This window comes from Anabas testudineus, chromosome 3 (assembly GCF_900324465.2).
Source record: "Anabas testudineus chromosome 3, fAnaTes1.2, whole genome shotgun sequence".
NCBI classification, from domain to species: domain Eukaryota; kingdom Metazoa; phylum Chordata; class Actinopteri; order Anabantiformes; family Anabantidae; genus Anabas; species Anabas testudineus.
In genome coordinates this window covers 19,551,943-19,834,210 of record NC_046612.1, presented here as the reverse complement: position 1 = coordinate 19,834,210, position 282,268 = coordinate 19,551,943, and the positions used below count along the sequence as shown (strand labels likewise).

The 282,268-nt window shown below is 41.4% G+C and overlaps 5 protein-coding genes and 2 long non-coding RNA genes across 22 annotated transcripts; 1 reads left to right on the top strand and 6 right to left on the bottom strand.

Moving 5' to 3' along the window:
* The first annotated feature begins 13,548 nt into the window (after positions 1-13,548).
* On the top strand, positions 13,549-31,313 carry slc12a4 (solute carrier family 12 member 4). The gene is given in 25 exon segments (XM_026377980.1): positions 13,549-13,708; positions 13,710-13,782; positions 21,787-21,884; positions 21,992-22,123; positions 22,460-22,606; positions 23,037-23,091; positions 23,311-23,441; positions 23,593-23,834; positions 24,050-24,264; positions 24,589-24,753; positions 25,170-25,268; positions 25,396-25,453; positions 25,604-25,778; positions 26,089-26,207; positions 26,349-26,447; positions 26,644-26,763; positions 26,941-27,045; positions 27,576-27,744; positions 28,047-28,242; positions 28,496-28,665; positions 29,046-29,177; positions 29,396-29,503; positions 29,665-29,852; positions 29,965-30,098; positions 30,215-31,313. Coding segments are annotated over 25 exon segments (3,285 nt in total). The 5' UTR covers positions 13,549-13,645; the 3' UTR covers positions 30,307-31,313.
* Positions 31,314-31,329: 16 nt separating this feature from the next.
* dpep2 (dipeptidase 2) lies at positions 31,330-38,758 on the bottom strand. The gene is made up of 11 exons (XM_026377981.1): positions 38,680-38,758; positions 38,207-38,421; positions 37,972-38,098; positions 37,622-37,751; positions 37,282-37,432; positions 36,781-36,850; positions 35,494-35,670; positions 33,652-33,736; positions 33,481-33,556; positions 32,798-32,933; positions 31,330-32,611 (listed from the first exon to the last, which is right to left on the bottom strand). Exons 2-11 carry the CDS (start codon positions 38,362-38,364, stop codon positions 32,402-32,404), a joined length of 1,320 nt encoding a protein of 439 aa, XP_026233766.1. The 5' UTR covers positions 38,365-38,421; positions 38,680-38,758; the 3' UTR covers positions 31,330-32,401.
* Positions 38,759-45,500: 6,742 nt separating this feature from the next.
* On the bottom strand, positions 45,501-47,700 carry LOC113174065 (ribonuclease P protein subunit p25-like). Its single transcript, XM_026377739.1, has 2 exons — positions 47,421-47,700; positions 45,501-47,110 (listed from the first exon to the last, which is right to left on the bottom strand). Exon 2 carries the CDS (start codon positions 46,898-46,900, stop codon positions 46,067-46,069), a length of 834 nt encoding a protein of 277 aa, XP_026233524.1. The 5' UTR covers positions 46,901-47,110; positions 47,421-47,700; the 3' UTR covers positions 45,501-46,066.
* A 52,980-nt stretch (positions 47,701-100,680) lies between these two features.
* Positions 100,681-223,957, bottom strand: si:dkey-205h23.2 (CUGBP Elav-like family member 4). 12 transcript variants are annotated; one of them, XM_026378319.1, is made up of 12 exons: positions 223,753-223,957; positions 213,030-213,112; positions 136,888-136,936; positions 126,709-126,837; positions 122,749-122,828; positions 114,299-114,442; positions 113,259-113,403; positions 110,692-110,841; positions 109,815-109,877; positions 109,161-109,241; positions 104,979-105,122; positions 100,681-100,808 (listed from the first exon to the last, which is right to left on the bottom strand). In XM_026378319.1, the coding sequence occupies exons 1-12, from the start codon at positions 223,931-223,933 to the stop codon at positions 100,681-100,683; spliced, it is 1,377 nt and encodes a 458-aa protein (XP_026234104.1). In that variant the 5' UTR covers positions 223,934-223,957. The 12 variants fall into 12 exon arrangements, with proteins under 12 accessions (XP_026234104.1, XP_026234107.1, XP_026234108.1 ...); XM_026378322.1 differs by having other exon boundaries at positions 105,039-105,122; positions 113,259-113,406; positions 223,753-223,903; XM_026378323.1 differs by having other exon boundaries at positions 105,039-105,122; positions 223,753-223,903.
* Positions 223,958-238,277: 14,320 nt separating this feature from the next.
* On the bottom strand, positions 238,278-239,223 carry LOC113174089. Its single transcript, XR_003299877.1, has 2 exons — positions 238,543-239,223; positions 238,278-238,327 (listed from the first exon to the last, which is right to left on the bottom strand). It is a non-coding gene; the product is annotated as an uncharacterized LOC113174089 (long non-coding RNA).
* A 6,476-nt stretch (positions 239,224-245,699) lies between these two features.
* Positions 245,700-246,308, bottom strand: LOC113174074. The gene is made up of 2 exons (XR_003299871.1): positions 245,965-246,308; positions 245,700-245,749 (listed from the first exon to the last, which is right to left on the bottom strand). It is a non-coding gene; the product is annotated as an uncharacterized LOC113174074 (long non-coding RNA).
* Positions 246,309-263,519: 17,211 nt separating this feature from the next.
* LOC113174905 (protein mono-ADP-ribosyltransferase PARP6) lies at positions 263,520-280,200 on the bottom strand. 5 transcript variants are annotated; one of them, XM_026379108.2, is made up of 23 exons: positions 279,944-280,200; positions 278,545-278,707; positions 277,960-278,037; positions 275,752-275,846; positions 275,371-275,431; positions 275,095-275,185; positions 274,862-274,928; positions 274,534-274,683; positions 273,461-273,611; positions 272,941-273,072; positions 272,651-272,746; positions 272,323-272,415; positions 272,062-272,187; positions 271,816-271,881; positions 271,393-271,460; positions 270,908-270,956; positions 270,656-270,768; positions 269,488-269,560; positions 267,855-267,924; positions 266,829-266,908; positions 266,512-266,575; positions 266,262-266,346; positions 263,520-265,499 (listed from the first exon to the last, which is right to left on the bottom strand). In XM_026379108.2, exons 2-23 carry the CDS (start codon positions 278,545-278,547, stop codon positions 265,397-265,399), a joined length of 1,914 nt encoding a protein of 637 aa, XP_026234893.1. In that variant the 5' UTR covers positions 278,548-278,707; positions 279,944-280,200; the 3' UTR covers positions 263,520-265,396. The 5 variants fall into 5 exon arrangements, 4 of the variants coding, with proteins under 4 accessions (XP_026234893.1, XP_026234894.1, XP_026234891.1 ...); XM_026379109.2 differs by lacking the exons at positions 278,545-278,707; positions 279,944-280,200 and adding an exon at positions 273,117-273,146 and having other exon boundaries at positions 272,941-272,994; positions 277,960-278,067; XM_026379106.2 differs by lacking the exons at positions 278,545-278,707; positions 279,944-280,200 and having other exon boundaries at positions 277,960-278,067.
* Between the last annotated feature and the right edge of the window lie 2,068 nt (positions 280,201-282,268).

Sequence of the window (282,268 nt, the reverse complement as noted above, 5' to 3'; positions counted from 1 at the left end):
TTAAAAGCATTTCACATATCATGACTAAGTAAGCAAACTGTGCAATAACTAAACCATACAAAATATTAAAATAATTTAGAAAAAATGTGCTTTGTGTAATGAATTAGGAGGCATACGGCTACAACACATCTGTTTATTATCAGATGAGGATGACTTGATGACTGCAGCTTACTGTGGTATGTATCTGCTGCACTTATCTCAGGAATTTCTCAGTTCAATAAATGTTCAATATTTATAATTACACAAATGTTATGTTTGGCACTGAAAGATGCCAAACCATCAGGTGGTATTAATGTTGTGGTTGATCGGTGTACAAAAATACAATACAAATCAACTGAAACAAGAATCTGTGAATAAACTTGCAACACCAGTCATGAATGTTGAGTCCGCTAGCTTCTTATTACTGGGTTCAACATCTTGAAGTGCTTAAAGTGGTATGTTTACAAAACCTTAACACCACCTGGTAGTATTAATGTTGTGGCTCATCAGTGAACTGTAAATAACCTAGTTTCATAGATAGTCTCTCCCACTATTTTCCACACGGTTTTCTAAACAGTTTTGCCCTTTGGTCAAAACATCATACTCACAACCTGCCATTGCCATGTTGCAGTTTGCTAACACAAAGGGGGCAGGATATTCCCTGAAAACTGGCCTTTTGTTCAGCCAGCTCAGGGACCAGTGGCACGCGAACCCTAGGGGGCTGCACCCAATTCACAGAAGTTAGGGTTACAATACATAACGAATGTTCTGTTTAATTTTTGCGCAGCCTACTATGGGCTATTGGTCTCTATAATGAACACACAGACGCTCCAATCGGCAAATATCCATTGTGCTCACCACACAGCAAGCAAGCAAGTACACCAAACACAGCAGATAAGAAGCGGCCTCAGCATCAGATGTGTGAATGGGCTGGCGATGCTCTTCGGCATATACTGTAGGCAGGGTTAGGGTGCAACACCGTTGCAATGCTATCCACCTGCAAACATGCAGGAGAAACTGAGAGGGCAGAAAGATCACTGACCCTCTTGGTGGAGGACAAAATCCTCAACAGTAATGTGTTACTGACAAAAACTTAAAAGGGTCCTGGTGCAGTGTCTCAAAAGGATCTACAGCCAGAGCTTGCAGCACCAACGCAAGATTCCACTGTGGAAACAGTGCCCGTGTCACAGGACTCCATCTCCTCTCACCTCTCAGAAAGCACTGGAGGAGGATGGGCAAAAAGACATCTGTCACCAAACCCTGTGACATGATGTGAGGGCCACAGCATAAACCTCAATAGGGCTGTAGAATAGAATAGAGCAGAACGATCACTGATCCTCTTGGCAGAGGACAGAGTCAACAACAGAACAGTTTTACCTGATAAAAACTTGAGCGGAACATGGTCTAGCGGCTTAAAAGGAACAAGACCAGACTGGCACACTGCAAGGTGTCTGCCTTGGTTTGTACCAACCGAAGGCAGCGCTGTCCTTGGGATCCAGTGTTGCCAGCCATGTTTCCCTCACACAGTGAAGAACTCAGCTCACTGCTGGCACCACTCCAAGGAGCCTTCTGCAGAAGTAGCAGGAGGCCATTGTCAATGCCAGGTCGGCGTGTTTGGGTTCCATGGAGCCCACGCAGAGCGGGTGAAGGTTGTCCCCAAAGATGAAGCCCGAGCCACACTCGGGGCAGAAGCGGGTCTCACTGGAGGACATTGTGCTTGAAGTTCTTCTTCTTGACAAAGTGTGACTTGCAGTGCTAGCTAAAAGAAAGAAAGGGAAGTTCCTGACCAAACCACCGAGGTACATGTTGTGTATGCAGACATGACATGGAGTATTTGGTTTGAACAGATAAAGGGCCCACTTCAGGTGGGCGTTCACAATGTTCTTTTCAGCCTCTGAAAAGGTGGGATAAGACCCATAAAGCATTTTGTTTGCTTGCCTATTTTGTTTGCTTGCCTATTTTGTTTGCTTGCCTTGTTCCTCACTTGTAAGTCGCTTTGGATAAAAGCGTCTGCTAAATGACTAAATGTAAATGTAAAAGCGAAAGCCTGACAATGGTAACAAGGAGCTAAGGAGACAATAGAGAGCATTGCTGTGGTCCAATCTTTTGCACAAGAGGGACTTGGAACTTGGTGTTTACTTTCTGTTCTGTAAATAGTAAAATATTATTGGTGGAAGATTATTACTCGTATATAATAGTAAGAGTGTAGTTGCAGGGCTATTGAGTTATTTGGACTAGTCACACTGTAAAATCCACGTCACACTGCATTTTCAGATGTGAAATAAAGTCAGATGAAACCTTTTATCTTTTATAGCTCCTTGCCATGTCTTGTTACCTGGTATTACTTTCAAGACAAGATCACAGAACTAGAGGGCAAGAAAAAAACATAGATCTTGGCCAAGATCAAAGAATACTTAAGACTTTATTTGGCCAATGGCCAAGAGTGGGGTCGGGGTGCACTTAAAATATGTCCAAAACCCCCAAAAGTGCTTAATAAAGAGCACAATTGCATAGATGTACTGTATTAAAAGAGCAGTTAGCTTTGATAGTGGATCAAAACATGGCACCTTTTCATACCTATTGAAGCTGCTAAAAGAAATCATCAAAAAATCTAATTTCTTTATGGATTTCAGTAATAAAATTGCCCACAAGTTATTGTTGTGAGCATAGCAAATAGTCCATGTTTAGCTGCAACATTGCAATGAATAAAGAATCTTAAATATCTATTACTCATTTTATTATATTACTTTTTGAAATTTTATAATGCAACTCTAACTCTAACAATGCAATTGTCTTAAACCAATCCAGTAATGCCTCTAACAGCAACAAACCAGGTACCACCTTCATAAAATTCACCAGCACTCTAACGTTAAGTTGATGTTCTAGCAACAATCTTTGCTGTCTAAGAACAAAATTGTTTATTTCTGTGTGTCCTACTGTTATTCCAGACAGGTCGAAGTTCTCTGCCACCTATCAACTCACACTTCACCATTTTTGTTGAATCATGATGTTAAACCAAGGGTTTTTAACACATTTATTGTATTTAGAAACTCACAGGATGTCAACCTAATATCAATATAGCATCATCTGTGTAACAGAGGTCAACATTAATGCTGTGTGGGGTCAGTGTGATCTGCACATGTAACAACACCCAACACTTAGAGAACACTTAATTACAACCCTTAATGTTATTGTCCGTTGTTGTTCATTGTTGTTGCAGGTATGTCTTTTAGTTAGTTTAGTTATTTTCTCACTTACGTCTTTACACAATAGTTGTGTTTATGTTTATTCATCTTTGTTGTGTGTCCATGTGAATTTTGTTCATGGTACTGTGTTCAGTGCAAAACATACTTAGCCAGTAAATCCTATTCTACTGCTGTACTATATACATAAGATAAAAACAACAACATAAATATGTGCAAAATGTAAATGACATAATTTCACTAAATTTGGGTTTTTCCTCCTCATTTAATAATAAACACTTTTATAGCTGACAACTGCCCCTTTAATCTGTTGTTTTGAACTAGGGCTGCCCTATCTGTCTGAGCATCTCATGTCATCTTATCTCTGTCCTCCTTCCCAGTGCCTCCAGTTCTACCTCAATGCAAAAAAAAACACACATATCAAATTTGCTTAACCAATAAAGGTCAGGCTGGACCACTGTAGACTGCTTCTTAATTGGAAGCTCTGTACGGCACTAATGTGATTGGGACAAAGGTAAGCCATTTTTAATGTGCCTCTCTAAACTGAGTACTTGTTCTATACTCATAATCCAATTGCCCAGAAACAATCCATGTGACTGAGCAGCAAAATCCATTTGCAGTTGGCAAGAACACATGGAAAGAATCCCGACACCAGAGGAGCGAAGGTGCAGCTATGGAAATAAAAGATTCTCTGTGGAAAATGTTCCAGGAGCTTAGCTTTCTGTAACCACATCAAAAGATGACGGTTTTACCATATGCTTACAATGTTCTTATGAAATGCAAGTATGTGATGGATATACTCCAGCTGATCACAGTCAACTCTTAGTGTTTGCTCTCTAGTTGTAGCCCATAAGATCAGTCTGTATATACAGTACAGAGCTGTGACACAAGCGTGCTTCTTTGTTCAAACTACATACGTCACAGTACAAGAAAACATACCAGATGTACTGCATATCCCAGTGCTGATTCATCGTTTGCATAAGGGTAAATGTCCAGAGCTGGTTTGGTGGAATAAAATATGTCAGATTATAAGGTTCTCTCATTGGTATTGAAAATCTTATCGTGTTTTATTTGGAAATATGAGGGAAACTTAATGAGTGGTGAACTTTTCCACAATGATGTCCAACCGTGACAACAACCTTCTTTCAATGCTTGGGTTTAAAATATTTGTGCGAACTTGAATGGGAGTGTTTCCATTTTGATCAATTCAATGCTTCATTACATGTTTTCCATTTTTAAAACTTAGTTGTGTTTTGTTTTATACAGTTGTCTCTTTCAGTTAAAGGTGAAGGACTTACTAAGAAGTCATATTGCACTCTGTGTCCAAGTGGGGTCTCTAAAGGCTCGGTTGACTTGGGCATTCAGCAGCCACAGATGTGCTGTGCAGAGGGCACGATGGCCAGCATTCCTTACAGTCAGGAAACTTCTCTCTACTCCCATGGGCACACTTAGTGGATGATGTATTTCCTGTTTATTCCTTGGGCCACTCTTACAACTGTGAATACTACGAAGAAGTCCAGTCTTCACGAGAAGACGGTGAAAACTGTAACGACTGTGCCACCCTTTCCTCCACATTTGTGGTATCAGTCCTTTCTCAATCCAGAGGAGTCTCTGTTTTCCTGTGTCTCTGGTGGAAGCAGGCATGGATCTAATAGATGCTGAATTCTGCTTTCCACATACAATATGGTAACATAAGGCCAACGCAGATTCTCAGAACTCCTTCTCGGTCAGCATTTCTGACCTCAGCAAAAGAGATTAACCTGATGCTCAACTGAGTTCACATCATAAAAAAAGAAAACCTGCTCTCTGTCCCTTCCACTGTGTGATAAACCAGTTACAGTTGCAGATGAATAAAAATGTTTTTCATATGGGAATTTCCACAGTTAATACAATACATGTCTTTCTACCCCACATATGTCAAAACAGTCACACCATGTAACAGCATTTATTATTACCAATTTAAACCTTTTGTATTAATTTGAATATATTCTTGTGGTTTAGCAGACTGTAAGGTCTTCATCATCTGCAGGACTCTTAGAGATAGCAAATGTACAAGTGCAAGGGTGAGTCTGCAAAACAGACATTCTCACATGCATGTGTGCATATGCATATTTTTGCAAGAATACAGGCGCCCACACACGTCCTCTACCCATACACAGACACGCACGCATGCATACTTCCATTGCAGACCATAAAAATCTGATATAAATCCTTGAGGGAGGACAACTATGAGGTTCACAGTTAGAAATAGACTCAGTGTTGCTGCACGGCTTCTCAAAAAATAAAAATAACTAAAACACGGGAAATAAAAAGAAAACGGTAAAAACACATGTTGGTAAATGATAAATATTTGTCAGTAGATGTCAAGCAGAAATAGTTGAAATTCTATATTAGTTACTCATAAACCTTTAGAACTGCTGTTTAATTAGTCCGGGTCACAGGGGGCCAAAATAATATGCGGTATATGAAGTAATTTTGTGTACTATGATTTATTGGTTTATGGATCACTATGAAGTTACATTGCCTCCATTACGTGATAGAACTGTTAATGTGTGCATTTAAATTAAAGGGCAAAAAAGTGTTGTTTAAAGTGACAGGTGCAACACAATTTACTGTAGTACGCAAAAAGCGAAGGGGTATAACTTCTTTATGAAGCCCCTGTATTTAAGCATGTGAGTGTGTATGTCCATACATGCATTATCATATCTACTTTTCTTCTTAAGGGTTGTGGGATTGCTAGAATCTGTTCCAGCTGTCATTAGGCAAAAGGCTGGTTAAACACTTGACAAGTCAGTCACAGTGCTACATGTAGACACAGTCAAACATTCACACTCACATTCACATCTATGACCAATTAGTTAGCATAGTTTACCTTCAGTTGGCCTTCGAAAGCGCATTTGCAGTAGTCATAATCAGTTGCTATTCTGTTTTGTGTTTGTTATTATTATTATGTTATATTACTATACTACTATTTTTTTTTTTTGCTTGTTTTTATTTTATTTTAACATAATGTATAAAAAAAATTATTTTTCTTTTTTGTTTTTACAAGTTTTGCATTATGTTTTAGTTGTGACAAATTCAAATGAGAACATACATCTTGAATGTGGAAAATCTTTCTTGACCTGAGGGCATTAGTCTGACAATAAAACATTAAGGTACGTTCACTTACAAGCACTCAGACTGGGGTGATAGTTAACCTTTCAGCAAGACACTGGCCTGAAACAAACAGCTAAAACGATGCTGAAGTGGCTCAACAAAAAAATCTCTCTGGTCCAGCCAAATCCCAGACTTAAGCCCCCTTTTTGAAGCTACTGTTGTAAGGTTTGACAAACATGTCAGATTGCATGTGATTACAGAAGTGGAGAGCTACTGGAAATTGCTTGATTATTATTATTTTGTCATTCTGGTTATCTGTAGTGTAGATTTAAAGGGCTTCTTCCTCAATTGCTTCCTCAAGGTTGCTTTCTTTCTTTTCCAATCGAAGTTTCATATCCAAATCAAGGGTGCCATGACAGAAAGAGCTGTGTGCTCTACAGCTATTAATCTGATACTGAACCTGTGGCATTCTGTAAATGTGATATTGGGCTATATAATATATATTTTTCTTGACAACGCAGGTTTTCAGAAATGAAACTACATCATTACACCCTAATGATACCCCACTAATGCCAAACATATGCCAAATAAAACCCTATTTCTGAGGTTTTGGAATATGACTGAATCATGCACCACATGAGAGATCTGATCAGTTTTTTCCATCCATCTGTCATTCCTGGCTCAGAGAAGGCAAGTCCGTGATGTCTTCTCAGAACCAAAATGCAGGGCCCAAACTACAGTAGTTGGTGTTAGTGACCAAGCTTAGAGTTAAAGGGACTTTTCCAAGAAACAAAAAAACACCCTTTACTGAATGTTAAATATTTTTTAATGGCAGCTACAGTTTTTCAGAAATATAGAATAGATAGATTGATGCATTTATTCTGGAATAAAGAGACACTATATACAAAAAACATCCCATAGACTCTGCTGAGCTATTCCCTCACCCACTAATCTGCAGTGAGGAAAAGGTCATAACAGCCTTTTCTCTGGATAACAAATGCAAGTAAGAACAGTTATGATAACCAAATCTCAGACAGTGACACTCTACAACCTTCGCAACTTAACAGTCAAGTGACAAAAGTCACAGGGACCTACTACACGTGTTTATAAAACAGTGATTTGCAATTATTTTACATTGTAGGAATTTTGTGTTTGCATCTACAGTAATCTACTGGGCTGCATGTAACTGTAACTGAAGAGATCGAAGTGAGTGAAAAAGATGAGCAGATGATCGACGTAGCTACTAAAGAAATTCCAATGTAAGCTTGGATGGCAGTTGAATTTTTCTTAAAAGATGAAGGTCTATTTCAGCTCAATGAATCTAGGAAGCTAATCAAGCTTTCTTTGTACCAAGACATAAGTACAATCCTGTAAGTTGGTACAAGTTGCTGGAAGGAAAAAGATGTGGACTCTACCAACGACTGGGGAATCTTCATTCCACTAACTTGTCATTGTTGCCCAACTTTTTTTAACTGTTATGCAATGATGAAAAGTACCGAGGTAAGATGACGTGCAGTGGCTATCTACAAAGACAAAGCAGAGCAAGATAGGGCAAACACAACCACATCCTGTCGTGAGTAGAGGGAATGTTTTCACCTAACTATGGGTTAATGTATCTGACTCTTTGGTCCTCTGGTGTTGTCTCAGGCTTTTTTTTTTTTTGTTTCTTTTCATTTCTCTTTTTCACAATGACTTTCTGTGTTTTTACTTCTCCCTCTCTCTGCATCTTTTCTGCCCTCTCATTTCTAATCCTGTTTGAGCTGGTTCCTAGTCTGCAATCTGTCACAGAATGAGAATGGTCCTGATGTTATCATGTCCATCAGCAGTAGATTTCTTAAAAGGAGAGGAAGGTCTGTGTGTCACGCGCTCACATCTGCACACATGTCCAAATGTTTGTGTCCTTGGGTGTGTGTATTTTCACTATCCTAAGTGAAAATACACACACACACTCACACACACACAACCCATAGGGGTGTACTGGCAGCAGGCATACTAAACATTCACTTAACATAATCGAGATTTTCAAATGTGCTGCAAAACACAATGGTATTAACAATATTTCTTCCTCATTGAGAACTTGTTGGAGAACTGCACAAAACAACAGTAGTACCTCAAACCACAACATCCAAAACGAGCATGTGGTTGATTAAAAACTGAACATTATCAAGTGAGCACTTGTTGCAGGACTGTTGTATTATGCTACATTACTTTAAACTTGTAATACTTAATGCACTGAGGTTACTTAAACTTTGAAATCTCTGTCCATAGACAGAACAATAAAATGCTACCACTTCTAACCACAGCAAAAGATAACTCCACATTATCACTATGAAAAGTGAGGCACATATGAAAATGATGCCAGGTAGTGGCTGGAATTTAGCCTCTATGTTTATTGGCTAAATTGAGTACAGCTGTAGGAAGAGGTGTTACTGTACATTCATACTGCTGCATTAAATTAAGGATGGGTGATTGGTTACCCTTAACTCATTTACATGCATGCTTGTTGTGATGCATAAATAACAGAAATAAGAGTACTGACCAATGGCATTAGTCAGGGTCAGTCTTTCCATGTTCTTAACTGCAAATAATAAACTAAATCAAATTAAACTAAACCTAATCAAACTTTTTTGTTTTGTTTTTTTTTTTTTCAGGTCACATGCAGATGTAAAGAACTGTGCAAAAGCCAACACTCGATTTGTTTTTTAAGACTGCTATGACAGCCATATATCTTTACCTCTCAGTTTTTACACTAGTTTCTTGGCTGCTATTCTTCCAGAAAGGCCGCTTCTCAGCAAGCTTGGCATCCAGATGAAGCTGCAAGATGCTGAGCCAGGTCCTTGCTGGACTTCTTCCGGTCTCTCAGAGAAGAAACATTTCATCAGCCTGAAATAACAACACAAAAAATATCAGATCTATATTACTTTATTGAGAACAATCATAAAAACCCTTGGAATTAATAACTAGTTGACCCCCCCTTGGCAGCAATAACCTCAGCCAGGTGCTTCCTGTAGCTGTGGATCAGACCTGAACATCGTTTAGGAAGAATTGTAGTCCATTCTTCCTGCAGAACTGCTTTAGGTCTGTCATAGTCTATGGACGTCTCATGTGTGACCTCCTTCAAATCGTTCCATAGCTTCTCTATTTGGTTGATGTCTGGGCTCTGACTTGGCCACTCCAAAATGTGCATTTTGTTTTTCTGAAGTCAGAGTTTCAGCTGATGTACAGACATTCTCACACTATTTGTTTTTTAAATAATTGGGAATTCATCTTCCCCCCCCAATCACTTCAAGCTGGCCAGGTCCTGATGCAGCAAAGCAGGCCCAAATCATGTTGTTTCCTCCATTATACTTTATGATTGGGATGATGTTTTTATGATGATACGCTGTGCCCTTTTAATGCCAGCTGTAGTGCTGTGTGTTCTTTCTGAAAAGTTCAACATATTTTCATCAGTGCACAAAACATTTTGTAGATTGCTTTCCTTGCTGTAGGCTGGTGAATTTCTTTGAAAGTCTTTGTAACCCATTCCAGCTTTATGTAAGTGAACAATTATTGATTATAGATTCTCTGAAAGCTCTTTTTGGTGAAGTATGGGTCACATAAGCACATTCTTCTTGTGCGGAACAAACTCAAAACGTTTGAGTGTTAGTTGTCAGTTGAAGTAGCTCTAGTCCACACCTCCAAACTATGTTTCCTAACAAGACTCCATGCTGGCAACTGACTCCAGTTAGCGTTTTTGAGGTCATTATATTTGTTAGTAATCTTGAGTTAGATGAAGATCAGATCACATTTTATGACAAATTAATGCAGAAAACCAGAAAGTTCCAAAAGGTTCACATACTTTTTCTTGCCACTGTATATAGCCTGCAGCATTAACGAATGTTCAGCCTTCACTTCTGCTAATAACTCACCAGTCCTCAAATTTATGAGTGCAAAGAACAATTCTGCTATGTTAGAGTTAGTGATCTGGGAAATTAGCATTCATTTAGCTGTGTATTTACATTAATGCAGGGCAGACTCGAAAAGAAGTGTCATTCTTTGTCTCCACAAACAAACAAAATTTTCAACCAAAACAGAAAAAAAAGGTTTGAAAGAGGACTAAAAGACTACTTCTTTAAAATAATGTATGTTTCAGAAGTTTTACATTAATAGAGAAAGATTAGCAGTGGCAGATAAACAACTGGGGTATATTAATATAATTTATTTTACTATAATGAATCACATTGAGATCACATTACAATTTATAAATACACATAATTTTATATGACTTACAATATTCCTCTTCACCTAGTGATAAAACAACCTTAGAATATATGATTCATTCCTTAGCATGAATAACTGTCAAACACTTAAAATCAAAGTTGGAATCAAACTATCCCAAATCTCACTTATTCAACAGATTATTTCACAATTAAATGTGAAACAGGAATAAAAATACATTTTCAAAGCTCCAGTCGACCCTGTCCATGGTGTTCAGGGTCTGTACATGGACAATGTGCAAAACTTAAACTTCAAATCTTTAGAAATAAAAATAAAACAATAAGACAGGACATGAAACATGGAGACAAACAAAACAGTGCTATAAGTGCAACTCAATATGGGGGCTGCTGTTGTGACCTATGGATAAACAAAAATTCTCTTTGACTAATACAGAAACAGATTTTTTGACCTATGACCTTGTTTGTATGGCAGGAAAGAGATCTTGTCGAGGTTAAGTCCTTCATAGAGCAACACAGACTGCTCTTGGTGTAGCTTTAGACGTTGGAGATGATGCATTACAATGGCCAACAGTTCAGTAACCAGAGCAGCCAGACTGTGTGGCATTCATTGTTTACAGATCCAGATCTTCAGTGCTGGAGACAAAGTAAAAGGGGGCCTGTGGCCATGTCAACCTAATGATGGCAGCCAAAGGTAGCTAATTGGATTGGCTTAAGTCCCCCGAGGCACAGTATTAGAAAATCCTAATCAGTGTCACTGGTAGAAAGACGAGGGGTGCTTAGCTTTCACAAGCAATTAGATTTAGCCGTGCAGCTAAGTACCATTCATTCAAACTGCAGAGAAATCCCCTCTTTCTGACAAAAGTCTGTTAAAGTTGTTTTTTATCTCATGAAATTTAAGAAAGTAGGAGGACTGTGGGAAAGATGCTTCTAAAATCTGTGAAATGCACTAAAAAGTTATTATTTTTTAATTTATACATCACATTTTCCCACAATCATTCACAAAACACAGAAAATGCCATTCGTGATGTGTCACACAAATCTTTATCAATGTAATATGACGTTACAGTCAATTAAGGTCAGACTACATTTGAATTTAAGACCAGCTTGTCTTTGTATTACTTACATTCTGGCAGGCATCTTGAAAATTAGAGAAGCATCTTGAGGTTGGGAACATTTTTACCAGGAGACCAAAAAAAAAAACCAAAATGCCTTTACAGGACGTTTAGAATATGCAAAGGCTGCCATCTAGTGGACGCAAGCTGTAGTCAGAGAAGTATACGCTTCAACACCAAGTGAAAACACGTTCAGTAGGGGAAGAGATGATGCTCACACATGGACAGCAGTGCGTGTCCAAATCATTCTGGCATTAGAGGTGTTCAAATGTCATATTGCTGGAGGACAAAGGTGTGAACACATGTTAACAAAGAAAACGTGATCACAAGCATCTTTCAAGTCTGGTGGGAGACATGTCCACCTGCCTGTATGCCGTCATTAACCTCATTTGCTGTGTTGCTTTTTCACTCGCTGAAGGGAAGGTACAGGATCATGCCACATGAGCGTTTTGGCCATACTGAACCAAGGAGCTAGGCTCAAAAATTAAAGGAGCACCCTTACCCTGGACATGCTCTAGTCTCTCCCTGTGCTGTAAACAAGCTGACCCTTGTGGGCCTCATGTTTCCTGGGACTTGTCCTTCGTGCTTTCCACAAGACTGAGTAATTGTGGTGGAAGAAAAGATTGTGTTAAGCCCCGGCTGCTGCTCACTGACCCCTGCTTGTACACAGCACTGCATGAGTTAGTCAATCTAGGAAATAACCATTACATGGTCCATGTCATCTCCAAATTAGATACCAAAGAGTCTTGGTATTTGCAAAAGGACACATGTGATATAATCCACAGCTAAATCTGTTCATTATGGGGACTTTCTATCTATAAACAGTATCGACACAGATTGGTTTCGGATACACAGAAACATTTAATATATTAATTTTAATAATTTTAATATTGTTTCAATCCAAATCTATCCACTGTAGTGTCTACACATACATGTTCTTCCACTTGGAGTTTGCACTGTATGCTTGAAAAAGCTGGAAGTTGCAGACTTGTGTGCAAAATACACAGCTCCTACAGACCAGAACTTGATTGTGCCTCAGTCTTTCCTTTCCTTGGGCTTTTCAGATACAGTACTTGTTCTCGGAACAAAGTGAGGAAACAGCCAAGAAACACCCACGACACACAACATGTTCTGAAGCATTTGCAGTCCAAATGGAGCAGTTGCAAGGTCTGCAACTGTTTGAAACAAGGCCTCTAATAACAGCTTTTCTAGGGAGTCTTTGATCTGCTGCTTTTATGGTTTGAGAGTAGCTACTATTCTTAGAAAGAGGAGGGGAAGGTTTCCCCTCTGTCAGTGATGTCACTGTAATTCATTATATTCGCTTCAACGTCAGCAATCAGCATCTCCATTCATAGTATATTCAGTTATTATAAGTTAAAATACTAAAGTAGCTTTAAATAGTGATGAAGTCATAGACTGCACTGTTTCATCTTTTCATCAGCGTTTGTTTTTCTTTTCCCATCCACCTCTGTCTTTTCCCTTCTGTGCCTCCTCGTCACTAATGTAGTGGGACTGTTTTCCACACTGCCACGTTGCTGCCTGTGCATTTAGGAAAGGCCCACATACACAGTAGGCCGGCTGTCTGAACCTAGAACACACAAGGTTCACTCTGTTGGACCTTCAGCACGAGCAGAAAGGGGGTCACGCTGCACTCTCCTCACTACCTGCACGCTTTCAGTCTCTCTCCCGCTCCATAACTCAGAAATGACAACTTCAACTCTTGAATCTCAGGTGAGCCTCGCAGGCTACTTCTGCTCCTTGTCAGGTGTGAGTAACTTTCCAAAAGCACTGTTGAGACATGTATGCCCTGTCACACTCTCACACACACACACACACACACACACACACACACAAAAAAAAAAAAGAAAAACAGGAGGGGCTGGCCTGTGGGCGGGCTGTATGATAATACACTTCAGAGGAAGTGAGCGCAGTGTAGTGGAATGTAGTTGCCATTAGTGGGAGTTGAGCTGAAAACTGGCTAGCGGCTAGCCTGCTATGTGTTGTCTGAGCTGGAGACGCAGAGAAGAGTGATGAAAACATGCCTCACTTCACAGTGGTACCGGTGAAGGACCAAGCTCAGTCCAGCTATGACAGCCTAGAAGGGGATTAACTGGGTGGATTACAGGGACACTGGACAGGACTACCCTGATCATCAAGATACTGTCAGCTCTGATGGTAAGTCTCACTTTCTACTCAGGATTTATTTTTTATCTCTCAACATGGACCCCCAAGTGACTAATTCTGAAGTTTTTGAGTTGATAAAAAGCTGTCCTCACTCAGAAGTTGGAGCCATTACAGCATGGGGAGGCTTTGCTTTGTCCTCACAAGTGTCTGAACAGCTGGTTGTATGGTTACCATGGCAATTCTCCAGGGCCAGAAAGCAGTTTTCCTACATCGGACACGTCGGTGTTTGACAGCTCACTTTAGGTAAAGTTGTAGAAACACTTCTTTTATCATGTTGGAGGTGTTTGTTTTTTTGTTTTTTTTTTTTTCTGGCGGTGAAAGCCTGTAAAAAAAATGGTGGGACACATAAGCAACAAAGGGAAAAGCAATGAAAGGTTGAGAACCGTGGGGGAAAGACACCAGGGGGGGGGGGGGTAGGGCTGTGTGAGTGGGGAGGTGGGGGCTGGTACTGCTGCAACAAGAAAAGGCCTCAAGTGCTTCCTCACACAAAAGATGGAGCTTCTCTTTGTGCCAGGGGAGGATTTCCCTTCGCAGAGAGATGGGCTGCTGAACAACACAGGAGCAGATCTCTCCCTCCTCGCTCGTCTCTTAACTGTCACTCACTTGTTTCTCCACTGGATCAACGCAGAAGGAGGGGTGGGGGCACAGAGGAGAAAGAGCGGAGAGAGAGAGAGGGAGGACAAGAAGAGGAGCGAAGAAGTTTGTAGCCGCTGGCTAGGATTATGTGAGAGCAGGACTGATTTGTGAGGGCTGAGGGAGACTTCCAACTTGGGAACAGAGCTTTTTTTAAATGAAAGACACACATGGGCGTGGCCTTCAAATGAGGCACCCATGCTTACCCAAGGACCCTGAAGGCTGGGCCGGGCGCAATCCTACACACTGACTGGCCACCGGTTTGTACATCAGCCTGTCTAGCAGTAAATATCACACTGTCTGGGAGCTCACTGTTACTGAATAATGTTATAAGGGATTAGAGTTCAAGGCTGAACCCTGGATCTGGGTCTGGGTTAATGAACACCCAGTGAGTAAACTGCCTAGTTTACAGTGTCTAGTACGTGTTTGGGCCTAAATGTCTAAGTGCACATGTGAATGCATCTATTTGTAAGCAAACTGTGGCGTGGAGATAAGTTGATCTTCAGCTTCAGGGAACCGCGCAGGCTCGAGCATGCTGATATCAGAGGACAAGAAGGAATCTGGGCACATGTTGACCCACAGTGGCTGCTGGCTTGTATGTTCCTGGAATGCGTGGAAGTCAGCCTTCAGAGCTGCACGGGATTCTCGAATGGCAGAAATGCAAGTTAATACATGTAAGATTACTTTATAGGTGTTGTAAAGAAGTGGCTCGTAGACTTTGGTATGGTCAGAGCAGAACTTTATACTAAGTCCCCAACGAGGGTTCAGACAAAAATAGTTTTACACAAACTATGTGATTTTCTTCTGTCTAACTTAACAAAGCAAAACTTCCTGAAGGTAAAAAAAACAGCAACAACTATTAAATTTAGTCGACATCTGCTACTTGCTGGACAAGAAAACAAGGAAGTGAGACTAAAGACTAAAGTAAAGGGCCCACACAATGTTTCAATCACAGATGGAAACCCAACTGTAACAATTCCTAATGTAACTGTGGTTTGTGACTAAATTTGTGTAAGAAGTACAACTTATTTTTAGGCATGAACTGTACATAATCAGTGTTTCTCGACATTGGGGAAAATGTTGTGTGGGAACATGGTCACTGTGGTAAAACAATCCACAGATGGCTGCATGTGCTGGGTGATTTCATCCTGGGAGTGGTGGGCCTGGGTATGACTGTGTGTCTCGGCCATATTGTGACATTTGCAGCATGGAGGAAGTGAGAGCACAGTGCAGAGTCTGTTTCAGGCTGTGAACTCAGCTCTCAGTTCAGCACAGGGCTAGAGAAGCTTTAGCACTGTGGTCAAGAGCAGCTCCCCCGAAATAGTCATGTTTCAGGGAGGGGAATGTATCACTGTTGTTACGCCTTTTAGCTTCTTGTTGCAGCATGATTTACAAAAATGTGTGTGTGTGTGTGTGTGGCCCCTTATGCTACCTATAATAGAACACATCAACCCACTGAATCATTTCAAATCTGTGTTTTGTTTTAGAAGATGAAGTGTTTACAGATGCGCTTCCAATTTCTGCTTTGGAAAGTATAGATTTGAGGGCTGGCTTGAACCACGCACTATAATATAAACACAACATTGACATGCATCCAGCAGACAAGGAGCAAGACAGTTCCTGGACAAAGTTTCATTCATTTCAGTATGATTTTCTGTTCAATGCCCCACGTGTTCAGTAGCCAGTGACTAACTTTGCCTGTATGCTTTCTGGTGCTGGATACACAGTACACATTTTGGTGTTGATGAGAACAGACTGAACCACAATAAGCCCAGTTGCAGGACGTCGTTCTGGGGAATTGCATGGATGATTATGTTTTATGCACCAGACCTTTCAAATTACACATTTTAATTTGATCCAACAGGAACATATTAAGCTGTGTTTCTTGTTGTATTTTTATAAAACAGCCCAGGAAATGATGTAACCACAGATTTCTGCAATTTTTACCCGAAACCAAACAGGTCCTGAGGAACAGGATTGAGGATTTGGGGAATGGTGTGTATTCCTAATTCAGAACACGGCCAACGACCTATCCTGTCATGCTGTCTGGCATGTCACTCAGATAGGCCTTGAGAGATAAACACACACAGCAGTAATGTGGAGCTGATGACAGAGTTAGAGCAGCACACACACACACACACACACAAGGAAGTGAGTTTACAGCAAGTCGTTTTTATACTATTTCAAATTCATCATGGATGATAAAGAAGGTCATTCAATTATTTGTCACCCTACTTTTGATAAATCTGTCCTGCCATCCAATCGTCTGCCATCCTTGTTCAATCTGCTCATTTTCATCAAAGTGACAAGCAAAAGGGCAAGCAGAGCAGCTGAGACACCCCCAGATGTTTCAGTGCACTCCTGCCTTCCTCCTACTGGGGTGTTTGTCACTGCCTCACTTTACACACCAAACAGAGATCAGTGCAAACCAAATGCACACCACCACAAGGTTCGTAACAGAGTGAATTAGAGGAAATGGCAGGCAACAGAAGCAACAGGGTGCTAATCTATTACATTTATAAAAACCTGTACCTAAAATAGTGCGTTCATTAATCCTTTGGGGATGTGCTATCATTTTTTAAATATTGCACTTTAGCCAGTAAATTCACTTCGTTCCCAATCTGCCCTGTTGACACTGTTTATACTAACATAGCACATTTTGTACCTTAGAAAACTGTTGCACAAACAGTGAAGTTACTAAAAGATAAACATTTATCTAGATGTTAACTGCTGTAGTGGCGTGCTGTTCATGATATGAACATACTGTAGACATAGAGATAGATAGTGGCAGATAGATATGTACATAAACACTGTACATGTCACATAATGGAAACACCCATGTGTGTGACATGTGTGCACAGCGGTTTCGAACATCATTAAATGCACGCATTGACTGAAATGAGCGATCGCGACGCTGACGCACCACAGATGCACAATTTTCATGGACAGGCCACACTTTGGGTTTGTTTAGTCATTAATTTTACACCCATTGACATCCCCATTTAGATAATCTGTGTCCTTGTTGTGTGATGCATGCTCCTCGCCCCACCCACCTTTACCCCCTGAGGTAATCAGACTGAGCTGACATCCCCTCCTCATCATTAGCACACATCAAAGCTAATGTGTTTTGCTGTACAGCTCAGCAGGTTGGCGTTCCTCTGCTCTGTTCAGATGTTGCTCCACATGAAGCACAGCCATTACTGCTAACATCGGCCCATTACTATAACAGGATTGTGTCAGTCCTTGCCACAGGCTAGGGAGGAGAAAAAAGTCAAATGAAACATAACTTTATTCAAATCTAGAATGGCATTTTTACGATTGTGATATGCATATAGAAATCACACTTTCCCGATTGTTGGCTTGTTGGATTACTAGCATATTATCATCCTCTGAAGGTCTTTACATTATTTTTGTTGTTGGTTACACTGCACACAATTTTGCGCTGCTATGTAATTACGACATATGAGGTGATGGGACTTTAGACCGTAGTGGCAGACATGGACTAATTTGCACAACGCATGCTGCAAATAAGTGTTGTAGTTATAGTTTATAGTCAAGTTAGACCTTTTAAGTATTTGAGCTGCAGCCATGCATCAGTTTATTATTACCTTTGTCCAATGGCATGGCTGCTCTAACTGTGTATTAAACACATATATTGTACATAGGCAAGCAAGCTTTCAAGAAGGATTTGACTGACTTAGTCAAACTATTTGACTGACTTAGTGTGAGAAGGTGAGGACCTTTACTTGGTCAAAAAGTCCTAACTCCAATGGTTTATAATTCTAAATTTAGTATGGTCATTATTATTGTGGCTGTACAAAAGCATTCACACACACACACATACACACACTTCCACAAACAAAGGCACACATCGCCTCCAAACGCCCATAATCGATAGAACATTCTTGCCAACTAACTTCGCAAAGTAGAGTGGACTAAGCTGTACAACTCTCAGTTTTAAGCCCTAAATGTTTGTTTAAGAGAATGTTTGGCAAAGAGGCTTTTCCAAACGCTAAGAAGCTACTGACAGCGATATTGTTTTCCATGTCTAATCAGCTTGGCACAGCACTGTAACGTTTCTCTCTCTCTCTCTTTAGCATGAGAGGCTTTCAAAGTATTCATCCACATAAACTGTACCGTCTAATTAAAAAAAAAAACAACTAATAACCTATAGGCCCTAAAAAGTTTTACGTATTATTGGTTCCGTTCTGTGTCTGTTTGTCTCTTCGCAGATTTGCCCTGAGAAGTTTGTTTGTCTTTAGAGCTTATGGATTTTGCACTTTGAAAAGACTTGACAACCTAGAATTTTCTATGGGGATTGATCTGGTTGTAGATACACATTAAATTATACCCTGACAAATAAGCAGACTGTAAAAATATTTGCTTTGGACTTTTTATTCCATTTGTGCTTGACTCTGGTGACAGTGTAATAGTCGCGGCCAAACCTGTGATATTTATTTGTTGTCTTGGAGGCCACTATGAGCTGTGGTTAATGGTATAAGACTGACAGCACTTATAAATACTTAAACACTTAATTCAAACTGGGTGTTCCTGACAGAAAAACAGAAAAAGCTTTAAGAGTTTAGAATATTTCAGATAATTGTGACACATTACAAATGATTGCAGACATATTTACTAAGAAGCCTAAAGATGTGTTGTCAGCCGCTACTGAAAATATAATAATGAGCTGAATCACACATTGGTTTCCAGATACCGGTACAGGAGAAGTCTGTAAAATTCAGATGCTGCTTCAGTTCTTTTATTTGATACACCCTTCTGCAGAGTTGTCCTTTTGACGGCTCTCTGATCGTTTGGCTTCAGCTTGAGCTGTTTTGGTTCTGGCACAGGTGACATGTTGGTACACGCTGCTGGTACAAGCCCGTGCGCTGTTCTGTGCTCACAGCACGACTCTTGTGGGCCTTCATAACAGGAGAGTTAATCTTTAATCTTTTAAATTAGACATTTAATGTGAGGTTATTAACAAGAGACCCCCACTGAAACGCCAGTCCATTATTAAAGCGAGTTTTAAATAACTTGTCCAAAAGATGGAAAGACTTGGAAGCCAAACTATTTTAGATTTAGCATTAGGGGAAGTTATGTAGAGCTTCACAGTTGCAGCAGGTAACAGTTCTTGTCAGAAAACTGGGGAACTTTTCTCACTTTATGGTAATGACCACTTAGTTTAAATTTCCTCAAAACACAGCAGCTGCATCTTTTGTTTGCATGAATCGGTGGTGCCCTGTCAACGGCGCTGCTTCTTAATATCAGTAGTGTGTTGTTCCATTCCACTGTGTTATTGGCAAAGTGACACTAGAGGACAGCGTTAACACTGTTCTTAATCTGATGTTTTCATCAGAGGATGATCTATAACGTCAGAGATTACTTTACCGCTTGCCACTTAATCACTGCTATATTTAAAGGCTTTGCAACAACTTCCAGAAATTCTAGTGCGGATGCTTTTAAATCGATCACGCACCCCCTGCCAGGTGTCAAAACAAACATCTTAAAAATGCATTCATGTCCTGTAAACCCCATTAAGCTGGAGTGGGAGAAGTCAGTCACAGCCAGAGTCATCACAAGCTGGAGTGCAGAGTTTGGGAACAGTGGCCAACCAGCACAGCCGACCTTTGAAACATGCTGCAGGAGGCCTTGTCTGTACATCACTCGTGAATATCTCCAAAACTGATCTGTGGAATGCCACCGATTTATCCAGCAGCTATATGAAAGTGAAGCTTAACATGCAGATTTGATTTGACCACTGTTTTGTGCTCAACTATGGTTGAAAACGAGTTTTATGTCCCATTCACATCACTTTGATTAAATTAAACCAATAAAACGTCATAAAAATACATACGTGTGTAGGTCTTTCAAAACTTTTTCTTGTCACTGTAAATGAATTAGCACTCTCTCCACTCTCCCCCCCCTCACCCCACCCCCTTCGCCGTGCACCATGTGTTAAATCAGGCCCCCGAATGAGTCACACTGGGTGACCTGGTGTCCTGGATAGTAATCGACAATTCCCAAAGCTAGAGCACAGAGTTCTCTGTTGCAGACTGCACAGCACATAACTATGCTCACCCACAGTGATAGTAGCAGCAGTGGGACACAGAACACAGGTGAGTGAGGACCAGCGTTGAAGCTCAACCAACTCACTTGTAACCAAGCTGACATATTTTTAACAAAACTGAGATGATTGTTTTTTTACTTCATGTTTATTTCCTAAGACGTTTCTGGCCGACTTTTTGTTGGAGGATTAATTTGGCTTCCATGATGCTGCTGTTAAAGTTTACATGCTCTAATAACCCGAGGTTAGGTAATTTTGAGGTAATGAGGTGTGTGCATGCCTGTGAATGTGACTGTGTGTGCGGTAAAGTTTGCAATGCTACTTTGTGTGTAATAATTTGCCCCAGGCGCTGTGCTCATCTCTGCTTGATTCTCTCCTTCAGAAGCAGAAGTTAATGAGAGTAAAATCTGATTATATGCCTGTTTATCAACTGGATTTCACTTTGCCGGTCGGTGCCGCTTCTGCTTTTCACTGCAGGAATTCAGTCCAGGAATTCAGTGTTTACAGCTTCATAGAGATTATTAAAATGTATGAATTATTAATAGTGACAGGTGAAGGTTAGATGGGTGTTAAAAACTACTGATAAGGAAAGAAAATCATTTTGAAAATAAAATTTATCTTGTCTATTTTGTTTTATAAATTACAACAGATAAATTGATAGCGACATGTTTGACATTTTTCTTTTTTATTCTGCAGAAATATATTTTATTTTGATGCAAATTGGTAACAATAAATGTTTATAGATATTTGGCATATAAAATCTCTATAATTTAAGCATTGATTTAATTTAATTGAGAAATCAAAGCAGGTGTTATTGTTTTCCGTATTTGCAGGCTCATAGATTTTATAGTCAGTTTAAATGTAATCATTTTTTCATCCATTTATTTTTAGGTCACATTAGCCTCTACTTTATTATACAAATGTTTTAGGGAATTTAAAAATAATAGTCACAAATAGTGAAGAAAGGAAAAAAAACAGGAACGACATTGCAGATTAATGGGGAAAATTATGTTTTTTATGTGTATTCAGGAGAATATCTATCTTGTAACAGTATCTTGAACAGATTGATGAGGTCCGATTTAAACTGGACGCTTTATGCTGCCACTAAATTGTTACAGTAAAAAATCCTCTTTTTAATGAGAGAGATCCTCTGATTGTCTTTTGCCTGATTTACTGGTGGGGAAATATATATTTGTTTTGCACTATAGCTCAAATCATCATTGATTAGCCAATAAGCAACTTTGTCTTTTTTTGCTAACCTGAAGTTGTTCTCATATTTCTCTCTTTCTCTCCAACAGGACATGGGAATCACAAAGAAGACAGCCCATTTCTCAGCAGTGCTGATGCTGCTAATAAGAAGAGTGACTATTATGACAGGAACCTCGCATTGTTTGAGGTTTTTATTCATTATTTTTATTCATGTTTTACTTTCCCATATTTCTGTCAGATTATAGGCTGAAATCAAACTCAATAATTACATTTCTTCCCTCTCCCTTCCTCCAGGAAGAGCTTGACATTCGGCCGAAGGTTTCCTCTCTGCTCAGTCGCTTGGTCAACTACACCAACATCACCCAGGGAGCCAAGGAGCATGAGGAAGAGGAGAGTGCCGAGGCCTCACGTAGGAAGACCCCCAAGGTCAGAAGTTAAAGCACACTATACCTCACTGTGTTTTTTACCATGGAGGTTTAGTAACATTATCCTCCACCTCTACTGTAGCTCTCTTCCTGCCTTACGATCCAAGCTCTAGTTTTGTATTAAGACTTGTTGACTGATTGCTTACAGCTTCGAGCACTCTGTAGTCAGACTGTGCCCATGTAAAACCTGGACACAGGCAAAGAGCAGATAACATGATTGAATGACCTTTAAAAAGTACATCAATCAATGCTGATGATCGATACACTTGTTTCCTGAAATGTCATGCTCAATACTCTCCCCTCTCTCTTTGACCCCCCTCCTTCTCTCTCTTATTAGTCTCCCAACATGGGCACTCTGATGGGAGTCTACTTGCCATGTCTCCAGAACATCTTCGGTGTCATTCTTTTTCTCCGGCTGACGTGGATTGTTGGCATGGCTGGCATCATACAGTCTCTCCTGATTGTCCTCATGTGCTGCTCATGTGTTAGTATGCGTGCACACACACATGCACACACACACACACACACACACACACACACACACACACACACACACACACACACACACACACACACACACACACACACACACAGACTCTACTGTGCTGGGTTGATTCCACAAACAATGTAGGACAGGAGTTGGCTTTATTGCTAAATCTGCCAATAGAATCCACACGGTTGCATAAACAGTAACAATTATTTAAGGTAAAGATTTTTTTACTTTGACTTATCTACTTTTGACGTATCTAACCCTTAAATAAGTATCTATTATTCTATTCTATCAACCTTCAAGCTGCATATGCTAAGTCTTTATATTATGTTGTAATGTCTGATTGATCATCATCACATAATGATGCCCTGACATATGCGTGATTCCTCTTTTTCATGTGAAGTTTTTGCCTTCTACTTTGCAGACAATGCTCACGGCCATATCAATGAGTGCCATCGCTACAAATGGTGTTGTTCCAGGTAATACTTAATACTTACAATACCTTGTCACTTCAAAAGCTCCAACAGATTTTCAACCTTGATATCTGCTGATTTCCCTGAATGACTTCTTTAATATATATTCTTCCACATGGGGGCAGCAGAATGTCACTGTTAAATCCACTGAATGTTGCAGGAATAGGATGATTTCTAGCAGCGTTGCCTTTGTGGCTGAGACTTTGTTTTTGTCTGTCTTTGTAGCTGGAGGGGCCTACTTCATGATCTCCCGGTCCCTTGGCCCTGAGTTTGGAGGGGCCGTGGGCCTGTGCTTCTACTTGGGCACTACCTTTGCATCAGCCATGTATATACTTGGTGCCATTGAAATCTTCTTGGTGAGTTTGTTAAAATATTAATATGCAGCTTTCGGTAAACAAAACGTGATTCCTCTACACTGTTCTGTATTAAACTACATCAGCGCTCTCATGCATTTTACACACACTGGATTTGCAGTAACTCGCCTGTTGCGATTTTCTTCCTATTCAGAAATATCTGGTCCCCCAAGCAGCCATCTTTCACGCCACAGACCATGCAGGGAGTGACAGCGCCATGCTGAACAATATGAGAGTCTATGGTTCTATCTGCCTCAGCCTAATGGCTGTGGTGGTTTTTGTAGGAGTGAAATATGTCAACAAGCTGGCCTCCCTTTTCCTGGCCTGTGTCATTATCTCAATTGTCTCCATCTATGCAGGAGCAATAAAATCTCTGACTCATCCACCAGAGTTCCCGTAAGTCTCCACTGAGTATTTGCTTGAATAAACATGAATTAGGGCCCTTAAATATAAAGAACTACTATTGTCATGTTACATGATCTCACACCACTTGAGTATGTGGAAATAACACTAAATTAACTGTTGCTTGTGGTGGTGGTTGTGTTGATTGTTGGAAGAATAAGATTACTACAGTAATCATTGAATTTTTTTTTTCCATGTCATTGCTGTAGTATCTGCATGTTGGGCAATAGGACTTTGGTGAGAGATCGTTTTGATGTATGCAGTAAGACTGTTATAAAGGACAACATCACAGTGCCCAGTCAGCTGTGGGACAGGTTCTGCCTGCCAGGGAACATGAGCAGCACACAGTGTGATGACTACTTCATGCAGAACAATGTGACAGAGATACAGGGCATCCCTGGACTGGGCAGTGGGATTATTAGAGGTAAATCTCCTATTAACTGATTAGGAATTAGAATATAAGGTGTTGGATTCTGTTAGAATTAAACAATCACAACTCTTTATTTTTTAACTATAATATTTGTCATAGATATAGATCCTTTATGTCCATTTGTGACCAATAAGCACATAATGTCGTGGTAAAGAAGAACTCATTATTATGTGGCTAATTAACAAGATGGAATTTTCCTACAGCAGAAATAGAACCGGTGGATTTTGAGAATATACTGTCAATAAAGAAATATGTAATTTTGCTGTCCTTGAACATTAGCCTGTTGGCGTTAAGCACGGCTTCGTCTTTCTCTGTTAGAGAATATGTGGGGCAACTACCAGCAGAAAGGAGAGATCTTACAGAAAGCGGGACTGCACTCAGTGGATGCCCATGGTGCCATGGAGAACTTTGGCATGTATGTGTCTGCAGACATAGCCACATCATTCACACTCCTGGTGGGGATCTTCTTCCCATCTGCCACAGGTATGCCTCCCGATAACCCAGACAACCCTAACATAGCAACAACGTTTAAGGTGCTAATTTCAGTCCATGAGAAACGTTTCTCACTTAAAGCTACATGACATTGCATCAGTACGTAAATGGAATGATTTTGACTCTCACCAACTAGTTTGACTCTGTAATCTGTACATAACAATATAAGTTAAATAGGATTTTCTTAGATAGGCCGATATAGAATAGTTAATGCAGTATTCAAGCACATAAGGTGCAAGCGTCCATTTTAACATAACATGTCAAGGATAAAGTGAAACTGATGTTCAGATGCGATTAAATTGGCGAAGCTTTGGATCTCGGTCTAATTCAGCCAGTAGGTGTCATACCCACACAGTTTATACATACATTTTAGTTTCACCTAATATCTTTTTTTTTTTTTTTTGTAGGTATTATGGCAGGCTCCAACAGGTCTGGTGATCTCCGCGATGCTCAGAAGTCCATCCCTGTGGGAACTATATTAGCTATTACCACTACTTCACTTGTCTGTATCCTTATTTTGGTGGCAACACATAATGTGACTCACAGTCCTTCCAATTACAGAGGATAGGATAGCACATCTGAAAAACAGTACATCTTTGTGTTGACTTCAGTTCCTTGACCTGTTGTATCCAGATATAAGTTCTGTAGTTCTGTTTGGGTCTTGCATCGAAGGAGTAGTCCTGAGGGACAAGTAAGTTCATTTGTTTCCTACTGCAAGTTACATAACTTGTACAATTAAACCACATTAGTAAAAAAAATAATATTTAAAAAATCAATAGTAAAATGTAACTGTGGAAAAACAAACATAAAAGTTTGACATTCAGTCCTTCTGTGCTTGCAGGTTTGGGGATGCTGTCAGAAAAAACTTGGTGGTGGGGACACTGTCCTGGCCGTCTCCATGGGTTATTGTTATTGGCTCCTTCTTCTCAACGGTTGGGGCAGGCCTGCAGTCACTGACTGGAGCTCCCCGACTTCTGCAGGCCATCGCCAAAGACAACATCATTCCTTTCCTCAGGGTTAGACACAGCACACACTGTTGATCATGCATTGTGTAACAACTTCATATTACAAAAACAACAAACAAGACAGAAATGGCTCCTACACACTGTAGAACATACAGTTAGAGACAAAAGTTTTCCTGAAGTCTACTGTATAATAATTTAAATATTCGGGAAACGGGTTAATAACATGCAGTATTTTGTGCTTTAAATATTTGCATGTGGCAATATTTGAGATGCAAGTTTATTTGAATATGATGTATGCCAGCAGTAAACAGGAAGTGATTTGCATTGTGTCATGTGAAGGTTATGGGTTTTTTTGTTTCAGGTGTTTGGTCATGGAAAGAGCAATGGAGAGCCTACATGGGCACTGATCCTGACTGGTCTAATCGCTGAGCTGGGTATTCTTATTGCCTCGCTGGATATGGTGGCTCCTATTCTTTCAATGTGAGCTCAGATACATGTACAAATGTCAAATACAACATATGCCTTGTACATATTGTACTAATCCCTTCTGTGTAGTCGGCACAAATGTCTTAATTACCTATATTTGGTTGTGGCTAAACTACACCACTCTTTATTCAACAGGTTCTTCTTGATGTGCTATCTCTTTGTGAACTTAGCCTGTGCAGTTCAGACTCTTTTACGCACACCAAACTGGAGGCCAAGGTTTAGATATTACCACTGGTGAGTACTGCTGTACTGCCACCATACTTCTTACAGGGGGGTGGGAATACTCTTTGTAAATTAACCTGTATGTTTCAAATAACCTACTTTTTAATTGCAAGACAAATATTTATGCTACCTACGCCTCCATGAAAACATGCCTCTATGATAAATAGTTGTAAATAATAAAACATAATTTTATCCATTGTACCCACAGGGCTCTGTCCTTCCTTGGCATGAGTATGTGTCTGGCTCTAATGTTCATCTCGTCCTGGTATTATGCTATAGTGGCCATGGGCATCGCTGGGATGATCTACAAGTACATTGAGTACCAGGGGTATGTCTGGAGTATGATCTGCATTTCAAAAGTTTAGCGTGTATTGTCATATGGGATGATGACATCTGTTGTATCCATCTGCCCTGTGAGATGGAGGGCTACTTGTGAGAAGGTGGCTTACAGTTTTCCTTCTTTTATCGTTTTATGTCTTGTCTCTTTCACTCACAAACATAACAGAGCAGAGAAGGAGTGGGGGGATGGGATAAGAGGACTGTCCCTCAGCGCTGCACGCTACGCCCTACTAAGGCTAGAGGTCGGACCACCACACACAAAGAACTGGAGGTACAGCTACACCTGCAGATGGTGCACTCAATGTTTCCTCACAAACACTTAACAGTGTTGCATTAATGAGAAGCCACACTGCATGTCATATGGCATATACACTTGTTTACACATCTGTCATTTACTTCTAGTTGTCTGACTCATCCTCTGTTTTGGAAAAAATGTGGCATGAGGAAGTTTCTTCCCCCTAACTGTTAATTTGAAGCATGCTTCCGGGCCAGTTCCAGTAATGTCACATGAAAGGTTTTGTTTTAATATTGAACAACCGCTAGTTTTGACTGTTGCAGAAAGAATGAATTGGTGGTAAAGGATAGCTTAAATAGATATGAATAACATGTAAACTAGTTAGGACTGTAAGTAATGACTTGGCGGATGTCTCTCTATGGTTTCATTTCAACATTTAGTTATCAATTCACACACTGAAGTACAGAATAGTTATTTCAATTCTGTGGATGCAGCAGTTAACACACATAAACGCAAATAAGATGTCTTAACAACTTTTACTTTTCATTTTGTCTCTGACTCTGCAGACCTCAGCTGTTGGTGCTGTTGAAGCTGGACGAGGACCTTCACGTTAAATATCCCCGACTGCTCACATTTGCCTCGCAGCTGAAAGCAGGAAAGGGTTTGACCATTGTGGGCTCCGTTATCCAGGGCAACTTCCTGGACAGCTATGGGGAAATGCAGGCAGCTGAACAGGTAAATACCACAAAGAGATGTACATTAAGCTGTAAATACCAAGAATCCATACAGTTCTCTATTCTGCTGTGTTGCTGACTCTCTCGTAATTTGTTACAAATAAAAACCTTTTTGTAATCTAAAAAAGCAAGTAAAAAGCGTAAACATGTCTTCTTATGAATTTTTTTTTTTGCAACACAGGTCATAATAATGATTAGCCATTCAGTGATGTATTTGTGTATGAAAATACTTTTAAGTATGGTTCAGTTTTATCTGAGACCATGGGCTATAATTCAGTATTCCCACCTTTTTCTTTCTCCCAGGCTATTAAGAATATGATGGAGATTGAACGCGTCAAGGGTTTCTGCCAAGTTGTGGTGGCTTCTAAGGTGCGGGAGGGCATTGTCCATCTGATCCAGTCCTGTGGTCTGGGGGGCATGAAGCACAACACAGTGGTGATGGGCTGGCCGTACGGCTGGAGACAGAGTGAGGACCCTCGAGCCTGGAAGACCTTTATCAGTAAGTCTCTTGAAAATGCTGTTAACATGTTGTCCTCTGTTCATGGATAGCAACACCTTAATGTTCTGAACTTGTAGTTATAGCATATAGTTTAAATGAAAAACATAAAGACTGTAAGATTTTGAGGATAAAATACATTCTGTGTTGGTTTTCAGTGGGCACGTAGCCAAATTCATGTTTAGAGTATTGATTTATGCAAAAACAGTTAATAATGAAAGGTGACTGTTCAGACTCTGTGCTCGTCTCTACCCAGACACGGTCCGCTGCACCACAGCTGCCCACCTGGCCTTGATGGTGCCCAAAAATGTGTCCTTCTACCCAAGCAACCACGAGCGCTTCACAGATGGCAACATCGATGTGTGGTGGATCGTCCATGATGGGGGGATGTTAATGCTGCTGCCTTTCCTTCTCAAACAGCACAAAGTGAGATAAAGCCTACTACACGTCATTCCCGTATAAGTTTACTTTAATTAGTTTTTTACTTTTCTTCCTATACGACAATTGAAAGTTGTGAATAATTAGTGTAAAATGTGAAATTTTACCATCTTTAGTATACAGGAGATGCACAGTATGAGAATATTGCTGGTTAATAAGTTTTCATTATTTTCACATGTTGTTTCATATACCACTACATTAAATTAACTACAGTACAATAAAAAACTCTTTTTAATCTTTTAAATTAAATTATTATAACTCCCTTGTTTCCCCTTATAAGTATGTCCTTACAATCGTGACATCCATTCAGTGTTGCAGACACTATAAGAGTTGTGGCAATGACAAGTGGTTTTATTTCTATGTTTTAGGTTTGGAGGAAATGCAAGATGCGCATCTTCACTGTAGCACAGATGGATGACAACAGCATCCAGATGAAGAAAGATCTGGCCACGTTTCTGTACCAGCTGCGAATAGAGGCCGAGGTGGAGGTGGTGGAGATGGTGAGAATCGCTCTTACATAGATGTTTAGTCATGACAATTTTCTTCTATGGCTCAAACTCAGCGCAAGTTTATTGTTTACAACTAAATATTGTTTCCAGAATATAGGGTTTAAAAAAGCTGCTGCTCACCTTCATCTGTCTAACAGATGAAGAAAACAGATGAAGATGCTTTTATATATATTAAGCAACAAAATGACGTCTCTCAAATTTGACTTCAGCATGACAGTGACATATCAGCATACACCTATGAGCGGACGTTAATGATGGAGCAGAGATCTCAGATGTTGCGGCAAATGAGGCTGTCCAGTGCAGAAAGACAAAGAGAGGTAAGTCTGTTCAACACAAATGTGTCAAATCATAACTATCCATTGTCTGTATTGGTATGATTTTTGAATTTTATTGGCTCAGTATTATGAGTGCACAGATTTCCAGTGATACTTGCATACAGTCCTGTACAAGTCCTGTAACGTTCCCGTGGCCCCTACAGGCCCAACTGGTGAAGGACAGACACTCTTTGGTGCGTATGGGAAGTCTATATTCAGATGAGGAGGAGGAGGTGGTTGAAGCTCCTCCAGAAAAGGTTCAGATGACATGGACTAGAGAGAAGTGTGAAGCTGAGAGGAGGAACAGGAATAACGCACCAGAGAACTTCAGAGAACTCATGAGCCTCAAACCGTAAGTCAATGTCATGTTTGTTTGACGGAGACCTTGCTATGAAACAGAACAATATGTTTTTTTAGTAGCACAAATGCATTTTGCTCTGTCTCTCCCCCTCGCTGCATTCCAGGGATCAGTCCAATGTGCGGCGAATGCATACAGCTGTGAAACTGAATGAGGTAATAGTTAATAGGTCCCATGACGCTCGACTGGTGCTGCTCAACATGCCAGGACCACCGCGAAACATAGACGGGGATGAGAACTGTATCCTTTGTCAGCATTAATAGACTGCATTCATTTTTCAGAGGATTTTAGATTGCAGTAAACGTGCTGTCCACGCGTGTTGATCGGTGGGTTTACAGCTTTAACTTTTGCCTCAGATATGGAGTTTCTGGAAGTGCTGACTGAAGGCTTGGAACGAGTGCTGCTGGTGAGAGGCGGAGGTCGGGAAGTCATTACTATCTACTCATGACCAATTAGGTGTAGCTACACGTACATCCACTACACACAGCTCTGGGTGGATGCACCGATTTGACACTTTTTTTCTAAAGCATGGACTTTTGAGGACAAAAGAGGTTTATTTTACTTTTGTAAATTACTGGGACACATAAGTGTACATATCTATCCTGTATGTTTATGGCTCTGCCATTCTTTAATGAATGAGACTGTACAATTTTTCCCTTCAGGAAACTCTTATTTGTAGATAACCTAACCTTTTCATATAAACCTATATTTGCCACTTTAGCAGACAGAACTATCCAGAGTAGTACACATTAAGACAGTTTAAATCATAAACCAGATTTTTAAAGCAGCTGTTTGATTATTTTGTGAGCACATCTCTATTTATTTATTTATTTTTTCAACATTTCCCCACTGAGGTTAAAAAAACAAGTTACTGTAGATAATGAGCACAGTACTTGATGTAGATGGTGCCGAATAGAGTTGTGGGATAACATAGGTCATAAAAACATGTTATACAGGTATAATTTATGAGAGATTGTATGTATATGAATGACCTTTGAACCTTTGTTACATTTATACTTTTCCTACCAACCTGAAAGGCTTCTCTGCACAAAAAGATGAGTTAATTTTACATTTTAATCCTTAAGAAATTCATTTTTCAGTTTTATTTTACAGCAGTTCTTCACGTTCCATAAATACTAACCTGGGATTCAAATTCCCTAACTATGCATACCTACAATCTGAGCTTGATATGTATGAGTTGCTGTTGTATTGCTGATGAAGCAGCTGCTCAAGATTCTTGTCTGTAACCGCACCTGCTGTTAAAACTGTAACCACAACTGCTATCAAAGCAACAAAGCTTGACTTCTTAAGGATTACGACCATTATGAAGTAACTGTTCTCTCAGATACACAAGACTTTCGTATGGCACACAGCTGTTTCTTGTGAGAATGAGTGTGTTTGGAAGAAATGTAAGAAAAGACAAGGTGTCCATGCATTAAAAACGTAACACACACTGCTAAGAACAACTGTGGTCCTTGCTTCATTTTGACTGATTTTAACGAAATCAGCAATTCAAATATATGTTTATTCTTCTAAGCATCTGGCACGGTACACTGAAATGAAAACCTTATGTTGAAACCAATGAGGCTGTTACATCACAGTGCTTATCTAAAAATCATGCATATGGTGTAAATAAAAAAAAAAAAAAAAAAAAAAAAGCTCTGCAAAGCGAAATTCCTTCATCTTTGTTGGGCTGAGTCTGAACCCTAACATGGCAGGTCAGGTTGCTTTGAGTAACTGCTGCCTTAGGTACAGTATATGTGCAGATAGTGAAATAGAAAAGCATGAGGAGTTCTCTGTCTGTTCACACTAAAATACATAATACATGTGAGCATCTGAGTATGGTAAATGTGTGCAATATCTTATGCTATAAAATAAAATAAAAAGATCTGTATATGTATATATTATATGTCTTATAAGTCGCTCCCCTGTGTTATTCTGTCGGAGCACTACATATTAAATATATTTCTTACATCAACTGTCCCTGGGTTGGTGATCTCACTTCCATTTGTTTCATTACTGGTCAAGAATAGCAATTAAAAACAACAACAGAAACACTCCTCCATCTCTACATTTACATTTAGCAGACGCTTTTATCCAAAGTGACTTACAAGTGAGGTACAAGGCAGGGTAAGCGTAAGGAGGTCTTGCCTAAGGACCCCTACTGGAGGTAGGCCACAGCTGAAATTTGAACCCCGGCCTCCCACATGTGGTGTGGGGATCTTACCACTACACTACTGTTTATTTTCCTTTATAATTTCTCATATTCCTATTCTGTTTTTCATAGCGGTGGTATCACTGCAGGTACAACAGATGCAGCAAAAAATAAAACATCTTAAAAAGATAGATTCCAATAAAACTGGTAAAGTACCGTTCACAGGACTCCTGTGGACTCCTGTGGAGTGCTGCCTTGACCTACAAATGGCTACATAAAGTTTGTTAAGCTCTTTTTATTTACACTATTAAAACAAAACAAACAAACAAACAAACAAAAAAAACAGGCACTTTAAAAGATGGTGCAGCTGACCTGAGATTCTAAATATTCACTCAGTCATAAGCAGGTTGGAAAACAGCAGAGCCATAGTCAGGATCACCAAACCTTTTGGCCTGTGTTGAGCTGCAGAGGAGGAAATCTTGACAGAGGGCAACAACTTCAAGTTAGGAGCTTTTAGGACAAGCCTGCAAGGGTTCTGCACCTCTTCTAAGGGAATCTGGACCTCACTGGGCTGAAGCGACCTCAGCTGATCACGGACCTGGAGGAAATTCAGTGAGATTTTCATTCTCTGCCAGGCACAGAGCCAGTGATCTACATCTCTACAGCTGAAACACTTCATTAAGGGGGGGGCATAGACTGCGAACGTGCCTTTCTGTTACATTCCTGGCCGTCATTTGCCAAAGAACTGTTATTTGACGTAAAATATAGTTATGAATCAGCTCACCTTCTCCACCTCTTCAAACACTCGCATGAAGTTCCTTCGGAGGACATCAGCCAACTCAGACTCAGACCACTTCCTCTGTAGGAGTCCTTGGATCAGGGCCGGATACTTTGACACATCCTCTAACCCCTTAGGAAAACTGGTGACAAAAAAGAAAGTGTTCTAACAATAAGTAACTAACGAGAAGAGATAATATGGTCACATTACTTCATACAATAGTCACTCTGAATAAGTGATTACACTAATAAACACTTTCAGCTCTGTAGTTGTTTGTTTTGTGATTGTCCTGTTTGGAACTGATTTTTCAGTCTGTTGACAGCTCAGACAGCCAAATTGCCGATTTCACAACAGGCTGAGATAAATACAAAACAGATCTGGCTGAGAAACAAACTCAGAAATGATATTTGAAATGTGTCACAGGCCAGCGTGTGCCCTACTGTTGATGAGACTAGATGAACATTATTGTCACTATCAACGGAAACTTGCATTTCCTCACTGCACAGCTCATACACACAACACTGGTAACAGAACCTTGTTTGTTTTCTGTAGGTAGAAATATACTGCATGTAAGCAGGCATGGGAAACCGAGAACCAAGGCAACCACAGTTTCCTCTGGGCAAACTTATCTGTATTTGACTTGAAGATTCTCGTTATCTTTGCTGTGTTTGCAAGTAAATGACTCTTACCTCACAGCACCTTCGAAATCCCCTCCAATTCCTATCGACTCAGCTCCAATCAGCTTCTTAATGTGATCGAAGTGGTCTGCAAAGCCCAGGCAGGACATCAAATCAACTGAGATACAAAAAATAGACGCTCCAGAGTTTGTATATTATATAATGAAACTCAAAGTGACTCACCAGCCACTTGAGAAATGGTAGCTTCACCCTTGCAGGAAATGAATTTGCTGTAGAGATTCACCATAATCAAACCGCGGTTCTCTTTCTAAAACGCAACACATAAATATCATTATTAAAAAAAAACAACACACAGAGAAGCATTAATATGTAAAACAAACTACAGCCCTGTTTCCAAATAAGTTTGGCTGCTTTGAAACATATATTTGAAATAATTCAAAGACAACAAATCAACTGTTGAAACTGAGAAGTCCGATTGTTTTTTTTGAAAAACCTATATGATCATTTTGAATGTGATCCTAGCAACATATTTCATAATAGGAGCAACAAAAGTCTGGAAAAGCTGTGTATTGCTCTAAAAGAGCACCTGGTGGAACATCTCACAGTGAGATTAGGAACTGTCAATGAATTAGTATCATACCTGGGGATAATAAAACAGAGAGTATGAGTTTTTAAGTAATATGGATGGTGGAGGTTCACCACTCTGAAACACTGCTTAGGCAAATAGTCCTACAACTTGAAATTCATGTTTCTCAAAGTAAAACTGAAAGGCATTTTGGGATTTCATAATCTACGATACATTAAATACAATTAAAAGATTTAGAAATTGAGATTTAAAATGTGTATATATTTTTCAAAAATCAAACATTTCTCAGTTTCACCATCTGACATGTCGTCTGTGTAACAGCTTTTGAAGCTTTTCTCACAGCGTCCCACTGTGTTTGGAAGCAGATTTGCTTATACAGTAAAAACACATTTTTTCAGATACAAATAACCCACATTTATGTATCATTTACATTTAATAGGTGTGACGGTAGATGAGATAAACATCAGGTTTTTATGTGCCAGATGTAAAACACTGCAACAAACTCTTCAGCCTGTTCTGGAGCGTACACATGAACACATACAGTCACACACGCACACATGGAGAGTGGCATAATGACAAACATGCCTAGTCTTTAAGCATCTTAGGGGACCAAAGGTTAAGCATACATACATCTTCCTGCAGCTTCTTCATGTTCAGTTTACACGTTTTTCCAAGTAGCTAAAGTGGTTAACATTAACAACAAAAACTCAGAGGATTTCTCGTGTTCTTTGGGGAGATTATATGTTTGATAACATGCTGTTCTAAAAGCAAGTAGAAAGAATTTGGCTAGGAATAAGGGGAGTTTCATGTGTAACTCCTTGTGTACATCCGATAGAGACTATTTTTGTTCTTACTGTGCAGTATACTGAGCGTAGTTGTTTCCACTGCATAGGAAACACTGCAAGCAATGTGATACTCTTAAAAACAGATGATATGAATGTTTACAAAGTAAATCAATATGTAATTAAATCCTTAAACCTACAGTATATCGTATTACTGGTAGTTTAAAAGAAACAGAGACAACTTGGATCTAATCATGCTAACCTGGGCTGCACAGTGTACAAATACATATACACATTATTGTAACGTGTGACTTTAAGGACTTATTTCTGAGCTACAGGGCCAATGGTCATAATCAGTCACTTCTACCACTTGGTTTGGCTCTTATTTTGAATGTGTGATTGATCTACTGTAGATATTAAATATCTTTCACCATGTCAGTATGACACACTTTAATCTTGTGCTTGTTAGTTTGTGTGTCTGGTAGAAGCAAACACAGTTGTGGAAATTATGGAGGATATAAAGACAACAACAAAAACTCAAATACATATACAATAATTCTTTTAAAAAAGCTAACAATGAAAATGAGCTGATTTTCTTAGAGGCAGAACTATTTAACTTCATGTATTTAAATAATTCAATCATTTAATCAAACAAGTTAGCAGGCAATTAATCACTCAGCAAATTGGTTTTCTCACCAGCTTATGCAGCAGCCAGTCAGGCACGTTACGGCTGTGGTTACAGATGGTGTAGGAGGATGAATGGCTAAAAATAACAGGAGCCCTGGAATGGTTCAGCACAGCCTGGGCCGTTTCCCAAGAAGTGTGGGAGAGGTCCACTATCATTCCCAGTCGATTCATCTCCTCCACCACCGCCTCAAAAACACATTCAAGAATCACTTAAGCAGCCATTTAAAGAATCAGAGGAAGGAACTCAATTTAGCCCGCAGCATCAAACAGAGTCATAAAGATGAGAATCAGTTACCAAGTAAGTTCTACATGCTGCTTCTGAGAGTGCCAACAGAACAGGAAACGCATTTGATGTGAAGGTAAGCTGTTTACATTGGAGACAGCATTGCTAGAACAAACAAATACATCTTAAAGGACGTGTTAGTCCAATAAGAGTTTAAACAATTACTCCATAAAGACCCTCTCGTCAAGACAACTTTAGTAACAAGTTCTAGCTTCTGGAACATGTTTCTGGAGTAATATATAGTCGTGGTATGAAATCTTAATAATACCAGTGTTTTGGACTTCTTTCAAACATAGACAAAACAGACTAAACACTGAGCCCCCAACTCCACACTAATAACATGCAGCCCCCCCAAGTCATGGACACCTGCAGAAAGGTGCATGTAAAGGGAGATAGAGAGAAAGAAGCAGAAGTGCAGGAAAAAGGGGCACAGAGCGGTCCGACCATCCCAATATCAATAGAAGATCTTGGTAAAAGATGTATGGAATCCGGATGGGAATGAACGTCGTTACATGACAGGAGCTTGTTGAAACGATTCCACGGCGAAAGTGTGCCGTAATCAAAGCTAAAGGCGGTCCAACGAAATGTGGGAAAGGTTCCCCAGCAGAGCTGTGTAGCTAAAGGTTCTCGAGGAACCACAAGTAAACCTGCACTCTAAGAATGACGCGTTCTGCTCTTCTCTGAACTTTTTGGTCAATTACAATTCCCTGTGTTTTGTCTGAATTTAGATAAAAACTGACCAACATTACATGCCACCCTGGCCTGTTCGTCTTTTAACAGGCCTCTTTCTATGCTTGAAGTTGGACTTATTGATTTGTTTTATCTGGTTTTATAGATAAATACATTAGTTGTAATTTGTCAAATGATGGGTTTTTAAATCCCCAAAAAAGTCAGGACAGAATCTGAAAACATGCAGACATACTGTATATTACAGACATACTGCTCCTAGTTAGCGACATGTGATAAACAACTTAAACAACTCTTGAGTTGATAATAGTGAAGGTGAAGCTTACCTTTCCAAAGTGTGTCAGACTGTTACCCTGTCTTTGATAGACATCATAAATATCTGAGGATGATTCAGCCCTGCATGGAAGAAGACTACCATCAAAACCACAAATCATGACCGTTTTGTATATCCATGACTATGTAAACAGTATTTAGGGAATTTGAATATGGCGATTGGATTTTATATTCATCGGGGGAACATTAACCTTACACCACATGTGATGTTATGTCATTAGGTGGTCTTGATGGATGTATAAAAAAATCAAGACCCCCTCCACTGTCAATCAAACCAGCCTATTCAGGTCAGGTGAGAAGGGAAACTACCCTGGAGGATAGATTTGAGGTCTGAGACTGAAACACTTGACCTAACAAGAAAGACGTCCAGCTGCCATGACTTCAAGATAACCTCACCTCGTAAATATAACAAGTACTAGTACTGATATTAAAAGTATGCAAAATACACATTTCCAGAACAGCCTAGTTATATCCTGAATAATTGTCTTATTTACCAAGGTGTATTGCAGGTATGCGTCAGGGCCATGGAGCGGACCCCAAGTTGGTAAAACATCCTCAGTGCTGGCAGGCTGCTGTCAATGGAGTGCCCCCCCTCAATACTTATCAGACACGCTATCTTATTGTGCCTTTTAGAATCAATCAGTTCTGCAGTGACACATGTACAACACAACACATGTACTTTAAGAAAAAGCAAAATATAACTAGATCATACTTATACAACTGATTGCATTGAATATTTTTTATTTACTTTTTTTTTATTGTCTGTGTAATCAATCGTTTTATGGTATTTTTGCACTTATCTAGCCAGTAGTCCTATACAGACATGTACTATACCCTGTGCAGATGTGACCAGCTCAAAGTCCTGGTACTCGGTGCACATGCGTCTGACCACATCTATTTGTTCCAGAGTGAGCCTCACAACATCCTTGTCCTGGGCCCCACACATCACATAGACTGAAAACATCTGACACACAGAAGGGACAGAAGAGACAATTGAGGTCAGGTTTGACCTTTCCACAACACAGAGTTAGTAGACGCTGTCACTTCAGGTTCAAAATGTCAGCATTTCACAGGTGAACTAAACCCATTGTGTGATTTCACTGGGCTACTATTTCTTTCTACTCTGTAATCCACACTTTGATACAGGGCAGCTGTACACGTGAAAAACGGATAAATGACAATACCTGTGCTTGCACGTGGCCTGCACGGAGACGTGTGATGTCGGTTGCCACTTTGGTGACATTACGAAGGTCAATTTGGCTCAGGCGATTGTTGTGAAGTATCCTCAGCTGGAGAGCTAGGTCATTATGACTGAGAGATGGCAAGAAGTGGCCCAGTCAGGATGGAGAAGCTTTTTAATCTGATTTTGCTAATTTATTTTAATGAATGGAATTTGTGTTGGCAAGACTCTATATTTACCCATCAATAAGAGGATATCTGGTCATCAAGTCTTGTACTCTGTCTCTCTCGGAGTATGCCGATGTAAAACAACACAGAGAGAAGAGTATCACTAGATGCCCAAAGGACCGCATCCAGATGATGCTTGAAGTAGCTGCTGCTGTTTTCCAGGAAGGCATCTTCTGAAGACCCCAAACGCACCAGGTCACATTGACAGTTGGGGTTCAGAATGTTTTCTGCATTCAAGTGAATATCAAAACACACACAAATGATTTGAAAATATTTCCTAAATAGTTGGAAATAAAACAAAGACCGCATCTTGTGAAATGTCCTACTTGGAGGATGTTATGTTTGACTTATTGTGTTTCAAACAGAGGGACAAAGTCCACCCAGGAGACTTCAACTTATTTTTCTAATTAATGCAAAAACATAGTAAAACAATGCTCATTTTCTCAAATACTTTTTATCTATATAATAAACAGCAATCGACTTACCAGAGAGGCCGGTGTGAAGGTACTTGTTGCCCACCCAGCACACACAGTCAGAACTTTCCAGCTCTCCGCCCAAAACAAATGAAGAACAAACCTAGGCTAGATTCAGCTGTTGCGTGGTGCATTCAGGGCCGGTCGGGAAATACAACGCTACGGACGCATTTCCGCGTTTCTTCTTATATTCTCGTGTTATCAGAAATGACAGTGGCAGTTACTGTCTCTTGCAGGCTTTGATCCTAGACACTTCTTTATCTCCTCAGTGCTCGATTGTGTGTGTGTGTGTGTGTGTGTTTTACAATTGACTATTCATTGTAGCTACACACCTGATAATAGTGTTTGAAGTGATATAGAAACACTAGTGAATGCATACACCTCTGTAGGTTTCCTGCTTACCGTGCATCATGTTGTTTATCAACATGTTATGTCGCTGTTCTTCTTTGCATTTGCTTTGAGTTACGAACTTACGAGGAGCATTTGAAAGCACCGAGGAAGCGTGGTTTTGGTGATGCCACCTGCTGGAGCGACAGACACGTCCAAACAGGCACATTCGTGGATTATTAATAATACATGCAGGCTGGAGTGGGTAGAGTAAAGTTATGGAACTATCTAGTTTGTGTTTTGCAAAGATTTGAAACGTATTTTTGTAGAGAGCAGGTTTATAAATACAAGACGAGTGCTCGCAGTGACGCTACAGACATGGCGGACGGATGTGTCCTCATCTAATGAGTTAGCAATTGATTTTAAAACAATAGAAAATAAAATAAGGTCCAACCACAATTATGAGCGAGCTTATGTGCAAATAGAAAATGAAATAAAGGCTGATAGAGATATAAACTCATGAGGGAAAAGAAGCTGCTGTGCCAGCATCTCTGTACCTTCCTGCATATATTGACATGTTAAGACTGATTTCTTTGTCTGGAAGTTGTTGTTCCAGTTTGAAAAGTAAAGAGCATTAGCTAGAAAAGAAGAGTTGTATGTTTTAATATGGGGCTAACTTATAGTAACTTTTGCTTCAGCATGTTGTTGAGATCAAGAGACTCCAAGCTTTTTGTAAAGTCAAGTGCAAAGATGAGCCCAACCTCCACCAGCAAGTACAGTAAAGTACAGTAAAGTACAGTAGAGTAAAGTAAAGTAGTGTAACTAAGACGTGTGCTTCCAGGGAGCAGGTGGCCTGACTGCAACTACCAGGTGTAGTGTTTGAAGGAAAGTGGCAAACAACGACACATGACAGGGGTGAGATGTCCAGGTAAGATCGTTTTATCTCAATCATTATATCACTTCATTTGTTATTTGGAGACTGTCCATTGTGTGAGATGCTTTTCACCTGTTCAGTGAGGCTGTGGTGAACTTTGACTTGGTTGGTACATGACTTTGCTTCTTTGGTGTTGAGTGGCTCCTTAAGAGGAGGTCTTAATGGTTTCAGACTGTTGTGGTGGGGACGGTGAAGGCAGTCGCTGTTTTTTCTGATAACTGTCACTTTTCTTTTTTGAGTGCACTTTAGGGAGTGAAGAGTTTCCTTTCTGTTAGTGCTGTATAGTGCTTTTTGTGGACCTTTAGTGCTGCATGTGATGCAAAAGAAGGAGGCCAATCTGTTTCTATTTCTGTCCTTTGTGATTGGCGTGAATGACTGCCCACTGTTAATCTTGCATACTTCATTGTTACCATCCATAGCCTGGTGCAGATTCTGCTACGATCACTTCGGCCACGTTGGCACCATGCTTGCTATGGTGTAAATACAGTAGGACAGGTAGCATTCTTATATAAAACCACCAGTCCTACACATGAGGTGTATCCATTATGAATTCAGACGATGAATACGTGGTATATCATCAAGTATTGCTGCCCCAAACTTGCTCCCTGTATATTTATGTTCAAGAAGAGTACTGCTGGTACCTACAGGCACCACTCTTGGACAGATTGCTTTGCTTTGCCTTAACAAGAGTCACTCCTGGAAAGATACACCGGATACTGTGAGCTGCGGCTGAGAATGCAGAATTCCAGACTCACACAAAATATAACCTTCACCTTTACATCCTGTCAAACTTTCAATGTGCTGGTGCTTAATGTATCCGGGGCGGATTGTGCAAATATGAATAAGTCTGGTGTTGATGGGGAGCATCAGGGTGCCACAAATGAATTTCAATTAATTTCAGAGGGAAGATGTGAAGCCTGATTCTGTGGTCCACCCACTGTGATTTGGCCTTGTAGCTTATAATGAGGAGAGTGATTCGGCTCTGATTGGAGCACCCTACTGCTTCAATGGAGTAATCACAACTGTGATATCAACTGTGTTGATATTACTCTACCAATCCTCCCACTGTGCAGAGTGGACCCCCAGCTGACACTGTTTGAATTCAAATTAACCAAATCATTTACTTATATTGTCAACCTTGGTGTGGAAGTTGACTGGCAACATAAGAGATACAAATTCACAGTTCACAGTTTGATGGGGAAGCTTAAATCAAATTGGTGTTATTAGTGTAGGTGGCTGCTGTATTTACTTCAAATAATGTAGGCCAAGTATGGGTGCAGGGATGAGGTCACTATCAACCGTTCCACTTCAGAAAATTGTTTTTCCTACATACTGATGCATTTCTTTAAAACCCATAATGCAACAGTGCATGGATATTCAGTTACCCTAAATGAAAATGCCCTCTGCTACCTGGGTAGTGCAGGTATTTTTCATAGCATATCTACCAGAAATATAAATTAACGAACATATAATTATTTGTGCTGCTTCTGGATGAGGTAGAATTTGAAAATATCCCAGAGAAAGTAGTATGATTATTTTTAGAGAGATTATTAAAAGGGAGATTGCAACAGAACACTGCATTGAAAGTTCCAGTAGCACTGTGGAGAATTTGCTTTTGCTACAACTGAAGTTTTGTTCTTAGATTTTTAGCTTTCTCTAAAATTCAGTCCTTTTCCTACCATCCATCCACTTTATGCTGCTTATTTGGTTTTAGTCTGGTTTGATTTATTGAAAAAGTAATAAGTATAGGTTTGTGGAATTTGGCAAAAAATGCAGAATGCAAAAAAAAGCAGTGAAGAGCTATTAGATTGGTGCACTTTTAATATCTGTTATAGATGTATAAACTGTAGACTGCAGCATATATCATATGACATAGGAGGCCTCATTTGTTCTTGCAATCTAGGAGAAGTAAATAGGTAGAATGTAGTCTGTGTACTTCAAATTAGAGCAGGAGAATACATTTTAATATGCTAGTATTCAGCTTGTTATAAAAAAATCCCCAAAAAACACCATTGGCACAGCCCATTATCTTCTTGTGAGTCCTGTGTTATATTAATAAAACATTACAATAAATTCATCAGATAATGGTGGGCACAGGATATACAATAGGTAAGTCCAATACACACAAATATCATTCTTGAGCAAAGAGTCTTTGACTTTGTTTGTCCACCAGAGGGCAGCAACAGTCAGACCTTTGTAAGCTCATCTATTGTTAAAAGATTAATCAAATACCTATGTAATAGACAAAACTAAAAGATGCCTGCATAGTTTAAAGAGCTTGAGAAAACCCTTAAAGCGAATGTTCTTGAGTTGCCTTTTCAATTCTAACAGCAAGATGTGGCTGTCACAAGCTATACAATTTCCATCTTACCATTCACTGAGTCATAGGTGACATCGTTTTGATAAATGGCCTTTATTTAATGTACTGTGTGCCCTCAGTTTTTGTCAGGGCTTTAGCAAGAATCCAGAAGACATTTTTGTCCCAGAACTTCTCCTTTCTTTTGCCCTGTATTCTGGCAACCCTATAGTCAGTGTTCATTATCTGCTCGTACAGCTTTGACTTTAGCACAGCAATTACATCCTCAGCTGCGCTGATTAATCCAACATGGAGGCATTTCACAAAATGGTTTTGAAAAGGCATTTCCAGGCACTTACCAGGGAGTAGCAGTGGCAAGACTTGTTTATGCAGATAGACCACAGCCAGTCATATTACAATAAGATGTTTTCAGTGGTTGCTTAAGTGTTCTCTTAACCTCTAGTGTACACTGTGCGGGAAACAATAGACTGTTCGGAAAGTGATTAATTTAATCTATTTTACTCCTGACATAAAATGGAGGTCTGCCTGATGTCATGTTTGGGTGATGTACGTTTCTCTGTTGTTGAACATATTCCCTCTGTGGCCATTCGTTAATATGTTTCCACTGTTCTCTGCTTAACTGCTTAACCTTCTATTCTCTCTTGGCAATCACATCATCAATCACTGTCCCATTACTTGACAAGGCAGACAAAGAGAGTGTATGAGTGAGAAAAACCTTTTGGCCTGTCTCGACAAGCAAGAGGAATGTCGACTTCAGTGGGCTAACACAGGCAGAAAACATAGGCCCAGTAAATATTCAATTTAAAGGATTCCCAGATAAGGCGAGTTGAAAAATTGAGGCAGCACCCATTCTTCTAGATAAGAGAAGACGGAGCCATCTGGAGGCTGGGAGATAGCGAACTCCCACGCCATCCCAGAGACCTCACTCTCATCTGCTGCAGCGGCGGAGAAGGAAAAAATAGAGTGCCAACACTTTCATTATGTTAACTTCAAAATGAATTTATTCACATTCAGCACATGTAATTATTGGCTTTGGTAAACAGAAGGTTACTGTTGTATCCGCAATAGTAGAGACCTATGATTAGTCCACCTTATTTAATCACTAATAGAAATAATAACTAATATAATATTGATACATATTTAGGAAGACACTTTTAAGTGTTTAAGTAAAAATGGTGGAATTGTGGAATAGTGGAATTCTACACTACTTATTTGTAGTAGTCATTTTACAGATTAGTACATAAACCTGTTACATTAACAATTAGCATAAAAAAATAACTGTGTTTTCTCATTGAAATTATCCTACTCACATAGTGCAGAAAAAACACAATAATAAAGTTGCACCTGCAAAATACATATCTGAAAAAATAAACGTATATGTCTTATATTTCCTTCAGGATTTAAGATCCTTTGAAGAAGTACTTTGATTAGTAGTGAGAAGAGCTTTGTTTTATGGAAAGAGCAGGTGTACTTCATTTAACAGGAGCGTCTACATAGAGTACAGTGTTAGCCAAACACCTATAGTGAATTTCATGTCTAGGCCTGTGTCTCCTCCAAATCCACCTTGACGGACTCTTTGAAAACAAACCATATTGGCAAAATGGACTCTCAGCTTGTGAATAACCTTGTCCACATTCTTATAATGCACTTTGTTGACTCCTCCACCACACTATTTCGTGCCAGCCACATTGGATTTAGCTCCAGGATAATGCTTTTGTCAGTATGTTTTATCTGTTCTCTCACTCAGGTACGCTATGCTGTTATCCCTAATTACCCCCACTGCATTTTATACTAGGCTTGGAATTCTTAATGCTTGATAACAGATGCAGGTCGATTTGAAATTTACTTATAGCGGCATTATCTTTATGACCTGCATCGCAGACTGACTGTCCCAAAGGCTCTTGGGTGAAAGCTGTTAACTCTGTGATAACAACGACCTGAAGTGATAACCTTCGTTCAGTCTCTGGGACACGCGGTTTGCCACATATGTGCTGTATTGCAGTCGCAGCATTTCTCATTCAACCTTGGGTGCTCTGCTGTGCTCTGATTCATTTAATGGGATCGAGAGGGAGGTTAATCACTATGTCTGCCATAGACTGTTGAAATGCTGGCTGACCACTATATGAAATATTACAATTTGTATTCCTTCGAAAGACAAATTTGAATGCAAATGCCAGAGGGATGAACTCTCCTTTATTCTGTATTTTAAGTTGTAATAGAATTGTCTCCTCTCTTAGGAGTCACTTTGATTCATTTGGTTTAGGGTGCCAATATCTGTGTTTGCAGATTTTCATTAAGATTAACCGTAAAAGCTTCACACAAGGTTCCACTTGTCTGAGTTATTATCCCCAGAAGACATGTGCAATTAGGTGGACAAAGTTCTTAAATATTTGGATAAAATCATTCTCAGAAAGGTTTATTTTATTTGTTTAGTCAACTTTTCAAGACGTAGAAAATTAAACATTAAAAGTCCAATACAAACACTCCTAGCCTTTTTTTAACTACCACTCTGCATTTTGCTCAGTGTTGAATGTTGATCTAATTATCATAGATGTCTGCAGCATCCAGTTAGGCTTCAGCAAATACTCAGAGGTATCTTTTTTTTCCAGTTAAGAATGTATTGAAATGGTTTGAAATTACAGCGAGGCAATGCATAAAAAAGTGTCAACCGGAGAAACTCTGCAGCCATTTCATTTTCAACCATTTATTATATCGGTTAGCTGCAAGTGGATAGCGTTACTGTGAAAACCTGGCTCATTTTAGACCACATTGTTCAGCATATTAGTTTGTTTGAAAAGTGGCAGAATATAGCAGAAGAGGTAGACTGTACTATACAATAGATGCGGTGGTGGGTGGGTAGGCCTAGGCTGAAAGGGGAAGAAGTGTAGCGTGTTGCCTTGGTTTCATATTTTGCCGGAACAGTGTAGTGTGAAGCTCCGTCAAGCCCAGTTTTAATCCTTTTCTCTACTGTGTAGTGTGATGTTATGCTGTTATCTTAATGATAATCTGTGCCTGTATTTCTGCCCCAGGCTTTTCTGCCAGGCAGGGTTCGTTTAGGAGTTGTGCCTTATCAACAGCTTTGTCATTAAATCAAGTTTTTCCACAGACAAATTTCACTGCTGCTATTCTTATCATAAGATCAGCACGCTGTGATTTTCCGTTCAATCAGAGCTTTGCAAATGCAATGCAGTGTGAGTAAGAAAGATGAAATACAAAAAAAATACAAAACAAAATTTCCATTGGGGGGAAAAAAACATTTATTTTTTGTTTGCATCAGAGTTAATAATCAGACAAATAAAACTGTTATGTTTTGCATTTGTTGTATCATTAATGGCTTTAAGCTGTTTATATTATGTTCTTGGATCTACCTTGTGTATTTTGAAAGGCTACACTTAAGAGCATGGAAGAATAGTAGTGATTGTGACATGATGCTAATAAATGTTTTGTCCACAGGCTGCAAATAGTTTACTGCAATCAAGAATCTGGAACCTGTGGAAGTCATGGCTTTTTCTTTCATTAGTTTCAATGCGTTCAAGATTTTACAGCACACATCACAGTTTTGTGGATGTGAGAGCTCACATTGGACGTGCCGAGAAACACATCCCATAAATGCTGTATGTACTCTATGTACAGAGAGGCAATATTTTAGGTCTCAGTCAAACTGAACTCTGGAGGCTGGAATTGCTACTCAGTTCTTCTGAGAAAGCACTGTTCTGTCTGAGTGAGTGTTCTGATTGTCTCAGCATTGTGCTTCAGTGGAGGGCAGCGCCAGATGAACTCCTGATTCAATCCTCTCCACTGTTTGACACTGGTTCAACCAGTCATTGAGGAGGGAGAACTGAGACTCCTTCCCCCAAACACGCTCTCTTACAGTGAGTGACACCGCTATATGGCAAAGGTCCAAGAGGTCTCTTGCATGCTGCCTGCGAGGCAGATTCAACTCCCTCTTTATCCTCCCACAGTGCACTAAGAGTCTCCGGAGGTTGATATCCCGGTTCCTGGGGATCCAGGGAGTCTTTGGAAAGAAGGATGCTGATGGAGGGCACAGTCCTGTGCACAGTCATCTCAGATGTCCCTCCTTCAGTACTCTCCCACACCTCTTTCACCACCTTGTACCGCAGTTTGGTCAGCTGGTGCAGAGAACCCACTTTTCGTTTCATGATCTCAGCACAGGTGATAGTCTTTGTGACTGCACGGCCTGACCCAGTGAAGACCACCTGCCTGAGCCCTCCACCACTCACACCTGCCACATTTACCCCCTCTACTCCCTGCATTCTCGCCATGGCAAATCCCATTAAGTTACGGATCTTACTTCCTTCCTTCACGCGCATCTCTAGCACCCCAGAGGCTAGTCCTGGAAAGGGACACGGGCTGTCCTCCTCAGTTCGGCAGACTTTCTTGAAACCTTCCTGTCCTAGTTTGAGTGCATGGGGAGGGACTGGTTGTAGTGCAGGCTTCAGCGGGATGGAAACATTAACAATTGCTGGCTGGCCAGCATTGCTGTAAGTTTGCCCTTGGTAGACAGGACAGGTCCCTGGGATTAGCCCATTCTCCACTGGGTTCGATCTGGTCACCTCAAGACCAGTGAGGGGCCTGACAGCGTCTTTGGTTAGATATTGGTTCTGGCCAGCGACCACTCCACAACCTGTGAACATTTCTGCTGTGCTCAGTACTCCACCGCAATGTTAGTCCAGACACACAGTTTTCCCACATGGAAAACAGCTCAGCATCATTTTCTTATGTGTTTGTCACTGTTCTTTTCTTCCAGTGAGCAGCTGTAAAGTTTCAAGACTTCATATAAGAAATATTATCCGCTCCCCAAGAGCACTATCAATGAAGTCTTTAATGCTCCCTCTCAGAAAGAGCTGGAGAAATAAGATAAACGCCAGGCTGGTGAATTAAGAGCACTGTCGGGACCATTCAAGTTGTTCTTTAAAGAGCATCTCAATTTCATACCACAAATGACTATTTGGAAAATGCTCTGGAGAGGGATAAAAATTATAAAAAATAAATAAATAAAAATACCAAGCTAAATTTCCCCTCTTTCCTTTGTTTGTATGTTTTTTATATGTTGCTTTTATCCATAATAGCTGCGAAATACATGGACTACTTTGTTGATTCTTCTTTAACAAAACTTTTCTACAGAGAAACTAAGAGCTCAAATTAAGACTCCACCTTTTTCTTAGCAATCCAGTCCAGCGTTGTTGTTTTTGATCTGCTGATCATGTCGCCTTCAACTCAAAACTGACTTCTTGATTTGTCCAGCTTGTAAGTTCCACCTCCTCTTTTGGACTCCTGGATGTTTTACTCCAGCTTGGGTAGGTCTGTGTCTCCTCACACTGTGCACGCCTTAGCATCCGCTGTAGTTGAGGCCAGGCTTGCATGGAGGTCTGCAGCCAGTTTGTTCTCCCTAGAGCTCTGTCTTGTTTCCAGTGATGCTCTGGGAAGTCTGTTCTGTTCCCCACAAAGAGACATAAGGGACAGGAGCTGCCTCACAAATGCTCACAGGAGGAGTGTCTGCGTGGTTGAGGGGGAGCATGAGGCAAAGAGGAGACAGCCCTCTTAAAGGCGCAGGCTTTTCATCTTTTAGATGAACACCCTCCCCTCCACAACTGAAGCCTGCCATCTGAGAAAAGAAGAGTAGGGTAGGGCTACTGTGTCTCTTTAAACTGAGAACGCAGATCCCCGGCAACTTTGTCAATCTCTTTAGAGGACGTTCTAGTGTTCAATGTACATGACTGATTAAACCTGAGTTCTGAAATAGAGACTCAGTCAACCTTTAAAAATGCATTTTCAGCTACGAAACAATGAATTAAATTAGCTCTGTTATAATTGAAAACATCCTTCAAAGAGCCACTGAAAGTCAGCAGCAATAAATTGCACTGTACTTAGCCTTTATCCTATTAGATGTTTGTGACCATTACAATTTACATAATGCAGCATTAATAGCTTCATTGTTGAAGCAATCAAGTGGCACATTAAGAATGCCTGTCTCTTACCGCTTGGATTATTATATTTTACAAGGGTGGAGAGCCCTTGTGATCAAGGACACAAAAACCACAAAGAGCACAGAGGCATGACATCCATGTTCAGAGTACTGTATTAATAGTAAGTGTCTTCATTTGTCTCGTATATCTGTGCAGGTGAAGACATGTGGCTGGCAGGTGGGGTAAAAAGCATCTTAATGGTCTTTCCATCACCATTGGAGGGCGCTGGCTCGCTCCCTTCTGTGCCGAGTCGGGCCCAGACAGCTGTAGCATCGCTCTGCTCAGCCCAGTCTCCTGGTCGACAGGTGGATTTGTTTTTGTGTGTGACTGACAGATGGGAGAATAGGTAAAGACAGCCCACTGAGGCTGAACCTATGAGGCCAAGAAAGAGAGTCAGACAAGTCCTAACTACACTGTGCTCAGTACATACCACGGTGCATAGTAGTACACAGACAGTATAAACTCACTGTGGCTTAACCAGATTCTTACTGTGAGGCTAATTCACAGTGGCATGTGTGTTATATTGGATCCCTATGGTAATCAAGGAAAAAATAAGGAAACCCCGTCCACCCCCCAAGTCCAACTGGCAAAGTGGAAACTGCGTTTGAATGTCTTTTATTAGCAGGGTTTGAATGAGAATCATTATGAAACAGTCAATAGATTGATTGGATTCATAGAATGATTAACCTTTTTTTTAATGTGTACTGTACGTACAGGGTGGGGGAGCTTTTATCTCTAGAACCTTTCCAGACACTGCAGGAAACGTAGTAACAAATACCTTTTTTTTTTTTTTTTTTTTTTTTTGTAAGCTAAAAAAAGTAATGGGAGAGGGAAGACATGGAGAAGGGAGAGGGTCTGTAGCTCTCACCAGCAAAGTGATCATTCTGTTGTTTGGGAGAAATTACCCTCATCAGTCATACAGAGATGCACAGCTGCCTAAGGGGATCTGGTAATGTTACTGCATAATAAACTGTGTTTGTGTGTGTGTACACACATTTTCTGTGTGTGTTCAGAGGGAGCAAGAGGAGGCAAGAAAGAAATGCAAGAGGGCAGGGGGTAGAAGAAGTCTGATTTAACCACAGAGAGGTTAAAATTGATGATAATAGCAGCTCTGTAATCATCCCTCCTTACTACATGATGTTGGTACACCGTTTATGGCAACTTCAGGAAACTGTTTGCTGGCAGGAATGTGACAGTTTAAGCATTTTAGCTGAAAATGCAGGATTTTGAGCAAAGTGTCTACAAATACAAGATTTTGTGTCTCCATCAAAGATAAAACCATTCTACAGAACCATCAGGGCTTTGCAGAAGTGCTGTGTATTGACCTTTTTGAGCTGAGTTTTTTTCTTTTTTTCACCTTTAAGTGGTTTCATTTAACAATGGGTAGAGGCAGCTGTGCTCACGCTTGGTCACTCACTCACTGCTTCACACCTCCTCCACAGAGCTGACCTCTGCCACTGTAGCTTGCGAAGCACTTGCTCCTCACCTTATTTGACCTTGGCTGGCACCTGTACCGGTCAAGGCATTCTCTCCTGCACGCTCACTTCCCGGTCTGCGTTCAACAGCCGCCCTCGTCTTTCTGACCTGCCGACCAGAATTTAAGTAAAGAAAAAACATTTATTCCCAAAACCTGTGACAAATAGTAGTGGTTGTGTTTTGCTCTTCTCTCTCCTCACTATGTACTTCAGATGTCTGAAGTGGCTGCTGTTGTGAATTGGAGGGTTGTCACTTTGTTGTTTGTTGCAGCACTGCAGAGTCTCGTTGTAGAGGCGCTTGTTGTGCTGTTGTCTGGGCTGCACATAAACGCGGTGCCTCACTGTGACAGCCGGTCGCTCACTTTACGTTAACCGCAAGTGTTTTCACGGTCATCAACCAATGGTGGCCTGGAGGCTGTCATTTCACTCCATGTGGAGCTCGCTCGCGGCTTGGTTCTGCCCCACAAACTCACAGCCGGCCATGGTGGGGGGACAGAGTAACACACACGCACACACACACGTACGTACATATGCACACACTTAAAGGCATGTACACACCCACTGGATGTGCACACACGCACACACCAAAAAACTATATGCTCAGCATAAGGCAGGCTGTTGGAGCAATTACAGAAACATGGCAGAACACGATGAAGCAGGCCCCACTATCAGAAGGGAAATAGAGTGAGCAGAGAAAAAATGATGACGCCATTAATAACACAGAGCCTCGGAGGGAGGTGGGGGTGGATGACCCTCTGTGATTTCCCTGTGACAGCATTTTGAGGTGCAAATGGTGATGTTTGTATTAGATTTTTTGACATTTAAATGGCCATGTTTTGTGTCAAAAGAAAAAAAGAAAAAGATATATGGATAAAAAATATAAACTCCTGCCCTTTAATATACCAATAATCTTTGAAGTGATGTTTTGCTATCACTCAAAATATCCATTATTTCAGTAAATGACAGGTCAGACTTCCTTATTCTCACTCCGTTTGCGTCTCTATCTCAAACTATTCATACACTTTCACTTTTCCTTCAGCTGCTGCTTTCCCCTCGGCACTGCAATGCAGATGTGTCTCACAGAGCAGCAGAAAACTTTTGTTGAAGATGCCTGTGAAAGAAGAGCACGAGGGAAGGGAATGAATGAGATCAAGCCAAAGGTGGAACGGGACAGAACTGGTGGGAATATAAGCAAACCAGAAGTAATCTCAAAGTTGCTTCACTTTCTGCAAACACCGAAGCATATGATAGATAAACAAACAGACATTGCAGTTTGTGATATATGAGGCCTGTCAATGAAAGTGTTGTCAACGAAACAGCTTTACAAATGTATCACACCACGTAACAAATGTTTTGATATTGTGAAATGCCACCGTGTTCTGAAAGGGCAATAGTTTCTGGTTCAGTATTAAGCTGAATTGAGCTGTGCAGAGTGGAACCTTGTTGACCTGTGCTTTTAGGTGTGTTATTGCACACAGTTTGATTAAAGGCACTGTCTCCAATTTAAATTGGCAGCAGCTGCTGATAACAGCATTTGCGTTTGGTACTTCTTTTTTTTTTTCTGGCCTCAGGATAAAAGTTAATGGACTTTCTAGAAAAAAAAAATTGATCAGTCATATCAAGGATTAATTGACCATGTTGAAACAAATGCAAAAAACAAATGAATGCCTCAGAGCAATTATTCACTAATTCTGTAGCTTTCAATTTAGGACCAGGATGCTACTTACTGTACTGTGTTTGTATACGAAACAACCGGCCTGTGTCACACCAAGCAGCATCGAATCCAAGACAACAGACAGAGATGGCAATGGAGCAGAAATAAATCCATCTTACTAGACGGCACATTTAGTGAAACATAATCTCCACAGACATCTGTTTTTTCTTTTTAATGATATCTGTAATGAAGGATCATCATCAGAGGTCAGATCATCATGAATGACCCGACCCCTGTGCCACTATGATCTTGATATTGGTATCACTTTCAGTTTCGCTGAAAGGAGAAATTCGGTGATATCAGCCATGAAAACCAAAACAAAACATTGTTTCTGCTGAGCCTACATGAGGCCATGTTTGTTCAGTACTATTGTTGCTCTGAAGACGGTGTGTCCAGCCACTGTTCCTTTGCACTCTTGACAGAGCGACAGCACCAGGCCGCTGTTCCGATGACAGGGACACTGAACGGGGGTCCAAGTAATGTGAATTAAAGGGAATATTGCTTCAGTAGCACTAACATCTTGCTTTCACTATGAATGGTGTAAAACCCTTTTTCAACGCCATTTATAGATGGACATCTTTCAGCAAAAACCATGCAGTGTGCATTTAGTAATTATCTCTTTATATAGTAGTTTTGACTCTTTTTGGTGGAGTCAGCTTTTCCTGTGTGGTATTTAAATTGACTATTCAGACTTAAGGGATTAAAAGTAATCAATGCATTCATCCAGTGTTACCATTCATTAGGGAAGTAATGATTCTCCAACTCGGGGTTCAGTTCAGACTTCAAGCCAATACAGTTAGGATCATACATCGGCTTTTTGGGGGGGGGGCAGCACACCAGACCTGCAGCTGACAGACTCTATACACCTTCTATATAGACTCAGGGTAAAGCCTGCACAAAGGCAAGTGATAGGTCCTTTATGACATGAAACAAATGTTCAGGATCTGCTATTGAATCTGTGGGTGGCAGGGAGCCACTGTTAATATGCACCGCCATATAAACACGACATAAACGTGTCATAAACATGACGCAAGACTGCAGACGTTTGTGTCACGGTTTCTGTCTCAGTTTTAGAACCGTTGCACCTTCCTTGTGCATGGAAAACCATTCCCACAGTGCAGACAATATGTGACTTTCTTCTTCATCAAACAATAGATTTCATGAAGCATCAAGTCTGAACTTTTTTGCTGCTGTGACAATGTGACAATGGCATATTATCACTGCATAAAGATTAAATAGTACAGTGCACAGTGTAACTTAAGCTTTTCTTTGTAGTTTTGTTACTGTCTCCATCCTAAATATAGACCTAGTATTGACCTTTTTCGTGTTTTAAAACTGCAATTGTATCTAGGACCTCTTGAGGGAAATATCTGGCTCTATTCCTCAGTTACATGTAGTTGTTTTTTACCTGGGGTTAAATCACAAAATTGGTTAAAATCTTAACTTATATCTTAAATGGAGTGGACAAAACAATGTGCCATACATGTCAGTATAACAGAGTACAGTCCACCATCACCATAAACAGCATGCTCCAAAAGGACCATAAAGTTCCAACAGTGACTAGCACAAAAAGCATTATGTCATTATGAGCCTTATTATCATTTAGACTGCTGCATTAGACTTCAATATACTGTTGGCATGCACGCTATATAAATAATCTTGCACATAGTACATATTAATTACTAATGCTGATCATGTGATATTTATATTTACATTTAGTAATTTAGCAGACTCTTTCATTCAAATTGAAACTTACGATTTAGGTAAATAAATAAAATAAAAACAAGCAAAAAAGTCACTGAAAGCAAAGTGCCATGAGAAGAAACATTTCAGTTTTATTAGACATGACTGCCAGAAGAAAGAAAGAAGGTCTAGAATAATAAATATTCAGGCTTCTGTGTCAAAGCCTGTGATGAACAAAAACTAAAATCATCCAGCTTAGTTTATTTATTTATATAGTGTCATTAAAAGGCTGGTTTGGGACCCAAAATAGGAAGGTATAAACTCATCAATAAGTTGGTCTGAGAAAAAGTAAAGCTCTCTAATGTTATGATTTCAACACTGAAAATGGTAAATTAATATACGTACAGTGGCAAGAGAAAGTTTGTGAACCTATTGGAATTTCATTGTTTTCTGCATTAATTTGTCATAAAATGTGATCTGATCTTCATCTAAGTCGAAAGTATTAACAAACATAATGTGCCTAAAATAATAATGACATCTAAAACTCTTATTGGAGTTATTCAATAGCATTCCTAGAAGAAAATTATTTGTGTGGACTAGAGCTACTTTGACTCACAAAAAACACTCAAACTTTTTGTGTTTGCTCCAAGGTCAATTAGTTATTAATTCCAAGGTTTTACATACTTCTTCCCCTAGCACTATGAGGTTTTTATGGTTGTTCTCAATAAAGACATACATTTTGTTTCTTGTGTTATCATTTTAGCCACATTATATTTCTTAATACTTTCAACTTAGATGAAGATCAGATCACATTTTAACCATGAAATTCCAAAAGGGTCACATACTTTCTCTTGTCACTGTATGTATATCTTATACCAATTTATTATTTCAGTGTTTAAATCATAATATTAGAGAGCTTTGCTTTTTCTCTGACGAGTTTATACCCTACTATTTTGGGTTTCAAACCAGCCTTGTAACAACACTGCACTGGATCAGTGGCTTTGTACAACAAAATGAGACAAAGTAGGTTGTGGCTCTTTGTTCCCCCCAGTCTCTCATAAACACCTTCCTGTCACTGAGTTTCCAGATGGCCACGCTTCTTTGTATCCCACAGTTCATAGCTCTAAACTTCCTAGCACACACATTTGCATTGGGTCACTGCTTACACCGACACGCTAGACGAAGAGGAGCACTAATCCTACCCAGCATGCCTCCCTGGAAATGTTCTCTATGCAAATGGTTGTTTTTTTGGGATCCACTGTGAGAGTGGTTTGGTAGTAAGCATGTGCATCCATGGGGTGCTGTGACAGACATGTGGCTACGGCTCAGTGGGTGTGGCTCTTCTGGCAAATGACCTCCTTAACAGACTGACACTTTCAGGTCTCCTGTCTGTTAGGAAACACAGCGGATAAAACACAGAGAACTTTAAAAGATCCACACCAGAATTATCCTGCATTTAATTGCATAGGAGAGCAATCACTCTCTGCCCTACAAATCCTTAGTAAAGCTGCGCTTTACAATAGAGCCATAATTGCAGGAGTTTAATTGCCTGCCAATGCTCTGCTCCCACTGCCTGCTTGCATTGAAGAGCCCAATAATTAGAAACAGGGAGAAATTAGGTGGCAATTTTGTCTTGGCAATTATCATAATGCAAAAGAAGTACCATTAGTATTGTTAGCCCCACAGTACATAATCCTTTGACACTGTCAAGTCCCTCTCTTAGCTGCTGGGTACAACAACTCTTGATTTCCCTGTAGCCTTTGCACTCCCTCAGTCACTACTTTAGTCATCAGTTATCCAGGCCAGCCAGCACACTCAGAGTCAAACTAGCAGACTGAACACATCCATGCCCGAAGTGCTGCGAGGATTAGAAGCTACAGCATTAGCAGACTGTGTTTCCTTTAAAGGTATATAAATTGGGTGGTAATCCTCTTCCACCATGTCAACCATGAAATTGTGTTTGATATAACGGAAATGTTAATGCATTTGACAGATATTGTATTTGTGCCACACTGTCATTTTGTTTCACTGACTTTTCATTGTTTTGAATCCCAAGGTGGACGTGCTGTCATTGTAACCCGGATAAAATATATTATCTTATGAATTTCAAAAGAAATGTGTGGTAATGCATATTTGGTGTATCTTCAGTGAGCTGAATACCTCCCATTGGACTTAAAACAAGTATTTGCAGCTCACCAGGCCTTTAATGATAGTATAAAACATTTAAAATGATAGTATAAACAAACTAAGAAAAAATGCTTGTTGACAGACCTTAAGTATGGACTGATGAAGAGTTTAAGTTTATTTTCAGATTATTTAGTACATGTACATGCTCTGAAATAATCCAATTTTAATACCTAGACTAATTCACTCTGTGAGAGGATAAATATTTTTAACATTAATTTTCATTTATATCTCCATTAAAGTGTTAGTTCTTCTAAAACCACGATCCATGCATTGTAAAATAACTTATATAAATAAATTTAAGTAAAAACATGTACACGCACAGTACAACATGATTACTTTTACAGTGTTTTGATTGGAATTCACTATGTTGTACAGACAGGGTACAAACAAGTGCAGCAGCGCTTCAGATGTTCAGTTAAATGTCAACTGCAGATTGCTTCCAAAACAGAAAAGAGATGGCGAAAAGGTTGGTCACTCAACATAATAACTTCTACAATTTTCTCTGTTATCAACTGGTTGTGTTATTAGCTTTGCTGTCTCCAAAGTGTTTCTTACATTTCTTCATTACTTCATCTGTGCTTTTCTTTTTGCACTATTTGTTTTGTACAGCTTTATCATACTTATCAATACCTTCACATAAAGTGCATAGCAAATTGACTACGGCTGCTAGAAATAGGTAGAGCTGCAATACAAGAACCATAAACCATACACATCGTACAATGATGTCTGCGCTCTGAAATCTAGCCAGAATTAATTGTTCAGGGCTGAAACCACTTGTGATTGATTACATCAATTGCATAAATATATTGATTAGCATGGAAAGTGCTGATGGGCCTGGTGTTTACTTTCTTTCTTGCTTTTCTTTCCTTTCTCTCCTTATTGTAGCTTCCGCTCCTAGGCTCGCAGAAAATATGTCTTCATTCCAGAAAGTCTGAACACAAGTTAAAAGTGTGGGAGACGTAATTCATTCTGTTAATTTGTTCTGCATGCTTTGAAAACTTTGTGCCGCTATTGTAACATTGGGCCACAGCTGCACACAGTTCTATGATAAACTGCTACTGACAAGCTTCTGACAAAATCAAACCTTCTGGGCCTCCTCGACCCATGTTACACTAAGTTTTGTCTGATTGTAGGTCACTATTAGTGCCTGAGAGTAGTCATCGTATTTCAGACACAAATTCAATGGAAGATTTCATAGAGCCGATGCTAATGACTAGTTTGACAACATCGCTTTCCAGCTCAATTTCAAGTTGTAAGCAGTTTAGGTGCATTTTAAAAACTAAAGCATAAAAATCTTAATTAAGTTAAGTTAAGTTTTTAGTTTCTATTAATGTTGCGCTCTACATAAGTGTAAGCAACGTTTTGCAAAAAAAATTATATAAGAACCTTTTTGATTACAGTCAGCACTAGCTGTTGTATCATTTATGGTAGCAGCCTCTTATCAGTGTGTTTAATGCACTCAGGAACAGTTCAGTGTAGGTCATCTCGGCTGTTTCAACTGGGTTTGTAGAGTCTGGCGCTTGTGAGAAATATCAACATACTTTCACAGAGCATTTCTCTGGCCTATTCAACCATTGAAGGGCTCACTCAACCACATGCTTTTTGACACAACCGACAAATAATAGACAGTGTTGTCTCATTTTAAAACATGGCCTAGACCCATATTTATGCTCAGAAACACTGAAACAGTGACTTTTTAATTTAGGGTACCCTTTAATACAGAAACTGGAATTTCAAAATGTAAGTTTGTGCAGTTTTAAGTCTTTTGAGTTATGTGTATGCTTGTCTGAGAAAATTGTTAATTTACAGTATACTATAGGAAAATATTATTGGTTAGTTCATGCGACATGGCCCTTCAGAAGATATGACTTAGCTCTTCTACTCTTCTACTCTTCCTGAAATCTGTTTGTGCAGTCCATTGCAAAACAGACTTTTACTATTTTTTGCTGTTTTTCTCATCTGAATGCATGATAACAGATGCTGACTGTTGTGTTTACTGCCCACAGGGGGATATGATCTTGTACTAGTGACATCATGTGAATTTCATCTATTGCTTTGCTTTCTGTTTCTCCCTTTTTCTCGTTTCAGCATATAATACATTTAACACAGCTCAGCCGATGACAGAAGGCAGCTGTTGTGGCTTTTTGATACCTGGAGACTTGTCCTTGCTTCTCTTCACGGAACATGCTAAAACTGTAGACTGTACACGGCACTGCAAATTGTTGTATGTTTCACTGGAACCTTTACTTACATTGTAAAATAATTAACATTTCTGTCAATGTAGCAGGATTACTGTAGTAAAAAGCAGACTGAATGATTGTCCTTACTCTTTTTTTATCTGATATTTAAGTTATTAGACTTGCAGATGACACTGATTTGTGCAGTATTGGTTTAGTTTTGACTGTAATATACAATACTGTGGAGTTTGAGTTTTGAAAACTTAAGATAATATTTGTGGGGAAGCTGAGTAGTCTGACCCCTTTAATTTAGCTATGCAGTAAATGGTTGGTTAAATAGTTCAAGGTGTCAACCTGTGAAACAGCAAGAGGCCGTCAGGTAGAGATGGTTGTAGCTAATGAGGAGCACAGCAGGATAGTTGTGGAGGAAGAAGCCAGCGGAGGCAGAAGCAACAGGTCAGATGAACAGCAGACACAGACAAATTTAGTGTTATTATTATTATTATTATTATTATTGCCATTTTTAATAAGGAATATTTCATGTTTAATTTACCCTTGTCAGATACTGCTATAAATGTTGACTGGGAAACACTCACTTGTGTTGTGTTATGTTTTGTTAATTGTTGTTTTCACTCATTTGTATTATTCGTTTTGTGCTCAAACATGGTCTGAATAGCTTAAGTATTTTAAAATTGTATTTTTTTATAATAACATTTTCTGCCACAAAGGGGGAATAAAAAACAAAAACAATATAAACAAATGAACAAAAACACTGGTTCGATATTTTGAATATATTGTTATCAACACTGGCTCAGGATTTTGCAATTGGTGCATCCCTAATCTTCGGTTATGATATTAAAAAAGGTGTGATAAAAGCTAGTAAATTACATTATAGTACCTTTGGGGGCCATCACATCAAGGGCCCAACTTGAATTTAATCCCATATTTGAGAACACAGTGATACAGACAAGAAGATATGCCTGACCTGCTTGTCTCTCGAGCCAGCGGTGCCGTGTGTTTTCTCTTTGTGGAAAACAAGAGGTGCTAAGACACGCCTGAATAATGACGAGAAAATGACTTTGGGAATCAGGAAGTCCTTCACCATTAATGCTGAACAACTCTCAGTGGCTCTCAAGCAATCAAGCAATGGGATTTACAAAAGATTTTAATTTGGATGCATTATCCAAACTCCTCAAAGACCAAAAGGCAGGCAATTGCTCTGACAAAAGATATGCACTGATAAGTTTGAAGGTCAACAAGCTGCTGCAGTGGAGATAATCAGCAGCTGGTCCGAACCACACGCACTCAGTGGCAGTAAAATACAGACATACTTAATGTATATATACTCATTAGAGGGTGACCAGGTGGCATAAACACTATCAAACACTAAAAATGAGTGTACAATTAGCCTTTTTCACTCCTCATCAAAGTTTACGATCAGTGAAATGCTTCCGTTTCATCACACATTTGAAAGTCACACGGCTTACAATTTTCCACATGCCATAAAGGAGAAACAGCTAATGAAGCCCTATGTAGAGAATAAAAGGGGGATTAATGAACAACACAGTTTGAAGAGGCGAGGCAGCCCTCGCCCAAAACCCTTTACAGTTTATGCATATACTAGGTGAGAATTTTCGGAGACTTTCACACGTTGCCACAGTATTGAATGGTCTGTGCCGCGCTTGGAGGAGCATTCTGCTGATGGAATCAAAATCCCTTTCACAGATTCAAATGAGGTGCACTCAGCTGTGATTGGTATTGGAAAAGCATTTGTCGGAACAGAGGCTCACAGAAGGCTTCTTAAATACAAGGCAATCAGAGTGTCTAACGCAGAGACGAGGCAAGAGGTGTGCCTGGACTGCAGAGTGGAAAACAGGACAAAGGATTATGATGGTAATAAGCAGTAAACCAAAACAAAGTCATCCCCTGATCCCTCATTCTCTCTCTCTCCCTCTGTTTCTGTCTCTCTCTACCTCTCTCACCCCTAAATCCTCTAACATGCTCTCTCACTCCTCCTCCCCCCCGTTTGCATCACACGCACCACATATTGACAGGACCCATTTTTTCACTTTGCCTGAGCTACAATTTAAAACTCATTTCTCATTATTTGCGGTGAATACTTACACACAATTTCTAATCTGTCGAGTCCATGATGGCTGCTGGCAGAAGCAGAGCCTCTTTATGCAGATGCCCGGCTCTACACCTATATGCAATGTCAACTCTTGCACACCCCGCTGGCCTTATTTTATTACAGGCGTCAGCAAATCTGCATGCCGTCAACTGTGAACCTTTTGTGCTAATGTCTTTTTTTTTTTCCCCCTTGAGCTTAGCTTGTGGTGTACAGACTGAAGACATTTTTACAAATGTGCAAGTGCAGATCAGAAACTGTGTGTTGCTCACATGCTTCAAGAGACGCTCTTTTCTGATAGATCTAAAATACAGAATCTGCAGGCTGGGGCAACAAAGGACAAGGTGGAGGTGGATAGCTTGGGTGGCTGGGGAGAGAGGGGTTTTACAAACCTCTAATTTAGCCTTTTTAATGAAAGGTTGTCAGGGCTTCACTATATCCCAAAGTGGCTTCCCTCCTACTTTTCTCCACATCTTAGACAGACACTGGAAGGTTGTGTGTGTGTGTGTGTGAGCAAGAGAGAGAAATAAAGAGAGCAGGGTAGGGGACAGAAAGCCAGAAAAAGAAGAAAAGAGGGGAGAAGATTGTTTCTGGAATTGTCCAAGTGTGGCACTAGTGGTCCTCAGTCACTTTATCAGTGCCACAGCGGCTTTTTTCCTCCCATCTATCTGCCCAGTGACTATTCTTCCCCCCTCTCAGAGCAGGAAAAACACTCGCTCTCTCATCATGGATGGCTCAACACAATCACCAAGCTTTTTTCCCCCCACCTATCCTGCTCTCACTATCTCTTCACTCAACAACACTCTTTCTCTAAATGCTATTCTTATTTTTTCTATTCATTGCTCAATCCCATCATATTTGTAGAAGTGCAGAGTACTGAAAAATTACCACACTTCATCGCCGCTGCACATGCTGTTTTTATCTGTTCACTTAACACAGCGGTCGGGTGTAAATGCCACTCTGTGTCTTGTTACTTACCCAATGTCTTATGTAGGTTTTTGAGTTGGTTCACAATAAGAATTTGCAATTTTATCTGGAAAGCAGATCAAGTATGAAGGAGGTGAAACCTTTTTACATTTTTTCTGTTAATGACAGTGTACACTGTTTGCACAGGGTTCAGATTATAATTCCTATTTTCTTAACATTAGTGGGAACAATTGATTTTCAGTTTCTTCTGTCCGCCAAAAACCTGGAGCGGAATGCATTCTGTTCTGCAGAACATGCACAATAGATTTCATTTGATGCAGTCTTTGTGTGCATGTATTTGCAAACAAGGCCATATCTGCAAACCAAATACCAGCATCATGCTTACTTACTAACTTACTTAAGTCATTTGCAACCCTTAATGTCTTAACACTAACTTTAGGCAGTGAAATTAAGTTAAGAATGAAACATAAGTTGCTGCAGTGTGTAAAAATGTTTACCCTGTGCAGTAATTACGACATTTTTTTGCAAATTCAGATCAAATTACTGGAAGTTACAAGTGCACAGTTCCCATTCTCTGCGGTTAGTCTTGTGGCTAAGAATTGGGATGCATTACAAAAAACACTACATGGACCACAGAATTTCTTTATAGTTTATTGCTGCTACTTTACTTATCCTTGGGTTATTAATTTTGACAGAAAAAAGTGTAAATTGGAATGTTTATTTACCTTTTGTATCAGCAGGCAAGTTAATTAAATACATATTTTTGAATGAGGTATTCATTTTATTATTAATTAGCGCATGCCTAAAACATCCTTAAGTTAAATGTAAAGAAAAAAAAAAATTACTGATTAGGTTATTAAACAGCAGAAGTCAGGATAGGTACAAGAACATTTTCAAGTCTCTGAATGTCTTTGTGAGCACAGTTCAATCTAAGTAATGTGTCACACGTGTAAATCTGCCTAGACTCGGCCATCTTTCAAAAACTGCGCAGCACGTGTACTGGTAAAAGAGGCTATCAAGACACATATGACTCCACTGAAGTCATAATCACAAACGCACCATAATTCAGTGATGGGAAAAAAAAGTCATGATGTAAACACTGGTCACTAAGAAATAAACTGTATTTATACAAATATGAACTTAGTCGCTACTTCTCTTGCCCAGTCCGCAGCTATTTTGGCAAAATGAGAAACAATCCTCCTAGTGAGAGCATACAGTAGTGTAGACAGCAGCACTGTTAAGTGTACAGTTATCAAAAAAGATCATACAAATGACCACCCTCTACATTTACACAATTAATATCACAAAGAAAGCAGCCATCAGTTAGTAGATGGCATATAGTAGAAGTTGCAGATACTGCAACTAACACATTTAAATGTGCAGTCATATTGTGAAGCATTTTCTGTTTCTACTAGCTTAAGAATGCATGTTGAATGGTTACACCACCAAAACATATCAAATGGAACTGTGATGTTTTGTATTTTAGTCTTAGTGGTTATAGTTTTAATGGATGGGCAGAAAAGACTGGACATTTACAAAATTAGTTGTAAATATTCCCTTTGGTATTTTGTGCAAAATTAGATTAATGGACCAATTTGGTGCGCATGGAATGGCTTAATGCACAATTATCAACCAGAAATCTATTCAGCAGTCTCTTAGAAGCTTGTGACCACACAATTTGAATATCTGTTATGGCAGGTAAAATACTGCATGAATGTTTGTAAGTGCATTTTGTTTCTTAAAATCAAACCCAATCATGTCTAAATAGCAGTTTAAAACAACTTAATAGCACACGCATTTGACAAGTAAAGTGCAGTTTCTCTACAAATCTACACATATATAGTAAGTCATTTGTCATTGTTGCACACAGAAGCACATCAAAACAAGCTAAGCTGAGAATATGATGAGCTTGAGTGGATAATTGATCAGGCTGAAATTACCAATGGATTTGTGCTGTGTTTATGCCTGAAAATCTATCGTGCTGCAGGTAATCTATTGGGAATCATAGAGGTATGTAATACATTGAAATGGGCACAGAACATAGTGTTAATAATCTGTTTACACTTCAGCCCCCTTTCCATTGATTTCCATTCTCAGCATGCACCACCTGACAGGCTCCACCTTCACTAAGGATAATAGTTGTTTTAGAAGGAGAACAGACTTCTTATATGAAACAGTGAAACATAAGATATTATTAAGAACATATTACAGTACTGTATCTACTGTATTATATGCTATAGCACATCTTCCTATCTGTATTAATATTTGTGTGTTTCACTGACAAGCCATCAACTCTTGATTGTTACAGATGTGGGTCATACATTCAGATGTGGGCGTGCCTCTATGAGGATGTTACCTCAATGAGTTGTAATATACATTAGAGCCTCTATGAAGAATGCCCAAAAATGTGATGGCTAGAGTTACAGATTTTAGCAGATATGGCTTCAGAAGATGCATAACTGTATATCTTTGTTAAATCCATTCATTCAGAGTGGTGTACCTTCTTTGGAAAAACACTCTTGTCTTTTAACTTCCAGTCTGACAGACTACTTTGTACCAGGCAACAGCTGAGACTTGTTTTTTTTTTTTTTTTTGGTTATATTTCCAACTCAAATTTTAAAATTTGAGAAAGTTCTCTGAAAGTTCAGTTATGATTAAATTGTGGCTCATTCATTGTCACAGTCTGATAATTGCACTCTTTCAAATCACAACCCTAATATAAAAATAGCAGCCAATTGTTACCTTTGAATCTTCAAAACTACCTGTATTATACAGCTCAGCTAATATAATATATATATTTAATATATATTAAATTTTATTTATAGTTTTTTTGTCTTGTGTGGGTATGTTTATTCCTGTCTGTGTACATTTACTTGTATGTATGAGGTCGCTGTACCTTCTTCCTTTCATCTGCACCTTCTTTCATCCACGTCTATGCCTGTGTGTATTTGTGTGTGTGTTTGTGTATCTCACTGCAGCTTTGTCTGTCTGCCTTTAAAGAGGCTGTGAATGATCTTATTTAGTGTGTGCTGATTGCTGCTTTAACCTGGCGGCCACGCTGGCTGCTGCTGCATTAATAATCGCAGAGAGGCAGGAGTGCTGGCGAGCCTCGCACCTTGTTCACCGCTCGCTTGCTCGCTATCTCCACAGCACCAAGGAAAAAGCCAGCAAACAGCAGGGGAAGTGTGGCGGAAAATTACAGTCTTCACATGCCAGCCAGGAAGGCTGCTGCTCGGTGGGGGCCAGTGCTGTGTGAAGAAGACAGAGGAATTGGGAGGACGTTTTAGTGTGTAATGCCTATGTGAAGGGAGAGCAGTTGCGTGTGTTGTGTGTGTGTGTGTGTGTGTGTGTGTGTGTGTGTATGCGTGCTGTCTTCTACTTGTGCCCATGTTTGAACTAGTTTGTGTTGAAGATCTTGCTTTTTTAGCCTCTCTTCTGGAAGGAGCTTTTTAAATATCAAGTTTTTTGTTTCAGTTGTGGTTCAGATTAGGCTAAGCTATAAATTTGTTCATGGTACAATACAATTAGGCAAAGGGACAACAGTGAGTTTAGCCAGTGTATACCATATGTGTATGTATGTACAATATGAGCTTCACATAAGTGTACCTGAGTGATGTTTGTGTAAATATATTTTACAGTATGTGTTTTGTTTTTCTCTCCCAGTCCAAAGCCATGCAGGTTATATGAATGGAGAAACTCAAAATTGGTCGTTGGCACGAATTTGGGTTACGTATTAACCCAATTAAATACAGATGGCAGGGGTTTACCTGTCTTTTGTCCAGAGTATGATGAGATGGGCTTCAACCCAGGTGACAATGCTCAGGATAAGTAGGTGTAGAAAATTGAAAATGGAAATGGATTGTGATTTATTTGATGTTGGTGCGATTGAGTGTTTATGTGTAACATGTAAAGAGGAGAAAGGGGGAGAAGAAGCAGAGAAAAGCACGCTATAGGAACTAAATGGTCCATCAACAGAACATTGTGTCAGTATTAAGATGGGTTGAAACTGCTGCCCTTTGAGCATGGCCAACAGTTCTCCCATTCAGTCTATTCCAGACGACATTTTGATTGGTTGTGTGAAAATTAAAGCTTCACACTCTCTTCCAGGGAGAAAAGTGTAATTGATATTTCAGCTCTGGGCAAACTTGCTCTTGCAGGCCAGTGGCTGTTTCAGCAGAAAATTAATGTTAGCACAGCTTGGCAGCAGAACGGCTGGCATGTTTCAGAATATACATTCTGAGTTGGGTTTATTTGGTCCATTGGCTTCTTGTGCAATTCTCTATGTGTGAATATATTTGGTTGAGAAAATGTATGTGCTTCACCTTTGTGTGCATGCACATGCACTTGTAAGTAGTTTACCACAAATGTTAAGATCTGTGTTATGTTGACAAAGGTTGGAGCGTTTAGGTGCTATTCCCATTGTAATGTGCTTGTGCTTTTTCATAATGACTATTAAAACTGTATAAATGCACTTTTACTGATGCTTGGTTTTGACACTTAATTTTTATAATGATGAAATGTTGCAGTACATTTTAAGGTGTCAAGGGCACTTCAAAACATAATGCCACAAGGGTCTGAGTAGGATTTGATCAGCCTCAGTGGTCCTCAGTAATATCAAGTTGCTCAACAACGAGCAGCATCTCTTATCTACTTCATTAACACATGTAACATTCAGCTAGTTTGAAGAACATAAAAATTGACTTAGCGTGAAACAATGGCAGAGAACTCTTTCCTATAGCACCCTCATGCTGCACTTGCCCTGAATGGGCCATTTAAGTGGACACAGGGGATTAGGCAGATGATGGCAGTCGAGGTCCTCATATTGGTGCAATGTGACTCGGACCACATTAACAGGACATTAGTCTCATTTCCATTCCGATGGCGTACTTCCATGCAACACTGGAGAGTGCGACCAAAATCATTGTGACCCTCACGCTCCAGCCTTTCATTTCCTGTCACCATTCAAACCTTCCTTATCTCGCTCTCTGTTTTCCCATTTTCCTTCTTGCCCTTTCTCTGCTGTCTTTCTTTTTTCTGTCCTTGCCCACCCCTTTCTCTTCTTCTTCTTTCTTTCTTGTTCCACATCAGCAGCTGGGTAAAGCCTCTCCCTGTCACGCTTGGCCGCACTCCCCTTAATTACCACGTATTCTTCTTTAGCTAATAAAAAATGCTGATGAAAACGATTACATGGCAGTGGGGCTTTGTATGGAGTTGGATTTAGGCACGGATAGAGAGTGGGGGAAGAATAGAAAAAGAGAGGGACAGTGAAAAAAGCAGAGATAAAAGGAGAGAGAGAGAGAGTGAGAGACTAGAGGACAGAAAGCTGGAGACAAAGGGGTTGAGAGAAAGATGGGAAAACAGAAAGAGAGACCGAGGCAGAAATGAATGGAAATGATGGTTTGGAAATGGGGTGGGGGGGGTGGAATGGTTTGGGCAGTAACCCGTTTGTTGTCTTTGTTGTTGTTTGGGTCAGAGATGCTTTAGGCCCTGAGGGAACTTCCTCATCTTATCACATCGAGCAGACGGCTGGCACATCTTTCTCATTACGAGCCTCTCAGTTATAGATTACTCCTGCCTTACTCCTCTCCCTAGCCGCAGGCAGTCTCTGTTACAGTGTACAGAACCGTGCTTGCACCAAACACAGTTTGAACTACTGAATATAGACTTTGCCTTTTTCTTTCCCTTTCATGAACATTAAGTCACTCTGGCTGTCCATGTAATTGTGGTTTCAACTTCAACCAACTGTGGCTTGGAGAGAAAATGAATTAAGGCTTCTTGCTTGATTGAAAAGCCTTCTGAGAGGAGCTGGTAACTGGCTCATGATACGCTTTTTCTTTTTGAATTACATTGTGCTCCTGCTCGGCTGGATGGAGTAGTGCTTGTTTAGTTTCACACTGGATGCATTAGCACGTGTACGTAAGACTTTTAGTTTCAACACAACAGTAAAAATATCAGAGAAAGCTCACCATTGGAGCAATTTGTGTATATACTCACATATTCCAAATCAACAAGTTAGAACGTAGACCAAGACCTAGAGACCCAGTGTGAGTGCCATTTTTTTTTCATGCATATCTACAACGATTAGCAAGAGAATAGTGCTACACAACTGTTGATACACACAAATGCTTTGGAATAAGCTTTGCCATTACTGTATTGTTGTCCTATTCAATGACCCCTTTTCAATGAAAACAGAAGCCCTGTGAGGCATCCTCCACATTTACATGTTAATGTTTGCAATTTGTAAACATAAATTGAAAATGTCAGAAGCTCAATAGCTAAATGGAGATAAGTAAACACATTACTGAAATGCCGTGGCCACTTAAAGTCGGACACCCATTACATACAAACGCTCAAAATTATTAGGAGGAGGAGGAGGAGGTAAGAGGTGAAGAAGAAGACAAAGAGGCATAAGAAAGAGAAAAAAGAGGGCAGGGGCGCTTTAATTCGCACAGCACGTACTTGCCGAGGGGGTGAGACGATTAGGTTTGTGATGAGAGGCAGCAGTGTGACGGAGAGGGCATGGGGGGCGTCAGGATGAGCGAGGATGAGGGAGATGAGAAAGAGAGAAGTATTATCTTGCCATGCTTTCAGAATCCCACACACTCCAGCACACATTTATTTGTGTAGATGTGCACACGCACTGAGATCAACCACACATGTACAGTTAAAACATTACATATACACATCATGTTTGCACCCTCTGTCTCTTTCCCCTCTCTCCTTCAGACACACACACAGTCAGTGGTGAAAAGGAGTCAGTGCAGTTGGCACCTGGTTTTCCTCGCTGCACACACATTCATCACTCAGTCGTGAGCCTGACAGAACCCTCTGCCCCACAGGCCATGGGACCACACATACACACAAACGTACACGTACCTTTACACTTCAACACACATGCGCATACAAGGGAGGTAGAGCGAGGAGGCATCAACAGTACCATCAAGCAGTAAAACTGTCCACAGGCCAGGTGCCTGCACATAAACACACTATGTGTTCTGATTTAATTCACATATGTACAACAAGCCCCTTATGAAAGGTAGAAAAGCAAGGACTGCTACGTCGCCCTGATTGACTATCACCCATGGGACATACTGTAGCCGGAAGGAGTGCCTTCCCACAGGCCCACCACCCACAGGAAGGAGCATAAGAGGCCCGTGACGCCATAGGTTGGAGGTCGATGATCGACTTTGTGATTGTTTAATCTGACCTCTCACCATATGTCTTGGACACTCGGGTCAAGAGAGGGGCTGAGCTGTCAACTGATCACTGCCTTGTAATGAGCTGGATCCGGTGGCGGAGGAGAAAGCTGGACAGACTTGGCGGAACCAAACATATTGTGATGATCTGTTGGGAACCTCTGGCAGAAAGGGGTCTTCCACTCCCACCTCTGGGAGAGCTTCAACCAGATCATGAGGGAGGTTGGGGAATGTACCATGTTCTCCGCCTGCAGCTGTTCGGAGCTGTGGATGTATGGTCCAGGACATCTGAGGAGTTTGCTGAGGCTATAGAGGAAGACTCTTGGTCAGCCTCGAAAAAGATTCTGGCAAACCGTTTGGCACCTCAGGAAAGGGAAGCAGTGCTCTGCCAACACTGTGTACAACACAGTGGAGGTGGGGAGCTGCTGACCTCGACGAGGGACATTGTTGACATTGTGAAATGAATATTCCGAGGATCTCCTAAACACAACTGACACACATTCTGCAGAGAAACCAGTGCCTGGGGACTCCGAAGTAGGTCTCAGTAGGGTGCTTGAGAGTTCAGTTTGTGGACCACAGAATTGAATCCTTGCTTTTTGAAAATTATGTTGTCCTCTTGGCTTCATCAAGCCAAGAAGCCAGCGTGTACTGGGGTGGTGTGCACCTGAGCACCTAAGTATCTTGGGGGTCTTGTTCACGAGTGAGGTAAGAATGGTGCAGGAGATTGAATGACGGAGCGGTGCATCGGCAGCAGTACTGCGGTTGGTATGTGGGTCTGTCATTCTGAAGAAGGAGCTGAGCCGAAAGGTGAAGGTCTCGGTTTTTGGTCAATCTAGCTACCCCCAGATATGGTCATATAGGGTGAAGAGCTTGGTCACCCGGGAGGAGCTCGGAGTAGAGTCGCTGCTCCTCCACATTGCGAGGAGGTAGCTGAGATTGTGGGCAACTGTTTCAGATGCACCTCCATCCAAGAGGAGACCATGTGAAAGACCCAGGACACATTGGAGGGACTATGTCTCCCAGCTGGGGCCAATCCTATCTCTGGGAATGCCTTAGAGTTCCTCCGGAAGAGGTGGAGGAGGTGTCTGGGTAGAGGTAAGTCTAGGCATCCGTGCTTAGACTGTTGCCCCCGAGACCCGGAACCGGTTAAGCCGAGGAAGATGGATGGATGTGAATTAACCAAAGAATAAACATGTCCTGTATAGCTTACACACTAGGAAGAGGACAGCTGTTTGGGATTTTTTTAAGTTAACGGCAACCTAAACAAAGGTGAAGGATACTTTTGTTCTTTATAGCCCTTTGCACAAAAAATATCAATAAATATAAACAATATGTAATGATAATAATAATAATAATAATAATAACAGAGCAAAGCACTAATACATACACATAAAATAATAATAACAAAAATTGATCTCATTTAGCTTTTTTACCTTTGCTCCTCACTCCATAACACACACACACACACACACAAGAAGAAAAAGATAAGGAAAAGGATACGTTAACTTTTAATTGAGCTTGTCATTTCCTGGGCCTCTCGGGTACTCCTCTAATTTGAATGAAAAGCTGCAGATGTAGAACCAAAAAACTTTTGTAGCTGATAATTAATACAACCACTGCCTGCATTTTAAGAGGTACAGAACCCAGTGGCTCCTTATTGGGAGTACCATCAGGATCAGGAACATTCCAAATTTGTGCCGTATGTTTATATACTGTATATACTGCACAGTATGAGCATGTTGTTGAGTTTCATTTCAGGAATATCAAGCAGTCCCAAAGTCACGTGTGAACTGTAGTGACCCACAAGTGCAGGTGAACTGTTCATTATTCTGTGTCAAATACGGGGTTTGTGTGTGAAAATGGTCGCAGACACACAGCAGGGCAGGAGGCATATGTCGACTCACGACAGAGACAAGGCAAACTGTTATTACCCTGAGGAATGAAAAATTGTCTTACAGAGGAAAAGCTGTCAAAAAAAACTTCAATTTCTTTGAGCTCTGCAGCTTCAATATCTAAAGGCATCCACACAATGGCAAGAGCTGTTACTGAAAATAATCTGGTAATCTTTGTGTGTTTACACTATAGAACTACTATCCCCTTACATCTTCTATAAGCACCAGGCACCCCCCCCCAAAACTGAAAACACAGCTACAATGAAGCAGTACAGACAGTAAGTAAGAAAATATAATGTAAAATGTGGAAAAAAACAATTGGTCCATCTCATTGAGATTAATGTGAGCACTGACATCAGGTTGGCAGAGACGCATTTTCAGCCACAACACTCCCATGCAAGAACCAGTTGTACAAACGGTTCAGTTTTTAAGTGGCACATACAAGCGATATTACAGATGCCAGTTTCACAAATTGGAAAAGAAGAAGAAGAAAAAAAACAGAATTCATGAGTGACCGTTAACTGTCTGCATGAGGGGGAAAAAAAACAACAGGTATTTGGTCTCCAGAGCACATGCTGGTAAGTAACTTCAATTACAGTAAGAAAGTGGATTTGGAGGGAATTGTTTTTTGAAACCTCCCACATCCCTCAATAACCAAATTGTTTTGTTTTGTTTTGTTTGCAAGCACCCCGTTTATTGCAAGTCAGGGAAAGAGTAACAACTGGTACAAATGGAAACTGGCGTATTTGCAAATTACCTCTGTGATTCATGCGTTACGGAGCCAAACCTCATTTGTGGCTTTTCCAAATTCATCGTGTGATCATAGCAGCCTTTAGTTTTTTTTTTTTTCCATTTCAGCTGGTCATAATAGGGGGTGATGGACAAGGTACAGTTTCCATATCAGCTGATCTGGCATGTCTTTTCTTTTTCATGAGCTCTTTGCCCATGAGTTCAGTTAAATGCAGCATAATGTACTGCAACTATTCAAATAAATGTTTTTATTTGCCCTTACGGGTCCATGTAACCCACAATATCTTCTCATTTCACTTATATGACTGTTGATGAGATTTACAACTTGTAGTTTGTCTGCAAGACAACACAGAGGGTCTAAAATGGTCTAAGTGCAAGTGCTGTTATTATTTCCTGGCATAATGAAGAAAATTAACATTAGCTGTGCTTTGAAAAGTAAATGAGGTAAATCAGGACACTCCTAGAGGCATTAAGGTAAATACAGTAATGCATTTCTTAGAATATTTGAAGCTCCCTTTTTAATTTAGCCCACAGATGCTTGAAAAAAATTGCACTGATGCGGTAATTATGACCGCTAACCAATGAAGCAGATAATGCTGATGATCTCATATCAACAGTACATGTCAAGGTTGAAATATAGTAGATGTAAGTGAACTGTCAGTTCTCATATTGTCATGTTGGATGCAGGAGAGATGGGTAAGACCTGAGACTTTGATAACAGTCAAGTTGGTCAAACTGGGTCAAAAAATTAAAAATGAAATGGCAAGGCTTGTGTGGTGCTATTGTTCAACAGTGTGGAGGGTCTGACAGGGAGCCTATTGGGGACAAACCATGAACTGCCTATAGGGAGTTGGGAGATGCTCTTAAACCACAGGTCAAATCCATGGTGGTTTCACCTCGCAACTTATTGGATATGGCTTGTGAAGGACCAACAGCATATAGGGCAGGTGTGGTAATAATGTCATAATTCATACTATATACTGACTCTGGTACACTCATATTCTCTACCACATGGGCACTCTAATATACAACTCTCTGTAATATAGCCCCAATGTGAGACTAATGCTCGTACCTTTTCTTAGTTGTGCACCACTTACAGTGTATCGTGGGAGCTCAGAGGTTTTTCATCCCATTCATTTGAAGCTTGGTTACACAGAATAATCCTCAGTTGCCTAAACCTGCAGTTCCACTGATGAGTTGTCTGGCTGCATACCTAATATGGTGGTAAATCTGGTGAACTGTGTGTGAGTTCATTTTTATGAATTTGTTGTGTCTTAAGTGTGTCCGCTTGTCCTCGCAGACAAATTAAAAAAGCTGCCAGTGCTTGCTTCTTCAGCGTCCTTTCCCACAACAAAAACTGTGGCAATCTGGGGCTAATTTGACCCTCCTTCCTGTCTGCCTGTGAAAGGCCCACTATTGGTATGCACACCGTGGTGTGTCCTCAACAATAATTCTGGGATAGAATCAATGTCACTGCCAGTGAATGGTCCATGGTTTTTACTGGCTACATTAGTGACTTTGGGAGGGTGTGTGTGGCTCTGGGACATGAAGGTTTGACAGATCTTCAACAGCTGTGTTGGTGGAGGGCCATGTGCGAGTGCGGATGAGGATGTTGACAAGGCTGTCCATTAAATCTGCGAGTGACACATGAGCAGCAGTAGAGCTAGTCTGTTCCATTCCCATCATCTCTGTCACCATTTTGCCGCTGTGGAGGGTTCAGCCCTGCATTAATGGATTCCTACTTGATGGATTCCACTTGATCCCATCTCAGTTGAATCTCTATTAAGATGTCAATGCAGTGGTTAATGTATTTGAGATTTTCCCCTTGTCCTGCTAAACCGTTATTTATGACACTTATTAGGAAGCGTAACCCGGCCATCAATTAATGTCCTGCAGGCATGCTAAGCAATTGGGCCCATTGGCGTCAGACCAAATGTACTGGAACGTCCATTAATACCGCAATCCACACACAAGTGGACACATTCAAATGAGCACATTCCAAGACACACGAATGCACTTCTCTACGGATAGGTTTGACTACATGCACTGTTGCAGGTCTTCCAAGTTACACTTTGAGAAAAGGTCTATGTTTCATGAAAGGTAGACAAACATCCCTCATGCCTATACTGTATCATGATGGTAACACACAATTTTAAAGCATATTTTTTGCACAAGTTATTATCTTTACACAGTATTGATAGAAAATGTTGACATACAGTAGTACTATACCCCATGAGCCTTCTCACTACTACTTCCACCCAGCTTTTTGACCATAACAATATTCTTTCTTCCTAACTGTATTACTGATAAATGCTTTGGTTAGAAATAAACATTTTAAAGAAATAGCAATGTGCTGTTTTTTATTAAAGAAGATAAGCAGTACAGCAGTCAGCTAAACTGTGCTTTTTAAACATAACATTCACATAATAGGCTATATTGCATTTTATCCAGTCTGTGGACTGATTACAAGATTACATCCATCTATTATCTAAACCACTTATCCTGTTAAACAGGGCTGGAAATGGAACTTTTTCTCTCAGTGCCCCCAAACTGTCCTGAATCCTATCTTTAACTGTCCCAAACCTTATAACCGTGGTCCAAAATTAAGTCACCTTATTAAATTTTGTATTGTAAATACAATATATTGTTTCTGTAGCTCACATAGCATCATGAACTCGTCAAAAAAGTTTTGTTATTCTCTCCGAATATCACTGAGTAAAAGCTTTTAGCTGTATCATCAGTTTCCCTTATCATAGCCTCACTACTTCTTACCTCACTACTAGACTGCATGTAAACCCTATGATTGACATATGGGGGTGGACACGCTTTGAATATACAGTAAACAGTTGATTTTACTCTGATGTCAGTTTTATGACAGTTTTATGAATAATAAAAATTGCACAACCCACTTCCTACTGTAACCTTTTACTGTTCATACAGTTACTTCAAACTTTTGCTTTAGCCACCAGTGATTCACAAAGTATTACTACTTGTCATGATTAACATGAGCCAAAATGATCACCTTCCTGCAGGTGTACAATCGTTTTAGGATTATTTTTGATTAAGTACTCTCACTGGCATTGTTTGGTGCACGCAGTAACAAGCATGTGGTCAATTTGAGTAATAGGTCTGACTTTACCTGAGCTCCAACATGTTCAGATAAGGTAATCTCTCTGGTCTCTTGAAGTATTGATATGCTAGGAACTCAAAACTCCAATTTTATTTTTTTTTTCATATTTTTAGTGTATAGGTAAATTTCCACTGTGCAATGCTCACTTGCTCTCCCCTGGTGTTTCACGTGATATACATTTCTGATTTAAAACAAATACAATATGTAACATGCTGTCTTTGGAAGTGGCCTTGTTATTAAATATAGTACTTCTCCAGAATTTGCTCAAAATGTGGCCAAATGATTGCAGTCTGGAGCCCTGTATAGGTCCTGCAAGTTGCCTCTGTTGGCTTGCCTTCTTCCCTACAGGTAAATGTCACACACCCAGCCAGCCATCCACATAATGTCAAAGAAGTCATCAAAATGTCATCAGACCAGGCCACCTTCTTCTACTGTTCCATGGCACGATTCTGATTGGACCGTGAAGCTGGTGTTCACTGCTGGTGTTTACTGTTCCAAACACCGCTCCACTGTTTGGAGCTATGGGATCAAACCACATGGGCCACCATACGATAACCACTGCCTACCGGAAACACCTGCCGTTTTGGAGATGCTCTCACCCGATCATCTAAGCCATCACAATTGGGGCTTTTTAGAGCCACTCAGATCCTTAGATTTTCCCATTCCCCCTTCTGCCAACACATCAACTGCAAGAACTGACTGTTCACTTGACAAGTGGCATTGTAAAGAGATAATCAGTGTTATTAACTGTACCTGTCAGTGGTAATAATGTTCTGGCTGATTAGGCTATTTTATTCTGTATTACAAAGTTTCTGTTAACATAAAAAAAAAAATTTAATATTAGCACTTTTATTTCAATGACTAAACATGATGTTGAGTAGTGTAGCAGAAGATGTGCCTTGCTCAGCTCTTCCAGCACAGTGGTGTATGTAGTCTATCATTAGCCTACACACTGTCTTGACAGGTTCTTTTGTTAAAGGAATTCCCTCAAGTTTATCAAATAGGTTCTTTGAAGTTTCTATTGTAAATGTGCCAGTGTTTGAGGAGGTGAGTAGAACTGCGACATGGCAGCCACTGTATATGTGTATGTGTCCCCGAAAGTGCGCATGCTGGCATGTGTGTCTGTATGTGTGCTTGTATGTGCATGGAAACGTCTGTTGGGGCTTGTGGGGTGACAGTTCTGCTCTCGGCAAGTAGGTAATTAGCATGCATTATTCAAATGAAAGACAGAGGGAATGAGGGTGGGGACCTGTCCACCTGGTTGTCAGCACTGGAGCCCGTCTCGTTCAGCGCCACTTACTCCACACATTTAGAACATCAGAGCGTGTCACTTATCAAGGTATTACCCTCTTCCCAAGTGTGGGGATAATGCTCTTTTACAGGGTCCCATTATGAGGAAAGATATGATCGAAGTAAGCCAAGTCACAGACATTTAATCATCAAACTGGAACATAAATGCCTGTGTTCCACATTTATATTTAAGCCAGATCAAATCAAATTTACTTCACACAGCGACAAAGGACGCCTGTAGACAGGTCTTCACATGAAAACACTCACACATCCTTATGCACAGAGCTTACAGCATGACATTGAGGTCCCATTTAAATATGGGAGTTTACCTAAAAACACACGAAGGACCAAACGTATAAACCATTTGTACTCACAAAAACAATGCATCCACTTTCCCAATGATATGTATAAACACAAGAACACGCAGGAAAAAGTGAGCACAGGCAGCATGAATGAAATGATAAGGGGGGATTAAATATGAGATGAGAGACATAATCTTATGTAAGAACATTGTTATATACAAAAAACTGATGCTTAATGGGAATTCTACTTCCTCTCAATTGTGGGAGTGATAATGAGAATAATGCATGTGCAGGAATAAGTGTACCCGATCCCTGTAAATAAAAAAAAAAAAAAAAAAGTTCAAATAAAAATGTGTATGCATATTTGTTTTTGTGCATATACACAGTTTTAGACATGAATCTACACAGAGTTGAATGTATTTGGTCCATTTTAGGTCAGTTTTTTTGTTTTTCTGTTGCGACATTCTATGATGCTGTAGCTTGTAGCGTCGCTACCATGTTGTGAGAGGTGAAGTTCTTTCAGTGCCTTCTCCTCTGTACATATGTACTCGGAATTCCATAGTGCGAATGCTCCTCTGGTTCAGCCGGCAAGCCTCTGCAAAAGCTAACAAATGTGTATCTCCACAAACATGTCGCTTTGCTAGTGTGACTGATATGAATTACACTTCAGCAGCAAGTGCACTGGCAGCTATGGATGCAAATATGCTATATTATGCATTTGAGATGAAGAAATCGAAAATATAGAACATGATTACAGGACTATAAAATAACAAATGACACCATCTCACACCTGTACACACCTAGAACATGTTTTTTAATATAACCTGTGTAGATAGACACAAATACCCACACATTCGCTACCTCATGGTGCTGACTTTTGGCATGATCTCCAACATACAGTATGACCACCAGGTGCTCCTGCCTGCTGGATTAACATCTCTAGATGAGTCATTAGCACCTCGCCTTATGTCCCACCCATTCTCCACCATGACTCCTTTCCAGGGGGGGCCTCTGTTTATTTAATTGATCAATTAGCTGCTTGAAAAGATTCCCTCACCTTCACGTATCCCATTTAGCCAACATTTACATGTGTCATCTTAATTGTGTCCCTATCTCCTCCCCAAATTATTTACCTACTCACTCACCCACACTGCAAAGCTCCCATTGTCCCCAGGTGACTGATGGTCTGACTGGAATGGTAAATGGATTTGGATGAAATATAACTTTGCTTTGTGTACTGGAAAATGGTGTGGAAGGCGAGAGCATGATCTTTACAGTAATCACTGCAGCACTAACCTGCATAATCTAAACATAATTCTCTTTAGTAACTTTACAGCTGACTTCGAGCTGATTTTTTGTCTTACTTGCCAGCTGCTATTTGTTGCAGAGTAATTGCATACCAATCAATGTTCTGTTATGTTTCAGCACAGCACTGCTGTAGAGTTATAAACAAGTCCAAAACATGCATACACGTTGAACCAAAGCCATAATATTTCCCCCAATGGAAACTGCGCAAACAAAACGTGCAGAAAAAGATGATTTGGTGTCAGCCGCTGACTTTCTACAATGGCCTTTTTTTTCCTGGAACTATTCAGCCATCGGTCTGCTGGCCTGAGGTCTATTTCCAGTGGGTTGACTGGGCATTAAATCAGACTGGCATAACCCTCCTCTCCCATAGTGGATTTACACAATTTACATACAACAGTCTTTTGATTGTGCTGGACCACCAACTAATCCTTTGTTCCCAGGAGGGCCTCAGCTTTACTTTAGCCACCCTTAGTCTGTTACAGGCTCTTACTGCCCTCATGTGGCGTATGGACATAATACATCATGGTATTTGTTGGTGTTGATTCACAGATCTATCAGAAACCAGTATTTATAGACATGTAATAGTTTTAGTCTGCCCCCTAATGCAGCATGGGAAAACGTATTTAAAAGGCAAAACTAGAAAATCCTAAATTTGTGTTCCACTACCATACCACACTAACTTGAGCTAAATTACATTATATTACACGTGCAGTGTATGTACTCAGAGAATCTTTGTATTGTTGGTTTGTTTAAAATTCCATTGCAAGTGCAACAGCTGCATTGATAAAAAGAGTTTCTCACATAAAGTCAGCAACTCTTCTGCTAATGAACCAGTGAATTTGTAACCTGGCCTTGTATGTCCCTCTTTTTTTTTTTTTTTAAAGCTTGTGTCTTCAATCAACCACAAGGTGGTAGTAAATCACTGACACTTGTGGTGATTTGGATTTTTTCTTCTTACATACAATATATTCTGTGTGTGTGTGTATATAAAATTTGAACGCTTTCTCCTGGGCTACATTTTTTGACAGATTGGAGAGTAACATTTTAGTTCTTCTCTTTGCTTCAGAAAAAAAAATAAAGAAGAGAACATAGTAGATAAGAAAAGGTTCACTTCTGGAGAGCCTATTTCAAAACGCTAACTACCAAACTATTATTATTTTTTATAAAAAAAATAATAGTTTTGTTTGGCTGACTTGACTCTTGAGAAAGGTGCGTATCCCCAGCTTTTACAAAAGGTATGAAACGAAAATAAATGCATTAAGATTCACTATAGTGTATATTCAAACTACAAAAATGCAAATGGCTTAAAAACGCCTGAAACAGTAATACCACTTCCATTTAAACCATAGACTGTAACTCAGTGGGAGTGCAGGAGAGCAATAGAAATAGCATAAAGAAACAGCATAGCATAAACAAATGTAATATATCATTATTTTGGGGGGATAACATGTTATTTTTACTGTTTACTATCACACATTTCTAAACTTCTCTATGTTGGAATTTACAGTGTGTGTGTGTGTGTGTGTGTGTGTGTGTGAGTGAGTGTGTGTGAGAGAGAGTGTGTTTGTGGAGTAATGCATGTGTACCTCAGCACTGTGTTGAACATTGGCGAGCTAATGGTACAGACCTCTGTCACAAACATCCAGCCATCAGGGTTCAAGCAAGGATCTGCCCATTAACACTGAGGCCATAGGATGCAGGCTGTCCACACCAGGAGAGAGCGAGTTTGACACCGAGCAAGTCCCTCTCCCACAGCATGCTCAGCAGCCTGCACTTTCCAAGGACATTACGGCTCCATTCCACCAACTCTCCTGTGGCAGGCTATCATTAGTGCGCTTGTGAGAGCCCAGAAAGGTGATAGCAGGGGAATTGTGGGCTTTCATATCCACAAGCTGGTCCACAGGATGCCAGGCAGAGTGTGGTAATTTAGCTCAGAGGTGATGGAAAATAGTGGGTTAGTTTAATGACAAGTTTGTGCGGCCATGTAAAAGCACTCATCAGAGAGTGGGCGATGGAGAGAATGGGTGAGAAGCACCAAAATTAAGAGAGAGAAGGACTGTGTCAGTGTTTGTTTTTGAATATATGTGCCCCCCCTTTTCCTAATAGACCTGTTTTAATTTACTAATAGTGTACCAACCTACAAACCAATGTGTTTATTTAAAAGAAATCATATCAATGAGATTGCTTTTGTAACTAGTTACCAGAATGCTCTTTACTGATGCTCCTCTAAATAATGCAGTAAATACTTTACTTTATTTTCTAAATAATACAAACTATTTACCTAAATCCCAGTTACAGTATATGTAATCATATATAATCTTTTAATTCATTGCGATTTATGTAATGTGTTCAGTGTTTTTTTAACAACTCACATAACACGTTTGTCCCTTTAGACCTTTTTGGTTAATTAATTACTTTAAGCTGAAGCTACTGTAATAGAAAAATGGTCTTTACATTTTTACATTGTGGTATAATACATACAAATCAACTGATTAATCATAATGGATAATGTTATTCACAAGTCTTCACTCAGAGAGAATCCCACAGAAAGAAACATATCATTAAACCATGCTTCTGTGGAAACCTGTGGTCTAATCATTACCAATCTCCATCAAGATAAAGGAAAAAAATCAACTAAACCAAGTCACCATTCATAAATGTTAGTGTGTCCTGTCTCTTTCATTGTTTATTCATGCCTCTAATTCACTTTGAATTTCATCCCTAAAAAAAAAAAAAAATCAATCCTCCATCTCTGTCTCCCTTGGCAACAGGTTATAATCCATAGTTACGAGGAGCGGTTGCTAGGTGCGTTGCCGAGATACAGACCCTTCTCTCCACTGGCGCTACGTAGGAGGCCACCAGGTCCTTGATGATGGCAGAGAGATGAGGGTGGGGTGAAAGGATGACAAGAGACGGGACAATGAGGACAGGAAATAGACACACACACCTGACAGAGGATGAACGAGCAGAGGCACAAAGAGAGCGCCGAAGAAAGACTGAAAATGAGAGCAGAGAATTGAAAGTAAACACAAAAGGATAATATAACAGTCTAAGTGGGCAATCTGCACACCTCCATTTGGCGCATCTATATTTTAGTTCGTCTGTCACTGTGTGTGTTTGTGGGCATCTGTTTCAGACGTGTGTGTGTGTGTGTGTGTATTTGTGCTGCGTGTGAAAGACAGTGACGGCAGAAAAGAGAGGAAAATGGGAACTCTACTTTGACTCCTTGAAAAGCCTGCAATCATGCTAAAAAAGACATAAATAAAGCTGCACTGATGACTCCAATCACAGAATCTTCGGTAAGAAAGTGAACAAAATTAGAATAAGAAGGAAACTTTGAGTATGAACAGAGTTCCTAAGTTAGGTGTATGGCTGTTAGAAAAATATACTTATGTAAGATTTTTTTTTTTGGAGGCTGTATTGATTTTGTTCTTATCCTATAAAACACCCAATTTTTGTCCGTTTTGGATTTGTTAGACCTCCCTCTCATGCAGTTGCTTAGATTTGCATACAAAGACAGTCATGACTCTCTGTTTATTAGCGCTCATGGCCATATAAGCACCTGAGTTACACAAGCTGTCATTTTTTTTCTAAGGCTGATCCGATTAGCGCGGTGATGATAGAAACCCATGGGAGTACTTACTCCTCACGAGTTTCCCTCTTGGTAGATAGAAAGAGTCTTATTTGCTGCAGGAGCCATCTGCCGCTCCCGAGTCTGGATTATGCCCAAACTTTCCCCCAGGGGGCAGTAGCACCGTGCACACGACCACTCCACGTCCTGAACCCTCGGATCAGAGACACAGCACTTGTGCAAGGCAAAACAGCTGCCACCACCCTGTCTTCTGTTCACCTCAGGACAAGTTTTCAGCAGTTAAAAAAAATAGGGACATTAACATGATGTCATAGAAAGAGAAAGCAACCTTAAATGCAAGGCCCTGAGCTCCCTTTGGATATGTAGCACAGCTCTGCCATGCCCATCACTTCCAACAATGTTATTAGGACAATAATTCTCACAAGCAAATAAACGGTGCATAACACCCCTGTAAGTTTTCCTTTCAGCTTAGGTTATTGTGTGTGTATTTCATAGATATTGTGTCATCTGTGGAGGGAGCAAATATCGGGGTTAGGGAGAAGCTTCTTATCTCTTTTGAGAGCATAACTGAAAAAAAAGTTTAGGAGCGATCACGAGAAAAGCCTCGCATGCAGTTGCGAAATCAGCTTACATTAGTCACTGACTGACAGGTTAAAATCTAAAACTGCAGTATCACGCGCAGTTCACAAACATCTCATTTTGTCAGAGTTGGTTTGATTTCCTTATCGGCACCCTCACGTCTCTGCTTTGCTTCATTTCCTTCAGGATTTAAGTAATTCAATACACAAAACAAACGACTTGTAAGAAGTAGTTAAAATGTTCTACAATTTGTTATTAATGAAAGTTAATGAATTTGAAATCTCACTTGTTGGCTGCTTAGTGTGATTGCTTTGATGTCTTAATGTACCCAAACAAAATCCAAACAAAAGGAAAGAAATAAAAAAAAAGAGAGAGAGAGACAAAAATTAATTAAGAGCCTATTAGTTTGTGATTTCTACTTTCTCGCAGAAAAAAAGAAAGAAAGGGGTGGCAGGAGACAGCTTTATTGTGCAAAAATGCATTTGGAGAGGTAATGCAAATAGGTTCGGCTAAAACAATAGATGGACCTCTGGCTCCGTCTCCGTCCTTCAACCCTTTCCCACTGTAGGCTTTGCTTTGAGGAGAGAACCCTGTTGGTTGATTGGAACGACTTCCCTAATTGGATTTAATTCCTAATTGAAACGTAATAAAAATGCATCAGTAGACGTGGCGCCAACAATTACCTCATGCAAATCTCTTGATGAATTGACGTGAGGGGCGTAATTGCAGCTGTTAAAAAAAAAAAAAAAAAAGAAATGCATTGATTTCTCCCGGAATAACATCAATTCAAATCAGTTCACACTCACGCTTCAGCCTGCGTGTGTAAAGCATTTGTCACCGCTCAGTGTCCCTGTTTGGAGGTGTACGGAAACATCTGCACCCTTTCACACGGGTACATCAGATTGATTGGGCTTGTGAGACTTCGTATCAAATGTGCTGTGCCTTTGCATATGCAACAAAGTGTTCTCAGCACTTGGGAAACAAAAGAAGAAACGCCTTTGTTCTTTCTCTCTGTTTTCATCGAGATGGTGTGCAGGTTATGACTTACTTTGGTTTGTCGAGCAAACATATTCTGCTGGGGATGTACCACAGAAATGCACACACACACACACACACACACACACACACACACACTCGGTTGAATACAGTTTGAGAAAAAGAGAAATTGAATCAGATACACAAGGAAAGAAAGTCTGCAGGCTTTGATTCTTGACTCCACCAAATGTTCTGAACATTATCCGTCTGTCTGTTGATCGGGGGTGGCGGTCTAGAGAGAAAGGGTTAAAGCATCTTCTGAGTTATTGCCTACCGCCGTAGTCATAGCAACAGGTTAATAAGTAGCTTCTCTGATCTTCCTCTGTTGCTGCACAGGTTGCTAAGATACAAATAGCATTCTGGACCCAGTGGACTGAACTGCAAACATCTTTTGATAAGCAGGAACTTTAAACATTTAGAAGTAATCTGGCAGCCAAAAAGCCCTGTGTGCACTAAGGAATGTAGGGGAGAACAAACACCTACATTGCACCTACAGCCATAGTGATTGCATCTACCACGTTTGACCTACCCGGGCCGAAGAGAAACACACACAAAAAAACCAAACCTGAACATTTGCTAAATCCAGCTACCTCATACCTCGGAGGATAGTGGTTGGCCCATGTCTAAAGGTAAACGGGCCAATCAGCTTTGGAACGGAGTGGCTGTTCCTAGATGCGCGTGCGAAACCAAGGGCAAATTAAAGCATTGCCTCCGAGTTGCATCATTCTCCCCTCACAGCTCTATTAGTAGGCTAGCCACAATGTCTCTTTATGAGAGCTGCTCCAGAATTAGGCACACTTCCCTGCAGTGATATGTCTTTTTATGAACCACACTGGCATCATGTGTGCTAGTTCCTACAGGAACAAACCACAACTGAATTAGTGGGAGAAATGCATGGATACACCTCTTCTCCTTGGAAGGCGATGTAGTAGCAAAGCAGGTGTTAGATGTAGATTTTTGTTGTTGAGTTATGTGATTTTGGCTTGATGAATTTTATAGACGCAAAGACAAATGGAGACGTCAATCAGCTATTAAGGATCATCAATATTTATACTAATTCAAAAAGATGAGAAGTAGGTGGTGCCCTCACCTTTCTGTTATTATCGGAACTTTTTTTTTCCCCTGCCCTCTGCTCATCACTTTACCCGTCAAGTGATAGAAGCTGAAAAGTGCACTGATTCGAAAAGACGGACTGTCCACAATGACACAACAAACGAACGAACAGCTTGACTGGAGGAAGCTGCGAGGCCGCAGCAGGGAGCACTGGAGTCGTTTTTGATGATCCCTCTGTTCTCTCTGTCACTGGGCCTCATGCTTTTGCTTCAGCTCGGCTCAGCTGTCAGCCGGCAACAGCTACTCACTCAAAGTCTCGTGTGCACGCGTGAGCACGGGCACCCTCGCACAGTTTCCACCGGGCGCGGGCTAGAGTGTGCGTTTCTCGGTGACTACAAACTGTGACTAAACATATGATACGATGATCCCCACGAAACATGCATGTGTGGTGTTTCAGAAATGAGTAATGCTCGTTAATTTGGCAGCTTTTCTTCTAAGCAGCAATAATTGTGTGTTTGTGTGATTAAGACAGTAATCAGAATATAATGACACTTCAGTGTGATTTATGAGAATGGATGAGATTTCACAGCTGAAAGGTGACAGGTTAAACATTACTGACCTGCCAAGTAGCGAGAGAGATTTAAGCAAAGGCCAGAGCTAATACATCACAGAAACAAGGGGGTGGAGAGTGGGGTGTGCGTGTTGCAAAGCTTTGGACAGCATGAGGGGTCTGGGGATCATACAAACCTTTTTTTAAGATGAGAAAGGATGTTGAGCTTAAATACCTCTGACAGGTGACAAACAAGCACCCACATCTACTCTGGACTTATTAAAATGATGCACAGTGATGCTCCTCAAAAGTGATTTTTCAGTTCAGACTGAGAAAAAGAATCACCAGATCTGCACTTGTGCGTTTTTTAACCGCAACAGTATTATTGTGCAGACCTCTACAAATGAAAGCAAGACTCTCTCCAATACTGATTAAAGGCTCCTCGCTCCCACCGGGCTCTGCACAGGTTTGGGTTCATTCAATTTCTGCCTTGATTACTCGATTGGAGTCATTGATTGAAGGGGAACTTTAATGACTTATTATCTCTAGTGTTAATCAGGTGTTGACAGACAGCTCTCGGTGGGGCTGGGCAGGGCCGAGGGCCAAACTGGACAGAACTCGGTGGACTCCTGCCGCTCAGATGAGTCAAAGGTTGAGCAGCGTGCAGATTGTAGACGCGTTCCTCGACAAGTTTCTCTCCGGAGAACAGTCTGTGCACCGCGGTGACATCATCTGTACTTTACCCAGGTCAGCATGACTCAGATGTTGTGCTCCTTTTTTTTTTTTCTTTCTTTTTTCTTTTATAAATACGCTCGTTCTCACCCACTTTATCTTCCCGTGTTACAGTTTTACTACCTCTAAAAAAGAGAAAAAACGATCGAGGAGCCCGGTCTCGACACGTTCGCATTTCATTTTGGACTTCTGGATTACATGCAGTTGGTAAAGTTATGTAGATTCACAGCAATTCTGTTAACCTTGTGAAATATTCACTCACTGGAAAGGCCAGAGCTTTTAATAGGAATAAGGTCTGCTGCATTATACTGAGTTATTACCGACTATATACATACTACTAAATACTACTTATACATTTAGGCATTTGGGGGCCTTGGGGAAAAGGAACCTGTCTATGCTTTGTTTGCCAAAGATTAAGGTCTGTTACTCTGTTTTACTTGCTTCCTGTGACACTGCAGCATTTCTAGCACAGAGAGATACATTTTGAACTTTGGAATTATGTCATACATGACAACCTGTTCAGGTTGTTCCTAAAAAATATATTGAGTCGTGCTCAAAGTAATAAAGACAGAATACCTGGTCCCGGTCATGGGCAACTTCAACGCCACCTAAATGCGTTTTGTAAAACGATATTTCTGCTCAATGAAATAAATCTCTAGTTCAGACGTTGTGGAGGAGTGGGGTGGAAACACGCTTCCTTCTTTAGTATACAATAGTGTAGATATACAGCTACACCTGTCTTCACCTCCTGTACCTCCAACCTAAATCACTTTTGTTCCTTCCTCCCACACATCTCCCTCTGCATCCCTCTCTTTAATTATCTCCCTTTTCAATCCCAGCATCTTCAAGTCTCATCAATGCTTCTTAATTTTCATCAATACCGCTGCAGCCTAAGCTCTCCACACCTGTCCAGTCACCATGGCAACCTCACCTCTGACAACAAAGAGCTCTGTAAGACATGGCGTGCTGTATTCTCCTTGATTAGATATTGATTAAGCTTTTGTAATACATAATAGGATCAAAGGGATTGTGCAGCTTTGCTTACCCAGGTCTTTTTTCACACTTTCATTTAGTTATAATCTTTTGTTATTTAGGAATCTGCATGTTTCCAGGGAAGGAATTGAAATTTGCCACCCTTTGTCATAGTCATTCACAGCCTCCTTTGGGGACTTGTAGATGCACAAAGACCGTTTTTTTTTAAATAAATAAATAAATAAATAAATGCAGAAGAGGAAGCACAGAGACTCTTCTATGCAAATCTACAATTTAAAGAGCATTGACAGCACATTCGGCTTTCTGAGTGGTGCATCTTATTGCGTGTTTGCAACATGTTTCCCATTAAAGGACATGCTAATAGGCCCGTTGGAGTGTGCAGAGGCTCCCAAATGCTTGAGTGTCCCTAATGGATGCACTGATAGATTAATGGACGATAAAAGTCAAATGCTTAATGCATGGTAAGTGACAAGTGATAAGTCAATATGGTAAATATTTGTGTAGGACATGGTTAAGAAGTTGAAAGGCCATTATTCACAATCACCTACAGACAAGCCATCCTTTGGTATAATGAGGCACATGACATGAATTTAAAAACTCATGAGAGTAATGGTGTGGAGCACATTTCTGTCAATTATATATTCATGTCAGCTGCAAAGGAATCTGGAAGACACGGTAAAAGTGTCTCAGATTATTATAAGCACATTCAATTGTTATTTTGAATCAAGGTGTTAAATCCATGGTGCTGCATGGTTTTTTGACGTAGCCAGTTCAAACGCTGCCTTTTACACGTGCGGTAGATTTGTTGATGTGAATGACGTGCAAGTAAAATCCTGAAGACGTGCGAGGACACTTGAAGAATCGAGTCTGATCGTTTTATCACTAGTATTTTCTCGTGTGCATCTGAGTTGTCAGCTGCAATATTTGAGCTTGGTAGGACCACCTCGTCCTAATCAGCACCGCCAATAAAGTAAATACACAGAAGAAACACGTCAGGAGGTTGTGTGTTGTCAAATTTACACTGAAGATTTAGAGGGATACAGAGTTGAGGGAAGTGAGAAAACCTTTTTTTTTTTTTTTTTTTCTCAGCCACACTGAGAGTAGGGGAGTCAGAATTGAGGATAATACCAAGAACTGCAAAGAACCATGTTTGGTACAATCTGACCTTTTTTCTACAACTCAAACAAGGATAAAGACAACAAAATGTAATAACTTTCCCCTATCCAATCCATACTTCATGATTATCCCTCACTCCAAAACATTGGAAAAAATGGAACTGTCAAAAGAGTCTTGTTGTTCCATTTTCTTTCCCTTGGCCCCCCTCCTGGAGACAAACAAACAAACCCCTGTTAGCACATTTCATCAGCTTTAGGGGTTACAGAACAGATTGAGTATCGACAGTGGTGGCTGTCGAGGCTTATGGCTCAAAGGCAACAGTAGAGGAAAGTCTCAGGGGTAGGAGATGCAATCGAAAGGACCAAAATAATTCAGCAGGACTCACTCGAGGAACAATCCAGTTTGTCATGTGGAATCATGGAGTGTCTGCCGCACAATGAGGGAAGGTCTCCAGGGACTCGGCACGGGAGGAAACATGTGAATAGCCAAGAGTTAGTGCCCCAACCTGCTTCTCTTTTCCTTTTTATCACCTGCAAATTTAGCAGCTCGAAATCTGTTTCCACGCCAATGCTTCTACACGGATGCGCCAGAGAGGCCCATAAACAAGTAATGATGTCTGGTGTCTTGGGATGGTTTTGACCATAGGTGTTCCCCGGGGTGTCGTTCACTATTCTGGGAACAATTACTGTCAGAGAGGTTTGATGTTTTCCTTCTGTTGTGACGGACAGCCGGTGCATCTGGGAATTGTTGAACCATGTTGATTAGTCCAAACAAACAAACAAACAAACAAAAAAGTTCAATTGTCTTACCCATTGTCCGCAGGGGGCCCTCTGTGGCACCTTTTCCTTTCACTGTAATCGACCGTAAAAAGGACTCTGACCATAGGCTTCAATGTGACCTGACCCTCCTTACTGTAACACCTCTGTCAATAAAATGAGGCACGAGGAAAACCTCTGATTAATCGATTGACCTCCTGCTTCTTATTCACAGACAACTATAGCAGCACCCACTGCACCTGATGTTGTTTCCACTGTAACATCTTCACAAGACATGAGCTGAATATCCATTTCCCTTTAATCAATTCACAATTTATTCCCCTCCCGCTTCCAGTCTCCCTTGCATTTATTATGCATTATTCGCCCTTTTTAAACGATTTTCTACTAACCGCCTCATCTAATTTGGTATTCGGATATGGTTAGCGCTGTTAGCTCAATTAATACAATGACATGTCCTAAATGCATTCTTTCCACAGTCCAAGTGACAAGAGGACACCAAATACTTCACATCTTCACAAACGGGGGTCATGCATCAAAGGATCCAAACCTTTAAAAATCATTTAATCAGACTATGTGAATAGATAAAAAGGACAAAGCAGGCTCAGTTTTCTACAGGACTGTGCTTTATTTTAGTCTAAGCAGAATATAATGAACTAGAGAACTACAGAGTTCAGGAGCACTATGGGAAATATCACCCCAGAATCAGGGAAACAGACCCGAGCCAACACTAATTCAAATTACATCTCTGTTTGAAACAAAACAAAAACAGTAACTCATGTTTGTTCATGTCAAAAAAAAAAAAAGATTATTCCAATAATTGTGGATATAAATACCTAAATATATGATGATAAAGGACTTCAGTGTGATAACAAATGAAGAGGATGAAATTAGATAGTGAAGCTGGGAATGTAATGACTCGTGAGACAACAATCCATGGTACAACATGTCTTATGACTCAATGTGCATTCTTTAAAGGCTCTCATTGAATGCTTGATTGGAGCAAACTGCTCAGTTAGCTGAGTTTGTTTACATTTTGGTCCTTTTAACCAATGGAAATGGAGGTGGATGTCCACGTCCTCATTTGTGTCGGAATGGGCTGGAGGCAAAACTGACTCTGGCAAAGTATCTGTCTTCAGGAACAGATTTTTGACCTTTGAAGAAAAAAGAACACATATTTGGCATCCCCACAATACAGTGTGTCTGACCACTGTTCACAGGTAGTACTGTCAGAGAGAACAGGCTGGGTTTAAGGCAGAATTCCCTTCTCACATTAACAAATCAACCTGACTAGAGCTAAACAACACGGCTCTATCTACTGTTGGTACAATGTTTTCAGTCAATGTAGTCACACTAGATAATAAAGTGTTAAAGTTAGAAATAAGAACAGAAACAATGGAAATCAGAGAGATGTCAGAGATAACCACCAACCGTTCAAAAAAATAAATAATCAAAAATACAATTATAAGAAAAAAAAAAAGCAATCCAGTAGTTTAAACATGATGAGCTATGACAGCATAGGTCTCAAAACCAATCAGACTGCAAAGTTTGACATTTTGTTATTGTTTTTTTTTTTTTATCTCAAAGCAACAAAAGACCTCAGATGACATTCGTCTTGAACATGCAATGCTGATTGATTTAAACTCAGTTGTGCAATGGACTCTGGAGTTTTCTAAATCCGCATGACCGGTACCATCAATCACTCTTTTGCAGTGCAGTTTGTTAATTCTTGTATTGATTTAAGAGCTTTCAGTCAGAAAAATCTCTTTGAACTTACCCATCCACTAGGGATTTCATACAGGGATTGTGCATCCAAAAATATATAAATAAATAAATAAAATAAAGACAAAAGGAAAATGATCAAAGCATATCTGAATAAACCTCACAAGAATGGGTCTACCCCAGCTTCAGTAGTTAATAACAAAAGGAAAACAGGAAAGTAAAGAACCATCCACCAACATGAGTATAAAATCCCATTTTTGAACATCAGTGCTTCACTATACAAGAAATAAAATCATTTTATTTTCTGTTTTTGATAAATTATTTCATAGGTTCCTTCTCTTAGTTTCACTGAAATATATTAACTATTCTTTTACTTAATTTTTTTTTTTTTTAAACGTTTGAACATGATCTATTGTACGGCCTATAAAGAAGGTTGAACAGAATTGAAAAATAAGCTATATTGTATGTACAGGAGTGACGCAGCTGTGTGGTCAGGAGAGCAGAGGCAGGTTGGGTTGAGCAGGCAGGGGGTTCTGCTGGGTTTTAATGTAATGACTGTTTAGTTTGCACCTTTCTCCCAATCGTCGTCCAACCTCAGTGTAACCATGTATGTAGTTTGAACCGTTTATGTACATGTTGAACAGGCTGTTCATTTGTAAAACTAGCTTGTTTAAGTATTGTAAAGCTCATACTTTCTCCTTTTTTTAAAAAGTGTGGTGGTGGCTCATGCTTTTTTTTTTTTTTTTTTTGGTCCCCCTGTCAAGCAGTAAGCATGCAGATGGATGAACTCTACTGTCACTGTCATATCTGTTCATCAGCCCCAATTGGACTAATCCAATTACCGCACAGGCGATCTTTCTTCTGTCAGAAGAATCATGACACGTCGGTGTACACGGAATCTTAATTAACGGATCACTTCAGGGCCGTGGCTTAGGTTTGACACTAAGTCAAATACTTTAAGCCGTGGTCCGACGCTTAGGGTTGTCAGATGCATGTTCACAGCCCAAACATAAGGGGCTTAAAAAGGACTAAAACTCTGCTAGATCCCTGCACTGCTGTGGATACATTTTATAGTGACATCATTGTCCCACAGAGTTGCGCTTCTCAACACAAACCGCTTTACAACTTTCTTTAGTTTTTTTTTTTTTTTTTTTTTTTAATTATAATTATTTTAGGTTTTTTTTTTGTTTGTTTTGTTTTTCTTGTATTTTATAGACTATTTACATTAAGGATTAAAAAAAAGTATTTGTTTTCATTACTCTCAGCCATGTTGTGGAACATAATCACACACCCCCAACTATTCACTGTGCATTATTTCGCGGTCTATGGCATCTTTTTTCTCTCTCTCTCTTTTTTTTTTTTTTTTGTGTTACTCTTGTAAATGGATGATGATACTGTAAATCCAAAGGTGGTTCATCAGCCCTTCTGCTGGCTCAGCACTCCCTGCGATGGGATACAATCTCACAGCTCCCACTGACCTCGTATTTGTGACTCTGCTCGACCTCCCTAAGGATCAGGGGTAAGGCAAGGCTCTGAACCTCTCCACTAATCATGACATCATAGCGCCTGATGCCCTGAGTATTGGGAGTGATTTTGTGGAGTTTCAGTTTAGCACACAGCACCCCCCACCACCCGGTGCCTATTTCCACCTCCACCTCTTTCCATATAAAATCCCATTTCCACGGCGAAACCCTTTTTGCACAAGAGTGAGATGACGGAAAAGCTCTCTCCCAAAGCAGCTATTAAATGAGAGGCATTAATTTCTTCCCTCCTGTCCAACAAGTTCCTTTAATTATCTCTCTACTTTCAGTCAATTACATTTCACTTCCTTTCCTTGACAATCACTGCTATTTTAGGGTGAGTGTTATGCACCCAGGGGGTTGAAGATTCGTAGACATGCTCTAGCAGTTCTCTGCTCGGCCCTGCCACTGGCTGGGCCTCTCTAAGGACACATCCTCCTCTTGAGGGCTGACCTTGTGAGCATTGGTGTAGCGACAACTGAGAAAATGGGTATACTGTGTATATACCCCTCTCATTTAATCATACAGGGTCAGAGTGGGTATATGCATCAGTTCCAGAGCAGCAAGTCGTCACTGAAAAAGAACTTGCTACACTTGTTTGTACTACACCACTAGTTGTGAGATGCTAAAAACAGTTGCTGCCACACAGAAGAAAGGTGTTCTGGGGGATTTTAATACAGCAAGTAATTAAATGCTAGTTTAAAATACCAAATTAGATGGCATCCCTATAAAATTGAGGGCAACTATCAAATAGCAGTTTGGTAGCAACTTGATGAGTGCCTGGCCTGACATTTGTCATTGCTCTTAGAGGTGAAACATAGCCTGGACTGAAAACCAGATGAGACTGGGGAGCAAGGCCGACAGAGACTCGCCAATAAATAGGAGAATGAGGAGATCTAAGTGGGTTTTTTTCTGTTTTCTGTAGTTACAGACAGTGTTTCACAGCTATTTCTGTTTGATGCACATCACTTTAGTAACATTCTCCCGGGGGTGTAAAAGTAATAAGAGCACCCTTGTTAAAAGTGTTGGAAGTGCTGATTTCACATCGCCTAATTTAGCCCTGGCATAGCAGAGATGCTACATGAACACTGCACTGTTAGCCAAGCAGACAGCAGGATACTAGGCTAGGCTGGATTTTGGCTCATTGGGGACTCAACCTGCCATTAGCAGTGGGAACTAGTACAGCCTGGTATTACACAGAGAGAATCAGTGGAGCAGGCATGCAAGATTCATGTTCAGCCTGACAATGGCTAACTTGCAGAATGCACACTAAAGAAAGCCGAGACAAGCACGGGACGTTTCATTGCTTGTGGGACGTTAGATTTCCCATCGCTTAGCTCAGCTTAACATGAATTATGAGCAGAGACAGTTTGCAAAACATGGCTTTGTTTTGACCTACTTCACATTATTTCATAAGGCTTCCTGCATCTCCGGTCTGGCTTCTACTGTACCTCACAGGTATCTGTAGCTGACTTTAAAAATAAAAAAAAAGCTATTGTTATTTTGATGGGCATCATTTTGAATCTGAAGAACTACTGTGCTTCACAAATGTTTTGTGTGTGCGTTTGTATGTGTGTGTCTTGAACAATACTGTGCTTTGCAGGTGCCCCAGCAGGGAAAAACGAGCAAGAAAAAGAAAGTGTGGAGCAAGTTGCTTGGTGAAAGAAATTGTGGCCTCTGTTGAGATTCAATTAGGTGCTTAAAGCAGAAGCACAGTAACACGGGCACCACAGTAGCTGCGTCTACAGAGAGGTGGATTTCCAATAGAATGGTTAGTTTCACACAAAAACCAAAAAATATATATATTTTGTGTTTGGTCGTGTCAGTCTGCAACACCTCACTATGATATGGACAGTTTTATCCCACACACTCCATCTCCTCTTTGGGTAAATTTGGCAGTATTATTGGTGCCAGGTCAGCTGTCAGCAGCCTTGCCAGGGAGTAGGCACAAACATAATTCTCTCTAATCTTCCTTCTGTCATCCATGTGCATGCAGGGGACCATCTCTCCCTTCATTTGGTCCAAGTGATTATACTGGTGATTTTTCACTTGGTTGCTGCTAATGTATAGAGGCTGGTGATTACAGTGTGATTAGAAGGAAAGGTGAAATAGCATGTCTAATACGGCGCAGGAGATAATTGAAGGGTAGTGAGTAAAGACATTAGCCCGGTTTGAAAATGCTGTTCTAAGGGGAGAGTCGTAGTCGGCTGAGGTTTGAAAAGACATGGCTGGTCTTAGGACAGGGGAATTCAAGGGAGGGCATGGCACGCTAATGAAAGAACTCAAATCAACACCACCTGTTTAGAAAGAATGGCAATACCTTAAAGACTGGAATATGCTGGCACATTTTATCAGACTCTCGTTTAGTGATTTGGAATAGCTCTGGCTTGCTTTTCGCTCTAAAGAAAGAAAGAGGGAGGGAATCAGGTTGGACTGGAGCCTAAGAGAGCAAACTCCTGTCTAATTTCAACCTTAGTCCTGTTCTTGCCAAGCAAATTGCACAGATAATGTTTGTTTCTAATTTTATCAATTAAATGATTGCACCATTTTAAAGGATCTTGATGCGATGTTTGGTTGTTGACTTCCTGTGTTCGCCTCCCTCGCTCGTTCCTTCTAGCTTAGCCCGGCCTCTTACTGCCAGCTGTCAGTGCTCAAAAAGGGCTGGTGTACGGATGTGAGCTGGTGTTCGACAGAGAAAATTTGGGAAGAGTTCAGATTGACTGCAACAGCATCGCTCCTCCCTCTAGAGTCATTCCAAACATATTGATCTCCTTTTAGAGAAGAGCCTGCATCTAGAGGTCCAAAACAGTCAAAGTAAAGGCTACAGGACTCTAAATCAAGATATGACACTATTTGAGTGCTTTACCCTTCAAAGTCTTTGCTTTTCCCATAGGCTCCATGTATAATATATGAAGAATGCAAGTCAGGGAACATGTTAACAGTGGAATTTACATTATATTTGACAGAGTTAAATGAGCCCTAAAAGCCTGCACCCCTTTGCCATCATTACTGCAAATTGAGTTTGTCTTTAGAGAAATGTTTGTTTGTATCTGCCAAGAGACAAGATGCACTTTTTATCAACCTGGAGTTTTGCAGCAGCTCCAGAGGACACACATATCCTTGGCATGCCACTTACAGTAGAGAAGTGGTGTAGTTGTTCACAACAGGATTTTTTTTTAACTCTCTCCAAGGGAATGCCTACACTATAAGGACTAATTCATGTACAGTATAAGTTTATTCTGCTGGCAGTTTCAGTAGCTGTCACCTTACTCCTCCTCCCTCACTGTATCCATCGGGACCATCCATTTGTTCATCTCGCTTTCGAAACCGTCTACCTTTGTCGCTTCGTAATTCACATCCCGTGTTGTGATACAAAAGGTCAAGAAAGGAAAAAAGCGAAAAATAAGAAATATAACATAAGACACCCCATGTCCATGTTGCTTGGTCTTTACAGTGGATTGTCGCTTGAACACAAAGGCTACTGAGAAGCCTTTAACGTTTGCACCCTGTCCAGCACAGACATTAGTGAATTCAGTTGTTTTTTTTTTTGTTGTTTGTTTTTTTCTCTCGTGATTCTTTTTTTCTTCCCCCCGTTCATAAACAGTCTGTTTTTATCTGTCAGAGAGTGCGGTGACTTGTACATCATGGTGAGCGAGATCTCCAGTGCCTGATACCTTAACATCCAAGAGTAAGAGACTTGTTGCGTACAGGGGCAGATGGAATTTTCCTTTTCCCCCCACTTTCACTCCCTTTTCATTACTTCAAGTATTTTTTTGAACAACAGCAAAAATTAGCAAATCTACCTTTTTTTTTTCTAGACTACTTTACTATTCTACAACCTGGTGCTAAATCAGCATCCAGAGCAAAAGATCAGCCCCTACACTACGATTCCATGTCTTTTTTTATACATTATTTCCATTTTCTTTTATTCGTACTTACAGTAGGCCACTGGATATTGATTTAATGATTTTTTTTACTACGAGTAAATTGTAATACTTGCAGCTACAAGGTATGAGTTTTTAAATATATATTTATATATTTATATATTTATATTCTTTTAAAAAGCGTTTAGTCCTTTGGTCCCTATTTCCTAAGGAATGATGCATGTAAATTATCCTGGATTCTCCTCTTCACTCCTCTTCTTCTTCGTGTTTTCTTCTTTAATCCAGAGCTTGCCCTGTCACAGAGCACAACACCTGTGTAGGCACGAAAACCAAAATGGCAGCAGGCTGGTGTGTGTGTGTTTGTCTGTCTGTGTGTGTGTGCGTGCACGCATATGTTTGCTGCAGTACTTGAGTTGGCATTTGCACGTATTTATACATGTACAAAGTCATTTTTTTTTCTTTTTCATTGTTTTTAAGTGTAGCATCTTTAAATGTGTATGCAGATGTGTGTATTGTTTGGTTTGCTGTCTGTGTTTATGTGTGTTTATCTATATCCCGTGTCGGTATGCATGCTCTGAGCATAATGAGTCTATAAAGGTTTTTTTTTTCCCATCATGTCTAAAAAACAGCAGCAAAAACTTGGTCTCTGCAAAAAATCTTCTTCCACAGACGCCAAAGCAAAACAGGGAAAAAAGGGGCATTTGCGAAGAAAGAATAAACTCAACAACAACAAAAAAAAAAAAGAAAAAACTCTGGAATCCTTCTCTCAGTCACCCAATCTTTCAGCGGGTTTCCAGCAGGATCAAGGGACCACCCTTCTTTCATGATATGTAGCAGAGCAAGAAGTCTTTGTACTTTTACTGCACTTGTGGAAATAAGGTGTTGTGGCCCTTCATCCTGTGACACAGAGAGAGAGAGAGAGAAAGAGAGAGAGAGAGGGGAGAATAAGGAGAGCGGATTCAGTGAGGCTGCGGCAAACATGCTCAGGGTTGCTGGCTCCTGGTTATCACACAGACTGACAGGCACAGCCAACAGCATGAGAAACAGACGGGGAGGAGGGTAAAAAAAAAAAAAGAGGAGTGTGTCAATCAGAACCAGAAATAAGTGGGCTAGAGGTGGGGTGAGAGATTTGTGTTTTAACCATATGGAACAGACATCTACACTGTGACAGCACTAATCCAAGGAAGGCCTAATTTAAACTGACTACATCTCCCTGTATGAAAAAAAACCAAAACAAAATACGGCTCTATGTAGCTGCCATTCATCTTATTGTTAATTCATTACAAACATAATACCAAAACAAGGAGGAAACAAAGAAAATAAGACAGGTTTGTGTGAGAGTGTTAACGTTGTATAATGATAACAATGGTAACAATTTGATGGTTGTCCAATATGGAAAATAAAATCATACATTTCAAGAAGTAGCCTCTAATTAAGATCCCATGAAAAAAACCAATCAGGCTTCTCTCCTGCCTTTGTGTTGACTTGTTATGCTGCACTGTTACTAAATGCGTCCATGCTGTCGAGCTTTGGATATAAAAGATCTCTTTTTACAGCCTATCATCCCTAATATGTTGTGAGCTATGATGTGGGTGAAGAAAGGCTATGAAATCACAGCAAATCACTCTCTGGGAGCGAACATGAAAGGGTCTGACTTTGGTACGGGAACACGTGCCCAGACGCTCTTTGTTCTACCTTTCCATTCCTGTAAATGAGCTTGTTACCATTTCATAATAGATCTGCTTTTCAGATGTGGGAGCGGGGATTCTAACTTATTTCTTATGTGTGCCAAAGCGGGGCCCAGCCATTAGCATCATAAGGCTCTAACAGTCCCGATTACAGATGCCCTCTGTTATTAGCCTACCACAGCGCGGCAATCACAGTGGTTTTAAAATAATTTTTTTTTTCCCGAAGTAAACAACTTCTTTGAAAACATCACAACTACTTCGCCCTCCAACTTTGTCAGCTAATAAAGAATTTCTTTTCATAAATGTTTTTTTTTCCGCCAGCTTTTCATCCCTCCTCTTCCCTGCCCCACACCACCACCTACTTAGATGGCTCTATAAAAGACACCTGGCAGTTAGGAGGCATATTTGATGCCAGAAAGTCCTCATCCCTCCCGGCTTGCCAGGTTAGACATTCCTCCGAGTTCACTGGAGAGACTACGGGAGGGAAGAGTCGCCTAAAGGGCTTCTGAACGAATATGGCAGAATGAGTTCGATGAAAACGACTAACTCTTATCAGGGTTCCACCTGGAGGGATAGAAACAAACTCAGTTGCAAAGAAAGGACCTTTTTCACTGTTAATCTATTTACTGCTTTGTTGTTGTTGTTGTTTTACAGACTAAATAACAATTATCTAAAATACAAGAAGCAAAAACATAAGCGCTCATTTTTCTGCCACACAATACTAAAAAAAATGTAACAGGCCGAAGTAAATAATCATGCCAGGTGATTGTATTTTGCTCTTTTCATGCGCTCTGCTTATACACCTATGTGTACAGTACGACAGTAGTGGTGGACAGATTTTGGCCATGTGGATCCACAGCACTGCCTGCAGCTCTGCTATCACGGTGTAATTGGTTTGCACCCTCATAAATAAATAAATGGGAAGTGATTCTCATGTTAGGCAAACAAAACAATCTTGCAAAAGTACTCCCTGTGCAGATGGAATCCACACAGAAGTGGAATGTCAACATTTGCCCGTGCTCTCCCCACGAACGGTGGAGATTTAATTGGCTACACAAACATAGGGTCATCTTGGCTATTTCTCAACTAAACAGCTGTCGATCGGGGGGTGGGGTGGGTGGAGGGGTAGGGGAGAAAAAGGTCCTTTTTGCAAAGAATTAGACTTTCATAAATAATAAATAAATAAATCAAAAGATTTTCGGCGAAAACACTGTTGATGTGAATGTGAAGAAATAGAGAAATAGAAAAATACAGTACATCCATACACATGAACCCCACAAGAAAAAAAGTAAAACATCACATGGGCACACGGTACAATAGCACAAAGGGTTAAAGGCCACTTCCAGTTATAGTCAACCAGCCAATCAGCACGTCAGTTACAACAGGTACCAACCAAAAAAGGCATTGGTTTACTGCACTCCACAAACTGCCAAGATACAATATACAGTATATAAATATATATATATATACATATGTATAAAAGGAGGGCAGAATATAAAGAGATAGAGTTTAGAGATATCAATCAACGCCACGTCATGCAACGCAGTCACAGTCCCACCACATGACGTCATCCAAAAGAAAATGACACCATGGGTTCAACTTACAGCTGTGGGAACTTGGCCCCATGACAGGTGTAGGGGGAGGGTGTGGTTATAGCGGAGAAAGGCCACCTCACACTGTGATTGGCCATGTCAGGTTGCCAGGTTGGTGGGGGTGCAAAAGAAGGAAAGAAACAATGGGATTTTCTTTTCCTTTAAGTCAGAATTCAAAGTACCTCTTCCCATATTCTCTAACTCTCACTTATTCTGTCTGGCAAATCAAATAAGGTTACTATGGTTATTACCATGAAAGTGAAAAAAGGAGATGACAAGTAAAACAGCAATAACAGAACAAATAATCTTCAACAAAGCACGAAAAAAAAGCACACACACACACACAAAAAAAAGCTTTCTTCTTGTGCCTCGGTGTGGTGGTGAATTATTCTTAGGCTGACAATATTTGCAGGTTAAAAGGTTGAATTGATGTTTTTATATTCACCAAGATAACCCTTAAGGCAGAAATGCATATTTCAGAAAGTTGTCCTGTCTACAGTAATTGGATTTGCCTTGCATTGTTTGCTATGAGGGTGGCCGTACAGTGAGTGCTTCAGCTTTTTTTGCATTAAGTTTATCTTTAAGACACAGAACGCAATTTCAGAGTAGCGGGGCTCCTGAGACCAGCAGAAGAGAATGCTGTCTGATCATGTTTTTAATTCAACTTCAAAGCCAAATCGTCAGTATTAGAGGAAAAAAGAAGAAGAAGAAAAAAAAAAGGAGGCCTCTATATATTGAACTTTTTACCTACCAACACAAATAATTCATTCAAGTTTCATCAACTTTTCTCATCAATATAGCACAGTTGAATTTAGAGCAGTTATAGCTGAACTTGAGTTACTTCAGTCTGTTGCTGAAGAACTCGACATACTGTCTCGCACATTACAGGGCACTAAATAAAAAGGCATTAAAAAAAATACAAATAAACAAATCTTAAAAAATAAATTGGTCGCATTTTTTAAAAACACCTCATGATTTCTAGTTAAGAATCTATAGACCTTCAGCTTTGCTACAGCGAACTCAGGAGCCCGATAGTGGTTTTCTATTTTTTTTTTTAGTTATTTATTTTTTTGTTTAATGTTTTCATGGGATTGCTCTTGGCTTTGGTCTATTGGTTTTCTTTAACTCAACAACATAAATGGTGTAATAACAAAAGAAAAACACAAAGATGGGTTGAACCAGACCAGAGACGAAGGAGAACATAAAATATATATGTATGCATCACATGCATGGACATGCACGCATATACAAACGCGTGCGCCCACACCTCTTGATAAAGTGACTGGAGGTGATTTTTGGGGCATGTCTGTATTTGTATATTGTATCTGTATTGAGAGACTTTCCGAGTACGTCTCAATGACTGTCCTGTCATTCAGTGCTGTTGGAGGATGTTTTCCATTTGTCCCTCAGTGATGTGCTAAATCACAATCATTCCCCGCTTCTCTTCTCCCGGAGTCTGCTTTGAAAGCGTGTCTTCAATTAGCAGGACACAGCTCTATTCAAACGCTATCAGGCAAATCATAAAGCCGGCATCTATCATTTGTACTGCATAGCACCTTCCATTAATGCCATCTTGTGGCTTTTAAAGAGTCAAAGCTAAAACAAACAAATGGTATTACCATGCCTTTATTTATGAAAGAGTGTAATCCGGGCTTATGTTATCGTAATGAAAAGTTGTCTCGCCAATCGGGCGAAGAGAGCATGCATCTATATTATTTTTGCACTGGCAGCTGCACTTTGTAACAGATGGACGATGATTCTTTGAATCAAGCCTGACACTGTGAAATTAGTCTTTATTGAGAGATGGTGCCTCTTTAAGTAAACCATGGTTTTATTTATTTATTTTCTTGTGTTAAAGCTCTGACTTTTTAAAGCCTAGATAAGTCAACAGTTATATATGGATACAGCATATGCACCGATTAGCTGCAGCATTTACCTCACTTCTTTAATGTTGCGGTGCTTTTAATGCTGCCCGTGATTGACAGGTGTCTGAACACACAGAGTGCCGCCCAACATCATCAGATGGTGTCAATGTTTGTGGCTGATGGGTGTATCAAAACACCAGCACACTTGGAGATGGTTCAGATATTGTTAACATTGTGTGTGTGCATTATAATTATCTACTTGCATTATAAAATCATAAACAGGTTAGATTCAATTCATTTTAATTAAGACACGAGGACATACACTCAATATCTAACACGAGGAACAAATGTAGAACACGTGTCCTAAAACTGAATACCACAGTTGTTGTGCTGTGTTTTTGCTCTTTGGGGACATTGGGAAGCAACGACTAACAGAAAATGAAAATGGACAGTGATTGTTTTAGTGGAGAACTCGCTGGTGAAGCATCACTTGAACTAACCAATAGTGCTTACTGATGTTCTCCATCTTTATACAAGCCTTTGCAGTTTATAGTGTGAGTAAGTGCTTTTCCATTAAGCATCTTTGTTTGTTTATGTGAGCACAAACGTTTCTTTCAGACACCCTGTATCTGCTCATCATGCTCATCAGTGGTCTTGTAAAAAACTGTCACAATATGAATCTATTCTTTAATATTGTGTCTCTCCTCTGTGAAGTTTCCCACAATTAAAGGCTCCGCTGAAATGGCCCCTGGATTTTGCTAAGCAGGTGACAGAAATCTAATGCTGAGCTATTTTAGGCGAGGAACAATCGCTATCTGGTTTTATGAATTTGTAGCTTAACCACTTGCATCGATTCTCAACGCCGTCATCAGTAGACAGGTAATTATGCGCTGCTTGGTATTGATGATGTCATCAGTTTGCACTGGAGCATCATGCAGGTACAAATTAGATTTCAAACCTCAGAAGAAACAAAAACAAATCAGTGGAGCAGGGCAATCTGACAAATTCTCAAGGTTGATTATTTGAAGAGGGGCTGTGACACCTTCACAGCTAATGTGAAAAAAATACAAATTTCATGTCACATCAGGCCTCATGGGGGCTGGGCCAGATAGTGATTACAGAGCTATAATTTCCATTTCTCCCTAGTTGACCACATTTAATGCCAAGGAAGGTGATCTGTGGATTTTATAGTTTTAGTCATAATTGTTAGTTTAGGGTGGTTGGGGATGTTAAATCGGAAATGTGCCCTGTACTGCCCTTTCTTTTTAATCGTTACTTTATTTAGTGTAATGTAAGTGTGGAATCTTGTTTATTTATTGCACTAATAAAAGTTAAAAAAAGGTTATTCAAAGTAATAAAATCTGACCCAGGTTTGAATTTTACTACTCCTCGTTTGTGTTTAGTGATTTAACTAAGATATGGGGTGATGCACTCCCACATTCACATTTACTGTAGCAACAATAACAATAGTCTGCAAAATAGCCAAGATGTTAAATACTGTAGCAAATCTGATTTCAACTAGGCATGGCATGGCATGGTAGGATGTTGCATTATGGTATGGTTGTTACTGTACCTGGATATGGACAGCAGACGAGTCAGTAAGGTCGGTTGGCATCCTTTGGCCGCTTTAGCTGCACCTTCAGCCTCTTCATGCCTATCTGAAAACCGTTCATGGCCTGGATAGCGGCTTGAGCACTGGACGGGTTATCAAAACTCACAAAGCCTGAGACAAGAACATAGAACGGGAGAGAAAAAAAAAAAGTAGGAACGTGGAATTAAACAAAAAATTGGAACAAAATATGAAGGAAGAAGAATGGCAAGAGATGAGAGAGAAACAGGAAGAGGAGAGAGGGAGAGGGAAAGAGGCGAGGGAGAAAAGCCGGGCAAGATGAAAGAAAAAAACGGGAGAAAGAGAAGAAGACCCTTTTTAACGCTCAACAATGACACAATAATAGGTCTTTGTTTTCTCTTTTCAGCAGATTAATTGAAAATCTCTGAATTAAAAAGATTACATAAAATACCACAAAGGCTAATAACACAGATATTAAAAATCAAACGAAGAAGACCTATTAGAAACCGGGAGTTTTACTTCAAGAGAGAACAAAAAAAAAAAAAAAGAAGAAAGAAAGAAAAAACATGAAAAGGTATTCAAAGATTAGACATGAAAGGGAGTCTCATGTTTTTCATGACGATTTTTAGAAGAAAGCGGTGTCTGTAAATGTTACCTGAGTGTTTGAGCTTCATAAAAGTGGAAGATCTCAGTGTGTGAGTGTGTGTGTGTGAAAGTGTATTTACATGTACGTGTGCGACTGAACATGTATCTCAGTAAAGACTAAAGGGCACGGGGATCGTGACGAGATGCTAGCAGCAAGGTGTGTAGGACAGAGGTGCCTGCTGCTCTGAGTTATCACCTGGGTGTCGAGGCGGAATGAGCCCACGGCTTTCCACACCGGGACTCCTTGCCTCCTCTTATCAGGCACCTCTGTGATTGACGGGCCGAATTTTCCGCCAGCCAGCTGATTTGATCACACCGCTATGGGTCCAATTTAATTTGGGGGGAAGAGGGCAGGCTTTTGTCAGTGCAGGTGAGATAAGGCTGCTGCTTTTACAAACCCTTTAAACAAACTGAGCAAGGTAGGGCCTGTCAGTTGGCAGTGATCCCCCTCCCGAACCTACGAGCACGCACGCTCGCGCTGTCCCTGACTTTAATGAATCTTCATACCTCACATTTACATCCACATGCCAAAAAACTGATAGGATGCTCCGGGTTGAAGTACAGAGGGGGAGGACAGGGAGTGCGCCGCAATCTTTAAGCGCTCCAATTCATGTACATTTGAATAAAAACTGAGCCAGTTGTTTGAATGCGTTTCCCATTTCAGGCATTTTCTCCAGACAAAGTAACTGGCTGATGTTTCATATCTTTGATACGGCGCAGCTCAGTACCCTGAACACTACTAGTTTTTGAGGTATGGCTCTCACCGCAGCCATCCATATTAGCAGAATGTCTATGCACTGTAACGTTATACATTTTTAATACAAAAAACACACACAGAGCGCAGCCTTTATTTGGCGACTGTGTGGAAAATACAAGTTGAGAACCCGGCTGAGCGGCTGAGAGAGCTGCAGCACAGCTCCCACATTGCACTAAAAAACAGGAGTTACTATGTGACGATGACATATGCTAATGCTGTTTGGTGCTACGACAACTCTTTTCTTCACGAATGCAGGGTTGAATGTGGCCTGTTGATGAGGTCCTGGTTCAAATACCCTCTTAGGCTGGGAAACGAATCCCTGCTTCCCTGCTATAATTACTGTACCACTCAATTACCTTTGAACAAGTTAGTAACCTCCAGGTGATCTGTTGGAGCTGCTTAGTAGTCGGGATTTGTCATGGGAGGCTCTCGTGCTGTAAACTTTAATATTTAGATACATTCGTCTGTATTTAATGTGATGATTATTATATATTTTGCTTATCCTCTTACGGAAAAATATATGGCAGAAGAACAGCAGTATGTCTAAATCACATCTGCGTCTGTATGTTTTTTTTTTTTTTCCACTGTATTTAAAAAGCAGAGGGTGTCCTATTTTAGGTGTGTGTGTCATTCTGTTCTCGGAAGACCTTTTGAAATTTATTTTCAAGCTAAATCCAGCTAATTCCACTTAACAAGGTAAGCTTTGATCACTTTTAACAGTCAATATTGAGTGACTAAACGTAGAGGATTAAGACTAATGTTGTTTCCATAGAGTCCCAGGTTGAATTAAACACAAACATAAAGCTCCTCACCTGTGTGCAGGGTGTCTACTGTCGCCTTATGGATGTTCTATACGTTTCTGAGTAAAGCACAACACTCTCTGTTGACTCGGCCCGTTGATGTACTGTATGCATTTCATATTAAATATGAGCACTGCTGTGAGCTGCATCTCGCTCTACTCAAGGCACGGTTTTAAATTAAGTTTCTGTTACCCGTGTTGCCTATCATCTTATTTGTTAATGGCTTCAAACTGAAATATTTCATAAATCCCCTCGATCTTTCTTCATCAAACACTCACAAGTGTCTAATACCAGACCATGTCACATATTCATAGCCACTTCTTCACTCTGCAAATAAATATACTAATCTAAACAGACATCTGTCTGAACTGACAGTGATGCATCCGTTTAGAGTATACTCTAAATCCTACTCCAGAAATACATCCTTTATAGGAATATACTTGGAGTGCTCCTCCAGTGACCTTTTCATCATATTCAAATTTCCAAGCTTCTCTGTAAACACTTCATCTCAAAGAGTGATGTCTGATTATCTCCTCTCTCAAAATCCCAAAAATGTAGTTCACCTGTGCTGCAGAGAAATCAGGCCATGCAGAAGCTTTATTTGAAACTCCCAACTACAGACGTTCACATTTTGCTGTGGTAATTAGTTTGCTCAAACTATTTCATTTAAAATGATTGAGCTAATTAATTAACACACTGTACCTTGTAACCACTAAATTGTGTTAGCTTCTAAAATACAGTAGGTACGATAACTTTTACATTAATAATCTTGTACAAAACTAAACCCAATAAAGAGCTTGGGTTTCTCTTTGGTATCCATCAGTGCTTTAGATATTAGGAAAATTAGTATATATTTTTTTCACAGTGGTACTCAAGCAAGGCCATGTCTTGTGTATTTCACTATGGGCAACTCATTGGTCTATCTATCCTATTTTCCTCATGTGTACCATATGTAGGTCTGCACACGGCATATCTACAGGAGTCTACAGGGCCTGTTAAGCACATAATCAAGACTAAACTCACACATTGTAAGATGAAGTGTTGGAGTTCTTGAAGGCCTAATAAGTTATCCCCTTTAATGCACCACATCTTCTGCCTAATTTGTTAATGTCTTACAAAGGAGCCCTGGGGCAGCTGCTATAAAAGGGAGGGAGAAATGAGTGAATAAAACCCCACAAAAGAATCATGGGTTAAATTGCTGTTTTTCAGCCAAGATCTTAATTACTAGCCATGGAAAATAAGCCAGTGAGACTGATGAGGTCACCGCCCCTTTTGTCCTTCCCCCTTGTTGACTGACGGATAGTGATAGCGAGTGGCATATGTTTAGAGCAGAGCGCACATAGCGGAGGAGAGAGACTGTCCTGAGATGGACAGAGAGAGAGACACATGAGGGAAGAGTGAAGGAGAAAGCCTCATAGACATGCCATGTTGAAGAGAAAGTGAAAGAAAGCCAATGCTGGGAGTCTCGCTCTCCCTCTCTCTGCTTGTCTCCTGGGTGCTGCTGTCCAACTGAATCAACAGCAAGGCCCACACCAGTCTATTATTATCTCTTTAAGCCCATGAATTCCACCTGCGCCGCCCCCACCCTGATGAACTGGTTAGCTGTGTGGGAGGAGAGAGGTGGGGAGAGATCGTGGGACGCTTTTGAAAGATTTTTTTTTTTTGGGGGGGGGGGTCTGGGAAAAGGTTTTTCTCTGGGGTAAAGGAGGCTGAATGGCAGAGCAGGGGAAATGAATACTGATTGTATTAGACATGGTGGGATAGAGCAAGTGATAAATAGATTTGTGGAGCAAATGACAGTTGTGGAAGGATCTCGGGGTCAGTGGCTGGATGAGCATTTCATGGTGGCTGTGTGATTTTAGGTGATTAGAGCGCCCACCTCCCCGCTCCACACTCCCCCTTTCAGATCCCCACTATCTGTTTAGATACGCATGTGTGAGTTGCCCCTTGATCTCGCCACAGCATGTAACACTACCTTTAAAATGTTAATTGCAACTTGGTAGACACTGGGTTCGACACTTAGAATAAAAGTAAAAAAAAGTAAACACTATTTGCTAGAAGGAAACAAAAACCATGGCAGTTTGTACGTCAGCTTCTCTTCATGGTCAATTTTTGACTCACCAAAACATTTGCTCTGATTGGTCGCTCGGTCCACAAAGACTTTGGCAGAGATGACGTTGCCAAAAGGCAGGAACATTTGCATGAGCTCTGCATCTCCGAACTCCTGGGGCAGGTGATAAATAAACAGGTTGCAACCTTCTGGCCCTGATGATTAGAGAAAGACAACAGGAGGGTTACATGGGATCATAAACAGGAAATGCCCAGTGAGCGACGCACTGACCATAATAACAGTGGAAAAATACTTAATAAGGCAATCAAGACGATAATCCAAGGAACGCAGGAGCCATGTAAACACTAAATTCTGATTCTACTACATGTGGTGCAGATTACAGATTTTATTGTAGTTTAAAAACGACTTGTTGTGGCATATAGAGACTACTTTAATCTCATTTTTCATGTGTTCAGTCGGCTTCCATGTTGCAAAATAACTGAATAGATTGATAGGTGGTGATTTACAAATTCATATCATACAGTTAAATTTGACTATTGTCCCAAATAAATGTGCTGGCAATAACAACGCAAACGTAAACAATCACAGAGAAGCAGAAATAGGACAACTAAAAGAAAAAAACAAATAAAAAAAAAAGAGAGAGAGAGAGCCAACAGGAGGACGAGAAAACACAAAGAGGATGATTGAAAGAAAAACATGGAGATGGTTATATAGAGAAACAGTGAGACACAGAGAAAGAGAGAGACGAGGAGGAGGCAGAGCATGCATTAAGACATAAGCCAAGTTTTTGCCCCAATTACTGTGTGACAGTAGGACTGTCTTCCAATCTCTCTCCATCCCTCCACACTCATCCACCCAGCTGCCACATATTGTACAGGCCAATCTGGATAAAGGGAGGAATGAACTGGAGAGACAGAGAGAGAGAGAGAGAGATGTGATGGGCCCTGGGACAGTATGCTTGCAGCCGGTTGCCTGGCTAGCATTCTCTCCTGTCTCATTGCTCAGGGTGATAGCATGACGAGATGAGACTGGGGCTGGTGAGAACGCTGATAACAGGGCTGCAGTGGTGGTTGGCTGTAGTGCTGTTATGCTTTGGCAAGATAGAGGACACACACACACACACACACACACAGGTTGACAGCAGGGATTTTTTTTTAACAGTTAAACACTGCATTTCAGTTCTGTCTGTTTAGGTTTGGGTCTCTTATGGAGAATTCATGCCTTGAGAAGAAGTGGTTTGTTTGAGAGGAAGAAAAGTCTGCAGCTGGTGTGTAAGGATGGTTGATACATTGTTGTGCTGCACACTACACATCATCTCTTGCAGAAATAACACCGTTTGTTTTTCCGTGGACCACTTCATGCCTGCCTTTCACATACAGTGTATTATGCAAGTTAATTGTAAAGACATTCATTTTGTGCCTGAAATCACCACAGACCCTTACCCAACAAAGTCAGACACATAGATAAGACTTTAAAGATTCAGTACATCAACCCTAATCTAGAGATCTTTTTACAAACCTATCTGTCATGAAAATTATCCAAACAAAGTCCACGCAAGTACGTGAATGTGAATAGTTTAAGCAACACAAGGTTAGCTTCATGTTCCTTGTTGTCGAGGTTGAGCGTGAGTGAAAAACCATAATGTGATGCAAGCACAAGCTGCAAAGTATTGTTGCTAGTGGCACTACAGTGGTAAAAAACGAAAGCTGACCCCATCCCTTCAAGTGAACTTCCGCTCAAAATAATCACCAATTTATCAGTTCAACAATATAATGTCAAGCGGACCGCAGCAAATAATAAGCATGAATGAAAGTTCAAAATGCTGAGTTGAAATGCCTTTTTGTCTCCTGTCTGTGCAATAAGTGGGCTGTTGGTGACCACTGAAGGCTACTTATTGGACAGACAGAAGACAAAAAGCAGCATTTCAAGTGACACACTCATGAATGTGTCACCTAAAACATCCTAAGAACGTGTCAACTGACATATTGATTTGTGTTTTACCTGGAACCAAACTAAAATAATCCTACTGGTGTTACAGTTAGCAGTATTGTAACTGTTTGTCTTGAAATTGCTAATGTGATTTAATAATGTTGACATAGAACGTGGTGGGAAAAACAGCACTGTACCTTGTACTGAATTTTTACAACCAATTAGTTTACTGCAATGCTTAAAAGTTGAGACAGTGTTGGTGTGTGCACAATAATATGACTACATTACTTCAGACACGCAGCATACAGCAGTTTTTGCTGCATGCTGGATGTGTTGCTGTAAAGGATCAGCATTTAATGCATTGCTGTGCTGCATAAGATGCTCAGCTAAAGTGAAAAGTACACATATTTTCAAAGAGCACAGTGAAGTTGTATCTGGTTAAATTTATATTTTCGGATATAAGAGGATTTTCTCTATTGATACGCGCACAGGCAACAACTGATAAAATGTGTTGTTGTTAGTTTGCAGTGGAAGGTTGAAGTTAAGGTTTGACTCTGTCTGTGCATGTAGGTTCAGGTCACTTGTTAGATGGCAGGGCTGCAGACTATGGCAGTGGACTGAGACAGACTGGGAGAGGAGCCAAAACCCAGAGGAGGCCAGAACTCAGGCAGGCCACAAGCTCAACTAAGAATAGCTGTGTGTGTGTGTGTGTGTGTGTGTGTGTGTGTGTGTGTGTCTGTGGCTTTGTGTGCATGGTTTTGTTGCATCTTGTGTTGCTTTTGCCTTGCCGACTACTATAACTCTTGCTAATTATTAAAGTATGTGAACTTTTGGAATTTCATGGTTTTCTGCATTCATTTGCCATAAAATGTGATCTGATCTTCATCTAAATCAAGAGTATTAACAAATATCATGCCTAAAATAATAATGTAAACAAAATCTGATCTTTCATGTCTTTATTGGGAACAACCATAAAAACCTTGTCCTGCAGAACTGTTTTAGTTCTGTCATATTCTCTTAGCGTCTCATGCGTGGCTCTCTTCAAGTCGTTCCATAGCATCTCTATTTGGTTGAGGTCTGGGCTCTGAATTGGCCACTTTTGTTTTTCTGAAGCCATTCTGTTGTGAACTTGCTCGTGTTTTCTTTCCAAATAGTTCAATATAGTTTCATCAGCCCACAAAACATTTTGCCAATACTGCTGTGGAGTGTCAATGTGCTCTTTGACAAACTTCAGGTGTTCAGCAATGTTTTTTTATTAAGCAACAGCTTCCTTTGTGGTGTCCTGCCATAGACACCCTGCTTGTTAAATCTGTGCTGTAGAGTCATGAACACAGATGTTAGCCAGTTCCAGTTCTTTTGGCCAGGCATGGCTCACATAAGCATATTCTTCTTGCTCAGAGGAAACTCAAAAAGTTTGAGTGACTTTATTCGGTCAAAGTAGCTCCAGTCCAAGTATGCCAACATCTGACTTAAATTGGTCCACTAGCACTATGAGGTTTTTATGCTTGTTAAAGAAAAACATGAAAGATCGGAATTTGTTGTGTGTGTATTTTAGTAATTAGTAATTAATTAGTCATTTTAATACTCTTGACTAAGATGAAGATCACGTTTTATGATAAATAATGACGAATACCATGACATTGCAAAGGATTCACATAATTTTTCTTGCCACTTCTATCTAAAATGATGACTTCATGTAAAGTGAATACACCAACATACATGTATGAGGATACACTTTATTTATAGTTCAGTGGTGTGACCCTATTAAAAAAAATGCAAACATAAACTAAAATATTCTCCAGGGACTGTTGGAAACACTCAATTTCAGAGTTCCTGTACTGAATATTAATGCCACTCTACGCTGTCTCCTACAATCAAATAGATGAATAATTGAGACTGACTAATAGCGTCAAAAAAGATGATTTACCATCACCGTATATCCTGGGTTTTATTTCATCTGATGCTGTGGCATAAGAACGAACACTACACTAGCAATGGTAATAAATTATTATGCATGCAGCTAATTAATCTTATGAATATTTATAACCACTTAAACACATTGTAATGGACTGATTAAGCAGTCCAACGCTGTGAGTTTGAATTAGTGCAGTTTTTGAATAATGACAGAGTAACTTTCCATCTCACTGCTAATGTTCTTCTCTTTAAATGGGGAGCCTTTTTCTCACATTTTCCCCAGCCAGCTTTTTACCTCCCTCGCTAATTCAAAGCAGCGCAGCTACATTAGAATGGAACATGGCAATTATCACCTTTTATCTTGGGTGGGCGCGCTTGCTCGCTCTTACCTTCCCTCTGTTGCTGGGGAATGATGGTTGGTTGCTGGGGGAACGCTTGGCTGATTGGCGCATAGGCGGCAGGGTAGGCTGCTGTTGCAAAGGGAGAACCAGAGTGGAATTTTTCACATCTCCATTTTCATATTTGACATAACAAAACTCAAATCATGATTCCATTGTTCATTTGCGTACTTTACACACTGCACAAATAAACTGCATTATGACTGGAAGCTTGGGTTGATTTTGCAGGTAGATGACCACACAAAAAGCATGGCTAAAAAGGGAGGAGAGTGCAGTTCAACTAAGCAGACACAAAGAAAGATTTACACCATGTTAATAAGAGTTGATGTCAGGCAGAAAGCAGTAGTTATGAGGGGTCTGTGTTATCTTTTCATGTAGGAGGCTAAGGCAGGTTCAGATCCTCAGCTCTCAGTGTACTTTTGGAATTAAGATTTTTTTGTGTGGGTGTATAATCAAGTCAACTGAAAATCCTTTTGCAATCCTAATGTAAAGTAGTGTAATCTGGCAGGAAATTGGCTGGTCCTCTGGCTATCTCTACCTGTCATAGTGTCTGCTGATGTGACAGAAGAGAGAAAGGCAGTGGAGAGTGAGAAAGGGACAGATGGAGGGAGTGAGAGAGTAGAGGAGATAGGAGAGACAGATCACCTGCGTAGTGTTGGACGCCAGCATAAGCCTGTTGGAGAGGGTCGGTCACTGTTGGACTCTGTGCTGCAGAGATCCAGAAACAGAGACAGAGAAAGGGGGGTGACAAGGAGGAAGACGAAAGCAAAAGGCACAACGAGGGGATGGTCATGACCGACACAAAGATAAAACATATAGAGAATATCTTAAACAGCAAGACCGACTTTGGCTTAGGTATACGAAACCATTAGGGGGTAAGATCACACGCGAGTGGCAGAAATTTGGGTTGTCATTCCACTGAGTTCTTCAAAATGCCTGTTCGACCCAGATGTTTGCATCAAATATTAACAACATGCCAAACAAACCACTTTGTAGTTCATTACAGTTGCAGCTGCCTTTGCATAATGCAAAAACAGGGAGTGTGTGTTTGTCAGTTCTTCAGGAATCAGTCCCAGACAGCATCAAGAAGCTGAGAACGAGCTGAGACACATCAAATTAACTATAATGGACTGATGGATGAACTGATGGATTAATTAGGATACTTGGGCTGGCTGCTCAGAAATGTGCCAAAGATGTTGTTGATTGACCCTCAGTCCTTAAATGCCTCAGGTCAAATCAGAAAAAGATGTGAAGAGAGAGTGAAGTAAAAAGGACTCTTGGCAACTTTTAGACAGTACTATGTGACATAATTTAGTTACTGACATGTTGAACTTGCAGTGTGACATTTAAGGGCTTTTCTTATTCAGATCAAGTGTGGCACTAGAGAATAATCAAACAGTCATAAATCACAGGTACAGGTACAAGTAGCAAATCACAACAAGTGTCAGGGTCAGAGCAACTGTCTTGTTACAGTATGTCACAAACATATCTCATGTTTTTGTGTGAACTTTGAATGGCTCACCTGGGTAAGGATGAATACCATTGGTGTAGATGGGCTCAGAGGTGGGCTGCCCGTTGCTCTGAGGCGGGAGGGCACTGAATCCATTGACCCCGATTGGGGTGGCTATGCTTGGCACGGCGGTGGCAGAGATGCCTGGAGGTGTGCTGGTGCCTGCAAATAGATACAGAGTCATTATAGAAACTGCAGGGTGTACACAGTTAAAGGCAAGGGTATAAAGTACATTTGTACCAAATTGTATTTTTTTTAAATGTATTCAAGTATTCACAGCACATACAGTGCTTAACGTTTTCCACATTTTGTTATGTTACAGCCTAATTCCATAATAAATACAATTCATTATTTTTCTTTGCAAATTTATTAAACAAAAAAACAAAAGAAAATCACATGTACATAAGTATTAACAACTTTTATTCAATATTTTGTTGAAACACCTTTAGCACCAATTACAGCCTCAAGTCTTTTTGAGTATAATGCTACAAGCTTGGTTCATCTATTTTTAGGCAGTTTCTCCCATTCTTTTTTGTAGTACCTCTCAAGCTCCATCAGGTTGGATGGGGAGCATTGGTGCACAGCCATTTTCAGATCTCACCAGAGATGTTCAATCTAGTTCAAGTCTGGGCTCTGGCTGGACCACTAGCCACTCCTGGCAGTGCACTTAGAATGATTGTCCTGAAAGATTTACTGTCATCCCAGTCTGAGGTCCATGTCATCTGGAACAGGTTTTCATTATGGGTGTCTCTGTACATTGCTGCATTTATCAATCCTGACTAGTCTCCCAGAAACTGCCACTAAAAAACATCCCCACATGCTGCCACCACCATGGTTCACTGTAGGGATGGTATTTGCCAGGTGCTGAGCTGTGCCTAGTTTTATTCAGGCCAAAGAGTTCAATCTTTGTGTCATCACAGTCACAGCCCTCCATTAGGGGTCCTTAGGCAGGACCTCCTCATAAAAAAGGAGTCTTTAAAGCAGAGAATCTTGTTTCTCATGGTCGAGAGTCCTTCAGGTGCATTTTGGCAAACTTTAACTAAGGAGTGGTTTCCATCTGGCCACCCTACCAGAAAGACCTGATTGGTGGAGTCCGACCGTCTGGTTCTTGGTCACCTTCCCGACTAAGGCCCTTCTTTTTCAGTTGTGTAGTTTGGCTGTTCAACCTCCTCTAGTTAGAGTCCTGGTGATTCCAAACTTCCATTTTCGGATGATGGAGGCCATTGTGCTCATTGGCACCTTGAATGCTACAAAATTTCTTCCTTATATAAATAGATGTATACCTTTGCAAATCATGTCCAATCATGGCATGTCATGGCAAAGACTGTGAATACTTGTACAGTACATACTTTTTATATTTTAGTTTTAATAAATTTCTAAATTTCTAACAAACATTTTTCACGTTGACATTATCAGGGATTTTCCTTTAGACTTTTAATTGACTGATTCAATCAATTTTGAATGTAATCAATTTTGGAATAAGGCTCTAACATAACACAATGTGGAAAAAGTTATGCATTGCGAATACTTTCTGGATGCACTGTAGTTTCATACAAAATGATGCAAATTAGGCCTAAACCTTTAGTGCAGTTGCTACAGTATAACACACTGATCAACGTGTGATATGGAACATGGGAAAACACTCGTCCATCACTGCAATACAAAATAATAAATGTAGCACTGTGATGTTCTGAATAATACCTGTTATACCTTTGTTGAAAGGCTTATTTCAGTAACTTCAGGTACATAACTGTACTCTTGAAGGTACAACAATGGGTGCAAAATTGAACAAGAAATGTAACATAACATACACTATGATTAAAGGGCCTGTGTCTCTTCTTCTAACTACTTTCCTCCTTGCTGTGTCAGTCACCTTGTCAGTAGCCTTTTGCATTTATAAGTTTTTATTATTTTTCTAATCCAGGTGAAGGGCATTCAAGTCATGTAGGATTATGTGTGATAGGCATTACCTGGTATGTGTAGGCCTTGTGGATTACAAATGCCAGGTACAGCGTCAAGCCACTTTATTTAATACATTCGCAATGACCCTGCCTTCAGGCGGCCTGCCTACTTAGTGTCGAGGCATCAAAGCTCCTCGTGACAAGGGCCAAAAAGATAGTTCAGACTGGGGTTTGGGATTATCTCACACAAATCTTTGCTCTTATATTGTATAAGCCAAGGACTCTGCATCCAATGTCATCGGATTGGCTGTGTTCCCAGAAAACACACACTGTCACAGAGACATAGAGGAAGAGAGAGGCAGACTGCAAGAGAGAGAGATAATGAGAGACAGGAGGAGAAAAAGACTATGATGTGGCAGCCAATGAGTGTCAAGGAATGCTGTACATCTTCTCCCATCATGCCTTAGTCCATACAAGGCTCCATTTCTTCTTATGCAACGCTGTCTGCTTCAGCATAGAAAGCTGAGCTTAAAACACCTTAAAAAATGTAGCAAGGGCAAAACCAGAAGGGTCTTGAATTCATATATTAGTACCATAATTCTTGCTAATGACAAAAATGTTCTTGGAGCAGTGAGAAAGTGAAGTCCTCCATGTCTGTGTGTGCCTATTAGCTCATACCTGAGGATGGTGTCATGGGAGTAGCCACCAGACCATTGACATTGAAAGCTGCCATTTGCTGCATTTGCGCGGCAGCGATGGCAGCCATGGGGTTCAGGTAGGACCCTTGTGTCGCTGCCATCAGGGCGGCTTGCTGTTGCATCATCTGCTGTAGGATTAAAGAGCAGTGGGGAGAGAGGCGAGTGGCGGGAGGGATGGAGGGAAGGACAGAAAAGGAAAGGAGGGTGAAATAGCCGCAGGACCAGAGCATGTTTACTCTCACATCTCTTGTTTGTTTGGCCCATGCCTTGTTCTTGAACAGAGTGGTCTGTGTTGCCCTGCAGCGTTGTTTCCCAGCTACTGTAACACAACACTGGCTCATTATACTGACACAAGATGAAGGCTATGTACAGAGTTTAGCGAGATGGAGACTATGCATATCTATATGTACCGCATACTGTATGTATATGTATATGTGTGAGAGAAAAAGTGGTTTGCAGTGGCAGAGTTAGTGGAGAGAATGTGTGGGAGTAGGCGATTCTCACCTGTCAGGGTGAGTTGTTAGATACTGTGTGAGTGCAAAATCTCACAGACTCCGGCTGTGACTTTCATGTGTGAATATGAAATGGGGGTGGGGTGGCATAGAAAGGGGTAGGGGTGGGGGGCTCTTAGGGATGACGCTTGCCTCGGTTTGAGTGTAAAGGAATATGTGTAAGTAGATGAAATGTTAAAGGGGCAAGATTGGGTTGGCAGTTTAAAATTCACAAAGTCATAAAATGAAAGCAAGACAATGTAGTGTTGAACAGACAGTAGGATAAGCATCCTCCCTTGACAACTGAAGGGATAAAAAAGGTACAATATAAACAGCATTGCAGTACAGTATTTCCTGTTTAAATTTGTGCTGAACAGCAGTTTAATAGTGTGAATCACTTAAGGAGTTCGCTGGGAATGTCACATGCCTAGTGGGAGAGATAGTGAGTTCAAACCTCAAATCACAACAGTTTTGTTTTCTTTTTTTTTTTAAAGCTCACCGTCTCCTCCCCCGCCGGGCTGAGACTTACAGCATGAGAGTAGGCGCCATAGGCCCCAAACTGGATGGTCATGGGGCTGAAGATGCCAAGCTGGCCCGCCATCTGGTGCATCCTGCGCAGGGTCCTCTCCTTATCGGTGTCTGCAAACTTGACCACCAGACTTGATGAGGCACCCTACAAGTACAGGCATGTTTACAAGGTAAGTAAAAAGGAACTTAACTAAGTAAGAAAATACTAGATCCAGTCTTTTCAGTGTCTTAAAAAAAAAAAAGAATCTAATCAGTCTAATGAGTCTTCTTGACTGGAGAGCTTCAACCTAGTAGGACTAACTTCTCAGCAGTCAGCAGTTTTGCAGATTGCACCTGCCACTTTAACTCGCCAGCTGGCTAATGGGCTGGTGTTTTTTAACCGAGATTGTCTGTAAATATCTCTGATTGAATAAATTTCACTGTAAAAAAGGAAAAAAAAAACACACAGCCAAACAATAACATCATCTATAATTACAGTCGTTTCAGGAGTCCATATGAATTTCCCAAAGCTAATGGTAAGCCGTAGCTAAATTGAAAAAGGTTTATTGCTCAAGTTAATTTGTGATGCTTTAATTGGAAGTGTGCAGATCTATGAACATACACTAACCTAAATACAGGCCATTTAGAAACAAGGTTACTGGATGCATGCATTACATTTCCATCTTTTATTGTGTGGTTAAAAATAGGTTTCTCATGTATGTTTCTCTTGGGAATTGACCTACAACAACATGCCGGCTACATAATAAGTTGTAGAGCGTGTCTGTATCAGGATCCATGTATCAACCTTCTTTTATTAAAACATGAGAGTGGAATTCTTGCATCATCGTAAAGGAGAAACACTGGTAAACGTCACGTTTTTTGATGTCCAGCGTACACAGCACTCTAACTTTCAAGACCTAATATCTCTAAGCAACAAGAGCCAGTGGAGCTCACCATTCATGACTGCAGTCATTTAGCTGTCAGCAATAAATGGAAGAAAATACTGAGTGATATTTGCTTTTGTGAACTTTCCAACTCCACTGTATACACTGGGAGTGAACTGTGATCCTAACCAGATCCCATAGGAGTCCCAGTCCCCCACTGGTGAAGCTCTACTGAATACAGTACTGGGTAATTAGGTCTGACAAAAGCCTTCGGCATGTGGAGGGCGAAGTATTGACTAATGGCTCTGCCTTATGGCAGATATAGTTCCGTATTGATGTCCATGCTCCTGAGTTTGCATCCAATTAAATCATTTGAGAGACAGAGACCAGAGTCAGTTCCTCGTGTGACATCCAGGCAAGGAGAGGGGGAGTGAGAGTGTCTGTGTGTGAGTGAGAGACACAGATATAGATACAGAGAAAGAGAAAGAGAGAGAGAGGATGAGGGGGCTGCCAGGCAGAGAAAGCAGCCACAGACACTGTCAAGAGGACCAGGCTCCTATTTAATTACAGGCAGTGCATGCTGGGAAAGAGCACGGAGCACCACCAAGACAGAAGGACACAGGCAGCCAGGGGCCAGTCAGGATATGATTAGTAAGATCATAAAAGCAAAGACACGAGGAGAAAAGGACTCCATAATCACAACCTGGATTTATCTTTCACAAAATGTCTCATCCTGACAGGGTCAGTACAAATTCAGGCTTTGATTTTGATTTCCATGTTATGTTTGGGTGTAGAAATCAAAAATGTGAGCGCACAGCAGAGGACACAGTGACAGAGAGGGAAGAGGATGACCAGTGTGACTGATGCTGTATAAATGTTGTGCATGAACGTATGGGCCTCTGTATAGAATATACTTCAGTTGTTAGACTACAGGGCTGTACAGGTCCAAGTTTAAGTTTTAGTGCTACTTAAAAAAAAAGGAAGAAACAGAAAAACAAACTTGTTTTTTCTCTGTAAAGCCGAATGTTGCATCAGCACAGTAAGACTGTGTATTCAGCTACAGAACAGCCTTACTGTAGTACAGCCTTACTTTATTCCACCTCACTGTAAGTCATACAAAAAGTGTGCCCTATTTCTGTAAGCATTTCATGAGACAGAAAAAGTGTGCCATTGACAGGGCAGTTTGCAAGGGTGGTCTTCTGCTTTGGCTTTAGGTAGACATGACAAACATTACATAATTTGTAGTTTATTTAATGTGTATTTATCCTGCCTACGCCTCATATTGATTGTTGACTTTTTTTTATAGTACTGAAGTCAATCATGATTTTCTTAAGTCCTATCCTTCCCACAGTGTCAGTTTTTTTTATTATATAATTTTTTGTATGACAAAGAAGGATATTCATACTGTAAAAGCATAAACAGCACAAGTTTTAGCCAAGAGTTTCTCACTGACTTGTGAAATGTGTCACATAAACAATTATTAATAAAACCAAGAGAATGTGTTGGCTGCAGATAACTATGAGAAGAAGTCTGGGGAATGCGGGAAGGCATCATCATGGACTCCAGGAACAGTGCATCTCAGATGGGATCCTATCAGAGCCAGCCAGCACCCTAGCTCATCTGGTGCGTCTCCCTCAACTCCTTTTCAATTAGTTAAACCAATAGCAATAGCATGACTTTTTTTTCTTCCTACCTTAAGACCTTTTGCAGTTATCAACTTTGTTGGCTAGTTGCGAGACTGGTCTGTTGGAATTAATGAGGATGGCACTTCCTCCAGTGTCATCATATCCTTCCAGCATTGTTACTCAGATCGGGACACAGTGAGGGGGCCTGGCATTTAGATTTTTCGCTTTGTGTATTAATGTATTCTTCTATTCTTTTATTACCTTATGAAGAAGACATTGTAAGCATTAGGACTGTAAAAGCCTGAGGCTGCCTGTACTCCGAGTGCCATGATTTGAGATGAAGCAAGTCTAGCCTGGTCTGGCTTCTGGCAGCAGAGTCCTCTGCTGTACATGACATCACGGGAGGAGACCCAGTCTGCAATGTCTACACTGAAAAGTCTTGGCAGCAGCACTAAAGCACTGCAACAGCCTCTGCAAATGTTGTCAGCACTGACACTCAGAGCCGAGGTTTTCTGATTTTTATGGTGTAAAAGACAAAATATTCCCTCCAAAAAAAATCTCTCTCTTATCCTCATCCCTGAACAGGAGAATTTCATATCCTCACATCTCAAGCGGATGTATTCTCACTAGATCCAAGGTCTAATCAGAAAAGGCAGATTTTAGAGTGTGATCCCCATCACGGATCAAGAATTTCTATCCACAAAGAAAGAGTAGTATGTGGCCAGGTAATGAAGGAACAGGTGGCATCAGACAACAGGCACTGGATGCAAAACAGCCGCTGCTCACTGGTAGCAGAAAATCACAAGCTGACAAACAAACAGAATAATAACCTGCAACGGCATGACTCCTATACCTGGAGAGAAAATGAATTTGCTGAATTTGATAAGGGCCAACAGGGAGCCTTCACTTTTGACAGGTACAACTAAGGAATTTGTCATGGGTTCAAAAACTAATCTAATTTCTTGAACAACACACTTGACTTGTGAAAATCTCCCATATTGGATTTTGTATAGGCCACAAAAATGTGCAGATGGAAAAATGCACACTGGTAATTGAAGGATTAGAACTCAACTAAACCAGTGAAATGGCATTATGCTTTTATCTCTGCATTACTACAAAGACACTGGTGTTAAGTGTCTACCGAAAGGTAAACAGACACTCATTTTCCAGCCTCTACAGAGGCTTACAGCAATATAATAATATAACAACATATTCATTGAAGGGAAAACTGTCATTTTAGAAAAGTACTTAATGATCAACCAGTAATAGTATATTCTAAACTACTTACTTTTCCCCTCTTTCTTCAACAAAAAACAACAACGTCAATAGACTAATAGTCTAATCTCTAAAATTGGCAATTGGGAATTAGTAAGAAATTAATAGAATACACCATAACAAGTTTGTTTAGTAATTGGAGGAACCCCCTGTGGGGTTTGTATTCAACTCTCTGAACCTTGCTATATCTCTGCTACCCTCATGGGAGGACTGTCTCTCATTAGCAGTGGGTGATGCTGTCTTGGTCTGGCCCTGCTGTCCACCACATACTGCTGCAGCTGCTGAGCACACTGCATCAAGCCAAAAGACACAGAAGAAAATTGATGCCATTAATAACGGTATTTCCCTATGCTACATTTAGTCTATAGTTTACTGTAATGAGTTCAAGAAACAAAACTCCATGTAGCATGTTAGCTACAAGCCTGCCGAGGTTCTACAATAGTTTCATGTGGCGTTTGATGCGTTTTGTGTAACAGTGACAATGTTCTCTGGCTTGGTCTTATCTCTCATTAATCCAGAACTATAGTATCACACACATGCACACTCTTGTTGCTGCCAGCACCGGCAAGCTCCACAGGCACTGTCAGCCACGCTGTGACATCGAACATGACAATGTCTGCAATTTGCTGGGTGCTGTCTGCCTGCCCCTGGCTTTGCCATTTGAAGTTTTGCCACCTGTGCCTCTGCAGCCTTACTGTAATTCAACAGCTGAACCAGTGAGAGTGCCTGTTCTGTGCCCAATCACCTTTTAAGTTAATTTCGGAAGCACCTGCAATCTGCAATAAACATCAATTAAAGCTATGACCCGATCTATCAGCGCATGCCCTTTGGTAACATCCCTTGCCCTTAAGCTTCATTAAAGCCTTTCATTCTGGGCCAGCGTATTTTGGTGCAGGCATTATTTATGGCATGTGTGTGTGCCAGGTAACACAGATGCTGTAGAGAGAACATTAAGAGGGAGAGAGAGACAGAGACAGAGTGAGAGACAACTCTTTGTTCAAGGTTCATCCAGACTTCACAGCTGGCACCAGGCAGTGAGCAGAGCAGCCCACTCTCTGAATCCTGCCTCCTGTTAGTCTGTTGTTGACGACATGTGGCAGTGATATTATCCAAATTAACTGCATTCCCCATTGGTAAGCCATAGTTGGATGCTAATGGCCACCTTGCCTATTAATCTGAGAGGAACTTGGATTTGGGGAGAGTGGGATAACAGGTGCAGGGATAGAAGAAGAGAGATATGGATAATATAGATTATTAATGAACTTTTGGATGGCTCTTGATCTGCTCCAGGCCTGTTTGGGGCTCCATATGTTGCCTTGGACAGTTCATCTGGAGCAAACCTCAGGTGGCTCAGTGACCCAACCTATTGCAACTTTGCCTGGAGTGCAACATACAAAAAGTAGTCAGCATGAGCCAAATTTTGATCTGCACAAGAAAGCAAACAGCCTCACAGGGGCCCAATTATAAATCTCCTGGATGTAAACATATTCTATTGATTGAGTCAACAAGATAGTTTGAGTAGAAGGTAAATATCTTAATTATAATCACATTTCAGTAAGAGGCCTGTCATAATTGTGCATGATCATTATGCAACATGATTACTGTTTGGCTCATGGCCCGCTACTTATTAAATTTCGACCCTTGTGGCTTACATGCCAGAAAGTTTGGTCTCTAATGTGCACAGCAACACACAAAGTTAAAGCGACTCCACCACTTATTTTTCTCTTTCGCTACTTCAATGTAATGCAAAATGAGGCTGCATCAAAAAGATGTGTAAATTACATCTGGCTTCCAGGACAGTATCTGGCTGCCAGGAAGCGTCCGTAAATATTTATTGCGGAACATCAGTGAAGTGTGTGAAGGTGCGGATGTCTGCCAGAAAGAATGTATGCTCGTGTATGTGTCCAGCTGTGCAGCACTCAACACACAACCAGTACTGGCAGGGAGATGCTTCGTAATTCATCACTTCTTTTACGCAGGCCTTTTTGGTGGCCTTGTTCAAGCTTGACAGAAACATTTTCAATCGTTAATTAACTGCAGTTTGACAAGTGTTACAGGTTTTCTGGCCTCATTCTTCAAATAAACAAATGCTATTTAATGCAACTCACAACCACTGTATATCAAGCAGGACCAGTACTCCGTTACTTTCCACAATTCCTTGTATACTTAGAGCTAAACTACTGTGTATATATATATGTGTATATATTTTTGTATATAACACATATCTCTAAACATGTCCACATCTATTCTATCGACCATATTGCCACTCTCTTACATTACATGAGATTTTGTTCTCTCATAATTTATCAGTAAGGGGAATAGGCAATATGTGTCTGCAGCAGAGCTATTTGTGTTCTCTAGCTGTAAAATGAATTGAATAAAAAGTGATTCTTATGCAGTCTAATTGATTTGAATACAACTGATGTTTCCAGCATAACATCGTCCTGCAGCATCTCAATATTCTTTCAGTTGTGGGCAGATAACACCTTAACGTAGAGGGATACATTTTTAAAAGTTCACTTCTACAATATTATGAAAGGCTTAGTGCTGAAATATCAGGAAGCACTTTAGGAAGTGAAAAATCTGACCTCATTTTGAAGATCCACTTTAACTCTAGGGTGGTTTTCAATATTACCGACTTACTTGTTAACCTCACTTCTAGTCTCTGTAATGAAGCATCCCTTGATGCCTCATTACAGTGTTTTAAATGTTTAATATTCTTTAACAAAAAGTTGTCCCCTGACAGGGGCCACACTGTCACTGTTAATACTTTAGTGGTGACTAGCTGTTTTCATGTTATTTCTTCAATGTTGCTGAAGGAGACTATCACTTTCAGGAGTCCTTTACCGTTTCCAAATTACAAAATATTTAGTCAGTGCTTGCACTATGTACTATAGCGTCTTCCACGTGTTGCACTCTGGCCAGCAGCAGGGTTAAATCTTTTTCTCCTTTTCTAGAAAAATGTTTATCCACTCTCCTTATCTTCTGAGATTCTGGGTTCAGTTTTCAATTTATTTTATTTGTTTATCTGTTGCCATTTACTGTATTCATGCAAGCATCTACATGGACATATCAAGTGCAAACAAAAATGTTATTTGTTATCTAAATGTTCTATATCTTGATATAAAAATCTACAATATCTGTGTAACCATTCTAATGTTACCGAAGCAGCATACCCAGTGTCAAAAGTTAATTAAACTATTTCTGAAATAATATTTCTTGCCCCACTAACTCAGTTAAATTGCTTCAGCACGATGATGACACACTGTTACCCAGTGTAAAAGCCGCTCATTTCAAACATATATTTCAGGAATGGGTTAAGAGAGCGCAGCGAGTCAAACTATTCGAACATGCACGGAGACCAGAGAATGGCCATCCTCTGGTTAGATTATTAAATTATATAGCTGATAAAAGATACTGGCTTGCTCCTAACTAACCTGTGTACAACAGTATTCTGTTTTGCACTGCAGTTTGCAGAAGTGAACTTCTCTTATGTTTGTTCAAATTCTCACACAGAATTTGTTTTATTTATTTTTTATCCTGTGTGATCAAAGTTGCATCCAGAATCTTAGAGGAGCTTCCCGCTACCTTTTTTGCTGGCTTCATTAAATCTGTTGAGTGCTGGATTACACATTTACTTATGTGTTTATTTTTATTTTCTTTCTGACATTGGTGGACATAACCAGTATTAAAATATATGTTATCGACCTCGCTATGATGGCGACCTCTTTTTATTGACTAGTCAATAAAAAGAGGTCGCCAATGTCATGGCATGTTGCTTCTAGCACTAGCTAGCTACCAATAACACTATTATAAGCAAATGGAAATGCAATCATAACCTGTGGCATACAATGTTAAGAGTGAATAATTGTATTTAATGACTAATTATTGACTAGTGGGTTCAAAGAAAGTTTCTGTTTATACACTGAAATTTGAGCACATTGCCTTGTGGGCTGTTTAACCATTCCATATCGAGTTTCAATAGAAATTCACATAACAAATTCCTACCTACAATATCATTTTACACAGCAATTACAATGTATTCTGTACATGCACAGTTGTTCGGTTTTCGATTTCCATCATTCCATCTATCGTTCTATTTCAGTGTTATTATGTCAATATTGACTGGACATATGCAATACAGTGTCTTCTGAGAATGCACTGAAGGATGTGTTTGCAGCGCACAGCAATCACATCTTTATATCACCAATATAAACGCTCTTTATCAGTTTGTTGTCAGTGGTACTTTGAATAGCTGGAGAATGAAATGAATATTTAGTGAAATGACAGATATAGGATATCTAGCTGAAAGATGCCAGATGCTGACTGTGGGAATCTTTTGTGTGTGATATACCATAAACGCACTTCACTGTCCAGACATACTTTATCCACATAGATGGAAAATAGATATTTTGTTATTCTGGATTATTTTCTGTCCTGGTACGTCATGGTCTCAAATAATGAAACTGTTTCCAAACATATAAAAAAGAAGAGGCATCAAGTAGAAGCATATAAGGAAGACATGGCCAGTATCTGCATCAGAATCTAAACACCCACCAATCTCTGTTGTGAACCTTCACCCAGTCTACCTCAAATAATTTCTAAGCACAACCACAGGGTAAACAGCTGGCATAAAAACACCAACAAGTGGCATCACATCACACGCCGTTTCATAGTTTGTTACTTACAGGCATAGTCTGTCCACCATGCAAGCTGTTGATGGCGGCCTGCGCTTCTGCATGGCTGGAGAACTTGACAAAGGCACAGCCTGTATAGAGAGAAAAAGAGAGAAATAGAAAGGAGGCAGCAACATCAGGGAGATGGTCTTGAATATGGGGGACAACACCATTCAGTACCATTGTTTTCATGTTATCTGGTTTGTAAATGTATTCTGCCATTTGTGTGTTCAGCGCACAACTCTGAATAAATCAGTCTAATTGTAGTGAAGGCATTAGCTGTGTGGAACATCCTGTCCCTCGCCCATTTCTTATTCCACCCCCTCCACTTTGGAGCATGCAGCCAAGGCATTTACTATCCCGACTTGTTTGTGATTATTAATCTGTTTAATATTTACACATTGTGATTTGTGTGCAGTCACTCATAAAAGAGATTATGATGACAAAGGCATAGTATTATAATCTGCCTATCTAACCAAATCTTTGCTTGCGTATAATTTCAGATGGAGGGGGGACTTTGCTCAAGGGGCATTCAAATCATCTTAAATCTCTTGTGTTGTTAATGCACAAAAGGAAAAGTCAACATAGAAAGTTGGCCAGAAGACAGGGGAACAGTTGTTGGCAGTAGTCTTTTGGAGCCTCGTTGCATTAACATTTCAAATGGTATTTAAAATGATTCAATTAGATAAAAATAATAATGCACAATGTGTTGTTTTCTTGTTTTGTTTTTTTTTTTAGGTTACGTATTCTGAACCATTAAATAGTGTGCGTCAGTGTGTAGGCAAGGACAGGCTCTAAACTACTGTAAAATAAAGAGAAAGCCAGTGAACTGAAACACAGTGAAACTGAAATGTGGTAATTTTACAAAAGCCATTAAATTAAACAGCAGCTATTTCTCTAAGCTTTATGGTCGTCATAGACTGCACGAGGTATTCTGTTATGTCCTATTCTTATCCGTGCCTTCAGGTAACTCATGTGTTAAGTCAAGAGATACCTAATTAACAAACTCGTGGATTAATTCTGCCCCCTTTTCATTAATTGAGTATCACCAATGTCTAAGAACCAGACAGGCTTTTCCTGAGTTCAGTGCCTGGTTTCTCGGGAAATGCTGATACCTACAGTATTTAAAACAGTTACATGTGTTCATATACATTTATTCTCTCTACATTCCCAAAGGAGTCATGATGATTCGTTTAAATTACAAACACCGTTAAGCAGACTCAGGAGAAGTTCCGTGTCTGGCAGCAACCCATTCACTTCTACATCTCAGCTTTGCTTTTCTGACAAACAAATTAATTATTTCCTGACAAAATCAAAAAGATTGAACTGGGGGCCATCATTATGTGCACAATCAATGGAGGACAATTTACATTTACCTGAGGCTTTCTATCCATATTCTAGCCACATAATAAATGGTAAGCAGTTGAAAATGTGAATATGTGTGAGTAGTAAGACCATGTGTTTTCTGTACTGTCAAATGTCCTCAGAGCTGTATAGATCTACAGAGGGAAACAGATAAGTCAAAGACGCCTTTGATTCTGTCACAGCACTCTCGCACCGTTTTACTTCACTTGAACGCCCCTCCGGGTAGAGGCTAGAAAGGTCTTTATTTGTCCGAGTGAAAAGCTTCAGTGCTGTGTGCCATTTGACTGCAACTCTGTCTTTGAGGGAACAAACGCATTTAACTTTTGTAGTTGAAATAATAAGAGACAGTTTGTTCTTGCAAAAACCATTTGGTTTTGTGAGGCATGATAACTTGCTGGTGGTTTTCTAACAAAGCTATCAGATATGGTGCCAGGGTCCAAGTGACTCCAGCGGATCCGCACAGCAAGACAGAATTTCCTGGGGTCGGCGTACATTATCATTGGCTTAGTCATGTCAAACATACAATGCCCTCAAATCTCACTATCAAAAAGCCAGTGCTTTTCAAGGCTCAAAAAAGAAAAAACATTAAGGGACACATAGCACAGCATCTCAACAGAATTGGAAGTGCTATAGCCTCATAAATTATAGTGAACATTGGAGTTTTTGAATTTGATGGTTCCGAATGAGTTGGGGGGGAAAAGGAAAACGAGAGATTGTATTACTTTCAAGCGAGAGAATCTGCACTGCCTTTTGAATTCCCGGGGTAATAATATGTATGCATGAATTCCATCCCGCTGGATGGGTGACATTTATAACACAACTTAATTATAGACCTAAAAGCCATCTCTCTATTATTCCTGACAATTCGGGGCTCTATTCAACTCTGGCAGCAAGTGTTGCACTTTGAAAGTACTTTGAGGAGCAGCGCCGTACAGAGATGGATGTTGAACTTCTCGGCCTTTTTATTGGGTGAAGAGGGGAGGTGAAAAGCCTCTGAGTAGCATACATTTACATCAACAGGGGACAAAGCCTCCATCATGGAACAGATAGCACTGTCAATTTCAAGGTCTGTCTCATTCAAATTAGAGGAACCTCATCCTGAGTGAGGCGACTGGCAAAATAATTTGCCGTAACATCCCGTAATGATTGCGCCTCGGAATGTTACACAGTGAGTGATAGGTCCAGATACCTATATATAAGATCTTTGTCCGTAGCCGTCATAGTTACCATTACTCCACAGTTGATAATAATAGAGACAAATATCAACACAAGAAATACATGGCATGTGAAAAGAAGGGAAAGAATAAGAGTTGAGATGTGGAGTACAGATGGGTGAAAACGAATGAAAGCCTGAATGAGGGAGAAAACTAGTTCCTGTCTGACACAGCAGCACTGGCCTTATTTCATTTTATGGGCTGTCAATCAGCTTGAGGCATCTGAGCAGACAGGAAGAGAGTGAGTTAGAGGGGGAGGGAGAGACGGTGAAAGAGAAAACAAGCTGGGGAGAAAGAAAGGTAGTGGGTTGGTGGGGCGATGCAGAGCAATAGATTCAGGATTAACAGTAGGAGGAACAGATAGAGACACCGATAGGTGTGTGGTTCAGTTTCGCCAGCCTTTCTGTTTGATATATCAACTGTATTATCAACCGCTTTCTCTCGTCCTCCCACACATCCCTTTCACACGTTCACAAGCTTCATATAGGAGAAGAAATCACAGTCGACAGCAGAATGGAGGAGAGAGAGAGAGACGCAATATCATTGGCATTATTGCTTTAAATATGGCTGAGACGAACACATCGCAGGATGATGGGGGAGCCTCTTGCACTCTCAGAACAATCCTACCTGCAGTACACATTTCATAGCCATCGTTAATTCTACTGTTTTTTACTGACTAAATAGCACATAAGCTGGAGACATTATTGTATAAGCTGTTCCTGAATTCAGGCAAATCTGCTGCACACTGATTGACGGCAAAGAAATCCACAGCCTGACTGCTTTATTTACAGTAGGACATTATCGTCCAATGGTGTCTCCAGGGAGGGATGATGGGAATGTGGGAAACAAACATGATTACACCCCTCTGCTTTTCAGATAACAGGAAGAAGAGGAGGAGGATCGAGTGAGCAGAAAGACAAGGTGTTGTGTGATGTATTTGTTGAGTCCAGGGTGAGAGGAGCTGCCATGATGAAGAGACAACAGAAGAAGTTGGGGAGAGAAAGAATAAAGGAGTGAGAGCTGAAGTGAGAACAAAAAAACAGGTAGGGAAATAACGAAAGTTGTGAGAATAGGAAAGGGGGAGGAAGGAGGTGTCAGAGCACGGTGACAATGAGGTATGAAAGAAATGCAAGCGAGACACATAAGGGGTGGTGAAGAACTGAATAGCTGTAGGGGAGGATGAGTTATTCAGAAGAGCAGAGTGGCTGGCAGACGACGTCAATGAGTGCACAGTGGATGAAGCATGGCTCTGAAGCATGTAAAGAGCACAAAGATGAAGAGAGGCAGCCCACGTACAGCACAGACAGACAGATGAAGGGGAACATACGGTGGGGGGTGGGGGTAGGGGGGTGGAGCTGGGTGATAGGGTGGGTGGGGGTGTTTGGGCTCTGACCCTTACTGGCCCCATCAGGCCCTCGCAGGACGGTGCACTCCTCAATCTGGCCGAAGGTCTCGAACAGCCGTCGGACGTCGTCCTCACTCTGCTGCTTGCCAAGCATTCCCACAAACAGCTTCCTGTCTTCTGGATAGGAAGAGAGGAAAGGGGAGGAAGGGGGGGGGGGGGGGGGGGAGGAAAGGAGCGGGTAGAAGAGAGGAGAGAACAGACAAATGCTACAGCTGATGACACTGTTCTGCTGAGCTGAGAGGAACTTGTCCAACACCCCCCTATTATCTGTAGTCTGCTGTGTTGAGCCTACGCTGCTGCTTTTGCTGCTGCTGCTGCTGCTGCTGCTGCTGTTGTTATTGTTGTGTGGTGTGCCACCTCACCCGGCATGACAGTGAGATGTATACCTGTTTCCAGTGAGCTGTTCAAGTCTGCCACAGTGATGTTTGATACAGATGATGTTTTGAGCACCGTGGGTTTCAGGTAAAGGCAGAACGAGAACAGGAACATTTTTGCTCAGGCAGGCAAACCATTAGATCAATCTATGCTTAAGTTACTGAGTTGAGTGAACATGGAACAAGAACATGACATTACATTCTCTCATCATCAAAGCAGCAAGAGTTATAATAAGCAAGAGTAAACTCAAAGGTGCTTTCTGCTGGGCACTGCAAATGAGGTCTTTCCTCATTATAGCCAAGAAAACATTTGATAAAATAACAAAACTAAACAGTGTCTTAGCCTGTGTGTACTTGTTTCTCATTAAACTCTATCCTAATCTACTCTATTTTGTTTAATATGAAAAAGATGTTGTTTGGAGACAAAGTTTAAGGCAGAATGAACATGGAAAACTTTTTATTCAGGGAACCAAAAATTTGGAAAGTTAAGAAATTAAGCTGGATGGCCGCTAATAATATGTGATTTTACTGTAAACATTTGCAGATTTGTCGATTTCACCTCCAATTGCAAAAAATAACTAGAAGACACAATTTACACACTGCACAGACTTAACATAACCACAATAAGCACGGCCAAGTCCGGTTTCTTTCTTCAGCGCAGTGATGGAGAATGGTGCTAGCAAAAAGTATTGCAAAACATTTTAACAATGAAAGCTACAAGGTCTAGTTCTCATGCCCTGGAACAAAAAAAATGACAAAGTATTACAGTTGTTATTTTATATTGTGATATATGAACCCCTGACTAAATATTTCTATTGAATTGGTGGCGGTGTAATTAGCTTAACTGTTATAAAAAGAGGATATTATTCTTTGTGTCAAACTAAGATATTGGCTGTTTAATTGTGACTAATTCTGTTCAATACATCTGTAAAACATGAAATTGGTTCTGGATATAAAGCACGGAAATAGCAGGCCTATATTATGGCTATCGAACTATTTGTAAGCAGGCTGCCTAATTAATCTGGGCAGTTATTGAGCCCCAACCTTTCCTAGTTTCCTGACCAATACTCAGCTGGAGTGAAATTTACAGGTGCTCTTCAGTAGGTTTGAAGGGCAGATTGACACACACTAGTATCTTCACACTACTACATGTCATTGTTGCTTCCTGAACTCCAGAGGGAGGCACTCAGGCTCAGACATATGGGCTCTATACCACTAAGTTTTGGCCAGTCAGGAAGCTAGATTTTTCTAATTAATCATCCTGGTGCCCTGGCATTAGACAGAGCATTCATCTTCTTTACATCTTTTACATTATGCATCCCCTATTCCACTGTGTTGTGAAATGAAATGGCTAGTAGCAAGAACCCATCGCCAGAACTGATGGAAAGTGGCAGGAAGAGGAAGAAGAGTTTATTGGAAATGACACTGTTGATCTTCAGTGTGAGTCATTTGATTGGTAGGGAGCGGACGAGGAGTGGGGAGGAGTGGGGAGGAGTGGAGGGTGAGAGCATCACCTGGGCCTCGACAGATGTGACGCCTCCTGTACCTGCCAGGCCCCATTAGACGCAGCTGTTCTAAAAATAAAGCACCAGGGCTTCCTTTTTGCAGTGGGGAAATCTGATCCTGTTCCATTGCTGTAAAGTTCAAATGAAACACGTGGCTGCTACCCGCTTGGCCACACAAATGAGCACCTGTAAAATCAATAAGGCCACGCTGCCTGCTCTCCACTGCTGGTAGCTAAGGTGTCACTCCATGTTCCTGTAGTCACGCCTCACACAGCAGGATTTCTCAAACCCACCAACTGAGCTTGGTGCTACTGCTCATTACTGTTCCTCTTCGACCCTCGGAGCTCTGCGGTTGGAAGTGAGTGAAAAGTCTGTGGAGATCACCCAGAGACAACCACTTATACTGTCGACCAGGATTTAGCTAAGACCAATCGGTGGACAGACACCTAGCTGGATGTTGGGCATCAGTGGAGGAGTTGCATAGCTGAAAAATCAACCTTGAACAGGTGTTAGAGAGAGATGAGCCTGAACCCTGTCTGTGGCAGCAAAGGTGAAACAGTGAATTGAGGCGACAGCCAGTCGTGACTTTGTCCCTTCCATCTTTCAGATTTTCACTGAGGTGTCACTGTTACAACTTAAATGGGCAGAGTGCCGTTTTACAGGCCTCCTGCAGTGTGTTAATGTTTTGGGACAAAAGTCTCATCTCGGCCCTGGCCCGAGGAGATCTAATGGCGGCTTTACAAGGCTAATTAACAAGCCATGAGCGAGGTAATGAACTTTCCAAATGTGCTGGCAAACGCAAAAATAAATTACACCCCAGTGAAGGCATTAAAGGAAGTGTGAGTGTACTTCTGAGCCTTCCTTTGGGAGAGCCACAGTGAGAAAATGAATTTGGAGCTGCTATCTTTTCATTGCCTGACCTAAGAGTGTCTCAGTCGGCCCACTGCATGCCCTGGCCAGAGTATAGATTGCTATTAATTAGTCCATTTTGCACCTGTCTCCATAGCAGCTCTTATTAGTTTTTGCAAGATCCTGCTCATCTCCTATAGCTGTTCACAAGATTAAAATTGGCATTTTGTGAATCTAAATAAATATCATGCAATGTACCCTCTGCACAAGGAGATGACTCCATAAAAGAGGTGTCCATTAAAAGTGGGGAGTAGAGAGAAATAAGTGCATTCTTCTCTAGTACAAGCATGTATTTGCATTAAGAGGGGTGAGGACCTTCCTATGGAACTGTCTGGGGATATACAAGTATGACAAAACTCATTGAGCCGACTGTTTGACCTCATTGTACTTATCTTTCATTGAGAGAGGCTCATCTTATCCCTCTAACAGAGCTGAGCCACATAGCTGGAGAACATTTGAGCTGTACAGCACTTCTCTGCTCTACTCTGAAGAGACCTTTGTAATCTGCACTTTCAAACCTTAACACTACTTTAAAATAATGTGTGCACATGTTTGTGTGTGTGTAGTAGTTAGTTAGCTGCATAATTTAGGTTTTCTTCTGCCACTGCATCCTTAAACAGCATTAATTAATCAGTGTACATGTGTATGTTTTAAAATGCGATTAGTAGAGTCAAGGACATACATGCTATTAAAATACAGGCTTTGGATGTGAAGGCGGACACACTCACTTCCTTTCAAATCCACAGCAATGCACATGTCTGTTTTGTTTCCCCTTGTGTCTCATCTCCAGCCTGAAGGTGGGCGCAATTGTGTGGAAAATGGTTCTATGTCAGTCTCAAGCTATGTCCAAACTGAGGTGGCATGTGGACAGCCCCGTTTTATGAATGCAAAGAAAAAGGGAGATCAAAAAAGTTATCAAAACACTACTGACATCTGACAATTGCTTGTCTCAGGAAGCCTTTTCATTTCAGCGCCCGGTATATTAAAAATTAATGGATTTTGCACAGACGCCATATGCTGTCAAGATTGATGCTTCTCTCTCCAGAATAAAGTGCTACTTGTGTTGTAGGCTGCAGTATATGCATATAGATAGTGCTTTTCTTTTCCTCTCATCTCCTTTTTTTCTCTCTATTGCTCTCTCTGTGTCTTTCTGTTCACCATTTATTGTCATCTCTCACCCTACATTTTCTCTCCAGGCAAAGAATCAGTTGCTGTGAAGTCTACTTCTCAAAAGTTTCTGCTATTGTTTGCCAATAATGGGAATATTCTTTTTAGAGTATTACTCTTGTGTGTCATGGTAAATATATTTTTTTCATGATTCTATCACCTGCCCGCTGCCAGTAGTCAGGAAAGCTTGGTAATAGTAAGTGTTTAGTAAGCATGGACAGCTGCATCCGACGATAAAATATGCCTGCTAGGCCGCTGGGTGCATTTCAAATGCAGAGTAATGTTCCAGGCAGCACAACAGAGAAGTTGAGCTTCTTATGGACTCATTAGAAAAGCCTGATGCTGGTGCGCTGCTGCCTGCAAGGCCCGCCACCAGACACGCTCACACATGTAGGCGTACCAACTGGGTGAACAAAGTGTCGGGAGCAACAACTTAATACTGAGTTGAACTACTTTAATTCCCCATTGTGTGGAGGTTAAAGGGATCGGTTTGGAATCAAAAACTGCCATTGCTTTCTTTTTAGGTAATCAGCATTAAGCAGAAAAACAATTTTCATATACATGAAGTGTATAATACTTAAGATCTCTTTGTCGTCAGTAAATGTTTAATTTTCCCTTCACCAAATAACTTTACAGCATATTTCACCTGCTGAAAACCTTATTAGTTTTCTTATTAACTGTTCCACCCTTTGCAGATTTATTGATAGATCATTATTAGATTTCTTAGTGATAAAAGCAGCAACATTAAATATAAATTCCTTTAAGGAAATTAAGTTTTGTAAATAGTAGTGTATCAACAAGGCCACATGGCCAAACATTCACATATTACCACTGTAGAGATTTCTAATTAATTTGTTTAAGCACATAAGCTACATTATTTAGGAGTAGATATTATGGAATGAAAGTCAATAAATAATATTGTGATCATAAAACATGACTGATCAAGATTAGTACTTCTTGTCATGTGAGAATTATAACTTTCATCAGCTCTCTGATAATTTCTCGCTATAAAGGCAATGAGAGGAATGCCCCGTAAAACAGAGGAAACTAACAGGAGGATAAACAGAAACACTCTCTCACACACACACACTTGCTTCTGTTTGTTTGTTTATAAATTGCTTTACTGTATATAGTGCAATGCAGTGCTGCAGCATCACAATATATCTCACTGTGCAGCCATTGGTCAGCATTAAAAAGTTTGGCTACAACCTTTCCTTTAGCATGGGAATTGGCCCAAAGAGAGAATACCCAGATGGTTGATGATCTAAGCGCATACACTGTTTCAAAGTAATGCTGACGTTTTATGGATTTTTATTTTTAATTTTTTTTTGCTGTTAAGTCATCTTTGCATCGCCTGTTATAGAAGACAGTGTTAGCCGGTAAACTGGGCCTGTGTTTTCAGCACACGTTTCAGCAATGTTTGCAGCACAAAAATGTGAAGAAGAATGGGAAATATTTCTTCATATAACAATAAAGATGATAAATTGCATCCCTAATTGGTCCTTTTATAGCGCAGCAGTGATACTGTATTGTTTTTATTCAAATTTGATACTGTATTATAATTTAAGAACTGCCCACACGTGTTGTATAATACATTGTCGACATGTACTGTTCACGTGAAGTGTTAAAGTTAATATAAAAAATGCAATGTAATGCATTAACAACCTGCAATATGTGTTTATTTCTATTTCTCAACTTTCTTTGTGAGTAGAGGGATGAGTACCCCCTCTACTCACAAAGAACCACTCTACTTCTTACTCGTGTTTAGTTTCTACCCAGCTAACAGAAGTAATTAGACCCTATCCCAGTGAAAATTATGTGCAACCACACAGTAAACCTTTCTGCTGCTGGTCCCAGTCTGATGTATGCAAGTGGATTATCCAGTATAGTGAGGTGGTAAATGGAATAATCAGAGGAGAACAAACATTCAAATTGTCAGTGTATGAGGCGTGATGAGAGGATACAAGCTTTGTATTTGTAAACGCATTACTCATATCACTAGAGCTGTCATATCCATTTACTCAAGGGTAGTGAGAGAGGAGCTTTAAACCTTCTGGTACGCATGATCAAAACCAACACAGCACAATTGAGGAAACTTGAGGGAAATTGCCTGTTGCAGCTTCTGTCTAAATATTGTAGCTCCTTCTTTTTCTAAATTAGAAATATCTTCTCTAATGGCTAGACCCAGTATGGAAGTCAGGAAAATGGTATTTTAATGCATTTCCTTAAAACCTTCCTTAAAGGAATACCCTTTAATGGTCAGTCCCTGCATTCTTTTGTCTCTCCATGTGTCTTCATGCCACGGCTGTGTGTCCCAGTGTATTTCTCGGCACACACGTATCAAGTGCCACCAGGGTTCTTCTTGACTTTTCAGAGTTTTGCATGATAGTGTCCAGAGGCACAGAGGGATCTTTTGGCTTCATTTGCATGTAAAGTGGAGCGCCCTCCTCTGTGGGCACGAGGCGTCTCTAGACAGCCCCTCCCCTGTGGCCTGCCAGAGAGAGCGAGCCAGCAGCCCTCACTCTTCCCTACCTGCTGGGGTGGGGCATGACAGCACAGTGTGCAACATCTTAAGGTCCTGTCAATCTCTCCACTGCTGAACTTGGGTCAACCTTCTGAAGAGCAGCGGGTTGGCAAGGACAAACATGACCCATTCACTCCTATCAGCCAGACAGACAAAAGCACGGACAAGATATTAAAAAGGCTCACACAGGGCTGCTGAGTGTCAGTTGCAGGGATTGGGATGCTCCTGGCACTGTATAAGCATCCAATAAAATGCAAGTATGGAGAGCTAATAAACAAGCAGGGTAAGAAGGCTGTGTAGACAAATGCACAGTGAGTGGCACATTGTGAAAAAGTCGATGTTGATAGAGGTTGCTGGGCATTTCAGCAGAGTGTTGAAACCATCTTATCAGAGTTAATAAAAGAAGAGGGTGTTGCTGGCTGACCCATCATCTCTCTTCTCATCAGTGTGGTCTCCAGTCTCTCAGCAGTGGCTAGTGGAGAGGGACCTAGCTCCAAGATTGTGTTTAGATAATGGCCATCTCCAATCATAGATAATCTGGCCCCATCTTTTCTTCACAGACACAGCGGCAGACAAGGTCAGGGGGAAAAAGATTCCTGGCGAGGCAAGGAGGAGATAGGGATGGGGCGGCTCTGAGATGATTTACTGCTAAGATTCACTCAGCTGCCTCCATCACCCTCCGTTAACTTTCTCATCCTGTCGTCTCTTCCCCTCTCGCTCTTTTTGTCTCCCACCTCTCACTCGCTCGCATTCCTCCATGGGCCTTGTACTGAATCCCCACCTCTCTCTCTATCATTTGCTTCATCTCCTTTGCACTGCAGCACCAGTGAGATGAAAGAAAGGAGAAAGGATAGAAAGAAAGCAACAGACAACGAGAGAGGATAAGATGCCTACTTTTTCTAATTTTTCACCTTTTTGGATGGAAGTTAATTGTGTGTTAACTGTCTAGATACAGTTTACTTTACTTTAATAGTGTATCTGTTTACACGGCGGTCACGTGAAAGATGCAGCATCAATGCTGCACGCTGCTCACTACACTATACCTCGGCCTGTTATTGTTACTTTAGTGTTAAAGAGGAGCAGTACGTCACTTATGTGGAACAATTTTAGCTTTAATAAAATAAGATGCCGTACAGCATCAGGTATTGTGCTGTGAGTCTGACTTGCTACCTTTGTTAAGTTACCTCGAGGGCATCACTACTAACCTGTGTCAGCATTTTAACAAAATACCACAAAACCAGGTACAATAGTACCAATATGTAAGGTAAGCTAAATACCACCGACTAGGAATCACTAAACGAAATGACTGAAAGCATAACTAAAGAAATGCAGATTAATGGCCATCCTTTTTTTAATGTCCGTGAGAATGACACTATCCATGATCAGTTACCTAGAGGAGCTTTTGTGCTTTAATGTCCCTGTAGGTTACATGTTTGCAGCTCAGATTAGCTACTGTTGTCAACATTAGTTCGACTCTTTAAAATATTGACAGAACACGCTGTTGTTGAGTTGGTGGAGAGAACAAACAACCACGCTATATGTATCGAAAGATTGGTAATAACAGGTAAGACGCACCACTCTTAAACACCTCTGAATAATCAAGACTAGGTGTCTCTATATTCCCTCTCTCTAATAGCTAACATGGATATTTTTAAAAACTAAAGATAAGAACATTTAAAATAATAATAATGTATGATTATTTGCAACTATTGGGGAAAAAAAATCACAATTAGATTACCAGTTGGAATCATGGTTTGATTTAACTGGGCAGGAAAAACCAGCGTTCAAGATAAATGTGGACTGTGGTGAAGGAACAGAAATAGAGTTAAAGGCTGTGAAGCTCCATGCTCCATTCTTTCTTGATAATCCAAAGAAAAAAATAAAATAAGACATGAGTCATTGTAATAGACAGCCAGAGAATCAGCTCTGTGATTCACAATGGCAGCTGAGCAGCAGGACTGTATGGCGCCAGGCCTCTATAGAAATTTTCCGAGCACTGGTTTTACTTCTCCTCCTGACACTCCCATATCCCCAGAGAGATGATGTCTCTCAGGGACACGGTGAACAAAAGAAGGGCTACTCCAAATGGAGTAATGGGCTCTAATGCCGTAATCGAGACCCCTATACAAGTTCTCATGACAGATAATTGCTGATGTCTTCATAGTGATAAATGTGACTCAATTCTAAAGGTGCAAATGTCCCGGTTCAACTCTGGGCTTGACAGTCTAGAAGCCCCACTGGGATTGGTGTACCTGACTGGTCCTCAGCCTTCTGCAGATGAATTCCTTGCTTCTTTCTCTCTTTTAGTCAGACGTAGCTGGGCTGTCTATTTTCCTTTAACCACAAGCCTTCATAGTAAATCTCATTTCATTGTCAGTCGCGACTGTGGTTTACTTCCCTGGCCTGTCTGCTGACTTCCTGTTGCCATTAACGCTCAATATCTCTGTTGGGGCCTGTCTACTTGGTCTTATTTCATTCTGTGCTGTGTCCTATCCTGTCCTCCCATATAGAAAGTTCATCTGACAGACTAGCATGGGCTGTGCCAGCCTAAGAGCCCTCTGTATTTCATTCAGAATGCCTGTTCATCTCCCTTCTCTCTCTGCTGAAAAAAGGGTCGTAATTGATATTGGGACCCATCCATCCTCCCCTCTTAAGCCCAGAGATCCAATTTATCTTGGTGAGAATGCCGACTGGCTCTCACCCAGGCCTTGTCGGTCAGACTTTGCCTGTTTTAGTTGGCCGTTAATTAAAGTGCCGCCATGACAAAAAATAAGATCTACATGGGGGTGTGTGTGGCAATAGAAATGGGCCATCTGATTCATACTTGACCACATAAATCAGCGAAGTGAGTCAGTCTAATCTGACCTAGGCAGTCTAAATCACCACTCTGAAATGCAAGCACAGGGCAGACACAGACTGCTCCAATTAAATGCAATTCTAACCATGTAAATCTTTAACTGGCTTAATCTGCATTAACCTCAGTGATTTCAGTCACAAATGGCTTCAGAATGATCTAGTCAATCACTGTGTCAGTCAGACGGTGGAAGGAGGCGCAAGAGAAACAGCACAACGTCAGGGCGTGACTGCTTATGATTGTCATGATTCAAGCTTTAAACAGATGGGTTTACATGAACAAAAACTGTCTAAATCTAGGTGTCTAATTTAACTTGTAGTGATTATAATGAGAAACAGGGACTGTATATTACAATATTACTCACTCCACCCTTTATACACTCCCGGCCCAGGTACTGCACCACCTCTGAGCTGTTTCTTTACATTTTTGCTTATCTCTGTAGGTGGGCAGGTGTCTAAGTTTGGAGAATCTTCCCCTTCTCATCTCTGAGCAAGCTTGAATATCGCTCCATGGAGATAAACCAAACTTCCACTCCACGTTCATTCCCATTCTTGATCTCATTCCTTACTCTCCATGTCTCTCCGTCTTGTCTTTGAACTGCTACCAGTGACTGTGAACCTTAGACAGCCCCTCTGCTGGCACAGATGGGAAGTCAATAGAAGCAAGTGACCTATATTACAGGCTACTCTACTAACTCCCAATGTGTCTCAAGTGAGAGCAGAATATTAAGGACTGTGTGTGCACTGTCCCAGTGTATTTGTGTTTTTGTGTGTGTGTGTGTGTGTGTTTTTTTTTAAGGGAGTGTGCAATGGAGACCAGAAGAAGGTTAATTACCTCCTCGTCCTTCGCTGTCGGCTGGCTTCACCTGGATGGGACGGTTCATCTGGAGAGAGAAAGGGAGAGAGTAGAAGTGGCGAGGAAGAGAAAGAGAGAGGGAGAGAAGGGTAATCCCAGGTTAGCAAAGTACGATAGAAACAATCCTTATGATAAGTGAAATGAGGCACTATTAATGGTCTGAGTTTGTCCTGCTCTGTGAGCTAAACAGAAAAATCAAACAGCGATGATGCTGTAAAAGAGACAAATCTGTGCAATGCTCCATGCCAGCGTGTTTAATTAATCCAGGGCACTGCCTCTAGAGATGCCTGAATTTCCCTCACAGTTCAGCAGAATTAGCACTTTTCAATGACGGAGCCACACTGGGTGTCAGATGGCACTTGGAGATTAATGCCATTACATCAGCCCCTCCCAGACCCACAGGGAGAGGTCCTTTCTGGCTGGCCCTTGCTCTTCCTGTCCCCTCCTGGCTCCAGACTCCTAGTCACCAGCTATATCCTGCTCATCCCTGACCCTCAGCAATTCCTCTTCCTTCGCCTCCATCCCTTTCTCCTCTTTTGCCTCCCTACCCAGACGCCCTTTGGAAACTCATGACCAATATGTCACTGGTCTGGTCAGCCAACCGCACCCCGCCCCAGCCTTTGCCTCCAGGAATCTATCGAGAGCCACCGAATAGCACAGCTGTGAAACAGCATGTGAAAGGTTAGTAGGGAATCGATAAACAACCTTTGAAGATCCATTTCATACACTAGTGAGGTGAAAGCACAACATTGCTTTAAAAACACTTTCTAAACTACCTGCCATGAATAAAAACTGGTTCTTTTTGCTACTCTGACTATGGTTTAATTTTTTTCTCACTCTCCAGAGTTGAAGTATGAAAACAAAAAAACAAACACTGAATCTTGTGCTTTCTCTGAAACAGGAATAATATCCCGTCTCTCCACTGTGAGAAGGGTGGGTGTTAAGAGGCATGCTCGAAGACCCTTGCTTATTGTGGTTACCCACGCGTGTCATATTTGGCATTGTGTTTTATATTTGGCATTGTGTTCTTCTGGCTTCAATCAGCAGTTGGCCTATCTTTCTAACTAGGCCATGCGGACAGGTCCAACATGTGAGTGCCGCTGAATGGCACACGGTACTGCCCACTCAGATCAGTCAGTTAGGACAGCACAGTGGGTGTTTGGGCCCTCAGGCAGTGCACTTCACAGCAGTTGACGTAATCTCAGACCACAGCCAAATATGGCATAAGACTGGCAGACATGTATAGACAAGCGTAAACATGGTAATACCCTGGGGATGTAATGTACTCACTTAGCAATATGCTGTGACAGTGGAACAGAGTTTAGAGAGATGACGACCGCATCTCAAAGACAAGCACATGAAAGAGTAAACACACACTGGGGCAGTAGCACCCATTCAAATGGAGCTGCTAACTTTTTCTTTACATTAATAAACAGCTGTCTGTTACTTCCTAACTGATGTGTAAAGACAAAAGTAGATATACTATTGCTATTTTTACTAAGTTGGATAATTTGCTTACAAAACTTTCACTTTCAACATCTTTGTGAGGTTTGTTGCCTTAGAATGACCATCCTGCAGACGGGCAGAAACAAATGTCATAAACTGAGTTTCTGCAGCTGCCTGTCAGCATCTGATGAGTGGAAGCATCACTGAGGACAATGTCCTGTTGACTCACTGCTAGTCACTCTGAGTAAACATCATTCATGTGCCCACAGCACTAGTTCAACACATTTTAGATGTCCTTTGACATGTTCTAGATTACATTAAAGGGGAAGGGGAGGTGACTAATACTTTCAAGTTTCAAAGAAAGACAGAGCGAGGACATTTGTCCTCAAAGGGCACTGTGAGTCCAGATGTTTCAGCTAAAGCCATTATTCTGTCAGAGACTAGTGCACTAAGGATCTAGGAGGATGAAGTCAATATGAAATCCTGTCGGTTTGGGTTTATTTGGCTTTAGCGGGGATCAAATGCTAAAGGGTCCCTCAACCTCTCCAAGACACAAGTTCTCTTGACTGCTGCAGTGTCCAGCATACACTATCAAAAAATGAGACATGCTGCTGCATTTTGCTGCATGCTCATTTTTGATCAGCCACACATGTAACACCTACCTTCAGATCTCTGTACTGACTTTCTGTAGCTGCCCACATCAAATTCATAGCCATGACCCTTGCCTACAGTGCAGTGCTGTTGAGTTGCAGTGGTCAACTCAACAGCAGCTGCCTACCTGAACTCCCTCATCCCGGTCTACAATCCCTCAAGTCCATTACGTTCTGCCAGTGAATGAGGTCTTGTGGTCCCCTCACCTCACCTCACCTCACCTCAAAAGATCCCAGGCTAAACTTTGTCATTCCACAATGGTAGAATGAACTACCCACCTCTGTACACCCAGCTGCCTCATTCCCAATTTTCAAAAACCTACTGAAAACAGAACTCCGCTGCAACTTTCTCTGCACTTCAATCTTAAAAAAACATGTTGCACTTAGACCTCATGAAACAGAAACACTTCTTCCTAGAGCACTTAAAGTTTTTCTCCTTGGCTTAGGTTGTTACAGTTCCTCCCTCTGCCCCTGTCTGCAGCTTTGGTTTTGTTTTGTTCTGGTCTCACCCTCCTGTCTCCACCATAATATGGATTCCTCTTCCCCCCACTCTCCAGTCTGGGACTAAGTATTGACCATTTCACCGTGCATCCCTTGTTTTAAAAGCACCCCTCAGTTCTTGCTATGCGGTTGTACCCTGATTTCATTCAGCTCCACAATTCTGGTCAGTTTGTCCGTTCGTTCGTTGTCCATTCAGGAACTCTGTTGTTTGTTAGTTTGATTTTTGCCTTCCTTTTGCGTGTATTTTTTTGTTACTTTGTCCTGGTCGTTTTGTACGTTTGTTTCCGTCTATCCTGCCTCCTGCAGTGATTTTAGTTTGTTACTTTGTACATCTGCTTTGTCCGTTAGTTTGGTCCACATTAGTGTGTAGTTTCAGTTGTTACTTTGTATGTTGGGTTATGGTTTTGTTTGTATGTTGTTACAGCGTTTTTGGGTCTCTTTCATTTGATACTTTGTTCGTGTTTGTTAGTTCCCTGTGTCCCCTGCCCTTTTTGTTAATAAATGTATCTTTTTGTTCTTACTCGTTGGTCCCGTTAGTCCGTTTGTAACAGAACAAACCAGCCATTACCGCGACCATGGCATTCCCTCAGTCCACCACTGGTCGCTCCATTTTTCTTCCCTGTTCCCGTTTGGTCTGTGGCACTTCACTGGCCTCACCCGACCCTTTGGAACCCGTTGCTTTGAGCCCAGAGGAGGCCCGCTCCATTTACAGAGAGCTTAAGGCCCAGTCAGCTCCGGAGTTAGATCTCCGGAGTGGTTATGCGGTTAGCCAGCCTCCAGTATTCAGTGATGCCCAGTACTCCCTGTATGAGGGAACCCGCCTGGCTTTGTGGATGGGATTTTCCAGCAAGCACCGACGTCCACGTCAGAGGCGGAAGGCTCCCCGGGTTCCAGGGTCAGTTGCTCCGGGTCCCATTCCGGTTATGGCAGCTAATGCTGCCTTTGTTGGTTCTGCAGCCGAAGCTGTTTTTGTTGGTTCGGCAGCCACTGCTGCTTTCGTTAGTCCTGCAGCCCCCGATGCTGCTTTTGTTGGTTCTGCAGCCGAAGCTGCTTTTGTTAGTCCTGCAGCTACTGCTGCTTTTGTTGGTCCTGCAGCTAATGCTGCTTTAGTTAGTCGTGCAGCCGAAGCTGTTCTTGTTAGTCCCGCAGCCCCTGCTGCTTTTGTTAGTCCCGCAGCCCCTGCTGCTTTTGTTAGTCCCGCAGCCCCTGCTGCTTTTGTTAGTCCCGCAGCCCCTGCTGCTCTTGTTGGTCCCGCAGCCCCCGATGCTGCTTTAGTTGGTTCTGCAGCTACTGCTGCTCTTGTTAGTCCCGCAGCAGCCCATGCTGCTTTAGTTAGCCCAGCAGCCCATGCTGCTTTAGTTAGCCCAGCAGCCCATGCTGCTTTAGTTAGCCCCCTAGCCGATGCCGTTTTTGTTAGTCCAGCAGCCGATGCCGTTTTTGTTAGTCCAGCAGCCGATGCCGCTTTTGTTAGTCCCGCAGCTCCCGCTGCTTTTGTTGGTCCTGCAGCCCAGGCTGCTTTGGTCTCGGCTCCTGTTCCTGTCACGGATCCGGCTCCTGTTCCTGTCACGGATCCGGCTCCTGTTCCTGTCACGGATCCGGCTCCTGTTCCTGTCACGGATCTGGCTTCTGTTCCTGGTCCTTCAGCTGTCGCCGCAGTTGCAGCCACCTTGATTGCTGCAGTCACCGCTGCTCTGGTGTCAGCTGCTGCTCCGGTCCCTGCAGCCGCCAGGTTCCCAGGCGGGTCGACGCAGAGGTCGCAGTCGTCGCCGTCTCTTCAGTCTTCGGACGGGTCGACGCAGAGGTCGCCGTCGTCGCCGTCTCTTCCGTCTTCGGACGGGTCGACGCAGAGGTCGCCGTCGTCGCCGTCTCTTCAGTCTTCGGACGGGTCGACGCAGAGGTCGCCGTCGTCGCCGTCTCTTCAGTCTTCGGACGGGTCGACGCAGAGGTCGCCGTCGTCGCCGTCTCTTCAGTCTTCGGACGGGTCGACGCAGAGGTCGCCGTCGTCGCCGTCTCTTCAGTCTTCGGACGGGTCGACGCAGAGGTCGCCGTCGTCGCCGTCTCTTCAGTCTTCGGACGGGTCGACGCAGAGGTCGCCGTCGCCGCCGTCTCTTCAGTCTTCGGACGGGTCGACGCAGAGGTCGCCGTCGTCGCCGTCTCTTGACTTCGAACTTTGTTTGTCACCCCAGGAGATGTGGTGGGATGACAATGAGGACACCACCACCCTGCTCCTGTCTCCTTGGGGGGCCCCTGAGAACTGTGCTCCTGTCCTGGCCCCTCAGCTCCAGCTGGCTCAAAGTTCGTCGCCGCCGGGCAGTCCGCCCGGGGCTCCCCAGCCTTGTTCGTCGCCGCCGGGCAGTCCGCCCGGGGCTCCCCAGCCTTGTTCGTCGCCGCCGGGCAGTCCGCCCGGGAGTCCTCAGCCGTCTTGCTGTTCCCCGGCTCACTGCTCGCCATCCGGCAGTCCGCCTAGGGGTCTCCTGCCTCGTGGGTCGTGTGCTGGCCCCCGGCCTGGGGGTCCTCGGCCTGCTTTCCGGCTGGCTTTCCGGTCCCTGGTTCTCCAGCCGGCTCAAGGGTCTCCTGGTTCGCCGCCTCCCGGCCGTCCGCCTGAGGCTCCGCCTTCTGGTTCGTCGCCTCCCGGCCGTCCGCCCGAGGCTCTGTCTTCTGGTTCGTCGCCTCCCGGCCGTCCGCCCGAGGCTCTGTCTTCTGGTTCGTCGCCTCCCGGCCGTCCGCCCGAGGCTCTGTCTTCTGGTTCGTCGCCTCCCGGCCGTCCGCCCGAGGCTCCGTCTTCTGGTTCGTCGTCTCTCCAGTCCTGTTCGTCGCCTCCCGGCCGTCCGCCCGAGGCTCTGTCTTCTGGTTCGCCGCCTCCTGGCCGTCCGCCCGAGGCCCGGCTTTCTGGTTCGTCGTCTCTTCAGTCCTGTTCGCCGCCTCCCGGCCGTCCGCCCGAGGCCCGGCTTTCTGGTTCGTCGTCTCTTCAGTCCTGTTTGCCGCCTCCTGGCCGTCCGCCGGAGGCACTCCTGGTCCGTTTGCCGCCTCCTGGCCGTCCGCCGGAGGCACTCCTGGTCCGTTTGCCGCCTCCTGGCCGTCCGCCGGAGGCACTCCTGGTCCGTTTGCCGCCTCCGGGCCGTCCGCCGGAGGCACTCCTGGTCCGTTTGCCGCCTCCGGGCCGTCCGCCGGAGGCACTCCTGGTCCGTTTGCCGCCTCCTGGCCGTCCGCCGGAGGCACTCCTGGTCCGTTTGCCGCCTCCTGGCCGTCCGCCGGAGGCACTCCTGGTCCGTTTGCCGCCTCCTGGCCGTCCGCCGGAGGCACTCCTGGTCTGCTGCGCCCGGTCCCTCCTCCGGGCCTCCCTCCGCCTGCCCGGTCTGGTGTTTCGGGCCCTCCTCCGGGCCTCCCTCCCCCCGCCCGTCCTAGTTTGTTTGGGGCTGTCTGGGATCCGCCCCTTGCCGGGGGGGTTCTGTTACAGTTCCTCCCTCTGCCCCTGTCTGCAGCTTTGGTTTTGTTTTGTTCTGGTCTCACCCTCCTGTCTCACACCATATATGGACTTCCTCTTCCCCCCACTCTCCAGTCTGGACTAATTATTGACTCATTTCACCTGTGCATCCCTTTGTTTTAAAAGCACCCCTCAGTTCTCTGCTCATTGCTGGTTTGTCACCCTGATTTCATTCATGCTCCACAATTCTGGTCAGTTTGTTCGTTCGTTCGTTTGTCCATCAGGAACCTCTGTTTTGTTTGTTAGTTTGAATTGTTTGGCCTGCCTTTTGCAGTGTATTTTTTGTTGTTACTTTGTCCTGTTAGTTTTGTACGTTTGTTTCCGTCTATCCTGCCTCCTGCAGTGATTTTAGTTTGTTACTTTGTACATCTGCTTTGTCCGTTAGTTTGGTCCACATTAGTGTGTAGTTTCAGTTGTTACTTTGTATGTTGGGTTATGGTTTTGTTTGTATGTTGTTACAGCGTTTTTGGGTCTCTTTCATTTGATACTTTGTTCGTGTTTGTTAGTTCCCTGTGTCCCCTGCCCTTTTTGTTAATAAATGTATCTTTTTGTTCTTACTCGTTGGTCCCGTTAGTCCGTTTGTAACATAGGTATTTTTGCTCACCTTGTACCTCACTTGTAAGTTGCTTTGGATAAAAGTTTCAGCCAAATAACTAAATGTAAATGTAAAATGTAAACAGATCAGTATTGGACTAAAGTTGTTTATAAATGAACCTCAGGTAAAGATCAAACAGGGTGAAACACTGCCCTAGTACAGCGGCTCTGCCATGAGTGGCCAATGAGTGTGCAGTGGAGAGAATTAAGGTCAGCTGGAGCATTGTAAGCAGTAAGTTAAGGTGTGCTGTGTGTACATATTTTAAGTGTGTGTGTGTGTGTGTGTGTGTGTGTTGGATGTCTTGACAGCAACTCAGGTTGGGGGCAGAATTTGTCTCACATAAGAGGTTTAGAGTACCCTGAAGTCTCAAGATCCCTGTCCAGTGATCAGTCAGCTTCCAGGTCTTAAACGGCAGCGATTGGTCACAAGGCTTCATTAGCAGCCCCTGAGCCACTGCAGCAACAAGAGTCATTAGACAACCCAAAAGTACACTTGAGGTTGCCTGGCAACCAAGCAGAGGTGGCCTGCGGGCAGGCAAGGCAAGCTGGCCGCTGGTCTGCAGGCTTTTAGCCAACCAATTGGCACACCTTTCTTTTTTCTTTACTTGGTCCAAGGAGGTCAAAGCAAGAGGGGAGGAAAAGGATTTCTCAACTCCCACCTTCCAGCATGTCCCACTTTCATGTCCCTTTTTAGTGACTGTGACAATGAGTTTTCAGAGCGAGTCTGCTGCGAGTTGTGCTCCAGCTTCATGCCAAATTATGGAGTTCAGCATGATGCCAAACTATAGAGTTGTAAGTGGCTCTCACATCCATATGGCAGTAGTTAAGATGTCTACTTCTGCTACTTCTTTCTAGCTACTTTGCAGTGTCCTCTACATATAGTTTCTTGTGCAAACATATTGTGGGAAGTGTTTTTTTGGTACACAGCTCACTACATACTGAATCTTGAAATTCACTTCACTTTCATCATCTCTCACTTGCACGCGCACACTGTCACACGTATCCTCATACATAGACACACACAGAGGCACGAACAGTCTTCAGGCTCAATAACAGCAGGTGGCTTAGGTGACATTTTAATCCCTTATTACTGAGTGCAGGATTAGCCAACAGATCAAGGCAGAGTTAATTATATGAATTCATCAGAGGCTGGGCGAAGAGGCAGCCTGCTTCCCCCCTTGGGCCAGGACCTACCCCCACCCCAACACCCACCCTTTGCACTCTCCCACATACACACACACACACACACACACATATGTATATATGTATATATATATATATACACACTGAGGATGAGGATAAGAGACATTCTGCCTTGCTGAGCAGCTAGCCACTTTGTCAGTAGCGTTGCAGCAGCAGAAAGCTAAGATAACGCATACAGTGAAGCCTCCAGAGATGCTTTAAGACAAATGACATCTACTACCTTCCCATCGGGGCCCTCAAAATGAACTACATAGACACTGGAGAGGAAGACTACAGGCTTTTTCATCCTACAGATGTGTGGCTGGCGAGGCTGAAAGGAGTTCAACACCTCGGCCGTCTTGCTTTATCTTTGTCTCTCTCTGCCCCTTTGGCCTCCAAAACCAATATGCTTCCCACCACAGCCCCTTAATGGGTTGATCAATGCTGACAAATAGGCAGCTCATGCTGTCTTGCCTGGGAACTCACAGCTCTGTGCCTGTGTGTTGCTGCACTTAGAGAGGCCATCTCTCTTTTTCCTCTTCTCTCTCCTTTTTTCTGTCTTTCTCTTTCTTGCACTCACTTTTTTTCATCTTTGTATTTCCCCCTCATTCATGCTCTATTTCCTTTATGTCTATACGTTCATTTTTTTGTGTGTCCTAATCTCCAGGAGCAAATCTATATTTTTCATTCTGTTATGATGAATAAAAGTCAGCTGAAGTCACGGAGTGGTGGAGAACCAACAGTGTGGAAGAGAGGAACTTGGCTACATTTTCCAGTGAAGGACTGTTTTTAAGTTTCAGAGCGTACACTTGTGTGTTTGTGTGTTCATGCATTTAATTTTATCTGTCTTTGGCTGGTGTGTCTGATTGATAACAGTGCAGTGAAGAGGAAGAGAGACAAGGACATTGCTGGCCTCTGACCATTTTTGACCATGTTTCATGAATACCACTGCTCACAAAGCAGACCCTCTAAATACAGACAAATGTACTCTGTACACCTCTTCCACTGTTTGGTACTGTAGCTGTAGCCTTTTCCTCTTGTTTCAGGTGGCTTGCATTATCCAAGTCAAGACAAGCTTTTTAGTGATCTGAAGTTGACTTGAACTGAATAAATTATACTGAGAAACTGGGAGAAAGTACTGATCTTTAATTTATCTCAGTTGTTAAGTCTACCATCTGTAGACAGTTTCGTCTCCTGAACAAGTCTGGAAATGTACTGTATGCACGTAATTAACCAGGCAGCTATAGGCTTATTAGTTTGTACTTTTTATTTTTAAGGACGTGAAAATCAACTTCCATCCAAGTTTTGCTGTTGCAATAAATGTCAAGCCACAAATATACAGTGAGGCGAATGCATACAATATAAAATAAAAGATACTGCATTTCAAATGATGGTTAATTGGGACTAATTTTAACTACACGTTTAGAAATGCTTAATGGAAGCGTTGCATCATGCCGCTGGGTGCACCTGCTATTTTTGTTCCTCAGTGAGCATCCACACTTGGCAGTTGTGTTGGGTGAAGTGTTATATTAATAAGAGGGTGTGGTGATGAATCATTACCTTCTCAGCCAGTCATATTACTCATTTTATACCTTTTAAACAGCTTTGCCTATCATTGTGACACTCAACAAATACGACTCACCAAATGGAGGAAAGAGTCTGGAGTTTTCTCCATCATTTATAATTCATGGCTTTATTGTGAAAGAGACATTTATTTTATAACCATATGTCAGTTGTTACTCTGTAGTACAGTGGAATTAGAACAACAAAATTATTAAAAAACAGGACATTTCACATTCATTCCAACTGTCTTTCATTTTATTCTACTAAGGAAGTGAATAAAGTTGGACTGACTTCATTTTGGCTGCATCAAAAGAAAACAAAGCCACTACTGCCAAAACTGTGATTGAGCATTGCTCTGTTTGAGCCCTGCATAAATTGACAGCTCCCGCAAATAATCCTGTTTACGTGACGTCCCCCGGAGAATTGTGGAAATGTTTGGTGGAAACAAATAACTTGTTTCATGAATCATCATGAGCAAATTTAACTGAAACAATTACAACCATTCTCTGGCTCCACTGTATCAAGTTGTTCTTCATAGTTACAGATCGCGGGACCTGCTGAAATGAAGTTGATGCTACATGCAGCTGTAGCTTTACTGGAGGTGGGAATGTGGTTATGAAGGGTCTGTGTAATGTAGTGTTAGTATTGAACTTTTAATTTTTAGTCTTGTTAATATAGTTGAACTCACTGTGCAAACCTATAACTAAATCAAAATAAAAAAAACAATGCTAGTTACCTACTTTTCCTTTGTTTTTAACTTCATCCCCATAATTTAGTTTTCAAGTCAGGAAGTACCATTGTCTTGATACATCATCCACTGTTTGATGCGTCTAATTATCATTCTGTGGTTTTACTGTCAGTGAATTCAGTGGAGCTGGTGATGCCTTTAAAGATCAATTAATGATGTTTAATGCAGACTGATATTTCTTAAAGAAACAACAATGAGCCAGTGGATTTAGTTGTGATAGGGGAATCTTAAGAAATAGATACAGGGATAGTAACACCCTGACCTTTGGACACCATAGATCCACATAGCTCTAACATTATTATCACTGTCTTTGTCTTTGAGTTTTGGGAAATTAAGTGTATTTGTATAAGTAATGATTTTTTCCCCCATGCCTATATGATATCAGCTCAAATGAAAATAGTAATAGTAACAGTAACACAACAAAATAATGTAATATTGTCTTGTTATTCCTCAAATAAAGAAAAAAATGCATTTTGAATTAGAATTATCTCACTGTATTTCTATCTCACTGGCATGCAAGTGCCTAGATCTTGCACAGCCTGTACTGTACCAGCCAAAATTACTGCTTCCATCACACATCGCTCTCACGTCAGGACATCCTGCCCCTCATTTCTGTGTGGAAGAGAAACAGGGCCAGCGCAGCGGGAATGAGTCTTTCTCTCAAATTGGTCTGCGAGTTCACATCAGCCTCCCTGTGAGGCCAGCGAGTCAGGAGAGGTTGGGCCTGCCGTGTGTATTGGAGGAGATGGGTTAGAGCTGGATTGATCACACACTGTCTCCCTTCGAAAACATATGAAGGAGGGCTGTGTCTGTCTCAGTGTGAAGAAGAGGGAGAAGGGGTGCTGACAGCTCAGCAGAGGGTGGCTGGCGGTGAAATGCTGCCTATTTTTAGCTCTGAGCCTGAGCTCCTATTTAAAGACTAGGTACGGGGGGCAGCAGTAGCAAAAAAAAAGTTGTTTGAATCCAGCTGTTACTGTATTCCAGTGGGTAACACTGTGATGCCACAGCGACATAGGTGAACATCTCTGTTTTTGTGTTGTCCCTGTAATTTCTGTCCAATTCTCATAATAACCAGACATTTGATTCTCTCCTCAAGGTTTTGGCTTTTAATGTATCTATATGAATCTGGTATTGGCTCATTGGTCCTCTTAGAGGCCCAGCTCAACATTTGAACCAATCTATACCCGCACCCGTCCGTCCCCAACCTCCCATCACCCTGCTTGACCCTGTCAAACCCAGTTTAGTCTCAGAGACTGCATCACGGTCTGTGTTCATATTAGCCCCTGTTCTCCTTTCCTATCTTTAATTTTACTCTACCATTACCCAGCAGGCCTCCTCTTGAGGTGGGACACAGGCAGACAGAGACTGAAAGTGGATGAAAAATCGAGCGATCATGTTATCTTCTGCTCCATAAAGCCTGTGTTCTTCCTCTAACTGTAGATGGATTGCTGTGTAGCTCACTGCAACCAATGGCCAGCACACTATATTACATTTATTGCCCCCTTTTTTCCTCCCTATTTCCCTCCCTCCTCTTCTTGCGTATAGGGGGGATGGAAAAGAAGGACAGGGGGAGTTGGGGTAGAGGTGCATCTGGTGGGAAGAGGAGGTGACGATTCGACACAGTGAGACAAGACTAACAAATTAGTCAAAGTGACAGGGAGTTTTATGAGGTCTGCTCTTGTGAGGCGAATGCTGCTCTCTTCTCTCTCTCTCTCCCGTCTTGCTCACTCTTTCCCTGGGCCACAGGGACACCATGCCGGGGCAGTGTGTGTGTGTGTGTGTGTGTGTGTGTGTGTGGTACATACTGTATTTCTGCATTTCAAAAGAAGAAGAATAGTGAAGGGAGTAGTAGAATAAGGATGGAAAATGGAGCAGCAGGCAAATGTAAAATGGAAAAAGAGATGAGGTAGAAACAATAGATACCAGCACCTGGTCCTTCAGGAAACAGTACTCAAAATGACATATATGTTGAGTTGATTTATCAGTGGAGAGATGATGTGAAAGAAGAAAGTGAACAGTTACAGTATCTGCACAAAAACAAAAATGCTGCCAATGCATAGACTGAACCACAGTGACTCAAGTCTTGCACACAAAACAAAAAGCCAGAGCAGGAATTGTAACAATAACCCAGTACCTTCCCAGGAGCATCTATCACTCTGCAAGGCCACAGTACAAATGGTTCTGAGCTGGGTCGGGAAAACAGCTAAAGTGGCTCACAGTATAAAGAGTGAGAGAATAATAATAAGTGGAAGGTAATGACACACCATGCATCTGTCAGATTTATGAGGATATATCCTGCTCTACTCTTCTCATATACCTGCCGGCTGGGCCTGCGCTCCAGCCCGAACACACAACAATGCTGATGCGGAGACTCAGAGGTGAGCAATCATAGAGTACAGCGCAAAGGGGAGAATGGAGCTGGACTCACTCTGCTGTGGGCAATGACAACATCCAACAATCCTACAAGCCCTACAAAGGCCAAAAGCAGTCACACACTGACACACACACACACAAATGCACAAAATAACAATGAGGCTTACCATAAAAAAAGGCAGCCAGGGGCATGTCTAGAATATTATGCATACAGGTCCCAGTATAGGGCACAGCTTCACCTGGTAGAGCTTAGAGATATAGAATGATATAGGTTTAATGGGATTGGATCATTACACTTAACACAGGGAAACACCTCACAGTGTAGCTATACATTAACCCCCTCTAACATTTAGCCTAACCCTTACAATAACAAAATGTTAAGTTGGGTTGATGTAGTGTACAAGGTTGACTATATATACATACATCACATGTGTCAGACACACATTGTGTATGGAGACTTGGGTTAATAATGTAGGCGCTTGTACCTGAGAAAGGATGTCACCTTGTTGACAGCTCTCTCCTGTGTATATAATGCATGTGGAAACTGCCTTAACATAGCACAACCAGGTGGTATTCCACATAAGTGAAACAGATGTTGCAAAACAAAAAAAACCCCAGCTCTAACAGAAAATACCTGCAATCCACATTTCTGTTTGTGCCACCAGCTTTCACAGATTAAGGTTTATTAAAATGTTTGTCCCATTATTTGGGTTGGATAATGAGGTCTGTGTTAGACATGCACAAAACATACAAAGGTACAATGACTTTAAAGGTCTGCACACAGGCATGCACTCACTGGCTGCCAATACTAGTAGGAGGCATGAACATAAAGATGTTCCACAAAGAGACACTATCATACTTAAATGGTCTCATAAACACACACAACAGAACCAACACATAAATAAAGTAATAATAATAATAATGAAACAGAAGATATATTGTTGTAATAAGCATTAGAAAACCGTTACTGTACATAAAAAACGCATGCACGGGAGGAAATACACACAAATGCATACATTCATACACACACACACACACGCTGGCAGACTTGTGCTGAGATGCCTTTAGATACATACTAGCACACACACAAGTGCACAGCCCTGCAAGTGTGTTCCAAGACGCCGTTAGCACAGAAGGCTGTTTGTGAAAATGATCACATCAATCGAAGTGATAGATAAAAGACTGGGAGCAATTGATAAAGTGCCACAATTATTTGGAAGATGAATGGCTGAATTTGCTTTTGAAATTGGACTGGATCTCAGTGCAATGGAACAGAACTCATCATCATCAATGAGCCTGCTGTTAGATTGCTTTCTGTCACAAGCCAATATGAGCCTGGACAATTGGATCCATCTGCCAAATGGGATCAAATAGACCTACTCACAAAACATCAGAGGTGATGTATAGTGACCATGTGTAAAACATTACCCTGCAAATGCACAATAAATCATTGTGTATGTTGTTGTGTGTGCTAATGTATAATGTTTGCCATCACACCATATGAGTGCTGTATGCTCAATAGAAATTATTTGAGATACGTTAAAAGAAACCCATGTAGGACATGGAAGGCAATGATAGGGCTAGCAATCCAAGGAGGAAAACAGATGCTGAAATTCTACAAATGAATCCATCAATTCATATAACGTGCATTAGATGATTGTAAAGACGAGGTGTAGTGTGGGTAGCTTGAGATAAATGTGCAGTTACAGGCAGGCTGTAACAAGGGGGATCATTTTCTCACGTCTCCCTACTACATCCCGGTTTAAGGATATTTTTCTTGTATTATCATTATTTAAAAGAATATTTGCAAAGTTGCAACTCATAAAACTTGCACTATTGTATCACATAATTTATTTAAGCCTATAAATCCTTTGGCTTTTGCAGTTATACGCCTCATAATGATGCATTGGTTAAAACGGCCTGAATATTTGAGCCACATAAAAATGGTAATAGATTAAACCAGGGGAGTGTGTATAAGTGTGTGTGTGTGTGTGTGTGTGGGAGAGAGAGAGAGAGAGAGAGAGAGAGAGGAAGGGAGGGTATGTGCATGTGTGAGCAGAGCTATCAGTAAAGAAGTATTACTGCAGCTTACATGAGCCTTAGCATACAGAAGGGAGCATCAGAATGCACTGTGTCATCTCTGCATACACATGCACAAAGCAACAGAAGAGGGACAAACACAGCAGGGGGTTGGAGGGAAACACACTAAGTAATGTATTGTGCTGGGAGGGAGGTGACAGAGGTCTGACAATACAGAGGAAGCGTGTAAATGGGCCACTATTAAGGGAGAGGGAGGCTGAATGATTGTTTATAGCCACAGATCTGCCCAGAGAAAACATTTTTGGACCTAAAATTAGTTATATACCTTTTGTGTCTTCAGTGACTGTGTTATCTATGGCATCTACTAATACAGTATCTATCTAACTCACATGCACTATAAATCACACATTCACCTCTGCTTCCATCTGTACATCTGTCAGTGACTGAATCTGTTTTTCACATACAGTGGCAAGAAGTGCCAGAAGGTGAACCTGGAATTTCCTGGTTTTCTGAATTGTCATAAAATGTGAAACCAAAAAAAATACTGCTAGTGGAAAAAGTATGTGAACCCTTGGAATGATGCTCTATATAGCTAACGGGAGTCAGGTGTTAGCGTACCTGGAGTCTTGTTAAGAAAACTAGTTTGGTGTGTACTAGAGCTACTTTGACCGACAAAAAACACACAAACTTTCTTTTTGTGCATGTGCTTATGTGAGCCATGCCTTGCCAAAAGGAGCTTTCAGAGGATCTACGATCAAGAATTGTTGATTTACATAAAACTGGAAAGGATTACAAAGTGATGTCAAAGACTTTAGAAATTCACCAGTCTACAGTTAGGAAAACAATCTACAAATGGAGACACTTTGGGACTGTGGCTAGCCAGAGAGCCCAACAGAGCCCAACTATCACTCATCAATGAGGTAAAGAAACAAAGGGTTAATGAAAACATCATCACAATCCTAAAGTATGGTGGAGGAAACATCATGATTTGGGCCTGCTTTGCTGCATCAGGGCCTGGCCAGCTTGCAGTCATTGGGGGAAGGAGGATTTCCCAAGTGTATCTCCCACTTGCATGCTGTGAATGCTCTGGACAATTACGTGCAATTACGTCTGGGCCAAATGACTCAGCTCACATTTAGTTATTTGGCAGTAATGTCTATAAAGGTTCATGGTTCCAGTGCATGTCTAAAAAAAGGTCCTATGGCACTATATTTTTGTATTTATTCATACATGTAATTCTAACTCTGTACTAAATGCAGTATTCAGTCTTTATTTTTGCTCCAAAATGACCAAATTACATAGAAAAGGTTTTCTATGCTGTTTTATTATATTCAGTTGTTTTCTGTCCTGTTCAACAGTAGTCCAGTGTCTGGGGTCGTTGTAAGGTGAAGTATAACCATCTCTCGCCTGTCTAAAGCAGTGACAGGTAAAAGTTAAGTGAAATGTAATTAAACTTTTGAAAACAGACACACTCATACAAACGCCTACACTGTACCCTTTTCTACCCACATTTGCAATAAAATGAGTTTCTTTCTGCTTGTCTATGAGGGAGCATGTGTACACTGCATTCAGATGTACCCTTCAGCGTCACATCCTGTCTTTTTTTTCCATTCTCGTTGTCTCTGTCAACCTCAAGCACACAGAAATGGCCACACATGCACACAGACACACAGACACACACACACACGCAGACATTGCTCCTGTGCGGTCAGTGTCTGGGGGAGATCTGTGGGGACCTGTGCTGTCAGAGAGCAGACCACACAGTGTCCCTGGTTCCTGTTCCACCTGCTGTGACAGCTAATTAGGCCTGGCCACAAAGGCTGGCCTGTCTGGGTGCTGGAGCGGGTGTCATGGCATGGCAAAGAAGGGCATGGCATTGGATGGCATGGGGATAGCATGGCCAGCTGATAAGGTGCCTTGCCATGTTGTCCAGGGACACACTTAACCCGAGAACACCCACGACCAGAGCAGTGTGTTCCCATCTTTGTTAGGCTCCCCTTCAGTCATTAATTACGCTCGCGCACTTCTATTAGTCCTCCATTTAGTCTAATCAACAAGCAGGGCCCTCCGCTGACATCATTAGCTCTCATAACAAGCAGCGGCATTTGGGGAGGGGCCCTTCAGAGCCGTGTGTGAACATTAACCCTTCGTCTGCAGTAATGAGCTATCCTTATCTTGTGGTGCACCTCAGGGTCTTGCTCCTGCTCCTGTTGTCCGACACCCACCCAGCCTGTTCTCCTTGCACTGCTGTCATTAGGAGACAGCAGCAGCTAGCGCCAAAGCTGTGGTCGCTCCAGGCAGGCAAGGAAGCTTAAATAGCATGGCAGGAAGTTAACACTGCAAGGAGGGCAATGTATTTTTGGGAGGGTTGGGGATCAAAGGCGCTGAGGAAATGGGATGAGACAGGGCAGCCTAAGCCCTTGGGTGTGTGTCTTTCTTTGAATGTGTGTGGCTCATATTAGATATGACCAAGGGATGGAAACACAGGTTGGAGATGGTGACAGGAAGCTCAGCCGTTTGCCTCGAACAGCAATGGGGATGCGAGAGGAGTGCACCCTCCCCGAGCAACTGCACAACATAGACTAAAATAAAACCAGCTAGTTGTCTTCAAGGAATAAAGCCACGTTCACACAGTCTTTGACCCTTTATGAAATAACACAAGCATTGTCAATTATGTCGACCCAAGAAGTGGCACCATGGCCGTCACTCCCAAACTGACACGGCCCCTGTGGAAAAAAAAATTGCATCTGTTTCAGCTTTTTCTGAAATGCAACGTGACATCAGTCAGCACGACGCTGCACTGATCAATTAATCAACTGGGAATTCCTTATGGATTGTAAGTAACTTATAGTTTTAACAGAATGCAGCCCTATACTGTGTATTTCACACACAAGTCTATTTTCCTGTATTTACTTGAGTAACCATAGTGACTGTACTGTTTTTTTTTTTTTTGTGCTCTGAGCAAATCACCGGTGGCCGTCACTCTGAACTGTGTCTGAACACCTCCAGTGTAGACACACACAGGGCACTGGAGCTGCTGCTCTGCTAACGTGCTGCTCACACCACGCCATCTGTGTAGATATGGCGTTAGTGTTGTCACGCGCAGCAGTCACACGACTGTGAGGTTGCTGGTACTAGTCACAGTGTAGTGGCACCTACCACATAGATTTACACCTGAACACACATCTATATGATGTTGTGATACTGTTTGCTGTAACTATCAAGTACAAAAGTTGGGACAGCATCATTTGAATGCTGTTCAAAGTTAGAACCTTTAAGGTAAACACCAAAAGCTGTATCAGATATCATGTGGGCCAGAAGTTGGCCAGGCAGAGCCACATAAAAACACTAGTGCACATGCGTTTTGGGCATGGAAGCAGTAAGCAAGATAACCTTTTTCAGTTTGCTGTATGCACATGGCAAGCAGACTTCATTAGAATGTTTAAGATGCCATGTCTGAATACCTCAACTATTGTTTAATACATCCATGGCAACTAATCACCCGTAGAGTATACAAGGAAAAATAATTTATGAATTGTAGTTAGCTTTACGGACCAAAGAGCACATTCAATATTTAACTATACGGGAAAATAAGCAGAATGTTTAAGAAATGTAAAATAAAGTCAGAGAAACCTTCATTAGGCTCACGTGCGCCGCTTTTGGTTGAACTCTGAAGGCACTATTCTAGCCAATTAATGCACCCCAAAACCTGTGCTTAGGGCAGCGGCTGGCTCCCTATGTTCTTTATTTATTAATCCTTGCCAGGCTTGCTGCATGGTGTTCTGATTGACTGTTCGTAGTGAAAAATTCATGTCATCTCATTCTCTTTCTGTCTCGCTCACCTTCCTTGTAACCATTGCTGACCAGTAACTGACTTTGCATGCACCACTACCCTCTGGGGCCTATTGAGGTTGAACCACGTGAAGCACGATTTTAAAGATGTTGCTAAATAATGTAGCCATTATGGTGAATGCTATGTGACCCATAAACTGTCGTGCAACTAGGCATTTTAAAGATGCTGGTACTGGGAAAAGTGAAACCTGTACTAAAGATTCTCAGCATAAACACACGCAGAAAAAGTAGAATAAGATTCTGCATGGCGTACAATACTGAAATATGTAAGAGCACCTATGTTTGTTTGTTTTCTGACTCATTTGTTGGTTTAATTTTCCTATTTGCACACCAAACAAAGCACATGCACACATTCAATCATGCATGCACACGTGCAATTTGTGTCAAGAGAGGGTTGCTATGAAAAGGGTTAAGACACTATTTTCTAGCTCTTATTGGTGCTTGTAAAAGGATAAGGAGAGGAAAAGTGAGAGATGGAGGAAGGGGGGGGCGAGAAAATGCCATTTGGGGGGAGAGCCAAGTGGGTCTGCTAAATGAGTGGATTCTTATGCAAATACATGCTAATTTATGCACACAAGGCAGTGGCAGCGCCCAAGGCTGCTTTGATTGGCAGTTGCAGGTCTGTGTGTGCTGAGGAGGGACTCTTGGCTCTGGGTGCTTCTGTAAAGTTGGGCACGGCTGCCTCTCCATGTTCTACATGCTCTGGATCCACCGGCTGCACACGTCTGTAGCCTACCCTCTCCACCGGGCTAGTCCCAGCAACCAGCGGGGCTCCCATCCACAAAACTCTCCACACACCAAGAGCTCAGCCCAGCCAGCTCCAATTCCTCCATGGCTGGAAGCAGCCAGGGCATCATTATAAAATCAATGCCCCAGCTTCATCTTGCCTTCACTATGTGTGTGTGTGTGTGTGTGTGTGTGCGTGTGAGCAGGAGGGGCAGTGTTCTGGGCTTGTTTGTGTTGATTCTAGGAGGTGTTTGTGAGTGGCAGAATAGCAGAGGCGCCGATGCAATGCTCTCCACACTCACTAATGGGCTGACAGAGAGGCTCTAGGTCAGGGCCTCCCATTACTTCAGGAGGGAAACTGGCTAAATGAATAGGAACCTGTATCTAGCTACTACCCAGAGGAAATGTAAATGCCATTTGTTTCTGTGGCAAGGTGTTGTCATGCAGAGCAGTGGTACATCTTGATAATGTAAACATAAATTCCTGAATACGGTGATGCCAGAGTAATTGGGTGGCTGCTATTTATCATTTTTTGGCAGTTTTTTTCTTCTTCTTCTTCTTTTTTTTTTTTTTTGTAAGGCAGGAGGAAGAAAAACAAATTTAGCTGGGCGAGGATGAAGCCATTACTCTGTCTATTACTCATTCACACAGGCCCCCAGGCCAATAGAAAAACACTTGGAAATCACCAACATAAAATAGAATATGTTCCCTAAAAATATAGTGCATTTTACGCTACCTCATAAATATACTCTGTCGTGATGAGGTTTCTTGGAATGAAACAATGGAGCCATTTTTTTTTCCACTTTTCTTCCACAATATTGTGTATGTACGCTAGTACTCATGCATATGTGAGTCTACCATCTCATTGTAATGTGCATCCAGGCTTGTCCCACACATGGAAACACACACACACCACATGTTCATGTACCCACATCACAGACCACTCCTGCCCCCCACCTCCTCCCGGATTTTCACACATGCCAAAGCAGAATGGGTATTTTTTAAGGTCTGCAATTATACCCTCTGCAGAGTGTAGGCAGCAAAATTACTTGGTTGGCACCCCCAGCACCCCAATCCCACACTCCCTGCACACCCTATCTCATTGGGAAATAAAGCAAAACCATTTAGACAGATCTGGAACAAACACATCCAAACCTTTTGTTTGCCACACCTGGGGACCACAAATGGATTCTCATCATACTGTAGAAGTAGATTGAAAATGTATGTTTATTTATACCAGCCTCCCTCTTTTTCCAAATGTTGCCGTCGTTTTGCCAGCCGCGAAGTGGCCCTGTATCTGCCCATGTTGTCCTCACTATGCTGATCTCCCGTCTCCACACCACAGACATGATGTGATGTCATCTAATAACCCATCACATATCACCCAGTGCTGACTTTTTGAAATGGCACATGCACCAAATGCATACTTGATCCACATCTCCATCACTGTAGAATTGTGATTGAATTATGCATTTTTTTTTTTTGTATTATATTATTGCAAGAGATTTGTAACACTTGAAACAGAATGCAATATGCAGTTTATCTCTGTGCACGCTGTACACCAAGTGCTTCCGTAGCATCTGTCTGTGTCACCAGGCGAGAGGGGAAGAAAAGAGAAGAACAGAGGAAACAAGCTCATGTGACTCCTGACAGTCCATCAGCTTCTCGGGGCAATTATTCTCCCAGCTGAGGGTTTAGATGCTGAGGCTCATGACGGCCTTTGTGTGTGTCTACACGCTTAAACAAAGATGTGTAATTTTTTAACAAGTACTTTGTCATACGTTTCAACACTTTCCAACCCGACATAGCAGCTCACGCCATCCAACAGTCTCTCATCTAAACCCTTGTTCATACTAACAAAACATCACATGACAATAGCTCCAATAATTCAATTAAATACAGAGATATCATTGAAAAAGTTTGGGCCCTATACTTTTTCTGGCTTTTTGTCGAGTTCACTAACCTTTCAGAACCTGGAAATGATTACATTCATTTCACATATTCTGTGGACCTGTGTAGAAAGTCTGGCATTATTAAAATCCATCCTTAATCAAGTGCCTTTGTTTTGCTGCTGTAACAGCGGTCCATTTTGAAATTTAATTTCCTGAAGTAGAGGGTCGAGAGCTGATGCCATTTTAAATTGAATAATTGAAGTGTTTTTTTTTTTTTTTTTCCTGCATATGTGAGCAACAGTGTTTGTCATTGGCCTGCCTTGTCTTATTAGAAATGGAAAGGGTGAAAACATGCTGAAGGCCTGCAGAAGGCCTTCCAGCCTCTACCGCTTAATTTGACGAGGAGGCGTGAGGTGAGCTGGAAGAGGAAATACATCTCACTGTTGCTGTACACCACTTGAGAGCTCATTCACTGCCTGGGGCTATTGACCACATCATGTCAGGTTCAACGCTAGAAACGCGTCCCCACACAGCTCTTAAATTGCATTTGGACCTTGGCTAGGGTGAGCAAATGCCTGGCTAGAAATCAATGGGAGGATACAAGCCTCGGTGGACACGGAAAGGCGTTAGCTTTCATTCCAGCTATTGATGAATGCCAGGTACATTTCATCAAACTACTGTAGCTCACTGATTTTTTGTTAAGTGTACACATGCAGAATTTGAGACAGTTGCTTAGAGAGGCTGTAGTTACATAAAGGGTTAGACATGCATTGTCAAAAGTTGGAATCTGTCTTTTCTCTTTCGCTAATAAGTCTACAAACACTTTTATAAGTTACATTAAAAAAAATAAGAAGACGGATAAATAAACATTGTATCAACGCTTTGCTTCACTGATCTGTGACTAACTGGATAGCCATTAATGTTTAAAAATCCCAGAATGTGAAACAGACTGGAACACATCGAGCTTCAGCTCAGCAGAATAGATTTTCATTTCCTTAATCAACTTCCTTATTCATCCTTTTTTTTTTCCAAGGAATTAATATAGATCAGTGTTAATGGGAGCCAAATACGTGAGTGGCAGCATGTGGGGAGCAGGCTCAGTGGAGGAGAGCAGGCTTTTCTCCTTCACCAGGAGCAGCATCTGTTGCTCCCCTGCTCCAACGCTATTTACAGATAGCTGCCATTATTTACGCCTGATGACATTCTGTCCAATTTGCCAACCCATACTGTTCGCAGAGACACGGACAACACGAGTGCATCACGAGGAAGTGTCAGAGGGAGTCTGTTGTTGTATGTGGTTTTAGATGCAATGTCAATTGAAACATATATGACAATGATTTGATGCTTCAAAACATATATGCTTATTTTTTTTTTTGAGGGAAATGGTGCACATGCGTGCAGCATGACAAGTACAAAGATAAACATGTGTGCTGTTTAGATTATCACCCCACGTAACTTAAGTAACCGTCAAACTCTAATATTGGTAGTTATACCAAAATGATAAACCCTGAGGTGTGTTTTAGTATTCAGGAGAGGTTGGCACGTGTCTAGCTAAGTGCCCCAGTGAAGAGACAATATGTATGCTATGATAAGGATTACACAAAGCTCTCAGGATAAAAAAGTCTACTCACCATGTAACAGGGCCCTTCACAGAGCCACCAGAACAACATATTATGTACACCTCTGCCTAAATACTGTGCCTAAACCTCCGATCCCTGGAAAGTTTGATGTGCCAGCTTTTGAGCTTTTGGCTAGGTGGGTGAGTATTATTTTTCAAGTGAAATAATGCACTGTGAATATTCCGTGCAAGTAACTTTTTTGTGGATTTTGGGAATCATATTCGTCTCTGACTTCAGGGACTTCACAGAGAGAGGATTTATTTATGTCTGTGTTTGTGTGTCTATGACAGTGTGCAAAACGACAGGAACCAAGCAGGAGATGACAAAACACGCCGCTGAGAAGGGAAGTGACAACGAAACAAAAAACAAGAAACGACCAACACGGAGAGGGAGAAAGTGACAAAGGCGACGAGCATAAAATGAGGCGACAGAGAGAAAGGGAAGGAATAAAAAAAAACGAGGCATGTCGAAAGTAAAATAATAGCGGGAAAGAAGGAAAAATGAAGTGGAGGGAGGATACAAAGTACGAGACAGAAAGAGAGAAATGTAAAGGGGGGTTGGCTGTGGCAACAGAAACGATCGCTCTATGATTGCACTTCTCTTTGCAAATAACATATAGTGTCAGTTTTAGTCATCTCCAAGCACCAGATGGATAGTGTTTCCACATAAGGACAATTCAGATGCCAGAAAAGGAAAGAAAATACTAAATTGTCAATTGAAAAAAAAGAAAAAAAAAGTTGACTTTTCAAATGCTTTAAAGTGTCAGATGTCAACCTATCAGGCTGGGATTGAAACAAATATTTGGCTTTTAGAGGCAGATGTGCAGATGTATACTACAGCACTGTCATCCATCATTATTGCCCTAAGAGACATCTCTTAAAAAGCCCTTTTCTGAGCCGCTACGCCCACAGCTCGGTGGTTGCCAAATCATTTGGCCTTTATGACATCATCTAAACTTTAGCACTAGCTCTTTGCTAATAAAATCAGATGAAGGCCTTTGACTGAGTGTGTGTATAATGTTGCTGTGTTTGTTTTTTGTTTGTTTGTTTTTTGACTACGTAGACGATGGAAAAAAAAAAAAAGGTAGCCTGATGTTGCGTAAAACTGCTGCATGTCTGTCACTGCTGTCAGCTGAGGATGTCACTGTAATACAGTAGGAACCAATGGGATAAGACATGCACACAAACACGCACTGCACATCCCTGCCCCTTTTGCCAGAGGATAACCCTGTGATGTTATACCCTTGCAGGGTGCAGCATCTATAAGCTCCTTTTTTGTCTATTGAAGAAAAGCGTTCCACTCTGGTAGATTACGGTCAGGGGCGATTAAGATCTTTGCCTCACTGAAGCAGGGAAAGGAAAAAAAAAAAGGGGACGTACTGTGTAACCTAAAAAAAAAAAAAGGAAGTCAGAAAAGATAAAACAGATGAAATCCTTCCTTCACTCTGGAGCCTCAGGCTGCTCAGTGGGCGTGGCGATCCCAATGCATGAGCAGCATCATTGGCTTCTCTCTCTTTGAATGTCTCTGTCTTTCTCCTTGTCTCTTTCTTGTAACTCTCTCCCAACTGAATCTCCTTGTCTCTTTTCTCACCTTACTGCTCTCAAAAAAAGGGAAAAAAAACATCCCTTGTGTGTCTGTCCTTCACTCTGATCTCTCTCATCTCTGATCTACAGTCAGAATATTATCAGTGCACAGTGGCACCAAATGTTGCATTTCATGATGTTGGATGCCTGAATTTTTTTGGAGATCTAATGTGAGCTGTCTGCTTTTGCACTTATTGGAAGTCAGTCTGGCAAAGTCTTTGAGAATATGAATCTCTCAAACACAGATCCTATTCAAGTAGACGTATAAAATAATAAGCTACATAAAGTCCATTTACATGTGCATAACAGCTATGTATTGAATCAATACTCAATCAGCACTATTTGTCACACATTACATTTAAAATACAAGAAAAAAATGAATAAATGATGCATTATAGGAACTCTCTGAAGACTTGTGAGACAAAAACAATATCAGTATCAGTCAAAGAACAGGCCACAGAAATTTAGAAATCATTGTCCGTCAACAACGCATTCCTCTTCATCCCATCTCATGGTTGATTTTAGCATTTACTCAAATTCTGCCATCGCTATGTTGAAATTCACTGACTTCTTCAAATCCCATGATGCTTAAACCCCTGCCCTGTAAGCTTTTGTTAAGTTGATTTAAATTATGAAATATGTCATTCAAAAAACTGAATTGAACCATAAATATTGTACATCGTACAGCAATGAGTGACACAAATGGTCGCTTTGGTGTCATGCTCTGCTTTTTGGTGCTCAATAATTATGATGGAAAGCCCAAACCATTTTAAGCTAAGCTGCCTAATATCATAATGGGTGGGGAAATCATTGTATTCTGCTGACATGTCACTGCTAAAAGAGTACCAATGAATGAAGTTTCTAATTTGCTACAACAGAGTCCATTGTCTTCTGAGCTCACCCTCCCTGCTATTGTGGGAGCACTGTCTGTTACCATTAGTTTGATCTAAGTCCAATCCTTTCTCCCTGAAAAATGAAACAATCCTCTGGAAAACAATTTCAGCGGTTGTGCGTCCTCACACAGGAGTGTACTGTAAACCTCCTACCTTTTCCTGAGCTTCCACTACTGCCTATGCTCTTTTTCTTCATGTGACCATCACTGGTACCTCTTTCTCTGTTTCTTCATCAAATTTAAAACATTATCTTACGTTAAGCCTCGAGAAGTCACCGGGACCATCCGTATGTTAAAATAGTTCAGTTTTACTTCTAAGTCCTCTTTCTCAAAGACCCATTGCTTTACTGCTGGCCTACATTAGAGAGGCAGGGTTTTGGTGGGCATTACATATTCTAAGCACGTTCTTGAAGAGAGGGAGCGATGGCGAGATAAAAGGTCTTTTTGTGGCTCCCACCCCCTGCTTGCCTCTCGTGCCCACACTGCAAAAAATAATCATATTAACAATTCAATTTAACTGGGGCTCAGGGTTAAAATACATCTTCGCTGGTTATTTTCCCATTGAGAGTGTTCCAATTGTTTACCAATTAGTTTAATTTCATTGCAAGAACTTTGGAGGAGCTCATACTGATAGAGACTGAAATGTGGCAGGATAATGTCAGCTTACTCAGAGAAAAACAATCGGATCGCAGTGGGTAAAAGTCCCAAAGAAGTGAAGTCGTTTTTGTTTCCAGATCTTTCCAGAAAATACGATTTTTAAAGCAATGTGAGATTTAATTACTTGAAAAGTGCTTTCTGTGCATGCCTGCATTCCCTTTGCTTATCTTTCATCACCTGGACCATATGGCAAAGCATACCCTTACTCCTGCTTGCTCTCCATCCTGCCTCCCATATCCACTCTCAAACAACACGCCTCCTCATGCCTACAGGAAAAGCACAGCGTAAACCATGGGGATGCTACAGGTCCCGGTACAATAGGGCATTGCAGGGTGATTGACCAGAGCAGATGTCTTTCCTTTTCCCTCTGTCTCTCTTTCTCTCTCACACAACTCTCCCGGTGGTGTGTGTTGTCAACCCATGCGAGGGCACTAGTCTGGGCACTGTGGCACTCCACACTGAGTAAAATGTATTCATACAGAAGTTGTCTATGGAGATTAAGCGCTTCTGCAGTGTCGGCAGGATGGGGTCAGAGTTGGTTGGTAACGAGAAGCGGCAGCACAAGCACAGGGCAAACAATAAATCTTTCCTGTGTGCCAGCAGACCCGTAGACCTACAACTCAGTGAATGCTTTGTTTTTTAAATGAGCTGAGTTGACCTTAGCGGTGCATTAATACACATTTCAGATGCAAAGACTTTCTTGCCCAGAAAAAAAAAAAAAGAAAAACAGAAGAGGAAAAAACACTGCTCCTGGCTATATAAAAGAGAAAAACAGAGAGAGAGAGGGGAGAGCGAGTTTACTGTTATGACTGTTCACCTTTTTACCCTGGCTGCAGAATTAATTTCAGCATTTGAATGGTAACACTGATGTTTGGCTGAAATAAACTGCCAGTGCAATGATCCTCAATAAAGAGCTATGAGTGTTTTACATGGGAAGAGACATTTGCCATTTGCAGTGGGAGGCCCATCAGATCACTTGCTGAGGGCTTAGAGAGAAAAAAAAAAACACTGAGACTTTCATAGGAAGCTGATAGAATAGCCTCAGTACATAAAAGCTCTGTCATACTAGCGCAGGAAAAAAAAAACACTATTCTCTGTACTCAGATTATGGGTTGTTTTTGTTCCATTTGGAATTCAAATGGTATTTCACACTGACAAAGAAACAAAGCTGTGGAGATGAAGGCAGCTGGTGTCATAGTGGCAGCGATGTTGCTAATGTTAAAGGCAGTTCCAGCCATCATGGGCAGATGGCTGCTGTACAGCAAAATCAGTACTGGTACCCTGCACAGCGCCCCCTTCAGGTAAAGAACTTCCCGCTGCTGCCCTGGAGAAAACCCAGACTGGTGGAAAATATTGGCTGGGCCGAGACAAGCTGTTGTTTTGTCATTAACAGCTTATGATTGACACTACTATAATTTTCTCATCCATTCCGCCTCCTACCCCAACACCACCCACTGCCCATCTTGTCCAACTCTGAGACGAATGTCACTGATCAGCGTACACAGCGTCGTCATGGCTCCCCTGGAAAGGCCGTGAGCTCATATAGCTGGGCGAAACAGAATGCCAAGATGAAATGAGGGACGAAGGGGACACCAGAGGAGCACCAGCTGGGGCCAGATTAGCCATTATTTGCCACACAAACCCTCAAGATGCTGAGCCAAGGTCAGACAAGCAGGCAAGCACAGCTGGGCACAAAGACTGAGGCATCCCAGTGGCAAATGGCCAGCCTTTGATCAGGCATGTCATTTCTGTCAAGAAGGTGACCCACACAATCACACCACACCGACGAGCCAGTGCATGCGGCCGTGGCAACGAATGATGGTGGAGATTCATACTTTTCATTCACCTCTCCAAGTAAAACTGTAAGAAATCTTTATTTTGTGGCCACGTCAGCCTCACGAGGTCATGCTCTTAGAGACATTTTCTGCTTTTGAGTAGTTGTGAAGCCTGAGTTTTACAACTGCCCCTCTTCCACACCCTAACCCCTGCTTTATGAGGGCTCATCACAGAGACAGGCAGGAACAAACCGAGAGGCAGAGCTGAGAGGGGAAGGGCCCAGCAGACAAAGCATAGCAGCAGTGCCAGCCACTCTAATGGTGCCCTCTGCAGTAGACTTGCGAGAATCCTATGATCCCATGTACTGCAGTCCCTTCTCCTCCTTGGTCTCCCCTTTTTTGCCCTTTCAACTACAGGAAGACAGACTGACACTCAAGTTAATTAAGATTTTAATCCATGGTGAGAGTGTCAGTGGAAAACCACAGGACAAAGGCAAACCCAGGCCTATCAAGACAGGAATGAGAAAAAGAAAAGTAGTTTTGGATGTACTCTATACAACATGACAATATTCGCCCACCCACTCAGAGGTCAGACCAAATCAGTCACTTTGTAGAGCGATCAAAGTGCTTGACATCTAGGTCTATTTCACCAGCCTAAAAGCTCAGTTCAATGCCATCCACAGCTGGAATGATTAGTTCATTTCCAAACACAAAATACATAATCAAAAGCCATGTCTGATGTTGTAAACATGAGGAAACAAATTACGCATGATGGTAGGGGAGCGACAATCCATGACTGACTAAAGGAAAAGGAGGATGAAATTGACTTGGAGACATTTGAATGCTTCTACTTCTCTCGCCACTCAACTTCAAAATGGGACAACTTGCTACATTTAACGTGTTTGGAGATTAAATGAGCTTCGCACAAGGACTGAGCCATTCTTCATGTTTTCTACCTAATCCCCAATCAGATTTGAGGACTTTTCTCCATCAATGTGGCCCAAAGTTTCGTATAGCCAACAGTAAGACCTTCTGGGAAATGTAGTTGAGAGTGAAAATGCGAGCAAACCATCCCACTGGTCTGATATCAGATCAGGTATCAGGCTGTAGAGCCTATACCATATTAGGAGGGTTCACCTACGTGGCAGGATGTGTATGGCTGAATAAGTGGGACAACTCCCAGCAGGCTGAGAGAGCACTGGCCAATAAATGATAAAAGAGCAAAACTAGTCCCTGTGCTGCCTTATTGAAGTTTACCTTTGTACATTTACACTGAATCCCAACTCTCTGCATTTTTAACTCATATGATCTTCCCTCTGGAAGTCTGGGGACCATCAAAGACATTCAGACCGGTTTTGACTGATTGGCCTTTGTCATTGTCATGATAAAGGAGATGAAACAGAGCCGCAGGATAAGTAAGACTATGCAGAAGGTGTTGTTCATAGCAAAAGTATTGAATTTCCCTGCAGATCCAGATCCAGATTGTTTTTATTTATTTTTTTCCTGTCCTGTATGAAGTAACATCGTCTGGTTCGTCCAGTTATCTAAGTCTCTTGAAACTTGAATGAGCAAAAAATAGTTTTATGAAAAGCATCTGAGCCAGGCATATATTTTCTGATGGGTAAAAAGTATTGCCCTAAGTGCCTTTATGCAGGTCTTTATCCCAAGAATAAATAAACTATAGGTGCTCTTTAGTCACTGTAGACCGTCTGGTTTTCCTATTAGTGGCATAGACAAGTACCAGTGCAGAATTAAAATATAAATTGAATTCCAAATCAAAATATATGTACATAAATTTACCCTTAATCAGATAATATTTCACTTCACTTTCTGACCCTAATGAACTTAGCATCCAGTTCTTTCTTATACATTTCACAGCTAGCCTCTGTACGGCAACAAAAATCTAGATCTGATCTAAACATCTAACTTCCATTAGCTAACTAATGTTAAATAATTCAGCCGATGCGATAGGTATTTACTTGCAACCTACAATCATGGTTGCAGCCTCTACAAGCAAACACAAAATGTACGCCCATAGCCCCTGTAAATTAGTGTCTTTAACCTCAAAAAGTAACAAATGCAACAAATGTTTTAATGCTGCTAAACACGCTGTACGGGCACCTCAGAGCAAATTTAAGTACACATTCCCTCTCCTTCCTTAGACCTGAACAGGCATAAGCCTGATAATGCACTGACCCACTCGGCTGACCTGAAAAATTCTAATCATATTTGCACTGATTCCCAAACATAAGCACTTTAACTTTGCTCGGATATGCAAATATGACTTCATACCAGTGCCTACAAGACAAACTCTCAGTGATTTTTTTTTTTTTTTTTTTTTTTTTTTTGCTATTCCAGCCAGCTCAATACCTTTCCACTTAATATGCTGCCAAGTTAATCAACGTTGGTTGAAATCCGAGAGATCACAGGCACTTTAGCTGCTGACGCGCCTGGCGTTCCTCAAAGGCAATGGCTGATGGATCTCCTGTGTTCATTATGGAGAGAAAGAGTTCTCTTTAATCAGCCTGGGAGTCACTTATCATAAGGACGCTCCGCCACACGCGCATTCGTGTACATGCACACACACAGAGACTCGCACCCTCTCACAGAAACGCTCACATGGACAACCTTCATGTAGAAAGATATCCATGCAAAGACACACATAAAGATCCTTTACCACAGACACTCATATACAGTAGGTCATCAAGACATCACCACCATACAAAGGAGGCAAAGTGACCTGGTCTGGTGACAGAAAATGAATGTCATACATACACATGCAGCACTAATGTCTTTGAGATTATCCCTAAGCAGTCTAAGAAGATATATGTGGGCGGCTCTTACAGGACTTACTATGAACATGCTTAATTACAGTGCTGCACACTCACATACCACATGACTGAAACTGCAGCAAGTTAGCTTCTAGACCAGTCTGAATATGACAGGCTGAGAGAACTTGATCTTGTGGCAGATCGTGTTTACGACTGAATAAATATTTGAGGTTTTTTGTTCAAATGCTTGTCTGGGGGATGTAGGTAAATATATGTGCCTGTATATTTGGGTCTGTACTGTGCCACTCTGTGTGTGTGTGTGTGTGTGAGCGTGTGCCTGTTAAAGTGACTGCGCGGGTGTGTGTGTATGTGTATGTGTTTGTGTGTGTGTGTATGCCAATCTCTTTGGCTTGTGGACAGGCGAACACTGATTTAATCACTCCCCAGGCAGAGTGTGGGGGAGGCAGAGGAGGCTGTGAGGCAGAGAGGAACAGACAAACGCGACAAGGCGAAAGAAGAAGTGAGCATGCTCGCCTTGCAGACTGGCTCTGCTGCACAATAATTACAGTCTTGTACACATTTTACACTAAAGGTACATCTACATGGACACAAGTACATGTATGTATGTATGCACTTCCAACTTTTATATATGTTGTAGCTTAATATTAAATCTTGTGTATCTTCTGTATATGCACATGCATACATGGCTGCATCTGTTTGGTATTCCGTCCTTGGTTATGCCTTTAGGTCATTGTCTGTACACATACATATGTGGTTTATTACATGTAACCTTGCTTTTGTTTGTGGATGTCTACAGTGTCGTTCAGATGCACATACTGTATGCATTTAGTCCCAGCCAGAGGTCACTAATGGAGAACAGGGTGGTAATGGGCCTGGCAGTTCAGGTTGTTCTGTAATCACATCACACTTAACTCAATAAGCTAAAGGTCAGTCTTCCCCCCGGTAGATGCCCTGTCCCTGCTTTGACCTGCTGAAAGACAGAAGGCCTGGCAGCTCAACCTCAGGGGCTCTGATGGAGGCCACATCAAGACTTATTCAGTTACAAACACCCTCTGAGGCTTGGTGCCTTTCTGTTGGCTTAAAAAATACACAAGGCGATTTAAACACAGCACTCGATAGCATCAGGTGGATGACATTTTATATATACACCTATGTAACTTTAAATGATTTCTCTCTAAGAAACAGCAAAGGTTCAAGAGAAACTGCGTATGTGATGATCTGTTGTTGTTTGGTTTAGTTTTCTTTCCTCTGTTACTTTTTAGGACACAGCTTTGATGCACTTACTGTGCAACCAGACAATTCATTCGAACTTTGACACTTATTACGGAGTGATGGGATGATCCTATGTGTTTCAGTCCTATTCTGTACTTTAGACTAATAAATCAGGACTATTATTATTACATTAAAATAACTTCAGATGTAATTTTATATTGGAGACAAAAATCAAGGTGATTTAGCCTCGCTGGTTTACAATATGTAATCACACCACTAGACAAACCTTTGTATGAAACTGAATGACCTATTTAGCAAATTAGATTTTTGCAAAGCTCCATTTGGCTTGTCATTTTTTGGCTGCAAAATTAGTGTTTGCTAGATTAAAACATGCAGACAATAGTGAACATCTTGTTCTGAGAGCATTTGAACTGGTCCTCTGCCTTCCTTTTTTCACCCTCTTCCTCACTCATCCCTCACCTGTAACTCAACCTGTGAGTTAGGCTCTGTGTTCTTTCTCTCTGCTATAGATTTCATTTAGACTGTGCAACATAAAATAGATTTCCATACAAGCTACTTACTTTTGTAAAATTATTACATAAGCAGTAAGTGATACTATTGAAAATGGATTCCCTGGTCTTTTTCTTACTATCTTCCTCTCTCTCTCTCGCAGCACTGAGTGGTTTGGTAGTTTGAGTTGACAGAATCAGACCATGTGATCAATGAGAGCACAGCGGTGACAATGAGGACCGACGGGTGAAAGATTATACACACACATACACACAGTGGAGTCCTGACACTAACAGCAGTAATTAATTCAGAACTTTCTGTAACACACACACACACACACACACACTCACAGACACCAGAAAATGGCTAAAAACTGGAAAGTAACAGCTGTAAAAATTTGTCATTTTCCTCAGGAGTCATCTACCTGAGGTTCGGGTGTCTGACATGGCAGGCTTGCAGCAGAGGGAAGGAGCTTAAAGACTGACCTGGGAGTCTCCCAGTGAAATGCCTCTAATCAGCCCCGGGGGATAACATCCTCTCTGGGCTCTGGCTGAGCTGGGAGCCGGGGGCAGGCACATGGCAAGCCTGCCAGACTGTCTTCCCAGAGATCAATACCCAGACTCCTTTTAAAGTGTGACATGTTGAGAGGCTGACAAGGAATTCTACTTCTGAATTCCCAAGGAGGAGAGTTTTTTATGTGATTTTCTGGTGAAATTGCCTGACATACAGCAGGTGTGTGAACATCAGTATTTGGTTATGAGTGTTGTGTTTCTCTGGATTGCATCAGCCTTATCTTCATTAAGAGAACGCGAATGGGAGGGACCGTGCATGTTCAATATGTGCACAAACAATGTCACTTGTGTGTAATTGCTGGAGTCAAATATTGAGTGTAATTCTATAAACACACCATGAAGCCCGTGTTCGTGTCTTTCGGAGCAGTTTTAAGCGCCAACATCTGAATAAATTGTACCATTGTGATAACTTTACGGACAGACTTAACCTTTTAGAAACAACACAGCATTGCTTTACTTTTCAGCTGCCAAATATCAAACACAATATAGCACAAGGAACAAAAACGAGCTCCCCGTGATAGGCTGTAATATTCATGAATATATTTCGTTCAATTAAATGTTTTGGTCTAAACAGGCTCTCTTGTTCAGTATGGCCACACCTTGTGTATGATAACATTAGTGGTCAGTGCTTTGGTGTTTTGCACTTCACGTCCAGCTGATCACATTTGGCAGAGCTGACAAGCAGTTCCCAAAATCCCGGACAAACGAGAACGACCAGTCCTATTGCGACTAGTGAAACAACGACAAATAACGAGAACAACAGCTTTTCAGCCAGTACCTGCAGCAGCAGCAGCAGCAGCAGCCACCGTGTCTACAGAGAGAGCATCATCTGCATTTCATATGTGTATCAAAAACAAGTGAATGACTGTTGAGGCGCATTATTACTGCAAATCTATGATAATGAATAGCAGCAGCTTGGTCATCTCACAAATAAACAGACAAAGTCAATGTTTACTGCAGCTAATGCACTGTTCTAATACACAATAATGAAACCAGCTCAAAATTGCATTGGCATTTCACTCTGTATTTTTCCAACCTGAATAGGCCTAATGTATGAGTAGGTAATGTTTACCCAAGTCTTAGCTCAGATATGCCAATGTTACTTTTAGAATGCATGTTTACAACTCATTATTATTATTTATGTAAAGGTATATTTTCTATTTGAAGTGCATTTAGTTTTTTTTATCCAAAGAAATACACTCTTGGGAACAATGTAAGTTTCTATGTGGTGGAGAGATTTTACTGTTAAAGTCCTGGTTTGAACTAATTATAAAATATATTTCACTGCTAGAGTGTGTATAGTGTATAATTGAAAACATAGCAGATTTTACATGTCTCCATGTTTTTAGATTTACAAAAAGCAGACATTCACTCCAGTATTTTAATTAACAATGCAGATGTTCAGTGTTATAGGGATTTATCAGCCAAAAAAAAGAAACAAATAAGTAAGAAAAACATACAAAATTCACACAGTTTCCTGCAGTTGTTTCAACATTTCCTGACACTCACATTTGTTGTCTTATGTGGCAAACTACCAACACACATCTGGCTCCCCAGTAGGCAAACTGTAACAAAGTCTTTGCCAATACTACCAGGCTCACTTGTTCCTCTGCATAACTTTCCCTACCATCCATCCCATCTGACATTTGGCACCGGCTGACTGGGCACCGTTCAGCCCAGCTCGGCTCCATAGCTTTAGGGGAGGTCAGCAACTGGGGACTCAGTGCTGGGGCCGTCAGGGAGGGTGTTCTGCATACTGAGCAGCCTGATTAGGCACAGAAGCACAGAGGGGCTCCAGCCTGAGTGGGCCAGTGGGGAGACAGGCGTGACGGCACACAGCCCTACAGCTTCCTGCCATGCCACCACTGACCAGGTAACCAATGACAACTCGCAGCCCGTCATCCTCCATCCACACAAGATTAATCTGTGAGATCTTTCTCTCTTTAGACATGGAAATGTAGACGTAACAATTCAAAATTACATTGATGATATTAAGTTTTGCAACAAAACAACTTTCTAACAAGCACCAAATTGGTCACTGTGATAATGGACAAATACATCTATCTATGGATAGGATTTTTAATGCCACATCCATACATGTATGGATGTGGCATTAAAAATCCATTCCAGACACATTTGATACAAAAAAGGAGAAAAGGCCTTTATTCAATATGGGTTAAGGCATTAAAAGATACATCAACACGTATCACACACTTGCCTTCCTCAGGGTGTCTTTAAACACAATGAGCTGAACCCAATAAGTACAATAACTCCACACCTGTTCTGAATGTAGGCATGGGAGATTCTGATGGTATGATAACTTGAGCAAAAAGATCACAGTTTGACAGCATTACAGTCTCTGTAACAACAGTTAACTGTGCTGCAAAAAACACACATACACTCCTGCTACTACTAGGATAATACCAAATTATATATGATATGAATATGAAATAATTTCAGTGTTGATGCAGACATACACATAAGAAGTACGTGTCGACTTGTGTGATTACACACGCACTGTTGCAGAAACGTCAGAGAGAGGCAGCAGATACAGAATCACACAGTGGCAGAAGACTTAAACAAAAGTCGGGATACGTCTGTATGTAATTATACTACTGATGTATAAGTACAAATTTTACAGAAAGTTAGTACTGCTTTGCTCTTCTCTGCTCCACTGAAGTAACATTAAACAGTGATGGATTGTGCTCCCATATTTTAAATATCGCCTCATCTTCGCAGGCACATCTTGTGTATTAGGTTACCTCTATCGTATACACTGTGGTCATCTGTGTTTTTTTTTTTTGGTACCTGAAAAAATTACCATACAGCAGAATTTGTCTATTTTAATCGGTGGGAAAGTTCGAGGGTTCACCTCCTTCAGCCTCAATACAGGGCTGACTGACTGCTCTCACTAACAGGAGAGGGAGGGGTTATGTTATACTCGACACTGCACAGAACCTGAGGGAGACAGCACTTTCTGTCTTTGAAAAGTCTTATAGAACTGCCGATACCACAGAAACCACTGCTTTTTCAATCCTCGGTTTCCTTTAAAACTGGAAACCGGCCCATGCCCAGTTAAGTGAATCGAGAACATACAGGTCTATAAATAGTTAATACTTTAAATTTACAAAACATAGAAATAACAAAAAATGCTCTAACAACATGAAATGTTTATAATTAATAAACAATATTATACAAGCATACTGCTCTCTCTACTGTGGTAATAGAAAGGGAGAAAGGTCAACTGCTTACAAAGTTATGGCTTCTATGCCTACTACCTCATATGACTGCTACATAATGTCTAACCACAGGATAAGCAGGATTCCCAGTGCAAATAGCATAACAATGTTAAGCTATCCTATCTCTCAGTCTCCTTTTAGTTTGGCCTATATAACAGCAGCCACAGGGGCACTCGTCTGTAAACAACATGGGTAGTATTACAGTTCACTAAACCCTGAACAGGAATGATTGTCTACTGAAGAGCATCATTAAAACCCTTTTTTTTAATCATATTGCCACAATAGTTATATTGCCCACAGGAAAATATGCTGTGGTTTTTTTGAGACAGGTGTTTTTTAGTTGTAAAAAAGCTTCAAGCCTCATGTTTGTCTTTGATTGCAGCTGGATGTGTAAAACTCACTACTGGAAGTTCAGGAAACACTTCATATAGTGCAACATTACTTTATAATTTTTATTATTTTTACAACCTCTCTGCTGTAACATGGGACAAAAGAGGCAGACAGTCTTGATTGTGAATCAGTGAATCAGTGCTGTACAAAGTAATAGCAGGCATTTTTTTCTTATGAGTGATTCATCTTCTAAAACACTGTCAAGTCACCACTGTCCCTATAGTGAGAGCAAACTTATAAAGATAATGAGCCCATGACAGGCCTGGCTGCCATTGAGCCCAGCACAGCTCACTGCCCACAGCAACGCATCTCTTGCTCTGCCTCCACCAACGTGATGGATAATTTGTGTAATACCTCTTTATTCTACCTCCCGCACCAAAATTCACCAGTATCTGTATGGAGCATGTCCAGGTGCATTTGGTAACTGAACTAAAACGTGAGATCGTAACACCTTGAGACACGTCAGTAAGCCAATGATTATGGAAATTGTTGCACAAGTGAAGGATTCGTGAAGGGTCCCTGACATACACTGATTACTTTTCATTCTCTCTGCTGCGTCTTCTTTTCCCAGTGTGCCGAACAATGGGGCAATGGGGTGGGGGACTGGAGATGAGGGCTTGTATATAATGGTTCATTTGAAAAATAGGTGTTCAGGGGACGACTCTGTGGTTTTCTCACATCATTCCCCTTGGTTCATTGTTGTTTGTACTTTGTCACAGGGCCTTGTCATGTGCAAGCATGCACATAAACATGCCAACATTTGCAGCCATGTAATTTTACGCGCAGCTATGTAGGTGTACCTGGGCACACACTTGTTAGGAAAAAAAAAGGGAGTCCAACACTGCCAAGAGCAAGAAAAGGCGAGAACGAGAGTAAGAGCAAGAGAGGTAGAGAGGTCAGCCAAGCGCTGAGATGATAATGAAAGAATAATAATAGAGTACAGGATAAAATTACTGAGCTTTACCCACAATATCTTCTCTCATTAGTGCCAGCACTAATGTTGCCGTTTATGCTTGTGTTCTACACCAGCTCCCCCTAATTAGGCGTGGGCTTCTAAAAATAAACAGCAAACTAAATAGTGGCGTGAAAGTACATGCAAATCTGTTGATGTACAGGAATAATGGTGGCAGGGTAGAGGAGGGGTGGGGTGGGGATTAGTGGTGCGCTGCAGACTAAAGTAATTGAGTTGGGTAGTGTTGACACTCAGGCGCAGTCAGAGTGCCCATGTTGTGGAACGTGCTGTGTGCGTGTGTGCTACAAGGCTCAGCTGGCGTTTGTTTTGTGTGGCTGGTGTCATGGTAAATGTGTTAGCTCTGGATAAAAGACTGGAGAGGATGCACAGATACTAATCCCTGCATTACTTTGAAAGGAGAGAAGCAGGGTGGAGACTTCCCCCTTATAAAAACAGTGTGGAGGATCTGTTGCACCACCAGAGTGGGACACAGCACGGGCAGAGCTAGGCCACAGGGCTTGGCACTGCAGGGAGGAGGACTGTTAAGCGTCACTCATATCCAAGACACCTTAGGACTGTTAAACCATATAGGAAAGATAAAGAATTAGTGCTGAATATTTCATTACAGAAGCATAAAGACTGTGAAACGTTACAGCCAGACCATACACAGTCCTATTTCTTTGAGTCTTTAGTACAACTGTCCATCTTTGTGCTCTTCGAAGACAGATCCCACTGAGGTGTCATTACGAACCAAATGAAAACTCACAAGTGCCACGCAGAAAGTAACAGGGTGCCTTCTTTAACCGTGAGGGGACAGAGCTAACCACTCCGACTCTGTGCTGCTCTCCTGTGTAATTTTACTGAGATGAATTTACCATAACAAAGACTTTGAACCCTTACAGAACAAAATTCAAATTCAGTAGCTCTCAAATAAAATCCAATATAAATGAAAATGGGGTTGAATGTTGACAGTTTTATGATATGTGGGAGATAAGGTACAAAATACAGTGGCTTAGAGCAATTTTCACAGCAAAGTGCCTGTTTAAGCACGACAGGGGCAAAGTAGGACCAGGCTCATCTTGATTATTCCTTTCTTAGCCTTGTCACTCCAGCTTTATGACTTAAAGGAATTTCTTGCTCTCTTGACATTGACTTGGTTATGTTTTCTTTCCCTGGCATTTATGGTATATTTGTCACCTTTGCTGATTTTTTTTTTTTTTTTTAAACTGTGCTGACTTATGCAGGCTATAGTTACTTGTGTTAAGAAGGTGAATGAATAATGTAACTGGGCTGTTGTAAGCAGTGATAACAAGGTAACTGCTTATCTGTGAAAAACTAAATATTTTTTTTTTAAAGTGTCTACGTAAAAACCCAAACATAAGTAAGTTTAGTTAGTTAGTTTTTAAGTCAAAAATGTTAATAGATAGTTTCTGCACTTATGTATGTATTTATTGTATTTATAACAATTGGTTTTCTTACTATACTGTTTACAATTAAGTAAAATGACAGAGTCTGTCGCTGCTTTGCTTCTCTGGTACTTTGCTGTGAAAATAGCTCTAACCCAGTGTATTTTCTACCTTATCTGCTGCATATCATAAAGCTGTCAACATCCCAGCCAATTCTCATTTATATTAGATGTTATTTGAGAGCTATTGAGTTTGAATTTGTTCTCTGAGCAATGTCACCAGAGGACACCAAATCTTTGTTATGGTAATTACAGCTCAGTGAAATGATGTAGATGAAACAAATGAATGGACCAAAGTTTCAGCAAGCATTGCACTTAGGGAAACGTTGTATTTTCTAGTTAGTAATCTTAGAGGGGAGAATACGGCTTAATCAGAATTCAAATGACAGCAAAGCATTACGACAAAAGAATCAAAATGACTACAAATGGTTGTGAACTTCCTCCCAGGGAACCCAGGGACAGCCCAGACTGGGAAAACACATCGAGGAGTGTGATGATATGTGTAATCAGTCATCAACGACCACAAGCTTTCTATAGCTTTTCTCCTTTTTTACAAATTCTGCGTGGGTCAATAGGTAGTTGAAACTTCAAATGGGAAAACAGTACTTTGTAAATTTGCCACTGGTATTACTCATTGCTCTGTACTAAAGCAGCAGCACCATTGTGGTGTGCTCAAAGAGAGAAGTGTGGTGACTAATATCTGCCTTGAATGCAGTCCACTGGGCCTCACTTCCAGCCGAGCTCTGTCCATTATTGCAACTCTGAGTCACAAACCTCCAGACCTTAGGCTGTCAGCAAGAGCACCCTCCTGGCGGGGAGGTGTTCGAACGCACAAGCCAAGTAGGCATGCATACCGTACATGTACCCACATCCACACAAACATACAAATATTTCCTTTCTCTTACGCCATCACGCGCACATGCACAGTCTCTCTGCCTTTCTTTCTGCCTCTCTCCCAAACACACACACACACACACACACATGCACACAACTTCACGTCCCCAGGAATCTGTTCTTTTTATAGAGTGGCTGTGTGTTGGCATGGGCGGCAGTATGGCCGTACTGCTTCACCCAGCTCAGACTGGATCTCAGATCAATATCCTGTCCCCTGCCAGCCAGCTAGTTCAGGCCGGACAGACTGCTTCTGAAAACCTGTCCTTGTGGTTTCACGTCTGCCATCTCTCATAATAGCAAAAAAGTCTGCTTGGTATTTACCTAGATAGCTAACATGCCACACAATACCCTAACGCGTGTTGTTTGAGACTCCTGATTTAATAACGGGTGCTTATGAAATTGATCTTGGTTTGCATGCTCACATTGTATATTTGTTGCAGTGATATTAAACTACTTTTAATCTGTAAACTCTTAAGTGTAGCCCCCTCGTGCACTCTCGCAAACATACTGCTATCTAAATCCTGACACAAACTGCTGTGTGTTTCTTCAGCTGCTTGTATTATCCAGTGCAGTCCTTGATGGTTTGTGTTTGGTTCTGCTCTGTTGGTGTTGTCATCTGTGTCTGGTCAAATATGTCCTTTTTCTTCTTTTTCACATGAATTAAACTGAAACATGAGCATTTATCTTACAAATAAAGTCAATCTTTGAATGCTGCCTTAGTAATTGTAGGCTTTTTGGCAGCACTAAATTAATTTTTAGATATTACATTGCTGACTTTGTACACTTGTATAGCCGCATCTGCCCTGTCTTGTGATTCTGTGTTTAAATAACTTCCTTAGCAGAATAAGGACTTGTGATTGTGTCAGATAAAACGAGTGCTAATGTCACAGTGACCACAATAACCATTACCTGCAAAGGGAACTGTTTATCAGTTGTCTGCTTTGTGCTCTTGAGGGGCACTCCATAATATTTCCACAGGTAGCTTGTATTACTGAATTACAGTTCCAGGGGCACTCACCTGGCAGCATAAAATAAAATGTCATTATTCATCGTGAGTGTGGATGATTTATTTTTCTTCTCTTATTTCACTAAATGAATATGACTGGGCTGCCATAAGTGGACAGATATTATTTTAAATTATTTTAAAATGGACTCAGCACCACATGTGCTCCAAACTTTAATTACAATTGTCCTTCAGCAAAAAAAAAAAAAAAAAAAAAAAAAACATTTGGGTAACTGGTAGGATATTAAAACACTGGTTCTGAATTGGTTACTCCTTCTCTGACAATGTTCAACTCCCTTTGCTACATCTGTTTTTGATTGAAGACTTCTTAAGATGATTAAAATGCTAACTACATGTTGTATTTAAATGTTTAAAATACACTGTCTTATTTAGCTATGAATCAAGATGAATGGTAATAGTTGAGTAAATCAGGATATGGGAACATTTTGCAAATCAATCAATCTTCATTATAATAACAAAATTGAAACAAGTAGATGATCATAGACCGCAACACCCGACATGAGGTTTAGTAAACAAACTTTCAGCTTGATTACACAAAACACCTCTAAGCCTACCTACTTGCTGAAGGTACCTTTCAGTATGTGGTGTCTAAGGCTAATTCTATAATCTGCGGTTGGTATGGGGGTGGGTAGATTGTGCAGCTAAGCTGAGCTGAGCTGCAGTGATCTCTGTGGCTAGTTGGGCCCCATCACCACCCTGTCAGCCCCAGACGGCACTTCATGATCAAGGTGACTTATGGGGGAGTGTCCAGCACTATGACATTGCGGTCAGGATCTCATTCCCTGACAGATTACAGTGCTGGACAAGCAGCCACTTGCAGCACTGTGGCTGTGATGGGTCTAATAATTGAAGTGCTCAAAGGTGGATGGTTTGGACAGATGAAACCCCAGTCAATGGATCAATAGAGTAATCGTGAGCTCCAGGTGCTACAGCGAAATGGGCCAGGCGGACTGGGCCTGAACAGGAGCAAACATTGAAAGGTCACAGTGCCTTTTGTGTCCATTCTGTTCTTCTTGCTTCAAATCTATTTTTCACACACTCATATTTGCTATTATGGGAGTGAACGAGCCACGTGCCCCAGGCAATGTATATGATGTACAGAAACTGACAGCATAAAAAATATACCTTTACAATCGGCATGACAGTCAATATCTTCTAGGCAGTATGTGGCATTTATAGGAGTATTGGTCGTGTTTAGCCTTTGGGTTCTGCTATTATTGTTTTATCTCCCCCTGTCCAATTTCACTGATATAACCATCTATTTGCCTATCGTCTTCCTGGAAAATAGACAAACACTGTTCAACGTTCATTGTGTGGGTACAAACAGAATTCATAATCGTCATTCGCATTGCTCACAAGTCAACTGCTATGACTTTATCAGCATGAAAACACAGAGAAGGCTTGTTCATTGACTTAATTGAATAGAAATGGCTGAGCCCCGGCGTCATGCACGCAAAGTCATTTTCATATCGCTCAAATGTCAAGCAGCCGATGAGGTGACAGGCTGGTCTGGCCACCTGTCAAACCCCTCAGTGACAAGTGCCACCAAAGAAAACAACTCACACCTACTATTAAAAGCAAATTTCAGCACAGACATCAACAGCAAAATATTTGTATTCACCTTCTATAAAGGTACACTTTCTTCTTAATGGCACTGAAGAAGTGTTACAAATGTGTTTAGTCAGATGTCGAACAGCCACAACTGCCCCTACAGTAACTCAAATAGGTGTACAATAGACAGTTCAGGACAAACAATATGATGCCCACTGCAAATATCACTTTACAAACACGCCAATCCAATACTATGATGATGCTTGTGTAACACGACACACAGAAAGATGAGAGATACTGGCTGTGCAGTTTGCCAAATGGAGGTGTGCATAGGGACAATAACTGAAAGAATCTGTGGTGATGAGGACAGAAAGCTTAGTGTATGAGAAACAGAGAGGATGATTTCTAACCTATGAATGTCTCTCAAGAATGAGAGGATAAGTCACCAGCAGGAGATGGGCCTAACCAACTGGACGTAGCCACAACACACACCCCTGCTGGTAATAACTGAGCCTGAATGAAGGTGAAATATACAACGATGTGTTCAAGGAGATTCGTCCTGTCTTCTAATGTTAAGAAGATGTTCGATGGGAATGACAAAAGATTACATTTAACCTTTTATATTTATCCGATGCTTCTAGCCAGGGCCACCTATTAGAATGAAATTGTTATATCATCAACATGACAAGCAACCAATAAAAAGTATGGCGTGTGCAAGAGTCAGACCCATAGTGGCAGGACCCTAAAATGACAGTATAATAAAGTTGTACTAGAAAATTAAATAAAGAGGCAGAGGAAAGAGGAACTGACAGGGTCAGATTAAGATAAATGCCAGATGTTGGAGGTCAGAGTTGACAAGACGAAGAGTGTATATAAAGAAGAGAACAAGAAGGAGTCAAAGAAAGAGCATCAAAGAGTTAGAAACCAAATCTTCTGTGTATGGGAAACAATGCATGTGAGGTAAATAAAAAGAGGCAATCCAGGGAGGGTGTAAAAAGTTATATCAGGAACAGGGAAATAGTGAGAAAGAGAAATAGCCAATTAGCAGAAACCCTTTTGAGCCCCCCTCCTTTGCCCCCCATCCTTGGTATGGGGTAGGGGGGGGTGGCCTATTGCTGTGCGGGCCTTAAAAAGCAGGGAGTTGCTATGGCAACCGCCTGGCATGCTCTGTCTCCAGGGAAACGGAAATGTCACAGCTTAAGAGGTCTCACAGAAAGCAAGTGAGGAAGAGAGAAGCCAAGAGAAAGGCAGAAAAAGATACAGGTAAGCGTGAGGAAACGCAGCGACAGCATTGATCCATTACCCCTTATCTTTGTACCAAGGCTGTCACATTATCTGTGGAGTTTCTGTACAATCGAATTAATCATCTGGCATTGCTCTCCTATCCTCCCATTCCCATTTAACTTACTTTGCAACCTGAACAGATGACAACGTAGATGGTAATTTAGTGACGGTCCCTTAGTATGAAACTGAAACCAAAGTCGCCTGCACCTGAGCACAATACGGTCCCTTTCCAGGCCTTTGAGGGCTAATCAACCTTCATTTATTTAATCAAATATTTACTGTCATAAGCAGCCGAGGAGCCTGAGGGTGTGGTGGGAAAGCTAAAGTCTACATTGGCAGCATGTGGCGACGGTGAATGTGACCGGTGTTTGCTGTTGAGCTATGGGCAGACCCTCCAAATCACACATTAGCCAGGGCCGACTTGCTGAAAGCCCATTAACCTGAATGGCCGCTGATTGCTCCACCATTAACACAGTCTGACTTCTCTCCTCCAGGGCTATACCCACTTACACAGGTGCCTTAACACCCCTCAAGGTCTTGGCTTAATCAGGGTAAACAAATGTTGTTTCTTTGTCATGGCGGTGCCACTTTGTTTGATGTATGTCACATATTAGAGCTTTAGTCACTCCCAGTTTTCTCCCCAAATCTTTTTTTTTTTTTTTTAAGTTTATTTTCTAATTGTGCCCATCTGGCAATATTGACCTTTTGTGTGTAGCCTGATTAAAAAAGATTGTGTCTTTGCGTTGGAAAGTCACCGAAGAAATAAAAAGTGTGTATACATGTGTGGTGTTTGTGTGGTTAGCGAGAGGACAGTGGCTTCTCAGGGAAAGGAGATGGCCAGCTAAATGGAGCATTTCTCCAGCATGCTGCTGCATGCCTGAGAGTGTGGCCTGGCCATGCCTAATTTATTTCCTCTTTTGTCGTTGTTGTCTCCATTCTTCGGTTGATTAAACCAACCTCATGCAGCTATGCTCAACAAATAGCCTAATTGAGTACGACCTTGGCAAATGATATATCAGCCCTATCCTCCAAAAACACCACCTGCACCAGACGCCCATCTCCCCAGCCTATCACTCTGCGGGCCGCCGCACCAAGCACAACAAACATAAACAGGGGATTCGCCTCCTAAGCCAAAGTCATTTCTTGCACGACCTTTCCCACAAATCACCACGATGACACAGGACTGGATGGATCACTGAAATGGGACACATTTGTATCACTTAGACCTTTCATCAGATGCAAGCAGATACTCATCTATTATTCCCCCTTCTATTTGCAACTTTTACCCCACAGCCTGCACATGGAAAGCAAAATAAGTGAACAAAACATTCCTATCTCTGCTCCATGCAGCAGCTGCACCAAGCTTAAGCAGTACAGAATTCTCATTAAATTTCCATCTCGTCTCTGTGTTTAGATGGGAGCTGGAATGAGGGAAGGGGGGGGGGGTTAGGGGGGCTGGTAGTTTGTGTTCAAAGGGGTCTGCTGTAGAAGATCTGATGGCTCTCTCAGTGAAGTCTCTGGTGGGATCTCTCACAGGATACAGATGCCTGCTCCAAGATGGCTTCATACCTAATGAGTCTGAGCTCCAGCAGGGCTGCACACAAAGCAGCGCTGCCCTCGATTCTCTGTTTGTTTGCCACCACCAGCCCCACCCTCGTTGTCTCGCTCGCTCGCTCACTCAGCACTGAGCGATGTGCCTGCCCACAGCTAGTGTGTGACACTGATGTGTTTCTCAGGAGGGATGCGTATCCTGCAGGTAAACACCTGGAGGCTGAAAAATCGCCCTCCAAAAACAGGCGACAGGGGCTGTGCTCTAGCCAGGGACTGTTAACAAAGTGACAGTCATGCCACTGTCTGTCTTCGTGTCTGCTTCGGTCTCCGTACGGAGGCACTGGACCACAGGACCAGCCTCTGCGTGGTGGGAGACGATGAGGAATCTGCGTTAGAATTTGTTGTTTAAGAGTCATTAGAAGAACATGAGCCTTGTGCATTGATCAGTTACACATACATTTTTATATTTCACGTTATTTTTTACAAATTAGGGAATCTCCTGTAACAATATGTGTGATGAATGTACAGGTTAGCTTGTGCCTCAATATGCCAATAACAGCAACCATTTTATTTTTTGATTTTCTGCTTATTATGGGATTAACGTTCATAAACAATACAAAGGATGTGGAAAGTTTCAGGACTGACTTTATGCATCTAGGGTATCTTTCTGTGTTCAGCACATGTACTATATGTACAGTATACACTACACGTGTCCTTGTGTGTGTTTGTGTGAGGGACAACCCATGCCATGGTGACCTCTGCTAAATATCCTCAGAGCCATACTGCATCTGGCCTGGAGGTGGGATAGGGACGTGTTGATAAAAATAGGTCACACTGCCAATATACAGCCTGAGAGAATGACAGAGAGGTTACTGGTTATCTGTTTGTCCACCCTCCTTGGACAGTAGACGAGAGAGTAGAGGAGAGTTTTGGGGATGAACAGAAGAAATGAGAGAATTCTGGTCCACTTTTGCCATTACACAGGGGTCAGACACTGTTTTCAACACTTCAAACCTCTGCACTGCTGATAATTTCAGCATCCACAGGCATCCACTTTTAAAATCAAATGGAAAAATCACACTGGGGGGTAATGCATACTGTAGCTCATTAAAATTTCACTTTAGAGCTCTTTGACGAGCTTTGAGCTTAGAGGGTGTGTGAGAATAAGTCCCTCAAGGCCACTCACATAAGACAAACTGCAGGGGGTGTCTATGTTCTTTGCCATCCAGACGATTAATGCATTCCGCACTAAAGGACCCATACAGTCCACAGCCCTCATGCCATTATAAGCCTGCCTGGGATGAGCCGTCATCGTATAGATGGCGGCTGTCCCATGGCACAATCACTTTAATCAAAGCCTGTGAAGAGCCAACAGTCACTGGGGACGAGTCGCGCTGGGAGTTAAGTTATAAGAATGAAGAAGCCATGCAATGCCAACTCCTCCCAGATGTGGAACAGGAATTAAACAGTGAAGAAGTGGCAAAGATGGATGGAGGGAAAAGGACGTTTCTACACGTCTCTCCCCATCTTTACCTCAGAGAGCTGTCATGATAGGCAGCGCGGCCAGTTTATTTATTAGGAGCTTTCATTCATGGGCTGAATGGCTAGGAGTGTTGAAACAGACCTGAATTTTGCCCCTTGGCATGTCTTTGCTCCCTTTTGAAGCAGCCTTCTTTCATAACCATCAATCAGCTGATAATTTCATAAGTGCCCCACATTATTGACAGCCCAAACCAGCAGGGCCTCACCATCACAAGATCCTAATAATGTATTCCTTTCACTTCCCGTGGTTAACAATTTACATATGGCCAATATCACAAGACTTCATTAAATAAATAATCTGGGATCACATCTCTCCTCAGATGTTTGTAAATCCAATTATTGCCTTATCAAATTGGATTTTGCTGTTATTATTTTTATTTTTCAGGGTGTGGTGCCTAGCAGTAGGATGATGAAATTGGTGCAGTTTAATATCAGTGCTGCTGATAAATGTGTTTGGTTTCATCACTGCAGCTGTAGACAGTCCAAAGGGCAGCACAGTGCTCTGGAGCATGGGCCACTGCTGGGACGACTTGTGCGTTAATCATATTACAGCGCAGCTCCAAGGTGTGCAGAGGACATTTGCACACAAGGAAATGTGTGTAGGACAAAATTGAGGAAAGGCAGCATCTCAAGCCACTGCAGGGATGCTAACTTCCAGTGCTGCACACACAGAAATGCTGTGTTTACTGTTTAAAGATGCAGAGAGATTATAACTTTCTACGGGGAGCGTAATTAGCCATGAAGCATCAAATACAGAACAAAGAGCACAAACATGAAGCTGCCTCTGATGCATATCCTTGAACTCTCAACAAGGAGATGGCATCCTTACAGAATAAAAAGATCCCACATCTTTGTCTCTTATATCCTCTGATCTCTTCTCTTTACTACCATCTACATGTTTTCGAAATAAAAACAAAGGAAATTGAAAATGGATGACTCTCCACAGAGCCAATCTGATAGTAGTTCTATCTATGAATAGTTCTTTCTTAAAAGTAGAGATAGAGTGGCAGTCCCTAGAGTCCCTGTGTCCACTCTGAATGATACTCCAGCATCCCTGCTCTCTGGGGATGCACTGTTGATGAAGCACAAGTAAGCTAGGGTAGAAAAAAAAATACACAAGAAAATTAAAAAACCTTGTTCTCCTTTCTTTTCTTCTCTCATCTTTGATGCTCCTGTGGTACAAACCTGGATTTTCTCTTTCTCTTTGTAGCACCACACAAATGAAAACATGTGAGGAGAAGCAGAGAGAAACGAGGCACCCCTAGGTGTAAAGAGAAGGTAGTGAGTGAACAGGGGAGCACTGGGGCTGTTTTCATACAAACAGATAAGCCAGAGAGAGGATGTGGAACGTATTGTTAATGTGCTGCCTACACAGTACAACCTCGTCATAATACTTCCCTAAGTTTGAATGTTTGTGTGCATGCTTCCCTACTGAAGTGCATACATACAGTATGAATGCACATATACGAGACTTGAGAGGTACCTATAGTGACCCAGTCTGACCTACGCATGAAAGGGCTGCACTTCAAATAGACGGTGGGAACTAAAAAGGTTGTCATTGAATGTGGTGGATAAGAGGACACATGGTGAAGGCTAATTGCCTCGAATTGTTAACTGTTCATTGTTAGTACTGTGGGTTTCGTCCCTTGACTGCAGAAAATGTGCAGTCTATGAAACATCATTATCTAAAAACAAGACTAGAATTAAATAATTCAGCAGAGAATAAGATGATCCGCTAATGTTTTCATTTTTCGAATTATCTAAACCCTTCCTCTCTGCATGTATCTGTTGTTGATTATTGCACTGTTTACTCCAAAAACAGGATTAATGCACATAGCAGCTTAATGACTCCAAATCAGGGGAGATTCAGTGGATCGCCCTGGAAGGTCAATAGGCTGGTCAGACCAAGCCACAGCAGAAACAACATCGATAGGTTAGACCACTAAAACAGCACTGTGACGGACTCAGGCTGGGAATTAAACTGGGGCAATGAGGCAAAAGACATGACAGAAACGAGTGAAGAGAGCCTCTCTCTTCCAGACTGCATTGCTATGGACATGTGAAACAAAGAAGTCAAATAAATAAATAAAAATAATAATAACATCATGAAATCTGCACCCATAGTCACAAACTACACAATGACAAGAATTAATTATGCTTTGAAGCTGATATGCATAAGTACAGTATGGAGTTGTTGAAGCACGAACACTTACTATAACCACTACCCAAACAGGTAGCAGCTTTATGGCACCTGAGGGTGTTTATCCAGACAGAAGCATGAGACTCCTCTATCTTGGGGAGGGAGCTGAGAAAAAGAGGTTAGGGGCATAACTGTTGGTGGCAAACAGCAGGTACCATGTCCAGGAGTGTGGCCGACAAATCCCTCCACTCCCAGGCCTCCTCCTCCATAATCTCCATCTATACAACTGAGAGGGCACAAACAAAAAACAGCTTACAATTTTATCTACTGTATGTCCTCAGCTTTTGTTGCGCCCAGTCCACCATCATCTATTTATTTATCCCAATCCTGAAAATAAAGAGGGAAATGAAAACACACCTTTTTCATTATTTTTTTCTTCATTCAAGTGCTTTCCAGCTGACTAAAATTCATATTTATGCTAATATGCGGCACCTCTTTCCGCCTCTGCCTCGCATGGGAGATGGGAGCCTGGTTAGAATTAATGACATTGCATTGGCGGTAATGTTTGCCGCGTTTCATTAGCTGGTATATCTTTAATTTCCAATAAACACAGTAATTAGGGGAGGTATCCGCGGAGACAGGCCCTGGCAGGCTGCTGCCGTGGTAACAGCTGTAACCAAATCTGCACAGAGGTAACAGCAGTCAAGGAGGACTTTCAGCTTAACCAAATCCTGCCTCGCAGTGGGAAGGGCCTCAATTCAATTATATGAAAACGAAGCCCACCACAGATACTGTATAAGCCCGGGCCTTTCACGGAAAGGTGAGAGGAATGAAGAAGACATTTGCGAGAGCAACTTGCAGAAAAAAATGTGATGCATATATCACAACGGGATTTTTTTTTCACTTGTATAGAAATCAGAAAGTGACATAAACATGCTTTAATTTCACCTTTTTTTTTTCTATTTAAAACGTGGTCCAAAGAAGAATCTCTCTTTGCTTCGTCTTTCAAAAGCATACTCTTTCAAAGAGCACTTATAAGGGAGGAGAAAACATTCAGAGAATGTTCCAAAAATCAGCCCCTTGCATATTACGCAGTCTCTTGCTCAGTGTGAGCACAAAGGGCAGGCGGATGGATTAATCCTACACATTATAGTCAAAGGACTAGTAAGACTCATGTACAGAGAGGCAATTTACCATCCTGACCTTTCAATCTTTAAAACGTTCCACATATCCTTCCCCTTCCCCTACACACACATGCTTCTCAACGCTCTCCTCCAATGCAATCATCTGAGGATTTCTTCATCTCAACATGACTTGATGAACGGAGCGAGATAAAAATGGAGGAAGAAAGAACGTAGGCAAGAGTAAAGGGAGGGACCAGATCGGAGAGAGATAGGGACAAAGAAGTGAGAATTTCTCCCCAAGTGGGGATACGAGCCAGGTAACTAAGCGGCTGTGTTGCAAAGGAGAGGAGTGATATAACAGAAGCTGACATTGCCTGCTTTACCCAGTTCTGACCTCCCAGTCGCAGTGTCCTGTTTATTTAGAGACAAACAAATAGTGAAGCACAAAGAGCTAATAGGCTGTGCAAGGTACTCAAACTCAGTCACCCTGGCATAAGGCTAGGCTGCTGAATACAAGCTGAATGGTTCTGATCTGGTTGACTAATTTGCTGGCTAATAAACATGTTTTAGCTTTGGACAAAAAAAATCCAACAACTTTTTAAAACATGCATTTAGGTTGGATGGTCTTTGAATGAGAGACTTCTCTCTACATCTTTCTCACTACCCTGCTCCTCTCTGCAAGCACTTCTTGCACAAGTTGAACAAGTACTTGACAGTTTCTTGTGCCATTGTTACCTTTATTCTTCACACCCCATCCCTCACCCCATTCTGACTGCATGCCTCACCAGTATACCAAGACCAGACAGAGACTATGGAAAGGTCATAGCTTGCTGGGAGTCCCTTGCAGCCATCCTATCCCACCGTCCATAGGATCAGGTTTTACTTTCAGGCTCTGTGGGGCGCAGAGCAGCTTTTCCTGCCAGTAAGCCCCAAGCTTGGTCTGGTCTCCCAGCATGTGGGATCAATAACATCAGACATCTCCATATCCCCAGTAATCACCAGCTCAACTTTTTTGACTCTGTGCTGGTCTGTGATTAGCGACAGTGGCTTACCACTCCTGCTCTGACTTTGCACAGGAGAACAATAAGAGTTGACATCTCCATCTGCTGCCATGAATTACTGTGGCCGCCTTCCTTCATTCACCTCACTGAGAGATTCACAAGGATGCGAAGAAGAGCTCCCTCGCACCCTAACTCGGAAAGCAGTGGGCTCAAGCTGTGACTCTTCTGTCTCCCATCTCAGTTGATCTTTGGGTGAGCATATGGCCTGAGAGTCGAGAAAGTGCAGCGCCTCGGCAGGCTGGATTAGGGATGGAGTAACAGGCTGCGAGGGAGTGGTGATGGGCACTTTGGCTGGAGCGTGCCATAATCTACAGAGCAAAGCAGAGCACAGATGCTGGGCCAGGCAGGGAGGCTCACTCCTCGTTAAGGGTCCATTACAGAAAAGTCCTTGTTAAAGAAACACCACTGTGAGGAGAGACCATCCAATAGATGAGCAGCAACGAAGAGGAGAAGAGTTAATTAAATAATGAATTAATGGTCCCTCCATTTTCAGTGTGATCATGTCTCCATTCCTCTCATTAAAGATACAGCAATCTGCAAACAGCTTGAACATAATCTCATAAATGTGTTTTTTGTTGCAAATTCTTCCACGTCCGTAAGTTTCTTTCCACTTTTCTTTTTTTTTTTTTTATTTGACTAAATTCCCCATACATTTTCAGCCGGTGCCTTATTTGAAAGGCTTATTTGAGAAAATGCTTTTGGTTCGCAAAGCAAAGAGACGTGGCGACATAAGGGAGGGAGAGAGGCCCGAGGAATTCTGCTCAGCTGAGCACTGGGGAGGATGTTAACATGGGGCCTCGGCTCGTCTGCCAAAATGAGTTAGCCTTACTTGATGTCTCAGTGTTGATTAAGAGATAGGGATGGGAATAGGTTTCAGCTCTGTTTAGAAAAGGAGCAGCAGGTGCAGGCTGGGACAAGCCAAAGTGATGACGGTGTTGACTAACGTCAGTCAGCACACTGCAAGAAATGTCTTCTCCAAACTGTGATTCATTACAGCGCAATCACCATTTAATTAAGAGCAAATGCTGAGAAATTCCTCAACCTGCGTTTAGTTCAAGTCTTTAAGTTTGGCTGTTGAGCAATATCTACTGTCGCTGGTTGATGATCCAGGGTGTTTCCATCATCATGTGGCGTAGGTGTAAATGCTTTTTGATGACATCAAATGACTGAAGAGCCATTTCTGTTTTCATTGCTCTTTAGATGAGTTTGCAGAAAATGTAAATATACTGTAATAATGTATGCAGATATAGAACTTGAATTATCAGTAACCAAACTATAGAAGAATCGCGGTCACAGTGAGCAAACTGTGTGTTTCGTTACGTAAACTCATTATTAAGTTGTCTGTGAGTAAATTACTTAGATATTCTTTTTAAAGTTTCCTGAAGTGCAGAAAACAAAGTTTGGGCTTTTAACAGAATACAAATGATTGAACTGATCAAAGTGGATGCACTGGAAGTTCTGTAAACCTACAATACACCTGGTTGACTCATCTTAAAGACAAGATGTTGCATTAAACAATCATAAGCAATCCATTACTATTTCATATTGACATTTTCTGCAGTGTGAAAGCTGTGAGGTATTCTCCAGAGAAGCACGTAGGCCGAACTAATGTAAGGAAGATTTTTTCCTCTCCCTCTTTTTCACTGTAACAACCTCCCTGAGCATTTCATAGCTGCATATGCTGCTGCTTAAAGCACCGCTGAGATTTATGCCGTTGTCAGCTCACAAGGGTGCAATCAGGAATAAAGATCCCATAAACCCCTCTGATGTGTCCACAGGTACAGCAGCACTAGGTTTATTGCTGATGGTGGATAAAAACCACGTAACTGTACAGGTGTGGTATTTTTTCTTTTTCCTATTTGAAGTGAAGACTTACTTATTGTTTGAGGGAGTTTCATTGCCCGTTAACTTTTGAATTGATTAAACCCAGCGACACAGTTTAACATATACTTTGACATCCACAAGAAAACAAGTTTAGCCTGTTACTCCTTCATCTGGGAAGCCCTTAAACACTGAAGAATGCCGGAGACAGAGGAACTTAAGATGGATGGGAAAATGTGCACGTCACACCAAAGCTGTAGGGCCCTCTGTTTTAATCACAAACAATGTGTTTTTCCTCTGGGTTCATGAGGTTGCCAAGAATGCTAGTTTGTGCGTATGTGTGTCAGTGCATGTATGTATGTCTACACATTATGTGTGTGCCTGTGTGTGTGTGTGTGTGTTTAGATTGTTTGTCCACTCGTGAAGTCAAGCCAGGTTGACATCTGCTGCGTTGTGAGCGCTACTAGTGTGAGTAACACGTGGACCCCGCAGATTATCATGGTGTTCTGTGTGTGTGGCTGTGTGTGTGTGTGTGTGTGTGTGTGTGTGTGTGTGTGCGCCCACCTGGCTATCTCTCTACGGGTTACATAAGTATGTGCAAACCCTTCAGGAGACTCCCTAGATCTGGGTCCAGCTGGCACAGTGCTTCCACTCCTAGCTTTGCCTTTCAACTCCATCAAACAACACCTTATTTATCTCATCCTTCACCTGTACAAAACACTTTTTATTTTCTTCATTTTTAATTGATTTACTTGTTTTCCAGATTAACTGGGGTGGCAAACAGGGCTGAGTCGATACAAGCCCACACTGCTGCCGACACAATTCATTTCTTCATTCTGTATTTTCACGGTGAAGTTGTCTGTTGTTACGGCACGGTCTAGATAGTATCTGCTGGTCCAAATTGTACAGTTAAAGAAAAAAAAAAAAGAAAATATCTGTAACTGTTTGTGTGTCACTGCAGTTTGGTGACTGATGGGAAAAGTATTTGTGTGAGGGCTGAGGTATGAGCGGTGTCTCAGTCCTGTCTGTATGAGATTGCCGAGTAGTAATCAAAGAGGTGGCACAGTGTCATAGCCATCCCCAGGCAGTTTTTCCCTCCCTGGGACAGACAAGACCAATTGGGCAAAGCTTGGAAGTCTTGGGCTGAGCTGATGTTGCGCTGCAAACACTCCCTCCAAACTTCCCTCTGGGCTTCTCAAGGGCCGTCTATCCCACTCTATCGCATCACCGTAGCGACAGCTCTCCCTCGCTTCCCCATCAATCCCCTGGCCGGTCGCAGCTTCGCAATCTCACTGCCAGCTCCTCAGCCAGTCAACAGCTGCCCAACAACGCCAGGCCTGACAATCGCTTACCCTGCCGCCTTCAAGTCTGTCAGCCCTGGGCCTGTCAAATTACTGTCAGCGTAAACAGTCAGTGAGGGAGTGAAGGGGGAAAAAAAAGAAAAGAGGAAAGGGTGAAAGTGGATGGAAAAGGAGTGGAGAGAGCAGGGTGGGGCATGTTCAGTGGGATGAGATGTGGAGAGTCACACAGTCACACACACACACACACACACACACACCCAACTCTGACATATATATCATTCTCGCTCCATCTTCTCCTGATGCTGGCACTCGCTCACTCCCATCAATGTCCCCCTCCCCTCTCTTTTCCCCATCTTTCTTTCAGGTAATTCCCTCGGTCACATCAGTCCTACTCATCTCTCCGTGCTTTTCCTCCCCACATTCCTCCCTCTGCCCCTCTGCCACACATGTTCCATCTCTATTCCCCAGTCTCAAAGCACCAGCTCAACATCACTTTGATTCAAAAAAAGGAGAAAAAAAAAAAAAAAAAGAAGGAAAAAGTAATGGGCAGAAAAATGAAATGACTTTCTGGGCCCTCACGTAAAAGCGTGGCTCGCTCTTCGAGACAGGCAATATTCCCTCAATTATTGCCACTCACAGAACCCTCTTTGCCAGTGGATGAAGTTTTAATTCCAGGCGTCCAATAAAATGGATGCCCTAGATATAATGTGGAAATAACTCTTCAGTGTTTCAGGATTTGCATGACAGGACATGAGTGTTGCAAGCATGCACTGCACATATGAGTGGGTGTGTTCTCATACACTACAAGTGAGGAGGAGGTGAGGCTTCATATTTATCTGACACCAGCCGTGGGCTCCCAGCTGTGGACTACCAGCATGTTTTATTCTTTACTGGAGTCTATTAATTCTCAGTCATTTACATATTCAACACACTTATGTACGTCCAGACCACATAAATGAGCCAATATATCAATAATTCATTAATTATTCATGCAGCTACTATCAAGATTATTTTAGATAAGAAATGTTCATAAAGTAATAATTTTAACAGATTGCACCAATAATGAATCAAGTTTTGTACTCGGACCAGGTTTTGGCACAAAAAGTTAATAGATAACTTTGGGGAAAGAAACAGTTCCTCCAATTCGAATACGAGCACATCCATTCACGATGAATGTTGCTCCCATCATAATTACTGTTGCTGTGAAAGGTTGCATAATGACATTTATTCGTTAGCAGTTATTGATGATATGCACCTTGTGTCCCACTGGTTGGCACGGTTTTCTATTGTATATTTATGGGCATGATAAAACTTGATAACAGCCATTTGATGGGGTGACAGCGTTCACCACAGCTCACATACCCGCATTTACAACGGTCTAAGCACTACAGTCTTCTCTAAAATCTACATTCAGTCAAATTCTTAAAATACACTGACTGTCCAAAAAAAAAAGTCACACACTGTCATTGGACCGCCTTTAATTATGCCACACATTCGCCATGGCATAATTTCGATAAGCTTGTGCAAAGTCTTCTCCAGCACATCTCAACGATTCTCAAAGGTCTGGACTTTGTGCAGTAATTATTACCTGTCTGCTTATTAAAATCCAGGTGGTGAGTTTTGAGTTTGATAGTTTTTTTGGACAGGCAGTGTATATTTTACTTCTTTATTTCTGGTGCTAAGACTAAGTTCAGCCTCTTTACTCCACTGGAATGCCTTTGACTTTGTGTTGAGACGCTGAACTCATTTGCCATAGCCACTAACCTCAGGCACTCAGATTTCTGATTGGTCAAGGGAAGGGAGTGGCCCTGCTGTGCACAGATGAGTGCTCAGATAATTGGTTGAGAGAATTGGGAGTCTTCAGCGGTCACTCTAACAGAAATGGGTCTTGCCAGCTGAGCTCCCGGCTCCTTAAGTGCCATTTTAACACAGTCATTCCCCCGACTTTTAATTGCAATCAGACATTAAGGGCATAGACGTGGCCCTGGCCTTCCATCATACTCCGACACACGTGTTCTGTGTGCACGAACGACGGCAAACATGCACATTCAGGAAAAAAAAGTGTCAGATATATACTGATGATCCTTACAAAACATGCTCCCTCACACTGACAACCCAACAGACATATTTCAGATCTACACTGCTGACACACTAGAGGGAATAAACATGGCAAAGAATTCATCTTGGTCTCTGACTTTGAGAGAGAGAGAGAGAGAGAGAGAGAGCAGGAAAAGGAGAGACTTTGTCTTGGGTGTAGCTGTGTGGCTATGGGGATCAATAGGTTTAACCAGCAGGGGCTTGGGTCTGTGGAGCAGGAAGAGACACAGGCAGGAGGTTAGGGGTGGACAGAATAGCCTGGAAATGCTTTATCACCACTTGCAGCAAGGCACTGTCTCCCATCAGGGGCACAAGACGCTTGGGGGCTTGAAAGGCTGTGTGTGTGTGTGTGTGTGTGTGTGTGTGTGTGTGTGTGTGTGCATGAACTGCGCATGACAAATATTACAAGTTTCCCTTGTATGCTGATATTGTCTAATTCAGCCTGACATCTTTGAAAGACTTCAGGAAAGCCCTCTGCTATTACTTCTATTTTGTTCTTCTCTACCCAACCAGGTTCAGATGGAGCTATCACAGAGAAATTAATCTGAACTGTCTGGTGGAGGAGAGGAGAGGAGAGGCAAAGGGAAACCAGGTGAAAACTTTAATATCTGTAATATTCTTCGCCATGCTGGGCAGAAAGTGCTGAAGAGAAGGGAGCAGTGGAAGAAAAGGGAATTTGAGTCAAGGTGACATGCAGAGAAAGGAGGATTAGACATGTACACAGGAGATGAAAAAAGAGAAAAAGACAGTAGAGTAGAAGCGATAAGAGGCTGACGCAACATGGTGACCCACAACACTTTAGTGCCCAGGGCCCACTGATGACATCACCCAGCTCAGGGCAAAGAGGTGCCATGTACTAATGGAGTACGGCCAAGTTGTTGCAGCAAAGCAGCACAGGGTGTGAAAAACAAATACAGCCAGATCTCAGCAATGAATGTTTTAATTCCACGTAAAATCTAAAGAATCCGAAATTATTTTTGTCTGTGTGTTGTTGAGGTTGAAGTTGGCTTAATATCCGAGTCCTCCAAACTAACAGCGCTGTCATAATTTGTTTTAAATCGGATTCAGATTCCATTGTTTGGCTAATAAAATATGCTAACTTGCATTATTATGAGTAATGAGAGGAGCGGAACTTACTGATCAGCACTCCTCATCTCAAACAAGCGAAAGAGACCGGCTGTATTTGTACAGTAGATGCAAATGAGCTTGTGTTGCTATTAATGGATTTAGAGGACACAGTCTGAAGTGGATGTTGCCGTCTTTCTGTGTGATTTTTACCTTTCACCTGAATCAGACTAGTTGTGTACTGTGATCCCAGCGCCTTAATTAGAATGCTCTCCTCGGCTCAATATTGAATGGATTAGTTGAGGTTTAAGCGCAGACTGTGAAATTTAATTTGATGATATTTTCAGCTCTAACAAATGAACAGGTAAACAACTATAGACCTTTCATATAATCCTTTCTATTTCCAAGCGGTATTTGGGTTGTTACCTTAAAAATGTTTATTGTCTATGTGCGGTGTTGTGTTTTGTGTACATCACTGGGATGCTATATTGTTGTTGCTCACTGAGTTTCTGTATGTACTGGGGAAATGGGTTTGTGATACCCAGAGATTAAAATGATTCTAATGTGTATCCGATCAACCACAACCTAATAATTTCACCGCATCGTATTTTATTTTAATGTGCTTCCGAACCTGTTGCATTTATTTATAACATTTCAAATCAAATGTGTTTGCTTAATGCTTATTCTAGTTATCCTGAGAAAAAAAAAAACAAGTTTTATCACAAACATTATGATAAAAAGACCCGATATATTGTTGGGATATGAAAACAGTAGCTGAAGTCAAGCAAATTCATCCAATTTGTTGTCTGTGTAATTTCTGTTTACATGGTAATAGCCAGTTCATGTTTGCAGAGGTGTTTGGAATGGAAATATGAAGGTGAATGAAAACCAAACAAATGCGATTTGCTTAACTATAAGACTCTAGGGACATGAGTAGCACGAGACTAAATGTCTTGTTTCACTTTCCAAATCAGTCTATGCTGTGCTGGAAACACCTACACAGCTGACAAATCAACAAGTGCAACTCACCAAGTGTCTGAGCTGTCAAACCTGCCCTGAAACAACAGGAGCCTCGAACACTGACATGAACGACTTAAACAGTTTGCACTCTGCTCTAATTTTCCTATTTAACTCTGTGGGTAAAATGAGAGAACAGGATCAACTGCCAAGTTTCGTTCTGCCTGTCTTAAAAATGGCACAGGGAACAAAACTAGATTCACAGATGTGTGAAAAATGTCGTTTTTTAAAATATGCATGAGCATAATGATTTTAAAATGGTTTAAAGATCTGGATCCATCCAAACAGTTTTGGCAGCATGCTGCGCATTGAGGGGGTGTTATTGTACAGCTGTTCCAACTCAGGGATAATCCAACAAGTTCTAGCATCACAAAACTGCAAACAGTACATGAATACAAACTGTATGTTCCTGCTGATACACGCAAGCGCTCAAGGTAAAAAATTGCATGTATTTATGTACCATAAATAGCCTGTCAGTCACAAATAAGATATTTCATACCACTTAGTATTGTGTATAAATTGAGACCTATACAGTACATAATAACTAAGCTCAAACAATTCATCCGTTTTATCAGCTAATTAATCGGCAGCACAAAAGAAATGAGGTGATAAGACCTTTAATTTGTTGTAGTCGAAGCCAAAGTGCATCTAAATAAGCCTGAGGTAAGTCAGAGGTGGGACCTGGGCAGCGTACAAGGCCATGGATGGTTTTACTTCCATCACAGGGGCAAAGACGAGGCTCAGGCCACTGCAGCTCTGGATTCCAAGCACGCCTCTGATTTGTCAGCTGTGGGAGAATGCCATAATAGTGAATGAGAGTAGTTTTTGGAGTGTGTGTGTGTGTGTGTGTGTGTGTGTGTGTGTGTGTGTGTGTGTGTGACGAGGTGGGATGAGGTGTGTTGTAAGGGAGAGAAAGAAGTGAATGACGGTATAAAAAATACCTGCAGATGGATGTTGAAACAGTCATACATCCTTGTTAGACCCCCTGTCTCCCAGAGGCCAGAACAGTCCCCTTATCTCACACACACACACACACACACACGCACTATACACAACTCACACACCATTAATTTACACACAGAGACAAACAGGGCCTATACTGCAGACACACACACACACACACACTGGGTATATGCATCACATTTCTGAAATTATTGTTTACTCACCAAAATGTGTCAAGTACTAGAAATGATAATGTTACTAGTTTGGGATCATATATTATCAGAAAAGTTCTTACACCGCTGCTTCATGTTAGGACTAAATTAAGCGTTTGTCCATGAGATCCTGGATTATTTTCTGAAACAGTAACACTGACTGACTAAGGCACAGTGTTGACTTGAGCTAATGCTAATGGCAGCATCTTAACAGGCTCAAAGCAGGAAACTACTTTACTATTTACTTTACTACTGCTTATTGTGTTTCACCATTTCAATTTCACTTGTTCACTGACATTTGCTGATCATCCGAAAACATGAGGTGGAATATCTTTAGTCTTGCAGGTATTTATTCAGACACAAAGGATCCAACAAACTGAAATTTGAACCTGATAAACCGTGAATGTGTGCATCAAACTCCAATGCTATCCACCCAATAGCTGATAGGACTTTTTTCCTGAAAGCCAGAAATGTCGAGCTGCTTGTGGCATCATCAAGGAACAAGAGATGTCTGTATAATTTCATGGCAATCCATCTTATAGTTGTTGAGTTATTTCAGTTTGGACTAAAATAGCTGACTGACGAAATGATTAAAAAAGTTTTCAGTTTTCTTGTTGCAAAAAAAGAAAATCTATATTTTTCAGTGTCAAAAAACTGTGAGTATCAGTTCCAAAACCAAAGTTATTACGTTGATACTGTTAGAAACTCCTATAAATACAGTGAATCCTCTATATATGCTAGGCTGATGCAGATTGGGAATCAAATGCACTCACCTGTATGAACAGGCATGTAATGTCTTTTTCTCCTTGTACATAAAGACAAACACAACATGTTATTAAACACAAATACAACTGTCTGTAAATGGTATGGTTTTTAGATTAACATTCAGGATACCAATCAGAATATTTTGAAGCAAAGACTAATTAAACGGCTTTGACACCCACCACCACCCACTTGCCATCCCACAGTAGCCACTGGCAAAATCCCCCCCAGCTACCCCAGCAGCCTACCGAGTCATGTCCTTTCCCGCGTTGTCACTCCCACCCACCCACTCCCACCCCCACTCCAGTACAAGTCACTTGCCCTGCAGAGAGCTGGCAGAACTACAGTGAAGCAAACGAAGATACAAATGGCCGCTCCAGACAGCTCGCGCTCGCGTCTGCATTCGTTACCTCTCATTTTTGTGACACGCACAAAGCTTCTCACGAAGCAGCCGTTGTGCGCTTATGACGGGCTTCACTGTGCCATAACACCGGCCTTCAGGGCTCATGGCATCCACGGCTGAGACAGTCAGAGGTCAGTAATGAATATACATGTGTAGTCTGTAGTGGAGATGATACTGGGAGAAATAGAGCGAGGGAGGGAGATGAATATTGAGTTAACGTGCTGAGCAGGGTAGGGCTAGAATCCCAGTTCCCCAGTCACAATGTCCTCTACTGTTAGGCTCTGTCTGGCTTGTGAACATAAATATTTACATGGCTGTCATTGTCGAGATTTATAGGATATTCTCCGCTCTTTCCGTAAGAGAAATGTAAAATACGCTCTACTCCCTCTTTTCTTTTATAAAGGTAAGTTTCCTTCCGCACAATGGCAATGAATTTCTTGTTTGCTCTGGGATGTCTAGGCGGCCCCCGTTGTCTCTGTAGTGTATACCGAGTGCACGGGGTGTGAATATTGTCTCATTATATTGACAGTTCTCATCCTTGCCAGTTTCAATAACCAACATTCAGCAAAAGAAGGGCTGTAATATAAACAGTTTGGATATTTCCAACTGGTGAGAGAGAGGCAACAGAAGCAATAAAACACAAACAATATACTTATTGTCTTGCTTTGTAATACTGGATGCAATAACAATACTGCAGGCTAACATGTCTGATGTGTATTTCTGTGTGTGTGTGTGTGTCCAGACAAACTATAAATGTTTAACCATTACTGGAATATTCTCAATCAAAGCAGCACCAATGCAAACACCTTTCCCTCTCTTTCTCTACTTTTCTTTTTCTTCCCGATTCCATCCTAATTTGCCAATGCCAAATCTATTTTGTCATGTAACTCCTCTGATAGGTTGGCATGTAATTAACTCCTTGGCATGCTCCGTGGGTTGTCATTTGCATGGTAATAAATCCCTGCTTCATATTGTAGGTGAGGGAAGCATACAAGACTGTGTGCTTAGCTTCAGCAAACATCCCTGTCTGCCCCTTATCAACTCCCCTGCCTCCAACCTGTTTGGTCCGAGAGGCGTAATCGTCATTTCCAGGTGGCAGACCATATTGATTAAACACTGCGTTTAGGTTTTATGAATGTATTTAAGGAAGAGCTGCAGCAAATGAAGCTTTTGGACAACTGGCTGCTATTAATCCGATGGTGCATTTATTTGTTCCAGCGAGCTTTCTGCCATCTATTACAAAGTCATTTCCTTTCGTCCACTTTATCAGTTGTGAGGCTCATCTTTCCTGGACATCCCTGGCTCTCACCCAACGATCGCTTATATACGGTTTTTCAGCAAAAAACCACAAAGACGAAACCAAGCTGAAGCGTGAGCGCGTGTAATGTTTAAGTACGTGTATATTTGTGTCCCAGAGTGCACATAAAATACACCGAAGAGATGAGGCATGTGGGACAAGGGTGTGTGTGTGTGTGTGAGGGGGTGTGAGGTGATTATATGTGTGTGTTTTGAGAGATGGATGAATGGAGTAAAGATTGCACTCATCTGTCGTGGTACAGTGCTCCCATCAAGTCTAATGAGTGTGCCGGGGTGACCTCAGTCTCGTAGGTTCACAGGCCTGATTAAACATCGTCTCAGAGTCGGCTCAGGGGATGCCGGGCGGACCGGCTCCCCTTCTCTCCCCCTTCTCTGCTCCCCTCCATCGTCCTAATGGTTTCTTCTGATCTAACCCCATTTATCTCTATCACCCCCACCCCACCCACGCACGCACACTCCCTCACACGCACACACTTCCTCACCCGTTTGCTATCACTGCTTCACTCCACTAGTGATAGTTCCTTTGTTTGACTGTCATCTGTCTTTATTGATATTTGTTCTCTTGGCTTGTGTGTGTTTTTTAGCATTTTTGCTCAACAGCTACGTTTCCGTCTGACAGCCAACAATAAATATGTGTGTGCTGGTTGTGAGCATCCAAAATCCAACCGTCACATCTTCTTCGAATACCATCTTTCTCTGTTTATTCAGAGCTCGTAAGCCATAATGAGGCTGAGGTTGAGGGATGATGATAAACTGCAACAGGATCCAGGAACTGGCGTAACTCATGATAAGACAGCTTTCTGTGGAGACTTTGATTTATTTGGCTGTAAGGTGCAGAATATCGGCTGTTCCTCCGAGCTGGAGGCCATGTGGGGTCACGAGTCGGAGACATGCAGTTAAGACGCAGCCAGCCAGTGCGTTTTAATCTTTCTCTCTTTACTTTGATCTCAGTAACTTCAGTCGAAGCTCGCTCAAATCATCACCAAGACATTTTAAAGGGTTGCAATTAGGGCCAAATAGCCCGCCATTTATCAAGCTCCTTTCATGTCCACCATTTTATTTTATGAAAGCAATCGATTGTCTCTGTGGCATAGAGACGCAGCCCAACCTCTGCTTGTGCTCCTAGGTGAAGGCAATGAGTGCAGTCAGACTATTGCTCCAGCACCGAGCGAGAGCGATAGAAGGTGATTTGGCTGGAACACCATGACCGACACTTCTTTCACATTTACACCAGAGTAATCAGACAGCCCAGTCTGGTAAAAATATAGCAGCTAGTCAAAATGCCAGGGGCGCCGGGCATCTGTGCTTGCTTTCAGGGTGGGGCTCGACAGTTTGAAGGGAGATTGAAAGAGGAGAGGGGAGAAAAATAGACAGAGGTCAAAAGAAGGAGAGAAAAAGATGGAGAAAGATGTGGCAGCATGAGAGCAAACAAAGCAAGCAAGTGCTACCATTGTGTGTTGTTTATTTACAGTTATGTGTTATTTACGTCACTGCTCCAGAGGAGAGCTCGGCTCCTTTGCAGGCAGACGGTAAGGGAAAGACATGTGGCCGACACAGACTTAGACAAAGAGAAAGGAAGGCTGCACATATTTAGCTCACACACACACACACACACACACACACACTCTTTCACACACCAACATACAGACGACTGGGATTTGTTCATCATAACAGGAGCCTGTTCAGAAAAGTATGTACAAAATGAACTGTGTTCATTAATATTTAAATCTTCAAACTATGAAATGAAAGATATTTAATGCATAAAACATACATGCGTTTTTTAAAGATATGGTCTGCAGTCAAGTGTTGTTTTTTTTTTCAAGGCAAGTATTAAAGCAGCCTCAACATGCATATTTATTAGCAGCCTATATTAACACAAATAAGCAAATTATCTTATATCCACATAGTGGATACACACACACGCAGACACACAGAAGCACAGCAGAGCTCCAACAGCGCAGGGCAGGAGAGGAGGCTGCAGGGCCCTGACCACATAATCATCTCCTAGAGAGTGATCATCAAGGCCTCCAACATCACTGCACAAATACACCAACTCCGGACCCCCTGGCATGAGCGTAGGAAGGAGGGGTGAAGACAAAGAGTGTTTACAGGGAAAAAGGAGGGAGAGAGAAAATAAAAAGACAGGGGAAAGAAGAGGGAGAGAGAGAGGAAATTAAAAAGTGGATTGCAGAAAGAGAGAGGGGAAAACGGAGTCTGTGTGTACGGGGAGAGGGGGGGGGATGAGAGGTGCACAGAAAATTAAGAGACAGGATGAGAGACTATAAGGCTTGAGGTTATAGAAAGAATGAGCGAAAGACACAGAGAGGAAAAGAATAATTTAGAAATGAACAGATGCTGTCCTGAGAAAGAAAAAAGAAGAAAAAAAATAGGAGGATAGAGAGATATATGGATCTTTTTTGATGGGTGAGGCAGAGAGCAGGAAGGAAACTAGGAAGAGAGAGAAGCAGGAGAAGGTGGGAGGGCAAGACGGGGGTCCATTTACGGGAGAGGAGAGGGGAGAAAGAAAAAAAAAAGTGAGAAAGAGACATTAAGAAACAGAAGGAGAGGAAAGAATTAGAAAGTGAAAATTGGGCTCGGAGGAAAGAAAAGCCAACAGGATGAGAGGGAAAAACAAGAGGAGGGGAAAGAAACAAAAAGCCAGAGAGTGTATCTGTTTGCCACGCATGAATGTACAGCAGTGTTGCCCTGGAAACGCCAGCCACTTGGATTATGAGCTGATTAGTTGCCCTCCTCCTTGAACCCCCCCACCCCCACCCCCAGCTGAGCTGTCTCCACTCAACAGGGTGGGTGCATGCTACCTGGGACATGGTCTGATGAACAACCGCGCACACTCACCCACATGGTGTCTTCATTCAGACACATACATACAATAAACTCTTTATAAATAAAGTCTTTACTCTCGGTTGCCCATTGTACTGACTCCAAGCCAATACCTTTCTGTGTCAACATCTCAATCTTTCACTCCCCGCTGGACTCCCTGCCTTCTCTGTCTGTCTCTGTGTGACGTGGGAGGGTGCTAATCTTGGCCCTTATCTTCGCCTGCTGCTCTGCTCACATTCCCTTCTCCACAAGCACCTTATCTGCCATCACTGTCAGTCAGAGCAGATCAGGCTACCTACAGCTGAGTCCGCTCGACCTCCTCTCCTTCCCTTGCTCCCGCCATCCAGCCTCCCCACATGTCCATTACAAACATTAACACCATGCACCCTCAGTCTGCTGAAACGTACACACACGCCTCACAAACACATGCAATAACCACGATTCAGCACCGGCATCCTTTGTGCAGGTCTGACTTACATTCAATTGACTCATTCTTTTGGCATTTGTCTTGCACAATAACCACAAAACCGTCCTTCTTTGTTAGGGTGTTAGAATCGGATTACCATATTTGACCACTAAACTAAACTGATCTGTTCTTGTACCTGCTCACGGCAAAAACAAGGGTGAAATTTAATTTAGGTTAAAGTATTCCTCGGGGGAAAGGAGGCAAAGCGCAGCAGTAATTCAGTCATAAGTACTGCAGTAAAAGAGCATAGACACACTTTTGCAATTGCTGTTTACAGTACATGTATCACAGTTTGACAGTAAAAATGTGTTTGCTTGTATTGTCACTCAATAGGCCTCACAAAAAGAAATACCTAGAGGAACACTTTGCTGTGTAGGCATTCACATCATTATAACTGTAGTTATGATTCGAATACTGTTGATATGTGGATGAACACACACACACACACACTCCAGCCCTGCAATCATGCAGGGCCAGTGACCTTCCACCTTTGATCACGCTGGGAAACCCACCCATCAAAACACCCTGCACACCGCCCACATTCACACTCCCACCCACTAATCAGAAGCAATAATCCAGACTGCCAGCATTTATGCTTCACAAGCTTCACCATGAGGGCAGCCGCACTGCAGGTACAACAAAAGGAGAAAGAAAAGAAAATAGCACAAATCCCTTTTGGGCAGGTTTAATATTTTTAGGCGAGGGCACTTTTATGTGGGGGCAGGTGTGCCTTAGTTCCCTAATGCTGAAGTAATTGTAGATAATGGAGTTTTTAGGACAGCTGCTGATGTGGTTTTAAGTAGGATTTGGGTAGAGATTTATGGTGGAGGGAAAATGGGTGGACGGGCAGAGAAGTTGGAGAGGTGCAAACATGAGGGAGTGAAGTAGGAGGCGGGAAAAGGAGATGTAGGAGGAGCAGGTCTGTCTCAGCTTATCCCAGCAAAAGTGGGAAACAGGAGGAAAGGGGAAAGGTGAACTAAAAAAAAAATATGGCTCTATCTTTATCCAGAAAAAAAGCTCTGGGATTGAGAGGGTGAAAAAAAATTAACTCATCCATAGTTTAGTGTGAAACGAGAGACTGTCTGGCCCAGTGCTTCTCGAGAAAAGGGGGTTATAGAGGGCACAAGCTGGATGACTAATTGGGGAGGAAACGAAATGAGGCTTGACTCAATCTACACCCTTGAATCAACTCTGCCCTACAGTATGCATCAAATGGGCTCCCTAAGTGGTGCTTTTCCATTGATTATATCCGTTCAATGTTACACTCCAATTCCTTGTTGGAGATATTTGACAGAAAAAAAACGAGAGAGGATGTAAAAGGGGGCAGAAATACTAGTCAGTGTGTAGTGGGGGCAAACCAGAAAAGTAGGAGCAGGAGCAGAGAGTGAATAATATCACATAAACAGATAGCCATGAAAGCAATTTGAGAGGAAGAGAGAGAGAGAGGGAGAGGACAGTGTATGTAAAAAGTGGGTTTGGCTCGCCGTAAATGCAGTGGTGCATGGCACTTTGCCTGGCATGGCACTCACACTTTATGAGGTGTGGAGGGGCCATCTCCCTCGCCTCTCTGCCAGTTTTAATGATACAGTTTAAATGGAAAAGCTGGAGCTTCAGTCGACACCAAGGACTTCACTCCCTCTGGTCCACACATGCACAGACAGGCACACATGAATATGTACTCACTCACACACACACACCAGCGTGATCTCTGGAAATTTGAACTTATTTTTTACAAATCAGCATTGGTGATATCTCATCGGACTGTTTGTAAAAGTGGGACTATATCATGCAGCATCATAACATAAAACTTTTGTACATTTTAACCGAACTACTCATCTATATTAACCTAACTCAAAAAAATAATTGTGACTAACGCAGATTTTTTTACATAAAAAAAAAACAAATTCTAAAAATAACTATAAAAAACAACTTTCTGTTTCCATTTCACTTACAATAAATCATACGAACTGTACAGTAGTTTTAGAAAGCTGAAGGTAATAGCAGCAATAGGGCACTTTTTTTTTTGCTCCCATTCCAACACTAACGCACACATACTGTACACATGCTGTGTAGGTAGATCATAGGCCTGGGGTATTGCCTTGAATGGGACTGGGGAGTGACAGCTATGAAGCCAGGAGGTGAAACCGAGTGTCATTGCTGTGAAGTCTCTTCAGATCTGCCCTGTGTGCCTGGCCAATGTGCAGACAGAAGAAAAGGTTTTTACCCACACCCCTCACCTATCACTGTAACCTCTCAGAGGAGAACATACCACAGTAATACAATATTGATCTGACAATGTAGTGTGTGTGTGTGTGTGTGTGTGTGTGTGTGTGTGTGTCTGCACAGGTATATGTCTGAATGTGTCTGGATGAGATATGTGCTCACCAGCCTTGTGTACAAGTGACTGAGCTGTGCAAACTTTGGTGATGTGTGTTGCATTGTTTGTGTGGCTGTGGTGTGTGTGTGTGTGTGTGTGTGTGTGTGTGTGTGTGTGTGTGTGTGTGTGTGTGTGTGATAGGGAGGCAGCTATGAGAGCAATGCATTAATAAGGAAGAGGTGAGGTGTTAGCCTTGGTGCTATTTCTGACACCTCACTGTCAGAGACTTCCTCTGCAGTGGCGGGCATGACTGAATGGAAACTAGAAGGGGCCTGTGCACCTTTATTCCACCTTTCACTTGTCTGTATCACTATCTCTCATTTTCCTTCTGTCTACCTGTCTGTAATGAGAAACGTTCTATGATGGTTCATTATTTACGGTTACAACTGGACTTAAAGCTTAATTTACAAAGTGAATAATAACTATGTGCATTAAACCTTTGAATACATCTATTTATTGTTGGAAGGCTTTTATTTATATTCACATGTAGTTTGGAGACGGAAAAAGCTTTGAGAAAGCATGTATTCTAACCCCTAACTGTACGCTTGAAGCCTCACAGTTCCTTCAGAAAATACTTTTTCGCAGCCGACTGTTGCTTTAAGACAGACTTAAAAAATAGTGAACCTTTCCTTTACTGCTGCCTCATGCATTTTAGCATCAGTTAATAAAATATGTTGATCATGCCAAAAACACTGACAGCTTCTAATTGCCCCTGTGCTGCATTTCAAGTCTCAACGGCTGGGACTCTGATTCTATTGCTTTACTGCCCCAAAGGGCTTCATGGCACAAAGACGTACAAGCCATAGCTATTCCAATGGTACATTAAACATATTCATCCCGTGTAGCAAGAGAGACAAAAAATTGCACCCATTACAGTTAGAGACACGTGTACAAATTCTGAACATGGCTGTCTGGTTCCAAAACAAAGAAGAAACACTCACACACAAACACACAGACACAGATAGTATAGTATATAGACTGACTCATAGGAGCCCAGAAACAGCAGTTATTCCCAGTGCAATAAAACAGGCAGACTAACTAATGGAACCACCCACACACCAAACATACTTTTTATCACACACCACCTTTACAAACAAACACACACACACACACACACACGCACGCTCTCTCTCTCTTTTTGTCCCAGCGCACTCATTGCTCGTTAGCTGCTACATCGGGTGGTGGGGTTTTTTGTTTTTTTTTGGTGCGTTGCTACTGTGACACAGCCTGGCTGCTGCTCTGCTGAGAACGCAGCACCGAAAATACTCCACTTAACAAACTCTTCTGATTACAGTTTGACTTTCTCTCTGTCTCCTTCTCTCCCTCCTGTCTTTAATCAGCATGTAAACAAGCGCAAGGTCATTTTCTTTCTTAAACGAAATGGGGGAGATAAGAGGAGCGTGGTGTAGTTAATCCTTTGGACACGCTGATGGAGGAGTTTGTCCTGGTGATGCTCGGGTGTTAATTATGCAAGGATGCCTCTCCTCTCGTGCTCCCTCTCCCTCTGTCTCTCTCATGATGACTCATCAGTTTATCTCTTTCCTCTTTTGCTCTTTTCCTTGTTCTCTGGCTCCTTTTTTTTCTGCCCCCCCCCCCTCCCAAAATATGTCAGACATCCAATTACATATTGTTAAGTGCTAAAAGATGCCCCCATCCCGTGTGTGTGTGTGTGTGTGTGTGGTCCTGTGTGGAGATCCTTTTCAAAGGTTTACACTTGTCCACATGTGATTAACTGCAGAGTTGAATAACTCAGGCTGCCAGAGCGATTTGCTGAGCTCAGCAACATCATAGCTTCTTTAGCCGAGGTTTTGTCTTTGAACAAATATGCGCAGATTGCCTGGATGTCTTGTGTGATTGCAGAATGAGATGTGAACCGCGGTGAAAGGCTACTAACTTACCTGACAGGAAAGCAGTGAGAAGGATGGAAGTATTTAGGGTGAAAGCAAAGTAAAGAGCAAGAAAAAGAAATGGTAAAGGCTTCAAAATTGTCTCGTTTTCAATGCAGCTGTCTAAATAAAAAGCAGTTTTCAGTTACTACAAACTCATTTGAGGGTGTCACATTGTCTACAACTCGATTGAGGAAGCTTTTGAATACCACAGAACTTTAAAGGTAGATTTATACCTTGATGTCCTCAAATGGAATAGGATGGAAGTTAATTACCCTAATCCACGGCATTTTTGATGATTTTGAAGTAAAACTCCAGACACACAAATATTCATTTTTGGTTTGTTTTTCATTTTTCTTTCCAGTTGTTGCTGCCAAACAGCCTGATCTTGATGCAACACAAACTTTGATGTTTAATTGGTTTAGGAAATGTCATATTCCAGCACGCAGCCTAAGAGACAGCGATCCAGCCTGAGCAAAGAACTGAAAGCATCGTTCTTAGAGGTATGACAGCGCCCGGGCCTCATTTCCATCTCTCTCCGCTATTTGTCAGTCTTCTTCTCTTCCTCAGTGAAGCAGCGATGTTAACAATGCTGTCCCCACATTTACCAGTTCTGCCTCATTACAGATAAAGAAGTGGATAAATTAGCGCAGGAGAGCGTGCATGGCAGAGTCGGACTCCACCTGTCAGCGCCGCGTGTGGATGTAGGGGAAAGGTGTGAAGGAGCAGCTTTGAATATCAAAAAAGGTGAAAGATGTGTATATGCAACCCGTATTACAGGTACAGGTGAAGGACAAAAGTGCAATCAAAGAGAAAGATTGATTGTCTGCATGCTGACTATTTTAAAAAGTCGTGTGTTCATAAATTCCGCATCTTGAAGGAAAAGTCCTGATGTGTTTGAACTGTAACTTTGTTCATAGATCTATTGTTTGGATCACTTGTGAAGCTGCGTGTGTGTGCGTGTTTCCACCTGAGTAACCTGAGCACCAACCTGTTTTACTGCGCTGCAGTGTATGTTCAAGATCTAGAGGACAAATGGGTCTGAATGTTGCCATCCTCTGAGCGCCAAACCTCCCCCTGCCCTGCAGCCTTTATAAAGCACTATCTCTCCTTCTCATCTGTCCAGTGCCTCTGGCCCGCCATATTTATGGGCTGGTTAAGGACGCTCTCACAATCAACTATGTTTGTGCCCTGTCCACATTTGCCAGTAAAATAAAAAGCCAGGCATTCCACAATGTCCACCCGCCTTGCCTGCCAGGATTAACATTTCGCACTCTCCAAGGTTGAAAATCCCATCAGATGGAACAAAATTAATTTTTGCACAATATTCAGGGCCACCAGCCACATCAGGAGACAATGCAGAGTGCATCCCTCAATTGTGATTCCATTCACTCCCTAATCGGCAGGATGGCCATGCATGGTGCAGCAGCGTAGTAAATGCTTTCATCCCAGGGGGATAAGAAAAACAATGGCCCTTTTTAATTTCTCTTCTAAAACACGCAGCAGAAAGAAAACGATATAGACATAATTGATGAAGGGGAGAGGAGGGGGAGCCTTAGCAGAGGTCTCACGTCCAGTGCCAATGCCTTTTTTTTTTTTTTTTGCTCCATAATGGCAACTGCTCAGGGGCAGTGGAGGTTGACAAATCTGGTGGGGAGGACAAATTGATCAGCAACAGAACACAATTTATCCCTTTAAAAGAATGGTTAAAGGCTTTGTGTGGTCTGAGTAATTAGTTCAAACTGCAGTATGTCTGTCCATGAGGAACCCAGTGGAGAAGGGCTCAGTATGTCCTCCCCAGTGTGACACTGCAACAGACACTCACACAACTCTCCCTGGGGAACACTACCCACAAACCCTTTCTGCTATATGAATTAATAAATGGGAACAAAGAAAAGGAGTTAGGCATGTTTGTGTAACTGTCACATATCAGTGCATACATTTGCATGTGTATGTGTTGTCTTACTTTTTGTTTCTTTTTATGCATGTGTGAGCATCTTTTACCACCTCACAGGCTCCCATGAGAAGTCAATGAAAAGAAGTCACTCTTCAGTGAACAAAAAGTCTGTTTTTTTTTTTAAAGAGTAATATAAAGCACAAACTGTTTGAGAACATATTCTCAATTAAACTTTTTTGGTTATGCACTCATACTCGTGTCCTCTCTGAGGTATGCTTGATTTTACAAGAGTAAAAATAACAAGGGGAAGTGTGTTGGCTGCTAATTCTCAGTATGCTCCTCTGAGCCTCAGACAAAGACATATTGTATGTCAACGGTGGCCGCATCTGTGGTGTGATGCAGGGACGGAGTGTCAAGAGCATGGATGCACTCAACCATGGCAGCATGCTTAGTGCCACATAATACTGGTATTGCACAATCTCCCCCTGACCCATTTTTTGTGTTACACACGCTGAAGTCAATTTTCTGCACATTTCATGCGAGGAAGAAGCAGAAAAAAAATGTGAGAAACTCAAACGTTTTGCTGCTCACTTTGTAAGCTGATACCTTCCAGTTTACCCTTTGAAATGTCACAAGAAACAAGTAGAAGTTGGCAACTTTTTCTCTCCGATCTCTTACGCTGTTGTGCTTTTGCTGCTATGTCATCAATGCTAGAGTCAGGTACTATGGGTAGTCACTAAATAAACCAAACATGTGCATCCCTCAACAGGAACCCTTACATAAATGACAAGTGTGAGGTTGTGGTGCCATCCCATATTCAGCATATTCCACAGAGACAGTGTGGACAAAGAGAGTTGGGAAGTGAAAGTGGTACTGATATGATTAGAAAGGCATTGAGGGAGGGAAGGAAGAGAAAGAGAGCACAAGTGCATGAGACACAAAGAGAAGCTGGATCTTTTTCCTAGAAATGTTTAATTGGCTTTTGGGCTTCAGTAGCACCCAATTAGCATGCTTGTTACATGTGAACCCCAAAAGCTAATTGGCCTGAGAGGAGAAAGCTGCATGGCCCTGAAAGGAGAGAGCAGGATTCATTTGAAGATCCAATAGCTCCAATAGCAGCACGTTGGGAGGCTATTTGGGAAACAGTTGTAAATAACATTATAGTGCTGCAATTGTAAATATTAAACATTTCCTTCCTGCCTTTTATTGCCAGACAGTGTTTTAAAAGACAGAAAAAATAATGACTGTAATAAAGTTTATAGCCAATCAAAGGAAATTATTTAGCCATCAGCTGTGTGATCAACAGCTTACCTGATCTACACAAATTGTCCTGATGCAAACGGGGAGTGCTAATGGATTGTGCATAAAATGCAGTTTGACCCATGTCTGTGTGTAAATGTCATAGGAATTAATCATATCTGGAGCTAAATCATTCACAGGCATGACCTAACCTGTCCACACTCTGTACAGTACCACACTGCCCTACATCTGGGAATATGCTGAATTCGCAAGTAAACACAACAGCACTACGAGCTCACCAAGGGCAAGAGGCTGAATCTCTGATTACATTTACTGTACAAACTGTAGCAGCAGGATCTGATGCACAGGACATCAAGAGCTCATTATGCTCTTTACATGCAATTAATCAAACAATGTAAACAAAGCTCGCTTCAGCCACAACAGATAGAGCTGAATTCCCTGGTGGCAATTCATATGCAGTACACACAGTACAATGACTGGTAAATACAATCATTTCAATTATGGAAAATGTAAAAGTCACAGTGAAATCACATCTTCCTGCTGAGACCACACAGATAATGTATACACAGACACATACAGCATTGTGTCTTCTCTCTGCCTCACTGTAAAGTCTCCTTTAATAATATGCGCACATTGTCTTACTATGCAAATATCTGCAATGCGCAGGATAGTCCTATAGACAAACATATTTTGTAAAAATGTAAGTATGACATAAAGGGCACACAAGTAGAAATACAGCACTCCTGCTGATTTCTGTGATTATCTGGACTAATTTCATGAAGAGATGCCTACTACAGGTCAACCCAATGTCCAAAAAAGGTGGGCGGCTGTGTATAATAACAGAGAAGAATAATTTGGAAATCATTTAAAACCCATATTGTATTGGAAATAGTGCAAAGAATAGTAATGGTCAAACGACTCTAAGAATTTAGAAATGGTTGCCATGTACTGACTTGCAGGGTATCTGAGAGTTTGCCATTACGTCAGCATGTGATATGTTCTCTTTGATTTCATTACATTATATGTCTTAATAATTTGCTAATGTTGATACAATCTTCAGTGTTGTGGCTATTTCTGGCTGAAACTAATTATTAACTAAAATGATTAAAATAGTTTTTCTAAGGTATTACACTGCTGTTCAACAAACACAACTTTACGGATAATGAACAGACAGTGGGATTTAATGTTTCCTTTGTCAAACAACGTGCTCATCATCATGGTACCAGTACCTCAACTTCTGCCCTTTTTCTTTCCTCCAAAAAGCTTCAGCAAACCTTAATACAGAGCACAAAGTGGAAATCTGAGACAGTAGATGTTCTTATCTCTCTATTTTCCTGTGGACAGATGCCAGAAGCAGTATACGACAGGCCATGCTCACAATGCTCTGGCTTTGTCTGACACAGACCAAAGCTGATTGGTCATCAGGTCAACAGTTCATGAAACACACGTGCCTACACCTTTTACCCAGTTCTCCTTATTATTTGTTGGACATCTGTTGGCTCTATGTAAAAGGACGGTTTGCAAACTGCTAGACTGGATTTAACATTTTAGGTCTCAGTGAAGACGCCACAAGGACGTTGCGTTCTAATCAGAGTTGAAGGCACAATTTAGCTTTCTCCAAATGTGAACCCATACACACTTGGGAGACAAGGATACAAAACATGATGACATTAGGCAGACAACTGTCCAATCAACACGGTCAAATTTGCATTTAACCTCATATGGCACGACTGTGCAGCTGCTATTGTAAATGTGATTTACCTGCACCAACCTCGTTTTTTTTAGGCAGGATTAGTTTGTCCAGTCTAAAAATGCTTTTCATGTTAATTCTTGTGAAAAAAAGAGATTATGGTTTTTTTTTTTTAAATGTCAGATGTCTCACTGGAACAAAATTTTGATTTCAGGTTGCATGACAGTCACACAGTCACAACTAGACTGCACAATTCAGTCTGTAATGCTGTGTGGAGGAGCCACTGAACTGGCAACATTATGCGACCGAGCATTTCAAACCATCAGGCCATAACAATGACAATGAGTCTTGTCCAAAAGTGTAACCTCTCCCAGTCTTTGTCTGAGTCTGTCTGTCTCCCACTCCCATTTTCTCTCTCTCTCTTTGTCTCATACATTCATGAACACACACCCAGAGAAAGACAGAACATCTTTATTAGCCTTCTGTATGCAGGCTGTGCTCATGAGATTGCAGGACTGACCCCTCGCTGTGAGCTGTGCGGGGGAAATGTTTACCAAAACCCCACAGTACATGCCATTAACCTCTTTCTAGATCAAAGACAAACAGGTATGTCCCTCTATGAGGGCAATAAAGACAGGAACACCTATCCAGGACCATCATGACAATCATCTCATTAAGAAGCTGTGGGAGGCAGTAACAAGACAGGGAGCCCAGGCTCTCAGGGACTCTTCCGCTGCAGTTTTCCAGTGTGCCTAACATTCAATGAAGTACTTATGATATGCAATGAACCATAAACAACTGATTAACCCAACAGTGAGGTAATATGTATAACCCCTCCACCTCCACCAACCACTTCTGCCCTCTGCCTCCTCTAACTGCCCTCCTTTACAAACCTTTGAAAAAAGGGTTTCTCAATCCCTGCTTCCTTCCTTTCCGACCTCGTGTCTCTTCCTTGTTATCTTGCTCTGTCTCTCCATACTACTTTCTCTCCCTGGAGATTTAGAAGGATATCCTGAGGCTCTGATTAAAGCCCAAACCTGGGAGGGTGAAGGGGGCCAGTGAGGAGCCTGGGCACTAGAGCAGCTTCTCCTTCTGAGGATCCCCTGGGCGTAATTCAATCACACCTTGATAATTCCCCTGATGTGAGAGTCGAATCCCCCTAGCACATATCAAGTACCGATAGACAACACAAGCTCATGCTCATCCCAGATTGAGGGTCTCCTCCTGGGTGGGCTTAAGAGCCCACTACTGGGTATATTTTACCAGTGTCGTATGAAGAGGCCATTATTTTAATTGAAAAAGTTACCCGCCTGCCAAAGGCAAACAATAGAAGACAGGGGAAAATATGGGGGAGAGAATTAAAACAAAAACACCAGATGGTGATATACATGGTAAAAATGATTGTTTATACTTACTGTTTGATTATATGTGATAATGAGAATGGGATTCCTCAAGGCAATTAGTGTCTGCAGCAGCCATATTGTGAGAGGACAGGGGAAGGACGGTAGGGGATGTTATGAAAGAGCACTTATCAAATATCTCCGCCGAGGTGATTAGTGTAATAAGACACTGCAAGGTGAGATAGGCCAGTCACACTCTTTTAGTGCGTCTTCACGCATGTGCAGGTGTGTGTAGGTGAGTGGGTGAGGAAACGTGTGTGAGCAAGGAAACAGACTAAGAAGGAGTCTGAGTGGCTCTTTCCATCTGTTTCCATATCTGTGTGTGCATGTAATGTATACAATGTTCCCATGCATCCCATTGTGTGTGTGTGTGTGTGTGCATGCGTGAGTGTGTGATATGATTCCTATGTTAATGTAGGTTTCCATGTCATGCTGGGTGCCACTAGGGGCTTTAGCCTATGACAGAGGGTAGATTTGGGGCACTTACCCCTGGCAGAGTCTTCTGTTCATGGAGGGCGCTCTGGGCCTTCAGTGCTGACTCTCTGGCACAGTATGTTAGAAAGGCACATCCTACAGTATCAGGGAGACAGAAGAGGCATACGCTTATTCCACCACACAACAGTTAGATGACTTTCCACCCCATTAATAATAAAAAGAAGAAGTCAAAAAACGTATGATTAATAATTTATGGTTCAATTAAAAGAGAAGAGAACATTTAATGTGTGTTGTGCTTCTTAGGTTGCAGCCCTGTCTTCTGACAATTACACTGCTATGCAACTAAACTGTAAAGGCAATTACATCTTTGTAGAAAATACTGTATAATCATATAACTATTATGTTGTGTACTGAGGCAACATATTTTTTTAATTTTTAATTTTTTACACTACTTTTTTTGAACCAATTTAAATGTATTAGTATAAAGTGCAGCACTGGGAGTGTCCAGTACATGGTTAGGTTTAGGCAAGACAAGCACTTAACAATATAACTAATGAACCGTTACGTATCCACTGCAGGTTTGCTTTACGTAAAAGTATTGTCAGACACAGACGATATTGATCATGTCCATTTATTTAATAAAGAAGGTGTTAAAAAAACAAATAAGGAGGTACAAAACACATTATTTCTACACAAAATCAATGTGTCTATAATGCATACAGTTTGTCACCATGTGAGAAAACCAGTTAATCTTTAATTTCTCAGTGTGTGCACTTTACAATTGTCCATGGTTGCCATGCCTACAGTACACACAGTCTGAGCACTATTGGAAATTAGACACTTATGTGGAAAAAGAGAAGTCTCTGTTTCATTGTGCTGATCTGACTCTGATCTCTCCAGATGCACTGAAATGACATTCAATCTCTGCCAACGCACATTGGTGATAGTCAAATTAAATGACAACTTCTAGCAGTTCCAATAAAGTGATGTTTTAAAACCTTAACGTTATTTTATAAAGTTAATGTTTCTGTTAACATCAGTCTCTTGAAGATCCAAACTGACATTATATTGACATTGTTTGTCCATTGTTAATATTATTAACATATTCAATAACATTTCACAGAAAATATACTCTTTTGAAAAAAAAAGTCTTGGTCTGTCTATGAGGACTGATGTAAGTTGAAAATCACTCCTGTCCAGATAATTATTCAAATCATTATTGGTTCAAATGGTGTTAGTTACAATCGTTTAACTTATTAGACCCTTCCCCAGAACAAGCAATGATGGTTTTTTGTTTTTATTCTAATTTTTGGTTCACATCCTTCACATCTGCTCTAATTAGCCAAGAGGCTAGCATATTCTTGTGTTGCTACAATTATTTAAAGCCTTACAGCAATAGTTTAAGTCATACGTTGTATGTCATAAAAATCTGGCTGGATAGTGTAGTGGTAAGATTATCCCCCTCCATGTGGGGGACTGGGGTTAAAATCCTCTTGTCTTTAGACAAGACCTCCTTACACTTACATTTGTACTTTGTACATCACTTGTAAATTGCTTTGGATAAAAGAGACAAATACTAAATGTAAATATAAAAAAAATTGTTGTTTGCAGTTTTAAAAGCATGTATACGTCCTTTATTGCAAGTGGACTCCTCACGTGTGTTTTTATTGTTTTAAGTGAAGCAGCAGCTCGACACTCAGCTCAATACAGGTTGAGTATATTTTCTAAAATTAGTAAGTATTGTTAATAACTAGATTATTTTGTTAAATTAATTTTAACAAATAGATAGTCTAGGTAGAACATACTCATTAAAATATGTTGTATTTAAACAAAATACTTTAATACAGTTTATACTGTGATAGCAGTTTAGTTGTACAGGAATGTCATTTATTTTTAAGAAAGCATTGACCAGTGTGTAAAAATTAAAGAATTAGAAAAGATTTTTGAAACTTTATTTTTCTTTGTCATCTTTATGTAATCTTTAAGCACATGTGGACTGTAATGGGAGCTGATTAGATATTTAAATTTTTGTTCTCCTATGAAAAGCATGTGAATTCACTTGGTAACTTTTTAAATGAACCCAGAGATTTGTGATTTCAGTCTTCCAGACTTCCCGTCTACGCACGGCCATAATATAAGTCCTACAAGCTACATGAGTTTTACAAGCTATTGCCAAAAACATGTATTATCTTAAAATGGAATTCATATACTCCGTTGATAATTTGAGTGTAGCTCTCTGAAGTTAATAGCTCTACACCCTCAGAGAAAATAACATGCTGTTTAAGAAAGAAGATTAAAATTTCTGTCAAGAATATGACAATGACTTCAGATTAAAATTACTATACTTTTTTTTCTGTCTTTGTTTTTCATTCAGTATAGTAAAATGAACAATAAGAAAATAATACAGCAACATGTTCCACATAATGTATGCAGCTAAAATGTTAAACCTTAAGAGAGTGGTCATGCAAAATGCTTAGTCACCCCAGATCAGTGATTTTTTTTAAATAACTAAAACATATGAATATTATTTTGTGATGTGTGATCATTTTTATGGTTACTGATACAGAGAAATGGAAAAAGTGACACAGTACGTTTTAGTCTGTCAAATAATTTAAACTCTCTGGTGATGAAACTGTCCCATACACATCTCCTCAGACTGTTCTTTGAAGCTGCAGTATGTAATTTTTTTTACTAATTTTGTTTTAGTTAAAATATGCCCCAAAACATATCTTAATGTGGAGAGGTGCTGTCAGAGGCTTCTCCCACCCAAACGTATTGAACAACCTGGCAGCAGAGCAGAGAATTTCCCTTCTAAAGATTTTTAAGTGAGGCGCCTTTTAGCGCCTCAGAGAAGAAGAAACAGAGAAGTCTGGTTATTTCTGCTTGACTGGTGAGTTTTGTGGTTTTTGAATTTACTGTAATTTCTTGAGATCTGAAGGCTGGGCAGAGCTTAGCAGAGCATAGTGAAGCAGGAATAGGGAGGGCGAGCGATGCAGACAGGGAGGATTTTGAGTCTCGCACAAGCCAAAAGTTGCATTTTGTAGAATTCAGGAAAACAAAACAAAAACATATTAAAAAAAAAAAAAAAAAAAGTGACAGCTTTCATTAAAAGGTGAGTAGTTGCTCTGTTACATGCTTGGCAGAGCTGACAGTGGGTGACCCCATTCAGGAGAGGTTTTGCACTGTGCAGCATAATTTCCCATTACTACATCTCACACCTGCTGCCAAAGATTCCCATGGGTGATGATACACACACACACACACACACACACACACACACACACACACACACACGCACTCATATATACAGATGATCCCCGGCATGCAGCACACAGCACCCATCACCTCCTAAAACCCAGCAACACATTCTGGCACCCAGCCAAGAGAGCTCCCTTTCACAACAACCTTCACCCACCTCTACAACTAGGCAGTTACTCAAGAGGAAAAATCACCTAAATGACACTGATGAAACAGCATGCCACACAGCAAAGCAGAAAAGTTTGGGAGCCTAGGGAAACACTCTTCATCCTTTCTGACATTACAAAACTGTGAAACATGAGCCGAGACCTCCTGGGGGGCATGTTCTAGCAACGGCTTATGGGAATTGTAGGCTGTTGCCGACATTCGTTTGCACTCTGCTCTAACCGTTTTTTATATTTTTCACCTCATTGCTTTGCAGATGTTCAGGCTACATTGTGACAATCTCACGATTCACCTGAGTATGAAGTTAGAAAAGACTTCGCCACAAAGCACCACACCGATGGAGCAGTGGTGGCAAGTTTTGTGTATAAAGTTTACCAGTAAAAAAAGTTTTATTTGGCCATTGTCCTTCAAGGAAAGGAGCTTCGGGCTGCCCTGGATCTTTAAATGAAACACAAACTGCAAAAAGTGTGATAAAACTGTGTCACTTTCTCTTTTTCTTTTTATTATAAAGCTGTATTAACAAAAAATAAAATAAGAAATAAAATATGAATAACTGTGGTGAACTAAAAATCCAATATCTTCCTCTGTATTGTAGTGTAGTCAAAGTAAAAGTAACTAAATTAAAGTACTTCAGTAAGTTCAAATATGTTAACATTGTACTTTAGGGATTAGTTACTTACCACACATTATATTTATTGCTGATACCATCAACTAAATGGTATTACTTGCTTTCCTTTCATTTTAATTGGCCTCTATTTTGAATGCAGAAACTTTATTTTAATGGTTTGTTCTTTTTTTTCACAGGACAGTGACATTGCTATGTTTACTGGGTAAGTTCAGTTTGTCCAGGAGCACATTTTAAGTTGCATTGGAAACAACTGAACCTATGTCAACAAACTGTAAATCCGTGTAGCTGCTTTAAAGAAAAAAAGTTAGCTATTTCAAATGACTTGCTAAACTTTTTGGGGAGTGGAGCCTTTAATATTTAGTGCTGGCTCAAGGGACATTTAAAGCCCAGAGGAGTCAGTGAAAGCCAGTTGTGGAACAGATGAGCATTCAGCTTGAAGAACATGAGGCACAATGATACTGTTGGTGGGGATGTTAACAGAAATGTAGCAGCTGGTAGCAGGTTAGGGCTGTCAGCTCAAAATTTTAAGTTGACTAATTGGCATGAGATTGCATTCACACTTGCAAGTTATCCCACATTGTTTCCCCCTTGATATTAAATGCAATCATGGAAATGGATCTTTCAAAATGCTGCTTTCATTGAATTAGAAAAATGCAAACTAGTCTCTAATGTGTGCACAACACTACCACAAAAAAAATTAACTTTGACAGCAAATGCAAACATAATGTTCACTGTGATGAATTACAGAATTTACAAAACTGAAGCACGATGTAAATCTTTAACAGTTAAGTCGAGATTATTTGTGGAAAAGAGGATAAAACCACTCCCTCAATGCTTTTACTGAAAGCAAATCATTGATGTAACATTTCAATTTTCCCATATGTCATCATAAATTTGAATTAACCAAGTACTCTAAAGAGTGGAGGCTGGAAAAAGCCGGACACATGAAGTGAGACGATGAAGAAAAGAAACACATAGACAAGGTTCAGAGATTAAGGTTAGTAGCTCTGGTTCAACTGCAGGATGAGGTGATGAGCAGTTTAAGTGGAGTGAAAATAATACTTTGGTAGTAAAAAACAGTTTACCACACTACAGCTGCAGATAGGGTCAAAAGTTTAGCAAATTATATTATAAGGCAAATTAAAAAGCGCTGCTTCTAAGTGGTTTAAAGAGAAAGCAGCAAATGTAGAACGTGTCATTGCGTTTGTGCGACATGTTTTGGGTAATTACTTTAAGAACTTTTCTTCTAACTATTTGTTTTAAAATGGAAATTAGTATGTGCTCACAATTGCATGCATCCAAGCAGTAAGAGTAAATTGTGTTTTTTAAGGCATCAGGTACTTGTAATTGAAATCACCCCATAGCAAATTTGTATAAAATTTCAATTCATTAGCAGCGAATTCATGAATCATGATGAATTTGCTCTCCTTCCGTCTCCTTGCTTGTCTGATCCAAGGATGTTCATTAAACTGGAAAAAATGCTAATTGATTTCCAAAATATATTTCGCGCTCAAAAAAAAAAAAAAAAGTAAAACAACTGGATGCTGCAGAATATGACTAATACAATGTGAGGATTCATTCATGGCTTCATGTTTCTGTTAACTCCACTATTACCCACAGACGTCTCTCCATCTTTCATTTTATCCATCCTCTTTTGGAGTAGTTAGCTGTCTGGTTCACACACGGCCCCCTTTCTAATGATCAAAGAGGTCATCTGTAGACTTAAGCTACACCTGTCACTCAACTCGCACAATCTGTCAGTCACTGTCTCCCTCTTCCTCTGCACCGCTCACACTGTAGATAAAATAAATAAATAATCAATACATACATGGACATTTAACTCTGTGGCTTTTACTAATAATCTACAGAATTGAATTTCACATAAAACCACAAAAAAAGTCTGCAAATTGAAAAAGACACTTTTGGATTTGTTGTTACATTCTATGGCTCATTTGCAATTAGATATTAGTGCCCTACTGAGGGTTACTTTTGACATTTCTATGCCTAAGAGGGTTTTTTATGTCAATTTGGCAGGCTATTTATAGCCAATTACACTGCATGGACCTACCAAGGAGAGCAAAATGGATGAGGATATTTAACAACTCTTTGTGTCTGTTCCTTCTGGCTGTGTGGTGCAGCTCAGAGTCCCTCCTCTCAGCATCAGAGACGGATTGATAGATAACGCTACTCAAGCAAAAGATTTGCCCCCCACTAACATTCAGCATGTCTGAACAATGCATGCGTTCTGGCACTGACACTAAGTATTATGATAATGTAGTGCTCAGCGAAATGATGGATATTAAACAGCACGACCTGGCTGCACCACACACTGACGAGCACCGTGCCCACCAATAGTGTCAAGTCATCCCACGCGCTGGATAAGGCTCCCTGACGACACACAAACTATCAAATCAACATTAAGGCCGATGGTTTCTAACAACTACGAGGCAGGATGCAATCGTCAGTAAAAAGAAACAAATGAAAAACATTCTCTGGATTGACTTCAGCACGAAAACACATTCCATCATTTAATTGTATAGAGAAATATAACGTATAAAATTCCCCAGATATTCAGATCTGAATCAGTCCCTGAAGACGCTCTAAGAGCCCAACGTAAAATTCGCAAATCACAAAACATCTGTTCAAATTGATTCAGTACAATCTGCATGAATTAGTCATGAGCAAACATGACATATTTTGATCTGCCCTTAAATCCATAATTATGGCGCAATTCTGTGTCACAGGATATGGGCTGTGAAAAAGGGTAGTGCTGCAAATCATCCATTAGGTACGGCTTACTAACTGATACCAGCAGCCAAACACATCATCTATCTGAAATCAAATCTTTCTCCACCGCAAACTTAGTTCAAAGATGGATTTCGAAGTGGCAGTCAAACTAAATTTATGGCACTGCAGTAAATCTTTATGAACTTTGTGTTTTTAGGGATCATATAACCGAACCCGTTCTTTCCTCCGCCTCTTCTGTTACTCTGCTGTGGAAAACGATTACATCACTGTTACTGATAGAAACGTGAATTAGAGTTGTGATGATGTTACAACATTTAAAGCCTCCCGGGCCTCTGACCTAACAGCTAAACGCTATCCTTTGGCATATTGTGGGTTTTTGAGGACAAAATAAAACTTTTTAAATGAATGCAATTAGCAGACAGTGCACCAACGAATACTGCAGAAGCTTCTGTTGTACAGAAGTGGAAGAAATGACTTGAGCTGCTACAGTGCTGATTCTAGTTGCACAGATTGGACTTGATTGTACAGATTAGTATCATTCACCCAGACAGTACAAGCTCAGGTTACTGTTATCCACTGGAATGTAGCTACAGAGATGAAAATGTATTGGCACTCACCGGAGGGATTTCTACAGGATGGCAGTGAGTGTTGGATGGTGGGTCATGTGACCAACACCGAGAGGCTAAAATGTCCAGGCCTCACCATCAACCAGTGGCACTACTACTATACAATCAGCTGGATTTTTAAAATTCGACACACACACTGAGTTCAGTATCTGTTTTGGACTAATGCAGTTTAAGTTTGCTTAATCAGTGTGATGGATCACCAGCAACCGATCATCATTTCACTCTTTCACCACTGATCCCCCTTAAACCTGCAGTAATCCTTTTTATTTGGCCCTGCACTGCCGTGCAAGTGCAACACAAACGTATTATCACCTTTAAAATAGATCTGACAAACTTGGTAGGAAACACTTTGTTTATTTGCTCATGAAGCAAACTTGGAGCTGTAGCATACAATTGAAACTTCTTGATTCATTTCAATATTTACTCCTCTTTGAGCTCTGTGCTAAGCAAGACGTACTTCTTTCAACAGCTAGCGCTAACTTTTTTTAGCTATTTACTTATTGCTGTGTCCTAACATGACCCTATGAGAGCAGCCAGAGTGAAAGTGGTGCGCCAGAAAATCAAAAACCATACATTTAAAGATACTAAATTGCTCCATCGAGCCAAGTGGAACTGTAGCATCGGGTGATAATTCTCTGCAGGTTCATCTCTACTTTAAATGAACATGTATGTTAGTGGTTTGACCTACTGTCAATTTTAAAGTCATTGTAATGGAATTATAATGTGATGCTGAAGGAATGAGGTGCCTTTGTTAAACAGAGATATCTGAAACTAATAAAAGAGTATTTTTAGCGGAGGAGAACCTTAATATGTCTGGAGGAACAGGAAGTCGAATAAGTTAAATTTAGAATAAAAACATTTTAAAAATAAAATAAGTTTAATATTACAGTTTTATATTACAAAGGCTGAATGCATGTACAAGATGGTTTATATGGACGACTTTGTGCTGGTGCATGTGTATGTGAGTCATATATTTTACCTTTGATTGTCCTACAACAACTTTTCTCACTTTCAAAACAGTGTCGTGTTAAACTGCTGAGTTACACACAAGATAATATTCTATACCTACTTCTATTTTATTGACGACACTAATCTTTTTTTTTTTTTTTTGCACTTCCTTCAGTCTACAGGTGTCACACTGACGCAGACAGGAGGCACGAACATAGTTTACGTGAGAAGCCAATAAGAAAAACTCATCCAAATAATGCATTGGGGAAATCTGATTAAAAGTGCACCCCGGTGCTCCCAAAGTGACTTTGAATGTCAAGCAGGATGAAGTGGGCATAATGCATATATCAGTGTGGCCTTAGTGGAGGATGATTCGAACGGGTGCCTGTCTTTAGAACAGGATTATCATTCCCAAGACAGGCATCCTCGAAAGTGTTGACATTCAGGGGACGGCTGAGGACAGGCACAAACAATGTAAACATCAGAAATATTGTTTTAATAAATTATCAGATTCTGTGGAGGAGGAACAAAAAGAGGAGGCGTGGGTTGAGCACCAGCAACTGATGGCTGGAGGAACAGGTGGTGCATTGAGACTTCCAGGGCTGCACACACAAGAAGGCAACGCTGAACCGACGCTCTTTTCTCCCTCAAGAGCGTTTGACTCGCACTGATCAATATCATGAACTGTAGCCACTAGCTTACATATCATACATAATTTCCCTGCCTTGTGAATAGATTATTTTTACTGAGAGTGAACTGATGTGCGTTCAGTGCCACTCGTGTTTGTGTGCATATGTGGTGTGTGTGTGTGTGTGTGTGTGTGTGTGTGTGTGTGGGAGAGAGAGAGTAATTTAAAAGTCTATTTAAAATTACAACATAATTAACAATCTAACAAACTATCTATAAATTAGCATCACACACAATCAGAAGTAGCAGTTTCATAGCCTGATATTATTTTCAGTGCAGCATAGTGCTTTAGCTCATAATAAAAACTAAACTGCAGCTTGATACAGTCTGCTTACGATGAAATGGACAGTATTTCTATTTCAATAAACCTTCCTGTTTAAAGCACACAGATGCAGAAAAAAGTCCAAAATTACATTAACATTAATATTATTGTGCAAAATGCAGAATTAGCAGTTACATCAACTGAATGTTAGAAGTTGTAATATTATTAGAAACAGTTCAAGACTTGTAATAAATATTAAAGTCTTAACTCACACAGGTGCTGTGTGTTGGTTTTTTATTTGTTTATTATATTTATATTAAATTAACGAGTCTTTCCAGGCATGTATTGAATATAAAAATATCCAACGAGTGTTAAATAATAAAATGTATATTTAAAAGTTGACTTGAATGTGGATTTATTTATTTTTTTCTCCCACCCTAAGTGCATTTGGGCTTCATCATTATCACTATCATTACAACTGATCGCTCCCTGATTATCCGTGCCCTGGCTGAATAATTAATAAGTGAAACCCTGATCCCGGCCGTTTTTTGGACAACGAGGAGGACAGGGCTGCGAGTGAGAACAGGACAAGCGAACAGACCCTGCGTGCTGGATCTCAGCCTCCACTATTATCCTGCTTTGTACTTCCTGACTGCAACCCGCCCACGGAGCAGCTTCACCATACAGCTGCCGCGGAAAAAAACACTGTATTTTACCACAGCTAATGACGTCCGAAAAGTGGGCAACATGTGAGCCTGCTGAAAGGTCAGAGCAGCATGTCAGCACCGCCTCGATCAACGATGCTGATTTTCCTGATAATGGTTTTGCATTTTTCGCCCCCCCCTCCTCCTCCTCCCTCCACTTAAATCGTTTATTTGTCTCTCTGACATTACGCAGCAAATGGATTGGAGGATTATTCTCTATTCTTTTTTCTTTTTTTATTTGATTATAGTAGTGAAGACATTTCTCCAGCACCCCGGGGCGCCTGCCTGTCCCGCCCCCTCTAACCGGGATGCTCAGCACATGATATTCAATGTAAACACACAAAGGCGTTTTCAGCTGTAGTATTCACGTGGATTGGCTGGACGCGCTCACAATTAACCCTGCGTTTGCGAGCCGTTCACTTCCACGTGTTCTCTCTCTCTCTCTCTCTCTCTCTCTCAGGCTCCATATATTTCCGTGCATGTGTGTGTGCGTGTGTGTGTGTGCGTGTGCGTGTGTGTGTGTGTGTGTGTGAAGGCTCTCAGGGGCTCCCACTCTGTCCCAAACATCTGCAAATTAACACACTTTTCATGCTCTCTGCCCCCGAAACTGAACTGGGACGCTCTTTGGTTTTCTTTGTCTCTATTTCTAATTTTTTTTTTTTTATTCTTATTCTTTTTTTCTGTGTGTGTGTGTGTGTGTGTGTCATTTCCTAAAGGAACACAAAAGTAGCAATACCAAAAGAACCAACCTTTATGCATCCCCGTAAACCTGTCTTTCAGAACAGTGAGTTCGTATATCTTTCCGAATTCCTCAAACAGGGGTTTCAGATCTTTTTCCTCCAGGTTTCTGGGAATCTGCCCGATGAAAAGCTTGATGGCGTCGTGGTCCTTCATTGGGATGGTGTTCTGGCCGATGGTAAGCCCGTTCATCCTGCCGGCGCTGTTCGTGGTGCTGAATCCATTCTCTTGCTGCACTCCGTTTGCAGTGACTGTAGCCATCTTTCCTCAATGGGCCGGCGGTCTGCTCTCTCTCTCTCTCTCTCTCTCTCTCTCTCTCTCTCTCCCTCACACACACACGCTCTCTCTCTCTCTCTCTCTCTCTCTCTCTCTCTCGTTCTCCTTTCCTCTCTCTCTGTAGTCAACTGCACAGTGCACACTCCCCCCTCCTCCGTTATATCCTCCTCTCTCCCTGCTCCTCCTCCGGTTTTTCCCTCCTAACTCTCTCCTCTTCCCTTCCACCATCAGCCCTCTTCCTCTCTCTCTGTTCCACAATCCGCTTTATTTAGTTATTCATTTATTTATTTATTATGATTCATACGTTTTCATGTTTTAACTACACACCCCACCACCACCACCACCACCACACACACACACCGTGACCCCCCCCCCCCCCCCCCCCCCCTCAACTCCTGCTTCTGACGTCAACTCGTACTCCCACGAACAGACCCCGCCCACCGCCTAATGTGCATAATGAGCGCCGCCCGGGCCAATGGGAGAGCAGGACGGCCGAGCGCCCCACAGCGCTCCACTCTACACAAACATTTGTGTAGAGTGAAAATCTTGGGACATTTAAATAGTGCAAAGGCAGCATTTGTGCTACTCCTCCTGCCTGTGTTGGATTATTTACGCGTTTGAGCAACTGAGAAAATATGATAACAAACAAACAGGTGGATCTGATTTTAAAAGTATTCTAAAGATCGTTCCCTGTGCTGTTATTCAAATGTAGTAAAATGAGTAAAATGTATTTTACTATTACTATTTTACTAAGGAGGCCTGTCCCCTTGACACTTCTACTCGGTTTTTTCTCTTCTCTGAGGAAAAATAATTGCATTCATCGGGCATACTGAGCAAAAAAATGTTTAGAAAGAAAACCAGCAGGGCAGTAAGACCTAAGGACCAGTCATGAAAGACACTGCTGTGAAGCCTGGTAGAAATGTTTTCTACAGTAGTGGTTCTCAATTCTGGTCCTTGGAAGCCATGGCCCTCCTGACTTTAATTCAAACCATCTAACAGGGACTATTTTATACCTGGGATGCCAGGTGAACGCTATTAACTTCCCAGGAGCAAGAAAACCCGCAGAGCTGTAATACTCGAGGCGTGGGACCCGCTGCTCTGTGAAACTCGGTTCAAATGGTCTGATGTACCGTATACCCTTCATGGTATAGTTAAGCACATGTCAAACATAGCCAACACCAAATATCATACACGTGTAAATAAACGTGTAGCTTTATCGTGACAACATGTGACAGTTGCCTCAAATCAATTAGAATCTGTAATGAAACACAACTATTTGATGTTAAACACATTAGACCATTGAGTCTAACAGGACAGATGATACATGTAAAGCCATAAAACAAAGAGATCCAGCTAATGGACAGTGGCCTCAGAGGGCTTGTGACAGAGGATTAGATTTAGGCTGTTGCTCAACAACAATTGAACAGCAGAATTTAATGTGGAGCCTGAACACAAACCCTCTTGTTAGAGGTTCCCCCCCTATGTCATCAGAGACGTATGCACCATGTCTCCATATTGGTTACAGGCATGTTCTTCGTTTATCTCCAACATATCAGAAAGAACTTTGTAAATCACTGGCTCTTATCAGATATCAGACGTTTGTGGTTGGAAACCTCATCTGTCTTCCTGTAAAGTATGATTCAGAAAGAAAAATGGCAGCTCTGGTCAGGTGCTGGGATCAAAGGCATATTTGGGTGAATAATTAAAAAGATTGCAGCGTGCTGGAATACAACATACATCGGCCTTCGGAGTATTGCACTCTTTAAGAACAAATGTTGCTGCTCTTCCTCCACTGCACGAAGACAACGTGAAGAAGTGCGGTGAAAAAGCAGGGTGAATAAAAGACTGTAGTTTGAGATGATGTCAGCTCAAATCTCCGGATTCGAAGCTGCTTTGTGTCGCTGTCCGTGGTGCTGAATCAACGTTGTCATTCAGAGACCGTGAAATAGATTGTTGGAGCTACAATTTTAACAGTACATGTTTGCACTACAGATTCTCCACGCCCTCTATCTCCAAAGCGGTCTGTCCTTTTCCTTCACACGGGAAACGTTGCATTCAATGCCACTCTCTACCGAATAATGTTGTTATTTATGCAAGTGAGCATGTGCGCTGCAAGTGTTCGCATGGTTTGTTCTGTACACAGTCTAATTAGTGCACGTGGGAATATAATATCAATACATGGGCAGTCCAGCTCTTACTTATCTGAATAATTATGCTCGATATGACGACATTTATGGGAATCATATCATGTATCAATAATCAGTTCCACAGTGTATGGTAAGTTTATTAAGAAGTGCATGTTACCATATTGAATAATACGATCTGCACTGTGCAAAAAATCCCCGAGCAAGACAGAGACTCTCTGACACCTCCAGAGGTGTTGTTCTGCTGCTGAGTCTGACCTTTAATCCCTTTGTGGAACCGAGCAAATGGAGAGAAAGTGTGTCTTCTGAAATCAACACATGATGCCAAAAAAGCACTGCACTGCACGTCTGTTATGGAAAATGCAATAACTAGACATGTTGAATCTCTGTTGGGTCAGAAATAATTGGCGAGTATGTCAATGTAATTAAATAGCTGTGATTATTTTGTTCGGTTTCCTTGTGCTAATTAGTAAAATAAGGCTGCCTCTGAGCATTTTCAGTATCTATCTATCTATCTATCTATCTATCTATCTATCTATCTATCTATCTATCTATCTGTCTATCTATCTATATTTGTCATGAAAAAGTTAAGAAAAACACCGTCTCCCATGAGTCAATAATTGAATTGAATTCTTTTCCCTCTGCTAGCAATGCAAATTTGACATTTCAAGGGCTTTTCAGTGAGTTACTTAGTGATTATGTTATCAGAGGTGCATCCTTATCTATCATAAATAGACAACAGGTGGTCACCTTTTTTTATAAGAATCTCTAACAGCGTGATAAGCACATACATTTGTAGGTGGTCACCCAAGTGGGAAGTGTCACGATGTACCCAACCAACCTTTTGGTCACTAGGTAGTAGAGAAGTCAGCTTTGATGGATTATGTGCTGTGTGCTTTGCAGCCTGTGTGTGTGTGTTTTTTTTTTTTTTACCCCGATGTCTGTCAGCGCGAACAGTCTTTGGGGACAGTGGTGAGAGCAACTAACAGTAACATCTGGCACTGCACTGGCTTTGTTATGAATATTTATTTATTTTCCATTTAATCATGTCTTTGTAGACAATCGAGGAAAAGAAATCCTTCTCTGAATGGGGATCAAAAACACAACGGGTCTCCCTTGTTAATACTATCAGGGCCATTCTTTTCCACAAAGACATAGCTAATTTAGCTTCATTCCTGCTTATTGGCTTTGTGATTTTTGTTTCCTTGTTTTTGTCATCTCTCTGCGGGATAGTTTGCCTGCACAGCTGTGAAGACTTGCAAACTGCCTGGCAGGAGGAAATGCAGGTACTGCATGATCTCTTCAATTATGCCCGTGTGTAAGCATCCTCTTTGTTTGAGCACAGGCAAGCGTATCAGAAAGGTTGACAGGGTTCTTCTTCTTGTCTGTGCCAAGCTCAGCACCTGGATGGTTGCACAGTGCCCCTCTGCCGATTGCTCTCCTCTCAGACAAAAGAGCAGTCAGAATAGTTCCAGCTGTGTTAGTGAAGTGGGTATAAACTGAGCAAGAACCATGCAGAAGAATAGAAGTCCCTCAAGCATCTTGCACACCTAAGGACATGTTTTGCTCAAATTATATTCTTATTATTTTTGGACAGGAAGTGTTTTTGCCCATCAGCAATGAATGCGAATGTTCCCCTTGCTGAGCTAACTATACTTGGAATCAGGATGTAGTAAATGCATCAGCAAATTCATTTCCAGAAAAAATTAAAATATTTCAACATTTCTAAACATTTCCCACAGTAGAGTTGCTATGTACAATTGCTATTTTCCAGCCATGAGAGAGTGTCATTTCTGCTTTTACTACCAAAATTATTCACACTGGTGTCAAGGTGACTTGTTGGAATGTCACAGACACACCACTTGAAACAGCCACCAAAAATATAGTCACTTGAAGGAGCTAAGTCAACGGCATAAGTCATGCATTGTGCATAACAGCTTGGTGTCATGCACAATTCCTTTATACTGTGTGTTCATTATCCCATTAAACTGGATATATGGAGTGGCCCAGGTGGAACATAGTCATGCATGAACATTTTTCACTGTCTGTTTTGTAGAGTGAGTCCAAAAGGGGAGCAACCATTGATATTCATGGCACAGTCAGTTTGAGGTGTGACAGTATTTTTTGTGACTCTATGAGTGTATATGGTAATACCAGAGCAGCCTCAAACCTCAACTGCAGTTTTTTGCCTGAGGGAGGGCTGCACTGCCCCCTCCACCCCCCACCCCCCTACCACACACACACACACACACACACACAAACACACACATACAGGCGCTACAAGATAAAGAACCGCTCGCTCAGAAGCCATAATTTTCTCTTAAAACACAATTTCTTGCCGGTTCATTTGCTTTTTGTGCTGTAGGGAAAATGCAGGAGTGATTGTTGGTCTAGCCAGAACAATGTTTTTGACAAATTAAGTTTTGCTCATTTTTACTGTGAAAAGTTGGATTACATCTCTATTCCTCTGTTTTGTTCCTTTATGGGAGATGCTTGGTCTGTGCTGCTGTTGATGTATTGTTGAATGATAAACAGGCATCTTTCTGCATGTTTAAATTCACCAGTGACGCAAGGTAGGGGAATAAATGAGAGAAAAACAAATAAGAGGTCATGGAGACCACAGTGAGTCATCTGCTTTCTGGCAGCTAATGAATCCCAGAATACTCTCTCCGTAAGCCTCCCCTCGATATAGTCACACAGTTAAATACGCATTTTGCTTTTTTTGTTAGGTATTAACTGTGAATCAGTATTTCAAGTATCTTATGTGTGGACAGTGGGTTTCACTCAGCATCTACTGACAAAAGACGTTTGGTCAGGAGGTCATTTTATTAAATCTTCTAATTATAATGTAAAAAGAAAAGTACGTTTTGTAAGTTCTAAATTTCTAAATATGTGTTGCTCAAAGAAAGATTGCAAGTTGTTACTAAGACTACAAGTGTTGCTGATGTACCCAGTGAAATTGCAGCAGATTCTGCAATACCACTGAGTGGTTCATTGGTGTGAATAGCCAGCATTGCGTTTCTGTCAACCTACGTAGACTCCTCTTATATGGATACAATAATGTGTGTGGCTGTTTTAGTGCATTGTCTGTTACTGTGACACACACAACTTTTTAAAAACTTTTAAAATCACTGTACACATAACGTTGCTGTGTTGTAAAATGGCATTTGAACAAAAGCTTTTTATTTCATTTATCTCTCAAATAGAGATTCAGTCATTTGTAACTTCAGAAGAAGTCGCAATAATGCATCAGGGGTTTATTATTTCATTGTAGTGTAGTGTCCTTTTGATGTAAAATGTATCAAAGCTGTTTTCAAAGCCACTCAGAACTAGTACTGTTCCATGGCCTTACTTTGATAAATTGACCTAGTTATTTTATCTTGCTAATGTTTTAAAAAGTTTAACACAATACACTAATATGCGCACACACACACACACACTGCACACAAAAAAAAGTGCTTGCGTGCACAGAAAGTTGAAACACACGCTTTGGTACTAGAGAGACAGTTGAGAGACAATTACATTGCAGTTAACTAACAAAGACCATGCCTCAGCAGAAAGCAGTGCAAAGCTTTATTGCGATATGAATGGTGAGAGAAGCTGACTGGAGGTGATGAGGTCAGGGGATGATGGAGTCTGTGGGGAGGGTGAGACTCAGGGTGCGGGCAACATCTCAGTTTGGAGGTTCCTCAGGAGAGATAAGTTTGGAGAGAGTAAATTAACGGGAAATGGGAGGAGGAGATTTGTAAGAACTTGAAGAATTAGAGAGTCAGTCTATGTTCTTTAACTTAAAAAAGTTAAATAAACACCAGTGGAGCAAGCCCGGTTTGGTCAGGAAGCAATCTGTGCCAAAGAAATGTGCGGACCGTGATCTGCTGTGGTGAGCCGCCTGGGTACAAGTCAAAAGACATTAGAATTTATATACAGTATTACAAATGCCAGGGTCAAGAATAAAATCATTTCTCCACTGTGTTGCCAATTATTATGAAAAAGTCAGCACATAATACTTTTACAGATGTCACTGAATGTCAGTGATTTGAAAGACCTGATAATCCCTCTTACATAATAAATGCATCACTGTGGATCAGTCATGGATCACTGTGGATTATTGTTGGAGGTTTCTGAAAACTAAAGATATGTTTTCAACAAATTGGGGCACAGAATAAGCTCCAATCCTTCAGAAAGGTTTCGGCATGTGCTGATTAGGGAAATGTACGAGAGGTGCTGATGCTTGTGCAGATGTGAATCAACGAACAAAATATAATACAATAAAAGAAAGTAAAAAAGAGACTCCACATACAGTATGTATGTAGTTTACAGCATATATTATACAACACAGGACTGCTACTACAAATGTACCTGCTATAAATGACCTTTATTTGACTAAATGGAAATTAAAAAATGTCTTTTTATTATAGACCAGGCTAAGATGACATGACTACAGATTAAAAAAGTTATTGGTTTTTCAACAGCTGTAGTCATAAGTGCATTTCAAATGAACACCCCTCTGAGCTTGTCATTACCAACAATAACATCAGTGCAATGTCATCAGTGTCTGAAAACATCAGAGTGAAATTGCTGTTTCAATTTGCAGTAGCATGGTTAGACAGACGTTTTTGTTTTTGTTTTTGTTGTTGTTGTTTTTGTATATATAAAATTAGAGCCAACTGAAATGTAGATGCGCCACAGTGTCCTTGGATTTCAGATCAACATACTTGTTTTTTTAATATTTAGCTAGGAAGGCCCCTGAAAGCATGGAAACCATTTACTTTATGGAAATTGGTATCAGTTAACTGTTCATAATCATCACGACATAATAACATATCCAATTGTGGGGGAGCGTGATTGAAAGATTAGCTTAGTTAAATGCTGTTAAAGAGTCTGCCCTTGTGATTTAAAAAAAATAAAAAAAGAGTAATGTCCTCACTAGCAGTAATACTTTTTATACTGAGTGAGACATAGACTGCAAATAAATACACAGGGATTTGTCTTAGTGACAGTGGTGTGCAGACATTGACAAAATATTACAAAAATTCACAGTGCATACCGAGACAACAACAGCACAAGGACAACTGGACTTTACACCCAGTGAAATTTAAAAAGTGAAACTAAACAAAATAAAAAAAACTATGAAATATATACAACAAGTGTTGGATACAAATTTCAGGACATAGGGTCATGGTAAATTAAAGCCATTTGAAAAGGAATCAAACTAAAATGACAGTATTGCAATTCCCTGAGTGTGAGTTGGTCAAAAAATAACTGCATTGGTGAAATACTGCCTACTCTGAAGCTGCCACATCTGTTAGGTAGCTTAAATACAGAAGCAGTGATGATGACAAACATGGGCAGTTGATAAGTTAGACCATCATGCGTAGTCAGTGATTGTGCAAAGTCAACGCAAAGTCAACACCCAGACACAACAGCACACACAGAGAGCTGCATGTATTAAAGTAGAAGAAAGAAAAGAAAATCTGTAGAGCTCCGTCTGGGTCATTTATGAAACTTCTCTTGACTCAGCAAATATGAAAATGCTAATTTAGAAACTTGTGAATTGATGTGATCAGGATGGGGAACACACTCCCTGCTTCTTGCCAGTAACAAACACACCACAAAGCTCACACAGCTCTATTGTGTCTGTTGTCGGGATTGGTGCCATGCCTTGCACCAACAACTTGCACTCTGTTTCCATCAGATGTGACACACCGTCTGGCACCGGAGCCAGTCAAACCTTGTTAGTTGTTTAGCCTCTGTTCACAAAGCCTGGGTATTTTGTCATGCTGGATTGTGTTTATCTCAAATGCAGTGGGGACTGTTTGGTCTAGGACTGTAGTTTTTTTGTCTGTAGGCTACTTTGAGAACCCAAGGTGAGCTGATCCGGAGTTCCTTTCAGCAGCACCAGAAACACACATTGGTAATGGGCAATCTTTGTGGCACCACAGAATAGTCATTATAGTCTATTTTTACTTTGTCAAAAGCCCGGCAGGATCAGCGATGTGGCATTTGAAGCTCACGCCATTGACTCACAAACAGCGCTGCTTCACAGAGCCTACGCAACTAGCTCACAAGCTGTTCTGTCACACATGTTGCCTTCCATCACGCCACTTTGGAGGGACTGGAATAAAGTAACGTGTTCCCTGCTAAATCTATTTTTCATTAGCTTTTAGCACCGCATCGTGCGAGCTGTTTGATTTCAGCAATGCTGCCGTTGGAGCTGTGACTTTACACATCAAACCCCTTACATCTCCTCTCAATTCCTAAAACCTTTGGAGCTTCCCTTTTTGTATCTGAGTCCACGAATAGGAAACACGGAGTAGACACATGCAAACATGTAGTCCAAAGAGGCACTTTTCTAAAATATGTGCACTTTGTTTTTCCAGCTTCAATATAAATCTGTTGGTGGAACATAAGCACGGATGCAATTTTAAGAATAATAGGAAGTATTGGGGTAAAGAATGGTGACAACACAAAGTCACATGTTATTTTCACCTTTTCTGCACCTTTAACTGTCTTTGCTGCTTTGCTAGTGCTGAATCCTTTTCAATTTTCCCACTGGGGTACAAATGTTGAAGGTACACATGAGTGGCTGTATTAGTGTGTGTGTGTGTGTGTGTGTGTGTGTGTTTGTGTACACACCAGCTTGAGTACTGTATGTGGCAGACTCAAAGCCCCACCTCTCTTAAGATGTCTGAGGACCTCAGGGGCTCAATATAATATTGTTTTTTTTTTCTACTTATTTTCTAAGAATGTTCCATTCCCAGTAGTGTGCTTGTATCCAATATAATGCTGTTTATTGAGCTGGAAGGACAGAATATGTTTGTTTTGCAGTCTAAAGCATGTATTTTGTGTCTCCAAGCACTCAAGGTTGTACAGTGAATACCGTATAACGGCACTGACACCGAGTACAAATAAAGATGCAACTGCTCGATGTTTCAGTCCATAAACTTTTTATATATTTTACTCTTTATGAAACATTTTCATTTTCATGCTGTAACCATGATGATGACTAAAAGAGCAAAAACACGTTCCGTTATTATTTAACTTTCAGTGTGTCACGAGTGCATGTATTGCTTATTATTATTATTACGGCCCTCCTATTCAGGCACCTTGCTAGAACAGCAAATTAGAAACAAATTGTTCTACTGAGTGTTTGATAAAATGATCAGCTAATATTGACTTTAGGCTAAAACCATATTAGAAATAGCAATTAGTTAGAGTTACAGTATGTTTCCCTTGAGTGGGAGCCCTTCACATTGTTATTTTGAGGAGCAAGCTACCTGTAAACTGCAATGTGCTTCATATTCATTCACAGACACTGTGGCCTCCTTGAACTTTTGCAATTCACATGAATCTTACCTGTTTGTCCACTCAAAGAGGTGAGAAACAAGTAAGATTGACCCCAAGAGGTGTTTTCGTATTTTATTTACCCATGGTAGTTTACAGTATTTACTACAGAATGTCGGTTGTTAATAGGTGAAAGAGTAAAGTGGACATATGCTCCAAAAAGAAAAAAATATGTGAAGTCGTAGTTTTTGGATGAATTACCTTTTTCACAGGATGTTCTAAAAGTTTTAAATCTCAAAATGGGAATTATAATAAATTGGCTGCTTCAACACCACGATTAATGTCCACTGACGTGATGTAATATTTCACATAAAATTCATGTAACTTCTTTTGCTATCTAGTTGTGTACTCGCAGACTTACTTCAAAGACATTAGGTAAAACCGTCAACCAGTAAGCCAGATTGCATCCATTGTTCGCCTCTGATGGATCATTTGCAACAATCCAGAGATAAATCTGCTTTCTATTTTTGGGCTCTGACAACCTCTACCTGTATCCCGCCGCCTGCTAGCCCCCACCCAGACAGTGACTGGCCTAATGTCTGGTCGCAGTGGCTTCCTTGAAGCACTCCTGCAAGTTAATAAATTCTGGGCCATCTGTTTCCATACAACCCCTTTCCATTACCAGGTGCCCCCCCCTCCCTGGACCTCTATCTAATTAACTTTCCTCTCTCTGCCTCTCTTTGTGCCCACATTTAAACTGGGAAAAGAGAGGTAGCAAGAGAGAGAGAGAGACAGAGAAAGTGAAAGAGGGGAAAGGTAAATTTGTTTAACCTGATGTTTTGAGGCAAAGTAAACAGTGCTGTAACCTAGTTAGCCGCAATGCTTTTTTATGCGATTTAGCAAAGGTTTTATTAATAACCATGTGAGTTTGAAGGGTACTTAACCATGCAATAAAGAGATGGGGCATTGAGTGCCACTGTTCTGCCTTCTCTATGGAGAGGAACACTAATTGCTAGTCGGGAATCTAATGAAAACCCTCCAAACAAATAACAAAGCAGACAGTGAAGAGTGTATGAAGGAGAACAAAGGGAGGAGAGCAATGCAAGGGAGAGAATGTATGAAATAATTATAATAATAAACACTGCTGGTATAGCTGTTAAAGGCAGTTAATGCTTCACAGACAGTGAGGCAACAGTAATTCAAATTCACAAGGAGAAACAATAAAAACGCCAGCCATGAACTGAAAAAGGTATTAGAGATCAATAAAAAAAAGTATTTATTGTACGAATAAGGTCGGTAAAGACAAATAATAGAAAAAGCCTTTCTGTGAAACATGTTTTAAGAAGAGCTTCAAAAGCTGATCCGAAAGGACACGAAATGGTCTCATTTCATCACTGGATGGCTTTTTATCAAATAAACATGAGCAATATGTTGTGCTCTCACAGAATTTGCGTCTTTTCTTTGGATGAATGCTGTTGTTTAGAACAGATATAGCTGCGGGAAGAAAAACAGCTCTCTGTTGCTGAAAAGACCAGCGATGCCCACAGCATACAATGCTTTTAACTACTTTTTGCTCTCACAATCTAACTGAAAGCATCAACCATCAAGGCTATTAGGGTGCCAGAGTGCCCCTGTGGTTTTGCCATTAGCCTGTAATATATTGGCGACAACATGCCACAACGGCGCTACAGTATCAACATACATGCACGGAGGAAAAATGTGGCACATAAGTAGCAGAGCCAAAAGAGCACAATACTCCGCACAAGGTTAGGATTCCCCATCGTGGAGGAAGTTATGTGTCTACATTAAGCTGTAATGTTCTTGGAGAAGATGATGCCACTTTTTACGGCAAGGCTGTTGACTATTCATGAAAATCATGAAGGTGGCTGTAGAAGATTAGATTCCTGCTGTTGCAGAAAACCCTCGTAAGTCCAACTAGTAATTTTCATGTTTCAACCTGAGCTGGAGGATTATGAGGTTCTTTATAGGTTGCGCCAGCTGTGTGACCCCCAAGGACCACAAAATCTATTCATAAACTACAATAAGAATGCATGGTTGTCATTATGAAAATAAGGCAGCTTTTCAAAGATACAAGGTTTCTACCCAGTGGCAGCGATATATTTCTGACACATGTTTGAGGCATTTCCATTTGCATGAATCCTATGCATATTACATTGCTCCGACCTGTTGGCTACCATGGGAACTGTCATCATCGGTTGCAGGCAATAAGAGTAAGTTACTGCTGCTTGTCATATGCCATCCTGCTTCTACCATAGTTTATGTGCATAGGACCATTGTCTTCTGGCCCAGGGGGCATTTTGTGTGTCTTAGATTTCAGCTTTATGACACCAGGAGCAGAGAATCTCCACCAATGCCAAGTGAACCAAAGTCTGGCACATGCAGGGATTCAGATTTCCAAATGGGTGTTTCACTCCTCTCCCCATCTGTGAGATGCAGAGTGAAATGCATGGCCTTCGTGTTGACAGAGTCAAAGAGGACTACACACAAACAAAAAGAAAGGCGAGTGACTGGGATGGTTTACAGCTCTGAGGAGCTCATCCGGAAGGGCATGTCCCTCATTACAGCTATTTGGAGAGAGGTCTCGTTATGCAGCACGCTCTCCTGTGCGTTCTCCACCTGCAGCAGGTCAGGGAGGGAGGGAGAAGTCTCTGACATGACCTCCAGTGAAGTGAGCATGTCGGGAACCGCTGGAGACTGGGGGCGGAACCAGTAGAGATAGGGAGAAACACATGCCTCGCAATCAGCCATGAAATGCAACCTGGCACCAATTGGACTGGGCCTGCAGGGAGTCTCAATAGACCCAAGTCTGCATAACAACAGGGAGGGAGGCACGGGTAGAGGGTGAGGTATGCAGGGGGTGTTGAGAGGGTTGTGGGTACGAGGTCATTCTACCTCACAGGGTGTTTTATTAATGTAATTAAACACGGGCGAGCTCCCTGGCTCTGCATCATAGCTGACCTCCACAGCAGAGGGAGGGAGGAAAAAGAGGAAGAGACAGACAGTGCATGAGAGGAAGGGGAGGAGAGGGAGGGAGCGTGCAGGAGAAAGAGGTGGGGATAACAAGGACATGAGATTGGCAGGATAAGGCAAGATGAAACAAGAGAGGACAGAGCTAAGCAAGAAGGATAAAAAGAGATAGATGCAGCAGGATGCTTGAGTTGGAGGGGAAGATGTGAATTTAGTCAGGGAATTAGTGGATGGGAAAGAGGGGTCAACACCAGGGCAAACAAAGGCCCCTGGGCCTGGTGCGAAATGTGAAGAATGTCATGTAATCATATTAGACACAGTTCACTGCTCTGTCTAAACACAGGCCTGCTCTCTCTCTCTCAGCATAATGATAATGTACAGTAGCTTTTCTCCCTGAATTTGAGCATAGCTTTTCATTTTTATTAAAGTGGTGTGCGTTATTCAGATTAGTTATCTTTTGTTTGTTTCTTATTAAATATACTCTAAAGGTTTGGACAGAAATATCCAAATCCATGTAAATGACCCTTGAAAAGTTGACTTTGTATCTTAAGCATCTTAACAACTAGCTGATTGCAAAGTCACAAACCTGCTCTAGAGTCTTGTTATCAGTGAAAAGAAAGTTCAAATATTGAAATTTGAGAAAAGAGTTGGCTCACAAATGTTTTTTGGGTTTGAAACGTGGGTTTTTTAGTCTGTTTCTTGATTCTGCATTTCTACATGTTCACTCTGTGATAACCATGAAGCTTTAACAATAACTTTTTATAATTTTATAGATAGATAGATAGATTTAGAAATTCAACAGTCCCGACAATCTAGTTTGACACTCCACAGCAGTATTGGCAAAATGTTTAGTGGGCTGATTAACTAACTATATTGAACTATTTGAAAAACACAGCACTTCATTTGACATAAAAAGGGCACTGCATGTCATCGTAAAAACATCATTCCAACTGTATTGTACTGTAATGTATGATGGAGGAAACATCATGATTTGGGCCTGCTTTGCTCCATCAGCTTGCAGTGATTGAGGGCAAATGAATTCCCAAGTTATCAAAAGTTATGAATGAAGAAATAAAAGATTATTTTTTTTTTGTGTTATTATTTTAGGCACATTATATTTGTTAATATAATAATAATAATCTTGACTTAGATAAAGATCAGATCACATTTTATGAAAAATGAATGCAGAAAACCATGAAATTCTATTCACATACTTTTTCTTGCCACCTTATATATATATATATGTGTGTGTGTATGTATTTATTTATTTATTTATATATAAACTGTATACATATGCGAGTCAAATATAAGCCTTGTTCATCTTCATTCATGTCTCCATCTCTTCTGTGACTCTACTGCAAATGAACTCACAGTCCTGGTCTACAGTATACAGGTCAATAGAGAGACATATGCTACAGAATACAGACTAGGAGTCTCAAAGTCTGTGGGGCTGTATGGAAGGGTCGGAGAGAATTCACCACCATACATGTGACAGCTTGAAGTACACCCCATCACAATCCATTTCTCATCTCCATGGCCGGCATTAGACACCTTGTCACAATAATTACATTTCTCTGTATTAATTGATGACTTATAATGGAAATAAGAGCTGTCAGGGAATGTATCAAACTACAGCAACAATAATAGCGAAGGCAATAACCAAACAAATATCAAATGGACAAATGAGGGAGAGTATTAGACATGATTGATGAGGGGAGTAGACACAACCACACACACACACACACACACACACACACACACAGTGTGCATGTGCTCTGGGACTTATGCTGCTGCGTATCTGACAGGCTTTGTCGCTCCCCATAAGGTCTCACGGACACAAGGTGTTCTTTACACACAGGCATTTATTAGACGCACTTTCAGCATGCCGTGAGAACTAAATAAAAGACACATACATACAAAAGACATTTCTTAAGGGATATAAACACAAATAAATAGCACAATAAAATATAAAAAACACAAATTGCACTTAAACAATCACTTAAGATATGAAATGACATATTCAGTATTACAAACTTTAACCGAAACATTTGGCGTCATGTTAACATTCAGCAGCTTCAAATATGATATAAAACACAAAACAAAACGTACCTCATTGGCCGCATTATCTCACAGGGAGGAAAATAAACTTGGAACCGAACTTTTCAACATCAAAATCTTCACAAAAAAGTTGCGCAGTGCAGCGTGGCTCAGTACCCCATCTTCTAATTAAGAAGTTAATCCACGTGCAGTAGACGGTGCACCACAACAATTAACCTGACGTTACCTAAACTGTCGAACATTGGTTCCGCCTCGGCAAACTGCTATACACGTGTTATAAAAACTTGATATTAATACTTCTATTAATAATATATGTGACTTTAAATTTCCTTCTTATATTCATACATTATATAAACATTCAACAAAACAATCACAGATACTTGAACAGGATAACTGATACTTGACAGCAGTTACACTCCCACCAAATCACTAGTGATTTCTAAAATACAATATACAAACTATTTTAACTTGACTAAAGAACACTTAAACACAAAAACTATATTACTCAGCTTCAAGTAAGGTTACAGTCTTATGAATAGGCCTTTCCAAGTAAACAGGTTTAGTAACACGCTTCCCTTGCTTATTCAGTGCTTTGTCACTAATCAACAACTGAAGCTTTCTCACACATCCATCTTTACCAGGATATACTTCAGTGACCTTAGCCAACTTCCATTCATTTCGAGGTGCATTGTCATCTTGCACAAGCACTATGTCATTGATCTTTGCATTTCTACGACCTTTGTGCCATTTTTGTCTCTGTTGCTGGTTCAAGAGATATTCTTTCTTCCATCTAGACCAAAATTCATTGGCCAAGTATTGCACTTTCCTCCATCTTTTGCGAAGATAAAGGTCTTCCCTTACAAACTCTCCAGGTGGTGGCAAGACAATAGAAGATTTCATTGTCAGAAGGTGGTTAGGTGTAAGAGGTTGTGGTCCTGCTGGATCATTGAGAAGGTGTGCCGTTAAAGGTCTGCTGTTTATGATTGCCATAACCTCATAAAGGTAAGTTCGCAATGACGAACTATCAAGTTTGCGAGATGACTGATCCAGAATGGACATCAACACATTTCTTACTGTCCTGATTTGTCTTTCCCAAGCTCCACCCATGTGGCTTGCAGACGGAGTGTTCATGACGAATTCACAGCCTAGTTGCTTAAGGCCGTCTTGGTCCATTTCTTGTACAGCTTCTAAGAACTGACGTCTTGCACCAACAAAGTTAGTACCCTGATCAGATCGAAGTTGTCGGACATTCCCTCTTAGGGCAATGAAAGCACGCAGAGCATTGATAAAAGCATCAGCTGTCATATCATCAAGCAACTCTATGTGCACTGCACGAGAACACAAGCAAGTGAATAACAGACCATATCGCTTCAACTCCTTTCTTCCCTCCTTGACGTAGAATGGGCCGAAACAGTCCATACCACAATAAGTAAAAGGAGGAGTTGTCTCCATGCGTTCCAATGGTAAGTCTGCCATTTTTTGTGTTTCTGTAGGTCTTCTGAACTTCCTACACTTAACACACTCATGAATGCAGGATGATACCGCATGACTGCCACCAAGTATCCAAATACCATTGGATCGTAGTTCGTTAAGCGTTATGCCACGACCTTGGTGCTGAACTCGTTGATGATAATGTTCAATCAGCAATCTTGATATGTGACTGGTCTTTGGCAAAATCACCGGATGTTTGATGTGTGGGTGCAAAGCAGCATGCTCCAGACGACCCCCCACTCTGAGGATGTCTTTCTCATCCAAAAAGGGATTCAGTCTGTAAAGTTTACTACTTTTGTCACTACACTTCATCTCACCGTTACATTTCAAACTCCTGATTTCCTCAGAGAAGAATGCACTTTGTACAATGCCTATGATTGTAAGTTCTGCATCTTTCCTCTCTTGAAGACTTGTGGCTTCATTGGTTTTCGAAGTCAAGCCCTTAAGCTGTTTGACACGTCGTACGAGTCTGGCAATGGCTTTGACTAATCTTGTCCAGTTGGAAAACTTTAGAAAGCGATTATTCAATGAATCTTCACTTGTCAAGGTCTTGTGTACACACGTCTTGCGAACTTCTGGGTCTTCAACAGAAATATCTCCCACCTTAATATCTCTGCTGGGAAGATCATCAAGCCAAAGAAAGGCTGGACCAGTAAACCAGTTGGATTTAGTAAGTTCTTTTGCTGCAAGACCTCTTGATGCATGGTCTGCAGGATTTTCTTCAGAGCTTACATGTCTCCATTGACTTGGATTTGTGCTCTCTTTAATGCGCTGAACGCGGTTTGCCACAAACACATGGAATCTTTTCGCATCATTGTTGACATATCCTAGGACAACCTTAGAGTCTGTCCAAAAGAACTCTTGAGCCTCTATTTCTAGCTCCTTTCTGAGCAGATCACTTGTGCAAACAGCAACAACCGCTGCTGACAGCTCGAGTCTGGGTACTGTGGTAATCTTCAGGGGTGAAACCCTGGCCTTGCCCATGACTAAAGAACAGTGGATTTCTCCTGATGTGCTAACTGCTCTCAGGTAAGTGCATTCACCATACCCTGCACTACTCGCGTCAGAAAAATGATGCAACTCATACCTCTGGACTTCCTTCCAACTTTCTGGAATGTAACATGAATCTTGACATCAGCTAGGTTATGCAGATCCAAGAGCCAGGCTTCCCATTTTGGCCGAAGATCCTCAGAAAGCGGTTCATCCCATCCGATCTTGTCTTGACACATCTGTTGAAGTATCTTCTTCCCGATCAGAATGAAAGGTGCTACAAAGCCAAGTGGGTCATAAATGGAGGCAACAGTAGATAAAACTCCCCTCCTTGTTAGTGGGCGTTCATTCACAATCACTCTGAACTGAAACTGATCTGCAACAACACACCAGCTGACCCCTAGAGCTCTTTCAATCTGTGTTTCACCTAAGGTCAAATCTTGGTTGCGTACCGTTTCTGCACAATCCTCCTTGGGAATTGACGCAAGCACGTTGTGGTGGTTGGAAATGAACTTGTGGATTCTTAGCTTTCCAGTGCTACAGAGCTCTCTTGCTTCGCTCACTAACTGAATCGCTTCTTCATCTGTTGAGACACTTATCAGACCATCGTCCACATAAAAGTTCCTCTCTATCAAGCGGATGGATGCTTCGCTAAATCTACCCTGTCCTTGAGCAGCAATGAACCTCAACCCATAATTTGCACACCCCGGTGAAGAGGCTGCGCCAAACAGGTGGACTCTCATACGGTAGACTGATGGAGAAGATTGGAAGTCTCCATTATCCCACCAAAGAAACCTCAAATAATCTTGATCATCTGGGCTTTCATGAAACTGGTGGAACATGCATTCAATATCACACATTATTGCTACTGGCCCCTTGCGGAACCGACAGAGCACACCTACCAAAGTACTTGTCAGCTCTGGCCCAGTAAGCAAATGATCATTCAATGACACTCCTTCAAACTTCGCTGAGCAATCAAACACAACCCGTATCTTCCCAGGTTTCTGTGGATGATATACCCCATGGTGAGGAATGTACCAAGCAGGAGTCTTCCTGATCTCCTCTTCTGGAACTTTCTCTGCTTCTCTGCGAGTTATTATTCCATTCATGAAGGTTACATAGTCATTGTGATATTGTTTGTCTTTCTCAAATCTTTTTCTCAAACACATGAGACGGTGATGAGCACACTTCACATTATCTGGAAGGCATGGTTTATTTCCTTTAAATGGCAATGGCATCTCACAGTGGTTATCTGCATTGATTCTTGTCCCTTTCTCCATTATCGATAGGAAACGTAGATCTTCTTGTGAAAGGTGAGCATCCTCTACATTCCTTTCAATGAAGTCGGACTCAAGTGCTCTTATCACTTGTGGTGGTGTGACCACTTCTTTGACTTGTGTGCGACACATATATCGCACTTCATTTGTGAGATGAGTAGATGACAACAACTGAGGTGTCACCTGCTTCACAACAATCCTGTGGCTGCCTCCAATTGCATCACCATAATCAATACAAGGATTGACATGACCGATTATGCTCCAACCAAGGTCTGTTCTTTGAGCAAATGGTTCGTTGTCCTTACCTGCAACAACTTCTCTGGGTAGCAGGGCTTGTGAACAGTCATATCCTATAAGCAGGCCAACATCACAGTCTATTAACGGAGCCATCTCTTCAGCAAGGTGCTCCAAGTGAGGCCATGCTCTCGCTGTCTTTTGCGTAGGAATGTGACTTAGATTGACTGGAATAAACTCTCTGGAATAAGTTGTTGGAAGAGGGATTTTCTTTGAGGAGTAGAACCCTCTCACTTGTAGTCCCTTTAACCTTTGACTTGGAATGACTGTACTTTTGGATGATAATGTGGAGATTTTCAACTGCACAGGCTCTTTTGGTGCATTGAGCGTTTCTGCCTTTTCTTGTAATATGAACGTTGTGTCACTTTGATTATCCAACAGAGCATATACAAGGAGTTCATTCTCTGGGTTACTTGTGGTGGAAAGCCACACCGGGACAACTGTGGATGTGTATGTACTGCTCACATCTTGGACCACTCTATTAGATGTTACTTCATTTGATGTTTCGTTGCTTGGTTGAGACTGCATTGCTCCCACTGACCTTTCCTTCTCCTTCACATGATTCCTGCTGTCTGTTCGTTTCACCATCTGCTGTTCCTTCCTGACATCCCTTGTGGTTCTGTCTTCATGTAAGCATGTTGGATGCTTCCCCTTACATGTGTCGCAGATGCTCCTCTTCTGACAGCTCTTCGACTGGTGTCCTGGTTTCAAGCATCCAAAGCACAATTTGTTCTTCTGTGCAAACTTGATTCGTTCTGTGATCGACTTGTCCATGAACTTCCAACATGTGTGAATGCTATGTGATGGCTTCTCACAAAAAATACACCTTTTCACATCTAGGTTTTCTACTGAGCTGTTTACCAATACACGTGCACCAACACTTCGAGGTTTTACTATCTTTGGTCTTTCCCCATCACTAGACTTAAGTGCATGAAGTGAGGTTACTGGGTTACAAGCTATCTTAGCTTCAAATGTAAGAAAGTCAACAAACTGCACAAAACTTGGAAACATGTGGCTTGCTTCTTCAATCTCAACAGCCTTCCTATTCCATCTGGCTACCAACCAATCAGGAAGTTTTGCAGGGATTCTTTGGTTTTCACCACAGTTATTCAGGATTTCAAGACCTTTGATCTGTGTCATTGCTGTGCAACAGCCACGAAGAAAGTCAACAAACTCTCTAAGTTCAAAACAATCTTTAGGTCCAATTTTTGGCCATGAAGACAGCTTATCCCTAAAGGCCTTTGCAATCACAAAGGAGCTTCCATACCGTTCTTCCAGAATATTCCACGCAGCATGGTAGGCTGTGTTGGTACCTAACAGAAAATAACTCTCAATAGCTTTCTTTGCAGGACCCCCTACATACTTGCGAAGGTAGTAGACTTTCTCACTCGCTGGAATGTTCTTCTTGTCTATCAACATCTGAAAAGACATTTTCCAGTCTGTGTATCTTAGTGGATCTCCACTGAAAACAGCTGGTTCTGGTACTGGGAGACGACTTACATTGATAGACTCTGCTATGGCTTCAGCAAGTGCTGTAGTGTTATCTTCCTTATGAACATTGGTAGATGACTCTTTCTTTATGGCAGGTTGAGGAATTATAGCAGGTTGAGCATGTGAGATATGCTTTGGCTTATGTGCTGGAAGTCTACTTGGGATAGGAGCAAGTTTGACCTCTGCAAACTGAGAGTCATGAAGTAACTCTGTTATCTCTTCATCTGAGCTCACTCCTGTCTCATACACTTGCAAACGTGCCCTAGCTGCATTCATTCTTTTGACTGTCTCTAAGCGCTCTATCTGCCTGCGCTTCTCTTCTAGTGTCTTTTTTCTTGCAGCATTTTCTGATTCTTGCACTGCAATCCTCTGCCTGTCTTCCTCTTCAAGAATGTCAAGGCTTTGTTTCTCACATTCTATTTCTTGTAGGACCTTCAGAGCCTCTTGGGTGGCAGCTAACTCTGCTGCTGCCTCTTGTTTAACTGCAGAAGACAAGCTAGAGTGTGTGGATCTTATACTACCATATCTTATGGACCTTGAATCTTTACAGCTTGACCTGGACCTATGGGAAACTGCAGATGAAAACACTGAGCCAGTGTCTGCCCAGTGAACTTGTTCCTGAGAACCTTCCTTTCCTTCAAGACAGTTCCATGCATAGTCCAATAGTCGCCTTGAGACAGCATCACAGGTGTCTACTCTACGTCGTGTCTCCCCATCAGGGACACTTAGATGTCGTAGGTCGTCATAAGCATGTTTCACATCAGTTGAAGCACACTGAATCTTAGTTCTGAGGTTAAGTATAACATCAACAGAAGAAGAACTATCAAGCTCCTTCTTAGCCTGCTTGGCAAGAGCTTTCCATCTGTCATATGTAATGACAAAGCGATGTTGAAGTCCTTTGATTTTGCTATCATGCAGTTCTTGACCCCTTTCAGTAAGAGTTCTGGTTCTCTGACTTCTTCTTAATTCCTGCATAGCAACAGCTGTAGTTTCTATTCCTACATCAATCTTCTCTGATGGATGAACAGCGTCTTCAATCTGATGCTGTGTCCCTTCAGCACAACTGTCTCTGTCTGAGTCTGCTTTCTTAGCTACACGCTCATGCTCAGCCATTCTAGTGTTGTTTGTATACACCTCTCTTGAGTTAATTACTTAACTTATGGCATTACAAGGGTAACTGAATAAACTACATTATGCTGCATCAAAACCTTAAGATAATCTAAGCAGTAACAACACTGTAATACTATATATGAACTTGTTTCAACTTTAAATGGATGAACAGACACACAACTTAACACTTAACTACATAAACAATCTCTATATGTATACTATTCTTAACTCTTAACACGTTGCAGATTTCTTCTTACTTGGGACTTATGTAAACTTAAACATGCACATAACACTAGACCTCTTATAGGAAGTAGAGTCCTTTAACCACTTGTAAACATTTAACTTGTTTTAAATGTTTCTTCTTATTGGCTTGACTCTCTTTCTCCCACTTGTTCAGGTAATCAGTGTTTGCACAGTCTTATCTGCTCGATGCTAGCGTGCGTCGTATCTTGCTTGCAGCTTCATCTGCAGCCGGCGTTTATCGTCTGCATCCCTCGTGTCGAGCAGTCTGAGTTCTCACTGTCGCTCCCCATAAGGTCTCACGGACACAAGGTGTTCTTTACACACAGGCATTTATTAGACGCACTTTCAGCATGCCGTGAGAACTAAATAAAAGACACATACATACAAAAGACATTTCTTAAGGGATATAAACACAAATAAATAGCACAATAAAATATAAAAAACACAAATTGCACTTAAACAATCACTTAAGATATGAAATGACATATTCAGTATTACAAACTTTAACCGAAACATTTGGCGTCATGTTAACATTCAGCAGCTTCAAATATGATATAAAACACAAAACAAAACGTACCTCATTGGCCGCATTATCTCACAGGGAGGAAAATAAACTTGGAACCGAACTTTTCAACATCAAAATCTTCACAAAAAAGTTGCGCAGTGCAGCGTGGCTCAGTACCCCATCTTCTAATTAAGAAGTTAATCCACGTGCAGTAGACGGTGCACCACAACAATTAACCTGACGTTACCTAAACTGTCGAACATTGGTTCCGCCTCGGCAAACTGCTATACACGTGTTATAAAAACTTGATATTAATACTTCTATTAATAATATATGTGACTTTAAATTTCCTTCTTATATTCATACATTATATAAACATTCAACAAAACAATCACAGATACTTGAACAGGATAACTGATACTTGACAGCAGTTACAGGCTTGTTTGACTGTGAATGTGCTATGTATGTATATATTAAACAAAAATGTGAGAGTTTGGGTGTACAGTGATTGTGTGTAAATGTGTGTGTGTGTGTGTGTGTGTGTGTGTGTGTGTGTGTGTGTGTGTGTGTGTGTGTGTGTGTGTGTGTGTGTGTGTGTGTGTGTGTAAGTGTGTGTGTGTGTGTGTATGCATTCATCTAGAATTCACTTTTAATATAGCCTAGAGAGTCTGCTTGGAGGGAAAAAATAACTAATAGATCGGGAATGAGGAATTTGTAATCCAAGTCAGAATTGAATTACTGTCCAATAATACTTATTTCAAAACACAAAAAGGCATAATCCCATTCATCTGTAAGCTTTCCTATTGTCATCAGCATTTATACAGCAGAATATCAATGCAGAAACACACAATCATTACATTACAACTATGAAAACTCATTTGTCCTTTGCCCTGTAAGTTGCACACAGCTCAGTGATGTATATTTGTTTTTTTTCAGGTATGAATATTTACAGCAGCTGCATAATGGTTATGCACAAAATGTCATTAGAATGTATGCTTTCCTCAAGTGTAATGAACTGAGAAACCATCACACACAGTTAACGATGCACGATGCAAGCACAGAGTGTGTCCATGTATACAATTAGTAATGCTACAGTGTTCTGTAATTGTCTGTTTTGACTTTGCCATTCATCTCTTTTTGTCTTCTTGAGAAATGTCTTGCTACTGACATGAAAAGAAGAGACAAAGGCAGTATAGTGCCAAAAAACAAAAACAAAAAACTGAGGGTTCTTTTTTATTTGTGAAAATGATTTTGCATATGGCACGGTATGAAATTTTACAGATTCTCGTGCAGACATCCCACTGGCAGTCAGTCACATTTAATCAGAACCTGCTTAGTTTTGACTAAAGTCTTTACTAATCCTTCTGTTTTCTCAGTATGAACTTGTGTTTTTTGACACATTAAAAAAAGGCACACACACACAGTAATGTCATTTACAGTCACTCGGTCACTCTGCACTTCTAAGTGCCGTAACTGGAACAGATGAATATGTTCATAAATTGACCGCCCCTAAAATTGTGCTGATGATCATCCATGAAATTATATTCTCAATCAAATCTAAAAGTTCCTTGATTTTAACCTTGACTCTGGAACAGTCAGAAGACCTAAAGCGGCCTCTGAGGACAGCAAAGTTGGAAGCTCACTAATATAATGTGCCATCAGCTTATGCTAAAGCATTGTATGTAATAAGTGATATTGTGAAAGGGACTCTCAGGCTTATACCAAAATATACTGTAGGTATCTAAAATCAGGTGGAAATACAGTAGGTGTAAAACTGCAACTAAAAAAAGACATTAGGGAACTGAAGTTAAGTTTGAAAGGTTTCACTCCTCTGGAAGACTTCAGAATCATTTTTTTCATTGACCATAAGCATATCTTCTAATAAATTCTGCCATGAGCAGGTTAGCTCCCCTTTAACAGTGAAAGGCACACAAAACTAACATATCTTACTGATTTTACTGCCTCAGTAATACTGAGAGGGCCCTACGCTCATATTTTCTCCATCACAATAGACGTTTAAGTCCATGAATTTCCACTGGTGCCTGGTGAAAGGAGTAAAACATCCATCCTGACATACTCTGCTATGCAGATAACTACAGTGGTAGTGTTAAGTAAATCCACTTTAATTCCAGTGAATAATTCAAGTGACATTTGTTCATATAAGAGCACTGACCACCAAAGAACATGTCATTGTTTTGGGAACCCACTGCATGTTTGTAACCCATCCTTTGTGTAACAGAACTTGACATGAAAGGTACAGTAGGCCAAGCCACATGTGATTGTGCAGCTGACAAGATGAGCCGAGACAAAGAAAGTCATATTGGACACAAATTAGGTGAATTATTCCGGGGCTGTCCTTGAAAACATCTAAGAATGTAAGTATTATTCAGCATTCCTAATGCTAAGTTTTGGCCAAAGTGTAGGAACATATGGTAATTCCAGTTTTATCTGATTTTTCCTGTCACTTTCTATAAGTATCAAGCCTAGACCGTTTCGGCAACCACTGAACTCAAGCCATCCTAAAATAAAATCTGTAGCACATACAGATGAAAGAGAGCTGTTTTGAATAAAAAGCAAAGTAGGGTCTTAAGCCCTCGTAACCTCACTGAATAATTTTGTGGGAATACTATCAAGAGGACTAGATGTGCCTCATATGTAACACAATCTCGGCGAGAGTATGCCGGGGAAAAAATAGAGCCCAAAGCATTTCAGCAAATGAGGGAATGGGCAAAGAAAGTCCACAGCCAGAATTAGAGGAGTTGGAGGAGTGATATTAGTTCTTCTACAGTCTGAGCAAACCTGGGGAGAATATTTAAGGACTCTTTTAATGTCATAATGCAAACATTTGGAAACCACTTCAGGGTCCCAGTGATATCACTACCAGTCTGCACTTCCCCTTCTTGAAAATGAAGCTATGTGTCATGTGTTAGCAGAGACTACAGTACAGCTGCCTCCTTTTTAAATTCGGGCTATGACTTTCCTACACAAACCTTTGCTTGTTGGTAGTGAGATCAGTGCATTTGCGTTATTTCAAAGCGTGGTTCCTGCAGAGAAAGATATCTCAAACAAGCTGACAACTTGCGAAACACATGATCTCCAATACAAGACATCTTAAACAACACCGCAAACATTTTTTTAAAACGATTTAACCACTGAACAAACATCTTAGTTTCTTTCCAGCTGTTGATTCTTGATTTCTCCCAGCCAGCCACTAACATAAATTCACAAATTCACCCACAGGATCTTCATATTTCTATCTATAAAATATCCAGAGGGGTTACTGTGTTTTCATATTGGATGAATCTGTAGCAAGAGATTCATGTTCAAGGCTAGTGTTCAGCGCCCTAATACAGTACTTTAATCCAAAACCACCTACAGTACCTCTGACAAAATGTGTCATCGCTCATTGTACCAGCATGAGTTAGCATGTCTTCAGCAGCATTTCAGAGACAATGGGACACTATTATGATTCGTGTCAACAATACAACAATATGCATTATGTTTATTATGTGCAGATCCTTCTTGCAGGTTTGCATAAACACATGTTATAAATTCACTCACAATGAACATACACCATTTCACAGTCACCAGTGAGAGAAAGATCCTATCTTTTCACTTTTAAATCTAATGTCCTGGAAAAAATGTACAGAGTACAGGACAAGTCTAAACTTAACTTAGTGTACACAAGATGTGTGTATGGCATTATATAAGTTCAGTGAATAACACCATACTGCTAACATATTTAAACCTGATAAGAGGTCATCCCTCACCGCTAAATTGATTTGTAGTTTCCTCATCAAGGCTGGTAACAAGATTAGTTTGATGAAAAACCAAGTACAGTGTGAAACACAAGTTGTACTGTAGCTCCCCTGCTGTGTATTGGGGGATATGGACCTGTCATTTGGTTAGTACTGGCTAGTGTTGTTTAAACACAGATATGGAGCACTCAGTATAGGGAGACTGGGGATGGATAGAACCCTTTTTGTCTCAGCACCTATAACTTTCAGTATATTTATTTTACAGATCTGAAAGTTTGACACTACTGCACATAGCATTTTTCCACCTGTGTCACTAAATTCATGAACTGATGTCAAATGGAAGGAGTTCCATTGTTCCAGGGTAAGTTGCAACACAAGCAGGGGTAAATTGTATCAGAAGGATCGGATGTCTTGACATGAAAGCTGAGAACCAGTCAGGACCTGCCATATCATTTTCATCCCATGACTCGGGGTGTTTAATGCTGCACTCCACTGCAAGGTGATGTGCAAATTCCCTGACCTAAAATAAAGTTTAAAAAAAGTAGGCTAGCTCAATACACACATAAATAACTGATGCATATTTAACCAATTCCTTTTACTTCTAACCCTCTAATCTGCACCTGTCAGCTGCTCATTGGACCTACCTCACGTGGAGTAAGTCCAAAAAACAAATCTGCTGCCTCAGTCAAGTAAGCAGTCAACATATCCTCATGCTGCACACTGAAGACTTTCCCACTGCTGTGATAGCCCACACACGGCAGCTGTTATGATCCTAGTTCTCTGAGCTTTCGTAATTTCTTGCAAAACCTGCCCAGTGTCACTTGGCAGATAGAGTTGTTTTTTTTTTGTGTTTTTTTTATTTGGCTTACTGTCCTTGCTGACTTTCCCTGCCTCACCTCATCTGATGCAGATTTAAGGATGTGTACTGGCACACCCCTGTCAGTTTTCATCATCTGGTGTCTTGGCATGCTGAATAAAATGGGGTAGGATAAAGAGTTGTCATTGTGGCGTTGGTTGTAACACTTTTTAAAGCCATCCCCACCCCTGTCAGACCGTTGTTTAGCTAGCAGTTGCCAGCAAAAAATTATTTAAATTTATTTAAACATCTTTCCTACCTTCATCACTGCATGTCATTTTCTAAAATTGGTGCTTCCCACAGTGACACTCTTCCTTAATGTCTGCATTTTTTCAACCTACAATAAGCTTTCAAGCCTCCAGTTAGTGAGTCTCTGTTTGGTCCTTTTTGGAGTAGTTGAAGCTGTGAAACATACTATTGAAGCTCTTTGTGATTCACTGAAGATTGTAAATTTAAACTCTCATTTAAATTTGGCCTAAAAAGTTGGTAAGTGTTGTTTTATGTTTCATTATTATTATTATTAAATATTGTACCACACGTTTACAGGACATCCTGATATAGTCTTGAATACATTAAATGCTTTGCTGCATTATTTACCACATGAGGCTCCATCCACAGTATATTACACTGTAGCGTACATGATGATCAAATATCATTTGGTTTTGAAACTGATTGCAGGTCATCAGGTTACCAGCATGAAATTTTAAGTAGCACAAAACCCTGCCATACAATTGGGATACTGTAAGAATCTAAATTTATATGAAGAAAATCAATTCAGAAAAAAAAAAAAACTGTTGGCAGGGGATACATAAACCTTCTAGTTGTAGTTGGCTAAAATTACAGCACAGCACGTTCACCACAACACAGAGGAGATGTTCATTACAATGCCCTTATTTATTTTTCTTTTGGAAATGTGAAACCATAAGTACTGTATGTTGGCCTCTGGTGTTAACTGTGGGCTTTGTACGTTGCAGTGCAAACAAGAACAAGTTCAAAATATATTGAGAAAGTAACTCATTTGCATGAGGTGCATCGTTTCTCTTTAGGTCAGTATTCCACATAAAACTGGGGAATGACAAGTTAGGGAACATCTGGAAGGACGAAAGTGACAAGGAAACAAGTTAGGAGTCATAAGGGCATCTGTTTGGCTCTCCTTCCTTTGACAGTCTTTCTTGGAGCAGAATCTCTCCTTCTTCCTTGTTTCTGGCATCTTTATCCGAGAAAGACAGATGGATTTGCTTCTCCCTGGATAGACACACTCTCTCTCTCTCTCTCTCTCTCTCTCTCTCTCTAATGCCCATGCATGCATGTATGCACACACGCATATAGAGTAACACACAACCAAAGGCACAAATAACTTACAGAGCACAGACACAGTGACTTTGACAAACCAATAGACTCCAGCGGACGCGCACTCACTCACTCATCACTTGGGAAACGGACAGCTGTGCAAATATGCCCAGCCCTCATTCTTGGGATCTGAGTGGCGCTCCAACAACAACAGCAAATATTTCCCCTGCTGTCATCTTCTCTATTTTCTCTCCCTTATTTGTCGGAAGCGTGCCCAGGAAGTGGCAGGAGAGGTTCGGCAGCTCTACGGTACAACCAGCACCACAGCATCCCTCTTTCTCCCCATTTCCCTCTTATTCCTCAAGCCAAATGCTGATTGTGGAGAAAAGTGGTGTTGAGGTGGGACCCTACCTATCCCCCGGGGAATCTAAAATGTAAATTTTGCGACGTTGGCTCATTCGGTGCAGTCTGGAGCTGTCTGATAGGACCTGACTGGAGGCTTATTTGATTAGCCTAATTCCATCCTCGCGTGGACCACCACAGCAATGTTCTTGGAACATGTGTTGGAGCGTTAGGCCCGCAGTTAATGAACAATTTGTTCCCTTGAGCGACGAACGACGCAAACAATCGCGAGGCATCTGTGCACACTGTGAAAAGGTTTTTTATAGTTGTGACACCTGCCCAAAAAAAAAATCAGCGCACAACTTGTGACAGTAAAAAGCACAATCTGATCAGTTTTAGAAGATTTTTCTATGCTGAGATCAAGGTGAAGCAGAAGAAATCAGGTTTGTTGATTTCTCTGAGCTCAGAAGATGCTTTAATATAATGACTTGCGTAGGTTTTGTATTTTTCAATTTGGGGTTCTTATTAACTTCTGAAATTATTATATGATGCCCACTGCTGTGCATCTGAACTGAATTTTCTCCTGGGACAGTGAATGTTTTTTTTTTTTTTATAGCATACTGTATATGTTGCATATAAATAGGTTCGTGAAAAGGCTGAAGGCTGAGAATCTTCTCAGCATGAGCTCAGACATCACTTGTGGAGAAGCTATTACACACTCACCTTACATAGCACATGTTTCACACCCTCTCCATATGTCACATTTCATCATACAGCTCCATGTGTGAAATAGCATGAGTCATAACATTAAGCAGAGAGCAACAGGAACAGTCGAACATTTCAAGGGACCAGTGTGTCGCAATCAGTATTAGAGGGAAAACAGCAAAATGTGTGCTGTGTATGTTACACAGTCTAGGTACTAATTGTGCGTTTGTGTGTGCATGGCAGCTAGTAGAAAGATAACATTACATGTTGTCAAAATGATGAAGGCTGTTAAGATGTAACAGGTGTGATTTATGTCTCAGAACAGAACAAAACATGAAGCAGTAGACTAACAAGTGTCTTGTTTTTTGTTTGTTCGTTTGTGAAGATTCTCAGTCATCCAGGTGAAGTTATCTGGAAGTTGAGTCATGGCAACTGGACTTCCTTCTTGTTGAACGAAACGTTTCGTCACTCATCCAAGCAGCTTCTTCAGTCTGAAGATTGTTGGTTAGAGACCACAGATTTATGCTCTGAGTTGGTTTCACTTCACCCCTTGGCCTAAATAGGTTTGTTAGGTTAAACAGTGGAAGGGGAGGATGTGAAGGATGTAATAGTCACACGTCTGCCAACCTCTCTTATCCCCTAACATAGGTCGTTAGGTGTGTCCAACCTGGTGCAGGTGTTAATTGGGCCTCATCTTTCTGGGGACTGATGAATGGGCAGCATGATAAATAGGAGACAGGTTGTGTCTAAGACCTCCACCTCTGTTGAGTGAGAGGGGTGTTGTTTGTTTGCATTAAAAACAAAAAGAAATCTGGCGAGGGAACTACAGTTTAAATAGTAATACTCTATTACTGTAATATGATATGATCAGATGTAATATATTCCATTTTTCAAGCGACGTCTTCAATCTACATTTTGCCTCTTGAAAAAAGAGCCAAACGGGAGGAGGGGGATTTTGACTAGGAAAAGAAATATGAGACACCAAGACACTGGTTTCCAATAACTATGAGGCAATGTGAAGATTATATCTTCGCTCCCCATCTCAAAGAGCAGAACTGAACCACGAGTAGAGCGAACCTTTTTCACATTGTAAAGTAATCCACCAGGATTTGAAGATTTCCTATCACAGATTTTGGCACAGTTTCAGTTTGACAAGGCAACGTGTTGGCAGATAGTGCTGCAGTTCTCCGTGGCGAAAGGTGAGCCTTCATTTCCTGTTGCTCAACAAATTTACCCAGTTGATGAAGCTGGTGAACTGAGCTTTCTATGTTGGTACATCAGTAAAATGACATTGCTAGGATGCAGCTAACACGACTGGGCTACAAGTGAGCTTTTGATGATCTGCCATCATTGTAAAAATAGAAGTGGTTGACCTATAAGATAAAAAAGAATAAGTTACCGATTTATCGATCACAGGACATGAACAAAAACTATAGGGCAGCGTTTGGTCTTTCAGATTTGTGGCACAGAATAATGTCTGAGCCAATTCAATGAGCCACCGAAGGAAACAAGTTTGTATGATAATGCCAGTTGCTACCGAGCTGCTGCTTGATCACACAAGCACACAATCATATGTATCTGCCATGCCTTACTGTAACACCAGGGGATCTAGCACTAACTAAAAATAAACCTGTCTTTCTCACTCCTATACCGCTCTCTTTTCACTCAACACTGTCTCTTCCGTTTATCCAGTGAATGTATGTCTTGCTCTGCCTCTCGTTCTCTCTCTGCCCTTCCTCCTCCAGCCTGCCACGCTCTCATTTGTCACATTTACAATGGAAACATCCAAATTTACAGATGCTATCAATTAATCACCTCAGCTCTAATTACAATCCAATTAACCTCTGTTTCCATGCACCATGCTGCAGGACGGCCAGCACTCTCCCTACTCAATCACACTGCTCAGAGAAAGAGAGAGACAGAGAGATGGAGAGGGAGTGTAAAGCAGAACGACATTTCGTGGAATAAAAAGTAAGTACAAAAGAGAAAGGATACTGTAGATAGACAGATAAGTATATTCTCTGGTGATACATGCGACTCCTCGGTCCACATCATGCAGGTCTTGAGTGGTTTTAGAGGCTTGGGCAAGGCCCATTATTTTTGAATTAAGGGAAAACTTGATGCTGCAGCATGAAATAATATTTAAGATTGTAGTGAACTTGGTGGCACAGTTTGGAGAGCAGCTTTGCTGTACCATAAAGAAATGATATTGTGGGATGGTGTGGAAAGACTGCTTTCATAACTGCATCACACATCTTTGGTATGAAGTGGAAGATACGAACAGTACGCATGCATGTTCAAGTATGCATACATGGCCACATGTGCACAGATGGACCAAAAATTAGATAAGAGGAGATAAGGAAAAAAAAATTGAACAAAAAAATGAGGCTCCGCTCAAGAGCTGATGTCTCAGTGGAGGATCACAGGTGTGACTTGTGTGGAGACAAAGAAGAGAAAGCTAGAGGAAGGAAGGGAGAGACTGAGCGAGAGGGAGGGAGGGAGGGATGAAGAGCTGTTGCTGCGGTTGTCAGGAGGATTGAAAAGAGAAAGGATGTGTCCATTACAAACAATACTGTTCTCCTGGTGCCTTGGGAGACCAAGCTGTCACCGTGAACCACCTGTACATAAGTGTCTGCATATGGAGCCCCCGCCCCATCCTACACACACACACGCACACCACACACACACATACACAAACATTTATGCGTATGCTTTCACACATGTACCGTACAACATGTACAGTGGAACAGCCAGTACAGTTATTACAAAAGCACATGGATAATAAATGTGAACATCTCACGTGTGCATACGTGTACCATCTGTTATATATGTACTTGTGCACATATACGACAGGACACTCTCGTCCAGCACTAACACAGATGGATATATACCACCGCTATTAGCAGCTCTGGATTTACAGTGGCCCGTCAGCCTTCAGCTTTTAATGCCACGTGGGGCCTGTTTTGCAGCTCTGCCCCAGGGCCCCAATCGGCTTTCAATTAGCAGGTGAGCTGCAGCCCGGTTCCCAATCAATAGCCCAGTACAGGCAGGCTGCAGGCACCCTGGGGCCCCCAGCTTGGAGGGAGGAGAGGAGAGAAGAGGAGGTGGTTAGGAGAGAGGAAGGGAGGGAAGCTGGCAAGAAAAACTGAGGTGGAATCATGCCATGCTACTGGGCCAGAGGGTTGTTTGACGGGGCTGGAAACTGTCACTTCATCTGCACACATACACACAAACACACAGCAGGATATGCATCAAGGCACAATTAGTTCGCAAATTCAATCTTCAAGCCTTCCTCTTATTAAACAAGGAAAACCAGGCTAATAAAATCAACAAAATAAAGACGGCAGGTTGCGCTGGTCAGCTTCCAGGTGGGAATGTGCTTAACTGTGAAAATTTGTTCAAAACCTTCTGGTAAAAAAGAAAAAAAAAAAAAAAAACGAAACCCAAAATAAATAAAACTGCTGTTTAGTTTGAGCAAGGCCAATTCAAGTTCCTGAGGTAAAAAAATAATACATTTAGTGGAACTAATCTCGAGAGTTTAGCATTTCTAATGCTTTTTCCCTGGTTAAAGTGTTTCCTAAAAACAAGTGACAGTAGTTTTCAAAGAATGTGATTCTTCAGCTTTTTCCAAGAAAGTGTGTGATAATTCAAAAAGGCACTTGAAAGTAGCTGGGTGGCATAAGATACAAGTGAATTTGTCTCACAAAAGCTAGACGGCTTCACTGTTAAGACAGTTGATTTAAAGATAGATAATCAGATGAAATAATACTAGATGGAAATGTTTGCTCATATATCTTTCATCAAGCAGTCGGGCGAAGATAGTTTCAAGCTTCTTTTTTTTTCCCCGGGACATCAATAAAACCAACATGAGACAAGTCAAACTCTGCTGATAAACAGCGTGACAAGAGCACCACAATTTCTACACTTTGTGGTCAGGACATTTTAATGTTCCTGCGCTGGAAGTTAAATTATTTATGGCTATAGGACTGAATACAAATGAAGTGACTTAAAAGTTTTGCAGCACACACACACACACACGCATACACACACATAAATGAGCCTATAGGCTGTCATGGCCAGGGACAGGGATGTGTTTGAATATATGGAAGTCATAGGCAAGTTGAAAGTCCTTAAAGTCGCCCTTTAAGATGACTGCTTCATGCTCATACCCTTGCTTTGATTTTTGTAACCATGACAATGATGGTCCTCTAGCTTCAAAAACCTAAGTATTTAAACCTCAACCATATTCTAGGTATTGTTGAGCCGAAACCTGAGCCATTCAATACTCTGTAAAACCCTGTGTTTATTATTTGTAACCATGGTGATGACGATCCAGCATGGCTGCTGGCATCTCTATTTCAGGAGACGCCTCTAAACTGAAGATATCAAAGGGTTCGGGAACAAAGAGCCTATATGGTCATTTAGGTTAGAAAAAATATGCATCTACTGTCTCTGCATTCACATCTGTCTTTCATCAAGGCTCAGCTCAGTCCAACTCCACAGAGAGGAGAAGGCGCAACAAAATTAAGTGTTTCAATTGTCATCCACCTCTCTGAGACACCATCGCATAGCAAAATAGCCAACTCATTTTAATTAGACTCACAGAGCACCACATGCTTTGGACCCTACCTCCAACACATGAAAATGAAAAATCCCATTCCCCTTGGTGACAGCAGAGAGAGGGAGGGGGGGGGATCTGCCAACGCAGGCTACTTGGCACAGAACTGGCATTCACTGAAAAGCAGAACAGAGCGCCATTTTTACATCATGCTGTACTGATTGTCAGAGGAGCAACCTCCATCAAGCAATATTCTGTCTCTATTTCTTTTTTGATTTTGCTTTTTCTCACCTGTGTTTTGTAACCTTGTGAGTAGCTGGTAACAAAGGCAGTGTGCTGCACGTAGGAGAGGTTAGAGAAGATTGGAAGGCATTGAGGAGCAGGAGAGGAGGAGAGAAGCTACAGGGTTACTGGAGTAACATGGGTGTTTTTGAAGGCACCACAGCAGTGGGGGGTTGGCAAGGTGGAGGGGGCTGGGTAGACAAGAGAGAGGTTGGAGAGATAACTGGGTTCCTTCCAACACCCTGCTCGCCTGCCTCTTTCCCTGTGCCAGTTTTATCAAAGAGGGGCAATAAGGGTCTTTGAAAGCATCCCAGGAAGAGATGTATGATTGTACTGTATGTGTGGTTGTGTTTTACACATATGCAAACACCTGTACAGACGTATATGAGTGCCAGAAAAGAAATGAGTAAATGAGTTCATGTGTGTATATATAGATACATATATAGGCATGTACAATTCTATTAATGTATGTGCATATGTTTGCGCATGTGTGATGGGGGAGCAGCCCACTATAGTACATTTCACACTGAGTGGTGGCAAAGCAGAGCTAGAGTTGCTGGAAGGCGGAGAGACAGGCAGCTCTTCCCTCCACACATCTCTGTTCAAAGGCGCCATCAAAGTCTGGCAGAAATGTCAGTGCTGCAGGCAGGGGACCGGCCTCTGAATGTCAGTCCTTCTCAGGTCAACACTGAGATTCAGCCTGCCTCGCACAGACAGGGGAGGTTGGGGGAGGGTGGGGGGGAGTAGATGAAGATAAAAAGAGAAAACATGGGGACAGTGATTAGGGGAGCATGATAAAATCATGGACAAAAAGAGAGTGAGATGATGTTATGGAGGGAAGAAAGTGATGAGAAAGAAGAGGGGGAATGTGTTGCAAAATAATTACAGAGAGGATAAGAGAGCAAAATGTTGGGCTTGGTCATTTGTGGGCTGAAGACTGACTTTCTTTCATTCTGTCAGTGCATGTTTCTGCAGGTGCAGCAGGATGTCAAGTGACTTCAGGCCAGAGATCTAGGGGAGACTTTGAGCAAAAGAAGTAAAAATGAAAGAAACTGCAAAGAAGAGGGAGAAAAAACTGAAAAGCAGAGACAATGCAAAACGCCACTTGCTTCTGAATGCATAAGAAATGTAGAGATATACTTTCAGAGACAGGTACTATATAATAGCAAACTGAGACACACAGATGTAGAGAGAAGGAGGGATAGGAGCACTGATATGGCACAGACACAGACACACACACACACAAAGTAGTGATTGTCCCAATGCAGGCCATGAGGAGCCTGTCAGATTACAGGAGGGTAATTGAATGGTAAGGGAGCAGACAACACGTCTAGCGCAGCCGGACTCCAGAGGCGGCCGCCACCATACCAGAGCTCAAGGGAAATTCAGGGCCCACTTAATAGTGAATTGGAGATGGGACATTGTATGTATGTGTGTGCATGTCTGGATATGAGTGAGCGTATGTGTGGGCGCAAGCGCTTGGTAGGTGTGGGACAAGGGAAAGCGTCCATGGCAGCAGTGACGATGGTCAATAAAAATCTGAAGAAGGCTGATTTGGGATGGGACAAGATTGGGAAACAATGGACACAGCACCACGAAGCAGAAAGAAAGAATAAAGAGAGATGGTACAGATGTACAAAAAGACAGGAGGAAGAGGGGGAGAGAGAAGAAAAGAAAGGAAAAGACAGAAGCAAGAAAGTCAAGGGGGGCGGGGGGGACCATACGATGAGCTCAAGTGTCTATCTGCCAATACGCATCTTTAAGAAAAACGGACAAAATTGACAAATTGAGCACAGGAAATTGACAAGTGACAGTTAGGAGGGAGTCAAAGAGAAGCCCGTGCATCGTGGCATGAGGGGAGGAAGACAAGTGACAAATGAGTGTAGATTTTTTTTTCCAGTTGCACTTCAATGGCAATGAACGCTCAGTGTCATTTTATTCCCATATGAATAGTGAGAGATGAGCTGACATGACAAGCACAGAATACACACACACACACACACACATACGATATTGACTGAGGGAGGTGGGAAGGTGCGTACGTGAGACAGGAAGCCGACTTGTGTCCTTCTCGCCACAGACAGTAGGCCAGCAGCCGGGTAAGAAGTAACTTGGTGAGAAAGGGCAGGAATATTGGAGTGGATGTAGAGCGATGAACAGAAAGAGAGAAAAACAAGTGTGAGAGACATCAGACCAGCTCACAGAGAGAGAAAGAGAGAGAAAATTAAGGGGGAGGGGGGAAGAAAAGAGCAGAGACACAGGAAAAGGAAAGAAAAAGCAAGAAGGTCTGCTGGGTGTAAAGTTTCCCCTGGATGTGATATGTGGATATGGGGATGTCATCAAGCCTGTGAAGTGGAAATAATAAAGAATTAGGATAGTCTCTGAAGACAGGGGAATTAATCCAAAATGAATTACAAAGGGGGGGGGAGAAGGGGGAAAAAATCAACATCAGCTATTTCCTTTTCCTCTGCTTTGAGGGAGATAGGCGGCGGTTTGTGCGAGTACTGTGAATCCCATAAAAATTAAATTAATAACAAAGGGGAAAACACACACGCACACAAATATAAGCGGAAAAATGAGTAGTACGGGGGTGGAAAGAGATAGTCGTACAGAGAGCAAGAGTACAGATGGAAAAAAAAAAAAAAAAAAGACAAGAGAGAGATTTGAAGGAACTGAGGGTGGGCACTGTTGCTGCCAGATTGCACTGCTCTTTTGTTCCCCCTCATCTTTCTGGAAAGGGCTGCCGGTGTTAAAGAGGAGATGCCACGCAGGCCATTGTAATAAATGCCACTTGTAAATTGCGGAGTGGAATTATACAGCGTGCAGATGGATCCATACGCCTGAGCAAAACGTGGCCAAAAAACCGGGAGCGATAATTAAGACTTAGGGGGTGAATGACAGAGCCATTTGTGACGACGGAATATGGCGTTTCCTAGCTCTCTGGGAAACAGAAGGGCTCGGAGAGGCTCGGTGTCACAAAACATTACCCACACAGCTGTTGGCTTTATGAGCAGCAATGGTGTACTCCCTTCCTCCCTCCTTCTCCTGCTCATCCTCTTCTATCTCTTTCTACCCTCTTCTTCTTCTTTTTTTTTTTTTTTTTTCACCGCCGCCCCCTGCCCCTCCACACATGCACACACAACCCCCCCCCCCCCCACTCTCCCCTCGATCGCCACACAGTGGTGCTGTTCTTTCCCGGTTCGTGCCATTTCAAAAACAAGCACCCCCCCCCCCCCCCATCCGTTCCCAAAACACCGTCACCATCAGTTCTTCCATTCATCGACGTCCCCTTCACCCTTCTTCACCTCACACCACCATCCTTGGCATCTCTGAGGGGCTAGACAAGGACTTGTACTCCATCATTCATACATAGGGAGGGGGAGGAGGCCCTCCACATGCACACAAACACAGAGTAACACCCAGGCTGAAAATTGAATATAAAGCACTGACACTGACAATGCTTGGTACTGTTTTGAATGGGAGTTTGGGCTTAGTGGGGCTCTGGACTGACTGTATAATAGGAAAATCGAATTCTGTTGTTTTTTCCTCTCTGTCTGTCTCTCTCTCTCTTTCTTTGTTAAAAAAAAAACATTTTTGAATGCCACCCCTGCACTCGCAACGTCCACACTAGTCCTTGCATGCTGCACAGCTTGTAAGGTTCAGAAAACATGTCGGTTCTTTTATTCTCGTACGGTAACTTAAGCACTTCTTTCTAAAATCATTAAACACTGGTTACATTCCACTCCTGGGAATTCACTACACCTGCTCAACAAGTGCGGCTGCGCTGTCACGCACCCCGATGCCCCTTTTCCTTTACCTCGCTGCATAAATTGTCGCTGTATCTCTGCACAAACCCCTACGAAGACAAACTCTTGCACATTTATCCTACTTGGCAAATAAAGTGATTCTGATTCTGATGTGTCCCCCAAACTCTGCCCTCTAGTCTCCGTCTCTCCGTTAAGTCCATCTATCTCTCTGCCTGGCTGGCCAGCCTGTCTTCTGCTCTCATCTAGCTCTTTGTCTCTGTCCCGGGGGCCTCCACAGCGTGCAGAGTAGCCTGAGAAGATTTAACTCAAACGAGACCCCTTCGCGCCCCGTTAAACCACCGACCTTCTCTGTCACTCCCGTCGCCCGCTGCTGCCGACAACAGGGGCCTGAGCTGCAGGCTAAGAGACCCTGAGCTCAATAAAAGTGTGGGTGATTAAACAACTCCCTGTAATTGCTCCTTTTGTGGAGGAATCAAACGGTCACACTTATTACAGAGGCAAGAGAGAGGGAGGTTGGTGGAGCATTCGCTTCCACCAAGGGCCAGACACTCTCAGTGACCCTCTGCCCTCCCGTCACTACTCCTTTATCTGACCAAACCACCGCTGTGTCTTATGTTTGTGTGTGTGTTTACCTGCATGTGTGTGTATGTCCTAATGCCCTGTATGTATGTGCCAGTGTGTATGTTAACTATGCCAAGAATGCTGTTGAAACAATAAAGAGTGGAATGACACCAGAGCTCCCCTCAGTGGTCAATAAGTGAACTGCACGAGATGAAGTCCTGGCTTGTTTGAAGCTTCGTGCATTTGTGTGCCGACAGCCAGCTGGCTCTGGTAATGGCCGACACAGCCAAACCAGGTGACCATGTCCAACATGACGGCAAAGTTTCAGAGTAACACATGAACCATACACATCATCTGCTAGTCACACTCACACACACACACACACACACACACACACAGTTATCAGAACAAGGGCACAGCTACAGGACCTGTCAAATGGGTCCGCTTACAAAAGGGAGGGGCCCAATTACAGAAGCCACAAATACATACATAAAGTGCCTTTCAAGGGTCCATGAGTGCTTCAGCTTCCCCGTGATTATGCCCACTCTCTCCACACACCCAGCACTTGTCGTACACATACAGGGTCTCCTGTGCCAAAACAGCCATCAGACGGGAGTTTTGCAGTGGAGCAATAGTGAATTGTTTTGTTTTGTTTTCAGCCGGTCCGAAAGAGAAGAGCTTTCTGTGGTCAGACAGAGGAAGGGAGGACAAAGTGAGCAACTGGCTGGTCAACAACTATTAGTCATGTGTTGTCTTAGAGGTGAGAGCAAAGCCAGACGTATTTAAACCGGGCGAGATTAGATTTGAAGAAATCAATATAACCCTGAATCTATTTGTGATGACATGGGTTGAAAACATTTCTAAGCAGTTTTGGCAAGCCTGCACATATAATGCCAGCATACTGGTCTGTACTACCCGGCAACCTCCAGAGATAAATCAATTAGTTTTGGAAAGCTGTGAATGTGGAAGTGATGACAGCGGTGTCATCGGCAACACCTTTAGGTATAAACAACATATTGCAGAACTGAAGAATTATACTTCTGTGGTGTGTTTGAGGCGTGTGTCAGGAAGAGGATGAGAATGGTAAAATCACTTTGTAGATCTTTATATATTAATCTTTCTTCGGGGATAGCATTAAAACATCACATCATGATAATGAATAAAGGAAAATTCTATTTGTGTTAAGCACATTTCAATTCATTTTCAAATGCAGAACATAATATGCTAAATAAAGACAACTGCTTTAAATCACCACATGAACCTAAGAAGTCATTTCTGATTTACGTGGAGAAGCATCATATTCAATTAATTATACAGATGACTATGGAGGGGGAAAAAAGTATGGTATTATATTCAGGGTAGACTGTGGATGTGTTTGTGTATACGTTACGGAGTAACGGTGCCCCCTTCTGCCCAAAACGCTAGCACACTGCAACAACAGACGATTCCACGGTGGACAGTCACACCATTCTCCACAGAGACATCAAAGAAAAGGAGACTGCATGTAAAACTGTGCAAAATCAGGCTTTATTCTTTTTTTTTTTTTTCCCCCTGCATCATTGCCTTTCATCATCGCCATAATCACCATCATTGTCATCAACATCATCCTTGAAAAAGATTCTGTCACCAGAGACAGACAGCGAGAGAACGGATTCTCGAGGAGACCTGCAGCTCAAACCTCTCAGCAAAAAGCAGGCGTCAGGTATTAGCGCAGTCCTGCAACACGATGAGGCAGCTGTACATGTCCACTCCTTTCTGGGCAATACATTTCAACAAGAGCTCCGATGTCCTTATTTACAATTCTCACAGTCCATTCAGTTGTCAGAATATCCAATTCCAGGAGACACTGAAAATCCAGCTTAGTACAGACATAGTTTAGATGTCACATATTAAAGTCTTGCTGACTCCAGAAATACTTTTTTTTTTTTTTTAAATCCTCCACTGCCCGTCCACTGCTGGTCTGAGGACAGTCCATTCCTCCAGTTTAGGCAAACGTTGAATACTGTAAGTGCAATGTCTAGTATAATGTCAAGAAAATACAAACTCACACGTACATACATACAGTACATGACTAACTGATAAACTTGATTAACTATACAAGGGTGCCGTTCTCCGAGGTGAGTTGCACATGAATGCACCTCTAAAATATCTGGTGTCCTTTAGATAGAGGCGGGAGGGATGTGAGCTCACCTGGACTGAATACTGTCAGTAGATAGTTTGGTAATATTGTCCACGGTTTTCTGTACAGTGTATTTTTCAAGTTGTGATTCTCATGGGAAGTGCAGTTCACACACAGGAAAGATTTATTCCCAAAGAAAATAGCCACCATTTAAATAAAAGGTGATGCCTAGTTTGACAAACTCATGACACAGAGAAACATTTTATGAATCCCGCATCCTCTCATTTCTGTGTTGATTTTATTTCCGTGAGAGGGAGAGGAGTGTCATAAAAATCTTTTCCTTTATAGGATGCCATTGTATTACATTTTGCCATTGCTTTGAGGAAAATGCATGATCCTTGTTCTTATGAGCAGAAATGTTACACTTTATTTTATTTTATTGAATTTTTCAATGAAGTTCAAAAATTTAGGGCTGTGAAGTTTTTGAAAGTGCATCATCAACCATCATCGGTTGTCTTAAAAAAAATCATAATTCTGTAAGTAAAGTTATTTAACTGTTTAACTGTAACGTGACTCCAAGCTACATTTTGTTTATTGGATTCAGGAAGCTTCATCCAGTGGACAAAGACAAAACGAGAGAGCAATATTCCCCCTCAGATAACCCAGTCGCAGACCTTAATTCATGTCATTAGTCAAAGAATATTAAATAAATGGATCAGAGATAATGTCTTTGCAAACACAATAAGAGAACAAACGTCTATGTGCATGTAAACCCATCCAGCCACAACGGGATCTAATTATCATTTTCAATGATCATTTTTTATACTAGATATTCACAAAGAGAAATGATAAATAGAGATAATTAGTTTGAGGATCTCCAGAAGTGAAACAGAAAAGAAAATGGGCCAGTGATCGCAGATTCTGGAGGTGTGTTTGTATGTGTGGAGCCATTCCAGAGACTCTGCCTTTTTTTCCACTAGTGAATTACCGTTCTGTTGTAAATGTCATTAGCTGAGAAAAGCAGACTTTAACCAGGTTAGACGTAGCTAAGGGTTAACTGAACATGTGTGTGTAACCAATCAGAGGAGAGAGGGAAACAAGAGGACCAGAACAAATGAACTCTAGAAATAATATGCTCAAGAGCTGCCTCGGCCTTCTGTATCAGGCCTGAGGTGAGCTCGGCCAAACATTCGCTCTGTGTGTCTGCCTGCCTGTGTGCCTCTGCCGGAGAGACGTATGGGTCCAAGCGTCGCTGGTCAACCCTCATTAGCTGGAGTAGATCTGGGTACCAATCACACGCATGATCTCCTTCTGCACCTTAGGCTCCTGGGTGTTGATGTTAGCATCTCCTACTTGGCCATCCTCATACCTGCACACAACATAGATTATTTTTAAACAGTATAATTAGGTTTTCATTCTGTATAATTTAATGTAATATTCTCTGAAACATGTTTTTATTATTCTCTGTTGCCTACTATTGTCCTGTTGGGCAGTAAAAGTGGCCTAGATTTAGAAAACAAAAAGTTATATGCTTACCTCATTTTAAGAACAAGAATAATACTGTTAATAAAAACCATTCCTTAGACAAATAAGGCTCTGTGAGTCTCTTCTGTCTATGTAGTAAGTGAATTAGTGATTTAAATAGGAGCATTGTTAGAAACCACTTCCTCAAGCTGCAAAATACAGCCGCACACAGAGCACATGATCATAACTGGATTACATGTTCCTGTGATTTGAATTTGATTGCGGGCCATCTCAATTATGAACTGCAGCTCAGGAGACGACAATGAACATTTGCCGTCGGATGAATCTGTGTGTGTCGAAAGCATGGTATCAAAGTTCTAGCATCAGCACTCAGTTTAGATGGCGTGCTTTATCTGCTGCACTCCAAACACACTGTACAACATTACACACAAAGTCTCTGATACCGGCGCAGTTTAGTGGTGCGGTAGCACAGTCAGCAACATTTATTCAGCTCTAATTTATAATAAGGGATGAGAGACAACACTTAAATCACCTTTATCATGTGCAGTTTGGTAGCTAAAAATATGTAACCTGTGTGATGACCTACACATTGATTGTGATGATAGTTTAATAAAAAGAAAAAGATTAAAGTGTTGGGAAGACTTACACAAAAAAGAAGCGAGTACAGACGTGGTCGGATACTGGACACACCCAGATGTTACCATGTTTCTGCAGATCTTTAGATGTGATAACTGCAAAAACACAAACACAGAATCTTATTTTCATCTTTTCTACTGCGAATGAATGCATATTTGTCATAGACAGCTACAAATCAGTGTGCTGTAATAATTCAACAGACTAATGCCACGTATCCACAATCTCAGCTTTTTAAGCATATGCCTTCAGCATGTTATTACCTTCACACAGAGCAATGCAGTTCAGATTTCGACTCTGTAGAAATCTTGATTGTATTGGACGGCTCTATTGAAAAAAGAAAAAAAGAACAAATAAACAGACAGCAATAAGTCATCAGTGAAAATTCATCCAGGTGAGGCTATCTGGGAGTTTTCAGCAATAAGTACCGTGACTGAGCTAATGATGGTTTCCAGAGAATTACTGGAACACTGATGCTCTGCTGTGGCTCAGAAATGATGTCTCTCCAGACATACATCAGTCCACGTGTGTGTGTGACTTTTATTTTTTTGTCAGGATTTCATATTTCCTATTCCATTACCTGTGGTATAGTGTTCATGCGGTTGTAACGCTGCACCAGTTCATCTTTGGTGGGCATGCGGTGCTGTCCTTTCCCCATTCCTGCAAGAACAAGTATACACAGAGCAAACGACACCGAGTCAGAACGACCTTATCTTGAGTCATTCAAGTTGTGAAAAAAAATAACTTCCTCTAGTGGTCTTGAACTCCTTGTACAGAGAAATGATTAACCACTATGCCAACCTTCGTATGAAGGTTAATGGTACTGAACATAAAAAAAATAAACTGCCAAATGGATTACAACATTCAGTATGAAAGAGGATACTGGGAGTACAGTTTTTATTCTGTCATTAAGAGCCAGTTAAACGTGATATGCTTTAGAATTTATCTCATCTTATTAAAAGTAATGTAACTATGTTCTTAGTGAAGTAGTTACTCCATTGGCTGTTTTCAATTTAGTATGAATTGATTAAACTGAGTGCATTTAATGATAAAACTGTCACAATTTTTCAGTCTTAGATTCAGGCGTTCCCTACCTACTGTGTCCTTAAAGTTAGCCGATCATGGGCTTAAGGAAGAAGTGGGCCCTGTTGGCAACCAGCTGACCTGCTGGCCACACAGTCAGCACCCAAACCTATAAGACTACCATTATAAGACCAGAAATCCATCTTCTGAGTTTGTTTGTTTCAGCAGAAATACACTGGAAGATTTGTGATGAAGAAAGAAAACAATATAAAAAGCCAACAATGTAAAAAGTAAGATACACACACACACAATCCACTGACAGCCCTGCTGTATAAAGCTGCAACATACAGTATGATATGGTACGCTCAGGGGCCCGAGGCGACACACACACACACACAGTGCAGCACAACAGGATTACATGGGAAGCTCCCATATGTGAAAATGAGGTGTTCCAGGATGGTAATCAGGCCATGTCAAACACAGAGCACACAGTTATGTCAACCAACATGGTGCAAAAAAAGGAAGTTGCGGGAAGCGTAAGTGGTCGGAGGAGTCTGAGTGGCGAAGAATGAACCGTTCCTACCTGAGTATCCAAAAGATATGCTGGAGATGGGGCTCAGATAGATGCCCTTTCCATACGCTGCCCCATGCAGCTTGGGTTTGAAAAGAGCAGGGAGGGAGGGAGGGTCACTCAAAGGTTGCACAGGACAAGCTCACATAGACAATGTGTACTCACATATAGCATTACTAAACTCCCTCTAATTAAATCATAGGACAGTCTGTACATGTCATATTTCTGTGACAGTTTGCGTGGAAAACCCAACCAACCAAGTACACTAAATCCACACGTGAAAATCTGAAGATGGTGGCCAGCAAAAAGCCAAAGATGGAAAAGACAGCTTAACTACTCCAGTGGTCGAAAACTGCTATAGTCTGTCAACTGCTATAATGTCTCTTTATTTACTCCACTGGAGATCATGTAATGTTTTGTTTTGTGAGTGACATTAGTGTAAAAGAACTCAAGACATGAGCAATGAGACCACTGAAAGGAGATGAAAGGAGACTGATAATGATGACCAAACTCCACACAAGAATGTCCATAATGAGGAACACAGAAGGACCACAGGTGTAAAATGAAGCCACTGTGAAGCCAACGGAAAAACCAAGGTGCAACTAGATAGTTTGGGAATACAGTGGAATGGGGATGGAGGTGAGGACGGTACACGTGGAAGAAAGCTAACGGAACAACAGACGAGAAGTTTCGTGCGATGGCTGGAGCTGGAGGCAGACTCAGCCCTCCTCCTCCTCCTGCTTCTTCTCATGTGAGACACAATGACAGAGGAAGGCGGGGGTGTCAATGCTCAAGGTTGAAACGGAGAGGAGAAAGAGGAGGGAGATGAGGCGAGATCAAAGACGGACAGTTCAAAAAGTTGGAGAACAAAGAAGGCATAAATGAAACACTTCAGCACAATAGAGCAGTCACGGATGATGTGAACGTTTCAAAGATCCCTGAGATTTCAGATTTAATCTGCCATATTGTGCAAATGAGACAATTCTGCGCTCTCTGGCGCTCACTGCTTGCTTTCTTGTTTTATTATTTATTTATCTTCTAGAAACCAAAGTCACAAAGTGCAACGCACAACGCTGCAGACCTGAGGAAAACAGTGATGGATTTAGAGAGAAGTTATGGTTCTGCGTTGTTCGACTGAACCCAACTGGTCTCAACTAGTCTGAAGTCATGTTTGTGGCTATAACGTGTCCCTGATCTGAACATATGATGAATACCAGGTACTGACCTTCAGTGGAAGCCCTTATTCACCATGAGGAAGTCTATACTCACTATCATGGAGCCTGTCCTTTGCATCGTCCAGTTTCAGACCTAGCCTACTCAGTGCTCTAGGTGGTTAACCCCAACAGGGCACAGTGGGAGCCTCCTGATATCACAGCTGACCACACACAACGGTCCCCTCCCTGAAGGGACGTGTTGTCTGCTGCTGTCGGCACATAAATCAGAAAGAAACCAACACTCCTGAGGAAAATCTCCCAGTGTGCCCTGCTCGCTAAAATGCCAATTGCAAAGCTGACAAAAGGGAAGCTGGCATCCATTAACTGCAAAAATGAATCAGCCGGACAGCCAGCCTGCTCTGTCCAAAAGCAGGCTCACTGTCCGAGAGGAGGTGCATCGTGAGTTCCATCCAACTGCCAGGGTTACGTACCTGCAGTTTGGTATAAGAGGCATTGACTAGTCCATTTCTCAGAACAGAGTGCCAGTTCTCTATATGGGAACCACTAGAGCAAGTGTAGAGAGAGGGAGAGATAAGAAAGAACAGATAAAGCAAAGTACTGCGAGAATGTACCCAGCGTGGATCTGTGAAGCCACTGACCTCTGCAGTGGTCAGATCCATGCTGTTCAGGTATGTTGGAATAAAACACTACGATGCATTTCATGTGGTGACCTTGGATATTCTAACAGTTCTCCAGATTTATATAATCTAATATCTAGGAGGGAAAAAAAAGTCTTTCGAAATGAAGATCAAAGATGACAACTCATCACTGCTGTCTTTCAGAACAGGATTAAGCGTTTGAAGACATTTCCCGGTGCAGATACCTGGACCGTCTCAAAATAGATAGAGAGGTCAAAGCAGTGTCATGAGTGCTGTTATTTTTTACTCGCTTTGATGCACTACGAAGTTCTTGTTGCCACACTTAAAATAGTTTCTAGGTGTTTTTAGATTCCTTTTTTTAACCGGACTCTAGATGTGTATTTATATAGTGTATGTTTTCTCTTTCAATACAAACTGATGGCAGACTAGCTGATTTAGATGTCTTGGATTTGTCTGTTGAGGAATATTAAATCTGCAGTATTAACCAGCATAAAGAGGCAGTGTTAGCACTGCTAATAAGTTAGTCGTACCCTGCAAGCACCCAGATGGGCCATGTGTATCTAAAATATTCAGCAGAGTCCCATCTGCTACAGTACAAATCTCTTTCTCACAGACACTGATGGCTCCATGTGCTGGCTTGGTAAGGTGGTTTCTCTGTCCAAGAGAATGGCCACTGCTCGGTGCTGTTGTTTGTTATGGTTCCATAAAAATCTGCTAGAACGGCCTCTGCGCCCACAATATAATGGCCAGGTGCTACACTGAGACGTTTTCATGTTTGACAGAGTGTACTGCTGTAATACTGACATATGCGTGTGTTGTAGTAACAATGCCAGTCGTCATTATTTACATACAGTATGATTTCTCAGAATATATCTGCTCTGCTTAACAGCATAACTGTTTGATATTCGTTTTTAAGCCATGCAGTAAAGGGATAGAGTTTAGAGTTAGGGATAGAGTAGTTTCTATAAAAAGGCCAATGGTATGGGCAAAGTGGACTCACTGGAAGGCAAATGTGCTGCCATACAGCTTCTTGGCAGTGCGAAAGCGAGCCTCCTTGGCCGGGGGACTGCTGAGCAGCAGGAACTGGTGGGAGGTGTGCATGAATTTCAGTTGCTATCACAATGAGATCATAAAGGACAAGTGAGAGCAAGAGAGAGACAAAAAAAAAGAGAAAGCAGAAAGTGAGCATGAGCCAAATGACAGTGTAGTAATCATATAAAGGAGAGTTGAGAAGATGGTTCTGGTTTCCTACCCTACTGAGAGGCAGCTTGACGATATGAGACCTGTTACTGGAAATAATCCTGCAGAAAGCAAGAAAGATCAAACAATACGCAAAATGAAAAGTACTTGTCACCTGCTACTAAGAACCTCACCAGACACTTTGACTTTCACAGGTGTTGATAGGAACATAAATGGTGAATCTGTGCTATTCATGACTGACAGCACCTACAATAGCAGGAACCTTCAAACAGAAGCAGCTAAATTGAATTCAGCTGGCAATAATGTTATCATTTAAACTTGTACTTCTCCCACTGTGATATACTGTACCAGAGTGTTTTCAATTTACCAATGTACCTGGCATAACCCCTTGAGCATTATTTTGTGTGGTCATTTAACTAATATGGAAAGCGTTACATGCTCTCCAGTGTACAGTGTATTATTTTCTGATTTTATTTCAAAGCATGTTAACATGCAAAGCAGATACATTTTTATATTTTTCATATCTTATCTACTTACCACTGCAGCAGGGGATGGGCCAAAGGGTCCAGTTTGTCCATCTGTTTCTTAATCTCCAGATATGAGCCCTGAAAAAAAAAAATACAAGCTTTTTTTTTAACAGATTTGCTTTTACGCAACCAAACAATCAAGTGACCAGATTCAGACTCATAATCAAATCAGTCAACAGTTTAGATGCTGTCTAGCAGGGAGGTAAACAAATACTAGAAAGAAAAAATGGGAAAGTGAAACATTAGATAATCAGCAAAGTCTGCCACTTCGACACAGATCCCAAGCATTCAGCTGAAACACCACAGTACACACAGTAACACTAAAACATTATATCTTGCAGATATACAGTACGTTATGATGAACAGACGAACAGTAGCCTTGACAGAGCCCCTCCTGCCCTTCCCTTCCTTCCCTCCCATCTCCTCCTTGTACCTGGGTCATTTCCCGGATGGACATGACGCTATCCAGTGCTTTCTGCAGTCTCTCATAATTCTTCTTCTGTGTTCATTGGTTGAGCCAAACATCCATTGTATGCAATGAGAGAGGGAACAAGCCTTGGTTTTAATAGAGCGGGCGTGATGTTTTACAAATGGTTATGGTCACTTGGACTGAAACGTATTCATGTATTTGTTTAGTACATGATTTAGTAATCCTGATTCCAGCACAGTGGATGCTGACCTTTGGGTTGAAGGCTAGAGTCTTGGGGTCATTGGGGTCAACGACTGATGGGTAGGGCTCAAAGATGATGCTCTTACGGGGAGATTCGAGAGCAGCTCGACACATAGCCACAAGTAGGTCCACCACCTGGGACGGAGAGAGGCACATTATGACACTTTTGTACCATGACTATAGAAACATTCTGCTCCTGTAGACACACATATTAACTACGAATAATGAGCCATGACATCATGGTGTCTCCCCCTCGAGTGTCTGTATCACCTCTGCTCCAGTGGCTACTTCCTCTGCAGCTCCGGACATCACACCCAAAGTGTAAAAGGAGAACACACACAGCTCCCTGGTGCACACAGCAGGCTGCACACAGAAATTATGAAATTACTCTCATCTGAATATGTACTACAAATGATACCTATACAAAAACAAGTACATCCACCCACACGTGCTGGCACACACACTCTTGTTTACAAGATCGTATCATTAAAACATTAATAGAGAGAGAAAGCATCATATTGATGATATTCATGCATATTTTAGCTAATACAAACTGGCTTATAAAACGATACTGTTTGTTTTCTCCTTTTCATGTTACCTTCAGCATGGATCCGTTCTGAAACACATGCTGCTCATCGCAGACAACACAGTACTCGTTGAGTGTGGGGATCCTCTGCTCTGAATACTTCATTATCTGTTAGAAGAAAAGCACAGAGGGGTTCGCAGTTATCACCCCCACCTCCAGCACTGACATATAAGAGATAGAAAGACAAAACCTCAATTCTGCCCTGTGCTTCTCGCTATGAGGTTCAAACAAAACAGCACGCGATGGACTCCACGGTGTATAAGTGCCTTGTTAAGAGAACTCTGATCTTCTTGGAGTCTAACCTGTACTAGGAAGCCATACTCCAGGGTAGGGATGTTCTTGCAGTGCCCGCCCGCCTGGGATGAGAAAAACAATTCAATCAGCTGCCTCGTGGTAATCTGCGCTGGGGCCCTGGCCGCCGGGACAGCCACAGTCTGATGAGTCAAGTGAAGACAAAGCATTATGGGAAACGGCGTACCAGCCATGTTATGGTAGACGCAGGAGAAGGCTCGGGTAGGAACAGTGCAGGTAACGGGTGGTGCAGAGGAGGGTCAGAGTGGATCATAGTGGAATAAAGCAGAAAAGAACAATAAACAGTGCTCCGCAAAAGTGCAAAAGGATGACTTCATCATTAGCATACTTATCAGAAATGGTACAAATAAATGCAATTAGTGCAATGTTTATAGCCTCAGTGTTGTGACAACAACCTTATGAACACAACACGACATGTTAGTGAGACATACAGTACAACAGTGAATGGCATTAAACTCAAACATATGTGACTAGATGCACAGCAGCTGATTAGTCCTGTCTGGCACTGACCTGGCTGTTTGGTGGATAGCTGAAGAGCTCCCCTTTAGGGTTCTTCATTGTACAAGAGATAGAGCGGTTCATCAGGCGGGTCACTCTCAGCTCAGGGACACTCAGCTTCCCTTTTAAAACCGTGTCTTGGATCAGAGGAAAACTTGGAGACCTGGCAAAGAGCAACAAATAAAACACAAGCATCAACCATTTATTCCCAAGATAAAGAAATGTTGTTTATATTTTTATAAAAATTACAAATGGTTAGTAACTTTACAGTGACGTTAAACAAATAGCCTCCCTCTGCTCTAGTCACTCACACTACTTTAACACTAACCTAATAGCTCAGACAACTGGAATCTGTTTAGACAGTAGCTCGACTCGCTAACTTTTAAAATACAAGAACCAGTGTTCACTTTCACTATCACTCTCAAGGCATTATCCATGTACCCTCTTGACATGGAACTTCTGTCACGTCACGAGGATGTCAAGACAGCCTAGTCGTTAGTGAAGCTGACCTCCATCGAGGGGGCGGGGATTCAGTCCCTGTGCACCCATAACTGTCAAAGCATCCTGAAGTAAGACAGAAGCCTGGAAGAGCATTTCTCCCTTGAGAAACTACTGTGTCAGATTTTGAATTTAAGTCAGTCTCCCCCTATGCTGTGTCAAAACTTCCTTCCTCCTGCTTGTCTCTTTTCTTTATAAAACCCTCTCTAGTTTTTTTATTTAATTATAGGCTACAATAATAATTACCAACAATATTAATATATAATAATATATAAAAAAGTATGTTAACTTGTTTAGATGTATGTGAAGACTTGAGAAAGACAATTAGCCTTTACTAATATTTACAGAAACTGCTTTCACTTAAGTTCAAACAGAAGCGTTCTAGCCTACTTGAAAATGCCACATTAATACACTCCTTGAGTGACTTGAAGAGCATCCAACAGTATAAGAGATGATCTCCATTGCTGGAAACACAAACTGAACTTAGCAAAAGCCAAATTGACCTGTATCAGTCTTGAGATAAATCAGTTGTTCATCTCTGCAGCTCTGTTATTTAAACAGAAACAGAGAGAGAGAGAGAGACCTACTTGGGTATAGGGGAGAAGATGCTGAGCCCGGCACGGAACTTCTTGATGGTTCCTCCGGCTTTGAACCAGCTGTGCCTCTTCTCCTGCTGGGCCTTGAGGAACTCATTACTGAGGTGCTTCCACTGCTGTGACGTGAATGTGCTCAGGATCCTGCCATGAACAAAAACGTGAGCCAGTCAATTTTGGTGTGCATCATGATTTTGTATAAAGATTAGAAACAACTCATTATTACACTTAAAAGTTCATGCTTCATGCATCTATTTAGCAAGAAAACTACATTGCACAATTTCAACTTACAACATGATGTGTTGAATACAGCATGACTTACTTTTTTAGCTGCAGGCCCAGGCTGAAACCTTCTTTATTGGAGGGCTGGAACACTTCTACTGAAGGCTCTGAGTGAAAAGCATGACACTGTTACACGGTGCACAGATACACGCATGCACTGTCTTTCTCTCTCCCTCTCGTGTGGCACATAGGGTACTCACCTCCCACATTCAGTGTCACAGTACCTAAAGTCCCTCTCAGAAAACCAACATCCACACTGACATCTTTACTCACCAGGTCCATCGAGGTACTGAGAAAGAGAAAAGTGCAGTCTCAGAATAATGGGCTCTGTTCTGATAACTTTCCAAGCTGTCGCAACCTCCTCCTGAGTCAGACACACATACAAATATACAGAGTTAGCATCCTAATTGGGGCCATTTCTCATTACATAAATAAATTACAAGCACATGATGCATTATACATGATGTTACTTTGCGAAATGTCAACGTTAGAATAGTAATGGGCGAAGACGGAGGAGGTGTGTGCAGAGGGAGCAAATTGCTGACTCACATCTAAGAAACCGATGTTAATATGAAGATCGATGTCCACGTCATCAATGGTTCCATACTCCCTGTTGAGAGACACAACAACAGATTAGTTTAATTTACCGTAAGTAATGGGATGCATTACACTCTAACCCTTTCATCCGATTACTGCTTCAAGGAGAAGAATAAGAGTTGCTTTGCTCCTCTTTTCGCCAGACAGCACCAAGTTCAAATTAGTATTTACTCTCTTTGAATCACGCCATGCGGCAAATTAAGAACTGCCAGCAGAGTGAATCCCACTGCAACTTGTTTAATTTGTTTGTTTTAAAGTCTTTTTGTTTTGTTTTTTGTTTTTAAGTCTCAAACAGTTGCCATGTTTGCCTGTGTGTCATATCACACGCTGTACCTGACAGAGACAGCACTGTCAGTGTAGATGTCTTTCACCGCCTCTATGTCTGCGTCCAGTTGAGGGTGGCGGTACAGGTCGGCAGCACAGCTCCCCTGTAACAGGCAGCACATTAACACTCGTCACAATTTCAGCACTCAGTTCTCCACGGAACAAATTATAGATCAACTTTTTTTGTCTAATGCACACCAAGAGTTCTCTCTGACGGAAAGTGGATATTGCTACATAACTTTTTTTACTTTCATAACTTTTAGCTATGTCAATTATTTATCCTCACTATTAGCTCACTATATCAGCCAGTACTCACCATTTTGTCTTTCTTCCTATAATTCTAGTTTGGAGACTACATACATGAATGGTTCTAGACGTATGTCTGTTGTGCCTATATTAAAATATCTCTCTACTTCTAATTAAAGTTCCTCCAGATGATATCATCTGGTTGCTCGTAATCTGGAGGTCACAGTCTTGGTCAAAGATTTAAAGATTCAGAGTCAAGATAAAAAAGAAATTTTAAAAAAAGTCGGTCAATCAAAACTTCAACCTCCAATGATCAAACCACGCAAGTACTCCCACTTCTCCCAAACACTTTACACTCTGAAAATAAATAGGTGTCCTGTACATCTATATATATACTATATATGGAAATCGCTGCTACACAAACAAGGAGCATCAAATACAAGTTATTAATTTGTAACTGGAGCTTTTCTCTCTTATCTTTAACTGTATATGTGTATCTTTATGTTCTACTGTCTGTCTTTAGGCCAGTAAATCCATATTTAGCCATACCAAACACCAGGCTCTCAAGCTACTTGCACATCAGAAGATAAGTTCTGACATTTCCTTTAATGAATGAGTTCAACATGGCTGTTGGTTTATTTCATGTAGTCTGTGTTTCATTTTATATTTGGAATAATATCCGACAGTTACGTAGTTGAAAGTGTGATAAACAGGAAGAAGCAATGAAACTTCCTTGTGAAATCTTTGTAAGTCGACTGCAGGCAGTGAATGTCTCGTTGGGTGTGTTTACCTAAACAGGATATGCCAAAGAGTATTAGATCATTTTTTATGTTCCAAAAATATACACTGATTAATTATTTTGTCAGTATTTTTTTATGCTGATATTTAATATAGTCTGTGGTTACCACAGCACATTTGGTATCGCCTATAAAATCTTTTTATTTGGTGTCTAAACTTGAAGTCAGACTCTCATCTCCTCAGCTCTGAGTGTGGAGAACAGATCCCGTACTTTCATCCTTATCTTCAGTGCGCTGCTTTTATGTTCTCTGACTGCACAGAAATGAGCTTTACGTTCCAGACTGGATTTACATTTCAATCACAAGACTTGGAAGATAACAGTGAAAAAAGGATGACTAACAGATTCCGATCTTGTGTGAAAGTGAAGCATTGAACTTTTGCGAGATGAGGTGATACATTAAATGCCAGCCACGGAAATTAATTTGCCAGTGTTGCTTGTGATTGATACTTAAGGTTGCACAGGGTGAAACTAAAAAAGTACAGTGATACCTGTATTCTTCCACAGCCTATATCCTACTTTAGACTTTTACTGTCACTTTGGAAACTTGTACAACGTTGACATGTCTTACATTTCAACAGGACGTTTCACATGAATTCAAATGTTTGCTCTGTAAGCAGTGAGGCATTACGGTGGAAATGTCACTCATACACTCCATCTGTTCTGGACTGCCAGAGCCTGTTGACAAAGCTGCCGTGACATTTGGCCTAAATATTTATAATCCCCAAAAGCGTGCTTCCAGATGATTTCATTGACCACTGACCTATTGTCTGGTGCCACCATCACTAACACTTACTGTAGGTGACGGCATCATCTTGCTGAATCTAAATGATGTTGTTGTAGTACTTTATCCATTAGTGCCACCATCAATCTGAACAGAAGATAACTCCTAATCTGACCAGGATGCCACGACTTTTGATCAGCACTTCATGTTATTGTTCTTAAGACCTTTCCATACAGGATTTCATTTATATTTGCTCTGTCCAACAACTTAATCGAAGGTGTGAAATTAACATCTCCACATGCAGCTAGTGACTCTTGTTGATCTTGTAAAATTATTAGGTACACTTTTAATTTCCAAATTATTACAAGTATGGTTAAACACATATTGCTGGGAAAAAAACATCCCCACATTCAATACAGACATTTAGGAAGGATATCAGCCATTTCTTTACCTGAATGCCGTACAAAAACTGTTCTGGCTCGTTCTCCCCGTCCGACTCTTCGTCTGTCCAACACTGGCCTTTGATGTCCTGTGGGCCCACACATTGTGAAAAGGCCATTATAGTGGAGCGGAAAGAAAATGTAACCCTTTTTCTATCATGCTTTCATCTCACATCCTTTCTCACATCTCCCTATTTAGCCTACCATTCAAGGGCTTCAAAACACTGCTTTATATAGCTTTTCAAATGGAGAGACGACGAGGCATCATTTATTTCCAAAAGACAGGATATTCTCCGAGTTCAGCCTTCAAAAGAATACTCAACTGACAATTAAAAGGGCTGAGTTAATAAAAGTATCTAATTTTAAAATAAAAATAGCCGTGTCTCTTGTCATTGTGAGACAAGCCTCAAGCCTGGAGGTCCTGCTGCATAAACAGTACTTACATAATCTACGTACATTAATCTAATACAATATTCAAATAACAATGGAAAGTCAGCACATTTATTTTTTATTTAATTTATCACGTTCTAAATTTCAAACAAAACCATGACTGGATGACTCAGCTCATTACACCAGTAGGATCCATGCAGTCTTACCATTGTGTCAGCTGTTCATGTGGCTCACTCAGACAGGTTTAGGCCTTTGAACACTGCCAACCATGGCAGCCTCTTTCCAGGTGCAAGGAACAAGAACAGAAAGGTGGAGAGCGGAGAGAGAACTGACTGCCTCTCTGTCCTGCGCTCTTCGGAAGCGCACAACCTTCGAGAAACACATATTAAAAATCAGTTGAGGATGAAGAAAAAATGAAACAAAGAGGCCATCTCCAGTGATGCCATGCTTTGTAAACGGTGCCCTCCTCCTCTTTTCTTTAAATCGTCTGCACTTCACCTTGCCATGTATCCTAGCAACAGTCATCTCTGCCTCCTTTCAGAGTGGCATTAATCACTGTGGAGAGAATGTGTGGGAGATATGTGCTGTACGCTTAGTACCCAGGATGTCTCCCTTTCTTTGTTATTTGTTTTTTTGGGAGCTTCTATTAATAATGAAGCACTAAAGGTTGGCACACCTTTTTAAATGTACAGCAAAAACACCTGCTGCTACCAGGGGTATTGGTGGATTGCTGTTTTTGATTTGCCTGGCAAATAAATATATAAATGAACACAAAGAAATGCCATATCTGTTCTTGGTTTACAAATCGGAGAGTAATTGGTTGCCTACAGCTCTCATTGGAAGGTCAACTATGAGGTAAATCAAAGATAAATCATGACAAGACAAACCGATAGGAGAAAAACACCACTGACATGACAAAGAGCTACCTGACTTTACCTGTCAGGATGTAAACAAGGAACATGGTGCCCCTTAAACACTAGCTGTATATGCAGAGAAATGCATTTCACACGACAGTATCGATGCAATTTACATTATCTTAGTGTATCAGAAACCAAAATAATTCAGGTTTACGACTAAAGACATCATGACTGGATCCTGACACATGGGCAAAGACTGGACACAGCTTGGCACTACAAGCTAGAGTACCTGTCAAAGCTGTCATGCATGAAGGCATCTGTGCTTTATATAGGTCAATAAAATCAAAGAACCCACATTAGTCATTTTCTTTTCGCACTACGTGAGACCTTGACATCTCATTTTGTGCTTGGGTTTTGCTCCTTTCTTTTCTATCCCCCCTCCAGACATCAACTGCAGACCTATAAAACACAGCTCCCCCGTCATTGTCTTCCACTTCAGCTTCTCCCGTCTCCTCTATGTGCCTGCTGCCCTGCCATGTCCTTAACCCTGCTAGCTTCTACTCCCTGCCATTCCCATAGCCTGTGTCGCCTCACATACCAATAGAGATTCCCCCTCCTCCCCTGCAATCCACATCAGCACTGTCCCCATTCGTCCTTCTGATAACTATTTTACACAAACACAGATGCAGTCAGGCGGATTTCCCCTCCCCCCACACTCTGTACCCCCACCCTATCCATCCACACTTACCTCCAGAGAGGATGGAGACTTGGATGCTGTTCTTGCCTCAGCTGCTCCCCCTCTTAAAGGGCACACCTGCCCGTGTCTTTCGGTGGCTGAAATGATAAAACCGTAAACCCATTAAAATGAGATTCCAGAGAAACTACAGCTACAATCCCTGTATTCTACAGAGTCCGCCTTTCAATGCTCGTGATGTGTGTCTGCGAGCAAACCAGCTAGTGTATGTGAGTCTGTGTGTTTATCTATTGCAGATCTCTGCTCCTACTGCTGTCTTATATTTTGCCTGACAACACTGAGGGCTCTGAGCATGCTCAGTTACATCAAGCAAGCCAGTCATGTGACCTGCAGCTGACTGCACTGCTGCTGAGAAATAAGAGGAAAATGGCTCTGCTCGTGTACATGTATATGCATCCGCCCGTGTGAAGGTGATTGCATAGGCCAGCGTCTATTCATGTGCAATAATCAGGCTTCTGGCTGAAGTGCTTTCATTAAATGTCTAAATATGTTCAAAAAATTAAAGGCTCAGATATGTTTTATGCTGTTTGTGCGTTACATTGCTGAATGCACGCACCCAACAAGAATTCCAAATAACTAAAAATGTTAAAATGTCATTATTGTACGTATATGTCATGGCCGTGTTTAAAAGCCAATATGACAATACAAATAAATAAATAAATAAAAATCCCACCTGCTGTATCTCTAAAGCACTGTGTCATTCTGTGCTTGTGTGAGACAACAGTCATTACGTCTCTGAGCTAATCAGTCTTTACCCTCATTATCTCAAGGTTTCTATTTAAGAACTGACCTAAAGAATGCCCAGATTAATGAACCTGTGTCTGGATAACTGTGTGTTCAATGCTGTAGTCAGGAGAGCATGTGGGAGATCTTCTCACTTTTATCTGACATACAGTAAAACAAGCTACAGGTCACAGACTATGTTGGCAAAGTATAAATATAGGAGGGACACAGTTTGACATAATGTCAAAGTTAATTCATTAATCAAGGAGGTTATACTGTCTGGCAATTTGGCTGTGTCTTTTATATCCAAATGAAATGTTCACCACAGTAAAACATGAACCTTACAGTGCAACTGCCCCTTGCTGTACAGCAACAATCAACATATAGGTACCGTAAATCTGAACAAGATCAAGACTACTTTGGGGAGCCATCTTCATCACAATGTGATCAAAAAAGTAAGATTATGAGAACATAATCACAGCTTTTTGTGGCAAGAAGAACAAAGGATTTCCATGCAGTGTGTACATCTCGATCAGCTAAGAATTCACTCCACTTATTTTAGAATGAAGTTGAATAGTTGACAATCAGTCAGACTAAATGTGGTCATTATTTAATCTCTGTCATTTTGCATCAGTGTATTCACAAACTGCAATTTAAAATGGAGCCTGTTAAATATTTCCTCCCACTACTATAAAAGAAAGATGATTATCACCTATGGTTTCCATTGTTTCCATCTGTTTAACATAGATTATCTTTTAGATTTTCATATGATTGTATTATGAGCTTAATGTAATCATCATGAACTTTGCCCTTTTAGTTTATCTCCGTGTGCCTTAATGGAGTTGTGTTTGTGGTAGCAACACTTGTACCATATGAGTGGTAATACATTCACACGCATTAGAGTGTCCTACCTGCTCATCTCTGAGATTTATCTGAGGACAGTCCCTCCCTCAGTGTCTTACTGTACCTCGTGGCCCAGGGGTTAGAAGCCATTAATGCTGACTGACAGGGGTTTTGGCCAGTGGACAGGGAGACTGGATAGTAGATATATTCCTCACCTGGACAGGTGTGTCAATTTGCCTTAGCTGCTGGAGTGGAGCGGATCCAGACAGAGGCTGCCAGCAGCCAGTGAGACAGCAACATGGGCAGTGGAAGCAGCAGGTGAGAACAAAGTAGGACTCAGGAGCAGGGGACACAGTGAAAGGGAAACATAAGAGTGTAAGTGAGATGGGATTTGGTGCACAGTAACAATACTTTAACAAGTATGTTTACCAAATTGATTTGTCCAATTCCTACTGTAGACTTTTATTGTTTAGATTTGAATCTCCCTATGGAGATAGAGCAGATATGTGTGTCTCTCTGCCATCTGCTTGGTAGAGCTGATTAACACAACAACACAGAATTAATCATCTGTGGGAACCTTTGCAAAATGGCCATACAGTGTTTGCCCTGAAAAAATATTAGGCAATATTTGTATTTATAGTCTGCCATTAATATAGCACTAGTTAGCACAGCAATTATATTGCAATAGCTCCCATGCTGATAATGTACCTCTGTCTTTCTTTGTATGTTGTCCATAAATTAAATGATAATTAC

Bases quoted from the DNA above. Each gene is read 5' to 3' on its own strand.
- dpep2 (XM_026377981.1), bottom strand. From the start codon at position 38,364: ATGCCTTCCTGGAAAACAGCAGCAGCTACTTCAAGCATCATCTGGATG. The intron at 33,557-33,651 runs GTGAGTCACTTT...TGGGCTTTGCAG, and splicing joins TACCATTTCTCAAGTGGCTG to ACCACTTCGATCACATTAAG. The intron at 32,612-32,797 runs GTGAGCTGATTC...AATTTCCTCCAG, and splicing joins TGTTTGAAGAGGTGGAGAAG to GTCCGTGATCAGCTGAGGTC.
- LOC113174065 (XM_026377739.1), bottom strand. From the start codon at position 46,900: ATGTTCACAGGTTGTGGAGTGGTCGCTGGCCAGAACCAATATCTAACC.
- si:dkey-205h23.2 (XM_026378319.1), bottom strand. From the start codon at position 223,933: ATGAACGGGCTTACCATCGGCCAGAACACCATCCCAATGAAGGACCAC. The intron at 126,838-136,887 runs GTAATTAACCTT...CTTCCTATCCAG, and splicing joins CGACAGCGAAGGACGAGGAG to AAGACAGGAAGCTGTTTGTG. The intron at 109,878-110,691 runs GTGAGCCATTCA...GGATCTCTGCAG, and splicing joins TGGTATTCATCCTTACCCAG to CACAGAGTCCAACAGTGACC.
- LOC113174905 (XM_026379106.2), bottom strand. From the start codon at position 278,067: ATGGCCTTTTCACAATGTGTGGGCCCACAGGACATCAAAGGCCAGTGT. The intron at 275,186-275,370 runs GTGAGTCAGCAA...TGTCTGACTCAG, and splicing joins TTAACATCGGTTTCTTAGAT to GAGGAGGTTGCGACAGCTTG. The intron at 266,347-266,511 runs GTAATAACATGC...GTGTTTTTGCAG, and splicing joins CTGCATTGCTCTGTGTGAAG to TTATCACATCTAAAGATCTG.